This window comes from Hetaerina americana, unplaced genomic scaffold, assembly GCF_022747635.1.
Source record: "Hetaerina americana unplaced genomic scaffold, ioHetAmer1.1.p SCAF_9, whole genome shotgun sequence".
NCBI classification, from domain to species: Eukaryota; Metazoa; Arthropoda; class Insecta; order Odonata; family Calopterygidae; genus Hetaerina; species Hetaerina americana.
The window spans coordinates 76397484-76646888 of NW_027287538.1; the positions used below are offsets into that span (position 1 = coordinate 76397484).

Below are 249405 nucleotides of genomic sequence, written 5' to 3' on the forward strand. Positions count from 1 at the left end.
AAAAATGATCTGCAAAAGCCAGTCATGCTTAAATAGTTCCATTTACTCTGCATTCTGGTCTCCTGACTCCTAACTCACCCATCACACTCATATTGGCACAGGTTACGCATGGTTACCTTACATGTGCACTTTACATGTTACCTTACATGTGCACATTACAGGTTACCTTACATGTGCACTTTATCAGGATCAAGATCTTGTATGCAAGTTGAAAAGTTGCCAACTGCAAATTCAATGACCCCTGTATGTCAATGCCAAGTCTGTATCATTTCATAATAGAATTATACCCAATGCTATTTCACATTGCCTATTTACTTGGCAGAAAGAAGAAATAATTTTTGGGACAGCAATGTTTTTGGAAGACAATCGATAGCATAAATTTAATGCCTTCATAATTAAATTACATCTCTTTTCAAAAAGCAAGCACTTAGCAGCATGACCTCCCTTGGAAAATTTTCAAAATAAATAATATGGGAGCTAATCACATGATTAGATAATGGTTTCAAATTCAATGTAAACATATTTTCATTTATCTACACTAAAAATACATCTTGGCCTTGAATGAGATAATGTTTAAAAAATATGCAAAATTGCCAAATGAGGTCTGACTACATAGATCAGATGGAATGTCCGTAGTGATGCCAAACACAAACACTCAATTCAATGAGTGATTTTCTACGAATTGTGAACAGTCATCATATCAAAATTCCACAGCACCTTGAGCCCCGTGGGTTCTTTTGTAAACTTGGATTAAGACTTTGAGCAGCATAATAACCGTTTATGTCAAACAATCTAATGTATTACTAAAAAAAACCAACTTTCCCTTACTCAAACTTGGTTTACCTGGGTACCATATAAAGTTAGAAAAAAGAGACCGGACAAATAACTTTCTCAACCAAATATAATGCTCAAAATGTGAACAGCAACTGCATTATAAATGTGTTAAAAATCCATATAAAGTTCATTTCATTTACAAATATATTGCTTGAGGTCTAAGACACATAATACCAGATAATATCCTTTTGGTGGGTTTACATATTGTGCATAAACCTCTCATGCCATCATGTGAGAAACTGCACGGGTACATTCAGCAACAAAAATCACTGAAAGAATACAACCATATAAAAATAATTACTTTCATCAACAAAACTACAACATCAAATCACACATCTAAAGTTTAGATTTAGCAAGTGCTCTGAGCTCTCTCCTTAATATCTTCCCACTGGCTGTTTTTGGGATGGCATCTACAAACGTCACCCCGCCACGGAGATACTTCTGGGTGGATACCTTCCCTGCAACAAAATATAGACTAACTTTTAAAAAATATACTAGTAATGATTTAAAGTCAATAAAGTGATAACAAACAATTTTAAATTGCTATAGAAACCTGGTAGGAATCAAGAATGATTTTAAGTTGTTCGTATTGTAAACAGCTATAGGAAATTTTTCCCCAGGGATTGGGTTGGCTATCTTTTGTGAAATCAATCCAAAATAAGGGAGTCTACAGCATTTGTAATCTTTCAAATCCACATTAACTGGTTTAAACAAAAGATTGTTTGATCTAAGGGAACGTTTTCTGTGTAGTATTTTTCCAATTTAATTTTCTTTTTAGCCATTTTTCATTGATGAATATCTTCTATCATTTTAAGTTCTTGAACAAAATTACAAATTCACTCAGTCCCTTTCTCGACACTGTGATATCTAGGAAATTGAGTTTCTTATTTTGTTCTTTGCACTTAATCATTTTGCTCTTTCCTAAGCATTGAAACTAGAAGTACCAAAATAAAGAACAGTGGATAAATACTTTATTCTTCATTTAATGAAAATGAAATTCCACAAAGTTGAGCCAGAAACAATCGAAACCTTGGTTTTCTTCATTGATTCTGAATAATTACAATGTGAAATATTTTGTGTTGATTCCTCTGCCAAGCTAGCTAACATCTCCTGCACTGCTAACAATATAGCTCAGTTGCAGGGCTTGAGATGGGATGCTTTGACAGAAGGGCTTCTTCCCTTTGCCAAGTACAGAATCCCACTTGACTATGCAGGCAATAACAAGTCACAGAAAATAATGAATGGAAAAAATAGCAGTGATTGTTCTATTGTAAGGAGAGTGCCTTGATCTAGGGAAAGGCAAAACATTCAAATTTGCGTAGCAACCTACCACAAAAGCAACTGAGAAAATTCTAAAAGAACAGAAAGGGATTTTTCAAGTAAAAAATAAAATTAAAGCCACAAAGTATAAAATGTGGATTGAATTATTTTAAAGCAACTATAACAACACCAGTTATTATTAAAAACTAATTCTAGAAAATATTTGGAGTGTCGCATGAGTCAGATGTGGAAATGGGATGAAGTAAGGTCCTCGTGGAGAGACAGCAAATTTACCATTGACAAACTGGATGACATCCACCTCGGAGAGTTTGACTCCCTTCTGCTTCACCACAAAAGCCTTTGGCACCTCGCCAGCTGCCTCGTTGGGAATGCCAATGACAGCGGCATCCTGGATGGATGGGTGCTGGAGAAGCAGGGCCTCCAGCTCGGCAGGAGCAACCTGGACGTGAAACAGCAAGTGGGAAGTTAGATAGATGGATTTATTTGTCATAGAACAATATATAATTGTATGGGCTTCGTTAAGATTCAATTACATTTATAGATGCATTTGCATCAACATACAATATCATAGGAATAATAATGTACATGAAATATATGAGTATTAAAGATTTAAAAAACAGAATTCCCTCCATTGGCTCTTTCAATGTACTCTTGGGTGCTATTTTTTTAAGTTAATCTACCGGTTAAGGTAGGTTTTTGGATGGACACAACTACCAAAAAATATTTTATTACTCCTAACAAAACACAAAATCCATCATCCTACTCTACATCAGGTCCCTCTTCATCTCTGAGTACTTTCTTCCTCCCTTCATCCCGTCCAACATCCCTATCCTGTTCCTTCCCTTTCCTCTTTTGCCCAACATTCTACCCTCTATCACAGTCTTCAACATCCCACTGCCGGTCAACACCCCCTTCATCCACTTTTCCTGCCTCCATAGGATTGCTCCCAACAAACCCCTCTCTTCGCCCACCATACCAAGTACTTCCTCATTTGTTTTCTTCTCTGTCCATTTCACCTTCTCCATTCTTCTCCACACCCACATTTCAAAAGCCTCCAATCTACGTCTATCCTCCTGCTTCAAAGGCCACGTTTCCGTGCCGTACATACTACCTTGATCAAAAAGTTCCCGGAATAACCACCGTGTGGCGCTCCCATCGTTCCGATTTGAGTTCTGTTTTTTTTGTTAAATTGGTACATCTGTTGTTGATATTCCCTTTAAATTTTAGTGTCATAACTTGACATTTGCAAAAGTTACGTAGCCAAGAGTACATCTATCTCTGTGTGTGTTGGCGATTTTTTACAATTTCAGAAATGGATTTAAATTTGCAACAACGAACTTGTATTAAATTTTGCGTAAAAAACGGATTTAGTGGCGCACGGACGTTGGAAATGTTGGAAAAGTGTTTCGGCAACGATTCTCTAAAAAAAACGGTCGTTTACCAGTGGCACGAGCGGTTCAGAAGTGGTCGTGAGTCAATCGAAGATGATGAACGCAGTGGCAGACCATCGACATCGAAAGTCGGTGAAAAAATTGATAAAGTGAAAGAAATGTTGGTCAATAACCGCAAATTAACCATCAGAGAAATAGCGGAGGACTTGAACATTGCCTATGGATCCGCCCAAGACATTGTGGTTAATGATTTGGGTTTCCGTCGTGTAGCAGCAAAGTTGGTGCCAAAAGACCTCAATTTCATGCAAAAAAGAGACCGTGTTGACGTCGCAAAAGACATGATTTGCGAGGCTGAACCCGATCCCACATTCATCAAAAGGATCATTACTGGAGACGAGACGTGGGTTTATGAGTACGACACGCAATCCAGACATCAGGCAAGTGAATGGCGTTCACCAAATGAGCCGAGACCAAAAAAACCACGTCGTTTTCAGTCAAAAAAGAAGGCAATGCTGACGGTTTTCATGGATTACAACGGTGTAGTGCATCATGAATTTTTGCCAGAAGGCCAGACAGTAAACAAAGAGTATTATTTGGGCGTTATGAGACGTTTGCGTGAAGCAATTCGCCGAAAGAGACCAGAAATGTGGGCAGAAAACTTGTGGATTTTGCACCATGATAACGCACCGTCGCACAGTGCTATCATTATTCGTAATTTTTTGACGAAAAATGCAACAAATACCATCCAACAGCCACCGAATTCACCTGATTTGGCTCCCTGTGACTTCTTTCTGTTCAATCGAGTTAAAAAACCATTACGGGGAACGCATTTTAGCAGCCGAGAGGAAGTAATGGAAAAATCGCAGGAAGCACTGATGGACATACCGAAAACCGAATATAAAAAATGTTTCGAGGATTGGATCAAGCGCTGGCATAAGTGTGTTGCAGTCGATGGGGATTACTTTGAAGGGAACAATATAGATTTAGATGAATAAACTTGTATTTTTAATTTTCTGAATAAATTCCGGGAAATTTTTGATCAAGGTAGTAGCTACGCTCCATATCAAAGTTTTTACGAGTCTTTTCTTAACATCCTTACTCAAATTCCCTGTCATCAACTCCCTCCTCCTTGTGAAAGCCTCTTTGCCTAGCGCAATTCTTCTCCTTACGTCCCTACTACTTTGACCGTGTTGGTCCAAAACACTACCGAGATACGTAAACTGTTCTACCATCTCTAGTTTTTGCCCTCCTATTCTAATGTTAAGCTTGGCCTTTTTCTTTCTAGATAATCGCATAACCTTTGTTTTATTAATATTGATTCTCATCCCATACCTGTCGCACTGAATTTCCAATTCACTCAGAAATGCCAGCAGCCTCTTGGCTGACTGACAAACTAAAGCTTGGTCATCAGCAAACCTAACTGATTTTACGAATTCCCCGCCCACTTTCATTCCTACCTCGAGTTCTTCCCATGCCTCTTTGATCATTTCCTCTGCATACAGGTTGAACAGCAATGGTGATAATGGGCAACCCTGCCTTACACCTCTTCCTAACACTGCCCATCCTGACTCCCCGTTTCCCACCCGCACCCGAGCAGTCTGAGACATGTACAGGTTGCGGATTAGCCTCCTTTCCCTCCAATCTATTCCTATCTTCTGCAATATACTCATTAGTTTTTCCCAATTCACTCTATCAAACGCTTTTTCAAAATCTACGAAACAGGCAAATACCTCCTGGTTGTGCTCTATATTCCTCTCGATTAATAATCTCATTACTGCAATGGCATCACGCGTACCTCTCCCCTTCCTAAACCCAAACTGATCATCCCCTAAGTAATCATTTGCCCTACTCTCTATCCTTTTGTTTATGATCCTGAGAACAACTTTAGCTGCATGGGATATCAAACTAATTGTCCTATAGTCCTCACATGACGTGGCCTTTACCTTTTTCGGAATAGGAACTAAAACTGATCTCAAAAAGTCTTCCGGCCAGATTCCCTCCTCATAAATGCTACGGATCAGCCCATATAGCCTCTTCCTCCCACATTTTCCTAAGCATTTTAAAAGTTCCACGGGAATGTTATCTACCCCCACGGCCTTATTTAGTTTCATCTCCCTTAATGCCCTTTCTATCTCATTGTCTAGTATGCCTGGACCTAAGCTGTCTTCCTCTACGTCATTTTCTTTTTCAATGTCTAACTTTGTTGGTCTGAGTTCTTTACTATACAGTTCTTCTATATACTCCTTCCATCTCTCTTGGATCTTTCCTGTGTCAACTATTACCTTACCCGCCTTATCCCTAACTGTTAGCATAGCTCTTCCTTTCTTACTTCCTGATAACGATTTAACTTTGCTGTACAGCGCACCGATTTCACCCTTCCTCTGCAGACTTTCCATATCCTCGCACTGCGTCTTCCACCATGCTTCCTTTGCTTTATTTGTAGCCCGCCTCAATTTATTGTTCAATTCTTTGTACTTCATTTTGCCTAATTCTGTATTTATATTCTTCCATTTTCGCCGCTCATCCATCTTTGTTATCATCTCATCCGTTATCCATGGTTTCCTACTCCTTTTAGCGTTAACGGTTCCAATAGTGTCCTTTGCGGCTTTAGACAACCCTTTCTTGATCATTTCCCATTTTTCTTCGATAGTACTAAGCCCTTTACCATCCTCCATGATTTTCTCTACCGCCTGCTTGTATTCCTTCCTTTTCAACCGAATTAATTCTTCTACATTCCATTTTCTAACTCGCCGCCCCTGCCTTATCTTTTTGAAACGTACGCTACATTTCATAACAACTAAATTGTGGTCTGAGTCCGCATCCGCTCCCGAAGAGCTTTGGGAATTTATCACACTGTTCCTAAACCTGTGTCTAACCAGGATATAATCTAGCTGATATCTTCCTGAGTCACCTGGCATTTTCCATGTATACCTACGTCTTTTGTGGTGTCTAAACCAAGTGTTGGTGATGACTAACCCCTGTCTCCTGCAGAACTCAACTGCTTTCTCCCCGCGGTCATTCCTCGTGCCTAAACCGTAGTCCCCCACCTCATCACCATCTCTTCCTTCGCCTACCATCGCATTCCAATCCCCCATCACTATCAAATGTTTCCCTGCAGGAACACTAACTGTCCTCTAACTGATCGTATATCCTATCGACCTCTTCTTCCTTATGGTTGCCCGGTGGCATGTATACCTGAATAATAACTAAGTTCGTCGGTTCTGCTTTTATCTCCACTAGTAGTATTCTATCCGTTACCTGCTCTATGTTGACTATGCTTCTTCGTACCTCTTCATTTAATACTATGGCAACCCCTCGTTTACTCTCGTCCCCACCGCTGTATATTATTCTATACTTATCACTCCAGTAATCCCCGCTATCTTTCCATCTCACCTCGCATAGACCTAAAATATCTATATTTCCCCTTTCCATCTCTCGCTTAACATTCTCCAATTTCCCTGTCCTCATCATTGTCCTAACATTCCATGTTCCTATTCTAACTAATTTGGTCTGCTTCTCCTGCGTCTTCTGTCCTGCTGCTGCTGGTTTTCCCTTGCAAGGGTTTTGTGGGATGATGACCGCGGAAGCCTTGCCTCCCCCGCTGCCGGGCACGACACACGGCCGATTGGGCCGAGCCCCGTGGTTGCCAGGACTCAAAATATCTCTATTGTCCATCATATTTTTCTTGGGAATGATAATTGAGGTGGTTTCCCGTTGCCTTCCTCAATAGTGTTTTTAACATCTACATCTACATCTACATAATACCCCGCAAGCCGCCGCAAGGGCGTGTGGCGGGGGGTAGTGACACGTGACACCATCACTTACTGGCCGCCCCACTGGGGTCAGATGCCATTGCAGCCGCCTTACTGAGGAACAGACGCTGCGCGGACTACCTTTCATCTGGCTCCTAACCTTCGACCTATCTGGCATGGGTGACCCTACCAGGAGCAATTTTTATTACTCCCGCCAGCACAGCTCTAGGGGTCATCGGAACGCACAAGCCCTTCCACCACGTCAAGGTTGTAGTCCGGGGAGGGTTGTATGCTATAAAAAAACATTATTTAAAAAACAATTTTTCAGCATTTTTTTAAATTTATTTTCTTGGGGGAGTATTCATTTAACCTCTTCAGAGTGTCGATTAAACAGCAGTCTTCCGGAAACTTCTGTGTCTTTTTGTAGTGCTGCTACTCTGCAATGGCCATTATGAAGATCATCCTTACCCATGGTTTCGTACTTGTGAACATCCCTATTTCTGACCAGGGGAGAGGTTTTGGTGCAGGCATACAAAATCACATGACTTAAGTGCAAACCTTTCATTATCTTCCGTTCTAAAAAATATATACACACTCATACTCAGTATTTGTCAGCATTTAAAATGCACCAGCATATAAGACACCCACTTCCTTATACATGTTTTTAAGAAAACATTTCCGCATTTTTCATGAATTCCAATAAGAATTTATTTCACTGATTTCATAGTTTTCTATGTCCACGAAAATGTAACCGGGGAACATTGTAGCTAGGTGCTGACCTTACATAGCCAAACTCAAAATCCAGAAATGCATCACGGGAGATAAATGAAGAATCAATTGAAGCCTCTTCTTCAACTGAGTTTTTGTATGATAAATCGTTCACTATTTCATCAAGTGAATTAATAATTCCATATTTCTTTAATGATTTTTACCACTGTCTCACATTTCACAGCCTTCTGTAAAGTTTTGACCCCTTCACAAATCTGCAAAATGCTAATCCTCTTTCTCCTCCCGGGAGGTTCAACATCTGTAGAGGGCATCCAACTGCCCCAATCCACCACCATCAATCCTTCAAATGGTTCACTAACGCAAACATCTTGAGGTTGAAGCTGGCTCCTTAGGCCACCTGGAATCCCAGCTATTTGAGTCTACGGAACGGTTGATTTTATTTCTCGTAGCCTCCGTTCTGTGACTCCAAACCTGATCCCATACTAGCAAGACAGGTTTCAGGATGCTTAGATCACGCATTGTTTAAACCACAACTTCATCCACCTGCCATACATCCAGCCCCTAGGGTGAACCTGCACATGTGGTCTGCCCAAAAAATACGCTAACTGGTGCAATCTGGTGGTCATGACGCGGATCCCGCCCACTCCCGGCGCTAGTTGCCCTACACCCAATGAGCCATCTGCGCTTGGCAGATTGTCGACCTGTGCGTATGGTGCCAGTTATATGTTAGTTTCTGTTGTCCTTGTTTCTACAGCTGGTCGTGAATGAAATTGACAAAATCACGGACCAATGATCCAACATCAAGTTCTATGGGTGAAGTGCGGTGAAAGTTATCAAGAAATTACTGAAATGTTGACAACTGTTTAAGGTGATAATGCTCTGATGAGAACATTCATTTTCAAGTGGATTGTGCATTTTAAAAATGGCCGACAATGGATGATGCAAGGCCGGGACGACCTTCAAACCACCTGTGCTGACGACAACATTGATCGTGTGCGGTCCCTTGTCCTTATTACCGATCGTCGAAAAACTGTCCGAATGATAGAAGCTGATGAACTAAATTCAGGAAAATCAACAGTGCACACTACTATTTTAACCGAACGTGATGGATGGATCCTTCACCATGACAACGCACCTGCACATTCAGCATTGATTGTTCGTCAGTTTCTGGCAAAAAAAATTCAATCACCTTGATCCTTGATCATCCTCCTTATTCGCCAGATCTTGTTCCCTATGACTTTTTCTTATTCCCAAAATGAAAAAATGTGATGAGGGGACATCACTGAGAAGAAGGGGACACAATAAAGCAAGAAACGATGAGACAACTAAAAAGCCTAACTGCCGAGGACTTCCAAGGGTGCTTTAAACAGTGGAATAGAGAAGATAAAATAAGTGCATAGCAACAAATGGAGAGTACTTTGAACAGGGGACAAAATCGATGTAGACTAAATTTGGCAAAATAAAGTTTTTATGGCCTCAGTTCGACTATTTATTGGACAGGGTAGTAAATGCACCTGTAGGAAATTTTCCCTTGGTCAAAGCTTTCCTTTTGATTGCCAAAAGAGACAGCAATTTGTTCCATAAGCACAGCACATCAAAACAACTGTATAATGTGTTTTCCCATGCCTACAAGTTTTAACAGTTACACCTCTTCCCATCTTCAGAACCTACGTTTCGTTTGAGCAGGGGAAGGGGGGTGGGGGGTAGACATCAGACATCAGCGGGACCTCATCCTTATTTGCTATTTGTGAATGTTGAAACTTTTCTCCTTTTCTTGTGTTTACATAACTCTATAACCTTGTCTTCATATTCTGTTGGGCCACTACACATCCGTACTTAATTCCCTTCCTGTCTTGAATCAAGGAACATGTTAAGTGCTGGGAAATCAAAGCTCCTTCTTCCTTTTTGGCAACACACCTCATTGAGACCTTCTCACATACGTGTAAATCTAAAGCAAAGGTTCCTCACCTTGAAAGAAAAGGCCCCAGATTGGACATTCTCGAGCAATTGGATATGGTACAGCATGTCTCAATACTCAATTACCAAGTATTTGTGAACCAATCTCCCTCCTCATCTTGTCTTACCCTTCCCAAATCATCAATTGCCTCTCTTTCTCCCCCCCCCCCCAAACTTCCCTTCCATTGACTCCCTGCCATTGAATTTTCGCCTGCAGTGCCCTCCTCCCCCTGACCTCTTTTGCCACTTACTTACTACTTCCACCTCCCCTACTCTTTCAACACTCCCTTCCTCCACCCACACCCCTTCCCATTTTTTCTTCCCCCTCCTTTCACCCTGTTCAGAAATATACAATTTATGATGCAACTTGTTACTTTCAAAGAAGAGAAAAAAAATTATTGCAATTAATGCAATAGAATACTTAGAAATTTATATTATTATAAACTAGAAGTTTTAGAATTCCAACTCATAATTTTGATTTTTGAAGCATAAGATGCAGCCCATTCTGTATTAGTCATTTTTGAGGGAAAAAAACACACCCTAAATACTGGAAAATGTGGCATATTATCCCACACCTGAACTGAAATGCACACTATTGCTCTTGAAATCCATCCAAGATATTATGAGAGAAATCCGAAAAAATCTTCAGCCATTAGCAATCACTAATGATATTACCTGAAAACCCTTGTATTTGATGAGCTCTTTCATGCGGTCGACAATGAAGAAGTGCTTATCATCGTCATAGTAACCAATGTCACCAGAACAAAGCCATCCATCTTTGTCTATCATACTGGCTGTTGCTTCTGGATTGCCCACATAACCCTTCATTGTTAGGTCACTTCGAAAGCAAAGTTCCCCTTCTTTGTATGGTCCAAGAGCTTTCCCAGTCTCTATATCACACACCTCCATGCAAGAAAAATACACAATTAAAACTGCTGCTTTGATCAAAGTTTACAAAGAAGATCTACAAGAGAGAATTCAGAGTGGAAACAAATTAAAACAAAATGTAATCATGAGGTAAGATTACTGAGTATATTTCAAAGTTAGCATGAACTGTAAGAAAATAAGACCTTGAAAATTTGACTTTTACATGAAGTTGTCATAGCTACAAACGCCAGCCAATGCCCCCCCAGGTCCAAAAGCAACATTTGAACCCCCTGCGGTTCCCCCTTCACTTGTCTGATCACCCCAGCATGGATCTGGAAATCTTTGAAAAATACTGCCACCTCCAGGACTTGAGCCCAGGCCAATGGGGCGGGAAGCCAGTACACATTAGCCACTGGACCAATCCCATCCCTGAAAATCTCAGTGCAGAGCAAATGTGAAATGCAGGTGGGGGCATGAGCAAGTAAAGATATGTCAGCCATAATAGGCATTAGATATAACGGTAAACGACCACCAAACGCCTATACTTGAAACGTCTGATCATGGAATGAAAAACACAATGTATTTTCCACTGTTCTTTATTTTGGTACGTACTACTAGTTTCAACGCTTAGGCATCATCACCAGGTACCTGATGATGACGTCTAAGTGTTGAAACTAGTAGCATCAAAATAAAGAAAGAACAGTGGAAAAATACATTGTGTCCTTCATTCCATGAGCATGAATTCCCACAAAGTTGAGCCGGAAACCATAGAATACAAAAGGAGTGTTATTAGGAGAATTTTGAATCTAACAGAAAACAAAGAGTGATCACTAATTCACTCAAGAAGTGATTACAATTTTTAGGCCATTCATATTTCTCTTAAATTAAAGATTAAAAGGAAAATGACCTCGGCAGGGCTGTTTTCTGACAGCTGCCGATGGGTCTTCAAGAGAGGTCAACTTTTGTCATTTTCTCCAATTGTATCTGCATTCATCTGGAGTCCATAGTGCCAGGCTTTGATGCCTCCCCCCCCTCCCCATGGGACTTGCATTGGCTTCAGCATTTGGATGTACGGATGGTCCTCCCGGATTCTTTTCCCCCATATTGCCTTCCTTATGCCACGAGGATCTACTCATTGGTGGCTGGCAGTACTTTTTAGAGGAATTCATTTATTTTGGAGGTGCATTGCATGGAAGGAAGCCCGGAAAGAGCTTAATCAGCATATTATTCTTTTTTTCTGATTATCAGTAAACACTTGACCAGTCACTGATATGGAAATATTTTTTTAATCAATTTACTATAATAAAAAATTAAAACTCACTATACGAGGATAAGTTGAAAAGCTCTTGGCCTGATAATGAAAGACAGCGATTTTCAGTTAAAAAATGATTTTATTTTTCATCATAATCTGCCTTGACTTCAATGCACTTGGCCTAGCATTTCTCCAACAACGTCAATTCCAAAGAAACTGCAGGAGATGCTGCAACAGTAAATTTTAAAAGAGTCATCCGCTAATATGCATTTCAATGCAACAATTTCAGAGTGTAAAAATCATTCGCGTCCTCTTAAACTAATTTTGAGAGGATGCCTTGATAGCTTAACTGGCTAAAGCACTCAGACCAGACATTGAGGGATCCGGGTTCGAATCCCGGACAAGGCGAATGATTTTTACACTCTGAAATAGTTGCATAGAAGTCTAACATCAGTATTCCTTCCCAGCAGTGAGAGTCTGGAAGGCTGTGAAAATATCTATCTACAAGCCTCTCAACTTCTTCATTGGATGCGAAGCACTTCCCAGAATCAAATTTCTTCAAGTTTGGGAACAGATGGAAGTCTGAGGGTGCAAGATCAGGAGATTAGGGGGGATGGTGGAGCAAATCGTACCCCTAATCCCGTAGTTTTCCCATCACCAATGCACCTTTGTGAGCAGGTGTGTTGTCCTGGTGAAAGATGATTGTTTTCCTCTTCAAGACAGGCCTCTTCTCGCAAATTTTGGCATCCAGCTGGTCAAGAAGGTTGGAGCCTGCAATTGTTCTGCCTTTTTCAAGGTAATCAATTAACAGGATCCCTTTTGCATCCCTAAACTCTCTAGCCACTGACCTTTCCGGCGGATGCGATCGACTTTGCTTTCTTTGGTGCTGAACCACCTGCCTCCACCCACTGCTCCTTCGACTGCTGTTTCATTTCTGGCGGTTAGTGGTGGACCCTTATCTCATCCATGGCGGCAAACTGCTGCATAAAATCGGTGGGTTCCCTTTTGAATTGGTCCAAACATTGCTGCAAAAATAGTTTTCGCATTTGCTTTGGATGGTCATTTAGGAAATGCGGCACCCACCTTGCACAGAGCTTTTGCATCCCTAATTCTTTGAGCAAGATGTTTCGCACCCTTTCTTCAGATATCCCCACAGTCTTGGCTTTCTCACTCACCCTCACTCGTCCATCGTCCAACACGATATCGTGCACCTTTTCGATGGTTTCTGGTGTGGTTGCGGTTTTTGGCTGTCCTTCACACCGGTCATTTTCAGGGGATGCGAAACCACGTTTAAATTCAGCCGCCCACTTTTTAATGGTTGACATTTAAGAATCAGAGTCCCCGCACACCACTTTTGTCAACTTCGGTTGAATTTCATTAGGGGAGTTAATCCATCCAAAATGAAGAACTTTATGACCACACGATATTCAAGTTTTCCATTTTAATGTAAAGCATGAAAGACATCTCCTGCACCATACATGTAAACAAATTACTACAGAGAACAAGTTGAAACTTATCTTACCAACTAACGACACATTCACCCTGGCAGGGATCATAAATTTTCGCTGATTGGAACGCCATCTCTGTGTCAAGCCAAGAACTTTTCACATTACCCTCATATATAAATAATGGCTGCAAATTGCAATGATTACGTTTTTCATTTTATTACTACAGAAATGAAATATGTCATCCCACGAACACTGGAGATGATGCAGCGTTTCTATCAGAGCAAGTGAGTTTTCATTTGGCATAGCATGCACATGGGGCCAGGGAGCAGAAACACTCTCGGGTTGAGAGTGGCGCTGCCCAGGAGTTCACCTTGCACTGTATCCCTGGATTGAGGATTCCTGCTGACCCAGGCTTCTTGCCCATCGCTGGAGACATCATCACCGCCAGAGTCGACTCTGTGAGGCCATAGCCTTGGCGCACGGTGCATGGGGGAGCACCGACCCTTGAACGATGCTGATTGATGATGCTCTCCACCTTCTCCTCCGTATCCCTGCCCAATGGTGCTGCACCGCATATTATCTCGCTCACGCTGGACAAATCGTACTTATTGACCCTGGGGTCCTTGGAGAGGAACACCAGCAGGGGAGGCACCAGGGATAGAGTTGTCATCTGTAAACAATGAGCAGAGGAGGACGTTTCAATATTCGGTTGGGCGCACCGCCACCAGTCCAATTATCATAGAAACAAGGTTTCACGAAAATCAACTCTTCCGCGTTCATACCCCACTCTTATGGTCCAATTCCGTGCAATGCTCACCCTTGCCCATCAACGCCCAAAGAGGCGAATGTCGCGCTTTGGTCAATGATTCGCCAACCAATTAACCACCTATCCAAAAAAGCCTTTGCTGTTTGGGATCATCTAAACATGGGTTTTGACACAAGTAGTTCTAAGCGATGGAACACAAAAGCTATTGATCCCCAAGACAAGGATGTTGGCCAGTCAAAGTTTACTCCTCTCAGAGCTCAGAGGCGATTGGTAAACGTCTTCACTCGCTACCGACTCCTATTTCTCTCCCTCATTGGAAGTGGGATGCCAGCAGCACACATTGCAATGATGACCCGGCCATCAAGGCCTCGTTGCCCTCATCAAGGCCCTTTCCAGTGAGGACACCAGAGTTTGAAGCTTGTTTGAAATGGTGAAGGTGGCCATGGGGAATCACTGGACTTAGGTTTAGCCTTAGCGATGCATCGCTCCTACGGCAGGGCCTTGAAAACACCATGCTCCCGACACTCGAGAAAGTGAAACCAATCCCTGGGTGAGTGGTGTCATGGTAACAGGCATCTAATGCTGGCCCGGGAGCATGAGAGGCATGCAGAGAAAGGAACAAGAGAGAGAGTGAATTAAATGATCGATTACGAGATGAGTGAGCAACCCGGGCGGACTTGAAATCAAGCACACAAGCAGAAAACGAGGGCCGCGATTCAAGGATTTGAAATAAAGCAAGGAGGGTGAGACAAGGATGTGTGATGCCAACATGGATGCTTAATTTTTTAGTGTGGAATGGCATGAGATGTGGAAGCGAGGACAGGGTACGTTTGGACACTGAAGGTGTAAATGGGCCTCAGCCCCTATGAGGTGCTGAAGCAGTTTTTCAGGGTGAGAGAGCTCAACGGGCATTCCAAGAGCCATGGCTAGATCAAGTGACGCAGCCATGGGTGAAGGGTGAGGAAGCCATGCGGCCATCCCAGGCTTACTCATGTGGCCATCAGATGCACAAACAATTCTGCGACTTTCGCAATCTCAACACTACGACAAGTCCTCATGACAACACTTAGTAGGTATTCATGTGCTTGGCAGTAGAAAAACAGATGTTGTACTGAGGCAGCAACTAGGACAGTGTATAAAAATATTCTCCTCCTCAAATTATCAGATGGAAACGCAAGAATGACACGAATGTCAACTAAGTGACGTGATGAGGAGTGTTGGTGGCAGGAATAGGAGCTCTTGATGCATGAGGGCAGTTGGGGGGGGTCATGGAAGAGTGTAGATGGTGGAGTGTGCCCTGGAAGCAGACAAGTGTGAAAGAAGTGCTCACACTGTGATGTTTTGGCAACATTGGGAGAGAGAGTCCGTGGGCGTCCATTCACTCTCGAACAGATACAAACATGAGAGGATGGGCTGAGTTTGAGGGCTGGGGGAAGGGATGGACCGAGGAAGGCACAAATGGCAAATTTGGTCCGAGGGATCCTCGAGAGACAAGGGAGATTAGAGGTCTCAGGACCATGTAGGAATGTGACAAGGGTAAAAGAAGAAGGCATATTATCCAGTAAGCAGGATGGTAGAAATCAGTGAAGGAGAGTATACTTCCTGATCAGGCTGGCCATTCATTCTTCCAGAACCTATTCCTGAAATTTTCTCCATTCACCTGACGAAGATGCTATCATCATTTTCCTTGATTTCTCTCGCCAGTGTTTGGAATCTGCTATGCACCCTTTAGCTAACCACCCCACACCACAGTGGTGCATGTCAGAGGCATCACCACAGTCCTACCTCTTCAAAGGTCCAGTTTTGGGCTGAATGCACTGATACAGAACAAGAACTAGTCTCGCAGATAAAAAGAGCATCATCCTCATAGGGGATTCCCAACTCCCATGCCATATCCCTGATTTACACAAATAATTCCTGACAATTGAAAACAATCTTGACCCTTTCCCTCACTTTGTCTCTATTGATTAAGAATCTGAGCAATCCTGGACTCTTCAATTTTCACGACTGAGTGGTGGCCCCCCTGTTGAGGGTGACTTAAAATACGGCTCGTACAAGATATCAGTCTTCCTCGAAAGGGAATGGCACCAATGACATGCACACAAGACAGCGATCATCACCCAAATCCAGAACACAATGGCAAGAGCACAAACTGGAGAATCAAAACACTTGTCGAGGGCTTATTCATGCACAGACGTCAAGGTAACCACACCGCACAATCAAAGGCCATAGTTCAAGATAAGATCTCACCTTAAGTCACACCTAATTGACTCAGGATTGGTCAATGTATGTTCATTATGATTATGATTAGGGTTATATTAAAGGCCTACCATGTGGGCTCTCGTGACAAGTGCCATAGATGGAGAAATTGCAAGGTAGGCTAAAGGAAAGGACGTACACACCTTGTGAACCTCAATGGCTTTAAGAAAGGTATTCACATCGAAGCGTTGCATGACGACCACTTTTATACCCAGAGAAGTCATCCTGAGCAGATTGATTAGTCCAAAACCATGGAAGAAAGGCAAAAGACCCAGGCTGGTCTTCTTCTGACATGTGCCCAATATTCTGTCATCCCTGAAATGTACAAGAAAATTGGGCATTGCAAATCAGATATGTAGTATTTGTTAGGCACCAATATGCACCAGGTGATATCCACTGCCTGATCAGTTAATCCAATTCTACATTGAAAAAAAATGATTCTAAACTACAAGTTTGAAATTGTTCAATTTGTACTACTGGCTAACTTCTGGGCTGCAATCGCAGATCTTATTCCCTAGGAATTATTTGGATATTACTTTCCCAGGTAGTCTAATACATTAGCCAGAACTCTAATGTCCCAGCCCCCAATGAACGTTAAGGAATTATGCCCTGATGGGTTTTGTTTCAGAATGTTTGAAGAAGAGGAACAGAATAATCACTCTTCTTTTGTGCATTGACAATTGACAAGTGCACATGTCCTGGACAGGACTGTATTTCATCGTACCCCTTTAAGATGAGATGATTTTCCAGAGACGAGAATCACTCAATTTAGCCCGTAAAGACCAACAAATAGATGGAAAATTTCAAAATGTAAAACTTTCAAATATAATGTGGCATGTCTTTCGATTATCTGCCTATAATTATATTAAATATAATTTATTTTATAAAGATAGAATAAATTTATGGGGTGCCAGAAATACTTTCAGAATTCAAAAATTCAGTCCCAACTCAATGTTCACAGCAGCCTTTTGAAGGTAAGCACATCCACAGAGTGAAAGGGGCTCAGATTTCCATCACTTGGCCAACATTTTTATGAGCAAGGAGAAAGTGTCACAGAACTAAGAGAGGGGCTAGGATTGAAGCCCCTTTCATCCCACAGAAAGCAAGACAGATATGTGGAAAGGTCAAAAGAAGGCACCCAAATTAACATCAGTCACACAGGTCATGTTTGAACCCCCACACAAGCACCTCTTGTGGTAAAGCATCTTTGCTATTCCGACGACTATTGGGAAGAAGAAATGTTTCCAATGGGGGTGGAAGTTTGGGAGATGGTGGGTGGGCATTGATGTGAGACAGGAGCGTGGTAGAAGGGAGGGATGGTGCATGGAGGCTAGTCACTGGGGTCATTAGTTAGTCCCCTGGAGTTCTGTCGGGGAGAATTTGCGGAATGTCTAAGAGGGTGGAGTGGAAAAGGTGGTCATAGGTTATGGGTTCCTTCTTCCGTGGACAGGTCAATGGGGTCACTTGTTCTCGGGGGTCCATCCGTGCCTCTTTCGTCTCTTTGTGTATCATCGGTGGCATGAAATCCACCTGGTGACCTTTGCCGAGGAGTTTGGAATTGCAACATTCCTGTTCCTTTGTTGATATCTCGGCTATGTTCCTCTGCTTGCACCTGAAGACTTCTTCCCGTCCGCCCAACGTATGACGCCTCACAATCCGCACGTTGGAGTCCACCCGGCTGAATAGTCCCCAGGGGATCTTTCATCATTGGGAGTGGGACTACACGACTCAGCATGTCGTCAAAGGCTGTTTTCATGTCAAAGGAGTCTTTGAGGAGTTTGCCTTTGATGGTGGAGGCTTGTCCTGTACATTTTAAGTGATGCCAACGCTGTTGTTACGTGGGATGGGAGTCATACATTTCCCTGGTTGTTAATATCCTCTGTTTTCTTGTTGGTAAGCCCTCTATCATGTGCTTTGTGTATCCATTAGCTACCACCATATTTTAACCAATACTTTTTCCTTTAATGAGGGCTATGGGTGTCAACGGTATAGGTAAGGCCCAGTGTATCATGCTATGACATGGTGCTAATATTTGTCTTGTGGCATGTTTTGAAGAGGCATGGACGAGCTAGTCTGTATATGGAAGTTTACAGTAAATAGCAAAACTGTGCCATTTTTAATGGAAATACTTAGGCCCCAGGAAATGTAATACACAATTTTCTTGAATCACCATTGTGTATTCAACGTTCTAGTTTAAGGAGTCAATAAGACTTAAAGAAGTTCCCTGGTCATATTTTTGTTCCCAACCATAGACAAAATATATCATCCATATAGTGGAACCAATAGTGCACATTCTTCAAGAGGTTGGGTTAATTGTTTAAATAATTTTACTTTCTAAGCTGTTCAAAATATTTTGGACCAAATGGTTGATAGGGGGGACCCCATGGCCAAGCTGACTTCTTGTTGATAAAAGTTACCATTTAAAAGTACACATTCATGAGGGCAGTTAGTTAACCATTGATGTTTTTGGTGCCTTGGCATCACCTAACATGGCACCTGCCTGGTGCACTGCTTCCTCTTTGGAGACACTCATGAAAAGATTCACAATGCTGAACGACTCTAGAAAAGGACTTCTTAGGTGGAGACACTTTACCTACGGCATTGGCTAATTCTGTTCAATAGTTGATACTGCACGTGGCAGGAAAATTTTGACTGTTACATAAATGTAAACTTTACCATCCTGCCTGACCACAAATATGATGACCGGTTTATGCAGTTTAGACCATAATTTATACAACTTTTTTTGCTGAAATCTACCTCCTTTCGTGAGAGCCAGCCATTCTCAAATCCTCCCCCTCCCCCCCAGCATCCACAGGAAGGGGGATCCCCTACCCCTCTCCACTAATTTCTGCACCCCTGGTTTCACCAAACCGATAATCCAACATCATCAAACAGTTCTGACACTTCTGCATGAACAACCGTTCAGAAGAGCAACATTTAAAAGCTCTAAGTGAGAAGAGCTCAGATACCCAAAGTATTCTCATATATTTTTGGGAAAACATACAAGGTGTCATTATTTATTGTCATGCCATTTTTGAAAATCGAAGTAATTCCTTAATCAGAGAAGGAACTTATAACAGCTACTTTTGAAAAACAAAAGTTTGATGCCATGAAACTGTGCGTTGTACCTTGGGCATAACTGCATCAGATGTGCAATACCACGTGTTCCTAGCCGCCGTGCCCCAGGGGCAACATGACTCGTACAAATGGGGCTCCGGGCCCGAGCCTTTGCGATTTAATACAATGTCATGCATACTCACTCCAGTTGTGTAATGCAGGTAAGGATGTTGAGATGAGTGAGCATTACACCTTTTGGGAGGCCAGTGGTTCCACTTGAACACAAAATAAAGGCTATGTGCTCACGTATGTCAACTTTGGGCAGGTCCCTATCCATTGGGATGGATGGGACAAACATTTCCACGGGGTTCAGCAAATCGATGATGCTTAGCACGAGTCCACTGCTGAAGGGAGGGGCGCTGGTCCTTTGACTGCTGGCTGCACCATCCCCAATTTCATCCATTATGACGACCAACTTGACTAGCCCTGACAATCTCACTGCTTCCAGCACATTCTTCAATGTCAACTTGGAGGCAAATATCACTTTTGGCTTGGATATCTGCAGCGAATGCACCAACTCACCTGAAAGCAAAGGAAGATGATGATGGCATCCTGAACAGTCACAACAAAGTCCGCTCCGTGGAGCTCCATTATCCCAATCTCTTTCTCCATCATAAGGACCTCCATCCAGTGACACCGTCTAGCCATTCATTGGATTATCCCCCAAGTACATAGACACATGGCTGCGTAGGTTTTCGCGGCGGTGGTTTGAAGGATTCTGCATTCTCGGGTTTCACTGCGTTGTTGTTTAATGCTGACAACAGTTTCGCCAAAGTTGCATTTGGCGTCTTCAGGTCGAAGATGAGGGACTCGAATTTTGGCCACCCTTAAATGGGTGGTCCCGTCTAGCGGCTGCTCACTGATTGGTCCAATTCCGGAGAACTCTCTTCCACGCGTTGTGGAGATGGTAGCCTTCATCTCTGTTAATGTTCTCCGGGTTTTTGGCGATCTCAATTGCTTCTCTAATGAGTCGTGGGCAATATCTACTCTCCTTTGCTTCTTGGAATAAGATGTGGTGACCGGGTCCAGTCCATTTGTGTTCGGATGACGGACGGAGGGATGAAGGCTACCATCCCCACAACACGTGGAAGAGAGTTCTCCGGAAATGAACCAATCAGCAAGCAGCCACTAGACGAGACCACCAATATAAGGGTGGCCAAAATCCGAGTCCCTCAACTTCGACCTGAAGACCCCGAATGCAACTTAGGCGAAACTGTTGTCAGCATTAAACAACTACGCGGTGAAACCCGAGAATGCAGAATCCTACATTGACACATCTTTGCAGCATATGCATCATTGGTTGAAATAACTATGGAACACTAAACATTGGGATGTGGGTCAGCAGTGAGAGACAACCACTTGCTGTTTCAATAACTCTGACAGGTTATTTCAATTTAATACTAAACACGTTGATGTTTTCAGAAACCATCTTGACTCTTCATGGTCACAGACACTAAAACCTGGGAATTAATTAACATGCTGTGTTTTGTTTAAAAAACCATTTAGAAGAATTTTGATGAACAATAAAAAGTTAATTAACAAGAGCAAAGAGATATGAATTATGCCTGGGTAACTGGAATTAACTGATTGACTAAAAGATTCGTTTGACAGCTGACAGTCACTACTTTCAATTGTTATTTGATAGGTCCTTGATGAATTTTGTAGCAATGGAGATCAATAATTACCACTTGAGTAGATAAATGCATTTGTGATTTCTCCAAAATCCTATATTCAGACGTGGAAAGATGTAACGTTTACTGAAATGTATGCATTTTTTGCATTAGCATTGTTAATGCAATTGGTAAAAAAAGCATGAGATTATTGGTCAAATGATACTTCACACAAAAACCGATATGCTTGACAAATAAATGTCCAAACTGTTTAATATTGATTTTGCGGGTCTGCATGGAGTAGACAATACACAGCCAAAACCTAACAGCCCATTATGGAAAATAGTCCACATCGTTTCTAGTTGGAAGGAAAGATTCTGAAGTGTCTTTAGGCTGTTTCAGAAGTTAGTAGTTGATGAATCATCATTACTATTCAAAGGCTGCCTTGGCTTCAAACAATATACGCATTCCTTCCAAACGAAAAAGATTTGGTATCAAAATATTTGTACCAAGTGAACCGTAGATGGTGTTGTATTGCATATGAACATTTACACAGGACTGAAAACTAATACTGATCAAAGTAGTCATTTAGGTGGGTCTGCCCAAGTGGATATACACAGATAACCACTACACAAGACTAGCATATTGCAGGTTTATGCTCAACAATAAAACTGGTTCTAAACTCGATGGTTTCAGGCTTCACTTTGTGGAAATCCATTCTAATAAATCAAAAGAGAGATGGTACTTTTTTCCACACTTTATTTAACAAGTCGACCGGTTTCGTCGCATAGGCGACATCATCAGCACGTCGCCGCCTATGCGACGAAACCGGTCGACTTGTTAAATAAAGTGTGGAAAAAAGTACCATCTCTCTTTTGATTTATTAAACTGGTTCTAGCAGAACAGGAAGATGTAACAGAGGAATATACGCCCATATTTTCTGCATTAATGAAGGTAGGTTAATTTGAAAAAAACAGATGGTAAAGTAATTGCAATGAATAAGCTAGAAAAGCATGATGCTATACTATTCACGAGGGAAAGATGGTTGACAGTGGTTAAAAGAGTTTCCAGACTAAGTTATGAAACCAGATGCTGTCATTGACTACAATGCAAATATGAGATTAGTGATTAAGACCACATGATGACTGGATCTGTTGAATACGTAATAATATCTTTGAAGAGGTATAAAAAGTTGCTTTATCACTTGGTTGACAATTTTATGTTAAATTCTTGTTATTTGTATCAAATGAACACTGGTAAAAATACTCTGATGACGAAGTTTGTAAAAAAAAAGTGGTATGGCGACTTTTAGAAATATATGTTGTCATGAAATGAAAAATCCAGATCCTCGGTCCACACAAGTTTGGAGGGCGCAGACCTGAAAGATTAAGGGCACGATATTTCATTGAAAAAATTTCACCGAGCATGAAACAACATCCTTCTGTGATAATATGTCCATTTCTACTAATGATTTTAGTATCCTGCATCTAAACATTAAGTTTGTCATTGTATAGTATGTTGTTAAGGAGCAACTATACATTTCAGGAAGTTTTAATTTTTATGAACACCTCAGATTGGGGCTTAACCATTTTGTCATCCAAAAAAAGAAAAAAATGATTAAATTAGGACGTGCTCACATGAAATCACACGTTTGGTAGCTCAGGGAACTGGCAGGGTCTTGCCCTGCACAGTTACCAGATGACACGCGGAGATGAAGACCAAAATAGAGAGGAACAATAACCACAACTGTATCCTTCACAACAGAAGGAAGGAAATGGTAGACACTGGACTACGCAGCACAGTCAGTTCATGACAATCAAAATCAAAGAATGGGTACATTCACATCTTGTCCACATAATTACCAACAAAATGCAATCCAAAAAGAACACATAACCAATCGTTTTAGCTGGACAAACATTTTACACTTTTGGATGCAGTCGGTAATTTGGTCCTTCACTTGCCAAGTACCAGAGCCGGTTTCAATTGCTTCAATCATTGCCATCTAGGCTCCTTTAAGCATCGAATGGGCAATGCCCACTCGCGTGAAATAATTGGGAGTCCGTTGCTCCTTTAAGAGCCTGTTTGTGGCCTCAAGTATAACTTCAGCAATTTCCCTTTCATCTCTCACCACTTCCAATTACCCCCCAATGGGTTTTATTCGACCAAATTATTCTTATCATCACTTGTAATACACATTTCGATATATTCCTTCCTGCAAGCACAATTATGCCCATTCAACATTCACAATGAGATGCTATTGGAAGGGAAAACCTCCCCTTTCTCCCCTATTCGTGGGTCGACACCAGGGTTTCCAGAAGTTTAATGAGACCAGTTGACAAAAGATGACACTGAAGAAACCAAAAATCACCAACAATATATGGCATACAATTGCCATGATTGTAGTCAAGTCATTTTATAGATTAAGGGGGCAGAGGCTAGTGAGGGGCTTGGCATGCACAGATCCAAAGAAGCTTGGCTAAAGCCACCCAATGCGCGCTAGGGCACTAGTAATAACTTTGCGTTTCCATCTGAATTTGCACCACAAGGTGAAGGAAACACAAGGCTCAATGTGAGGAAAGCTTGTGCTTGAAAAGACTTCTCATCCAAGGTCCAACTTGTGGACATATTTGCAACAGATTCAGGTGAGATGCAGTGGAAATTCGTCATTACGAGAAAAACAAAATTTTCTGCGGAAAATCTGTCGAGTTTTTTGTTAAATCTGTGGAAATTTTGTTTTCTCATGATGTGGACATATTGATAATGACAGAGCATGCTTTTCAAATTCTTGGAACAATATGTTTGCATTCAATTTGGTGGAGGAAAAATGTGACTCAATGTGAGACCAACTGCACTTAAAAAAGAAAACTTGCTTCGGCAATCCATGAAAGCCCAAATCACTGATGTCCATCCATTTCCCATCTGTTGGGCAGAAAAGAGTCATTGGACTTTTAAATCTGTCTGGAGATAGCCCAATTGTAGCCCCCAAGATCTCCGATTAGAAAAGTCTTAGCCCACCTTTTACATTAAACGGATGCTTAGAGAGCAACATTGTTTAAATTTCAGTTAGGAGAACATATGCAAGTATATCAAGTTTGCTAAAGCCAGCAAATTTTATGCAGATGATAACAATAATGGTAAAAGTGATCAGCATAAGTTGTGAAAACAATCTTTTGCAGTCCTGTGGTCCTCAAAGAAGGTATAAAATTATCATTGCATATTCACGGTGAAGTAGGGTCTAGGCCTGAGTGAGCACTCCTTGGTGACAATGGAGAGAGGAGAGGATCAATTCCAAAAATTATTCCCATTCACACAAGTACTCACACTAAGTCAAGCGATTTCACACCATACCAATCAGGTGATCGAGGAAGATGCCTACATTTTCATTCAACATTTGAGTTCATTCATGATTTGTAATTAATCTTCGCAATAATTTCTCAGAAATAATACTCTATAAACCAAAATTAATTTCTATCAAATAAGGATATATAAAATAAATTTGATAACTAAAGAAATTCTAGAAACAAGGATGATAAGATTCAAAATGTTCTTCATAACTTCCACAGAACGGACATAAATTATGAGCATAAACTTATCAAAAAGTTAGTCATTAAAATATCAACATGCTAAAATAAAATTACAATCAGAAAATAGACAACAAAATCAAAGCATGATAATCCCAAGGATTAAGTGACCAATATGCACTTTGTTTGCTCAACAATATTTGGGGCCGAAAAAAAATCTTCATAGAAAAAATGTCAGGCTAGGTGCTCACATTTTTTGCAAATTAAAATTAATCATTAATGAGGGACAAATATTTAACACTGAAAGGTGTTTGGAAAATATTTGTAACTTTTTAGTTCCCAAATTAAAAAAATAAAATCTACAACAGAAAGTACACAGCAAAACAAAAATTAATAACAAATAAACTAAAATTGAAGTAGCATATAAGTTATTTTCATACAATTTTTATTGATATTAATAGTTGAGGTTAATTAAAGGAGTATCCAATGTGAATTAGAATTGTTTAAATTCAGAAGACAGAAAAGTGAGTTCAATGTGCCTGCAAGGCATCTCTCGGTTAGTTACGTACAGAGTACAAATTTAAATAAAATAATAATATTAATAATAATACATTTTATTTGTCCAGCGATCAAGTAGCCACAAATGTTACACTTGATATAAGACACGTCAGGCAAAAGTGACAAAATACATTTGTGGATACAAGACATATCAGGCATTATCAAGAAATTCAGCAATTGAATAAAACATTTTTAATTTTAAGAACCTAAATAGATTGACTTTAAATGCAGCCACACTTTTATGGGCCTTAATCTCAGCTGGGAGTTTATTATAAAGTTGAAGGCCCATACAATTTGGGCCAGCACCTGCATTTTTTGTACGCACATAACCATAACGTACGCATAAAACTGGATGAAGACTTAAAATCAAGACATCAGAATGAACCATGGTGCTACAATGGCAAGCTATGCCCTAACCAATACACAAAAAGGTTCCACTAACCATATTCATTTGATTTATTTGCAATAATGAAAATATGTAACTGATAGTAATTATTTATAAATAGGAGAGATAATCAATTCATAACTGATTATATATTTGAATTCCATTTCACAAATATTTTATAATGATTGCCTGCTGAATTATACATCAAATAACTCAAAATAACGATCACTGAAAACAAAGGAAAACTTACGTTCTCGATTTGGACAAGAAAATACTTTGCTCTTCCACATATATTTTACAATGCACGACCTACGTTTCGACTTTGTAAGTCGAAACCTAGGTTGGGCATAATAAATTGAATGTGGAAGAGCCAAGTATTTTCTTTTCCGACATGAATTGCTTCTACAAATGGATGCCTCAAACCATTCTATTCATTAAGTCCACAATATTGGTATTTCACATCAACCAATAAGTTACATGTTTTCCAATTTGCATCCATGACAAGTAGACTTGCGTGTTTTTACACCAACACTTTAGAACTAAAATGTAGACCATATATTATGCAATATATTCCTTAATGAGTATCAATAATCTTTAAAAGTATTTTCATGAGTTTATTGAAATAAATGCAATCTCCATTTTTCATAATCATGTACCACGAATTCTTGTTCAGTTTTCCAGCATGCAAACAGAAAGATTAACCCCCACAAACCATCAGCAAAATAACCACAGGGTTCCATATTTATGTTCAATTATAATGACAGTGTAAAGGTGCAGTACATACGATCAGTGTACGATGGGTTGATGGGTGCCACCGTAGCCCCCAAGAAAAGGGCAGCCAAAACAGGGATGCAGAAATCAATCGTGTTCTCTGAGCAAATACCAATGCAATCGCCCACACCCAAATGCCACATATTGGTCTCAGGTCTCCCATATCTCATACTCTCGGCAAGTTTTAGGCTTAGTCTGCGTAATTCATCATAAGTGCGGCTTGACCCAGTTTCTGCATCCACCTGAAATTTGTGTTCTATAATGTACAACAGTTATTTGAGGGATAAGGATTCTGCATTGCATGATTCTCTCCACATAATTCATAATGCTCATTAACATATAACACTGTAAAATAAATGAATGTGTGTAAATAAAGATTCAAAACTTAACGAAACATAAGGAAAGGACAATCATACCTTTCACCCCTTTCCACCTTCCCTCCCCAGCATATTCTCTCCGCTATTACCCTAAGAACGACATTCTGAAGATGGCGGCCCACCCATCGAAACACCACACATATTTGTAAGTGTCCCTTCTTTGTGTTTCAATGTTTAGTTAAGTTTTGATCCAAAGTTTATACATGTATACATATATATTTGTGTCATTGCTGAAAAGCATTCATTTTTCAAATGCATATATATATTTTTGGATGATATAATTCACACTTTTTCTTTGCCTCCATTGTTTCATAAGTTTCTGTTCATCTGCTTTTACAGTATCTCCTTAATTATTCCGTTCTCCTTCCTTAACCACTGTTTACTTTCCTTTCCTTGATTTTCATCTAGTTTCCTTATCCTTTTCAATGGATCACCCTAACCAATTCCAACATTGGCAATGTCAATGCCACGCACATGCGCATCAATATGCCAGCCATTCCAAGTTTCCCACCTCATTCCTATCTATCGGTATCACATCCAATGGTCTCGTGAAAGCACGTAATTTTTTAAATGAATTGCTTGGCTCATATTGTTAATTACTAATTATGAGAGGTACTCATTAAGTAAGGTTCCACTCTAATATGATTGGGCACAGGTGTAAGGAACATTGTGATTAATTCACAGTTTCCCGAAGGTGGATGAAGATTCAAAGTTTTGTCATAATAATATGTACATTCTGATTCAGCAAGATAAAATAGAAGATGGAATTTTCATTATTTGAAGGTGAAAGCTATAACTGGAACAACAAGAAAGGACTCTCAGGAGGCTGAAATTTACAGGTGAGGGCAGAGAGCTGGGCACTATAGATGAAAAATGACAAAATATCAAAAAAGGGATATCAATGCGGCAAAAACAAAACTATAGGAACAGTAAATAAGAAAAACCATGGATTACAGATAAAATGACGAAAAGTAAGACAAGAGAAGTAAATGGAGGAACATAAAACAGCTTTGGGCAGAAGGAAGTATAAAAAGTTCAACAAAAAAGTGTGGCAGGAAATGAAAAGAGTGGAAGCATGCTGGAAGATACAATGTGAGGATATGGTAATTATACCAAGGAAGGGTTGAATTAGTGCACTATGCAGGAAGTTGAAAGCACGGTCAACAGGTAAGAGGTGAAAATCCATGCAAACAATTAAATGTATGTCAGAAAAAACGTGGTTGAGTAGTAAACGTAGTTCTTGTGGTTGAGAATCATTTATTGGGCCTCAATTTCAACAGATAGAAGAGGATTTCTTCTTGAAATTGTGGATTCGTGTTGGAGGTGGAGGGTTTTTGGGAGGACAGGTTGGGCAATTGGTGAACTGCTGCAGCAAAGTGTTTTTATACTCATATGACAACAGATGATGCTTTCAGAGAAATAAATAAATGTTGACAGAAATCTAAGATAGTGCCGCCAGATTGTTTATTGAACTGTTGCTGAATGAAATGTGCGAGGTGTGCTCATCAAGTAAGGTGACTTTACAAATTTCGCGGGCAACATGAATTTGATTTTTTTGTTTTGTTGTGTTGGTACATATGTCTTAAACATTTTTGTACAGTTTCAACAATATAGCATATTTAGTTTTTTATTGACAGATACAAATGTTAGATATGTTTTGGTGTGCTTGGCAATTTTCTGCTACAACCAAAATGGATCACAGAATTTGCATCAAATTCTGTGTAAAAATGGAATTAAGAGCTCCAAAACACTTGAAATGTTGACAGTGGTATACGGCGAGTCTGCTCAGAGTAAAAACTAATGTTTATAAGAGTTACAACCTCTCCTAAGATGGCCAAGAAGATGTCAATGACGAACCTCGGCCTGGACGCCCCAGCAAATCAACAACAGATGAAAACGTTGAAGCAGTGAAGAAAATTGTTTTAAAATATCATTGAACTACTATTAGAGAAGTTGCTGAGGATAATGGCACATCGGTTGGCTTGTGTCCTACTCCTACGTAAAATAAATGGATGTATAAATTCAAAGAACTAAATGAGATGATGTGCCAGTTAGTCAACTGAGTTATCCACTGATGAGCATCAAAACACAGAAATTTCACCATGCAATAAAAATCATTTACCTTCACCAGGACTTGGATCACCTCGATTTATAGCCACATGGCCTTTAACCAATTAAGATACCATGGGATCATCCAATTAAACTCTTGAGAATTTCCTGAGATCAAGGCCATGAATGGAAATCAAGGGATCAGGGTTCGAGATCTGGCCAAGGTGAATGATTTTAACACGATAAAATTTCTGCTTTTCTGTAAACAAATATAGGTTAGTCTCCACCCACTTTTTATCAAAATAATTGACCGAAAATGTGGACTACATTCTCAAGTACATTGCTGGCAAAAGGGTCACTCACTGGAATCAATGACATTTGAAGAGTAAAATTTCATTTTCTACTGATAAATAAAAACATAAAAGATAAAACTGCAGCTACTTTGAGGAGAATCTAATTATTTTACAACATTCTGGGAAAATGGCATCAAATTTTTTCCAGAATAATAGGAAATACCCAGAGATGGGATCGTAAAATATTCGAATACCAGCACCTTCAACATCTGTTTTGACATAACCACATTCTGGGAAAATTTCAAAGACAAAAATAGCATTATGCAAAGAGAGTATGACTGATATTGGCAGCCTATGGGAAGTCCCTTGCCATAAGGACACTAGGCATACTGCACAAGTCTAATTCCCAAGGAAATTGGCATTGGAAAGACCAACTTCAAAGCCTGCGGTGGATGGCTACCACATATCTCAGTAAACTATTCAGTGATGTGGGTTTATGATACCAATGTGATTGGTTACAACACAAATGATTTAAGTACTCCACTCCAAATAAATTTAAGAATTAAGACTGTGATGAAATTTAATAATAATATATAGCAAGAATTCCTTGATGAAAACCTCAAGGCGTCTTGGTTTTATGCTTGGGAGTCACATGGTAAGTACCACCAGACTGTGGAGTCATCAGAGAACAAAAATTGAAAAGTAGTTGCAGACAATGTAGCCAAAGCTAACACCATGCACAAATACTGCAACGACACGTGGAGTAACAACTCAAGGCCAATGCAAAATCTCCCTGGCATCAATGAACTCATGAGTGATGTAACTATTAATTACATGGGAGGGATACAATAACCTTAGTCAGGCACTGCAGTCCATCAGACCTAACAAATTCCCTGAACCAGAAGGGATCTCGGCCAGAGAACTGAAAGTTGGTAACAGAACTTGCTAATTTCATAGAAAACATATTAAGTTCTCATTGGAAGATACAGTATAAGGACTGGTTAATCACCCATTTTAATTATGTAGAAATTAACAGAATCCGGACAATAATCAACTGCCATCATTCATCTCTCTTTCACGCATAATTCTTGACCATATTATTGTAATCAATATCTAGCACTGCCCAGACAATTTTTTTTACAGACACCCAAAATGGATTCTGAAAGAGTAAATCTAATGTGGCATAACTTTAGCTATTGATCAACAACATACTTAACTCTGGCAATCAAAGAAAACAAGCAGACACAATAACCTCAGACTTCAAAGAAGCATTGGATCAGTGGTCACATAATAAGCTGATAGAAAAACCGCAATTATGTGGAATTAATGACAGTGCAGTGATTTCGGTCAGGAATTTTCTTGCAAACTTAGAAGTAATAATTAGTACAATTAACCCAAAGGTTGTGAATGTAGCCTCTGCTGACTCTTCTTGCATCCTGTAGGGAAACATGAGCCTTTGCCTCTACGTGAAATTACTCATTATGTACACAGAAATGTCAAATTATTCACTAATAGCAGATTCACCTCACGAAATTTAAGTGATAAATTGGTGAGCAATCATTGGGTCTTCATATAACCTCAATTATCAGTGCTTGGTTTCACGAGTATGGTTTTCATTAAAGTTGAAAAATATACATAGGAATGAATTTCTAGAAAAATAAATCCATACAACCTTACACCAATGGATAATGAGAAGGCACAACTGTTAGATTGATTAAGCCTTTCAAGTTTAACACTGACAAATAGGCAGTACATTTAGCTCTCCATTCATTTCATTGGGGGGATCGAATTGGTGCCGTTTCTGGGGCACTGGCTTTCCAACCCGAGGGTCACCCCGGTTTAAATCCTAGAAGTGGCAGAGTTTTTCAGAGGCATTCCGATCCGTACACGAGGTGCTATTTGGAGAGGACCCGGGCAGGTGGAGTGTGCCGTCCATTGGATCAAACGTACATTACATGCAACCCCTTGGTCACTTTCATAATGAAAGTAGGCCACTGCTGACAGAAGGTTTCTCTCTCCACCCTTCCTCCTTCCCCATTCCTACCATGGACACCCTACCCCTACCAAATCACCCTCATCTATCCCTAAAGGCGCATAAGGCTCCAGCTGTCAGTTGTCTCTTCACTAATGACTACTAATACTTCATTGGCAGGAGAAACCATGACAAAAATGAAGTGGGATGGCTTAACAGAACAATAGTGGGCATTCCTTCTCCCTCTGACAAATCATAACAGCAGCATTGGGGCATATCAAGTAGAATAATTCAAACATGTTGAAAACGAATATATAGAGAATGCCATTAATCACCAATTACTATTGGGCGGTGGCCTAATCCCCCCCACCTCTCACCCTTGAGGTGGCTTGTAAGGAAAGTGAAGATGGGACAAAGAAGAAAGAGAGGGAGAAAAGGTTTCCTCCATCTTCAATGCCTCATGACATTCCACAGCACCTACGGGTACATTTCAATGAGGAATTTAGAGTAACACTGCTTCAGTCATCAGGAGAGACCATAGTGTATACCCCTCCTCAACACCCCTAAGTGTATTTGGGGGTGCTCAGCTCAACTGGAGTCGAGTAAAGCTGTGCAATTTGTTGCTGGTGAGGGCATCAGGCAAACAAAAATACCATTCAACATTGACGCTTGGATCACCACAGATGGAAGGAAGTCTCCCTCGTCCATCATCATTTCGAAAAGCCAATTGAGTAAAACTTTGTGGAACCCACTTCGCAAAGGAACTGAGGAGCATCATGAGGAACAATTGCACATTAAGTGTGTCAAATTTTAGAATAAAAAGCAAACACCACTGAGGATTACTCTCAAAGCCCAAGTGCGGAAATGAGGGGAATATTGAAACAAATTCACAATACCAGAGACTTACTTACATTCCTCAGAGTGCTTAAATTAGAGTCCAGAATGGCACTTTGTGCAGAACTTAAGCACGAGTGAATGCAGAACACGCTATATATATTTATTTCACTAAAAATCTACCTCCTTTATTTCAACTAAATCATAAGTTCCGTCCTTCTCAATCATGTTATCTGCACAGAACCTAAGGAGATGATTAAGTTAATTTCTCTGAGGACATCCTGGCACTTAGAATTAACACTTTGTCTCTCTTTCGTCCCCTCTGCCATTTTATGTGAATTATGGATCCCATAGCACTTTCATATTTTTTTCAACCTACTTCATTGCATATAGTTGCACCATTTGCCCAACCTCAGCTCCATCAAATCAGCTTCATCAACTCTATGTGAACATAACTCATTTCTTCGATGAAATAATAATAAACAGTGTCCCCATTTTTGCCAAATTTCCAGTGATGCCACTCTGTCTTCAGTCTATTTTCATGTTCTCCCAAATCACTTGCCTAGGGCTGATTTACAATTCAGTTAAGGCACACTTAACTCCATCTCTGATTATCCTAAACTGTCTTTGCTTCTCAAATCTTACACTCCCATCACAGCTTAATCATGTGCCCTCATTACTTTCCACACACCTATTCCTAGACTATCACCAATCAAACTTTCAGATTTCTTTCACCTCTCCCTCCATTGTATTCTCTCGCCGACAGAATCCATCTGCTCTTGCTTTCCTCTAACACATATTCAAACCCATCTCTGCAAATAATTAGTGCCCTCTTTATTCTGTAATCCTCTTTCTTTGTTGACCTTTCCATTTATGTCTCTTATTTTATGTTCTATGTCATGGTCTAATATAAACTGAAAAATTACAGTCGTGTTTAATAGTTTTCCAGATAAAAGAATACATCAATTTGGGTTGCCTAAATAATTACTCACTGGGCTACGACTTTTTTTTGTATATTTTAACAGTATATCTAGTTGTCCTTACGAAATTACATTATATGATATACCACGGTCCTATTTTAAATTAACATGTAATGGTGTGAAAAGAAATGAAACTTCGTGATCACATCATTGACCCGGAACTTGGTTTGCTGAACTGTAATATTTTCTGTTGAGATAACGACAGAATTGACAGTAGCTTCTATATCTGGATAACATGCAATGCCTTTGTTTATCGAACAATAGCAATTGGATAATAAGCATATACAACCACTAAAATTGCCTCATCCCAATCCATTTTCTCTCCAAGTGTTCTTTAGAGATATTAAAACGTATTTAATTTTAAATCTTCAAAATTTAACAAAGAAGTCCGCACTTTTCATGTTATAACGGACCAGTTCACATTTTATAGAAAGGGATTTTCACATATTCTTACGCTTTTGCCCGTTATAACTTTGGAATTATGGGGCTTGGCAAAAGATTGCCTCCAGAAATATGTATGGGATATTATAAACAGATGAAATAGGTATAAAAGTCGGTACCGGTGTCCTATCATCGGGCAACGAAAAACAAGACGACAGCGTCGACCTGTTGCAGCAGCGACGCAGTTCGACACTGGATAACTTACTTCGTCCATACCTCTAGTAATTAAATCGAACTATCCAAGGATTCAGGAATAGCACATAATTATACTAAAACATAAATCATTCATCCACTTTCTGATTTAACCACGTAACAATCCCGCTTTACCATTGTATAATCAATTGACCATAATATTTTTTGGTAATGTTCGCGTAATATGAATGCATACTGCGCTTCTTTCCATCGGGTTGAGCACTTAATTGTACGATATTGGATACAATGTCAAAGTTCGCAAAACAAGCAATAGGCAGAAATAACTTTAATAATAGGTGCCCTCTTTTAAGGGAATTTAAGAGCATTGTCTCTATAGTTTGTAATGAGCATAACAATTCCGTTTACAAACGCTACCTCATAAGAAAATCTACATTCTCTCTTAAAATCATGGGCAATGGATGAACGTCTGGAATATATGATACAAATTACACTTTTAACCGGGAGCTTGATGTGTATTTCCCTCTGAAGAGGCAATTCTTACTTGAGCTATAGCTTTCCCATGGGATGTTAGCCTTTCCAACATAAATTCTCCAAGCGATTTTCTGATGTCTTCAACAGGTACTGCTGGAGGACCATGTAAAATGTTTTCACTTTCCATCCTTAGAACTTGAGCCGTTTCGGAAAGTGCTCACGAAAGGGAACGACGGACTGACCTACGCCCAACTAAGCAATCTAATGTTATCAAGAAGGAACGCGCACGCCGGTCATGTTCGCGCTTGATTAATAAAAAATATTGCCGATAATTTGATCAAATGTGAATGATAGCCACACAATGGCGGAGAAATTAGCTCTATCTGAGTGAAAGCGAAAACGTTTTAAAATTCCACGTTTTAGCTGTCTTTCGCACATCGTTATTTTAGTGTTTCGTTTGTTACAATCGCACGTTAGAGACGAGTTCAAACCATGATTAACTTAATTGGTTCATTTATTCGTTACGGAGGAATTTTATGATAATTACTTGCGACCTCTGACATAAAGTGGTTCTTTACTGTGGCATTTATTTCACTCCATCGATTATCCTGAAGGGTTCGTTCGAATTTTCAGCATAACTACTCAATCGGGACTCAGAATTTTCCAAGCTCGCTTTTCGTTAAGTTGGCGGATGGAACGGTTGTTAAAATTATGTACCTTCATAAATATGGATAATAGTTATTAAAATCAAGGGTACCCCTCTTAACGATTACAATTTTCAGTACACTAACTGCAAGCCCAAACTTAAAGCTAATGTTTAAAATATAAGAGCAAAATCCAAGTTGAACTCGAGAATGTTGCTTTAACGATCATTACTTATCAATTTAATTACGGTCCACAGGTGATACATGTTGAAATGTGCCAAATAAGTTAAATTTCATGTTTTTATGGCAATGGACTTCGAGTAGGTTCAATAGATGTCTTCCTGTGATTTTGTGGCAGGATGGGCGGCCGGTATGTTAGAAAACTGGATTTATTCACTCATATTTAAGCAAAGTCATATTTAACTTCATATTTTTGTATTAGGCTGCAGTGGATTAATTGTTGGTCATCCCGTGGATACAGTTAAAGTTCGCCAGCAAGCTTTGGGGATCAGTAGTGCAATGAGAGTAATTAAGTCCACGTACAAATATGAAGGGGTGAGTAAATGTAAACCACTATTCCATTAATTACCCTGATATACTTGTATTTAAATAACTCATTCATCTGTGATTTAATTCTTTCAGTTTTTTTCTTTTTATAAAGGAATGCTTTTTCCATTGTTATCGGCTGGTATTCTCAATTCTGTATTCTTTGGAGTCTACGGCACTGCTCTAAGACAGTTGCCACGCTTTACTCAGGAAAAGTCAAGTAATTATGATTCGAATTCAAAGAGACCACCTTATAGTGTAATGGAAATCTTTCTTTGTGGGTGTATTGGTGGTTTTGCACAAGTTTTCATTACGTGTCCAGTGGATTTGATCAAGATCAAAATGCAAACAGAAACTGGTAAGGAATTCAATTTCCTCAGAATTATGTAGATTATCAGTGTTAAACATTGCCTCTTGGGGGACAAAATATTTGGTTATGTAGTTTACTTCATCAACTTCAACGTGTTTGTATATTCATGCTTCATCCCAAAACATCTTCATTTCCAATGGCTGTTCCCACTCAGGGTGGTCAGTTATGATGTGACCTCACTTGAGGGAAATGAGACGCTGATGATGGCAATGAGAAGGTTGGGCCCTTACTTCATGCCGAAGACCTCATCAACTCCTATCTCTTTAATCAGAATCCCTGATATGCAGATCTTTTATGCCATTACACTTCTCAATAAGGGAATGTTGCATATGTCATTGAGGCGGTGCATCCTTCTACACTGTAAATACACCAAACTCCCTTTCCTGCCTCACAGCCATGGAGCTCCTCTTACTCTACCTCCCTTTACTATTACATATCATTACCTGCATCCTACTGGAAGGCACTAACATTTAATATCACAATTTTTTAAATGAAAGATATTAGGCAAATGTAAAAAATAAATTACTTTTATTTAATAATATCATCAATTTTGATAATCTCTGTTAACAGACTTCAGAAAGGTTAAGCGAATGGTGTACATTATAGCCAATTTTATCAGAGATTTTGCTGGAAAATTCCAATTGATTTTTATGAACATGATTAATTATCTTGAGCAACAATAATACGACCCAGGATCCCCACACAACTCCCTTTAGTTCTTGTAATTGAATTGATTCCAATCTTTGGACCACTGTGGAGCTTCATTTTGGACTGTTTTAGTGGTCACTCGCTCGCGGTACATATTGGAGGGTGGATCACACTGAGGAATAATGATGCCAGGCCACGAGGAGGAGTGCTTGAGGCAAGAGGTTAAACCAGGCACAGCGGTGACCAAGCTTGAGGAATACCAACTCGTGGCAATTGGAAATACACCCATGGCAGTAAAATGCGACGTTAAAAGCCATGGTAGGGGAAAGAAAGGAGCACTGCCTCTTACTTAGTGGATTGAATGGAGCTTTGTTCACTTGGTAGGGTTCTGATGGATCAACACTGGAAAGATTCACCACACTCCCTCTGGCAATCTCATTGAGATTTCCGTTAATTAACTCCATTGACCCCTTTGAGGAACCCAGTTGCACTCTGGACTGAGCGTGGAAGGTGACTTGCGAAAAGCCAGGACGTGAATGAAGGGGATTTGGCTCTGCGCACCACTTGCAATGAATTCGGAGAGGAATACAGGACCAATTCTGCATGTCCACTCATTAAACAAAATTTCAGATGGGTGTTGTTGTGTCCATTATCTCATGAACATATCTCGACAAATCATTCAGTAAATCAGTTGCACATTAGGTACAATGTCTTGTTTTCATCGTTAACTGGTAGATGTTTCCAAGTAATCTTCAATTCATTCCACCTTAAAAGGGCCTTTTAATAAACTTCACTTGGATGTATAAGGTTTATTGGTAAGGTTATCTATATTATCTGTGTATGTACATTTTTTGCATTTCCGGCATGTTCCCCACTCCTCTGTCATGATTTCTTCTTTTTTGCAGTGGAGAAAATTTCAAGTTTTTAAATATTCATTTACGCTTTCCCTTAGCTTAGTTCCATTTGGGTATCTTCTAAGGTTGAGAGTGAGACCAATGCTTTGTCATGGTTTTTCCCCAAAAAATTGAAATGTGCAACTATATTTTCCCTTCATCCCCAGAATCAAAACTTAGTCCAATGGCTTTCGTGGACCAGACTGAATCCAAATAATTCTGTTGCATACTTTTCTTCATCTCCCCACACATATTTTGCCTCCAGACCCCATTTTTAATGAATGTGCTCTCGGCTTCCATTTCCATTCATTCATCCTAGTTAATTGAGTAGATTATTTTCAATGACATAGTTTCAAATTAGGCTTCATCATTTCCATTACTATATTAGATTCTTAATTAAGAGTGAGAATTAGTTTCACCAAATTGAATCCATTTCATATGCACTGATTCTCAAAGGGTCGAATAAGCCAAGGAAGTGCAGTGCAGGAACAAGTTGTCCTATGCTTACCAAATAGATTACAAATTGGTACTTATGTAAAGATGCTAAGGTCATATTTCATTCATGTGTCTAAATGGTACATAGGGAAGCAAAGGACAGGAATACGAGGCTGTGTGGCAAATTTAGACCAGCTCCTCGAACTCAAGTTCATGGGGGGAGGGTTTGTGGAATAAGTTTCAAACTTTGGGTTCAGCATTGCAACCCATATTTCCCGACATTTGCAACAATCCATGTTGCAATAATGTTGGGGCAATGAGATAAGCTGCCACCACTCCAACTATTCTCAGTAGAAATGTTTAATGAGAAGCAACATGGCAAGAAATTCAATTCCTCTCTCTCCATTGGGAGTGGACTTTGTGCACCGAAATCACAACAGGCTTTTTTATCCATTGTTAATTTTGTCCTTGATTTAACTATGATGTTTAAAATCGAGACACATCAAGAATATGCATGTTTTGAAAGAGTACATTTGAATCAGTACATAAATGTGTTATTTGCCGTCTCTGCCTCTTGTGTATCCAAATATGGGACAAGAATTTTCCATAATGGCTTCTTGAGATATTTTTAAATATCCAAGTTTTTTTCACAAGTATACCCACTCGCATCCCGCGGGAACCAGAGGGCTGTAATTTTTAATGAGATTTATGCTGATTCCAATAGTTCTCTTGGTCATGTTTTACTGTCCAAATCTGCCAGCTGAAACTACCAGCTCATTATCGCAATCTAAATTATATTTTTTTTCTAACTTCCATCCTTATAAATTTTCAGGTAAAAATGCAAAACTTGAAGGGAGGCATGGACAACATTTCAAAGGCTCATTTGAATGTTTACGGAAGATTTATAATGACAATGGCATTAAAGGATGTTACAGAGGACTTGGCATAACTCTAATTCGAGACATTCCCTCATCTGGGCTCTATTTTTTGGTCTATGAGAAAATACTTTCATGGTTTCATCCTGGTAACCATCATGAGACTTTTGAGTTCTTCAGCACTGTATGTTCCGGAGGCATTGCAGGTAGGCAAAGTAGAAGCAACACTGGCATGGCATGTTGATTTAGTGTTGTCCACGTTGTTTGTGTAGCCAGATCTCTGTTTAAGCCAGTGAAAGATATTCAACTTGGTCATTCAGCTCAAGTTGTTTAGCTTGATCATTGAACGGGTTGAAGCAGGTTTTATTGAAGCTGCTCTTAGTATTGAGAACATCCCGTGTGCTTTATAAAGGGATCGTCTGCAGTTTTAGCACACACGTCAATTAACACCTTGATCTTCTTTGGGGACCCCATGAGACGCATTAAAATGCCATGCTTCTTTGTCTTCTTGCATAAGTAACCCAAGTTTTAAATTTGTTGAAATTATAATCATGTTTTCTATGCACATGCATATCAAACACTATCTTGAAACTCTTGTCACTTACATCTTCTGAGGCTGTGGAATTCATTTTGATAAGTTTCTCTGCTTTATTAAATACCACAGGAATGATCAGTTGGGCTGCAATACTACCACTTGATGTGATCAAGTCTCGGATGCAGGCTGATGATATCAAAAAGCCAGTGTATTCTGGGATTTTTGATTGTTTCAAAAAGAGCCTGCATTCGAATGGCTGGGGAATTTTCGGAAGAGGTTTCTGGGTTATGTGCCTGCGTGCTTTCCCAGTCAATGCAGTCTCATTTTTAAGCTACGAGGGAATCATGTGCAATGTCTGTCGCCCTTATGCCTAATGGAAATTGTGTGTGCCACTCCATGGCCCAGGCGTAAGTGTCGAAGATTTCTATTTGCATTGTTGTTGAAATATGAGTTCATTGTTTAAATCATGCGAGTGAAGGATGAAATTTCACTTGGTCTGATTTTAAATTAACTTCTTGAATGTGATAATATAAAGAAATGTGTTCCACATATTTTATGTGCTTTTGTTAAGTTTGTCATATTGGAATAGGCCTTATCCGGGGCTTATTGGTTAACTCAAAGTGAATTAATACTCAAATATTTTCTTAATTTGCCATTGACTGATTCATGGCATTGCTCATTACTATTTAAGGAAATGGAATTACTGCTCATATATTTTTAATTTGTTATTAACGGAGGGAAAAATCAATTATTTTTGTTATCTTCAATTTGTAATTGTTTATAGTTACAAAATTAATGGTGTTATTTCTCTGCATAAGGAAAGACACAAATAAGATGTCATGAAAAAATGGTATCTATTGTTGGAAAAATGCATTTAATCTACTCTTAAATTAATTTTATTGGTAAAATAACTAAAAAAATGAGGCGGTAAGAAATGAATAAAAGGGTTGGAAAATAAGAGCATATAGTTTTACTATCTACCCTTAAGTACCTATAAATTGATTCATATTCAATTAATTTCTTAATTTGCCATTAATTACTTTATGGCATTGCTCATTACCATTTAGGGAATTGAAATTATTGCTCATATATTTTTAATTAACCTGGGGAAAATTTAATCATTTTTGTTAAACTCAATTTTTGGGTTTTAATTACAAAATTAATGGTGTTAACTCTCTACTTAAGAAACTATATAAATAATATATCACGAATAAAAGTTCTTTATTGTAAAAAAAGTACATTTAATGTATTCATAAATTAATGTTATTAGTAAATTAATTTAAAATTATAATGCAATATATTTTTAATTTGTAATTAACTCAGGGAAAATTCAATTATTTTTGTTATATTCAATTTTTAATTGTTTTAGTTTAATTGTAAAATTAATGGTGTTAACTTTCTACTTACAAAATTATATAAATAAGATGCCATGAAAAAAAGGTCTCTATTGTTGAAAAAATGCATTTTATGTATTCATAGATTAATGTTATTGGTAAAATACTTTCAAAAATTATAATGTGGTAAAAGCTAAATAAAGGGTTGGACAATAAAATCATATAGTTTTAATATCCACTCTAAACTACCAATAAATTGATTAAATACTATATTCGCTCAATATTTCTGCCCTTGTCGACCACTTCAAAAGGTATCCCACGTCTGATTTAGAAGCAGTGGACATAATCCTTCAACAAGTTCTCATCTGACTTGGATGGTTTTCCCACTCACAAAAGAGTTCCATTGAAAAAGTAAATTCTCCACTTATATTTTAAGCAAGTTCCCTGCTCATCTCTTGGGTGGCAAAGTCATCTTCATAAGTTGAAAGGCAATAAGTTGCATTTGAATGCATATCCTCTTACCCTGCTTAAACTGTAGACATTTTAAAACTTTGTTTCACACTCAACTAATATCATATTCCGAATCTTACAATTTACCATCCACATCTCAACATGTTTTTAGGAAATTGAAGTTAAACTCCACAACTATTTACTATGTCATCAAGCAAATACTGCTGGACCAGAACAAAAGAATAGAATGCTTAGCTTCGTTGTTTGATTTCTCTAAGGCCTTTGATCATGTAAACCATTGGCTATTGTTTCTGAATCTTGGATTTGGAAGGATTTAGTATAAGACACATCATATGAGTTCATCAAGTTTTAACTCTATAAGAGACAATAATAACTTTGTTCTCCCTTAAGATGGACCAAATTTGCTTCACCGGATAAAATGTCACCATGGGATATCCCAAGATTCCGTAATAGGCCCAGTGCTATTTATCTCTTTTATCAATTGCCTCCCAAGTACGTCAAAATCTATACATGGAGTGCTCGCAGTATTTTTTGATGAAGATACAAATTTTATAGCATCAGTATCTTCCTAGTTTCTAGATCAACTAGTGTGGCACTCCTACAAGAGGGGTGTCATCAAAATTCTCTCCTAAATATTTTGAGGTCTTAATTTAATTTATCAAAATATTACACTTTGAATTAATATATCAATTCATATTACTGGTAAATCAATCCCCATTAATGCAAAAACTAGTTTCCAGGGTGTTACAGTTGAGTCAAGGGATTATTATTGGCATTTACTAATTAAGGTAGGTAACAGAAGGACATGGTACATTTACCTTTCTCTCTTCAACCTCACATTCAACATTACAAAAAGCCCTTCCTTCTTTCTTCCTTCAATTTTTCCAACATGCCTATACTATGTATTTCTACCCCTTCCTCTTTTACCTTGTGTTCTACCCTCTACCACAGTCTTCAACATCCCTTCACCAATCAAAACACTTTTAATACTTTCCTGCCTCCTTCAGATTTCTACCAACAATTCCACCCCCACCATGCCTAACGTTTCATTTGTTTCCATTACCTTGTTCAGCATTCTACTCACTTCAAAAGCCTCCAACATACACCTATTATCTTGCTTCAATGACCAATTTCCACGTTCCATTTCAAATTTTGAAGAACCGTTTCTCAGCATCTTTCCTCTCTCTAATGTCCCAGTCATCAATTTCCTCCTCCTTATGAAAGTTTCTCTGCTCAATGGAACTCGTCTTCATAAGTTCCTATTCAAGTGAAATTTCCAAATCTAAGCCTATGAACTTGGTCTATTTCAACCGTTACCATGTCCACAGAAAGTTGGAAAACATCAGGCGAGAGGTGGAGAGAGGCAATGTACTTGCAGGTCTGTGTGAGGTGAGATGGAAAAATAGGAGGGACTGGACTGCTGGCGGGATAGTTACAGAGTGACATATTGTGGAGGAGTGGAGAGTCAACGTGGGATATTCATATTGGTGAATAGGAACCTGGGAAGAAGGGCATGGAATGTGTAATGATAGATTATTATCAGTAGTAATAAGAGCAGCTCTGGTCACACTAGTCATTATCCATGTTGACATGCAGTCATGGGGTGGAAGAAGTATATACTGCTTGCAATCATTTAGATGAAATGGATTGTTAGTGTACCTGGAAGAGAGCACTTGATATTGAAGGTGGATGAGAGGCCGTGGTAGGCAAAGGGAGAGATAGGAGTTAGATGGGAAAATATGACTTGCAAGAAAGGAATGGCTATGGGGAGAAAACTTTGGGGTTCTGCACGAGGAAGAGGTTAATCATAAATATTAGATGGTTTAAACACTACAGGAGTTGTATGAAACATGGAAAAAGCCAGGATATTATGGATAGGCATAATTTCAGGAATAACATAATCAAGTCACAAAGTTCCCCAGGATCAAATAAAGATCACAATTTAGTGCTCATGAAGTGTGATGTTAAATTCAAGAGAGTGAAGAAGAGAATAAATATAAGAAAGTGGAATACAAAGACAAGAGTTTGGATGAAAAGGAAGGAGTACCAAGAGGCAGACGATAAAATTCTGTGGGGACTGGTACAGCATAAGAAAGATGGGAGTATCTCGAGGAAGGGATAAGGAATGCAGCTAAATAAACCAAGGATTGGAAAGCCATTGATTACAGAATTAAGGAGAAGAAAGTACAGAGAGCAAAGCTGAGAAACTAATGAGGCAGATGAAACAGTGAAAAGAGCAGTGCGAGGACATGGGGAGTTCACAGAGACGGGGTAAAATGGGTGTACTGTGAAGGAACTATCAGGATGTAAGAAAGGAAATCCCATTTACACTATTTCGTACAGATGCAAATGGTGAGTAATAATCAAGGAAGAAGAGGTTCTGATGAGATGGACGAAACATACAGAGGAACTCTGCTGAAAATAAAAGGCAAGGGAATTAGGATATAGAAAGATGATATGATGTAAATAAGAACTGCTTGAGAGCAGGAATAGTTGATTGCAAGTTTGAAAAAGCTTGAAAGGAAGAGAGGTCAGTCAATGCATACCCATAGATGACTTAAGAATCTAGGCAAATGTGGAAGGAAGAGTTTATGGGTTCATTAGCATTCATGAGAGAGGAATTCAACCAGAAGACTTTATTGAATCAACATTGATCCCATACCAAATAAGTGAAAAGCAGCAAATTGTGTGCATTGTAGGGTTGATTTCACACGCAACAACAGTGGGTATTTCAGGTGACATGAAGGGAGGTTTAGATATTTTGGGCGGAGATAAAAAGAGTGCCTTCAACTTTGTCTTGACTTAAACCCAGAAAAGAGAACCAAGTATTCTCCAATCAAGTCCAACAATTATCAATGTCCAATTGACATATGATCAAACCTTTGGGGATAATTTAATATAATTTTTTTCCACAAATATTTCACTGATTTTCCAGCCCTATGACTACTTCAAGGGACAAGATAATCTTTAATTGTCAAACAGCACCTTGGCATGACAACAATGCAACAAATCTCCCCCATGACTTGGCAGAAGAGAACACGTTCAGCAGCGGTAAACACTCCCCCTCCTTGCAGTCCAGGCAGGCACAACAGTCGTCCTACCCTGGCCATGCCAGAGGGAGCTCCTTCCCCCCTGCAGGTCTCCCCCCTCGCTCCTGTGCATGGCCTCTCCTGTGCTGCCAGCCAACGAGATCCCACTCCCACCAAGAGGCACTCTGCTTGCATCTCCTTCATCGCAAGCACTCCACGGTTCAATACGCGCTCTCCACCGATAGGTTAGCGCAGTGGAGGTGCCCCAGGTATTCCCTCCCTGACTGGGAACTCCCACTCCCACCGCCACATGATATGGCAAAAATAGACATCTCTTTCCTTGGCAAGAGAAGTCTCACCATTTCACGGAGCCAGCACTTCGGACATACCTGTACTCTCTTATGGCACCTAGATTAATGAACTCAGTGCCAGTATAATTAAAAGAACATTGTTTATTTCTAAATAAAGAGCAAAGAAAGAATCAAAAATACTTTTTTGGCAAGATTAAACATTTTCCATGCCACCAGGGTTTAGGATTTGAGATATTTGACTGAGTCCGTGGGGTTGGACTTGGGTCAGAAACAACCTCAATGACCAGCCTGGCCAAAGCTGACTGCTATACATTGTGAGTTGAATAGACGGGTCAGCTAGGCTCCAATGCAAGGCCTGGCTATAATTCACTCTCAAAACACCCTGAGCAAGTCCTGTTTGTAGGGCTCTAATCCTCAATGCTGTGCCAGAGAAAGACCATCACACTCCTCTTGAAGTGGACTACTATTCAGGGTTGCTGTCATGGACATTCAGAACTGAGAACATGGACTTTTTTATTCACAGCAAGATAAATTAGGTGGACTTAAATGGTATTTTACTCTTTTGGTAAAAGTCCTCAAAAAGGTGAAATAAAAAATTCAAAGCTTGATAGGAAAACAACAAAAATTTTTGATTTCAATGACCAAATCAATAATCTGCAGAGATATATAACAAAGGTAACTACAAAATAAAATGAAAGCCCTAACCATAGATTTCCTCAGCAACCTACTTACTTCTGAAAAATACACTTCCCCTGAGATTCACATTTTAAAATTCGTAAACCTACCAGCATATGCATGCAAAAATTATTTTAAAATTCATTTCCAGATTGGAAAATTTTTATAAATTTTAAATTGAGATTTTTTTACCGATTAAACATGGTCTTTCCTAAGTTCGTGGGAAAAAAACCTCCTAAATCTGACAACCGTGCGTGCATATTTGCTTTTTTTTAATGTATCAAACCCTAAAACAATTTTTCACCACCAGTTTATATTAGTTAAGCTTGATAGCCTGTAACTTCTAAAGGATTTCCCGTAAGTTGGTAAAAGTTGAAATTGGTCACATAGAGACTGTAAAAGCAGCAACGTGTGAATTACATGAAAATCTGACAAGGTGGTTTGCATGATTTGACACCCAAAAAGTAACTTCACTCAGGAGTTATGGTGTCTGGGCACCCACAGCCCTTCATTCAAGTTGAGTGATTTTTCACATACCAGATCTTCCTGGGGAATCACAGGAGGCACAGGGAAAGGCACTGGCCAGGGAGGCCAATACAACCCAGGTATGTGAATTCCATATGCCATATAGGGCTTAGTACTAGGCGAGCTCCACCATCACCTATCGATCCAACCTTCAGGTTGAAAACTGTTTTTGATAGTAATAATAATAGTCTAAAATGTAAAAAAAATTGAGATTGCAAGCATGGAGATAAATAGATTCTCTTCCCCCATGTGTCTAACTCCCACAATCCACAACATTATGTATTATCTATCATTTTCCAATTCTTGGACACAAAGACTGTAACACAGTGTTTTAACCTTTACTTTGTTCAAATATTTTTTGGTGGCATGCTCTTTTGGTTCATCTGTATGCTGTTGGTGAACAATATATCACCTAGGACACCATATGTCACCGGTGCAGAGCTTCCTTTGGAGTCAAGCAACCACAAGACATGCCCACAGCAACCATTCTGAAAGGCAAGTTGTAACTTATGGCCGTTGGCTTCACAGAGATCCACCGCACCTAGCTGGCAGAACTAAGAGAGACTAAAAAATCACAACCACAAAAAATCTATTTTCTTTCACTCAACAAAAGTATGTAATATATGCATAACAGAAGAAATTCGAATACTCCACAATCGTCCCAAACTTGTACGGCATTGCAAAGTATGACAATTAGAAGGGAATTTTAGGCTTCTGCCATGTAGCTTAGATACAACCAATATACTTTACTGTACACAATATATAGTAGCATACTCTTAGCTACTATTTTATCAAATCAATCCAGAAAATATGCATTCCTGGCTGAAGTTCATTCAGTTCCAATAATAAAAAGACAGTTGCTTTAAAAATTAGGAACGAAAAAATTTTAACTCATCATTTAACAAGCCGGTAATTTAAATATAAATTTTGATTTGAAGAGCTATTCAAGTCACTGGACACTAGGGTTACTTATTGAAGGACTGGCTGTTGACATAGGCACTGGGGTAGTTTCTTGAAGGGTTAATCGTTTCTGCTCGTTCTTTTCAATAAGCTGATGCACCTTATTTAGCCGATCCTAAAAAGAAAAGATTATTGATTCTCGAGGATCTGTCGTCCTGTCAAACTTAAATACTACCTCCTAAAGAATTTCTGGCAAATTATATCATTGTTTAACTATTTTTGGCAACTTAAAGTCATAAACATCACAATACCTGAGTATTTTGCAGTATATTCGTGACCACTGTAACACGTCGCTTTGCACCTAAAAGCTTCTGCACATTTCCATCCAAGTCCACCGATAAATGATGATATTCGGCAATTTTTCTCAACTCATCAGCAAGACTGTCTATCTGCTGTTTTAATTCAGCTTGGCTTATTCTAATTAACCAAGGTGTCAATGCAATTAAAAAATTATCCGAATCAATTACGCAAGAATGTTTACGTGCTAAATTTCATCGGCCAGTGGTGCCCAAACTACACACCGCAGACCCTTGCCAGTTAAGAAAGCCCTTTAAAACATCCCGTCGAAGGTTTATAATATTTACTACACATTAATCCGAAAACTGCACTTCGGACTTTTAAACAATAATATAAGAATAGACAGTCACAAACACCCAAAGAAATGGAAATATACGCAGGATTAAGCGATCAAATTGTAAATTGTGCGATTACTTAAGGCCAGTCGGAATAATAGATTGGCAAAATTTTCGAGACAAATTTTCGGGTTACCTCTTCAATTTTCCGCAGTACAAAATGGTTGAACACCACTTTCATTGATCGTGCACATACATTTAACTTACCTCGTAGCCTTTACTCTTTCATCTAATTGATCTATAGTGGGTTTCAGTAAACATATAAATCCCTCTGCAAGCGTATCTCTTGTTGGATTTTCACCGTAGTCCTCCGTTTTGTCATCAAGAGACGTGTTGGTGCTTTCCGTGTCTAACTCCATGATTGAAGACTCACGTTACATATCACTTTTGTATGTTTGCGTACGACAGGTGAACTAGAAGTAGGCCCTAATTTTCAGAATTTCCGTATCATTAACTTTCATCCTAATTCCGCGTATAATTGAAAACAATTTGGTGCCTATGTATAACAAACAACAGTCGAAATACCTGCTAACTCCTTTCGTGTCCAACAGGAGGGCAGTTCCTCATGTCACCCGATGCTAATCTTCGAATGGCATTCTAGAATGATATTGGGATGTGTAATTTGTCAATACCGTCGGAATCAGCGAAAGACATCGGCAACGATCGATCACTTGAAAATTTGTGAAAAAGTAAAGTTAATGCCTCTTGCATGTCGAGTCAAGCTGATGCAACGTTAACAAAAGAAAATCATTTTCTTGTAATCATAAACATGGTTGAAATAATAGTTACACTCAAATGAAAAACAACAGCCGTGGGATATCTTCATATTCCCTGAATGACTCGTACTCCTTCAACTCGTATACTTCAGATTTTGCGATAAGCGTTTGTTAATCATGGATAACTTGTGGTTGGTAATGCATTCGATGGAGTCTTTAATCAAATTTTTGATGCTATTTAGTAATATGTTGTCATTGGCCGTCCGTATCCACTTACCTCTGCAATCATCAATCGAATTTAAATGCATTGAAGATGTTAAATTTTAAACGGCATTGTACCAAAAAGCAATTTGACGACCTTTTGAAATGGTAATTTTCCTTCAAATTGAAACTCCAAAACCTTCCTTCAATGAAGTGCCTTATTTATTGAATGAATTTTTGCAATTACATGTTTTCATTACATACTCGTAACATATATTATTTTCTAAGAATGTTCGCAGTGCTGAAATGTAGATTGATTTTTTACTTTTCTTTGAAGACTTGCCTACATGATACACAGGTTCAGTGAACAAGAATAATATTGTATATGTATATATTTTTATTACGGATATGAAAAGTTAACGCTAAGCTCCCTGGAAGGGCATCATGCCAAGTAACTCACTTCATCCAGAAGTTTAAGGGTGAGCTAAAGTAGCTTTAGCGCAAAATGCTCTCTTGTTAGATTTGTCGAGCAATAATTTAAACTCAAAAATACGAAATGATTACGTGATGGAGCTATATTTCGTCATATAGTTCAAACCAATTACGCAAAATTGAGGTTCGTCAAATAATGGTGATTTTTTTAAAATAGCTATTAGTTTCCATTCCAATTACATTTAGGAACTCGGAAACATGTTAGAGAATGAGCATCATTAAATTATTTTTACTCGATAAGTCTATAAATTTCATACACTAACATTACATGAATAGTAACAGCACTTCCAACAATACTGTTATAGTAATGAACAGAGAGAAGTTTTCCAATAAACCATTCCTTATTTTGAAAATACTGCCACATCTCTCCCTTCAGCCGCAATAACCTGCTTAGTGCTATCAAATGCTTTTAAGAACTTAGGTAATGCTTAAAATTATAACATGCACACTACCCAAATCATCTTCCAGTGACTGGTTGTTAGGATGTGCAACTGGACCACAACCAAAGGTCTATATATTGTCCTCTGGCCCAATTTCCAAGTAAACACCCACAGTCACACTTACTCCTTTCTTCTCTTTTTACTCTTTTCTCAGAAGAAAATATATAAACTCCACTTAGGCTTTCAACTATTGAAAATGAATATCACAGTAAGGTACTCGAGAGAAATTAAGTCTTTCATGAAAGAAACGAACTGGAGTTGTGTAAGGTTCAGAAGGAAGATTTTTGAGATACAGGATTGAGAATAATGGAAAAGTGAGCTGGAAAGATCGATACACCAGCAAACAATTGCCATGGAGGGTGAAGAAAAGTTATTTAGACATAGTCCAAAGATACAGAGGATGTGGTATGTTGATCAGCAGATCTAGACAAGAGGATGGGACAAATCCGGCAGCTGAGAGAAGGCTCCCGTGGAAGGTGGTGCTCAACAGAGGAAACTGATTTTAGTTCAGAATATTAAACAGCTTATTTAGGTTTAGAAAGTAGACCGGCATAGACTAACCTTTACTCCACAGAGTGATTTAGCACAAGCTCCTAAACCATGATAACAGTAGGTTTCTTCATCATAAACTGGCCAGCTGAGTGGTATGTCCCACTCATTCTGCAGGCCTCATTTTCATGAGATACAAATTATGTCACTGGCTGCTCTTTATTCACAAATACAGTCTAATCTTATTTTTTAACAAAAACATGCAGGTATATGAACAAAACCAAAATAGCATGATGCATGAACTGAGCTTGACATACACATTTGAGGCAAGAGCATCTAAATCGGGTGGTGAGGGACCATGAAGGCAAATTTTTTAACCTGCTTCCTCCAGATTTGAAAGCATATGCTTAAAATTCTTTCCAGCATAATCTTGAAGGAGGTTTGTTTATATAGTGCTTATAAAAACTTAATACCCTATGGATGAATTTTGTGCAATATGCAAAGAAAATTCTAAAATATTTTGTTAAATATCCCTATTTAATATGAATAACTTTTTTTCATGTGTTGTATACTGAAAAATTGATCCACTTTTATAGCGACAAAACCATGCAAAGCCTACCAATGGTGAATAAAGTATTATTGTTATGACCACAGCCACCATCTACATCTGCACTAAGATCTTGCATCTCCTCATCATTGTCCCTCTTATCAGTGCCATTCTCAATCTCCTTCTCTCTCCTAATGGATAGAGTTCATTCTCTCCCCCTGGCTTGGTTCAACACCTAATTCCTCACCCTGTCAACCCATTTTGCTCTTTCCAGCATCCTACTACCCCTCATCTTATAGAAGACCCCTCTTTTCCCCGGGGTTCACATTGCACAACCATAAACCAGAATGCTTCACGCACAGCCTCTCTCACTCTCAGCCCCCAGTTTATTGCTGCTGCTACATGACAAGGTTAAGACTCAAGGGCTTGCATGAATTAAAATTCATTGGGTGCACATTTGACAAGGGTGAAACCTTACTCTCTCGTCCTGCTATTCACGGATAAAATATTTTCCTTGGCCTATGTAGGTAAGACACCACAGGACCAGCAGATCGCTGTTCATCCCAATGCAAGGTCATTGTATGGAGGTGAGTGGTATGTGCTTAAGCAGTTTCTGATCCAAAATTACAATCCAGTTACACTTGGCAATTCGCCTTATTTCCCTAATCTATGCACCGATATCAGTCAAACACTGTTGAAACTCTAGCATCGAATGAAGGGATAGAGGTAGGCGGAAGGTTGACGAGGGTGAAGTTGTCATCAGTGGGAGATGGTCCCGTCCTGAGTGCAGGGAGCACACAGGGAGACAGTTCCGATCATAAGCGTATGCATAGCTGAAAAAGACAACAGTGAAAGGGCAGAAAGCTCTTTCAGAAGTCTTGAAGAATGATCTCATTTTGAAAGAATGTCTAAAGCACATCTTTACATTGCTGAGGAAGTATGTGCATTTAGTCCTAGCTTATGTGGATTGCAAAAGCATGGATCCACTGTTACACATCTGCATGAATTCATCCATACATTTTAAATTTGCCAAGGTTTCAGCATTTTACGAGTCTCGTATTTCCTCTTCCAAATGATCTGCAATATTTTGAAGAGGAAATCAATGTTCTTCGTAATGGATCAAGTCATCAACTTAGTAATGCATGAACTTCCTTCACCCAAGCACTTTCTGGCATCCCCTTTCCCTATTCCCAATTGGTGTTCGGAGGAAGACGCAAGAGGGATCAACTACCAGAAGAGGCGCTTTCCTTAGGATACAATTGCTTGAAACTTACTGTAAAATCAATCATGTTCTCGCAGATTACTCATCTAAGTGACTTAGCAGAAACATTTTTTTTCATTTTAACTTAATTACGTATGGTGTCATATGATAAAAAAACCTCACGTTCCAGGCTAAGATTATTAAAAACTTTAGGAAATCCTGGGGTATATTTAGGTAAACTGATGAATTCCTGCCGACTATTGAAAATTCAGGGGATGTGGTAGTCAATGGGTTCCTGCCCTGTTCAATTCTGGGTGATACCTCTCCTCTATTCAAGTGTGCGATGCTCAGATCTTCCTGGGAAATCACAGCTGGCACACAGGGAACTAGCTCACCTTACTACTTGAGGGTGTGAATTTCATACACTGTTGGGCTTAGCATTAGGCCCTCTGCCCTCATCTATCAACCAACCTCTGCGTTCAGAATTGCAGCTGAGAATGTGGGGGTTTGGGATGGTGCTGTGGCTAATGTACAGGCTTCCCACCAAGAGGGCCTGGGTTCAAATCCTGGAGACAACAAATATTTTTCAGCGGTATCTTGACCCCTACTTGAGGTGCTTTGCGGAGAGAACTCTGAGTGAGAACGACGCCCATCGGATGGGACGTTAAACTGTGTGGCCCCTTGGTGCTTTTCGACAAGAGTGGGCTAATGCAGATGTCAGGTTTCTCTCCACCCTTCATCCTTTCCTGTCCATCCCTAATGGCACAAATAACCTGAGCTGTCGGTCGCCTCCCAGAATTACTACTACTACTGAGAATGTGATCATCACAAATCGATTTTCCTCCAGCAACAGTGAAACTAGTGCATCAATTAAAACATTATATACAAAAAGCCCCTTTAAAAAATCATAAAAAGCTTCTTCAAGGGAAGGCAAATGAGCAGCATTTAAAAAAAAATACAAAAATCAGAAAGGTTGCATTCTACTTGCAACTTATTGGTAAAGAGATCATGCTCTTGTAGATAACTCATGTCCGACTTAGCAGAACCATTTCTGATTGTAACTCTACCAGGCATTCTGCAGTATGGTAAGAAACTTGTAACCTCTACTTTATACCACACGACCACTCTTCTTGGATCCTTAACTTTCCCACCGACTGCATTTGCAGTCCGAGATTATGTTAGGTCAAGCTGGGCAAGAAAATGACTTTCTTTTCCCTATTGTTTGACGTCATGATTAACATGTGACAAGGATGTAGATATGTGAATGCAAAGGCAGGTATAGAGCCATGAGAAAACCATATTACGATAGCTGAGATAATTGAATCCAGATATGGAATTATTAAGGATCTTCCCCACAACTCCAGGAGATATGTTGCTGGATGGTCACTGCCGTGCTGCTGCCTTCCAGTGATCCATGGCATCTATATTCAAATCCAGTCCCAGTTGCTAGGCTTGATTTTTTTCGGGTTAATACTAAATCAATGATTTCTTCTTCATCCTCCCAGTGGTGCCTAACCATTTCCACTATGAGTGGCTCATAATGTAGAACGGGGATTGCTGTCCCTATCTGTAACAATGAAAAATAGTTAAAAACGAACAGGCATTTTTTCATACTGATTGAACCTCTTAAGCATCACAAGAATTTCTTAAAATAGTGTATTACCATGAATAAATAATACAGCATTATATTCAACTATCACAATTAATTCGATTCAAGGATGGGTGGGGTCAGCAGAATCAAACAGAAGTACAGTATGAGTTTAGATTCCTCCTTTTTGGCGCTGATAGGTCAATATGCATTATCAAAATATAGTATCGTGTGGATGACTTTTTAACATTATCACTATATAACTCAAATTTGAGGAACACATCTGTTACCGTTGACTATGAATTTCAGTGTGGAGGTGATGAAAAGTATGAGTTACTCTTTCCTCTAGTCTCAAACCATTGATGGAGACGGGACTAGCAGGTATCCATGCAAAGAGATGCAGCCCCTCTGTAGTCCCACCATTTTGCCCATTGGCAAAGCTTGAATGCCCTCATGGCCACTGCCTCCCAGGAGGACAGAGCCAGTGTAATTGGCTGAAGGCATGCCTCTGTCAAAGTGTGCAGTCGTACGTATACTGCTCTCTACTGTCAGGAGGAGGCAACTGCTTTGCAGGTAAGTGGGTGGTGCAGCCATGCATCCAGAAACAAAACAATTCATCGGGTACATTGCAGTGCTTGAATTGCTAGGGGACAGCTTTTAAAAGCACGAGAAGAGACCTAGATGATTGGCTTTCCTGCCGCAAAGCTGATCATCGCCGTGAACCAATGACTATATATGTAAGTATGGGATCCATATGAGGTGGGACATATTAAAAAGATAGAAAAAGTTCAAAGAAAGGCAGCAAGATATGTACTCGGAAGGCACAAAAGAACAGATAGTGTCACAGAAATGTTCGATATACTGAAATGGGAGAATTTGAAAAATAGAAGAAAAAGGAGTAGGTTAGGCGCGATGCATAGAATTGTTAAAATGGACGACGCGTGGGAATATTTATGGCAAGGGATAGAAAAGCCTAACTTCAAGGGAAAAAACGACCATTGTTTCAAAATAAAAATAAGGACTCAAAAAACAAATAAGAAAAAATAATCTTTTTTAAATAGAACTATAATTGATTGGAACCAGCTGCCTGGAGGTTTGTTTGAGCCCTTTCCATCCAATTTTAGAAGTTTAAAGTATAAATGTAAAGCAGGCACTGGGTAATAAACTTCATTGTAGATATGAAAATATTGTTTGTATGTGATGTGGACGGCATTTTGTATGTGATGTGGAAGTGCCATTGTTTGTAAAAATATTTTGTCTCTTATCTGTTTTTATAGTGCGTGTCCGTATGTAATTTTCGTTGTAAGAGATAGCTGTGACCAAACTTGACCGTTGCCACCAGGAAAATCGCCGCTAATTGCAACGTAATTGTGTAAATAAATAAAATAAAACTACCGACCGAGGTTTATGAATGCCAATTAAAATTTGTTTTGAAAAACTTCATGATGGAAGAAGGAAACCCGTGACCGAGCTAAAATTTCAGTTATTATTCAAATCGTTTTTTTCTGTTCATTACTTTTTTCAAAAAAGTACTCAAGCGCAGCATTCCCCACATTGTGTGAACTATGCAGCAGAATCTATAAAACTAAGCAGAGAAACTATCAATCAGGAAGGCACTAAACATTTCTCTCCAAGATGCGCACACATTCCCCCACCAGCTGAAACAACAGCACTATTTGTGCCACGCTGCATGGCTTGCATGCATGGGAATCTGGCCTCAAACATTTCTCAAGCTAAGGTGCAAACATACACCTGATATCCCACATTTGCCAGCATATGCGATATACACTTTTTACCCTGGCTTAAGTATGGGCCGTGTATTATGCACCAAAAATCAAAATTATGAGTTGAAATTTGTGCCCAACACTTCTGGTTTAAATTATATACATTTTTATGTATTCCATTAAATTTTGCATTTATTCAAAAGAATAGTTTTAAATAATTACTTCCATATTTTTTTCTGTTCCATACAAAAAAAAATAAGTAGCAAGATATATTTTTTGCTGCAATCTGAAATAGGGAGCAGATGAGTAAAAATGGGTTTGTATCCATGGATAACTACAAAGTTACGATTTCTCCCGTGTGCACATGTGATGTGTTACACCATTGGGCGAAATCCGATTCAATGTCTCCCACTCAGACGTGAATGGAGCACCTCCCAACGTAATCTCAGCTCCCTTGGAGTGTACGCTGGCTGCAAACCTGCATTCTCCAGTACCGCATGAGTTTTAGTGAAGCACTATCTGCCACAACTGACTCTTAGGAGTGAATTAATCATTCCAAATTCAGGGAGAGGGGATGCAGCCAGAATGGCCATGAGTCTGTTGGACATTCACAATTGCGGATAATCGCAATCACACCATTTCACACATCAACAGAAACATAGAAACAGCAATTTGCGGTTTTGCTTTAAAATATTGGAATGTTATTTTAAATTAAAAAGTTTTCGAAGCTCATCCAAGTTGAGATTTCACAGCAGGGAATGGTCCAAAAACAATTTAGATCCTGCGATGATATTGCATTCAAGCTAAGGGTGATTACATGACTGAAAGGTACAAGCGATTATATCAGAGTGATTAAATACGCCAAAGAACACAGAAACAGCGCAGCAGAGAGGAATTTCAGATCAAGACCAACTGAAAAGATGATAAGACCTTGGCAAAGACAGGAAGAGGAACTATAAAAAAGCTATTCTTAGTTAACACAACCTAAAACATGATCAGAACTGGAAAAAGAATTAAAAACTTTGATTTTAGACCACAGGAGATCAGAATGTTTCGCTTCCATTAAAGTGACTATTCAATGACAAACATATGAGTACTAAAACTAAAATAGACCATAAATATACCAAGAGAATATGAAGACAAGATTACAGAGTTGTGAAGGGGTCAAAACTTCATGGAATGCTGTGCAATGTGAGACAGTTGTAAGATCATTTAAGAAATGTGGAATTATTAATGTATTTGATGACAGAGCAGATGATTTTTTACAAAAAGACTCCATTTCTGAATAAGAGACTTTTCTTTAAGTAATTCTTCGTTTAGCTCTGGAGATGAATTTCTGGATTTTGAAATTGGTAATGAAAAGATGACACCTAGCCACGTCACCTAATTACATATTATAGATGCACACAACCATTAGAGTAGTGCAATCATTATTGAAATTCATGAAAAGGGAAGATAATTTCTTCCACCAAAACTTTCATAAAAAAGGGGGTGCATCTTTAATGCCAGTGCCTACGTCAATATGCCAGCAAATACAGCAAGTTGCATGAAAGTTGAGAGACAATTTCATTATTTCCTAAGGCCTTTCCACAAATGGTTACTGCATGGAAACATTAAAAAACCAATTACCAATGTTTAGTTTAAGTACATTTTTCCATCCAATTTGACCAACATATGAGTAAGTTTTGTTTGTTACTTCTTGAGCTTGTTTGCTTGTTAAGCAACACATAATTAGTACTTAAATAACTATGTTTAAGAACTTACAAGTCCTTAATGTTTAAATTGTCATGGGATTTATTTTCGTCAACTTTTTCATTCACCTGTCAATAACAGTGATTATTTGGAGAACATCTTAAAACCTTGACTCATTAATTCATTTTTCCATTTTAACCAATCATATTAATATATTACATGTTTCTAGGAATGAATCCTTATTAAAGCAACTCACAATTATTGAAACAATTACCAGAAAAATACATTAAATCCAAATGAAAGGAAATTCCCACAAAAAATATGCAGGTGTGCCACATGCAAACATAATATAATAATGCAACGACGTAGCCTTCCAAATTTCTGTAACATAACATCTGCTGCATTAGTTTTAACATCCAAGTATCATTTGGAAGATAACAGTTATATCCAGCACAAATTGTAGCTCTTTATTATTTAAATTTGGTTTCAATGCAATACATACTATAATTTCATGGTACTTCAGGTTCTATAAAAGGCATACCTTTTGTCCTAGATATGCCAAAAATATATGAAATTGTTCAATGCACATATTTACATGCTAAACACTGCCAAGTGTTTTGGAAAAGGTAAGGACCAAGAGCTGGGGAGGAGAGAGGACTTTCCATGCAAGAAAAGAAAATCCAAAACCACTGATCATATCAGTGAGTGCTTGGATAATTAAGTCTTTCTTTAACTCAGTGTGTAAAGAAACTGCATTCTATTGTACAAATGAGGAATATTCACCCTAGCATGATGAAAAAAGAATTCCAGAAAGGTATTTTCTCAGGTGACTCTCATCCTTTTGCTGGCCAACAGGAAGGACAACCCATTCTCTCTCTTGCATGCAAACACATACACAGAGCTTGAACACACACACACACACACACACATATATATATATATATATATATACATATATATGTACATGTGTGTATATATATATATATATATATATATATATATATATATATATATATATATATATATATATATATATATATATATACATATATATATACATATATATATATATATATATATATATATATATATATATATATATATATATATATATGTACATATATATGTATATATATATATATATACACACACATATATATATATATATATATATATATATATATATATATATATATATATATATATACACATATATATATATATATATATATATATATATATATATATATATATATATATACATATATATATGTTGAACCACTCTCCATGCTAGATGCAAGTGCTCCTTAAAATGCTTTTTTTACCCCACCTTAGTATAAATATATTCCTTATGTCCTCTTTTTACAAGTTTGAGCAGCATTTGCCACATGTTACCACCATGATAGTTTAAGAACATGCCCTTTAAAAGGGTGTTTTTTACAGAAGATCCTAAAAAAAGAAGTATAGTCAAAACAAGTCAACAAGTGCCCGCTAAAATTTATTGGTGTGGTATCATCATTAATGGTTGGCAGTCAATGATAGTTACTTTGTCCACATATCACTGAAATCTACAGATCAGATGCAGAATGTAGAAATTCTAAATTTCAGGAAATTTTATTTTCACCAGAGAGAGAGAGAGCACCTATAATACATCAGGCTATCATCAACTTTGGATGGAAACACATGAAGGATGAAGGGGAGGATGGTTTACAATAAAAAGGTCAGAAAAAAATGACCATGAGCCACTCACAGACCACCAAAATGACATGCAACACATCAACTGTGCTGTGTTCTTATGTATCACGCATCATTCTGACAACAACATGGTTGGCTTCACTTGAACCTTCTCAGAATGTCAGGAATACATAAAAAATAAATAAGATGGAAAATTTGGTACATAAAGTGTTAACTACAAAACATTCTACCAAGGTTGACAGTGAATGGTTTACAAGCTTTTCAACACTTGTTGCTGAGTAAGCTTCCATTTAACTATTTGAGTGCAAGTCTTGCGTTCAGTCTCACATACAATACAATGTTTCACTTCTAACTAAAAACTGAAGCTGCTGCTGCTGCTATTAGTACCTTAAAAGAATTTAACCACCAGACCACATCTTTTTAAATGTTCAGTGATTTTGAGTTTTCTTAAAGCATCCCTTTTTTGGTTCAAAGTAACTGCAGTTAGGAGGGCTCACGCATTTACTTTGTTTATGCACTGGATAACTTTTAGACACCATTTAACCACCAGATTTGGCACAAAGCAAGATCACTTTTAAAATCTTTTTGAAACCATAATCAATCCTTCGTTTCAAAAATCTATGGCCAGATTATAAGACAATGAAAATGCTCCACTTGACGATATACTTCAATTGATTTGCAAGAGCATTAACTATTGAAGAGTTTTTGTTCTCCAATTCTAATCGTTAATAATAATAATAATAATTATTAATCAATTGCAAGGAAGCTGATTTCAATAATTCTCAGCAATATGCTAAGAAACACTGACTCACCATCCTTACAATCCATGGGACAAATTATTAGTGAAAATGCCAACAATTTGTGCAAAACAGTAGCACTTGGTGATTGCACATTGATCCCTATGTTTGACTCCTTCATTCATTTAGCGATTCTAGGTACAAATACATAGGGCCAGCCAGCCATCCCCCTTCTCCATCCTCCCTCACATCCAGAGCCCTCTCAGTGACCAACCACAGCTCTCCAACCTGATGCGTCCCGCCACATCCACGCTCCCCCGCTACCTGCTAGCACCAAGCAGCTACTGCAAATCTGTTCCTTGTATTCGGCCTTAACATCCTCACTCACAAATTAACTGACAAGATTTGTAGAACTCCAAGTCCCGACAACTTTCACTTTCATCACACAACAAATATAACAGCAAATAAAGTTTCTATGACTCTTTTAGAAATATCACTTGGAATATTGTTTCTTGCTCTCCATCTTTAATTTGTGGGATACCTCCAATTCCGAGAGCTTTTTCCACAACTCATCCCTCTCCTTCTCTCTTTTCTTCTCTCTGCAAGCAACAACACACACAACATGAATACGCTGAAGGTCAACAAAAGAAATGTTTCGGGCGAGACTGATATCGATGGAAGATATCCCAATGACAATCCATTTCTAAAGAAACATTCAAACACGAGCAATTCCACCACTGTCTTCGGTGTGTGCATTGACGGGCGTGAATCAAAGTGGCATATTTACTTTGAAAAGAGGCATTAGACAAGATGAAGTCACCTGACTGCCCACCAAGTTGACTTTTGAGTGGCACGTTGGGAATGATCCCCTTCCGAATTCATTCAACTTGGTGAAGATGGCCAAAACTAGCACAAACACCAACATTTGATTATTTCTTTAGACATGGAGTCCCCCTGTATATCCACCCTGCCAGGTATGAGACCGCATTGCACTCCCCAGATTTCTCTACCTTTGGCTTGTTTTCAATTGATACTTCAGCTTATACTTCCCCAAGCATGCTCAAAAGGCCAATTCTTACAATCCATTACAATCTTCAATCATTTCATGCAACTAAAATGTGCAAACATAACTTACACAATTTGCACATACAAGCAATTGATAATTAGCATCTGCATGTCAACATTTCACTAGGTATACTATTTATACCTAAATATTTTTTAAGAATATCATTTGTTAGAGGCTCATTTTCACCATCCAATGCATTTTGCTTAAGTTATCAACTATGATTAATTATATTAATAATTGTGATTAAATTAGGTAACTAAATTAGATAATTTCACCTTTGTCGCTCAGCTTTATACGAAGCAGTCAATTCGTCAAATAATTGACTGTTCATTTCCATAAATGTCTTAAGAACATTGTAAACTAGCGCCACAATGGTCTGGTTCCAGTGCTCCTTGCTGATTCTGTACAGTGCAGGGAACATTATGGGCATGATCACTTGATTGTTTTCTTCAATGAGGCTCATGATGTATTCATTGTTCCAAAAGTACAGTGCCCGCTCTGCAACCTGCATTACAATTAACCCAAAATTCAAACATAGAATTCAAAATTAATGCCTGCATTTTCTTATCCTTATATTTTGGTTTAAAAGGAAACATCCAATTTTTAGATCCTAACAATTTAGCCATGCTTCTTCAAATCAATACAATCTATTATCAATACATTAAGAAAAAGGGAATCTGAGATTTTATGCTTCTGTATCAGCAAATTGATGAGATTCCATGAACAGAAAAACACCAAAAAATTAAAATGAAATATTATAAGCTTGATGCCCAAAACTCACACAGCACAAGTGTACTATTTTTTAAAGAAAATTATTTGCCAGTAGCATGTTTAAAAATATGTTCATCAGGTATTATGCACAAAACTTTCAGAGTTAATAATAAGTATCAAATATGAAATAGTAAAATGGCAATCCAAACCCGATTAGGAAAACAAGAATATTCCACTTATTGAAAGAACAGACTATATGCCAAAACATCAAAGCATCACTGCAATACATTTCCACCGCTATACTAAAATAACTTTTGTAGACAATTATGAAGTAAAACTTATAATTCATATTTCATGTAACTTCAAAAACTTACTAAAGTGAAATGATTGAACACAACAAACCTTCCTTGACTTGGGGTGGCAAGAGACAGAAGTGTAAGGTTAAGTGATAATGACTTGGCATTCAATGTAATAATAAATACCCACATCAACATTTTTTTCCCAAGAACTCAAACTTTGAAAGTGAAACACCCATTAAGTTAAAACTCCTCATTTATCAGCTCCTCTCCATTGATTTCTTTATATTATCATCAATGTGTTGCCCATTTTTGTAGGTATTAATTTTTCTTGAATTAGCTGCCCTGCAGCAAAATGAACACGAACAAAAATGGATATTTGATGGATACACTTTAATAATAATGAAACAACTATGAACTATTGGGGTGAGGGCGATGGAGGGCACACACTTGCCCGTGCAACCATGACCGCGAGAGCAAACCGTCTCAGAGCCATGCTGTGTACTTGTGAGTGACACGGGCGGTTGGTGGGAGTTTGGGGGATCCAAGCAGAGAGAGGCCAATTGGCTGAGGAGGTATGCATTTTGGAGGAGATAAGATGGCTACTTGACAGCCATAACCCAGGATAATATTCCCATGTTTAGAGCTGGTATGGTGTTCATTTGAGAAAAGGAAAGTGAGCTCAATATTCGGAGCAACAGGGGTGAGAGGACAACAAGGAGAAAGCGCACCTCTTGCACCTCTGTTCCAGCAGAAAAATCAGGTGAAAATAGACAGTTTACAACTTAAGGATGCTACTCAATGCTGCTAATTGTTTTTTAAAACTATATTTCACTAACTCTCAAAATGCGCAAATTGAGAAGAGAGTTTGATGAAGACTGTTAATTCAAATTAGAGGAATGCATTACTTTTGTGGGAAAATCTGATAGTCCTCCACAAGCCATACTTTTGTAGAGTACACTAAATTTCACTCTATATAACTGATGAAACTGAGAGGTTGTATTCCTTCATTACAGTTTCTTTGAAAAATGAAACTTGTTCCTCATTAAGTTTGTGATAAGTCATAAAAATTATTGTTATCACAAACTTGATGTGGCCTGAAGATGTGATGATGATGCCCAAGCATTGAACCCCAGGTCATGAATTATTTCCACATTCTTTCGGTTTGCAATATTAAATTATGGTTTTCTTGACGCTTAAGCCCTCGCAAATTAGTCCTAATAATACACATAACTTGTATTCCTTACTGATACAGCTCTTTTCATTGGGTTGGGAGTTTCTATTTAATATCTACCATCCTAGTTCAATATATTTTTTCCCAAGTTTCGAATTTATCCAACCCACATGCCAAGTGCAAGTACATATTCACTTGCTGCTTGGATAATACAAAACAATGCTATGAGGGGATTCGATATAATACAGTGTCTCATCACATTTTAGTAACTTAATTTATGGAGTTTTCAACTTCTTTTCACAATAACAAAGGAAGTTAAAGAAGAATCATGGGATAGATTGGCGAGGCAGGATCAATACATGAAATGACCTGGAAAAATATCAATTATGACACCTCGTAAAAATTATTTAAGGGTGCATGGCCTGGCAATAAATTTCAGAAGAAGAAGAATGCGGTCAGCAGACTGACAAAACAACAGTACCTGGAAGTGAGGACTGGATACACATCTAGATATTTGCCGGAAAAGAGGTTCTTGAATCTTCCGAAACTGTGACGGTTCACTGACGTCCAAAATCTCCTCGATTTCCCCAAGAAACATCACCTGCAGAAATAATAAAACAAACATTGTAGTTATTTGTATTACATTCACTGATACAGTTGACATTGGAGGCAATAACCAAATGGCACACACATCATGTGATTGAATTCCCAACTGATGGTATGCCTCATTATTTGAATAGAGCATTGGGAAGACAATTTATACACAAAATACAGAAATTAATGTTTTCCATGCAAGAGTTCGAAAGGTAGAGACTGAATAAACAACCACTGACTTCTTAAGGTTGTCTGATTTCTCTGGTCAACAAAGGCACTTTGGCCAGGCCACACACCACCCTTCCTCTCAATACAAATCCAAAGTTGGACATTGGACTTGAGATCTTCAGATAACCGAGAAATGCAAAGTTGACTACTGTGAGCTCCCCTGGTTTAGCAACATTGTAAACACATTTTTTCAGTTAAAATTTAAGTTTCATCAGACTTTTCGGTAATGCTCATGTAAACAACTACCTTGATTACATTTCTAAAATTTTATATTCTAATTTTATTCTAAAATTACTAAAATCTATATTCTCTAAAATTTCCAGCAGGGTGGATTGGTTCCACTTTTTTTTTATATTCTGACTTGGTTCAGTTCTTAAGTTTCTGTTTTCAGTTTTGTTCCCAGCTCCAATAAATGGATACATATCCAACTACTGACAGTGGCACCAGTCAGCAAATTCTAAATCACCTTTGACAAAACATTAAAAGTAATATCAAACATGTCCACTGTGACATGGTGGAAGAGCAATGAATGACACACTTTGTACTGCACACACTGTATTCTTGTACATTAATACTATGAGGTTTTGTCACAGCACAAAGTGCCACATGCAATCAATGATTTTTTAGGTTTCAAAACTACAAATTGTACATATTTGCACCCCTAATTTTTAGGTTTTAGGGAATGAAAACAGCCTAATTTCCTCAGTGTGTATTAATACCAGTTATGGAACAAAATTTTATCATTCTGGTTCTAGTTCTAGCCTCGAGAACCAGAGGGACTGCCGACTGAAGGACCAAGGTGAGCCATTGCTTAACTTCTGCTCTCTTCAGCTTCCCAAAGCCTTTTGTAATTAGTGCTTCTTTTTACAAGAACAACACAAGACAGCCACCGTGCACTCGCAAGGCTATTTCATCCAAGTTTATACAAATGTGAAAGCTGATAGAGATCAATTTTAGCATCAAGCAAGCAAAATTGGAGGAAAATGACAAAAATTCATTCGCTGATAAACAACATTGATTATCATCCATTCTACATCAATAAGTGTCATGTGTTACCACCTATCATTGTTAGTCCTCAGATATTATAGGTATTAATTTCATTGCTATTTTTGCACAATTTGTGTGACTTGCTTATAAGTTTGATATTGTCAATGTGTGACGGGGGGGTTAGGTGGAAGGAAAGAGACTCCATAGTCTCAATCTCGCCCCAAAATAAAGATGACACTATCTATCTATTGTGGAATAACCTCATGGCATTCCAAGTTCAAAGATTAATTAAAGGGTTCAGTTGATTCCCCTGCATAGCCTAGTTTACATGGAGGACCTGGTGCCCAGAAAACCACTCTGATTGGGTGAAGTGCAGGGGAGGTGTGAAGAAACCAGAGACCAGATCGTAGACCCCACGGCCCTCTCCACACCAGCCAAACACTCTCTGCCCACTCGTCACCAAAACACGAAAAACCATCAGCAGATAAAAGACCCCTGCCACTCACCTCCTTCTGACTACAGGTCTTAGGCCAGAACTTGAGGAGACCTTTGACAACAGGTTCGGTTAGAGTTGCATCCTTCTCCAGGAACTGCACCACACAATAGGCCAGCTGTGCATGATACAGGGAGAGGCACTTCACCTTGTGCAGAGGCAGCAGGACCTTCACCAGGAACTGCTTGTGCTCCGACTTCAGAGGGAGTGCAAATCCATTTATTATGCTGCAAGGAAAAAGTTATTTTATAATGGCAACGATATCTCACTCAACTGCGTTCAGCGATTCCAGTAATATAATGAAGACAATACAATACAAGGTTATGGGCAATCTTTCTTCGTGGTCTTTGGTTCTTCCGACCATCAATTTACATTCTTCAAATTTGATTGCTGACATCAAGGTAAAATAATGGGACTATATGTTTACTTAATGAAAATTCAGGGAAAAATAGTTCATCAGAAAAGTGAATAGATAAAGATTCCACAAAAGATTCATGGAGTTGAATGAACACACCAAAAGTCCTGGTAAAATTCAAAGTAGAAACTTAAACAATAATTAACGAATAGAATAAAAATGATAAAACACAGCACATATCTAAGTATGCAAGGTCTCTGCAGCTACGGCTATTCAAAACTAATTAACACTTTCGTGAGTTTTTACAAAGTGAAATCATTTTTTTAATTATCCACCTTATTCATCTGATTCCAATCTTTCAAGCTGAATAGCATCCGGCACTCTATGCCATTATTATTTTAATCTCAACCAGAGAAGCATAGACCTCAAATTATGGACTTAAGTGATGTCTTTACATTTACAAATCTTTGCAAGAATTAGGAAAGTTACTATCCAGATAATTTATCACTGATTGAACATAAATAAAAGCACATACCTTCCTAAAATTTCCAACAGTTCACCAACACCATTGAAATGCTCTGTTTCATAAATAAACCTGCAAGAGATAGAAAAATAGGACAATTAAATTGGAGTCCATGCACAAGATTGTCATATCTCCAAGTAATGACTTGTGCTATAATTAATCATAACATTTTAAAGTGAAAGAGTATTCAGGGCTTAGATAATCAGGGTGCAAGCAAACACAATTGAATGACCTCAGCATTATCGAAGCAGTTACCGATAATACCCCAGGTCCAATCAGAAAAAACATTTGCCGGTAGAATTTGATGCCCAAGGCTAAATGAATCGGTTATTGCATAGAAAAACACTTCAATAAATTTTCCTCCTGCCGTGAGCACCAACTGTCTCGTTACCTGTGCTCACTGTTTTATAAAGATACCCTAACAGGTGCTTCTTTTTTCAAGGATAATCCTAGCGTAAGTTTCCTATAAACACTACAAACCACAGGCTCTCCAGCATCTCCAAAATTATGCAAATTATTGATCTTGTTTAGATTGATTAGTTCATATAAAATGAATGCAAGTGATTTCTCTATCATTTACACTACACTTAATAACAAAATAATTGGCAAGTCCTCTTAGGCAAAGTTAGAGAAAGGTGCTCAGCAGAAATTGCTGTAAATATTTGGTTTTATTTAAGTATGAGGTGCTGAGCATCTGTTTTAGCCCTACAATGCGACACATAAGAGGCATTGGTTCAAAATTTTATATTTTGTTGATCCAGTGCATTAAGTGAACAATACTCATTGCTTCTTGTAGATTATTGCATAAACAACATCTTGATAAAAACATGCATGACAGAAGAAGACTAACTAACTTAAATTCTATAAAGTAGTGCAATACCATTCTATTTAATGGAATATTTGGGCATTGTTTTTCCACTTAGCTTTCCCCTTAAATTAAGGTTACCCTGACTTTAAAAATCAATAAGACATTTGCAATCACTGCTAAACTATCTTGAAAGATGAGCAAGGTATGGGGGCTCTGGAGGACAAAACGACGAAAGAGGCGAGTGGCTGCTGGAGATTTCCTCGCAAGGGGCAAGAGATTGGGCGGCCACTTGTCATTGACTCCCCTTAATTAAACCATGAGGATTGCAAAGGGCAATCACCAAAACAAGAGTCTACACCCTGGCATGATCTATAAGCAGGGTTATCGTGGAATGGTGAGAAGAGATACAGCTCCTTGCACTAAGCACTGCTGAAGTAGGCGACATTCAAACATTATAACAAGGTAAAGAGACATGTTAGTTCAGTGGGTGGAGTGCTGGGCTAAAGGTGACGACCTTGGCTCCATCCCAAATTTATGGGAAACTTCCACTTCAGCCTAACTATTTGATTTTTGTAAATCCAGAATTCCCCCTTATTAGAGCTGGTGGCTACCCTACCCTCCTGATGTGTGCATTGAGCATGTCAGGCATGGATTAGCACAGAGACGGGATACAGATAGGTCTGTGACAGCGTCATTACTCGTCAAAGAATCTAAATAAATATTATGGAAAACACAGAATCCACCCTTTCCGCAATTTTGCTAGTTGACATTAGCAGTTAGAAAAAGTGTTTAAGGTCAGCTCTATCACCCGGATAGGTGGACTTGTAACTGAAGACAAAGTGAGTGCTTTTCAGATGGCAGATTAAATGCGCCAAAACATCAGATTCCAATCCGAAGAGGATACTCAACTATCCAATCCGAAGAGGATATTTAAATAAATTATGTTAAGGTTGCTCCTACTCAGGGGGTGAAACGGAACTCTTCCACAACCCCCTTCCTCACAAAACATTCACAGTTGAAAGCAACAACTTATTTCAAAGTTTGTGCCAATTCCTGTGCCATCCTTGGTCATCATCGGTCTGCAGATGACATGCGAGAAGTGCCTCAGTTTTCTACCAGACATCAGTAACAATGGCTGCGATCTGAGCAATTGAAACATTGGGGCAAAAACTAAGGCATCTTCTGAGCAAAGATTCATGAAGAAATTCAGTGCAGGCAACACTCAACTTACGCCCTGGACACATACATAACAAGGGCAATGGGTTGAATAAAAAATTGTGTACAGCAAAATAAGTGATCTAGTCATATTTATGACAAACAACAGATGCTCCTACTATAAGGAATGATGCAACTTATTCCAACCGAATTTCCCCTTGAATTTCAATATTTAAAAATATATTTCCAATCTTGAATTCCAAATTCAATTCAATCCTTCATTCCATTTTTCCTAAAATATTAACTTAAACTGCAAACATGATGGCAAGAATTAGAGAAGTTAGAACAATTCATACATTTGCATATTTTACAAGGGATAGAATGCAAATTGTTAGATATTTCTTTGTGTGCAAATATTTCAAGGGATGCGCAAATAAAAGCCCTACGGTGTGATTTCACCTCCACTCCATGCCATTTATTAAAACATCTGTGCAAGACTACAAGCAAAACAGTAAAAACCAATTCATACTCTGGGGAAATGTATTCAAATATAGCCTATAGTATGGTATTTTGGGGCTCAGCTGCCATTTCTCTAGCTATCTTTAAAATGCAAAAGAAGGCCATTGGAATAATCACTGCAAAAGCTTATAATTCTCCATTGAGGCCTACATCCCTGGAATGAAATTCACTACCACTCCTGGGCATACATATTATGTTTTTAACTCTGTATATAAAAAATAACATCAGCAACTACCTCGGATAGAGAGTAAGTCGTATAGCATGCAAAAATCTTGAGCCAAAGACAATCTAGCTCAGCAAATATTTGGCATAACGAGGAGAGGGGGATGCCTGGAGTGATTGTGCCGGCTGCTTACATTTGTGTTTCCGATAGTATTGTAGTGTCACCAGTGATTGCACATTTGTTCAAACTTGTGTTCGGGTGTTTTTGACTCTTCGTGCACAGTTTAATAATATTTTATGACGTTTCAAAAATGCCCCCAAAGAAAATGCCACTAGAAGACATTCAAAAGAGAATAAAAATTACCGTAGAAATGAAATATGAAATCATTCTACAGCAAGAAGGAGGTGTCATCATAGCTGATCTATCACGCGCACTTAACTGGTGGAAATCAACGCCTTGTACTATCCTCAAAAGCAAGGAAAAGCTGACTCTTGAAGAGCTTATGGAGTTGCATTGTGCTTCACCAAAAGAAGCCGTGGAAGGAGGTGCTTGTCTGAGGAGGAGGAGGCAACTCCCAAGCAACAATCACCAAGCACAACACGAGAAATGCCGAAAGCATGAGAAACCAATGCATCAGACAATGACAGGCATCACCCTAATGCGGCAGTTGTTACTCGCACTAGGAATTTTTTAAGATGATAACGCTGCGTTGCATTTTCACAACATTTTGAAGAGTTGGCAACCACTTCAAAATCCCGATTGTTTTCTAGCGAAAAAGAATTAGCTATGTATCCTAACTAATAATTTTAACTCATTGTTAAATACTTATCTATTTCATATTCCAGGCTGGTTAATTCCACGATAGAGGGAGAGGTGAAGACTACAATTCCCTGTTGCATCATATATTGAGAAGCATTCCGCCATAGAAGAAAAGCTGAATGTGAGCCATGATCCTAAATAATGTCTACATCAATTTCTTTGAATAGACCCTGTCAACTCATACTTTTTCACGCATTATGACATTTCACATTACTTTATATGGAAAAAAACGATTCACTAAACGAGTGTTTTTTTATGAGATAAGATGTGGAACGGATCATGCTCGTATTATGAGGTTCCACTGTATTCTCTTAACTCCGACAACCATCGTCATTACACCAGAGGAAGGCACAGCATCCATTATGGCAACATGAGAGCATAAGTATTGAACTTAGGGCCCAAGATGGGCACCAGATTATATAACTAACTACCCAAAAATATAAAGGATGCTGCATTCAAACATAAATTAAAAAGAAACCTACAATGTAACATGTTCTACTCCGTTGATGAATACCTCAACAATATTCCAAATTATGGAGTCCTAACTTTTAGTTCATAGCAAAAGCTTTTCGTCCAGTTTATATTAATGCCCTGTGATTTTTATGGATATTTGTGTGTATGTTACATCTAATGTATGTTTGCTCATGCTACATTTAATGTAATTAATAGCACCATATTTCATAACCTAATTGAGCTGTATACATTGCACTCCATTCTGACAAGTCCTATATCATGGATATATACCATCCACGTGGTATTTTTGTAATTCGACCTTCGGGCAAATAAAATTTATTATTATTATTATAAAGGATGAATATGGGGAGAGTAATGAGGACATTCAGAGAAAAATGACAAAGACCTGGTCTTTGAGGAAACAAGATTTAAGGAGGTTGCAGGATTATTAGAACTGACCATGGAGAGGAATGAGAAAATAAACCGGACCGAGAAGAGGACAAAGGTAGGAGTACTATTTATGGTTGGGGTAGAGGGGAAGCTGCTCATTAGAAATTAGATGATGGCAGAAGTAAATGTGGAATTTACTGAGAGTTAGTGAGTCTAGTACTCATGAAATCGAAAATCCTTCCAAATCCAGGGCAGACTGATATGGGATCCTGCATCACCAGGACGGAGTAAGACCGTGTATGGCTCATTAAGAGGTCAAGGGAATTAGCACTGATGTACTCTGCTAAAATATACATTTTGCTGCCAAGTTTCTACAATAATAGTAGAAAATAATAATAATTTTTCAATAAATATTACAGCTATACATTTGAAATAATAAATAGTTATTGCTACGTGAACATAATTCATATGTTCATCTAAACTCAGTAAAAATTGCAGATACTATGCAAGTATATGATTTGAATGGCTAATTCTTTCTTTGCAGTATATACTTCTCTGTTTTTTACAAATTTAGAGGCATTTCATAAAGAGTTTTGGTAGAATAAATCAGTTTTACAGAAAATAGGAGTAGACTCGAGGAAATGGTAAAAGAGGCACAAGAAGAACTGGAGGTAGAAATAAAAGTTGGAGGACAATTCGTAAAATCAGGTTCGCAGAAGTTTTGGTTTGCTAGTCAGTCAAGGGTTTGCCAGCATTTTGGAGCACATTGGAAAGCCAGGGCGATAGTTATGGGATGAGAATTAATATCAACAAAAACTAGGCTATCCGGTTTTCTAGAAAGAGGAAAGCTAGGTTTAATAAAATAGGAGTTGATAGATTTGAATAGGGAAACAGTTTACTTATCTTGGAAGTGTTCTCGACCAAAATGATGAAAGTCATAGGGAAATATGATGAAGAATCGCATTAGGCAAAGATTCTTCCACATGGAGGATGGAGTTGATGACAGGGATGTTGAGCAAGGACGTTAGGAAATAACTTGTTACAACTTTGATACAGATTGCAGTTTTGCAAGTGCAGAAAGATAGTCATTGAAGCAAGATGATGGGCATAGATTAGGGGATTTGGAAATGTGTGCATGGAAAGGGATAGGGCGCTGAAATAGACAAGACAGAGGGGGAAAAAAATGAGGCAGTGCTATGCATGTTGAAGGATGAGAGGGGATTGTTGGGAGAAAACAACAGGAGGCAGGAATTGTTGATACATAGCGTTTTGGTTGGCAATGGGATGCTACAGACTGTGATACAGGGGAGAGTGAGAACTTCAAGCAAACAAGGAGAGAATAGGCAAAGAATAGGCATGTTCGATGTCGTGAACGATTAATGACCATAATGCCCTGCGTAATGTAGGACACTTCTCAATGATGAATTCATGTCATTTTAAGAGTGAAGTTAGTTTTCTCTCAAGCCAGAGGACTCAGAAGGATCAGCTAAAACAATATCAAGGTTCAAAATAACGAGTTTCTGCATGCATTACATTTATATACTTAAGATTTAAACTAGAATCACCGGAGTTACAGTACAAATGATTTATTCCAACCCTCATTCAGATTAACTGCCATACAAACAAAAAATATCTGAGCTAGAAGAGTGACATACAAATGTGATCATTCATCATACTGAACACGGCAATTCAATGGTTGAAATTGTGTGCCAACAAACTGCTCCAACTTTAAATTAAGCCCATAAAACTTTTAATAGAGCAAATTACCTGAGGAAGATGTTGTTGATTTGTTTACGTATGAAGGCTCGGAGACCAAGGAACTTGCCATATATGCGATGCAACACAGTTTTCAGGAAGTCCCGCTCCCTGGGATCCTCACTATCAAACAGCTCCAGCAACTAAGGAGGGCAAAAATCAATCAGTATCTGTGATGCCTCACAACCAAGTTTAATGTCATCTCATACAAGTCACGTGCACACAAAACAATCTTTCAGAAATTAACAGTATATGAATTAATTAATTAATTAAAAATAGCAATAGCAATTATTTGTAAGCAAACAAAATGAGAAAAATTAAATTATCAATGACATTGATAACTAATGGACAATTTGGGCATTAGTATTTTCCTGATACCAATAATTAAAATTATTATCTTCTCTGTGATAGAAAAATGTTTTTCTTTCTATTCTCATTCTTGTTTAAAATACTGAAATTGTGCCGACCTTTTTTTTACTGATAATAATTTTATGATGATCATTTGGGCAATCACTAAGAAATTACAAACCACTGTGGTGCTTAGAACAATGCTGATAACAATTGATTTACTTCCAAGGTAAAATCTTGGCAAATTAGTCCATTAAAATAATATTTTACTTATATGAAAATATGATATGAAAAAGATATTTTGCAGAATGTCTAAAATTTTCAAAGATTATAGGGCCATAAATATATTAATTTTAAAATGGAAATTTCCCAAGGTTAGGGCCCCTTGTGAATCCAGAGGTTACTGCTAAAACTAATTGACAACCAATAACCAGACAACCAGAGTAGAATGCACATGTAGACATAACTTACTTCCTCAGGACTTCATTGCCATTCATATGCGATGAACTTTTCTAAGGAGACCTCTGCCCCTCAAAAGAACTTCTACACTGATCACACACAATTCGAACATTAAATAATTAACATTATGAATTCCACAAGGTGGTATCTTATTTATAGATCTGCCTCAGGGACATGCACAACAAGTGGTTTAATGCTACATTGGAAGCCTGATGTACCAGGTGCAAAATATGATGATAATCTCAGTATTAGGAAAGATACTCGGGGTGCAGTTTACAGCCCTCTATGATTCATTAGGAAAAGGAATCGGTAATATCATGGGCCACTCATGACATCCACAGTGGTCATCATGTCAATATCATTAAAGTGATTTTGCATCTGCAAAAACAGGGAAGTCATAAAATTTCATCTTTATTCCATGACCAATGCTCATATTTTTGAAATTTTCAGGCTGCCCATTCTTCCCATCCAGGTGAATCTGGCCCCTATGTTTTCCTTGGGGCAGAGTTTCAGCTGGCCTGTAACGCCAGACCCAGATCCACCCACATCTCCCCCTTAATAGAGCTGGTGGCTACCCTACCCTCCTGATGTGTGCATTGCGCATGTCAGGCATGGATTAGCACAGAGACGGGATACAGATAGGTCTGTAACAGCGTCATTACTCGTCAAAGAATCTAAATAAATATTATGGAAAACACAGAATCCACCCTTTCTGCAATTTTGCTAGTTGACATTAGCAGTTAGAAAAAGTGTTTAAGGTCAGCTCTATCACCCGGATAGGTGGACTTGTAACTGAAGACAAAGCGAGTGCTTTTCAGATGGCGGATTAAATGCGCCAAAACATCAGATTCCAATCCGAAGAGGATATTTAAATACATTATGTTAATATTGCTCCTACTGAGAGGGTGAAACGGAACTCTTCCACAACTCCCTTCCTCACAAAACATTCACTGAATTATGTGTTGTTGAAAGTCGGTAGATGCAGAAGACTATCTTGACTTTAGATAGATTTATATTTACATTCAAAGGAAATTGCCAGCAAGATGAGATCAACAATTTATTTCAATGTTTGTGCCAATTCCTGTGCCACACTTGGTCATCAACCAGATGCCATGCCAGAAGGGCCTAGGTTTACTACCAGACAGCAATAATAATGACTACATCATGGTATGGCTAGCCCCACAGCAATTAATATGTTATAGTCTTTTAATTAGCTAATATGGGCTCATGGCTCACTTCCATAGCTATTTATATAAACATCACACCAAAAAAAGTAATTGTATTTTGTATTGGCACTATGATCGTACATGCGTGACAATATCTGTGGCCCCATCATTATCTCAAGACATTTGTAAAAAGTATTAACAAGTTAAAAACCAATGCTAAAAAGGGCAAAAATTATTTGCATCACTAGATAACATTCTCAAGCCAATGAACAACAGATTGAAGCACTTTTGCACTTGATAATATATTTTATCAAGTGGTAAAGTGCTTTGATCTGTTATTCATTATGTTTGACTTCCCCACATCACGCCTGAAGCTACTCAATTCATTCTCATCCCAATCCAAGGTATCCAGATCACCTCCAATCAATCACGCACAAAGTCACATCACTGAGATTGGCCACCAACAATGAGCATGATATGAAAATCCTCCAGAGTTATCAAAAATGTATAAAAAAATTATCATTAATAGTTTCTCAGTATTCTTATACATATGATGTGAAATGCCCATCCATAATATCCTGAAAAGTACTAGGAACCAGCTAATCAGTGATTATTCAATCAACATCAGAAATAATGAGAGCTCTACACAGATATTACACAGTCCTGACAACTACTTTGTCTGGACTACAAGGTGTCTTCATATCCAAATACCATCTGTTTTACATATTAATAAGGTGAAATAACATTAGATTTTTCTACTTCCCAAAATCAACTGTAAAGGTTCCAAAAGTTTTGTTTAGTCTAAAAAATGGAAAATTCAATAAAATTTATTTAGGAACACATTAATGATAAATATACTTTTACAGTTATGAACCATTTGAAACAGCAGACATTTAACTTCAAGTTCCAAAATTGTATGCTATAAAATACAAATGAATTCTAAAACATAAAAAAGCTTAAACAATAAATGTAAACATTTAATTTAGGTCATAATTACCTGGAGGACAAATTTTTGGTCTATCACTCGTTTCCCAACAGTTGGTTGAAAATCTGAGCACTCCAAAAACCGAAGAAAAAATTCGTATACCAACTGAGAAGAGAATAAAAAGCCAGTTGAAATTACACTTACAGCATGTTAATATCTAATAACGAAGCAAAGGACCATGACAATACAAAACATTTGATGATCATTAGCAACAAATCTCCATATTTAACAATTGACAGAATAATTGAATTTTTTGAGTCCCCACAAATAGAGAAAAAATAGGCGACATAGAGCTAAAATTATTTTTATCCATAATCAATTTGCAATCATGCATTACTTTCTTCACTCACAGACCATGAAAAAGCTTTGTGGTCATTGAAAGAGTGGACAATGACATTTCAATGGAAATGAAAAATGTTTGTTCCTACTTCTGCAAGCACACGAGAGGCCAGGAATTCGCATTCCAGTCGGGCAAAAACCAATTGTGTTCCCAACCACTGAGTACAATTTCAATTTTACTCCAGTACTACCAGCCAGTGCTATTTTACTGGCCCCAAGGTTAAGGGTATCACTGATTACATGAACAACCCGAGAGGGATACTGATACACACTTCCACACCAAAATATGCTAATCAAGTAAGTGAATGAAAGATGATGACACAAGCTCAATCTTGCACTGAGAAATCATTTCAAATGCACAGCGTTACATTTATTGCAAAATTCCATTGCAATTACAGTGTCCATCTTGTCAGATTTAGCTCAATATTAGTACCACCACAATCAATTCAAAAAGGAGCTAATACCATTGATATTGGCCTTCCACCACTTCTGTCTCTGGATCCTTTCATGTGCATGACACTAAGACCCATCAACACACACAAAACCCTGACAATAATCCAATTAGCAAACAAATAAGATCATTAAGACAATTTTTTAACAGCAATTATAAATAGAAATGCCCAAATTTTTGATGAATGCAATGATATAATCTGATAATATGATTACACAATTCAACACATTTCTGAAGACATCACATTTCACTCCCGAGTTAGGAATCACATAATACTTGTGATGAGTAGCATTTGCACTGGTCCACCAGCAAGAACTACCACACCACCCAAATCCTATCCAGCGGCTAAACCCTCCACTTACACTCACAAAAGGCCTGCCATTCACAATTTGCCCTCTTTAAGACCAAAGCTTGGAACCGTGCAATACTGCCTACATCAACCCCTACACTATACATCAAAGCCTATACTAATCTTTTCTTGATACTTTCTGAGACTATCAGCCTCTTTCCTCTATTGCTTCTTTTCCTAATGCAATTCTTCTATGAGTATGTATCCTTAATGCAATGTCCCATTCTCTCCAAATTAATGTTTATATCTGTGAATTATTCCCATCATATTTATGCCCTCCTGCTCACATTTAACACTTACACTCCTTAGAAGTCTCAATATTTTAATTTTCTTATGACTTAAATGATAAAAGTACCATTTCCTTCATGTAAAAAGGTTATCAATTATAACAAATGCCCTATACACAAGACCTGAATCCACAAAACCCTTTGCAATAGAAAACTGAGATGCTGCTCATTTCAAAGCAATATTTTATTTTTCCACTGAGATTTTAAATTTCACTGCAAACTTTCCAAAGTTCTATTTTAAACATTTATCGGACAGATTACATCCAAACCATTCATCAGCAGATATTTTTCAATTTGAAATCAGTGAAATTACACAAAACTTGATGGCGAACAAAACAGTATCACCACTTCAACATATTTCTAATCAATTAAAAATAATTAAAGTAAAACTTTTTTAAAAAACAACATGTACCATGATGGTAATTAACATCCAAGAAGTGGAATGGAATTGAAATAAATTATTCCACAGATACTGCAACAATGGACAAACAACTGACAATGGCATTGCGACTGAGAGAAAAGATGTCTCTCACCTGTAGGTGGGGCCAAGATGCTTCTAAAGTGGGGTCATCCTCTTCTGGGTCAAAGTCAGGATTCTCACTCGGAGGAAGTGTTCGGAAAAGGTTTACTGAGATCTGAAACAGAAAAGAAAAAATCAAGGACTGCAGACTACAAAAGAGACCAATGAAACTCTAAACAATCTCACTGTGGACATCTCAAAAGCCTATCTAAAAGGAAATGAGCACCATTGAGGCCTGCCACAGCAACCACAATGGCGGCCATTTGGTGAGCCCTCATCAGCAAAGACACACCGCCCCCAAGGGAAGGGCAGGCAACACATCCAAATGTCACCCAACCCCCCTCCCCCTTCCCCCCCTCTCTATCTCTCACATGGCATGGCATGAGGCAACGTCTGGGCTGAAGAGGCAAAGTTAACTTTGATTCCTTCACCCAACAAACTCACATCTTCCCTCTTCTTGAACCTAATGAAATAAAACCAAGAGCGATCTCCAAATGCTACTTCTCATTGCCTAGAGAACTCAACATGTTTTGACCACAAAAATATGTTTACGCATGCAAAAGAGTAAATCAATCAGGGTTACACAGAATGGAGGACACAAGGTGAGAAACTGACATTTATCATGTATACAATTCATGCAACTTACAAACAATTCATGAATTACAAACAGAACACACATCGTAATTAATTTCACTCTCTCTGTAGTCTTACACCACAGTGGCATATTATTATTATTATTAGGTAATCTACCGCTTAAGTTAGGTTTTTAGATGCACACAACTACCGAATAAATATTTTGTGACTCCTACCAAAAACACAAAATCCAGCAACCTACTCTACATCCTCTTCATCTCCGAGTACTCTCTTCCTCCCTCCCTTCATCCCATTCAATATCCCTATCCTGTTCCTGCATTTTCCTTGTTTGCCTAACATTCTCCCCTCTATTACAGTCTTTGACATCCCGCTGCCGGTCAATACCCCCTTCATCCACTTTTCCTGCCTCCATACCATTTCTCCCAGCAAACCCCTCCCTTCGCCCACCATACCAAGTACTTCCTCATTTGTTTTCTTCTCTGCCCATTTCACCTTCCCCATTCTTCTCCATACCCAATTTCAAAAGCCTCCAGTCTACGTCTATCCTCCTGCTTCAATTAACACGTTTCCGCTTCATATGAAAGTAGCAGTGGCATAGCACAACTATATTTATTAAGCGCTGCAAACCATACACATAGCAGCTTCACAGAGAAAATGACACAGGTGATTCGCCAGAAATTCGTTGAATGGCGGCATCAAGCATTCATTTCGCATGTGGCTTCCTTATTTATGTAGAGAAGAAAGGATGGAAAGGAGAGGTGGGTAAATGCATTTAAACAATTTAACTAATATTTAACTAATAAGTAATACACCACTTAAGATTTCCTTATTATGTACTTGTATTTATGTTGCAACAAGAGCTGAGAGATTAACCCAACGCTAGGAAAAAAATGATTTGGTCCAGTAAAAATTTTCACGAGATGCATATAATGAGCAATTAACTATTTTCAAATAGATTAATTCTTCCCTCTAAAATAATATCAATCGACCAGATAACAATGTTGACCTAAACCTATATTTTTAATGACAGTATTGCAGTTAATACGCATTGCATTGCACCAAATGGCTCCACGACTCCATTCACAGTCATAAAAATGATGAAAAATTACATGATAGTTGATGATTTTATAATAACGTAATATAAAAAATTCAATGCACATATGAGGAGCTCTCAAAAAATGCAAAATAGGGGCTGCTCCTCTTGGGAGTAATTTTTTGACTACAATATCTTTTTTGAACCTAAGATATAAACTACACAATTATTTTCACTTAATTTTTGAAATCTACAAAAATGAAAATTATCCAGGCAGGGATTAACAAATTGATCAGGTACCTATGCCATTCAAACCATTTGTGAAACTATTTCCACAGAAGAGAATGAACCATGACCTCAGAAAGGGCTATTACATGCAGTTGCAATTTAAAGAAAAAACTACCATTTTCAGTATAGACATGTAAATAAATGACAACTTCTTGCATAGAGAATTTGAAACACTGATAATTTGCATTGGCATGGATCCCAGGGTGTGCGAATGTACGAGAGAGTCGTCGTATGCACTAAGTCCCACTCATTCCCTCAATGCCTGCGAAATCCTCTCCACTCACACAAGAGCCCACTTATTCTCCATCTTTGCAAATGCAATGGCTTGTGAAGATTTGGGAGGGACAGCGGTGGAAGCAGAAAGGGTGCCACAAGCAACGTGCAAAAGGAAGTCTCCTTTAGATGTGAAAGACAAAAAATAAATGAAATATTACATCACTAACTAATGACCTGATGTCCATGGATTCTGTGATGACCACAGCAACCAAGGTTAAAAATATTAACAATTTAATCTGGACATATTTACTATGCATTAAGTCTACCTGTCATTGGAACACAAAAGTTTGAACAAAACACACAAAGTTGTATTTCTCAGAGGTATACAGGTATTTATTTTTTACAGTTTATCAATGCCATCAATATTGTATATATACATGAAATGTAAACAATAAATGCCTAGGTACCTTCTGAGAAATAGGAGTGTTTATTAATTTTTATTATTAATTTCTTCTAAAAGGCAAGGAACTATGGAGGGCTAATCATCATTATTTTCAAATTACCTTGTGTTAAAGCTTCTTACTCCTTCCCAAGTACTAATCAAGCAAATAATATATATGCCATGATTTTCTTTCCCCATTGTAACATTACCCGTAAGATGTTTGCCATTGATTGGAATTTTCACACCCCCAGGCACCAACAAAATATAATATGAATGGAAGGCAAAAAATGGTCCTAAATGATATCCCCTCCTGAGAAATGCATTTATCGACCATGTAAACTAATTCAAAACTCTCCATTGATTCGATCTCGACGTAGATTATCAAACAGAGTTCAAAAATGAATATCAATGAGTGTTAACGGCTCTTCATTTCTTTGGCGTAGGTCATCCACATCAAGCATAATATATAGATGGGGGTGAACATAGTTCTACCGTCAAGCCATCAGTTAAGTTGAGACTTTGAAGAAGTGGCAACAGGCAATGCCATAGATTTTATACCAGTATGGATATGGATGGAGCCATTTCCAGAATCAGTGCAGAACTCTGACATCAGATACTAATGACTAGCTTTTGGATACACTCACAGAAAGAGAGGCACTTTTAGAAATTACTAACACGTAATTCATTTCTTATAAATTTTCAATGCCAAAAGCTTTTGAATTATTTGTCACTGAGCTTTCTCAATTCTAGATTTCATCAAAGTTGGGTTCTGGGTTGCTGGTACATTAGTACCATTGACTTCGCACATATTATCATCATTGCCATCCCTGTTAAAAGCCAGATTCACAGCATATCTCCACGTATGCATGGAGAGGCACTGTTTCAACCTCTACGAGCACCACTCTTGTCCATATGCAGTTAATCAGATAATTGTATCTTCTTCAAGAAAAGCATTGAGAACACTTTAAAAAAATGTTGTAGAACTAACACAACTTTGGCCAGTATAGGTAGTCCAGTACGCAAGGGCATGTTAGCAATGAAGAGGAAATTTCATGCCAAAGGCCTGGTCAATAGGTGGTATATTTAAAGGCACAAACTTGAGAGGCCAAAAAGAGTAAATAATCATGTACAAAGTAAGTATCATATGCAGTATGCTTCCAAAATAGTTCTGTGAATTGAAAAATAAAACAGATAGATATAAAACTTTGCTAGTTATGTTTATGCAGCATTTTTATGGAACATTTCTGGAGAGACTAAACGACCCGTAAATATGAAGATATTGAGGAATGATTGGCCAACATAGATTAATGACCAGAGAAAATTTAATCCTCTGTTCTACAAGAGACTGCACACCAATTGAAGTTCTATCTTCCAACACCTGTAACTGACAATGCACCTCCAGATTCACTTGAGGCCAGGCACAACAGGAATTGAAGCCATGCCAGAAGTTCAGTGAAACATTTGGCCTTCTTAAATCCCACCCGAGGTGCCTTCTAAAGCACAGGAGTCCTCCATGACACACTAAATAAGGCATATACTATTATAAATGCTTGCTGTATTATGCACTAAAGTGATTGAATCAAAGGTCGGTTGGATAGGTGAGGGTAGACCTCACCTAATACTAAGCCTTATACAGCACGTGAAATTCAGGGTAGTAAGTTCTGTTGACATTGCCGGGTATAGTTTCCCAGGGAGATCTGGTAAGCAAAAATCCACATGGCTGAGGTGAATGGCTGCGGGTGCCCAGAAAGGCAAGCCAGGATATCAAATCCCTGTCATGATATCAAGCCCCCCACTCTGGACTGCTATGCCCACCTATACATGTGTATATTTATTCATAACATTTGCGATACTAAGGAAAAATATAAGCAAACAAAAAAGAGCTCACACAAAGGAAAAAATTACTCTGTCAATTTTTGGTTTTCCCAGCCACATCCATCAGCACATGAGGAGTAACTCTAAATGCGTGTATGCAGCACATATATACATACATATTTTTTTATTTACTGCATGTGTACACAGTCAAACCTCAAACTTTTGGATAACAATCGTCCAGATGAATATGTGGTTTTCGATGTGACACAACGTGTGCAGATATTTCATTGGATGTATGCACATACGAATTATGTATATGCTAACAGTTTATGGCAATTAAAAAGTAGTATTCATACTGTCTAAATTCAAATATGATTGATTTAATGAAGTTCATAGAAGTAAATAAAAGGTTTTAACTTATTAAATAAAAAACTTTAAATCTACACAAAGAGTAAATTATATTCACATGCAATGTGTCCATTTAAATAAGTCATTGATTTAGGTTTGCCTATTTTACACATTAACTCCATCTAAAATTTAACTTCGTATAAATTATACATACTTAATGCAACATTATTGCCTTTTGTAATGCATAGAGTCTTTAATTTTCCAAATTGCTACAAAACGCTCAGCACATTTGACAATCAACTGTTCAGCTTTAGGTTCACATTCACCCTCAATTTTCTGCTTTCCCAATCATGAGCGGTCTTACCAACTCACTAGCCATCCTTGAACATTGTGTCAACAGTGATTTGATGGCTTCCCTCCTAAACAGCACTCTGATTTTTTACCCTTAATTTTATCGAGATACACTAAGAATATTCTCGTTTCATCCATATTTAAAATATTCCTGAGTTTCCAGAGATGTCTTTGAAATCCAGCTAGACTGTCAGCCCAGTCAGTAGTCAGTCACACTTCCTCAGAGCAAGAGGCAGATAGCTTGTTAAATAATCACACCTTTCCACTTCATAAATATTAATTATGGCTATAGTTTTAACATTACTTCATCCAGAGAGACATCTTCACTCCAGAGATTAGCAAATTATTTTCTCTCACTTTTGTAAACCACTCTAAAATTCCAAAGCCAATTCATCTTTTGAAGGAAGCTCATTCTTCATGCCACCATCCTGGTTTTAAGTCCACAATTTCACAATATCCTCCTTTTCTTCAGCGTTTCTTCAGTGATTTGTTTAGAATTAATATCGAAATGGAGCTAATTTTTGGACAACTTTTTTCTATACCTGCATACCCTAAAATTTGACATTTTTTCCAGGGTGAAACTTGCCTCTTTGCATCACAAAAAATATCTAGGCATAGCTCAATGGGACACAGAAGAAGCTAAACGTCTACAGCTCACAATGACTTGTAAAGTGCAATGCTTAAAGGGAGAACGTAGTTCACAGCCTGTCCATGAGTCATTGGATGGCCCTCGTCACCAAACAGCATGCCCATAGCTCAATGGGACACAGAAGAAGCTAAACGTCTACAGCTCACAATGACTTGTAAAGTGCAATGCTTAAAGGGAGAACGTAGTTCACAGCCTGTCCATGAGTCATTGGATGGCCCTCGTCACCAAACAGCATGCCCCTTAAACCACAGAAGGATGACGGCTGGGATTCGTCGAATGGCCTGCCTGCTCAGAAGCACCCCACACTAGCTTGGGCCCACTTTAAAAATGCTCAATGCTCAATTTCTGACAAAAGTGGTCCCGAGAATGAGCTCCTCATTCCTCTTCCATTCATACCTTGCTGAGGGGCAGTTATTTACTTCACTGGTTTATTCATTCAACCTCTAGCTACTCATAAATTCTTTCTTGAAAGAAAATGCATTGCGAGTCCACAGGTTGGAATGGAAAACCAAGGAGGGAGGTTCAATTGGAAAGAGAGACCATGACAAACTTCACTCGAGAAGTGATGCCATGGCAATTTTGAAATCACCACATCCATGCCGTCAAGTCCTCATATTCTCAAGCTGGATGCAATGCAATAAAATTTGCCTTTCGCTGAACAACGGGCCCACTTCAGGGCACATCCCCTGACCAGATGTGATTAAGCCACTATTAGTTTATTCGCCTCCTTTTTCTTTATGATGAGACCTCCGCACACAATTCGGCTGCAGCTGCAATTTTTCCTCCAAATCTTGACCACTGTTGATAACATTGAATCTAGAATCCCAAATTTATGAGCAAAAATGGATCACAGGAATTATTTTTTCAACTAATCCTTCCAAATGTTTCTCCCAATATTCGGACCTTCTTCTGGAGGCGAATGCTCATTTTCTTCCGTTTACTCTACAAGAGTCAGGAAGACTTTTACTACTGATTTACTTTATTAACTGACATTGAATTGTACTAATTTTTAAACTTTGAAATTGTTTTATTTTAATGCACATTAGCAGATGACTTCATTCAAGTTACTGCCATGGCATCTCCTACAGTTTCTTTGAATTTGTCAAAGGTGTTAAACCTTAGTGTTTAAAAGTTATCTTTAACCTCATGGACTGTGGCACAATGTATCCAACAACCTGTGACATTGTACGCATGGCATTTCATCACAACACCTTGTTCCTTTACAGCCCCCCAAATCATGCCCACTCAGTCTCAACAACTGTTGCAAAGTGACTCATGTGACGCAACTCCAAACTCATTTCTCCATCCCTAATTCCCCTGCGGTATCCACTACAATTGCTAATGGGCTGGCTCTCCACTCATTCACTCAAAGGATTGCTCTCACAAATGGCAGGGGATAGCTAGCCGAAAGTAAAAGGAAAGATGGAAACAGATATGCAAACAGGCTGGAATGCAGGAGTATGGTTAGGAGCACACCCTTTGGGACAACAACACCTCCCATTGCCCTTCCCCCAAATATTAAAGATTATGATTGTCACAGGGATTGAGAGTGAGGGTTATTAACTCCCAGTGGGCAAACCAAACCAAGGGACCAAGAAATTGTTCAAAATTTGAGCTAAACAGATCCATTTAAATAACACCCTCAGTGATCTTAATTCACCCTCAGCAAAACTAGAGAATATGGTCAAGCTTGAAAAAAATTGATAAAAAATCAATAAAAGGAATAATATGTATTAGACAATATATTTAATCTGTGAAGAAAATTTAAGACGTGACCTTAGTTTTGAAACAATTATGTAAATTAACTGTGAATTCATTTGTCAAAACTTATCCTTTCTAGATACATATTTTTTAATAAAAATGTCATCCTTTTTTGAGCTCGGATAAAAATTTCATTATCATATCTTGAAATAATGAAATGAGTGCCGGACCCCTGCAACTGAGTTAACCGTCTCCACAGAACAGTTTGGACCGGGAGATAGCAAGAAAATCAAGTGCTTCTTCCGCCAAGAGTTGAAATGTTTTGCTTTTTTCCTTCCAGTTGTTAACTGGCGAATCGTCAAAACCCAACTGATGGTCATTTAGAGCACATATGGACTTCATTTTATTATTACTTAAATGGCACTCCGATGCTATTGGCATTTCCTCATTGCCCCACATTCCCTGGTCCCCATAATTTTTCAGATAGAAAACAGAAATTAAAAAAAGATTTTTGTGGCAGAGATGAGCAAAACTAGTCCATCTGAGTACCCAAGCTAACTAACATATTAAGCTTCAATCATACCTCGCTGGTTGGCCGTAACAGTTCAGTAACTAATTAGTGATCTCTCAGCCCAAATAAGACACCTCCTTTTTGGAATATTCTATTGAATTAAGTATTCACTTGAACAACAATTGAAATTCACCAAGTGAAGATGATGCAGAGCTAGGAACAGTCTCAAGCTGTCCCCAATATGGCAAAAACAATTGAGGTTATGAGGCTGCACCTTGTTAATTGTTACAGGAGCTTATGACATGCTGAATCTCATATGGAACTCAAAATGATGAGAGTTGGAATGCGAAATAATGAAGAGGGACCCTGGGGCAAATTATTCAAGTAAATGCTAAATCCTATATAATTTAGACTACACATTTAAAATTCAATTTCACATAATTTTCACGTAAAATATATCAATAATTGTAATAAATGATTGAGTGGCATCTTGGTGTCCATTTTATCATGCAAAAAACTAAAGTGGAGTGCAGTTGAAGTAATCTTATGCAAATAAAATTTAGGCTAATACATTTTAAACAACTTTGGCGTATCCATTTGACTTTACATTTAGAGTTTAACTCTCAAGATGTGTCTATAGAAAGACAAAATAACGGAACTCATATCTTTTGAGCAACAAATCAAGAAGAAATTTCATTCTGATCTACTTAAATCCCAGAAAATGATATGTACTTCATAATTTTTACTCGGTTGTCATTGTGGTGGTTACACTCAACTTTCTGCATGCCACATTTCATCCGTTAACTTTGGAGCCTTCCTATTCTTCCCACCCGAGGACAGCACTGGAGAGAGAGACAAAGACGCGTTCACCAATTAGCCAGCAGTCTGCAGCAAGACCTATCGAGACAAGCAACACCTCGCTCCGTCCGTACTTGCCCACTCTTTGTAATTGGGCAGTGTGACAATAAACGTTCTGCAGTTTTCTTTCATTAGCTTTTTCCTTTGATTATGATGGTCGCTTCGGCTTCCCCCTTTGGACGTGACCCCCACGAGTCCCTCCTCAATTTCCTTTTTTGTTCTCGTGGGGCCACGTGGTCCGGTGATGCTGAGTGGTGTTTGTGTGCTCGCGGTACAACATGGCCAGTAAACCAGCTCACCATGGCATCGATTTGGCCAGATTGTCGGTACTCGCCGATAAAATCGGCGAGGCATGGCTCCGGTCACAGGTGGCAAACACGGCAGCAAGCGCACCCAACACAGTGAGAGCCGTATCGCTCATGGCGACCAGCGCATCCGACGACAGAATCGACACCCTGATGAAGCACCTCGACGATTTGACGTGCCTGGTGGCTGCCCTGTCTGTCAATTGTGACACTAGATGGAGTCGCTCACGGAGCTGCAAACGAAGCCTGTCCTGTGGGTCCTCGGAGGATTTGGATGGGAGAAGAGACGTTTGTTGGTACCACCATCGGTTTGGTGCCGATGCCCGGAAGTGCACGACTCCATGCTCCTATGCATCGGAAAACCCCTAGGGCAGTCGGTGATGGCAGCCTCCGACGGTTGCCCCGAACCATGCCGCTCGTACGTGACAGACCGAACCACAAAGGTGCGTTTTTTGATAGATACTGGGTCCGATGTGTGTTTTTTCTAGAGACAAAGTAAAAGGGCCCTGCTCCAAAACTGATTACCAGCTGTTTGCTGCGAACAGCAGTGTTATTTGTACATATGGCTGGATGACCTTTAGCCTTAACCTCTGCCTCCGTCGTGATTTTTCGTGGTGTTTTGTTGTCACGGACGTGTCACAACCTATCATTGGGGCGGACTTCCTAAAATTCTACGGGTTATTGGTGGACATGCGTAACCAGAGATTGGTCGATGGACTCACTACCATTTCAGTCCTCGGGAGTTTCGCCCAGCCTTCTCCCGATCAAGTGAAATCTGCAAGCGGTCATTCTTGTTACCACGAATTGCTTGCTAACTTCTCAGAAATCACACGACCTGCAGGCGTCCCTCATAGCGTTGAACATGGGCTACAATGCATTATATTCGCACCATGCCGGGTAAGCCCGTTTTGTGCAAATCACGTCGTTTGGCACCAGACAGGCTTGCCCTCATGAAACGCAAATTTGAGGCAATGCTCCAATTAGGTATAGTGCATCGGTCCAAAAGCAGTTGGTCGTCTGCTCTCCATCTGGTCCCAAAGAAAACCGGCGAGTGGCGACCCTGCGGGCACTACAGAGCCCTTGATGCTCACGTACCTTACCTGATAAATATCCGGTGCCCCACATACAAGATTTTGTGCACGCCTTATTTGGCAAATTGGTGTTTTCCAGGCTAGACCTTGTGCGTGCCTACCACCAAATTTCCAGAAGATATCCCCAAGACTGCCCTCATAACGCCTTTCGGGTTGTTCGAGTTTCTGTTCATGTCTTTTGGACTGCGCAACGCGGCACAGACTTTTCAAAGGTTCATGGACGAAGTACTCAGAGGGTTGGACTTTTGTTATTGTTACATCGACGAAAAATTGGTGGCTTTCTCATCAGTAGATGAGCACGTGCAACACCTGAGGGAGATATTTGGTAGGTTTCCTCGGTACGGCCTATTAATTAACTCTGTGAAATGCATGTTCGGTGCACCAAAAGTGGATTTCATATGATATTCTGTCACTGCGGATGGTATCCAGCCTCTCGAAGAGAAAGTGAGTACCGTAAACAATTTTAATGAAACAAAAACTGTCAAGGATCTGCGCCAGTTTTAGGAATGTTAAATTTTTACTGGCGATTCATTCCCAACACTGCCACTCTTCAGGCTCCACTCCACAGTGCCCTCACGGGGCAGATAAAGAGCAACCAACCTATCAACTGGTTGGCGGAGAGGCAACAGGCATTCAACAACTGCAAAGACAGCCTTGCGATAGCTGCCCTTCTCGCCCATCCTAACACCCCAACGCTCCACTTGCTCTCGTCGTAGACACGTCAGAAATTTCACTCGGTGCAGCAGCCTTACAGCAGAAATGCGGGCAAGAGTGGCAGCCGCTTGCCTTTTACACAACTAAACTGTCACCAACTGAACCAAATTACCTGCTATGAATCCTGCTTGGAATGCCAGAAGGGCAAGATTCATCGCCAGGTCCATTCATTCACCTGTCAGGAGTTTCCCTCTTCCAACAGGACGGTTTCATCATATCCATGCGGACATCATCGGTCCCCTGCCCCAGTCCAATGATTTCCGCAACAGCCTAACGACCGTTGATCGATTCACACGCTGGCCAGGGGTATTTATCATCACAGATATTTCAGCGGAGGTCGTGGTAAGGACGCTGGTTTCTGGATGGTTTGCCTGCTTCGGAGTTACACAGAGAATAACCACTGATCGTGGCCCAAAGTTCACCTCCTCTCCATTACAGGTCTTAGGTAAGACTTCCAGCGCAGAACACAAACGAACAACAGCGTACCATCCTGCCGCTAATGGTTTGGTAGAACGTTTTCACCGCCATTTAAAGGTGGCCATTATGTGCCATACCGATGAAAGCTGGGCAGATGCCCTCCCATGGGCGCTACTAGGCATTCGATCGGCATGGAGAGCAGACCTGAAGGCCACCCCTGCCATGATGGATGGGAACCATTACGCCCGCCTGGAGAATTCTTCCCACCCCAAACGGATCCTCCTATTGCTGCGACCCACTTCGCCGCACAGCTGAGAGGTCACAGGCAGCAGCTGCGCCCTCTTCCTATCAACCGTCACGGAGAGAAGGTCATTTTTCAGCCCCGTGATTTGGCTTCCTCATCCCAAGTGTTTGTGTGCCATGAGGCGACAAAGCCCGCACTCTAGTCACCATATGATGGACCATTCGAAGTGTTAAAAGAGGACGAAAGAATATTTCACCCTTCGTGTCACCCGTGTCAATTGATAGACTTAAGCCACCCTTCTTTTCGAAAGATGACATCCCACGAGATAAAATGCTGACGAAGTCCAGTCCCTCTGAATCCCACGGGGGTGAATAGCACCTGCAGTGGCCGCCCGGTCCAGTTCCCACAGCATCCGCGGGATTTTGCTTTGTAAATTGTTTTTTTTATTTTTTGCCCCTTCGGTCCACCTGCATTTGCTCAAGGCTGCAAGGGGGGTGATGTGGCGGTTACACTCAACTTTCTGCATGCCACATTTCATCCGTTAACTTTGGAGCCTTCCTATTCCTCCCACCCGAGGACAGCACTGGAGAGCAGAGACGAAGACGCATTCACCAATTAGCCAGCAGTCTGCAGCAAGACCTATCGAGACAAGCAACACCTCGCTCCGTCCGTACTTGCCCACTCTTTGTAATTGGGCAGTGTGACAATAAACGTTCCGCAGTTTTCTTTCATTAGCTTTTTCCTTTGATTATGATTGTCGCTTCAGCTTCCCCCTTCGGACACGACATCATTGATTTTATGATTTGGTTCTGATTTTGTATGTTAATATTATATGCTTGAAAAAGGAGACACTATGAGAAATTAGCAAAATAATTGCACAACAGTTTCAGGTTTAATTTTGTGGAATTCCTTCTTTATGAGGTTAAAAGGAAATTTAATATTTCCACCACAAAGATTGTAATACTTCACGACCATGGTTTCCATGCTCTGCATCATAAAATCGAAACCATAGTCATGAAATATTAAAATCTTTTTTGTGGAAATGTTAAGTTTCTTTTTACCCTCGTAATAAAATCGTAAAATAAGTACCCTCAAACTGCAACTATTTGAACTAGGGAAAATGTATTGAATTTTCCATATGAAGATGGACTTATAAAATAGGATATTGGCTAATGATCACATTCACTTCCCTTATTTTCACTAGCGATAAAGAAATATAAGAAAGTCACAATTACATATGTATTAAATGCATAAATGTGCACTGCACAATACTTATATATTCATTGGTCCATCTCAAATATTCAACTTTTTCACTTTGCATTGAATCATTCAACCAATTTGCTAATTACATCAAATCATGAAGTCTCATATAACCCTTATTCTATGCATATTGTATATTATAGAAATTTTGTTCATTGAATAATGTATACTATTTAAGTTGGAAGGTAAGTAAGGCCTTTTTTGCTCCATTTTTTCACTTCAACAGCTCATCAATTCCTTTTTACTACGTCTTACTTTTCACTGAAGGTATTACATGAAGGTGCATTCATGACTACAGGAACACCTTCGATTGAGACAAACCAGTACTTATCTTACAATTATATACTTAAAATGTGATGGACAATTTCTAGAAATTTTGGTGATTGTGATAGAAACAACATCATTGCTTGATGTCAGATGACAAAACATGAACAGAACATTAATTTTCTTTGCTAATGAAAGGAATGCAAGTGGATTTTGGTTGAACTGTAGGTTATTGTGTGCAGTGCACTTCATGCATGGAAAAGAGTCATTAAGGCTGACTATACATTCAGGAAAGAACAGCCACATACAATTTACATCAAATACCGTATGCATTAATGCTTACGGCATACTGCGATTTCATTTTAACTACCAAAGAAGATACGCTCTCGAAGTTAGACCATGATTTTCACCCCTCTTCCAAAGAAATACTCTCTCCTTTAGTCAAGTCAGAGATGTTCCCACATCTTACCCTTTCGTATTTGAATGATGTCAAGTCTCACAATTGATGTGCACTTGTTCAATGCAATGAAGCATTAAAGCACCATTTTCAACTATTAACTTCCTTTTTATTTTAAAACTGCTTTCATCTTATGCAAATGTCCCGTACCAATCCTCTCCATTCCCTCCTTCCACATTGCTTTCTTCTGAATCTAGCTTTTCTTTTTAGCCTCCAGTTCCCTTTTCTCCTCCCCCTCACATCGTCTATTTCCTCCCCTTCTCCCACTCATACTATTGCCGTGACTGCGGCCACTCCAAAGTGCACTCTTTTCTCGTGGGAGACTAATTGTCATTACATTTGATCAGATTTTACATGCATACAATTATTCATTATGATTATTTATCCCTTCCTCTCACAATTTCAGCAATCAGTTTTCTTCTTATGAGTGACTACGCTTGAGAATTCAGTGATTTGAAAGCATATGCTGCTGTTGTTCTTTGGGGGAAAATGTCCCTTTATTTAATTCATCCATCGTGCGAGAGTAGAGAAAGATGAGACTGACAACATTCCACAGCGTACTAGGTTACTTTATCGCTATTTAATTTGAGCAAAAGAAATGTTACCCTTGGCAAAGAGTGAGAAACACATGCATGTATTTATTTGCTATGTGTGAAACACAGTTCACAACTTTTTCAACAATTTCAGTTTTGTTTGGAAAAGTGGAATCTTTGGTTTTCAAAAGAGTATGTCATAAGATTATCTTTGTCAGAACAAACATGACTTAAGACCATTTGGCTCGTCTTCTGCAAACTCCTTTGTAAGCATTCTAGTAGATAACTCAATATTTTGTGATGTTTTCTATTTCCTGTAATAAATGATTTTTCCACATTACTTGGAATTTATATTTCATGAAGTTACCACTTTTATAATTCTCATTTTTTTAATCTGCATACACATTTAAATTTTCCCAGAAGTGTAACATTTTCCTGGAAAAACGGCCCAAACATTACGGATCAGCAAAAGCAATGTTTCACATCTAGACCACCATTCCTTCTTTCGGCATATGCTGCCAAATGAAACTGATGCATTCCTAAAATGTTTGCTCTAATATATTTATTGCTGTAATAATGGTCTACGAAAAAAATGAAAGACAGAACTGACATCCACACCACACGATGGAAAAAGTTTTAATTTGATAAAGGCAAAATGTTGAATGAAATACTAAAATGTGCCACTGACAAACATTTTAGAGGTTACAGGACGTTACCTTAAATCCAAACAAATCATCCTTTCTGTGGGCAGCTCACCTTTTAACCGAATTACTTTCCTACAGTAAAGACAATGTCCAAAGCAATTTTTACAGAATTCCCAGCTGGGTTACTAAATGACTTGGGATAAGTAGAATAGTTTGACCCTTTTCTATTTCATTCCATTCAAATACACTTACTTGGGATGATTAACTTGCGACTATTTATTTTGCCATGTTGGCATTATCTACAACCATCAACCAAATCAAAAGTAGGATGCTCAAGCTTTGTAGTGGAGGGAAATGGCCCCGCCCATGGCGGAATAACCTCCTGTCTCCCAAATGAGGGCGTGTGGGTGCCGTAATTAGGAAGAATGCTGCGATGATGGAGGATAAAGGGGGAAACTATGGAATCTGTGGAGTGGCGATTTTGGAAAGGAAATGGCGAAAACGTAGCATATTGTCATAAAAAGCAATTTGCAATCACTCGCATTGTTATATTGAGTAATTTTGTACACAATGTTTGTACCTGCATACTTTTATACAGCATTCTGTGAAAAAATAAACATAATTAACTGCTATCAAAGGTGAAAGAATAATTGACGCAGTGTTGGCTCATCCCTGTCCTTTCTCTACTACCTCACCCACAGGCCCCGTCACTCCCAACTCATCCCCTTCATCAACTGCATTGCTCCGTTTAGTTTCCTTTTGCTCAGTCTTGACACCCATCTCCTCCAACCAGTCCCTGGCATCCTTTACGGCCACCTCCACATCCCCAGCCAATGCTTTAAACAATACTGCCCCATCCAAAGCCTTCAAATTGCTCTACATATTCCCCAACAGTAATATACATCACTATCAGATGCATTTTCAAAAATGAATACACACACTTCTCCAGTGATTTATTCAATTGAAGTTAACATAATCATGTGGTCGAATGTTAGCTGAAAGGCTCACATTGGATGCCACAAAAATAGCATATTTAAGTGAAGCCCTCATCCATTTTACTCAAATAGTCACAGCTTTACGTTCCTATGATATAATTACAATACTATTCTACTTGGAAATAGTTCATAACTAATGTTTAATTCTTCTCTCACAATATAAATAATTTACTTGGGAAAGAAAACCTTTTCACTTTAACCACGTGCAAGGTGAATTGTTAACCATTGCTTTAACAAAACCTGATATATTAAATAGTAATCTGTACACTCCAACAGAATATATTTATGAAAGATCCATTTACATACACTTGACACAATCTATTATGTCCAAGAGTTCTCAAATTTGTGTCACCAATTCACACAAATGAAGAGCGCCTCTAGTTCATCATTTGTTCCAACTGCAGTATTATTCTGATAAATAACTGAGGTATGACACACCTTATTGTAATGCAAAAACATGCCATCAATGGATGATGCAAGCAATCAGTTAATGAAATTCTCTCATTGCACACCTTCTGTGCGCTAAAAAACCAATTATAGAAATAATAAATATTCAGTGTAATAAAAAAAATTGGTATTTATCAATTAACTGAGATAAAACAAAATACAGGGCCAAAATATAATGGATAAAGGTGAGCATAGAGGGAGAGAATGAAGAGGTCAGAAAAGATTAAGGATGTAAAAAGTTGATTTGAATTAACATGGCCAAGAGCCGGCCAAAATGGGGAGAAAACACTTCCAATTGCCTGCCTTGCTCTTAAACTCCTTACAAATGACTGGTTGTGGCATCTGCCTCATTGGATGTATAGTTACGGAACTCATAAGTGGCCCTCTTATTTACACATGTTTATGACCCATGAATATGCAGATACTTCACCGACCAAACTGGGCCCTACAGCCTGGAATAGTAGCATGGGCATCAATTGTAATTGGTATTATTGTTACAGTAATTACATGAAATGACATCTGTTTAATTGACATTGTACAAAACACTACATGAAAAATGACATCCACACCCTGGGTAAGGTTTCCAGTTTGCAGAGAAGTACACTATCCAACTCATTCAAATGATGATGGCTGCTTCTTTTGCCCTTTCTATTTCAATGGAAATTAATTCTATATCCGGAGATTTTTTTTAAATGTCGCAATGATCCAAAGAACATTTATACCATATTTTCTAGTAAAATAATACACATCTACTGGTACCTAGGGTGTACACATTTTGTTAAACTGATCTTTAAATAGATAATGCTCACGTTAAAAATTGTGCCAATGTAACAACTGCATAATGATGCACTTTAAAAAAAATTGTAAAGATTTTCATATGAAGTGCAGTGAAATTAATCTTGAAAACACTTCCTATCAAAGAATGAGAAAATACACCAAAACTGGCGTATATCATTTGTTTCAGACTTGAATACACTATTTTTGTATTACCAAACATTTCAGGAAACACTGCATGAAATTAATAAGTAAACTTCAATTCAAAAAATCACTGGAGTTGTGAGTGCATTCATTCTTGCAAACGCATCTTATAGCAATGCATATTCACTCTTGATGTTAGGAGTCTTTTTCATTTTAATGTAACAGCATTTACTTTCACTTTCAAAGAGAGCACACATGACTTCTAAAAATTACAGGGTTAAAATTAAGCGGTGGAACTGTCTATAGATAGAGATTTTAAAGTAAGTTTCCAAGCGTTTCTGGTCAGTTATTCAAGATAAAATTTGCCCAAGACCATGCAGTTTCTATTAATGCAAATGGCAAGAGAAGTTAAATCACCCCAAGAAGAGGTGATATCATTATGAAAACTACAGGTAATCACTTCCTGCCACTGATTTTCCCAGGTTTTGTGCAAAGGATTAGTATAGGCATTTATTAATAGGACTACAATTCCCTACTATTGTTTAATTAATGAGTAACTGTTCAATTAAAAAATGAAACCGATATAGAAGACAATGACCATCTCTACATATGTTAAAATACTCCTACCTTAGAAGCAAGTGATTGGTGTGCAATGATTTTCTTTGTTGATACATATCTAGGTCTAAGATATTTTTGTAGATACATTATTGGGCTGAACAGTACGCTGCAAATTTTATTTCACATTGCCGCTCTAACATGAAGGATGATTCAGAAGGCATTTTGCGAATTACTAGACTATAAATAAATCATTAGGGAAAATTGTATTTATCTGATTACCTACTTAATACGGAGTAATGTGTATGAACCAAAAAGTAGTATGCATATAATAACTTCAAGTGGAATGATTTAATGTTAAGGAAGTTATTTTTTCAGATTCAATTGTGACCAGCCCTATCTATTAGAGCATAGTTAACCTATTATTTGAGCTAGGATAATTAATTGGCTTTGGATGCATCCTAATTGAAAATACTTTTTTATCACAATTAAAAATTTGATAGTTTTTGTTTCATCGTCATGGAATTAAGTTCACCTTTCACATTTTCAAAGACATTAAGTTGATTAGCAAGTTAGGTTGAGTGTTATTTGGCCAAATTTGAGATTTACATTTCTGAAACAAATGCCAGGGCACTTAATGTAAGCTTTTTGTTCATAAAGGATTAATAACCAATATCTAACAAAGGAAAAATGGCAAATGAGGATTACAGTTTACCTCTGAGAACCGATGAAAGTTATATTGCCAACACAGCATATCTTTGGTACTATCCATGGAAACCAAGATTGCGAGATATATAAAGACTTTTGGTTTAGGAAGATTTTGAAAGTCTTGGACCTGATGATGAATGGTTCAGTGAGCCAAAACGCATGGCATAATAACTTGTTTAGTTAGAATTTTTTCTGATGGACAGTGAAGCAGAGAGAGCCATGAGAACCAATAGTGCTGGACTAGAGTGGGGCCTGACCTCTGCGAGCTTATTTCTCCCTCACCTCCATTGTGTTAGCATCATCTTTATCTAATGCAGTGCTGCTGAGCGCTTAAAACATTCAGAGTGTTCTCTGAGCACAAATGAACCATTCCGTTGGTGTTTCGTGCACTTGAGTTTATTTTGCTTCACTTGGCATTCGTACCTGGCTCTGGATGAGATGACTGATTCTACAGCCATAAATTTAATTGAGTGTGACGACAAAAGCAGCCAAAAAGGAGAAGAAGAAACCTTGGCTACTTCATTATCCAACTTAACCTAAATGTAAAGATGCAAGAAGAAATGTACATGAAACAGTATTTCGTTGTGTGTATACTTCTAAGCATTTTGTGCCAGAAAATAATCGTTTCCCTTTAAACAAATTTTTGTAAACCTTGTGCACATTTGTCCTGGGCAAACTTTCACTTTCCAGTCATATCACTTCCTGCAATGAAATCAGTCCACATCCATGAGACTTGGTCTAGGTTGTAGTTGAAAAAATAACTTTTATGCCCACTGAAGCTTTAGTTTTAATTCAGTGGTCGCTTGCCTGCCAGTGAATGCAGATAACAATGCACGTAAAAATCGTACTTCCTGCTAATTGCAAAGTGCACGCCCTGAGATTTGACTTTTGTGTGCACAAAGATCATCAGCTACCCAATTACTTCGGGAGTTGTGCATAGTTTATGGACCTACAGTAATGAGAGAAGGAAAGGTTAGTCAAAGGTGTAAAGGCTTTAAAATGGCTGCACAAGAGTGCAACATGGAGAGTGGAGTGGCGGGCCCAGCCTCCAGAATTATGACATTGTTCAACGAGTGGGCCAAGAACAGTGATCCCATCGACGATTGACTATTAGTGCCCTGGCTCATAAATATCCTCTCAATGGATGCATCACTACTTTCACGATTGCAATAGCATGGCTCGGATACCACACATTGGATGCAGGGTGGCTACCAAACAACACAATGCGCAAAGAAAGTTGATTGGGCGAGCATTTTTGATTACTATGGAGCCTTTAGAAGACCCACCCTGGAGTCCTGACCTTGTGCCCAGCGACTGTTTCCTCTTCTTGCACTTGAAACAGTGGCTTGCTGGGAAATTGTTTTAAGATGACGAGGAACTCAAGACAACCGTGGTCAACTGGTTCAATTCCCAGGGGGCGAATTTCAATTCTGACTGGTTAAAGAAGCTGGTGCTGCATTAAAAATAGTGCTTGGAAGTGAATGACCATTTTGTAGAAAAGTGAAGTAGGTTTGTACATGTAGGAAACTAAAAACCGTTTATTTATTTATTAAACCCAGCATTTAAGAATAAATTATCAACATAGATGCTTTGGATGAATGCAATATGATATAGCAAAGTTAAATGAACACCAAAGTTGAAAATATGAACTGATGCACTTTAACTCTTAATTCGACACCATCGAATTTTGCCCCAGCAGTTAACTGAAAACATAATTCTCTTGTAAAGATAACTTTCAAAGAAATAATCCGAGACTATCATCTTTTGCAGCAGCTGTATACAATGCACGAAGCGTTTTGTCAGCTGTCATCAAAAATCATATTGTACGCTTGTAAATGATATAATAGCTAGATAAAGAATGTGACAGTTTAATTGTTGCTCCTAATTGCAGCGAATGAATCGAAATCTTAATTCTGAAAGAGTGGAACATGTGCTGCCATCCATGTGTGAAAAAAACTTTTTTTTAATTAATTTTTTTCACCTCAAAACTTTCTAGAAGAGTTTATTCAAATCGGATCAAGCCTAGGTTACTTTCTAAATTTTAACAAATTTGTGCAAAAAAATCAGATTTCCTCACTCTAAACCATATTGGCATGATGTGTCCCCCAAACAAAATGAAAAATGATGTGTGAAACAAACAAAATTCTAATTTCCAGATCTCTGCTTCTGTCCCTTCATCCTAGTATCACAATTATGATGATGTACACTTCGTTAACAATTGTTCACAGGATTCTTGGTTGTTTTTCTTTACTAATGTTGACAAGATTTTGTAAGTGAAAACGTCCACTAGCATATGCCAGACCATCCCAGGTGGAGCATAAACCCACATTAATCAGGAATGCCCTTTCCTCAAGCCCTCCTCAAGTTGAAGGTCACAACTTAGGTATCATCAGAGGGGAAATTTAATATTCCACAAATCATCTGATGGAATAACTTTTCATGCCTATTAAATTAGAAAAGATAAACAGAAAAATATTTTCCATCAAAGAAATTTGTGAGATTATGAGGTTCTATCTGGAAAGATTCAGGTCTTACTCTCAGCAAAGGGCGACAAAAACTGTTTACTTGTTCAACAGACAAAAAAGTGTTTTCAAGGTTGATTTGTTATGAAAATAATTAAACTTTTTCTGGTTTCTATCCAACGTATTTGATATGATTTTTACATCATCAACACTCTGTAATGAGTTTTGCACATACAACCATGAGAGAGAAAGTGATTAAAATTCAAACTTTACCAACTATTAACATATTTACGATAACTTTTCTAACGCTCTGTGTCACACCCTAATCGCTTCTTACATAAAAGGTAAATGATCTGGAATATTAGTGAGTCCACAGAAGAGGCCAAAATACTTCAACTAAACTATGTATCAATAGTGTAGTTGAACAATATTACAACAATTGAAAGCTTCTTTATTTTCAGTTGGTTTCACCAAGTGATCAACCTTCAAACCAAACATTAGATCTCAGAGTACAGCGTTTAGTTTCTTACTAAGGGGTGACTGACTGATTGAACCTCATGAATTATTGAAAGTAAACCATACTTAATAATATAATTTAAACTCTTGAGATCCATGTGCTTTTGTTTGAAAGATTAACCCCTTCAGCTTCTCCGAACTTATCCATTTTACTTTTATCACTAATTTATATCACCCATGAATATATTACACTATTAATTAATTATGTCCGGAGTAAAAGGAAAATAATCAAATCTCCATCGGATGTACAAATTTACAAGAAATCACACCATCGGCGTGCGTGCCTGCCATTAACAAAACAACCTCTCAATTTATCGCAATCCTTCGGGATGAACATACTTCTTCTTTCCTCTTTTTAAGAAGGACTTGCTTTTACACCTTGTTTCCCATTGTCCATCTTCATCGATGCCTCGTATTGATGTGCTGGCCAGGACATTTGAAACAAGTATTTATTTCTGGCAGCCTGCAGCAGAGGGGGGAATTCTGGGATAGTGTTCTATTGCGAGAAAGTCTTTTCATTGGAATCAAGGGAGGTAGAAATAATGCAGGGCATAAGAGAAGGGACTACTGCGCCAGTTTGTTTTGTGAGGTTTAAGGATATGAAGATGGAAGCCTGATATGCCATTGCCTACCCTTTAAAAATGAAGGCCACAGAGGGGTCACACACACTTCAAGGCCTCAGCCAATGGATGGAGTGCTGATGCACTTCAAGAGCTCGCTTTCTCCGTGTGTCTCCACCAAGGAAGAGATGAGGACACCCCTGGGAAATTCTGACACTGTTGCCAGGACTTAAACCCAGAACCTATGGGTAGGAAGACATGAGCCTGAACAAGCCACTGCACGGCCGTCTGACCAACAGGAGGGTGGGGCCATCTGTGAGCGCTCCTAGGAAGCTGATAGAATACACCGCCTAATGTGCATCACTTTCAAATACTTACGGTGGAACCATCTTACATAAATACAGTTTGCTCTCGTGAATCTTTTCGGCAGCGTCATGTGGCTCCAATTGAAAACAAACCCATGCGGTTCATGCAAGATTAATTTCTGTGCATAGCGTTACATGTCATTGCTATGTAATAATGTAATCACACACAGAGCCCATGGTACTAAACACGTGCAAAAATATCTCATACACTTTGGGGTACCAGCATACCATGTGAACCTCTCAAACGAGCCGTCTATGGATACAAATGACAATAGAATCACCCATTTCAAGAGGCACTTCTCCAAATCCAAACAGCTTTTGCACTGCAGGCAGGATAATTTCATTTTGGTTACAACATAACTACCTCCAGTTAAACCATTGAAGTTGTAAATTACAACTAGCATTTTCATCTGAGGAGTAGAATTCCTGGATGTCAAAGTAATTGAAGATGAGATTTGAAAAAATTTGAAACAACTACTGACTTATTACTCAATACTGGCAGTACCAATGCTACAATAACATTATTAGCGCCCCATCAGACATGACTCCAAAACCTCATATTAAAAAAAAATTGACAGGTAAGCAATGAAGAATGCCAGTGATTTTCAAATATAATTATAAAAGAAATATGTACTGATTACATTAGTACACAACAATCAAACTACATTTTCCATTAAGGTCATAAATTCAACAGGAAATCCTTAAAAATTCTCCTCTTACAAATCACTAGAAGAAAATCATCAACTATTACAAGTTACCCTGGACCCAAACTCAGACACCACACACACGTATATTCAACTGCCTTGGCAGGTGGACTTGCTCAGAAGAAATATGGCTCATTTTAAAGTTGGCTGCTTCAATAAAATTCTATAGTTATTTAATTTGAAAAGAGATTTGTTATGCACTGATTACAATTGATACAGCCCCCCTTAATCCAAAAAACACATTAAATACAAGTACTTATGCCTTATCTTTTCACCACATACATGACACACTCCAAAGAAACTGCGGGAGATGCCGCAACAGTAACTTTTAACGGAGTCATCCGCTAATGTGCATTTCAATGCAACAATTCCAAAGAAACTTTCCAAGGAAGGTTTATTTGGAAATTTGTCAAGGTATAAACAGCCTAAGTGTTTAAAAGTTGGCTTTAACCTCGTGGACAGTGGCGCGTCGCGTACGACTACGAATGCCTGTGACATTGTGTGTACGGTATTTCGTCACAACATCTTGTTCCTTCAAAAGCCCCAAAATTTCAGAGTTTGAGAGGACGCCTCGGTAGCTTAAGTGGCTAAAGCACTCGACCGGATATTGAGGGATCTGGGTTCGAATCCCAGTCAAGGCGAATGATTTTTACACTCTGAAATTGTGGCATTGTACATGACACACTCTAACTAATGGAAGTATTCACTTCACAAAGCTATTTCCTGGGGCATTTTGCCAAACTAAATAATTTACAAAGTCATTTTTCCAACAATATTCTAGCACAACTAGGTTTCACACTCTAAAAATTAATAAATAAATCTTTTCACTGAAGTGAAATTAAAAGTCCAATCATATGGTACCTTTGGTGATCTATACGTTCAAGCACTGGCAATTTCAGGAAAATAATAGAGAGTCATAAGGCAAAACAGACTCGTTAGAATGGAGTCATAGAGGGTGTAAGAAATGATGTTGGCGGAGATGGTTACAGAAATAAAATGAGGAAATTTGGTCAGATCCTCCGTGAACATGCAGAAGGGACACTGGATAACATGGTCAGCAGCTCCCTCTTCATACAGGGTGTCCTTTGTCTTCGATTGCAAGGAGGATTACAGACCATGGAATATGTAGATGATCTCATATTAGCGGCTGCAACAGCACTGAAGCTGTACTGAAGAATGCCATTTATGAAATAAAGATAGTGAACAAGTGACTTCAAGCCTTTACCTAGAATTATCTCCAAAAAAGTGGAAGAGTTCAAGATGGTGGGGAAGAGAGCATTCTCAGACACTGCCTTCATTGTCGATAGTGCAGACGTGAGATCAGCTTTCGGGTAGAAATACCTGGATGTAACTAGGTCATGGGACTAGGGGATGTTGAAGAAGGAAGGAAAAGAATACTTATCCCTGACATGGCCAGATGCATAAATAGAAGCCACAGTGAAACCAATTTTTTTCCTTCAAATTCTATCGGGCCATGTAGTCTAGTGGTACTTACACTAGAAGACCCTAGAAGTGATGATGGATTGCAGATGCTGTGAAGAGGATGACAAGGCAAAACATACAGAACTAACATGCAGAAAGTGGGAGGAAGAGAGAAGAACATGCTTTTCAATAATGGGGAGATAGACAATGGACTATGTTGTGGAAAAAGATCATAGATGAAAGGAATGTCTTGAGATGTGAGTAGTCTGGAGAGAGCCAAGGATGTGGTAACACTATTAAGATTAGACCCAGCCTTGGTGTGAAAGCTAAGGGGAAATTTTTTAGTCAGTAAAAACCTGACACTACCAACAATAGAAGCTGATTCGTGTCTTAGAAAGAGTTTCAACCGCCTGATAAAAAAAGGACACAAAGAAAAACTTTCAATTAAAGTTAGAGCCTTCATTCTGATTCACCAACAATCTTTGACACTGAGAACATGCAAACGACAAACAAAAGAGGAAAGCTCTACCTTTGGTCATGCTTTTAGCACACTCTAATGGTAATTCAATACATAGTTCAACTAATTCACATAGGGAGGCTAATTGACATTTTTAATTGACTACTATTCATGATCTAATTGTAAAATAAATAAAAGGTCAGATTACGCTTATTAAGACTTTGTGAGAAAAATTCTTGATATTGGAGGTATTTCATTAAGATAGGTAGGCCCACATTTTCTAACTAGCTATGTTTTTGTGGCATTTGCTCTAATGATGTGTGGAAGGATATATCTCATGATTGCCAGAGCGGACTAAAATTATTTTCACATTTACAGGGTTGCACCCAAAAGTGGTAGGACTGATTTTCTCTTGCGCGAACGGAGCGGTGGAGGGGGGTCTGCCTGGCAGGGTAAGGTGGAGGGGGCTCTTAGTAACAGACCGACACCAACCTCAGTCGCCTGCGGGCTGTCGTTGAGTGAGGACACCGTTTTTAGTGAAGCAACTTTTTTGCCCGCGTCGAAAAACAAAATGAATCTGAATTTAGAGCAACCTTATTCCGTGAAGTTTTGTGCGAAACTCGGGAAGACGGCAACTGAGACCCTCGATATGATCAAGCAGGCTCATGGGGACACTGCCTTAAGCCGTTCCACAGTATTTGAGTGGCACAAGCTGTTTAAAGAGGGTAGGGAGCTCGTTGAAGACGACCATCGCTCCGGACGGCCGTCGACGGCAAGAACCGACACGAATGTGGACAGAGTGAGGACACTGCTGAACACAGACCGACGCTTAACCAGTGGAGAAATTGCAGACGAGTTGGGTCTGTCTGCATCCAACGTCCAACGCATTATTTCACAGGATTTGGCCATGCGCAAGGTGTGCGCCAAGATGGTGCCGAAAATTCTGAGTGTCGGCCAACAGGCAACGCGTGTGCGCATTTCCGAAGAAGTGCTAGCCAATTTGCACCGAGATGAAAATTGTTTGGACAATGTGATAACTGGTGATGAAACATGGGACCCCGAAACGAAAAGACAATCCGCGGAATGGCACACTTCCGCGTCCCCACGTCCAAAAAAGGCTCGCCTGAGCAAATCAAAAATCAAAACATTGTTGCTTGTGTTTTTCGACCGTCATGGAGTGGTTCACAAGGAGTTTGTCCGACCACGGGAGACTATGAATGCGAACTTTTACGTGCAGGTGCTCACCCGCCTCCGAGAACGCGTGAAAAGAGTCCGACCGGCCATCGCAAACTGCTGGGTGCTTCATCATGACAACGCGCCGTGCCATAGCGCGCTCGTCGTCAGACAGCTCCTGGCCAAATACGGCGTTGCCACGTTGCCGCACCCGCCCTATGCTCCCGATATGGCACCACCGGACTTCTTCTTCTTCCCCCTGATGAAAAGACAGCTCAAGGGACGACGTTTTGACTCGATAAAGGCCGTTCAAGAGGCTTCGACGAGGGTCATCAACGGCATCCCCATAGAAAATTTCCAGCGGGCGTACGGGAAATGGGAGCAACGTTATACTAAGTGTGTAGCAGCTCAAGGAGCATACTTTGAAGATTATTAAGTCGATGCAAGTATATCGTCAATAAAATTCTTGTAAAAAAATCAGTCCTACCACTTTTGGATCCGACCCTGTATAAAGCATGATTTGATTGATGAAATTACCCCTAACTGCAAAAGTGAAGAGTGAACATGAAAGAACTATTAATATCTCACCGAGAAATGGCCTCGAGCATAGTCACATACCACACCCACATTTTGGCCAGATAAGTACCAAAAAATTCCACACCTGCCAATGCCGGATGTCCACGACGAGAGGTTGAGGCAAGGAACTACAGAAAACAAACATACATTTACATTTCCCCCAAACCACCACTCCTGTCTCCTCCACTAATCCATTCTTCACGTCTTCATAATCCACAATGGAAGGGACCAGCCATCAACAACCATGACCGTGGCATATGAACCCAACCATTCCTTCCCAGCCCCACTCCCCTCCCTCCCTTCGCCCCTCTTCCCCCTCCTTCACACCCCAACACACTCTGGGATGCTCAAAAATTTAAACTAAGCAACAGCATCATCAACAAAAATCAACGCACCATTTTTATAACCTCTGGATAGACTGGCTCAGTGAGCACCCCACGGCCAGCTGTGATGTAATCAACCAGTTCATTTAGCGTTGCCCTCTTTATCTCTTTGCCCTTCAAGTCGGCCACTGGGTCCATGAAATCAAATCCCACACAGCACTGACGGAGTTTCCGCATAAAAAGGTCTTCTTGCTCTGAAGTGGGCACATCTGCAAGGAAAGAGATAAAAAGATCAGTGATTTAAGGGGAGAGCGGTGGATACTAAGACACACACCACCTGAATGTTCATACGATGTGCACGTTTGAATGTGCAAACTTACACATCATATGAGTATCGTTTCAAACAACTCCTTTCACGTGCACAGAAGAGAGCTTTCGAGAAACTTTTACAGGTAAGTTACGAAAAATATACACCTCTTGGAATTATAATGAGAATTCCAGTGGACTTATAATGATTACATATTTTTGAGGATAGTCTTCTGTTTAACATACGGTTTTTAAATGAACACTGAACAACTACTTCTAACTTCATCTAATAAAACGCAAGCCACGTCCTCCACTTCAGCAAACCCTTCTTCAATTCCACCACCTCCCTTCACTCCATTCAATATGCCCATTCTGTTGCCCCTTCCTTCCGCAACTTACTCGAGTAACGCCCTCCCCTCTACATACATGTATCAGCCTCCCACATTCCATTACCGATCAAAATGCCTTGCAACCACTTTTCTCACCACCCTATCCTTAATTAGATACACATCATTAATTATTTTTAAGACAATAATTTTTAGGAAGCAGCAAAATCAACTGGAGATGTGACCAACGGCATAGTGTGAGCCAATCCAAGATGGTTTTCAACGGGAGATTCAGAGAACTGAGAGAGAAACCACATGATGCCAAAAGCAAGTGATGAATGCCGACGGAGGCTTCACTTCATGTCCTCCATTTAAAGACAAAAATGGCACATTTCGCTACTGTTCATCACAACATTATGTCTTACTACCCAAATAAAAAAATATATACACGTACTCTTTGCTTTTAGGTTTCACTTCGTAGAATTATGTGATTTCCACATTCAAGGAGTTTGTGATATTCCACAGACTTCATTTTGTGAATGAATTTCATACCTGATGATGCAACAAGTCGGTGAAATGCAATGTATCTTAAAATTAAGTCTGTGGAATATTACAAAGTCCTTTCATAGAGACGTAAAAAATTATGCAACAATTTCAGAGTGTAAAAATCATTCGCCTTGACTGGGATTCGAACCCAGATCCCTCAATATCCGGTCGAGTGCTTTAGCCACTTAAGCTACCGAGGCGTCCTCTTAAACTCTGAAATTTTGGGGCTTTTAAAGGAACTAGATGTTATGACGAAATGCCGAAAAATTTATTCTTTGGAGAAAAAATAATATTTAATTTGGAAAGAGTAATAGAAAAAACACCGCCATAAAGAAGAGAGATATGCATGGAGTAAGACTACCAAGGGAATAGGATTGGCTCAAACAAACTCCAGTTTTTCCCTCTTTTCTACATGTATTCCCAGCAAAAAAAATCTTTTCTTTCAAATTCATCAAATGCCATTGGAAAAGGGAGTCACTAACAGGCCTTAACTTACACTCTTCATCAGCTAATTGCAAATATCAACGTTCAATAAGTTACAGAATATACCACATTATTTATTTAATCAATTTGAACCTAGCAGTACCTCAACTTTTTACACCCTTATTTCTGTAACAATTTAAACATTTTATAGTTGTAATTCAGAAGGTTTCTTCACAGCACCATCCATTACCAACAGTCACCGAGGGTCACACCAACCTCCCCCTCGCTATAACAGCAGAGCCATTCAGACGAGCCTGATTTGCAGTAATTGTGGATCTACGATTAGTAGCCTTAATTTTATGAGTGCAATGCAGAGCTCAAAAGTGGTAATGAAAATGCATAGGCAGACGAATTCAATTTGGCCCAATAACAATGACCTCACACGAGAAACCCCTACATTTCACTCCCCACAGTCACCACTTATGCAGCAGCATTCAATCATTGTAAAATTAGTATTCAAAGCAGCGAAAAACCCAAAATAATTCCGGTGTATATATTCACGTGCACACATTAAAATTGGGTTGAAGAAAAATTGAAATAAGGTTTAAGTTCAATAACTAAAATAAGTATCGGTGGCGTGAGCACGGGGAATGTTAGTCCGAGTATAGTGTGTCCAGGTAATTGATCGCGTATCACATTTTTCGGGGACGGGGGCCGTGATTTGTCGGAATCACAACCGACCACGAAACAGTCGAGCCATAGTCATGCGGGTTGCCTACGCCCAGCATGGAAATTAACAACGCGGGCCCCGGTTCCTTTCACTTTAATTTGCATCATTCTCGATGCGAATCGATCAAAATTCGAGGGGGCGAGTTCATACTGAAGTGGGCTCGTAATTCTAACGTGATTCTATATTCCTGAGCCAGAAAATGCTGCCTCAATGAAATCCGCACATACATACAGAAGACACTGCACGCGGTGCTACAAATGAGCGTCCTGAACAGCGGTAGCGGTGGCACTTGTCGAGAAAACTTAAGCATTTCATCATTTGCATAAACATCGCATATCCCCAGACCGCGTGAAATTAAGATTCCAACGTAGACAGTTAATAAAAATAAGATAATACATTTCGCACCAAAAGCAGACCTCTCCACAATGCGAGGATAAACGTTACGGATGTCTACGGCGAAGCGAGAAAAGGGCAATTTTGGATGATCAGACAGCAGGCTTGCCTTGGACACTCTCGCCGCACTGAAAGAAGAATTGGGAAACATCGCAGCTCATAGGGAGATTTTACTACCCACTTTTATGTACCTATTAAAATTTTTATCGATGATGATACATAAACGAAGGCTGCTCACCTTATGGCATTCATGTAATATGAAGCATAGAAAAAACAATGCCTTTTATTGGAAGTTAGTCGCTAAAATGGCAAAATCAATTCGAGGAACTCTTCGCGTAGGTGGCTGGTCGAGTGTTTTTTTTGCTCGGGAGATTGAAACCACGACGAGGTGTGGCATTACGGAACCAAGACTGCGACGCACACGCACTATTAACACGTCCCCAATGGCAGTGATACTCTTCAAGTACACCCTGCCGTTCCTCTTTCCCTAACTGAGAGCCTTGGCCTTTTCATTCCGATTTATTATTCTCCCGTTTGTAAATCAAACCAATAAACATTACAGCGTGTATAATGGAATAATCATTAACCGACCAAAGGAAAACTATCATAGTTTAGTAGAATAAGAATGGTGAGCACCAATGTGAATAATCCCCCGGAATGCAGCCTGGAAAAGTGATGGCAAGTACACTCTTATGCATTTATAAATGAATAGAACTGCAATTTAAAATAAAATCACCGATGTGTTTTATTTTTTAATTACTGAAAATGTTCATTCGCAGTGGTGATAAGAGATAGATTGGGATACAAACTATAACGAATATTAAGTTGAATTTAGATCTAACTCGAATTCTTAAGTAATGAAACAGGAACGGGGACTCAAAATTGAGGTTTAAATAATGAGGGGAGAAAAATATGATTCGACCAACATATTTGGGATTTGACCCCACACTGGTATTTTTTAATGAAAAACATATCAATGAATATTACGTAAATATATCCCAAGGCAAGCAAACATTTTCACCGCCGGGGAAAATTGTGGAAGCGAACGTGACACTGGTGGATTGTCAAAAACAAACGAAATGCTGTCAGTCGAGTCAGCACGAAAAATGAAACATTGGCGAATGCGAGGAATTACATCACTTGAAGTGATTCGAGCACTTGGCGAAGGGCACCGGGGGCATGGCAACAGGTGGGACAAAGGGTACGAAATACTGCGTGGAATCTCCTGCAACATCGCCATTGGTCAGACGAAGGACAGACTAGCCATTCCGTTCCTACCCCACTCTCGTCATGCTATTTCACTGCATGTCTCGCGTCCCCCCCCCTCTCCCCTTCCAAGAGAGTCCTCCGGAGGCGCCCCTCTGGCCTCCCCTTCGTCACCTGCAGAACTCTTCCCCATCCCCAACGCTTCCCTCAGCCGATCCCTCGTCGACGTCTCGCTGGAGTCCAACAACCTTTCTCCTCCTCGAAATCCACTTCCTACCAAACCAAGACCTTAGGATCCCTGTCCTACACGTTATAAATCTCCACATTAATTAATATCTTAGAGACTTAGGAACACGCTTTTGCCATCAGAAGGACTTTCGTGAATGCATGAATGGGACGCATGCATGCGTGAGTGTACATACAGACGACCAAAAGATGAATTAAGGATTCAGTTCACTCTCCACAGCAATATCGCCAATCATCCTCTGGGCTCGGTTGCCCTGGGAGTTCCTGCGATTGCGACCTACCCACCCCCCATACATTTCGACAACATTTAGAGAACTTTGGTTTCAACGATCGATTCAAGACGGAACGGCATCACGGCACAAGATGGGAAGCCTGTCGAAGCATTGGCTCAGATTTACGACAATCAATGGATTCAATCAGCTAACTTTGACGGTATAATGATAACAAACTGGGTCAGGATGGATTCCAAGACAAGTCGATGACACAAACCTGGAGGATTTCAGTTCATAAAGCATAAAAACCATAAATACAGTTAATCACCAGAAAGAAGGTTTAGTAAGTGATAGTTCACCCAGTACTAAGCCCGGCGGCGTGTATCACATCGGGGCGGGGGATGGGCAGTTCCTTTCCCTGTGACGGTTATGGTTTCCCAGGAAGTGAAGCAGAGGGTGCCCAGAGAGACTTGCCCACGAATCGTACCCGGGCCCTTCGGACAGTAGTCCAACGCTCTAACCCAGGACTACCACGTCCCTTAGAATTTCTAAGAAGAACCAACAATTTTGTGAATAGACCTGAGTACAGAGCTATTAATGCTTGCTTTGGGGCCACCATAAAATTATGGACATGTACTACGCCCACTTGTGGTAAAAAGGCCCTTTGGTGCTTTCCCAACGTACACTCGAAGCGAACTCTTTCCGACATCTCCTCCAGGAGTTAATCCGGAGTACTGCCGACGTTTCGGGGGGCCACCGAGGGTTTTCCTACAGGGCGAGCATCATCTCCGGGGCCCTCGACACGAGTCGCCCCTCGAAGCGTCAGCTTTTATACTGAACTTAACCCATGGGGGAGGAGACCCCCCAAAAGAGTTCGCTATATATCCCTGATATCCTAAACAAGCAGCATAAATGATTGATTTGTTGCCCTCATCAACACATCAATAAAACCTCCAAACTCTCCGATTTAATGATCCATAAAACATTTGTCCTCGGTAATATTAAGAAGCAATGTTGCACAACCTGTGCCAGTGGTTCTTACAAATCCGTCACAGGCTGGCCAAGCTACTGGCGGTGGGATCCGTCATCCGAAACAACTGCGAAGGGAAAACCAATGAAGAACTGCATTTGCATCCGAAACGAGACGGCCCAGGAAATTCAGGGAAGGGTGGATAGGTGGGGGTGTCTCCTCCCCCTTCCTCTCTCTCTGGGGTGCTCTCGCACCACCCACGGCATCGCCCATAAATTACAATGCATTTCCTCCTCTTTCCCACCCCCTGCTCCGAGGAAGGGCGAACGCGAGGCACGCCAGTGACGACACCTGATGGACGTGAATTGGGGGGGGGGTTGGAGCCAGCCGCACCCGCCGCGCCCTCTCTCCTCTGCGAACACGAGCATCCACGGCGACTCTTTAAGAGAGCATCCCTTTATGAGACAACATGCATACGGGGGTTGAGTAATAAAGTGAGCCGAACATTTTTATTCCCTTTATGTGTTCTAGAATTTAATTTTATTCCTTATAGAATAGCAGTATATTGAGTGCATGTTTAATTAATTGGACTCGGTACTGCGTCTGTAGCAGCCGTTTCAAGTTGGAATGTTCTAACAGCGACGAAGGAGATTGCATGCGACGCTGCATTGATCCGATGCTCCGTTTGGTCAGCCGAGGCCACAGCACAGTGATGTCAAAGGAGCTCGCGCGGAGACTGCTCTTCTCGATTACTTCTCTTCCGTGGCTTACGCCTTGAAGACTGATTTAATGGTTATTGGGGTAGTCAATCAATTATACCCTCACAGGAAGGCGGCACTCCAGTCACCCCACTTGCGGAAGCACATAAGGACACCGACGCCTTGGCGAGAGAGAATATCGTCGAATGACGAACGATGAGAGAAGGATCAGAAACACGCGGCTATTTAATTGGGTGGCACGCGCACGTTGGTCGCTGAAAAATTGCAGTTGAGGCGTGTTTGTGCGCGGTGGGTCCTGCGAAAAGCAACGCGAAATCAGTGCGATTGCCTCGCGAAAATCAGTGCGATTGCCTCGCGAAAATCAGCACGATTGGTGTTCCTCACCCTTCCTTAAGACCTTAAGCTACGGTCTGGATTGCGCCTACGTCGCCGAACTCCAATAGCTGTCTCCAATTCCTCAGGCGACACATTGATTACGTACATCAAAGCCTTCCCCTCCCACTCTAACAGAGTCCAACCTCGCTGACAATCAGACAACAAACGGTGAAATGAAAGCATCAACTCCGGCCCCCGCACGGCCCCTACGTACTACCTACCTACCTACCCTACCCCCCCCCCCCCCCGGCAACAAAGTGAGCCATGGGTGAATGACGTCATATCTTCGGAAGCTTGCAGCGCTGCTAGCGGGCGTTCGTGAGCCCGTCATCAGCGCCAAAAGCGCCATTCGGGCCGCGCAGCCTGGATTTCCCTGTCCCTCGGCGTGAAGAAACACTTTCGCGGAGGGATTTTCTTCTCATCAATAGAATCAGGCGAAGTGAACATGTTTTAACTTTCAACGGCGGCCGCTGACGCAATTTCAAAATACAATCAACGGAGTTGGTGCGACGGGCGCACACACACACCGACGAATTGCACATCAAGCTTATAATAAAACGTAAAATTGAATACATTCGATGATTTAAGGCTTAACTTTGTGGAAATCCATTGTCACTGAAGTAAAACAACCTGAGTATGACGCCGATGCGTCGAAACTAGTCGTACCTAATATAATTGGTGGAAATATACATTGTTTTTTTACTTCAGTGATAAAAATTGAATTTTTGGACGATAAACTATACGAACGAAATGCATGGTAAATCTTTGCTGAACAGCCCTCGTGTTTGCGAAACTGGGCATCGACTCCGAAGAGAGATCTAAGCCTGAGCAAAACTCGAAGGTGCATACATTTTTGGGAAGTCTCATCTCTCCATTACAACACGGTCAACAGCTCTCACCCCAACACCGTTCGACCTCTTGTGGTGGCGAGAGCAACAATTGCGAAGAGCCTCCGAATAGGTCAGCGGTAGAGCAGGGGGAGTGGTTCGAATTTAACTCAGCAGTGCACGCAGGGAGACGAATTCGCAAGGCCGGACTCCTCTCTGCGTGGAGAGAGGACGCTGACCCATACATTACGAATCTATCCTCGGCGATACACAAACTAAGTTCTCAGCGGTTCGGTCATAACATCGAAAAAAATTTAAGGAAGTGGAGCAAAAGGAATGTTTCCCGGGAAAGTTACTGCAAACTTCGAAGCGAAATGCGCTGATTAACGTTCGGAGTGTTTTAACCTCGTAAGAGATGCGCGCGCAGGTGTTTATCAAGATTACACGTTAATTTAATGGTCCTACTTGTGTGCTCATACAGAACCTCCCGAAGACAATATTAATGTTACAATACGTCGCTATTTTCAATACTTCGCAGAATATGATGCCCAAGAGTTTAACATCAACGCTGCAGCATCTGCTTCTTAGAGGACCGCTATACATGTTCTCACTGTAAGAATATTTATTCACAACTCTCTTATTCAAATTTAATTATGAAAATGAGAGACGTTTTTGTGACTCCTTTGAGCATTGTGCCTTCTTTTTCACATGTATCTAATTTGTCACTCATTTCAATTCATTTTCGTCGACAGTCATTTTTTACCACAACGAAAATTTCCATGCAATGAATGCATTCCGAACAGGTCAACTTTGAGGATTTCAGGTGTTATCCGGTGATTTTGGCGGCGTAATGGTGAGGGGAAGGTGGGACAAAAGAGTCTACGCCAGGTGCGGAAGTTATGAGTGGACAGCAGTTTAAATTTTTCCCATTGAAAAAAATAAAATAAATAAATAAATATATATATATATATATATATATATATATATATATATAACCATAAACACAGTAATCAACCCGAAGGTCGGTTTAGTAGGTGATGGTCGAGTTCACCCAGTACTAAGCCCGACGGCGTATGAAATTCACACATCAGGGTAAGGGGGGCCAGTTCCTTTCCCTGAGCCGGTTATGGTTTCCCAGGAACATCTGGTACCCGAAAAATCACATAGCTTGGGTGTAGCTACAGGTGCCCAGAGTGCCTTGCCCGGGAATCGAACCCGGGCCCCTCCGGTCAGCAGTCCAACGCTCTACCCCCAGGACTACAACGACCCATATATATTATACACACACACACACAACATATAATGTCCTGACGAAAATAATTCGTCTCACATGTATTCTCGTCTCAATCAAGTCCACGCTGCAATGGGATTCTTTTCAAATCCAAACCAAATTCAGCCAAAGGGTTTTCGATTGAAACATAGCATTATTTTTCCCTTTCGTAAATACTTCCAAGTCCAATTACGTGACAAACAAAATATAATTCAAAACTGATCAGTCCGACGAGAATCAAACGTCACACGCTTTATCAGCCTTATTGCGTGGGAAATTTCTCAATCTGGGTTATCGCGAACTTAAAAAAAAAAGGATTTCTTCTGCCGAACATGCGTTATTACATGAATCTGCATTATTGCTAGGCACATATGTAGGAAAAGCGTAATGAAATTTGCAGTTTCTGGGAGCGGATACGGATTAAAATCACAATAACAAATACGGAAGGCGGATGAGAAAATGGAGTGTAGAAGCATTACCAGGAAGGAAAGGGATGGAGTACCAAGAGGCACAAGAAAAATCTATGATTGACTACAAGGAGACGGGTACAAAAGAAAAAGATGGACACCTCATAGGTGAGATACTGAAAACCGCAAAGGATACGTAGATGACTGTAAATGGGAAAAGAAGGTTAAACCATGGATAAAACTATCCGGCTGCAGGATACAGAAGTAAGAATATAGAGATAGGGAAGGAAAACTATCAACTGAACCATGAAAGAGTCCGAAGTGATGGGAGGAATAGAGAGAGAATATAGAGGGAACGAAGCAGAGGATAGGCTGCCTCGGAGGCGGAGGTAAGAGGAGAGGAAAGTAGTGCAGGGCGGATCAAATGGGAGAGGCGTGCGCAAGGCGGAGGGAGAGCTGGGGTAGCCAGACACGAGACCAGTCACAGAGAGAGAGAGAGAGAGCTATGGCCAGCTCAAAATGAGGTTCAAGAGGAAGTGCCCTTGCTCTTGACTTGGAGAGGGCATTATGGGAATGCTACGAAGTCGGGCGGGGCGGAGGGAAGTATGGGAGAGGCTAGAGGAGGTTGCGTGGAAAACATCGAAAGGAAAGTGAAATACCTTACAGAAAGATGACAGAATACCCAAGATGCACGTAACGTGACCATGGATATTAGTACACGTCAATATTGTACAGACAGGGTAGCGCCGCTGCCTTAGATAAATCAGTGGAGACAACGAAGCATGGGCTTCAATTATCAATGGGACAAGGTTCGTGACGCCGACAGAAGTGCGAGGATATGGGGAGACGGGAAAAGCGTGCGCAAAAAAGTTCAACTCTCGGGATGTAAACGAGGAAATACAACTCCAAAAAGTCAAGACATGACGGCTATGGTATTATTAGGACGAATTGAGATTCAAATAGGGTGGACAAAAATACGCTTGGCATTTATCATGAAGGTGTAGGTCCATTTCGTTCAGTTGAGGACACTTTAAGGGGATAACATCCTGTGAGAATTACTCCAAGAGATTTGGGAGAAAAACAGAAGGAACTGAGTTTGTTTCAGGGATTCTTCAACTTTCAAAATAAATGAGCCGGTTTCGCAAGAGGCTACGCTAGAAAAAGTGGAGGGTTTCAATCGTTAATTTCTGCAAGAGAAATCCTTCTGCAAGAGAAAATCTTCACCAAATGCAGCACAATTTAGAACTCAAACAAATAGTTTAATGTATTTGCAACGCTCGTCGTTCCGCTGAAGCGGCGAATTTTCGAGATCGTTCCCCACAGGCACGACGCAACTTGACAAACGGCAAATATTTTGTCAAGGAAAGTACTATTTACGAATGGTTCGCTGAACTTTTTATTGTAAACTGAAAAATTACACATTGTAATTTATTTGCAGGTAACCCTTCAGTTACACGATATTTCCATCATCCTGTGTGTCTTCGGTCCTAATTACTTCTGACAGTCGGGAGAAACTTCTTTCTTCTGCTGCTCAAACATGAAATGGCTCTGGAAGGAATACGCGCTTAAGATGCCTGGTGAGTTTGTTGTTTTCGGGGACAATTGAAAACGTACGCCTACGAGCTACGCCTCCTAAATGTTAATGCGTAGAGCAGGGAGTGAGTGGTTGCTCTGAACAGAGAAACACGCCGAGAGATGGGCTGGAGGTGGGAGCATTGATGCAAATCAGGAAAAAGGGATCTCGGAGAAACGACCATCAGCCAATACGTAATCACGCGAAGACTGCTCCTCGTAAGTTGAAATACAATATACTATTAAAACACCGGGTTTTTGCAAATCACCTCGTGTCGTGAGTCATTTTAGCAATTTTAACCCTGTGAGCTGATAACATTGTAACAATGATGGAGGTTAGATTTTCCAGCACAATTAGAAATTGTGAATTGGTCGGCTAATTTTAACCCGACGCTAACCTCGGTGGTGACCACTCTTCTCCCCCACACCCCGCCGACGCATCGGAATCTGACCTTTCGAAAAGAACCCCGACTCTACTCCCTGACCCCTCCTCTCCTTCCCCACCTAGAACAACTGAGGCCACAATTGTTTTCACCACCGCCCCCTTCCCTCTCTTCACATTTGGCATTTACACATGCGAGACCATTTCCGATGATTGTAACCATGGTGATGATGATGACACTCGTCGATGCCATGGGCGATTGTTTTCGCTTGAACTGCGACACCATTGATCTGTTTTTTATTTTGCATCAACGTGGAAGTGGATGATAAGCACAACGGCGACGCTGGAGAGACTCTCCGACGGAGTGAGTGGTTCCTTCGGAGCGAATCCGCTCGAGCAGACGTGGATGAGTCATTCATGGAATGCGATAATGCTTACCTCTTAGAAAAAGAGTGATGGGGGGATTGGGGATATTCGTAAATCTGCGTAGCAAGGCATGGAAACGTGCGAGTTCCATTCACATCGATCACTGGATTCACTTGGAATTACGATATCCGGGTGGCGCTGGGGCAGAAGTAGATATCTTTATCACCAAAAGTAGACAGATATGCTTTCACTTTTCGAATGTTAAAATCAAATGCGAAACTTTCTCAAAGGCAAAGGAGATGGAACCACGGAGGAAATTTAAGAAACGTAACCACTCTTCGATCAATTTATCTAAGATCAATGATCGTGATCAATGATCAACAATCGTGATCAATTTATCTAAGACCAATTGTACAAAGACAAAAGAGATGTCAACTAGAAAACTAAAATCACTTCAAAGGTCGTAAAGAGGTAAGGTGAGAGGGCGGAGATAATGGCGCCCATAGGTCGGTGGGCCGTGTGTGTGGGCGCATTTATTGGTACGGTTCCTTCTGGTTGGCGGAGCGGAGGCTACGTGGAGCGGGTTGGCCACTGGCGCGTGCAATCATTTCGATCGGGACGCACTTCAAGAATTTTCCAAAAATGTGAGAAGGTAAATGCCGAACCGAAGGAAGGAATCACTCAAATATTGACCTACTTCGACAAAAGCAATTCGCGAGGCGAATTTACATTCTTCCTATGCTTGTGGGTCAGAAACAACTGAAGCTCAGTCAGTTACTCCCACTATCGAGAGCCGCCCAACATCGTTTGACTGTTCGATTCCCTTGGGTGGCCCGCAAATTTCAATTACTAAACTATTTTCGGTTTTCTTTGAAAAATAGATGCGATACAATTAAAAATTACTATTCCTCGATTGAGTACAAGAGAGTGATTAAATATTACATAGCTCCAAACTTTATATAAAACTGAATCGTCGCGGTTTAACAACAATTTCCGCATTCTTTTAGAGACTTCAGGGCTTCCCGCTTTGGAGCTGGAGTGAACCTTGACCATCTGTTGGCCGGATCGATGGATGCAGTGGGGTGATTGGGACGTTTCATCGAGTCCGGCGCCGAAAGCGTGCGAGCAAGAAGCCCGCGGGGAAGACCGCCCGCGCGGTCCAACGGAGGGCGACCACCGTCTTCTCTCCTGAATTCTCGTGGGGGGGCAAAAGGGGTCGGGGTATTCCCGCGTGCAATCGTGAATTTCGGCCCATCCTCCGACGGCCCGCCAGCGCGCATTCATCTCCGCAAGCCCTGCCGCCCTCCCCTCTCGCACCTCGGCTACGCTTCCGTTCCCACGCCTCCGTCCTCCGCAACCCCCCCCCCCCGTCCCAAGTCCTCTGCCGCCCCCACGACTTGAACCGACCGCGCCCCTCCCTCCCTCCACGCCCACGCCACGGTATCAATCCCATAGCGCCGCGCGCCTTTCAGCACTCGCGGAAATGTTCAAACCGGTTGGCCGCGGGCACGTCGTCGCAGGGCTCGTTCCTCCACTATGCATCCACTGGTCACCATCATCCGCGAAAAATCACGCCATTCCATAAATACGGCTTCCTGAAATTAAGAATGCCCCGGAGTCGCACAAGGCTACCAACGAAGCCGAAATTCAAAACTAACGAATAGCATTTTGGTTTCAATGATAAAGCAAAATGTCAAGGATGCACGGAATTTGAATATTCGAAGCAAGCATGCAACCTCGCAAATGTTACGAACATGCGTCGGATTTGATTTTATAGTAATTATACGGATTATACGTAGCATAAAATTCTACCGTTGCTTGAACCATACTCGAAATGGAGGACAACGGTGAATCGAGGACGAAATACGAAGTCAAGAGAGAGTAGGGTGTGATGGCATTGGGGGGGGGGGGTGCATGAAGAGAGGTGAGGAGGGCACGAAGAGCTTACTGAAGCGATAGACTGCCAGGGGCTGGTCACTCCATGCATATCTTTCGATTGTTTGAGTGCCCGCACCCGAGAAGCGGTACATTACGCCGCGAATTTGTTTCTGGCGGTAATCGATGAGTTAATGCGTGGGGGGTGTCCATCGCGGCAAAAGACAGCCTTTGCAGGGCCACGAGGGCATTCCGGTGATGACCACCAAGAGGTCAAGGTGATCCCTTCGTGAGTGCGCGTGCGTGCGTTTGTCCGTGTGTGCCAGCGACTTTGGAGACAACGGCCCGATCTCTCTAAGACTCCGCCCCGCCCCCTCCCTCGCCCACCCTTCCTCTCTCTCTCTCTTTGATTACTTCTTGCCACTAATGTTCACTTAATTCAGTCGCCCTTTTCTTTTCAACTACTCACTCTCTTTGCGTCCACCGTCGCAAGCCACTCCCAAACAATCGCCCTTTCCTCATTTCATTCAATCTGAATTCTGCTCAACGTCAATGCTGGGGTACAACACCCCCCTGTGCCCCCGAGTAGAACTCCGTCGGCTCCACAGATTTCTTGCTTCGCCCTTTGGAACCCCCTCGCCCCCGCGCGTTCCCCGATTTCCTCGACGGATCACAAATCCCCGCTATGATTTGCTCCGAGATAGTCCTCGTTCGTCTAAGGCCCGACTTCTCCTATTCGGCAAGAGACATTCCCGAGGAAGCGAACCACGCCTCGCCGCGACAAGCAAGACGGTTCCAGCGGCTTAAGTTGTCGAGGGCCGGCATCTCTCTCTCACCTGCGCCCGCTGTCATCAGACCGGGACCCCGAGGAGGGCCGCTATGGCCAGCCGAACGTGTAACCCGAGTCCAGGGGAACATTTCAAGTGCCTCAGATATTTGAAATAGATTTCAAAATATAATTCCCGAAGTATTCGAGGTGTCTCTCCTCCTAGAAGAGTGTCGGGCAGTCCTATCAATGCAGGTTTGAGGCCGTCCGAGAAACATTTTCTTTTTTGACTGGGGTCGTCCAAAATATGTGCATGCACAACAACCCGAGCTGTGCACCGAGAAGAACCGGGAAGCGATTCGACAGGAGGAATGAATGCTTTTGCGCCGTCCAAGAGCACTTTTGAATAATGATGCCACTTTCTAAGAGTTGGATTCCCTTCCTTAGGTTGCGTCGACGCCCGTCGCGGGCGCCACTAGCGGTCGACGCCGCCGCCGTCAGTCGACGCTCCGCGCCGTCGCCCCCCCCCCCCAACTGCCCCGCGGCGACTAATCGCTCGAAAGTGGGTCGTGTGTGCATTAATCGCTTCGCGCCACGGACGGAAGCACAGGCTCGTAGTGGGGCGCGACGGCGTCCGGGAACACGGATGGCCATCGCGAATTTCCGAGATACCCCAAGGACGCCTCGCGCTCATGGTTTTTTTTAATCCAAAGCTCGGGCGAATTAGGTTAAAACCATATGATGGCAGTATATGATCAAAGGAAGGGTCATAGCAGGTGAAGAGTTTCCAGCAATCCGCAAAAAAAATACCAAACTCGAGCATAGAATGCACAGCGTGGCGAGGGTAGACTCGCCAAGAGTCTCGACGAAATGATTCGCTTGGTTACCCTAACGATTAAATGATCGCTAAATCAGCGAGCTGCATGAATCTTTAGTCAGTGGACTGCGACGGGATCAATAGCCCGCTCCTTTGATCACGTCGGCCCCAATTAGGGTGGAGGTATTTCATGGAAGATTCGTCCCAACAAGTAGTTTCATTCCTCTCCGATGGGAACCGCACACACATGCACGCAAGAGGCGTTGGGTATTCATCACTCTTTCACGCACCGGATTCCCTTCTGTCGGCTCACAACGAACAGTCCACCTCGGGAAGGAAAGTAAGCAATAGGCTCGAAACTGAGCATACTGGGCAAACATGGAAACGACCAAGTCCTAGCGCATCGGTTGGAACATCATTATGGGCGCACCCAGCACACCATGGAGGGAAGGGCATTTAACCACGAATGCTTTCTTTCGAAAACGCAGCCTCTGAATTTCCACTCAAACCAAAGCGCCGGAGGCGTAAGGAAATAGGTTGGAGGATCAGAGTCCATTAATTGTTCATTCGCAGCAAAAATACAAAGGCTAGGCTTATCACTTAGGAAAATAGGAGGGCGAAAACTAGAGCAGGTAGGACAGTTTACTTACCTCGGAAGTGTTTTGGACCAACACGGTCAAAGTAGTAGGGACGTAAGGAGAAGAATTGCGCTAGGCAAAGGGGCTTTCACAAGGAGGAGGGAGTTGATGACGGGTAAGAAGAAAACAAATGAGGAAGTACTTGGTATGGTGGGCGAAGAGAGGGGTTTGTTGGGAGAAATCCTATGGAGGCAGGAAAAGTGGATGAAGGAGGTTTTGACCGGTAATGAGATGTTGAAGACTGTGATAGAGGGGAGAATGTTGGGCAAACGAGGAAAGGGAAGGAACAGAATAGGGACGTTGGACGGGATGAAGGGAGGATAAAAGTACTCGGAGATGAAGAGGGGCCTGATGTAGAGTAGGATATTGTGTTTGGCTAGGAGTCACAAAATATTTATCCGGTAGCGGTAATTCAATTTACTGCATGATTACTACAAGTACATGGTGCGCTATTTGTGCAGTAAATTTTGACTATACTTCTCTACGCATCGGAGAAGAGCTCTAGAAAAGCTTGAAGCGCAGGAAAATTACGAGAGAAAGAGAGATGAAAAATAACTAAGATATCGTACTGGCCGGTTCCGTTCTCGTAAGAAAAAAAAATAATTCACAAATGCACGCGCGATCGATGGAATCGCTTTGCGAAAAATCGGCGGGGTGCACTCACCGGGCAGATTGCACCCAAAAGTTGAGTCTCCCTTTTCATCCAATTTGATCAACTGCACCATTTAAATGTGAGCTCCCACGTGGCATTTCTCAAATGGGTGCATCTTCCGGAATGTCAGCGACATATTTGATTGCTCGCCTCGCCAACGGTTCGAGGCAGCAGGCGATCCCACCGGGGGGTGTGCGTTTCGGCCGCCTCCTGCACCATTTGCTCCGAGTGTGCTCCGCTGCAGTCCATCCACACTGGCGAGACGAGGCCATTCTGCCCACACCACCCGGGGCCATTGTAGCCGCGCCGGCGGGGAACTGCTTAGCGTGCCCTGCTTATTTTGCCGAGTTAGTGCCCCTCTTAAAACGGGCATCTTCCGAAGCCTACTCACGTGCTACGCAGGCTGCCTCGTGGATCGGCGCCAGCAGGAATGCTTGACGACAGGAGAGTCCCATGCCGCACGCACTCGCCCCACCTACGCACACTTAACGAGCCTCTTGCTCACTCGCTAGACTAAACTACGGCACATGCTGGACGAGTGCATGGCCACGAGAACGGAAAATACTAGCTGTTTCGCCGAAAAAGATTTTCTCGCCTGCGAACTTATCTTGATTAGACGATGCCCAAAACAGCCAAAAATAGCCATAAAAGTTTAACTATTCGCTTACATTAGTTTACACTACATAACACGCCGCGAGCCACCGCCAGGGTGTGTGGCAGAAGGTTAATACACATCAGACTAATTTTGACACGAATATGGCCTTAAAGGAGTCAGACGTTTATTCTTAACCCTCTACGTTGCTGGGAAAAATGACATCTCAAATCTGTTGTACATCTAATCTCTCTAATTTTATTGACATGATCTCTCCATAAGTAGTACAATGGCGCTAATATAACATTTTCAACATAATATCTGAAGAAATCTCCTTCTAATTCATGCAATAAACCAGACAATTTGCATGGACCCAGTATTTTACTCTGAAAAAATCGAAAATTCTAGTTGTGGCCGAGAGCACGTCGTCGCTCGCGGTGTGCTCATCGCCACACCGCGAGTGCGCGCACACCACTGAAGAAGAGGGATGCAATTGCCGAACACCTCGGGGCGCCTCACTCTCGGACAGGAGCCCTCGAAACAAATGCCACCGGCGCGTCGTCCTCGGAAATGAGCCCAGAATGCTCCGCGTCGCCAGTTACGTTTGGCGGGTGGATACACATCCAGAAGGACACACACAAAGAACGCGGTCGAATCGCGAGCAATAATTCACGCCCACCACTACCCTACGCGTCACTATTCGGCTACTCCAGCTACCTAATGCGGCCATCTGGAAATAATCGGAAAAACGAGGGTCTATCAAATAATATGAGTGACACAGAAGGTACTGGATTCCCACCGAGAGGGCCTGGGTTCGAATCCTGGATATAGGCAGACATTTTCAGTGGTATCCCGATTCCTACTTGAGGTGCTTTGCGGAGAGCAGTTTGAGTAAGCACGCCGTCCGAGGGATGGGACGTAAAATTGTATGACCCCCTGGCGCCTTTCTTTAAGAGTTGGCTAATGCCGACGCCGGGTTTCTCTCCACCCTTCCTTCATTGCTATAATATCCCATCCCCACCGAAAATCCACCCATTCCTTCTAACGCAAACGATCTAAGCTGCTGTTGGTCGCCTACCCTAGTAACAACAACCAGTGAGACACAAAATGCTCACGATTCTGTGTCCAGAGAAAACAATGCCAACTGTCCCAGTTCACACATATTATTATTCAAATCGACAGAGGTGAATCCATTTATTTTTGAGGATCGAGGTAATTCGCAACGACATCCATTCGCCAAAAACAACGACAGAGAAATACATCGCCGGCTTCCGCCTTCGCCAAGATGAATACTCGAGGCGCTGGAGAAATACAGGTCGCCAACAAAGAAATATCTCTAACTAGGAAATAGCGAAAGCGAGTGCGCGGCGTCGGAGGCAACGCAACGCGCTTCTCTCGTCCAACACCGGAAGGGAAGACCTCGGCGGCCGCCTTGCGTTGCCCCCCCCACGTGGTGGCGAAACCGCCGACCGCTACCAAGGAAGCGGAAGGAGGAGGAAGGGGCGGGAGAGATGTCGACCCGCCGAGCGCGACAATTGCTCGGACGGGGACGAAGGGGAAGCACTACGCCTCCCAACGACCCCGTCCATCAACCGGAGGGCCGGCGCCAGGTGCGGGGAACGCCTCTCCGACGAAGGTGAAATTGCTGCGCTCGACGCATCCACTGCCCGACATTATCGACGGGAGAATCCCGGGGCACGGCAGGGAGAAACAGAGAAGAGAGAGAGAAAGGGGCTCCCACCCCCTTCCCCTGAGACGAGAGGCCAGGAGGAAGGGGGAGGACCCCCCTCACGCGAATGAATGGGCGGGAGGAGAAAGCTCCCGCCCACCCACGCGGGCGGGAAGCGCGTGTCAGTCTCCAACCCCACCGCCACTCAGGGGAGGGCCCGCATAGGGAGGGATGATAGAAGAGGGTGGGGGGGGAGGTACCCGGTGCGGGGGGGTGCAGCACCAAGTCCGAGAGCCATTCAAAAAATAGTCCCGGTTCGGTGGGCGAGGGCGCGTGTGCGAAATTCAACGGAGGCGCCGTCATGGCGCACGTGGCTCCAGATCCGCGCACGTGTACATATACATTCTGCGGTTTGGGTCGACGACCCCCTCCCACCCATGGGGGGGCACTCGGCGAGTGGGCGGCGAGACTCTCTCCCCACCTACCTTACCCACCCCCGGTGACCGATTCCGAAGGTGGTCCACGCCTCCCGGGGATTCCACCTCGCACCGCGGGGCCCTCTCGCCCCCCCCCCTCCCCCTGGTAGCCGTTTCCGAGGAGTCGGGAGGCAGCGCAAATGCAAGCGACGGACGTCCCCGCGCAATCATTGGCACAGCACTGCGGGCGTGGGAAGAGGGCGCACGAGTCATCGGTCTCGGAGGAGGGCAAGCCTTCCTCTCGGAGGAGGAAGGCTTGCCCTCCTCGGAGTGGCCATGGAATGCCATTCAACGCGCAAGGGAAGTCGCCGCCCTTCCCCGATTCTCGGTGATTGCCTACGGACTTCCGGAGATGAAGAAACATGATCATCGGAGGAAACCTCGACGCGGGAGACTGATGGAAACGGCTGACGAGATACTGTGCATTTCTAATCGACGCCAAGAACGGAGTCGAAAGGAAATTCTTACAGGGAAGAGCGAGGAGAGAGGACGAAGACGAAAAATCTAACGTAAGTGGATAAGGTAGGAGAAGTGGCGCGAGATGGCGAGAAGTCGAGGGCCAAGGGCGATCGACCCGGGGTTCGATAGGCCAACCGGAGATTCAACTCGAATCATCGAAATACGCCGACGCGACCACGATGACTCGCCGAGAGCGGGGGTGCAGCCCACGGATACGTCGAAAGCAGAACCAGAGAATAGCATTCCGTCATTATCTCCTCGTCGATAGAGAATCGACGACGCGATCACTCGTCACTCATCGAACAAGTAAGCGATTTCGCAGAAGTGATTCGCGACGCGAGGACTGGAGTAATTTCCCCGGCCACGAATCACGTTCGCCGGCATTCAACAAATGGCGAGGAAAAGAGTGCCATTCAAGGCGTATGGTGCACTCTCTCCCCCCCCCCCGAGATGAGCCGTCCCGCCCCCCTGGACCGATCCCACCCCCGCGCTCGAGCCGCCCCCGGACCAACGTTCATCGTGTGCCACCGAGTCGTTCAGCAAGGGGGGGAGAGTGGGGCGAGAAGGGGTGGGGCAAAGAGGGGGTGGGGCGAGCAGCACATATCGACCGGCGGGGAGTGTCGCCGGCGACGCCAGGGGCGGACGGGCACCCCGACCTCCAAAATATCGAGCGGGAGTGCCCCTCCCCCACTTTCACCTCCCCCTCCCCTCCGTTCCTCACGGCCACGGCCGCCTCACCCCCCCCCCCATGCACCAGCACACACACACGGAGCGGGCGCGCGCGGCCCGCCGGTCGCTGCCAACGCCATCAAAGGACGGCTCCCCACTGCACGCGGTGGGGCGCCGGGCATCGATCCGAGAGCGGAGATGCACTCCACACACCACCGTGCGCGCACCGCCGGAGTAGACGGACGCCACGCACCGAGAGGAGAAAGGGGTGCGTGTGCGCAACGTGAGCACCACGGAGCGCCGTGAGAGGGGGGAGGGCACTTTCCCTACGATTTCGCCCGCCTCCTGCAAGTGGGGGGGGGGGCGAGACTAAAGCAGCAAAGAGAGAGAGGGAGAGCACTTTCTCGCCCCCCGACGGCGGAGACGTGTCTGGGAGGTACACCCGATGCGGAGGGAGCGCACCCCCGCACCCGATGGGGGGGGGTGAAGATAAGGAGTACGCCAGAGGAGGGCAGTGACTGCACCTCACGGCGGTTGCGTGGCGACACCACTCCCCGAGAGAGGACACCCACGACGGGGAATGAGGCGCGCGGCCGCGAAGGGAGACTCGCGGCCCGACACCCTTCGATCCCGATCCCTCGATAACTACGGACACGCCGCGCAACCAATCTGTCCATTTCCAGATTCTCATCATTAAATGTGGACTAACGGACGCCCGCATATGCACTGAGCTGCACGAAAACGCACCAACGCCAATGGATAACTACTAACTTGCTGCCCTCTACAGAGCTGTGAAACAACTTCCAAATACGTATAACATAGCATCCACCTAGGGCTGCGGAATACTTCAATGCGTCGAGTGGGGGCGTCGACGTCGATTGAGGTCGTAGGGTGGATTTTTAAGGTGTCGATGACATATCGTGGACAATGCTTATGTCGAGGGCGATACTTACGTCGAGGTCGAAATTCATGCAGCAAACGACGGGGAAATAGCTAGATCTTCTGTTACGAAGCGGTTCAGAAATGACAGAAATAGACAACTGTCTCCGTATGTCTGTGAGGCGACAGAATCTTAACATTTTTGCAATGCGCCTAATATCTTCCAACAATAGTGAATGTAAAGTTAATCGTTAAAAAAGTACGTTATCCAATACGTTTTAAAATACAGGGTTCGTCCGGAAAATAAGTGTACTGACTCCTGGGCTGGGCGCGCCGCTCCAGGCGCGCCCAGCACCGCTCTGACGGGCTGCGATTGGAGGGGGGTATGTTGGCAAGCGACGCTGAAAAAGGCAGTCGGCTCTGAGCTGTGGTGTAGTGAGGAGCTCTGTTAACGCGAACCTCCACGCTCGACCCACGTCACGGAACGCGATGCCGAAGTTTTTGGAGCAGCGTTATTCCATCAAATTTGCGGTAAAGCTTGGGAAATCGTCTACCGAAACTGTCGGTATGATTAACCAGGCTTACGGGGAGTCAGCCATGTCCAGAAACATGATCTTTCGGTGGCACAAGATGTTCGTGGAGGGCAGAGAAGAGGTCGACGACGTGTCTTCGAGAGGTTCCCGATGATGCCTTCGCGGGAGCGTTCCAGGAATGGGAAAGCCGCTGGAACAAGTGTATCGACTCACAAGGGTCCTATTTTGAGGAATATTAGCTTAAGATATGTAAAAGTGTAATAATTTTTTTTTCCTGAGCTCAGTACACTTATTTTCCGGACGAACCCTGTAGCACCTAATTCTCCCCGCCCGATCTCACTGCGTGGGAATCATTTACGGATGGGTTCCGACACGTTCACCTTTCGAAATTGCTTAACACTTCCAAAGATAGCTTTAACGGGTCGATTTAAGAGACATGGAAACTTGGATGCGAACGTTTTAGGGATAGTCATACCGTGTACATTCTCGTAGGTGCTAGATCCAATGCAGTAGAGTAGTCACTTTCCCCAGGGAAGCGTCATCGGTCCTCTTTCATTACTTCTTTACGGTAAACGACATCTCACTGGTCCATAGGAACATGCCCTTTTTTGCCAAAGAGGTAGTGGCCTTCATAGATATCCGTATTCCCGAGGGCAAAGTAGCTTTAGCAGATGACCTGAATGCTATAAAACGTTTGCTGGACACTTGGAAATCACAATTAAAACTTAAAAAAGAGTAGTGATGAATTTATGGAATACTATATGAGTTGTTCCCTTCCGAACGCCTAGAGCATTAGGAATACCTAAAAGGAAAAGTGTACATAGATTGATTAAACACTTAGCAAACGACAAAAAGCGTTACCCTCACTCACGACCTATCCTAGATTTAACACATTTGCTGAATTAGATCGCGTGAAGCGTAGAGGAGCTAGATTCGTAAAACGTTGTTATTACAAACCGAGTGGCGTATCATTATTATAAGAGGATCTAGGTAGGCAATAATTCACGGAGAGAAGGTTAGATTATGGATTAAAACTTTTGCATTAATTGGAAGGTCTCTTTAGCAATTATGATTAAAATGTATAATTAGCCTCATTGTATCACGGTAGGAGAGATCCTGTCAGTGAAATTATTATTATAAAGTGCAGAACATCTGTAAAAGACGGGCAAGTGCTTTCTTTCATGCTAACAAGCCAGGCATATTGTTATTATTTAATCTAACCTTATTTTATTATCATCGCGTCCATTGCGCATATCTTATGCTAAGAGGAGCATATTTCACTTAATATACCGTAGTTGCATGATCATGTAGTTATCATGATCTACATTATTTGAAGTATTTTTAATACAGGTATATATCGCGTAAAAATTAAGGCTATCTTTCTTAAAAATCCCTGGTGTATAATCACCCCCTGCCACACACCGCTTCTATGCCTCGCAGGTTACCATGCAGAAAGTAGAACACCGAGGTCGACACTACACCGATGTCGTGTCGCAACATTGAAAGAGGCATTGTCGCTCACGTCTATGCTGATGTGACCTGTTCAAGAGATCCAATACTGGATTTTGCACGACGTCTAACTGGATTTTGACAAGGGCGTTCGTCTTAGTACAATATCGCTTCGTGCGATACACATCGTAAGTGGAGATGACCGCAACCGTAGCAACCACAGTTACGTTACACTCTCGCTCTCAAATCGAGCAAAAAGGTCGTTTGACAAACAAGACAATGCGGTGGCTAATAAACATGGAGGGAGGGCCCGAGACTGCGGCCCGCCTGCCTCAGCACGCCACTCCGGACACCCGCCAGGGGCCACGCACCACTTCAGCCCCCGCCGGAGCCTCCAAAGCAGCGAGGCGTCATCATCGTGGCCACCCTTTCCACCTACTCTCCGCTTCGCATTCCGTACTCGATTTCCTTTTCGCGGATCTGCAATGCCTACTACGAGTCCGCTCACAGTTAAACCCGGGATAGGTTAAATAACGAGTGTCCGGCCTATTTTTTAAAACAGGAATATCAGCTTTTTTACCACTTCGAGTACTGTCTTATCAACTCAAAAGAGCGCGCAAATTTACAATGTTATCAGGGGGGCAGACAATATGAAAAGCCCAGTCACTGGACGCAAAAATGCGTTTCAAAGAAAGACTGGCAGTGAAAAATATTTGCGGCATTTCACTGTTTACGACTTAATCTATGGGTTAATTATTATTATTTATCTATTCTAAGATCACAGTGCGTCCATTTAAACTTGAGAGAAAGTTCTATTCGTCCTAAGGCCCTCACATAGTTGGCATGTTTACGAGAGGGACTTCCTGGATTTCCGCCTTCATCGGGTCCCCCCCCCCCTAGTGGTCAAAGCCACACGCCATAAGTTTGCTGCTGCTTAAGCGCGGTGCGAGTCACGCACCATCTACTCTATTCACTCTCCCAATTACGAGGCGGGATTAGAGCAGGACGGTGACTTGTTTAGCCACCAGGTACTGCAGAATTATGGTCAACCATCTTCCTTCTCGCCGAATCTAGCCGCAAAAACCCATTATCAATCACAAATGAATCAAAATCTCCCTTCCGCGCGACGGCGTCCCTCACCCACGCAACTGGTACCCCCGTCAACGTCGTCTCCCTGGGCCCTCAGCCCCACCCCTCCCATCCCCTTCCCCCTGGAGGCTCGGTGGGCGGGGGGGGGAGGGAGTTGCCGGGAGGGGTTCCGAAAAGGTAGTAGTAGCAGTTTTTAAGGGAGGCGACCAACAGCTGAGGTCATTTACGCCATAAGGGATGGACAGGAAAGGATGAAGGGTGGAGAGAAACCCGGCGTCGCCATTAGCCTACTCTTTACGAAAGGTGCCAAGGGGTCCGCAGCTTAACGTCCCATCCGACGGACGGCGTACTCACTCAAGTGCCCTTCACAAAGCACCTCAAGCAGGGATCGAGATACCACTGAAAAATATTCAACGCCGCCGTTCCGAAAAGGGTAGAGAGAAAGGGTGGAGGGAATAATAGAAGGTAGCGGGATCGTGGAGGCCCTGATGTAAGTGAGACCGTTGGTTTAGCAAGGGAAGAAAGATGTAGGAACGAAATAGGCCTTCCAGACTGAAAGAGGGCAGGGAAAAGGTAAGACTCGGAGAAAGAGGAGGAAATAATGTGGGACAAACCAGAGATAGTCCTCGCGATACGAAGAAGATAATAGTCCTCCATGACCACCCAAAGCATACCTTTAACACGTAAATACCCTAAATGAAAACATTAAGAAATGTACGAAATTGCGAACTTAATGCTGAAAGCTGCACAAATCTATGAAGGGAGTAGTTCGCGTTTGTACCATATATGAATGACCGTGACCTAGAGGAAAACGGTGGTTTCGGAGGGTGGAATAATTGCCACTCGCAAAAGGTGACCTTCACAAGTAACCGTACCGGTATGTCTTTATTTTTATGTTAGACTTCCATTTTCCATGAGCATCCCTCACCTCAGTGGAGATAGCAAGAAGGCTTTAGATATAATTATTAATGAACATACTACTCATAACCCCGATTGTGAGAAACACCTGACGGTGACTAACGGCTCGAGGCAGTCACGCCCAAGGCATGCGAAACGTTTTACAAAACCTTAATTCACTAAACAATTCCCATGAAGCACTTCAATCACTCACGGAAAACAAACAGAATGGGAAGAAGGAAGAGATGGCGAGTCGGCGGAAGTAACTCATCGGTTCGTCATCGATAACAGTCCACACCCCAAAGCAAGACACATCGGTCCTTGGTGCGCGGAGTGAAATGGACCACACAGTGCAGGAGGACAACATAATCAGAAAACGTATATCGCAGGTTAGTTGCAGATTCTGCAGCTGCGTAAACCGAATGACTTATTTCCCGAGCAATGATCAATTAATTCTACTCTTAGATCATTAATATTGGATAAGTAAAAGTCAGATTATCAGCAGTTATCCCAGGCTAATGGCCAATTTATTTCAAAAAGTTAAATAGATTTTACTGCCGATGCGCTTTGTTATTTTTTGATGCATTCGATGGCGACCACACGGCGGAATTCAGGAGGCTACTTAATTGAGGCGAGCGCCTTGTCACGAAAACTATTCAATCCTAAATTGATCCACACATGGCAGTTAGTGAAGTTCCGAAATTCATCGTTGACGCTTCGCATTTCAACTTGGATCACAATTCACTTGTCGCCGTGCCACTCGCAAAAGGTGAACTAATTAGCAAAAGGACCAAGCCCCCCTTCCACAGACAGCTTCAGACTGGGAGGGGGAGGGGGTGTCACGAAATAATAACTAGCGTCAAGCAGTTGGGACATATCGCAGACGCGAATTCGCTCACTCTCTTTCCATACTCGTACATCCGTGGTCCGCGCCTCCTCGCACCAGAGTGCTCCAGGGGCGACCTCACCCGGGCGGGCGGCTTGCTACGACTGCCCTATCCATCTACTGCTCTATCCACGCTTCTATCCTCCGATGCACACTCCCACGGATCACCTCACGTTTGCCATTTGAAACCATTCCATGATAAGCATTGCCTTAAGCTCTGCATAGGTCCTTAATATTAATCTTTAACTCAGTTGATTCGAACTCTATTTACTTCTCCTTTTATTCCTTGTTCTTTTACGTCCGAACAAAATTACTATCGCAAAAAGCTTAACTCCACCTTTGCGCAAGAATAAGCTGTTCTAATCTCATAACGCGTGCCGCTGGCGCATGGACCATTGGCGAGATATTTTGTCGTTCAAATTTAATTCCGATACAATTCGTTCTACCGTTAATACATTTTTCAATGCATTTAAATCGAATAAATAATTTGAAAGGAATGTTAACTTGAGCTTCTAAAAAGGACAAGCGCATCATATCAGTACCGGTCGACTTGTGTTGCAATGCCCTCCATTATATTCCATCCCACTGTGTTCATCATTGGCCGGCCTTCACGTGCTAGTGTAGGACACGACCCTCGGGGGTGGGCGCCACTGCCCCCAACACGCCTACGTACAACCGCGCCACCGCCGAGGAGCACCACGAACACCGCACCCATTCTCCCCGTCCCCCCGAGGGGTTGGGGGGGTGGCCGCCCCCGGCCCCTCACCTCGGAAGGACGACGGAGAGAGACCGCTTTGAAGGACGAGATATTCCACAAAAAGTGTAATCAAAACTAATCCACATATATCAATTAATACTTTTTCCTATTAAGGTTCTTGGAAAATGATAACACGTTACTTTTTTTAAGTTAACGCCCCTTTTACAGCTTCCACATTTCTTTACTAATATCATTGTCGTTGTAACTAAATTTGTACCAGCGATAATGGAAATAACTCTTAATATTCTCCGCTTTTTTTTCAAATATATTTTACGGAGGAGCCTCCTTAGAAAACAAGCCGCTTCCATTGGGTGGCAGGTTTCAAAATCTTATCAAATTAACGACTCTCAAAGAAAAAAAATAAATTTTTAAGTTCTTACTCCTCATATTAAAGTATGTTTTATATTTCGGTTCCCATTCCCACCACAACCCCATCGCCATCACACGCGAGTACGGAGACATCGCTCTGAAAACTGGTCGAAACTTGTTCGGACTTCAGGACATGCATTTCCGATCAAATACCAAACACGAATTTTTCATTGAACATACTTTCCCACAAAGCAAAGAAATAGTATACTTCCCCCTAAAGAAAAAAAATAACACGATGGAATTCGGTGCTTCAACTGCGGCCAAAATCATATCAGATTAATGACAATAAAATTATACATTTTAAATTCCGTGAGGCACATATTAAATTTTTTGGTTGTCGTGCCCACAAATGAGAATTGGACGGCCATCACCGGAAAGTGATCCAGAAGAGTGCAGGGGATCTGAAACCGGATTTCCGTCGAAATATCGCGACACCGAATTTTCCCACGAGACCAATGCTCCTCTTTCTACCCCCGGCCCCAGAACCGGGGGCGCGTCGAAGCGGCGACAAGCAAGGAGGATATCACCACCCCCCTCCCCGATGGCATTTTTTAGACGGGATGAGCCAGTGGGTGGGCTCGCATAGGGACAAGGATCGCTCCCGGGGGCGGTCTATCCCCCAGGGGCACCCCCTCCGCCCCTATTGTCGAGAAGGGAGAGGCGTGTGTGGGCTTGCGGAATATATTCCAGCCATCCACGGGATTGGTGCGCGACCCAACGCTTCACCGCTCCGAGCGCGTGTGCCGAGAGCACTAAGGGGTTAGGGGGTGCCCGGTACCCCCCCAAGGGGAGGTGATTGTAGAGTTCACAGATGGGGCGTGTGAAATTCACACACCAAGGTAGGGGGACATTTCCTTTCCCTGTGTCGCTTATGGTTACCCAGGAAGATCTGGTAGCCGAAAAATCACATAGCTAACACCAACCACACAAAGGTGGGGCTGCGGGTGCCCGGGAATCGAACCCGGGACCCCCCCCGGTCAGTAGTAAAACGCTCTACTCCCTTGACTACCGCGAACCATTATATATATATATATATATATATATATATATATATATATATATATATATAATGGTTCGCGGTAGTCCAGTGGGTAGCCCGTGGACAACCGACCGGAAGGTCCCGGGTTCGATTCCCTGGCCAGGCACTCTGGCCACCTGCAGCTATGTGATTTTTCGGGTACCAGGTCTTCCTGGGAAACCATAACCGTCACAGGGAAAGGAACCGGCCCCCCTACCCTGATGTGTCAATTTCACACGCCGTCGGGCTTAGTACTGGGTGCACTCTACCATCACCTACCAAACCAACCTTCGCGTTGCTTACTGTGTGTGTATGCAAATATGGAAAGTCTGCAGAGGAAGGGAGAAATCGGTGCGCTGTACAACAAAGTTAAATCTTTACCAAGAAGTAAGAAAGGGAGATCTATGCTAACAGTTAGAGATAAGGCGGGTAAGGTAATAGTTGACGCAGGGAAGATCCAGGAGAGATGGAAGGAATATATAGAAGAACTGTATAGTAAAGAGCATATAGACCAACAAAGCTAGACATTGAAAAAGAATATGACGTAGAGGGAGATAGCTTAGGTCCAGGCATACTAGACAATGAGATAGAAAGGACATTAAGGGAGATGAAACTAAATAAGGCCGTAGGATAACATTCTCGCGGAACTATTGAAATGTTTAGGAAAATGTGGGAGGAAGAGGCTATATGCGCTCATTCGTATGAGCCGGAAGATTTTGTGAGATCAGTTTTAGTTGCTATTCCGAAAAAGGTAAAGGCTACATCATGTGAGGCCTACAGGACAATAATTTTGATATCCCACGGAGCTAAAGTTGTTCTCAGGATTATAAACAGAAGGAAAGAGAGTAGGGCAAATGTTTACCTTGGGGATTATCAGTTTGGGTTTAGGTAGGGGAGAGGTACGCGTGATGCCATTGCAGTAATGAGATAATTAATCGAGAGGAATATAGAACACAACCTGGAGGTATTTGCCTGTTTCGTAGACTTCGAAAAAGCGTTTGATAGAGTGAACTGGGGAAAACTAATATGTATATTGCAGAAAATAGGAGTAGATTGGAGGGAAAGGAGGCTAATCCGCAACCTGTACATGTCTCAGACCTCTCAGGTGCGGGTAGGAAACGGGGAATCCGGTTGGGCAGCGTAAGGAAGAGGTGTAAGGCAGGGTTGCCCATTATCACCGTTGCTGTTCAACCTGTATGCAGAGGAAATGATCAAAGAGGCATGGGAAGAACTCGAGGTAGGAATGAAAGTGGGCGGGGAATTCGTAAAATCAGTTAGGTTTGCTGATGACCAAGCTTTAGTTTGTCAGTTAGCCAAGGGGCTGCTGGCATTTCTGAGTGAATTGGAAATTCAGTGCGACAGGTATGGGATGAGAATCAATATTAATAAAACAAAGGTTATGCGATTTTCTAGAAAGAAAAAGGCTAAGCTTAACATTAAAATAGAAGGCCAAAACTAGAGCGGGTAGAATAGTTTACGTATCTCGATAGTGATTTAGACCAATACGGTGTAAGTAGAAGGGACGTAAGGAGAAGAATTGCGCTAAGCAAAGAGAATTTCACAAGGAGGAGGGAGTTGATGACAGGGACGTTGAATAAGGATTTTAAGAAAAGACTCGTAAAAACTTTGATATGGAGCGTAGCGGCGCGGAAACGTGGTCATTGAAGCAGGAGGATAGACGTAGACTGGAGGCTTTTGAAATGTGGGTGTGGAGAAGAATGGAGAAGGTGAAATAGACAGAGAAGAAAACAAACGAGGAAGTACTTGGTATGGTGGGCGAAGAGCGGGGGTTGTTGGGAGCAATCCTATGGAGGCAGGAAAAGTGGATGAAGGGGGTATTGACCGGCAGCGGGATGTTGAAGACTGTAATTGAATGGAGAATATTAGGCAAACGAGGAAAGGGAAGGAACAGGATAGGGTTGTTGGACGGGATGAAGGGAGGAAGAAAGAGCTGAAGAGGGATCTGATGTAGAGTAGGATGTGTTTTGCTAGGGGTCACAAACTATTTAATTAGTAATTATGTCCATCCAAAAACCTACCTTAACTGGTAGATTACATAATAATAATAAATAAATAAATATATATATATATATATATATATATATATATATAAATATATATATATATATATATAAACCATAAACACAGCAATGAACCCGAAGGTCGGTTTGGTAGGTGATGGTAGAGTTCACACAGGAATAAGCCCGACGGCGTCTGAAATTCACACATCAGGGAAGGGGGGTCAGTTCCTTTCCCTGTTCCGGTTATGGTTCCCGAGGAAGACCTGGTACCCGAAAAATCACTTCAGCTTGAGTGAAGCTGCAGGTGCCCAGAGTGCCTTGCCCGGGAATCGAACCCGGGACCCTCCGGTCAGCAGTCCAACGCTCTACCCACTGGACTACCGCGACCCCATATATATAATACTACCTTGATCAAAAATTTCCCGGAATTTATTCAGAAAATTAAAAATACAAGTTTATTCATCTAAATCTACTATATGTATACATACACACATAGGCTGCGTATATATACTACCTTGATCAAAAAGTTCCCGGAATAACCACCGTGTGGCGCTCCCATCGTTCCGATTTGAGTTCTGTTTTTTTTTGTTAAATTGGTACATCTGTTGTTGATATTCCCTTTAAATCTTAGTGTCATAACTTGACATTTGCAAAAGTTACGTAGCCAAGAGTACATCTATCTCTGTGTGTGTTGGCGATTTTTTTACAATTTCAGAAATGGATTTAAATTTGCAACAACGAACTTGTATTAAATTTTGCGTAAAAAACGGATTTAGTGGCGCACGGACGTTGGAAATGTTGGAAAAGTGTTTCGGCAACGATTCTCTAAAAAAAACGGTCGTTTACCAGTGGCACGAGCGGTTCAGAAGTGGTCGTGAGTCAATCGAAGATGATGAACGCAGTGGCAGACCATCGACATCGAAAGTCGGTGAAAAAATTGATAAAGTAAAAGAAATGTTGGTCAATAACCGCAAATTAACCATCAGAGAAATAGCGGAGGACTTGAACATTGCCTATGGATCCGCCCAAGACATTGTGGTTAATGATTTGGGTTTCCGTCGTGTAGCAGCAAAGTTGGTGCCGAAAGACCTCAATTTCATGCAAAAAAGAGACCGTGTTGACGTCGCAAAAGACATGATTTGCGAGGCTGAATCCGATCCCACATTCATCAAAAGGATCATTACTGGAGACGAGACGTGGGTTTATGAGTACGACACGCAATCCAGACATCAGGCAAGTGAATGGCGTTCACCAAATGAGCCGAGACCAAAAAAACCACGTCGTTTTCAGTCAAAAAAGAAGGCAATGCTGACGGTTTTCATGGATTACAACGGTGTAGTGCATCATGAATTTTTGCCAGAAGGCCAGACAGTGAACAAAGAGTATTATTTGGGCGTTATGAGACGTTTGCGTGAAGCAATTCGCCGAAAGAGACCAGAAATGTGGGCAGAAAACTCGTGGATTTTGCACCATGATAACGCACCGTCGCACAGTGCTATCATTATTCGTAATTTTTTGACGAAAAATGCAACAAATACCATCCAACAGCCACCGAATTCACCTGATTTGGCTCCCTGTGACTTCTTTCTGTTCAATCGAGTTAAAAAACCATTACGGGGAACGCGTTTTAGCAGCCGAGAGGAAGTAATGGAAAAATCGCAGGAAGCACTGATGGACATACCGAAAACCGACCGTAACTTTTGCAAATGTCAAGTTATGACACTAAGATTTAAAGGGAATATCAACAACAGATGTACCAATTTAACAAAAAAAACAGAACTCAAATCGGAACGATGGGAGCGCCACACGGTGGTTATTCCGGGAACTTTTTGATCAAGGTAGTATATACGCAGTGTGTGCGTGTATATATATACACACTATATATATATATATATATATATACACACACACACACACACACACACTGCGTATATATGCGTGCAGTGTGTGTATATATATACATACATACATATGTATACATACACACTGGGTCAATGGCCACACCGGTGGTTGGCTGTCGACTAACGATCACTGTCTCCCGAGATGTATCCGGCAGCACTCAAAAATGGGATCATCGACTGAAAAGAACTTAATGAGTATGCACAATATTAAGTTCCATTATTCACCATTGTCCCTTGACAGAGAAACAGCGCTCACCACTTTTCCATGTGATCACATGATCTTGTCTAATCGTGCTACTGAGATTCATGTCTTCCAAATATTAAATGACTTTGATGGACTCATATCAGAGGGATTTAGATTAGTGAACGGCAGATATAAGGCGTGATTTACCCTTAAATGATTATCTTAAACAAGGAAGTGTCAATGTTCCGTTACTCGTTGAGCGATGAATCCGAATTATTCAATGATTTCAAAACCCAGAGTGATTGAGAGCCATCACAAACAAACGATTCCGCCAATGCGGTTAAGTGCCCCATGAGCCCCATATTGGCCAAAACGGCACGAGCCCTTGGAAGCACACATTGTCCAACACAAACAAAAAGCATTTGTATTAGCACCTTTGGGAAAAAGGAATCATGTAGTATAGCACAGCTTAAGTTTCAAATTTGTCGCCTACTTCGTAGAATGTAAATAAACAATATTCATAGGGGTTATCCGTTCAATAACTGGCTTCGACTCGATGCAATCACGCTTGAATCTGCGACAAAGAATGACAGAGGATGTCGTCTCGTGTCTTCTGTGATATGTTGCTGCTTTCATAAAGCCCTAGAGGAACATTATGGAATTTTTTCTAGCTAACGTCAATGCCGAAATCACAATACTAATGATGTGCATTTCTCATTTTGAAAATGCGTAAAATTAGAAAATGATCAGGCCAAATAGTAGGGCCAGTCTGTATTTACATTATACCAGAATACGGGGCACTTATGAGCCAAAGGGGCGGCGCGCACTAGCAAAAACGAAGGCATGGAATGGCTGGCTGTATTCCGCACGCAGCTTAAGTGGCGCTCAGGATCACCAATAAGAGGGTAAAGAGCAGGGCAAATTTACTCAGGGTTTGTCGTATTTGGGTTCAGGAAGTTGAGAGGCACGTGTGATACCATAACAGTAATGAGGTCACTGATAAAAAGATTTCGAAAAGGCCTTTCATAGAGTGAATCGGGTAGAATTAATCGCCGTAGATTAGCGGGATAGGAGACTTGTTTGCAACTTGACAGTGTCACAGACTGTTCGCAGGTGCGAGTGGCGGGCTTGCAAACTTTGCTGAGAGCACTGGAAAGTCAGTGCGATAGGTATGGGATGCGAATTCATTTTACAAAACGACGGTTCTGCGATTTTCGAAAAAGAGGGAGGCTAGGTTAAATATTTAACTAGGAGTTCAACATCTAGATCAGTTGCAACAGTTTGCATATCTCGGAAGTGTTCTGGACCAGAACGGTCAAAGTAATAAGGACATAAGGCGAGGAATTGCTATAGGCAAAGAAGCTCTCACAAGGAGGGAAATTAGGAGAGGGACGTTGAGTAAGGTTGATAAGAAAACGGCCATCAAAACTTTGATATGGAACATGATTTTATACGGCGCCGAAACAATTTTATTGAAGCAGGACGATAAGCGTAGACGAGGGCGCGGAAAAGAATGAAGAAGGTGCAGTGGACAGAAAGGAAAGCAAACGAGGAAGGGCTACGCATGGTGGGAGAGGAGAGAGAATTGCTGGGAGAAACAATAGGCGGCAGGAAATATGGATGCAGAGCATTTTAACTGGCGGTGCGATGTTGAAGACTGTGATACAGGGGAAAACGTAGGGCGAACGAGGAAGGGGCAGGAATGGATATAGGACGGATTGAAGGGAGGAAGGAAAGGCTTATTGCAGTGGTGGATGACAGGTTGTGTTTTGCTATGAGTGGCAAGGATTCTTTCGCTGTACCGCTTATGTTTTTCGATAGCCTACCTTTAAACGGTGGATTACTGATAATTTTAATTAAAAACCATTAAATTGTTCCTCCTGACGCTCACAGTGACGCACGCCACCCAATAACTGGGGTCCTCGAAGCGTATAAAGAGGTATCAAGGTCACAAAGTGATGCTGCCCCCCCCCACTCCACACTGAATGTGCAGTCGATGCGGCGAAAGCCCGTTCCGAGGCAGGGAGAATCGAACCATTTCCACTCCAACACCATCGCATCCTCCTCCCCACTCGAGAGGAAGAGAGGTCGGCCAACGCCCGAACCCCAGTCCTCCCACTGCTCCGGCCGTCCTCGGGGCTGGAGCTGGGTTAAGACTGGAAGATAAATCCCGACGCGATACTTGACCCCTCCCCTCCCGAATCCCCACTCGCTATGGGAACCAGGGCGCCCCTAGGAGGGGGGTGGAGGTGGTGATGAACACCCACCCCCCTGCTCCAATCCCGGTCTTACACTCACCCCTGTCGCCCAAGCCCCTATTGGGCAACTTGCGCTTCGAAATTCAGTATTACATTGCCAGATTCGATCAGCTAGATAAAAAAGGAGAGAGATCCACACCGACAATCACACCCACACAGAGTCTAGTACTTGTTCTTCCCAGACACAAATACAACCAAATCGAATCCAAGAGTCCGAACGAATTAAATTGAACTGAATATTAGAATTTGATGAATGGGTCAAGGGCACCATTTACTGCATGGTGTATATAGACATGTATATGCACCAGTGTTGTTATGCGTCCACTCAATGGACGCATGAACTAATAATTCTGCATGTCTGACGGCCTGTGTCCCAACACTCCATGCCATACGCCTAACGAAGTTTTGGGGGATATTGTACGGATGAAGACTATATCAAACGGAGTAATTGGTAATCAAGTTTTATTAATTGGGCAAGCCTGATTTAAGAAGTATTCCCCTTAAAATGTCGAAGATTCTTCGATGGCGCACTGGCAGGGGGGAGGGTGCTAATAATTTGACATTAAGATCTACGACTAACCAACAACAAGTTAGAAATATTAGCAACTAAATAGTCGCGCCAGGACTAAGTCCTGTTCCATGTGCCCCAATGTGATCTTCTCGAATATGCTCAATTAAGGGTGTGCACTTCCGCTGAGAGGAGCCGGCGAGGTCGGTAGGGGTCGCAACGCGGACTGTGCCTCTCCTCTGGGCAATAAAAACTCCACCTGGAGGAATGCGCGGCATTTTTTCGCGGCGTGCTTCCCGAGCGCCACGAAATCTCGAACCGTCCGAGTGTCCTCACGGGCGGTCTGCCGAAGGGAGGCGGCGGTCGCCGGGATGCCACTCGGCCCCGGGGAGCAAAGCCCGAAGGAATGCGGGCGGGCGGGCCGAAGTGGTTGCCATCATAAAACACTATCAGCCCGGCGGAGTCGAAATGGAGCCACTCAACTGAAACACTTCAGCTTCTGAACAACCACGCTATTATGCCAAAACTCAGCACAATTAATTTTATTTATCACTCAAATCGCAAAATAATTGGCGCAGCTATTTAATTCAATCACATTTCAAGCACGGTAAACTGTCTAGCTTCAATGTTTAATACCTCGTGTATCACACAAGATCTTGGTAAACAATATTTTCTGCGAATTACATCGGCTATTTTTCCAAGCGCTAATTTTTTTCGCGGACATTTCGAGTCCATCGAATGAACGGACTCGACCCACGGATCGCCCGTCGCCCCCTTTCCCCGGAGAGCCTTTCATAAGCGCCCCATCCCTCGTCGCCACACTCGACAGACCGAACCGCGCGCCTCCCACTGGCACACTCCGTTTCTTTGCACTCCGTCCTTTTTCATTCATTTGAAAACACTGAGCTCATCGAGTTTTCATCAAGTACTCTTATCTACGGTGCGGTCACCGGGAATAACATTGCAGAACTCGCACGATCTTACAATTTCGTCCGCAAAATGCGTTGAAAGGACTCTCTTCAGACTATTACTTTTATTTTTGTTGAAATTTCTTTTCCCATGTTTGACAGGCAAGTTCATTGGATTACGGTGGAAAAAGACTTGACTAGGCTTGCCGAAAACAGAATACATCATATATTTTTAATAGTACGTTTAGATTTTACAATACTACTGTCATGATAAAATACCACGAATAATTCCTCCAAAATCATTACCTCAAACATATTATAATCTATTTCGCCCCTTTTCAAATACTAGACTTAACTACTCACATCTCAATATTTAATCGTTTCAGTACGTACTTACTTCCATGAATACTTCCACTGAATATGACACTTGAAAATAGAAATGTCGTTCGATACTTTACACAGATTACAATCCACCACCATCATCAATCCTGCGCCATTTATAGGCTAGGGCCTCACAGCCATCCACGGAATGCGACACCTTACTCAATCGAATTTCGCCCCCTCGCGGAGTGGCCTTTGCCCCGGGCGAGACATTGTGCAACGGCCCCTCCGCCAATCCGTCGCCGCATTATTTGCGGATTCCGTTCAGAGGGAAGGGATTTGATTCAAGTTCATCAAAGTATAGCGAGTAAGAAAATACTCGTTTAAGAATATCGACCTTTGAGTACCCCTCCTGCCCAATCCAATCAAGAGTGATCAGTCCAGCAAACAGGATGATCTCCCACCACCAAGACCAAAAAAGGTACAAAAAAATCAGATATTCATCGGGGACAAAGCACAATTATTTTGGCGAGAGAAATTACGAGCATCCGATCTCAAAAGAGAACTGAACAATGACCTGAGGGAGGGAGAGGTGAGTCCAGTGTTTGGTCAGCGAAGTGATTAGGTGGGTGGAAGGGGGGGGAGGTGCGTCGCACCGAGGCAGTGGGTTCGGAAAGCACCACTCCGGTGCTTGAGCCATCGTCAGATCCCCTGAGTGCAAGTTCTGACGGTATCCTAGCGCCGCAGGGAAAGGGGTTAATACTCGTACGCGCGCATTTCTCACGCGCCCAAGTAATTCAAACGTCGCCCCTGATTTCACAGCCTTCGAAAATGTGCAATCGGCAGCATCAAGTGCTCCCAGTGAAATAAAAGTTCCACACGCATATCAACGCTAAGCATAATATTAGATTAGAAGAACAAATCCGGATGAGCCGGCGAGGGCTCGATGGAGACGCGAGCCGAGAAACCCTCCAAGCACCAACACGGCGTCCTTCGGCAGTCCCCCGGACTTGCTTGCCCTTCGTGCGTCATCCTTTCGACATTCAACACCGCGGCATTATACATATTTTTCCGAATAAGTAGCTATTTACTCAAGCGGGTGTATTTCAATACTACGATAATATGAATAGGTGCACAACTGCTCAAAACCTAGTCACAAAAATAAACTGCATCGCTCGTGCACCACCACCACTCTGCACGAGCCACGCTCTCGCGGACCCCGTTCTCAGGATAGGGGGGGGGGAAGCGGGGTCCCCCCCCCGCCCGTCGCAAGGGTGGCAGGAGTCGCGGGACGAACCCGATCCCACTTGGAAGAACGTCGATATCTTGGCACCCCGATAACGGACCGACTTCGAAGCGATCGCCTCCGTCTCTGCGCGCGGAATAAGAACCGAGGGCAAGTGTGGACCCGACGCTTTTCCAAGTCTTCTCCCTACATGCATCCTCCTTAGGATGCAAATACTGTTAAAAGTAACCGTAACGAAAAATACTGCTGGTATCGTGCATCTCACAAAACCAGCGAAAATTCCTACGTAGGTTCGTTTCGTCATTTCCGAATCGGGTAAAAACATCTGTTGAGAACATAAAGAAATGCAATAAGAACCAGCCTTAAACTAGGATTCCCGAGGAGCCTTTTGCCGAATGGCGGTTGCCGTGGACGAGCGACAGAGCTAGGGAAGCGGCGTTCGAGCGACGGTGAGGTCGAGGATGAAGGAGACGTGGCTGAGTCCATTGCCCGGAGGATCCCCACACCCTGTACAGGGCGTAGTGTTACGTGTAGATGACCTCTGCCCTCATTTATCAAACAGACCTTCGAGTTGATCACCGCGGTCTTCATTGAGGGTGGCCATTAGCATCCAAGGACAATATTCGACGATATTTCTAGATTTTACCCACCACAAACATTTGCTATTTTTACATGCTGTTTTCCCCGCAATCAATTTAATCGAACAAAGAATTACAACAATCGATTTAAATTAAAACATGTCCCCACAAAAAAAGAAAAATAAAGAAAGTTTCTGTAAATTTCAAAATTACATAAATGCATTAAATAAATCATATATTCGTACATACGAAAACACACGAGGCAAGTGAAGTGAGGTTTTGTGCTATGGACGCTGCCGGCGAGTTAATCGAGCACACGGAAGGTGCATTGGCAACTGATAGCACCGCGAATGCGATCGTGAACCGACGAAGCTCGATTGAAACTACGACCACTACGAAGACAGGCCGAATCCCGGGTCAACTCCTAACCCTAAGAACAACTGCACATCGAGGAACACGCATTTCTCTCTCTGACAAATCCAATGTGCCAAGTGGCGGCACATAGTTCAAAGGCTACCGGCATGAAGGCGGAAAGATGAGAGGAAGACTAAAGCTACGCGGAGATCAGGCGAAGTTCGGGCAGGGTGGTCAGAAAAGGCATGGTTACTGATTTCAGGCTTTGAAGAATATAACCTTTCAAGGATTTGGCTATCGTTTTTAAGAACGATAGATACTCCTAGTTACCGATAGCAACCCCCGCGCCCGGTAAAATAATTCGCGAGTAGGACAAAGCTGCAACTTCCGCAAGCGACCGTCGGCACGGTGGGGGATGAGGGAGCGACCGGTTCTTAGAGGGCAAACACCCGACCCCCAAGGGGAGCGCTCGGGGGGCACCACGCGACCGAAGGGCACCGGGTGCGCTGCCGAGCACCCATCCGCCCGCTGCGTGTCTCCTACCACCTGGTCAACATCTCTCTATTTCCTGAGGTGTCGAATTTCAGACACAATCGAAAGACTTCAATTTTACCTCTCCGAGGCACTCATTAATAACTCGACCCGTGCGGCGTGCCAAAAATGCAACCCGCTGGTTGTCAACCGGCCACTGAAGAAGACGGCTCGGATTCCCGCGAGGCCGAGGGCGGACTGAAGGGAAGGAGGGAGAGAGGGGTATGGGTGGGGGGGAAGGGAGAGAGGAATGGGGGAAGAGGGAGGGAGGCAGGGGAGGTGGAGGGGAAGAGGAAGGGGAGGGCAGTGCAGGCAGGCGCCGCGAGAGTCGTGGGAATCGTGCCACGGATGGGCTCGATGGGCTAGCTCCTCATCTCGAACTACCGGCATTTGCTGGACGCGCACCAAAATTATTCGCGTCTATTTATTTCGCAGGCCTAAAACAAGGCAATTTCTTACGAATTTGTGTATTTTATTCCACCCCAAGACTTTAATGCTAAGCGGTCCCAATATTCTCCGTGTTCCGCACGTGATCCCGCCAACTCTTTCGCTCCAGAGAGGAGAGAGGGATGGATTAGGGCAGTCCCCGCACGGCTCTGACCGGTAATCCTCTCTCCTCCTGGGGGGAGGGGGAAGGGGTGACAGCCGTGAACGGCCGGCCCTGGTGAGGTGGGGGCGGATGGCTACGTAGGATATGCGGGCGAGTGGGAGGGCGAACATTGGCACCGCGCGGCGGTGGCGACCTCACTCGGGGGGAGGCCGAGAGCGAGCGCCTCCACCCCCCCGCCGCCGGCGCAGGGTAAAAATAGCGACAGGGGCCACCGCCGCCGGATCGCACGCGGCGGGGCCGAGGGGCGGGGAGGGGGGAGGAGAGGGGGGGGGAGGGGGGGTCGCCGTTGACCCATCCCCGCTGCTGCCCATCTATTCATTAGCGTTGGCGATCAGAGGCCGGGGGAAGGCGGTCTCCCGCGTGCGCGAACTTTCGGGATTCCGCCCCGCCTTAAGGCATTCCCCCCGCGCCCCCCCCATCTCCAGGTTCTCCCTGAACGGGACGGGAACCCGGCACACCAGTCCCCCTGAATATTATCACTCCTTCAGGAATTAAAACACTACTCTGATAAAATTAAATAAACCCAACATCAAGTCCCCCTGATGTTGTACAAGTTTTTACGAGCCCTGGTAAATAATAATTAACGGCGATTTCGGCTAGCAAGTATACTTAAGCTAAATCCTCTAGAAGTAATTAAAAATTTAAAAGCAAAAACGCTTTGACGGAAAAATACAAATTCCTACCAGTATACAGGATATATCACTATTTCCCTCTGGGAGGCATTGGTCTTTTATATCAACTGTGCGCCCAGAACGGGTCTTATACGTGTCGCAGGAAATACTTAAGAAAAAATCATCGTCGAAGACGGTACACGTGGCGTATTAGTCATGAACGCTTACGGTAATCGTCGATTAAAAAAAACTTTCCCTCTACATGATTAAAATTTGGCAACAAAATAACCGACGAATTATTAATCAAGTTCCGCAAGCAAGGATGAGAGAGCAGCGCAAACCTTAAATTCCTAACAAGACATCCCGACGAAATAAAATTTCCTTTACCTTATTATTTTCCCCCGGCCCGAATATTAATTAAAAGTCGAGGACGCTCGGTCCAGCAGTTGAAATGACCGTCGGTCGCTCTTGAGGGAGGCGAGAGAGGGAATGCCCGCCCGCGAGCTCCATTCAAGCGACGGACTCGGCCGCACCGCAGTCGCCCTATCGACTCCTGGGCAAACCGTTTAAGAGGCACTCACGCTCGGTAGGGAATTTCGCAGTTCCCGAACACCTTCGCCCATCGCCACTCGGCATGATGGTCCATTCATGGTCTCCCTCCCTCTGGCCCCTCGACGTGACCCATCCGCTCTCTCAAGGCTAAACGGTTCCTCCTCCGTCCAACTCCCCCCCCCCTCCCCTCGGTGAGGAGTTCAAACAGGTTCCCGCAGCCTCCGTCACTCTCCCGGAGACCCCTCTAATTCGGCCCATCGATTCCATTCGCATCTCACTACATACGTAACCTCTCCCCTCCTCTTTCCATCGCTCCCCACGTATTCCATTCAAAGGTTTTCATGAGCGATTTCCAGCATTTCTAACCTTCCTTCCTAGTATTTCTCCATAGCGGCCTAAACGCGCCAACGCCGACGCTCATTCATATGTCTCACTGGAGCGGTGTGATTGAAAATCATATTTCCCCCTGGGGCGCCGCGAAATTGGGCAGCGAACTACTACTGCCCACAGGTGGCCGAAAACGCCCAAACTGCGACTGAAAAATGACATCACTTCGCTGCGCACACTTCACGCGACTGAGATACCACACCCCATTATTTTATGAATGAAATGCATGCATCTAGCATTCATGACGGAACCCTTTCCCGATAAATTAGGGAGAACAACTGCACAGATGGCTGAACATCAATTTTGGTCTTTCCTCACTTCAGTTCTTGGGTGCATGATATCTATATCCGTTTTTGGATGCACGATATTTAGTACACGATGCTTTTTTACAAGTTGAAGATTGAAGTGAGCCCCATCAACTACCTCATTGAAATGCATGTGCACTCCAAAGCAGCCCCACGGCTTCGATTCATCTTGGGCTATATCTACGTATGGACGGACGCACGTAAGCAAGCTCGCATCTAGGGCCTCGCCACCTCCCCCGGCAGCCCATTTCTTCAAGTCGTCAGTTATTTTTTAACGGCCTTGCAGAGAACTCGCACGACCTTCCAAGGACGATCAGTCACAACATATGCATTCATCGCATCTACCCTTAGCAAGAAATTACTTGGGATGGCTTTGCATTACATTTACGACAGTTTTACATGACATGGAACTATTACGTAAATGCATACGTACTCATAAAGCCGTCCCTTTCTGCGTTTCCAACAAGCCTAGGTTTTGAGTTAGCCCTGGGACTTAAGTACTCCTGTTTACTAAATCCCTCCGCATAGCCCGCTCCTTGCACACTAACTGCACCACCGTCCACATACTCGTCATACATGGTGTGTATAAAAAATAGCGGGAAAACTTTCGGCAAAATAGATTTAGTTCAGGTGTTGCTACAATTCCCCAAAATTCTTCCCTTGGGCGTCGACACACTTTTGCCAGAGCGGCTTCTCCGAGACTCGAAGGTTCCCTGGCAGGCAGGCGGATTCCGGAAGGTCCTTCAGGGTACGCGTGCAAGCTTCTTTGACGGCACTTAGTGTCCCACGGTGGCGTCATTTGTGGGAGAATGCCACATTTGGGAATAGGAAAGAGTCTGCTGGTGCCAAGTCGGGGCTGTAAGGGTGTTGGGGAATCGTCGAGATGTCGTTGAAGAAGGTCTTCGCAAGCAGACAATCGACTCTGCTCTTTTGGTCGTCCGTCCAAATACCTTCGGGACACGAATTGAGCGCAGATCTTTCGCATTGCCAAATTTTCATTGATATAATGGTGTTAGCACTGTCATCTTATGAATGACAATACGACATTCGATCATGCGCACACTTAACTGATAATCTGAATTCAGCACTTCGCGCACACGTCAGAAAAAAAATGCTATGATTATGATTATACACTGTGGGTATAGTGGTCAGTAAGTAGCCAATTCACTTCAGTATTAAGAAAATTGACCAAAATATTAGACCATGACCTTCCCATACCAGCTACTGATAATCCTCTAGATAAATAGAACCTATATTAACGAGAAGACTTCTGTTTCTGTTTTAAAATAAGCGTTTCCTAGATAAACAACGGAAAAATATCACGGAAGTAAAACTGCAGGTGCCAAAGAGAAAATTAATCTCTCAGGTGGAAGATGGACGGCGCTATATTCTATGCATAGCGTGACGCGAAATCATTTATTCCAAGTCTGGGGGGCAACTGTTCATTTCATTTCCAAAATATTTTTAACCATTTCATTAACAATGACTATCCAAAATGTCCAGTTTCATCCCACGTTTTACCTCTCTCACCATTACCCGCCCCTCACATGTCCACCTTTTAAAACGCGTCTCGTCTGAGGCGCACCACGCCCACCTCGTCTCTCGCGGTCTCGGAATCCATGCCTCTGCTGCCATTCCCATGTTTCCTTCCAACACGGTGGAAACTTGCCTCGGAAAGCCATTCTTGCTCTATGGAAACTTAACCTCCAGGGGAATAAGCCTCTGAATCAGGAATTGAAATCTGCCTTCCATCGATCATCATAGATTGCCCTTGGCGACCGCTCCGTCAAAGCAAAAATTTACGAAGGGGGATAATGAAGCAAGCAATAAAAGCCAAAATGAAATAAACTGGAGCCCTCTCAGGCCGCCAGCCCGCTACCCCAACGGCACTTTTCTATCAATCCTTTCCGCGGCGTAAACATTTCCTCGCCAGGTTGAATACGTATCAAATTGACAAAACAAAAGGATTATATTCTAAGGCAATGCGAAAACAGATGTTACTGGGGGGGGTGTTACAGAAGGCGATAAGGCATATTGATAGATATGATAGAAGGGAGAAAATAATCCCGATACCCCCCTCTAGAAGCAACCAACCAACTGTTGGGTCGAACATAGCGTTTCAATGATTGAATTTAGCTCTCAATCGGACAGCGGATTGTTGATGACAGGTGGCGTGACGGGGTTGGATGGGGAGAGGACAATTAAAATGATAAAAAGTATCTGGGTGACGTGATCTGTCGTCGGGAAAGGCCACGTGACAATGAAGTAAAACTTCACTAAAAAGTACCATTTCCCACGGCTAATTAACACCCGATAATCGCTCCCGTCTCTATTTCGACATGGAGAGTCAACTCCGGGTGCAATACCCGGAAGAGGCTGAAATCCGAAATCATACTACCTTGATCAAAAATTTCCCGGAATTTATTCAGAAAATTAAAAATACAAGTTTATTCATCTAAATCTATATTGTCCCCTTCAAAGTAATCCCCATCGACTGCAACACACTTATGCCAGCGCTTGATCCAATCCTCGAAACATTTTTTATATTCGGTTTTCGGTATGTCCATCAGTGCTTCCTGCGATTTTTCCATTACTTCCTCTCGGCTGCTAAAACGCGTTCCCCGTAATGGTTTTTTAACTCGATTGAACAGAAAGAAGTCACAGGGAGCCAAATCAGGTGAATTCGGTGGCTGTTGGATGGTATTTGTTGCATTTTTCGTCAAAAAATTACGAATAATGATAGCACTGTGCGACGGTGCGTTATCATGGTGCAAAATCCACGAGTTTTCTGCCCACATTTCTGGTCTCTTTCGGCGAATTGCTTCACGCAAACGTCTCATAACGCCCAAATAATACTCTTTGTTCACTGTCTGGCCTTCTGGCAAAAATTCATGATGCACTACACCGTTGTAATCCATGAAAACCGTCAGCATTGCCTTCTTTTTTGACTGAAAACGACGTGGTTTTTTTGGTCTCGGCTCATTTGGTGAACGCCATTCACTTGCCTGATGTCTGGATTGCGTGTCGTACTCATAAACCCACGTCTCGTCTCCAGTAATGATCCTTTTGATGAATGTGGGATCGGATTCAGCCTCGCAAATCATGTCTTTTGCGACGTCAACACGGTCTCTTTTTTGCATGAAATTGAGGTCTTTCGGCACCAACTTTGCTGCTACACGACGGAAACCCAAATCATTAACCACAATGTCTTGGGCGGATCCATAGGCAATGTTCAAGTCCTCCGCTATTTCTCTGATGGTTAATTTGCGGTTATTGACCAACATTTCTTTTACTTTATCAATTTTTTCACCGACTTTCGATGTCGATGGTCTGCCACTGCGTTCATCATCTTCGATTGACTCACGACCACTTCTGAACCGCTCGTGCCACTGGTAAACGACCGTTTTTTTTAGAGAATCGTTGCCGAAACACTTTTCCAACATTTCCAACGTCCGTGCGCCACTAAATCCGTTTTTTACGCAAAATTTAATACAAGTTCGTTGTTGCAAATTTAAATCCATTTCTGAAATTGTAAAAAAATCGCCAACACACACAGAGATAGATGTACTCTTGGCTACGTAACTTTTGCAAATGTCAAGTTATGACACTAAGATTTAAAGGGAATATCAACAACAGATGTACCAATTTAACAAAAAAAACAGAACTCAAATCGGAACGATGGGAGCGGCACACGGTGGTTATTCCGGGAACTTTTTGATCAAGGTAGTATTAGTGAATTTGTGAGGAATTTGGGGGGTCAAGAGAGCAGGGGAAACTGTCAACGATTGGCGGCCCCGTTCGAGCCGCCGGGGGTGGGGTGCGCATTCTTTAGTGGGCCAATCCCCGAGGCAGCGATGGGGCTTCTTCGCTGCCCGGTGGCCTCAGGGGGAGTCCGGCCAGGGGCTGGGAGGCAAAGCGAGGGGGGAAAATCGAGCCGAAGCAGCCGACGACGGGCGCAACAAGGAGGTCCGCCGTGCCCCAGCAGCTATCACAGTGACCTCATTACGAATACAACTAACCGACATGAGAACAATGCAATCAACGCCAATTTTACAGTTTTCCTGTCCAATTTTCAGACCCAATCAAGAGTCGCTATCCGACGGGCAGCATGATGATAATATTAACAACACTGAAACAAAACATCTTGGGTGCGAATTAGCATTTTTATCACAAACACGAAAACAAACTTGACCGTCTTACAGTCAATATGACAGACACGCAAAACGTTTGAGCCTACGACATCAACGTCATACAAAAATGTCCCGAACTGGAGTTCGTCAGAAATGTTAATGAAGTGCACAGCCAGTTTTATTCTGGATTCCCCGAGCGACAATGCAGAATAAATCAAATAACCAAATTAGTCAACCCGGAGGCTGGCCGTGGTATGTGCACCGCGATGCCAGAGCTAAAAGGCAAGCGAAATCGGAAATTTTTTTGGCAAATTCAAACTGTCCTTCCAAACATTGGGGAGACAAGTTCCTTTCCCTAACCACTGCTTCGTTTCCCACCAAATGCTGGTAATAGGAAGGGCGCATCGCTTGAGTTTCTAAGTGGGGTTTCCACAAGCTCACTTTCGGGAACCCGGGGCCCTTGGGCTCAGTGCGCCCTATCTCGACTGCCACAGCACCCCGCTGCTCGACCACAAGGGGGAGGGCGGGGGGGGACAGAGCGAGCGAAGGAGACGAGGCGAGATTCGCGTGTCGGGGCGACAGAGTTGCGGGGGGGGGTGTCGCTGGACCCCAAGTCAACGCCCGCACCTTCAAAACTCTTCACTTTATCTCGCGAGTCCTAGTCACTATCAATCGGTGAATGGGCACCCCACTCCCCCTCTTACTATGGCGCAATCATTCGAGGCGGACACCGATAAGTGGCACTCTCTGAAATATTTCACGATTCACTCGATGCTTCTCCGGAGAAATACTTTCTCAAAGAATGGCCACGTTAAAACACCGATCTCCTCCCACACATGCTATAATAACAGCACAATAATGAAGTGAAGCTGCACAGCTCATGCCCTCACGCTTTCTCTCCCTAATGCTTGTAATGTTAGCAATGGCCTTCAAGGCTGGGCATGAGTCGATGGGTTCACGACATGTTCACCAGTTTTCAATTAGGGTATCCTTGATCAAACTACTCCCAACGCTCGCAAATTTACGGGATGCCACGAGAAAAAAATATATAGATGCATAGATAGAAGGTCGCGGACACAGTTTCAGGACGCGGGATACCACCATACAAATTCCCTTCTTCGAATCCTTAGCAATGGTATCATCTTGCGTCGTGCTCGTCTCCTCCGGAGATAACGTCCGAAAAAATTGGCCCCGAAAACGACTCGAGCACCGCTGACTGAGAGACGCGGATCTTCCCCCCTATCGATTGGGAAATAGCACAGATTTAAAAAATTATTTCGAAAAAGAGCTGCCTCTTCTCTAAACAGACGCTCTTAAGCTACTTCGTTATCTTATATCTTGAGTACCAGGGCGTGCCGCTTGTCTCGTCGCTCTCCGAGACTTGGTCGATTGTACCACGATTTTACCGATTCGAAGGCCAAGGCATTACTTCTGCATCGGAAACTCCCGCAACGAATCGGCGAGAGGTATCGGGAGCAGTGACAGCGGCCGACCAAGCTAGTCGTGCCGACAGAATGCTACGTTATCAGCGAAAATTCTTAAATGCGTCGCGAGGGCTTACACCATGTCACATCAACGACGACTAATTTCGCAAATATTTCGTTAAGGTCTTGGCCTTCATTCGCATATAATGCCCCAGGTGGCCTCTCCATCATCAACTCATTATTATCAGCTAACTACGACCTACATTAAAGAAGTACAGGGACTCTATTGCTTCTGGTTACACCAGTAAATACAATAAATGAGACGATAATTACCACCGACTAATGACGATAAGGTTAAAAAGTGACCCACTTGGGGTACAGAAATCGACCGATGGGACGGTTAATTCAATTCGACTACTCCTTGACAATCCTTAAACACAGATGTTCAGCCGATAGCACGCAATCTCTCCCTCTCTCTCTCTCACCGTTACCGTCTACCTTTCACGGAGGCCACGGAGGTTATCTGATACGCATTTCACCTTTCGCGGTGGTTGACCATTATCCATCGGCAGTGACCGCCGGATTCGCATTTCATCACGGCTCCACGCGGATGCGAGCGGATTGGTTAAACCCGATGCTTGGACTGCCACTGGACACCCGTGAACCGTGCACAGATGTAGTGAATACAGAATGCAAAACTGGGATCAGGGACTGTAAATAGAGAAATTTTGCACTGCAGAAGTAAGTGAAATTCAGATGACAGTTCCTTGCCGCCGAAATTCTGAGCAAGGAAGATATCACGTCTAGTGTGAGGGAGAGAGAAGAGAAAGGGGAGAACGGCGTCTAGGCCGCAGACAACGACAATCATCGACGCACATTCGGTGTCGCGGATTGAGCGAGGAATTTAAGGCGGGAAAACAAAAAGATGTCGGGATTTCTGCGGAAATTACGTTCTGAGGACCCCCGCGTACCTCGCGCTGTCGCTTTCTCTTTCGAGCCTGGGACCCCGGCGGGTGCACCCCGCCCGCCCCAATCCAATGCACCCGGCCCTCGCTCACAACCCGTCACACACGCTTATGACCCGAAGGAAAAGGCCAAAACTTGGCTGCTTTTGGATCAGCGATGATGAATACATTAGAAAACTGTACGCCGTGGAATATCTGTGCTTGAATAGGGCCGAGGACATGATAGGACAGATGCTATTGAGGGAACGACTAAGTATTTTGCATCAGGGAGAGAAGGGCACGTTTGAATACGACTGTGGCGAATGCGTTCGCTAGGAAAGTGAAGAAAAGAGAGAGAGAAAGTTTTCTTCCGAGGCCTAATGGCAAGCTTTCTTGACACACGTAATGCATGCACTCGAAGAGAAAAAGGAACGAGGGAAGGTGTGACGCATCAACTCATTTCAACTGTTAAAACATAAATTCAAACCACGAATATCTACTGGAGTCAGTTGATTCTGACATAAGAAATTCTGATTCCTTGCGCGCAAGTCTGTAACATCTAAGCTTCTCACGATTACACTCAAACACGTGCTGTTTGTAAACACTAATAGCGATTCGCTGAAACGTGTTTAAGGCATTATATAAACATTTCCTTCTCTCGTTTATCTTCCTAATCATCCCGTCCGTAATCCACGCTTTCCTTGTCCTCTTCCTATTTACTATTCCAATAGTTTCTTCTGCGGCTTTCGATATCCTTTTTAATCTGTCCCATTTTTCCTGAACAGTACACTGCTCTTTTCCCTCCCTCATGATTTTCTCTAGAGCCCGTTGATACCCCCTCCTTGTCGATTCGGTTGGCGTGTTTCTACGTTCCATTTCCCAAACCGTCTTCCCTGTTTTATCTCTGTGAATCGCATGCTATGCTTCATAATTATTACATAGTGATCCGACTCGGCATCCGCTTCCGGGACACTGGAATTTGATAACGAAATCCTAAGGAGGCAAGAAAAATGGATTCAGAGTATTTTGATTAGCAGTGGGATGCTGAAGACTGTGATGGAGGGGCGAATGTTAGACAAGCGAGGAATGGGCAGGAATAGGATGGGGACAGGATGAAGGGGGGGGGGAGGAAGTTGCTGGATTGGATAGGGACTATGTAGTGCCCGACTTCAAGTTGTGTTTCTGGTTAAGAAAGAGAAGAAAGGCATTAATTGTTTATGCAGTGTCCATTCAAAACCTACCTTAACCGGTAAAATGCCTATAATACTCATTAAAAGCATACAAATATTCACAGAAACTGATTTAACTAAAAATCGAAATTCATTCTCGCATTAACTTCATGAGACCAGATTGAAGTATCCATTTATTAATGAGAAAATCTACATATTAAGGCATTAATCCTAAGGCTTCCGCGATGAATTCATAAAAGGACATTCACTGGTATTGATTGCTCAAGATATTCCAGAATCAAAACAATTATACGAGGGTCATCCGGAAAGTAGTACCCGTTCGTGCCGCATGAAGTGCTGACGACGCGAGTAGCCGCTGGACGAGGTCAGATAGCTTCAGTGGCTTGTCTGCCTTCTCTGAGCCAAGTTGCGTGACGCTAGCATTGCCTGTGTTGTTTCTGTGATTGTTTACAATGTTTAAAAAAATTGAGAACGCCGCCAGTTGTGAAGTGAGGGCAGTGATTAAATTCCTCAATGCAAGAAACGTTCGCCCATGTGATATTCATCGCCAATTAAAGGAGGTGTATGGAGACAATGTAATGGACGAGTCGTCTGTTCGGCGGTGGTGTCGCAACTTCAACATGGGGAGGGGGAACACACACGACGATGAGCGTTCGGGGAGACCGTCTGTCATTACAGACCAACTGGTGAGCTCAGTTGACGAATTCGTGAGGAACGATCGGCGCGTCACAATTGATGACATCTGTGAGCATTTTCCCAATGTTTCTCGAACAATTGTTCATGAAATTGTTAAACACCATCTGCATTATGCAAAAATTTGTGCAAGATGGGTCCCTCGCGTATCTCAATGAGCTGGCGGCGAAGGACTATGCAGCAGGAATACAGAAACTTGTCACACGTTATGACAAATGCCTTAATTTGCTTGGAGATTATGTTGAGAAGTAGTTTAAAGTATCCTCTTTCAAATAAAATTTTTTATGTTTGTTAATATTTACTTTTGTGTCTTTATTTCACGAACGGGTACTACTTTCCGGATGACCCTCGTACAAACCCTATCATTGGCGATTGAATTACCGGTTCCTTTTTCTGGATAAAATCACTGAACGTGCTAGTTATGAATTACTGCCACATTCATCTGATGGCTATGCCATGTTTCAGTTATGATGAAAATGGTTCCAAAATGGACGTCTTGCAGATGATGAATGCTAGGAATCGAGGCATCAATCGAACTTTTTAAAAAGTTCTCTAGGGGCAACTAAGCGGCGTGTTTCACATGGAATTTAAAGCGCATTCCTTTTTTCACTCCACTATACGCCAATAAAATTAAAATTAAAATGAGGGGGGGGTTTCTCTTGCCAACGGATTCTTCAATTCTCATTGGTATCCACTGTTAAAATTTTTGTCCTTGTCTCTGAGTGTATTTTGAGCCAATACCGAGGTTTGGGCTTCCAAAAATCGAGAACAACTTTCATGGAACTAACCAAGATTTGTATTGCTTGAAGGATTTTCGTCATTTTCTAGTAATAAACCAGCTGATATGATTCTCTCCAAACAGTTGAAATGAATTCTAGCTCTCATTTATGAAAATCTGGTCGTACGTTAAAAAAAGATGCATCGCGTGCCTCCTAGTTAGAAAATTGCCACTAGATAGATCGAGGGCGTTAGTATCAATAACTGAAAACTTTCTAGAAGATTCTTTTTATTCCGAGTTCCAGATCCTTCAGTCGGAAATGCGATCCTTGCTCAAAAGTAAACGACAAACACAATGCAGATGCGCCTGAACGGCCGCTGTATTGAAAAAGGCGGCGCAAATGTGAATGCTGGAGGTCACTTTACCAGTGGTTCACTACTGTTGTTGCATTTACCAGGCGGACGTTGACCAAATAAGACCGCGAGTGAAAGGAAACGTGTTTTGAAAGTGTACACAAGAAGAAATTCACCCTCGATTACCCCTGTATATTACCAGACGCCACTTCACAAGGAATATATCTTATCGATGGAAATTCGAAGACAATTAGGCTTAGGGGAGATATTACATTATTGAAAAGGTATGATTACCTTATTAATACAGGTACGAAACAACGCTGTTTATTCATTACCTTGGTTTCCATTGAGACAATGCGGTATGCAAGCTAATTCAATACGCATTACCAATTCCTAAGGACTTTTATTGAATTAGTACCAAGATTAAGAGGTAAATTAGGCAGCGGAGATATCCGACTTATTTTATGGATGATGATCACATGGTTTGCATTCACTTTTGAAGCGCGACATTGAATTTCGAGAGAGACGCCAAAATCCAACGAGAAAATCTCACGAAGCAAAACCATCGAGTGAGATGAACGACCCATTCGCCTGCTTCTCTCGAGGCCTGAAACACACTCCAACGTTAAGAAGGAAGAGAGGCGAGCGAGTGAATGTACGTATGATGAAAACATGCCGAGGCGAGACAAAGCTAAAAGACGCCCTCGTCACCTCGGCGATGAAAGCACGAGAATCGACGAGAGGGTGTCGTGCATAAGAGGGAAAACGAATGTGATACATATGTATTTCATCCCCATTCCATATTTCGCACAGAAAAGAGCCTTTATTAATTATCAGCAGGGCCAGTGAGATGTTCTTTGTTTGATAAGGCCTTTTCCTTCAATGGCAAGCGTCGATTCGTCGCCGAGAGCATTCTCCAATAAGGTGTGCCAAACGCGTTCCCCAGGCTGGCGGGACCCCCTCCCGGACAGGGCAAAGAACGACACCCGCAGGTACGACTCCAGCATCAAGGAGAGAGAGGTGCCGCGCCTTGATGTCGCGCAGGCGACGAACGGCCACCCCTGGAGGCATCCAGTGAGACCAATCAATCAATTATCGATTCCCACTCCCGACTTCCTCATTTTTCCGACGATCATGCCCCGATTCGTTGGCAATCTGGTTAAGCGTCTTTTTTTGGGTTAATCCCCACGACTGCCACGGGTGTCGCCGACGTCGGCCCTGATGCACGAGTTGTGGCTTTTCGTCAGGGCCCGCACGCGCGATGATGGTCAACGCCACACACGAAGCGATCGCACGAGAGCAACACCGCCCCCATCACAAACTCCCCGATTCCGAAATGCCACTTCCGCACATCACATTGCAGGCTTCCTCGCAATAAAACCGTCCCTTTTCTGATCTTTTCAAGATTAATTGTACGTAGATTCTTTCGCCGCCGAGTGGCCACCTTTGGTACAGAAACAACAGCAAGCATCAAATTCGATTCAAAGGCGACCTGGTCCGCACAAATATCAATGGAACTGTCAAGGTTAGAATGCCTAATATGCCCAGAACACTAGTATTAATAAAAAATTCTATTTAAAATCAGCCACTTCCCTCGTACAATCATAAAGAGTCAGGTAATGATGGAAAATTGTAAGTTTTTAATGTATGAATGCTCGCACAGGCGCAATTTTAATACTTTTCAGCATTAACTTAAAAAAATGCGGCAACTAGACTCATGCTGTAACTCTTGATGACATTGAATTTGGCATGTGCAAAACAAATATAACAACAAGTACTTGAGAGCGAAGGGGTCTTTGTACTCTCTCCGAAAATTATCGCTATTCGCATAGTCCAACTTTCATTTGGGAGTGATGAACTGCTAGATAATACCATGAGGAACTGCTAGATAATACCATATTTATTATTTGAAATATAAATTTCAAAATGCCTCACCGCACCCAACGACAGCACAATTAACAACAACAGCATGCCTGGGTCACATCCTAAACCATGATAATACACGGATGGCTGATTGGAGGGCAAAATACTCGCGAGAATTTCCCCACTGGTCCGACGCTTTTACCTAGTTCACATGATTCTATTCCCTCAACGGAACCGCCTATTTTACGCACTAGTACATTCAATGACAAACGACGTGCGAGGACATTTTTGCGCGAGATCTTCCAGTATTTCAAAAATTTCACTTCGCCTGAATATCACGGCTACGCTAACGAAATGCCAAGAACCTTGAGTGAGATGCCGACAGACAAAAGATAAAAAGTGAAGACACGGAACTCTCTAGTGCGAACGCGACTACATTCCTTCGCACATTACACGCACACACGCAAAAAGGAAGGGCAAAACCACGCACGGCGTTTGCAATGGCGAAGGAGAGGGCAGCTCGAGCCGCGCCGTTCTCATGCCTCCACCGCAGTGAGGTGGGAAGCCCCGCGGGTCCCTTTTTAAACTTTCGGCGACGCCAACCGACACACACCGCCGCTGCTGCTGCTTATTAGGTCAACTTCCGGCAAAGTTACGGATTCATTAAAATAAAAATGCGATGATCACCCATATCAGCTATGCGAAACAACATTAAATACTCAAATAATGCCTTCAAAGAGGGGAGACATTCATTTCCTCGATTCAAAATCCCGAACGACGATAATCCATTTTCTCGACTCTTCATGTGATTTGATTCCGATCCAAATCTTTCTGGCGAAGACTGCACACCATGACTTCAGCGGGAAGAAGATGATCCAAACATGTCTCTCCATCCTCGCCTAAATAAGGCCAAATTAGACAGGAGCCAGCCACTCCCACTCCACGAGATAATCAAACAGTCACTCACAAATTAGAGGCACAAGGAAAATTTGGCGAAAACATCGTGTGAGATTCTTTACATACCAAAGTCCCACGAGACAAAAAATGGAGAGGAGGGGCGCCCCAGAAGATTGAGAATGAGTCCACAGAATAGCAAAATGGAGTGCCGATGAAGGGAACGAGAGGTAGAGGACAAAGAAGAAAAGGAAAGGGGGGAGGGGGAAGAAGTGAAAGGAGATGAAGACAAGAGACCCATTATGGAAGCGGAGCAAGAGGAGCGGATGCCAATCAGGGATGCAACTAAGTAATCTCAAATAAATCGTTAATTATGTAAATTACATAAGCTTTTAAGTACAGATAAAGAACAGATGCTTCGCCTTATTCATAAAAATACGTATAACACATGCAATAAAACACGGTAAGCGTAAAATCACCCAACCCGGTATTTCACACCGTAGAGTGGATCCGATGCCTCTAGGCACGGGCCCTCGAGGAAATCATCGCTCCGAGATGATCTCTCTCGCAAATCAACCCTCATCGCCTCGGATGACACGGGTCGTATCAGCTGCTCCATTTATGATTTCTACGAGGGATGCGCGATGGCCTACGCCACACACGAACTGCCACCACGACTAGAAGGGGGGCCTCGGTCTCATCTCGGAATTCTCGATTCGTTTGTCAATTCCCAGGCTTGACAAAAAGATTTCGCAGTATTTCACGAACAATTGAAGGACAAAAGTCATTCCCGACATTTCCTCTCCTCGAAATAGCAAACACAAACGGAGCGATTCCGATTGAAACATAAAATAGAATTGTAACCCGCAGCGTTTATAAAGAACGGGAGGGATATCATTCAACGACCAAAGGGGAGTGCACCCCCTTAGTGTGGCGAGTGCATCCGTGACCCCCCTCCTCTCCGAGGGAGAGGAATGCAGGGGGCCAGGGTTTCCCGGTGGAATTTTTTCCGTCGCTGCACCCTGGACCCACCAATCGAAGAGTATTTGGGTCAGGATTCCATCGGGAAACTGAGCTCAGAAGTGCGCGTGCCGCTTCAAGCGCGGAGGCATGATATTTAGGACTTTGCTTCCGCGGAGCTAGCCGACAAGTTTCCGTTTATAATTATTATCCGGTAATGTAAGGTGTCGCTTTTGGATAAATACAGACAGATCGTCGCTAGTACATTTCTTTGCTTCGTCTAACATTCTACCTCCCACCATTCCGTCCAACATCCCTATCCTACTCCTGCCCCTTTCTCGCTTTCCTAACGCTCTCCCCTCTATCACATTCTAAAAAAATCCATTCCCCCACAAAACGCATCTGCATTCATCTTCCCAGCCTCCCATCAACAATACCCTCTCCTCCCCCACCGCGCTTACTCCCTCTTCGTTTGTTTTCCTTTACGTCCACTTTACCTTTCCCATCCTCCTCCACACCCACAATTCAAAAACCTCCTATCTACCCGTCATTTTCGCGCCCTACGTTCCACATGATGCGATGGCTTTGTTAACAATTTGAAGTATTCGACACTGACTTCGCCGAGAAATATTCTTCCTCAGACACTATGTTCAAGTAGGTGCATGGACCAAAATATTTGTAATGCGAGAGGAAAAAAACGTGAAAGAAAGAGAAGAGGAAACGGTTCGCAACTAACCGCTGCGAAGGTTTGCGACTCGTTGCACTTCCCTCCCCTCCGTGCGAATGGGGGCGACCGAAGACGCCAGGCGCCTCTTCGCCTGACGTCACATTTCCCATCCAAATGTGTGGTCTACTTCAAAATGAAAATGACTAGATCGCTGCCCTGCTCCTCGGGAAGTGCAACTGCAGTCGCTAAAAACTTAAATTGAGGCCGACACACTACGCACTTGGCAGGCCAAATAATGGCTTGAAAATCTCATCGCATTGTGCATATGAAGTCGCATCATTGGATGAATAGAGCATTGGAAATACGTCGATGAAAATTCCTTCCAAACAGAAAAGTAAGGTTGAAATGAAACATAGGCACTATTCGCCGATAACGATTAAAGAGAGAAGCATCAAGGGACAGGGGTCGTCGTCCTGGGCGACGGAGGGACGCACCTCGAGTCTGAGAGCGTCGCCACGAGACTTACGAGCAGGTTCGTGCACAGCTTTAAATATGCATCAGTTGGTTGCCCCTCAACACGGTCGATGGGCTTGACCACTGAGATCAACAATAGTGGTGCTAAGTGCTGAGCACCAGCCCGAAGCCCCCGCCACCCACCCACTCCGCCAAATCCACTTTTTTGCAACGTTTTCGCTTTCCAATTATCGAGAATTTCGCGGTGAATATTTTTCACTATCGGTTCTAATACCCGCATCCATTGATTACTCTATTTGACGGAAGGGCAGGTTTATTTTCACTTCTATGAAGATAATTTTATTTAAACGTTCTCCAAGTACTTTTTTATTCGTGTCTAACTCCATTTCCAAAAGAGCAATGCCCTCCCGAACGCCTACTGTATTAAGAGCACCGAAATGGAATATGTGGACTCAATTAAATACCTAGGCGTTACCCTCACCCACGATCTATTCTGGGTGAACACATACGGGGAATATGTGGACTAGCTAACAAAAAATTATGATTTATTAGAAGAGTACTTGTTAAATGTGATAAAAGGTCAAAGTGAAATGATATCTGTCGTTGGTTAGGCCTAATTTAGAGAATGCTGCAAGTATATGGGATCCTTCCGAAGTTGGATTAATTTCTCTTGCATAAATTGGAAGGTCTCTTTAGCAGTGATGTTGAAAATATATAATGGTCCCCATCGTATACGGTAGGAGAGATCATGTCAATAAAATTAGAGGGATCAAGTGTAAAACATATAGGTTTAAGATGTCATTTTTTCCACGAACGATAGGGGATCGTAATCACATAATTAAAATAAGATTATTGCGGTGTAACCACACACCCTAGCGGTGGCTAGGCAGGGCAGTAAAACATCAAAATAGTTTCTACAGACTTCCGGATTCTCACAAAGGAGCTAAGAGCCACAATAGAATCAAGCAAAACGGAATTATTTGCGCTTAGAGAACTTAGGAAATACCAACTCCTACATTGAATTTTAATTTTTTACTCTCGAAAAGTCGGTCTTCTGAACTCCCGTCGACAATTACTCACTCCAGGAAAAGATATGAACTCATCACCAAGAGTTCGCTCAGATTCGATCGCTCACGAAATACGTAAACCTCCCCTGCTGGTCGCCGGCCCTGGCCTCGATGAAGCCACGAACCAGGGCCGCATCGCCGACGGCAGGGTCGCTCCGTCGAGAGCAACACTGGGAAGGGGGGGGTGTCATGCCGCGAGCCCTTGGGTAAATATTAACTGCTGGAATATTTTTTAGATTAACTCCGCGGAGAGTACACAGCTTAAGACTATCGATTATTTAATGGGGTCAAAATCGATACAAGAGCATTAGGTTCATCCATAAGTGGATGCTCAAAGAAGGGTCCCCGGGAAAAAGAAAACGATGGAAATTGTTCCCGCAGATGGCTTAGAAATTAACGTTCACAATTGCATACTGTTCAATTTAGCGAAATTATGAATTAGCGTCGCTCCTCAAACCACACAATGCGTTTGCGCGAAGTGACGACCGCACGAAGGATCGGAATGGCATTGGGACCCATTCGGAATCCGCCTGAGCGCATTCGGCGGAGGGCGGTCCCCGGAAGGGGGGGGGGGTCCTGGCCGTGGGAACCGTCCCACTCCGCTCTGGATGCGACCCCTCCCCCCGGTGCTGGGATTCGGAGCGGCGACGTGCGCAAGCCGCCGCAAGGGTGTATGGCGGAGGGTGTTGGGTCACCACCCGTAGAATAGAACAAAAACACATGCAAAATCAACATATTTATGCCAAACTACACCCACAGTGGCGTAAACTTTCATCGAACATTCCGGTACACTGGACCATTCCGTGATCCCACACGGTTTCACGAACTGCCATCATCAACGCTTTTTTCTAAAAATCAAATGTACAATCATTTGTGGATAATGTCCCGTGCATTCCGATGGTTGAATGAAGCCATGCAGCTCATCGATCGCGGCGCTACGATAAACCGTGGCCATCGCTCATTCGCCAAACGAGTGGCCGGCGACTCCTCGACACGACTGGACGCGGAGGAAAACGTTTCCGGCTCGAGTCGATGGGATTCCTTCAAGTCGGCGAGCATCTGCACTCGCAGGGACGAATCAATCGCCCGACTGCAGTCATGTCGTCGAAGGATACCTGCCGTCACCACGCGGCCCTTTCTCACCACTACTCCGATTGAAGTCTTTCATCATTCGTGAAACCCGAGTCAATGCAGCCTTCGCGGTCCTCGATGTTATGTAAACACACCCAAATTCGCACAGGCGAGTGACGATGCTGCACCACTCCTTGGCCATCGACACGACTCCGCGTGCGAGGCTTAAATCACGACGATCAGTCCTCCGACCGCGACTTCGAGAAACGGCCACCGGATGACGTCGACCGCCGTGGTCGCACGTGGGCGGTCCCGTGTATGTCTTTCCCCCTGCCGAGGGGTTCCCCTCTCCTTCCTCGGCCGATTCACGGCTAGACGCCATTTGGGGGGGGGGGCACCCGCATGGTGCCCACTCATTTCTAGCATAACTTCACCAAGAGCAAGGTGGCGCGCGCGACACACCAGAACGGCCCGAATGTTTTCTTTATAGCCGTCGTCGAATCGGTAAAATTACCAAGCCGCGCACGAGGTAAAATGCCCTCCTCCATCGCTTAAAACGGACTGCAGGGACTTGCGATGTCGAAGTGAATCCAGACATGCCACCAGTAAAAGATATCTACTGTGGAGTCGACAAAGGCATGGACCACATTTTGTGATAGATATCTAAAACACACGCCTCACCATTGCCATTCTCAGGGTGCCGTCACACTTGGGGTTGGGTGGAGGTCGGGAGAAGTCGTCTTCCCGTGATGGGGGCGACCGTTCCCCCCGAGACGGGGTGGGGAGAGAGGACACACTCGAGATGGACACGACCCACACACCTCTCTCTCTCTCGCTAATAGGAAGCGAGGAGGTATGCGCGAGGGGGAGAGGGGGGTTTGCCCCCTCCGCGCGCGTGACGCAAGTCGGGGAGGACCCCCTCCCCCCGCCCGCCAACAGTAGACAGGCGCACAAGGGGGGCAGGGTGGGGGGGCTCAAGCTTCCGGTGTGTCGCCGGCGACCTGGAGGGGCAAGGGGGGACCAGACGCCCCGGAAGGACCGAAGGGGAAGGTGGCGCCCACCCTTCCCCTCCAACTCACGTCGGAATGACACAAGAGCCCACGTCAACCCATTGGACGACCTGCATCGAAGGCAAGTTATCTCTGCTCCGCTCAATTAAGGAGGGACCCGAGGATCATTACCAATGGCGAACCTGCAACAATATTTGCCGTCAAGGTCGGAAATAACTCACAATCACGACTATATGAACATACTTTGCATCCATATGCTGAGGGGATGCTTAGCGAATTAATTGTCTCCTTGAAGCTTTGGCTACTTTATTTTTTTTAAATACATACGTAGTTTACTGCACTTTGTACTTTCTACCTGAATTCCATTTGTTTTTGTGAACATAGTTTACGTTTAGGATATTTATAGGGTTTGATAGACTCATTCCTAGTTTATAATTAATTGATTATTAGATGAAAAAGTTACGTTGATTACAAGGAGATTAATGATAGAGGTTTGGCCACGGAAGGAAAGAGAACTTTGTCGGCACTGAATACGGAGCGGGTAGGAGCGATCAAGAATGTTATCGTTCCCAGTCAGTGAAGGGACTAATCGATGCATGGAGTTCAACATAAAGGAATATAATCGCGATTCGCTGGTGTCTTTGTCTTTATCCTCCGTTTTGAAACTATATGTGCTCCCGTCAATAAATGGGACATTGAAATTTCCATCGATTGTAAGGTCACTATCGGAGAAACTTTTGATCTGCTGAACTAGTTCTAGTATTCCATTATCTTTTCCGCAAACATTTTCCCTGGATCTTTTGGATTTAAGAGCTTTTAATTGAACCCATACGATTTCCAAACCGTTACTTAGACTCAACCTCAGCCCTGCTGACGCAAGAACATTTGACTGCACCAACAAAAACACCGTCCTCAATTTGCTCAGCCATTGCTTTAAACGGAAAAGAATTTTTGGAACATTTCACCGTCGGCGACATCAGTGGATAACCAGCTTTCTGTTCCAATAATTATATCCGCGCCTGCGCTTTGAATAAGGTGATGATATTCAGGGAATTCATTTTTCAATGTCGGCAACTGACTACCAATGCAGATGATATTTCCTTGACCTTATGGTGGTGTGAATATTTAACGGGAATCGTTTTCATACTATTATTAAATGCTTTATAAAATTTTCTGTCTAATTCCGATTAATATTAAGGGAATTTTTGCATGCACCTCCACCAATAACCCTGGGCTTCATTTTAAGTTAAATTACTTGGCTTACTTACTTACCTAAGCGTTTGTGAATGAATTATTATCATTACATGATAGAATTTGAGAATAACTGTATCATTTATAGAATAGGGCATACCGAAAAGGAATCGACGAAGGTGGTTTGTGACATCCATCTAATGCACAACCTAATAATGGAGATGGCACCAGGTTAATTTATTAAAGATGTGTTTCATATGATATTGAATTGTGGGCGACTTTAATGATGATTCATTGATATTAGTAATGAGAATAATAAATGAGACGGTAGTCAACTATAATTAAATTCATACTGACTCTAAACTTTCGTAAATATTTTTATTTCGCTTAAATATTCAGGTTTCGGTTTCACTAAAGAGACGTCCAGTGTTGACTACTACCATTTCTCTACAAATATGAAATGTTTCTTAAAACGATGGGGATAAGGTTGGAGTTACGGTTTTAGGTTCTCGCTTCTTTCCTAGAAGAATGAATAAACTGAAAGAAGAGAGATTTTTGTAGAATTATCCTCCTCCTACCTTTTAGAGCCAAGGTATGAATAATTCAACTATATTCGCAACCCCTACTTTGATAAAACCGAGTTCTGTTTTGTCATTTTAGTTTTAATAAATGACTGAAATCACATTTATATTTTCTAAATAAAATATTTCTCATCACACCAGGGCAAAGCAATGGAAAAGGGATTCCCCACTTTGCACACCTCGTTTCATCACCCGAGTACTTCACATTGCTGCTGTCGAAGCTTGATTGCTGACGGTAAACTCTCATACTATGACAATGATATCATCTTTTGAAACATTCACTACTCGTAATGAATACCTTTGCTTCGTCTACATACAAATAATTAATATGGAGTACAGACTTGCAAGTGACCTTTTTTAAGTATTGTTGAAACGAATCATCTCTGTCACCGTGATTCAATCGTAAATAAATTCAATTGAGATGGACTTACTAATTGCTTTGCAAGTACAGGATTGAACTTCACGGCGAATGTCATTCAAACCAATTAAGCATTCAAGTAGCAGTAGTTTTGAGGGGAGGCGACCGACAGCTGAGGTCATTAGCGCCATAGGGGATGGACAGGAAAGGATGAAGGGTGGAGAAAAACCCGGCGTCGGCATTAGCCTACTCTTTACGAAAGGCGCCAAGGGGTCCTCAGTTTAACGTCCCATCCGACGGACGGCGTACTCACTCAAAGTGCCCTCCACAAAGCACCATAAGTAGGGATCGAGATACCTCTGAAAAATATTCAACACCGCCGGGATTTGAACCCGAGCCCGCTCGGTGGGAAGCCAGTACGATAGCCACCGATTCCCATAAAGCATTTAAATTCAACTAATTGAGTATTAATAGTGTCCAATATTTTTTATTGCAGGGAAGGGCCGCCGAAGAGGAGGAGAAAAAGAGGATGGGCAATCACTTGGACGACTGGTGGCGAACAGGCAACGCATGACTTGCAAAGTGAATAAATCAATATTCAAAATGAACTTGAAGAAGAAGGGAAGATGGGTGGAGCCCCAGAGGGGTTGGAACTCGAGAATTATTTTTAGAATTAGAACTTCAGAAGTTTAAATCCATGTACTGCAGTGAGATGGTAAAATATTAATTAAAGGAATTTATTATTTCCACAAATATTCTTGAATCACGTTTGATCCCTCTACACATGTCCACAGTGTTTTTTTTATTTTAAAGCTGAAGCCTATCACAATATTGAAAATTACATCATTTGTTCACGGAATGGAAATTATGCGAGCTTCTAACGTAACGCACGAGCCAACGAGGTACGCATTTGAGTTCACGTCAAAATACACACAAATATCAAATCATCAATTGTACTTGGGCATTTAGTCTGAAAAAATCCTTTCTGTTTATAAACCCTTGGACCTCCTCATCACCTGGATGCAAATTTTTAAGTTGGAGCTCTCCATAAAACTTTAGGAAACCATTGAATTCGATAAAATATCAGCCGTGTCTTCTCTCAACTCTGGCAACGAATTTGATGAAAAAAAACAATAACTTCAAGTCTCAGATGAGCCAATGCAACTGCACATTTTCGTAAAAAGCGGTTCTTGAATGCCTGGCTGATACCATGGAGCTCCCACCAACAGTCTCCTGATGCGGACCTCTCTCCCGACAAAACCGGAGACGAAGCCGGCGATAGTGGGATCGGTGGCGCAGGTCTTTTCCCTGCTGCCCCAAGGAACGGACTGCTCCCACCCGGCCCGCAAAGCTCCTCGACTTCGCCTTTTGAGAACCTACACCTCCTCCTAAATTATCCATCAGAATATTTAGTGATTGCATGATTTCTCATAAAATACACCTTCCCTCAGGAAATAGCCCCGGCGACCATCATTCCCATTCCCTCGAGAGAATCGTCCCTACAGGACTCCGCCATTCGAACGATTTAAAAGAACTTAGCAAATAAAACAATATCTAAAAATTTGAAAAATTAATTAACTAAAATTTCTCACAATACTTGTAAGTTTATTTAATCTACAAGAAAATAATTTAATAAGAAGAGCGAATTAAGAATTACGGCACCACACAGAAAATCACTGCAAACAAAATGTAAGAGAAGAATGACAACAAAAACCAATAATCCAGCAATAATAAAAAACCATAATCACAGTAATCAACCCGAAGGTCGGTTTGGTAGGTGATGGCAGAGTTCACCCCAGTGCTAAGCCCTATGGCGGCGTGTGAAATTCACACATCAGGGTAGGTGGGCCAGTGCCTTTCCCTGTGCCGATTATGGTTTCCCAGGAAGACCTGGGACCCGAAAAATCACAGTTTGAGTGGTGCTGCAGGTGCCCAGAGTGCCTTGCCCGGGAATCGAACCCGGGACCCTCCGGTCAGCAGTCTAACGCTCTACCCGTGGACTACCGCGACCCACAATAATAATAATATAGCAAACTAAATATGCATACGAAACAAATTATATAAATTACACTATCTTGCAAAATATTTGATAAATTTATTTTATGAATTAATCATTAAATCCGAGAGGCATACCTTGATTACGCTGTCCAAATAATGTTACAGAACTTTCATAAATGAAATAAGTTATAAAAACGAAGATTAAAAATATATGCCCTGAAATATGCCAACAGGCTCATAAAATTTATAACTACTAACAAACCTAAATACTCCTAAAGATAAAAATTAAGCCATATCTCGAATAACACTACCCTTTCAATTAAAGAAACAACAAAACTACGAAATTGAAACGACTTGAGAACCAGTGAAAGAAAGCCGATGGCGGGATAGATTCGCTGCCAAACCAGCTCCACATATGTTTCATTAAGTCTTGGACTAAAGCGGCCCGGAGCAACGCCAGTCGGCAATAATGCGACGTTACTAACACCAGTTTAGAGGAAGTGGCGGACTAACTTCCTTAAATCTATCTCAAACCCTAACTACTAACGTAAGAATTAAAACAGCCTTCAGTGTTTATTTGACAATTAAAAGATCTTTAACTGCCTCAAGTCCTATAGTGTATCGCTTAAATAACGCATCCATCCGTCACACCTGAAATGACGGACGGATGGAGGCGCGCTCTACTCTACGAGCGATCCGACAACAAGAAATCGATCACTCCAGATGTTGGCGCATAACCGAAATTCAATACAACCGAAGCGAGAAGGAGAAACACCGCCGACACGAATATCTCGGGCAAACAGATTCCCCTCGCCGTCGAACTGGGGAGTCCGATGACATTCCACGGCAGCCATTTCCCATGCCCTCGACCAGCGCATTCTTCAATCGCCCCGCATGAGACTTCCAATCGCTGAACCCTGGGCGACAACAGACTGACTGGCGTCGCTCCTCACGAGAGGCACCCTCGATCCCCTTAGTGTCGGGTCGCTCGCCACCAGTGGAGCCGCATGGCTTGCACCCCCTTTACCGCCCCCCTCTGCCCTTCCTTGCCCGAGCAATTGCTTACCCCACTCTGGCGGAGCGATGATTCGGTTCCCAGGGATTTGCAGTAGTTATAATCATTCCTCATTTCTGCTTCTTCATAAAAGGGACACAAATCAGCAACTCTCGAAATAAATGAGGAAGTGGAGGAAAGAAAACGGTCTCGTGGGTGGCGGTGATTCCATGCGCTTGCTCGTCGAGTGCGAGCACCCCGACAGCGACGGGTCGTTCTACTGAGGAGCGCCCCTCCAGCCTGATCCTCCATCACCCACTAACACGCTGCACCACTCACCGAAGAGCGGGGCAGTAAACCGAGACATTTTTACCCAGACATAAACCGTGGTGGGGGCCTGATCTTCCTGGGAAACCATAACCGGCACAGGGAAAGGAACTGGCCCCCCTAATTACCCTGCAAATGAGTGAATTTCATACGCCCTATAGGGCTTAGTACTGGATGAACTCTACCATCACCTACCAAACCGAACTTCGGCTTGACTACTGTGTTCGTGGTTTTTTATAAACCCTAGATCCGGTATCCAGGGATGGTCCGTGATTCAAGAACAAGTTCCCGGGCCAGGTGCGATACGAGAAATTGTGTCAATTGCTCATCTCACTCAGAGATTCCATTGGCCGTGCACCATGTTCCCATTAAATTGCTGCTTCAAAATTACTCTTAACAGTTTACCAATAAAACTATATGCTTTCCTATTTTAATCGTCATCTTCAACGGCTTACTACTGCATGCATGGGAACTGAAAACCCGCACGAGTGAAAAGAAACCCTGCCAATTAATGTCTCCGCATCGCATACCGAACTCTTGGGAGCCAATAATGTCCGTCGGGAGCCTGAGCGAGGTGGTGCGGTGGCGAAGGAGGAAACAGGGGGGGGGGAGAGAAGGGGGTGAACGGGGGCGACGGCCCCTCCTTCGCACGTCACGCACGCCTCGCGCGAGCGGTGGTGTCGCGCCTGCGCGGGAAGCGTCGTCTTGGCTCAGGTCATTAGCGAGTTCGTCGCAAGAGGGGCGACGAAGGGGCGACACAAGGACGAAGAACCGCCCTCCGCGGGCATTTACACGCCACCAACGAAGGCGGCCCCTGAAGCGCGACCTGACGACGTGGCCGCGTGAATTTGCATCAGCGCTGTGCTGCGGCCTGAGCGTGGATGTGAGACACGGGGTGACACGTAATAAGCCATCGGCAACACCCACGGCTAGAACGGGAAGAACCCCATACGCCCACGCATGAAAGAGCCAACGCCAAAAGGGCGAATGACAAAAAACGAGCCGCGGCGGCTCGAAATTAGCGGAAAGGTTGTTTCTCACCGTGTTATGTGGAGTGCTTAACTTGCAGGTGTAGAAGATAGTTTTAATTGTAAGAACCGTGACACGCGAGACGGTCGGCAATATTTATCATCAGAGGGGTCAGAAATAGGACCAAATGCGGGCGAAAAGAGATGGAGATGGGTTTACGACGCAATCTACATAATGAAGGCCTTCAAAAGGTCAATAAGAAATGTTTAACTCTGGATACTCGAGAAGAAATGTATAACGCTGGGAGTAATGCAGAGCTCTGGATGGTGACTAAGTGCGTAGAGAAACCTTAAGAATAACAAATAAAAATTAAGTTTCTACCACGATTATTTCCAGCAATGACCGGACATGGAGAGGGGCTTGTTGCAGAGAAGGATGTTGTGTTGTGTTTTGTTAGGAAGGACAAGGTAATTATTCGGTAGTTGTGCCCATTCTAAACCTACCTTATATACCTGTAATAAAAAAGTTTACGATACTCCCTTCGTATTAGCAATTTTAACTGAATTTACAAATTAACCACAATGTTTGTCACGTTTCTCTTTTGTCTGCTAAGCGGATTTGCCACTCATAAAGCAATGATTTATCAGCACACGAAATGCTCTTTCAAACACTTCTTGGAAATCACTCGACTTGCTCCATTCGAACGAACGCTTAACAGTCTTAGAGGAACGGACTTATCTGGCTGTGAATCTTCCTTAGACAGATGTCACTCGCTGGAAAGAACTTCGACACACACCACACTCTCCGACTTTGCATGGATGGAGTCACCAAACTAAACTAAATCATAAGGATTGCCGGAGCAAATCCGTGAGGTGGGGTATCCGTGCCGAACAGTTTCCAAACCACTGGCGTTCAGAATTCAATTCACAGGTCGGCAGGGCACTCGATGATTGCCACATAGGCGGGGGAAAGCCAAAGTTGGACCGATCCCCGGGACGGCGGTTACCCCGCAATGTTTTTCTCTCACCCCACGCCACCGTTCGCAATCGCGGCGGTCCGCGCTGGCTGGTTGCGTTGGTTACCCGAGGAGCGCGCCAGGTGCGGGCCCGCGTGTACGATATTACGCATGCCGCTTCATGGCAAATGCGCATTGTCAAGTAATTCACTTGAGTTCAAGCTTTAATAATTAACGCGGAGAGATAACGAGCAGTTTATGGACCTACATTTATTCTATTGGTCCGCACGGGAGGACGCGCGACACGGACACAGTGACAGAGAACTTTCGGCGTGGGAAGCCCCCCTCCCTTCCAACCCTCTCCATGCACGGCACGTTCCCCGGTGACCACCACTCTATCCCGCTCGCGCACCGAGCCCCGACAATCAGCCACCAATCCTCGGGACCTCGACACGGATTTCCGGAATCCCATGGGATGGCGGAATGAAACCGCTTGAAAAACTAACAACGCGAGATGGAGATAATTCCAAGCGAATATCAGTAACAATTGCTAAGTGACGACACCCACATTTTCCGCAGATAAATCTTTTTTAAGTGCTGAAACAAGAAGTGTCGTGACTTATAAGCAAAGTATTAGCGTATTACCTATTCATATGGTATAACTATCAGAGACGCTACCCATCGTCATCCTCGCGGAATATTAAGCCTAGAATTGGTCCCAAGCAGCCGTCCTCCGATTTACAAATGGGTTCCAGGACACTAATTCTTCATTCCCTTCCTTAGTTCCTGGCGTTGACATCCACGTTTCCCGCCATACTCACTCATCCACGGCCTTCCTCTTTAATACTTCCCTGCATTTTCTCTTCGGTTCTTTACCATACCCCGGGGCGATTAGTTTCCCCACTTCTCAAGAGAGCCCTGAATACCCGTCCACGATATAATAGGACGCCGCAGGCCACGTTATTCACCCCAATTGCCACCAAACGCGAATAAATAATTTGTTTCGCCATAATGCATTAGCATAAAGACCTAACCATTCAGTGCCATCGCTCATATGATTTCGCCAGACATAATCACATTCCGACGTCTACTGCATTGATAAAAATGGCCAAACGAGTAAATACAAAACCGTCACACATCTATCTATTCGACTAATAACAGTTAACAGCAATTAACCCGTAGGGTAATGCTGTAACCATCGAAAGCCCCGAACGTCTTTTTTTACGCAAAATAAGAGCTTACAAGCGCCGCTCCACGCCATCACATTTCCCCTTGATAACGAAATTCTTATTTATTCGTCCAATTCATTTTTATTTTCGTGATCATTCATTGATTCAAGCGGACCGAAAAAATGAGGCCCAACAGGTGAATTTCTCGCGAGCCAAATTATCTAGCACATTTGCTGTGCTTTAAGTCTACGATGCCACAGAGATCGCAAAATGTTAACGAATCAAACACATGAAATTCTTTAGAGAGGCGAACTTTGAGAAAGCGGGGGAGGCAAATAATTCATTGTTACTTCAGATTAATATTACATTTGAAATATAAATGACAGGCCAAAATATGAGGCGCTAAAAATCTTCCAATTAAGTAGCACGGAAGTGCTTACTAATTATCTTAGCTCATCATAACTTGTAGAATTTCGGACCTTAGGGTGAAAGTGTATTGGAAAACTGCGGTGAGGCATATTAAAGATAGACTACCTTGTTCGACTCCGGACTCACACTGGTTTTTTAAGTTTCTGGACTTTTAAATGAAATAAAATCGCCGAAGAGTCTGTTTCCAAAGCCACGAGCATTCACCGCAAGCGCCTTGGTGACCAGCTAGCCGACAAGGGAAAGCGCCTGGCGTCGTCAAATAATCGGGTGTCCCCTGCTCTCTTCGATTGGTCGGCTCGTCGGATAAGGCCCAACTCTCTTCGTCGCCTCGGACTGACAAAGCCTCCCTCCCCGGTCCAGTTTAGCCCCGGCAGACGCCACGACCCAACCCCCTTCGAGAGTCAGTCAGTCGCCCATTGACAACTAACAAGTCGAGGTAGGTATGTATGGAAGGCACCAGTGCTCGCGAGGTGCGGCTATTTTATACGCAAAGGATGGGAACAAACCCGTGAAACGAGGGAACAGGTGCTTGGTGCGTGAGCCCCTTCCTGGAAAGTGATTCCATTCTCAGCGGCCAACGTGCGAGTGTCGGGGATGGAGAACGGGAGAGTAGGACAGCGGCGAATGAGCACCACGTGACCCAGCGAGGGCGCGTTCCCCCTCTTCAGCCCCGCCCCCTCCCCCTGCTTCACTCACGCCCCTCAGGGCCACCGCGTCTTTGGTTTCGTCTCTACTTCTTTTGTAAGCGCATCTAGTTCATTTCATCTCTCTTCGATAAGGCCACCACATGTCCATCGCCGCCTATCATCTTGTATCTGGTCCAGGAGTCACACCCATAAAACTCCACACTAAGTTTTAATGAACACTTTTATATACCACACACAATTATTGTTTCTTCTGATTGAACGGAGTTTTCGCCGACCCTATTTTGCTCATTATTCCCCTATTTATCTCTTCCATCCGTAGCAATTTTACTGCAAAAATATTACCATTTACCTCTTGGTCCAGGGTCCCAATGCTCACTCTTATTCGAAGATTATCATCTCGACTCTAACTGCAGAGCATAAACGGTATTTTTTCTTCTTGCTCATCTCGAGGTTGCACTTATTCTTCCCACTGTCCGCGAAGACTGCCATCCTTGCCATATCTTCCACCTTCTCTGCCTCGCCTGCAAATCACAGCAAGTTTATCTTTCCTCCTTTTTGTCCTCGAACGCCATCTGTCCTCACCTATGACTGGATTTCGTTTATTGCCTTCTCAATGAGCACACTAAATGTTAAGAACTACAATGAACAACATTTGAACTTCCACCTCATCTAATCACTGCCGTCTGCTCTCCAGAGCGTGTAACAATATCCTGTCGTTGCAGTTGGTTCAAATTTTTTTTTATGTATCATTAGATTTCAGTCGTCGTCGTCAAAAGCTACCTCGAGATCTACGAATACGACTCGACAGATATCACTCCGTCACCTCCTCCTTCCCTTCTATGAGTCCGAGGGTTAGAGTTTAAAAAATGTATATACCCTGTAGAGTCCATCAATAAGATCCCCCCTATCCAAAAACCTACCTTAACCGGTAGATTACCTTATAATAATAATAATACTATACCTTGCAAGCCTACGGTAGGGTGTGTGGCAGAGGGTGAATACACACCAGAATAACCATACCCGAGCATGACCCTACCGGGGTTGAACAATGCTATTCTGGTCCATTATTGTTCGTGGGAAAAATGACATCTTAAATCTATCAGTTCTACACTTAATCTCTCTCCTTGCATCGACATGATCTCCCCTACCGTAGTGCGATTGGGATAATAATACATTTTCAACAACCTTGCAAAAGAGAAATTCTTCCAATTTATGCAAGAGATTCAATCTGTAATTTGATCTTCTCCCCGTTAGTGATTTCCAGTTTAGCTGCTCTAATATTATGGATACGCTACTAAGTTAATCATAACGTTTTATAAATCTAGCTCCTCTACGCTGCACGCGATCCAATTCGGCAATTATCCGAACTTCGTGAGGATCCCACATACTCATCTTGTACTTCCATTTCTTCTAAATCCACACATTAGACTCGATTAAATCCTCCCGCTTACCTCTTCAATCTTCGGGAGACGATTACATCCTTGTTGGATTCCTTCCGTATCTCTCTCTTCCTCTTCTCATACACGCACAACACGTAAGGTTCATGCGACGAGTCAGCCTCACCACATGGGTTTGTTCGTTCTGAATGTGACCTCTAAGCGCACGTTAGAATATTTTGCGACGGAACTGGCTTGCATTTGAATATGTTTGACCGCAGAAATCACGAGCGGTCCTGTTTCGCTTTACTGCCAAGGGTGTCATGGATAACTTCTTCCCGGATGCATCATTTAGCGTGGGCGAGGGCAAATCGGTCCATTGTCGCCCCGATTGGACGACGGCGCAGGCGGCCGGTAGGTGGCGCTAGCATTCCCGCGGCGGCTAGAGGTACGGAAGGCCCGGAGAGCGCTTCCGGCGCCGCTGCCAATACTCGAAATAGAAAAACGCCGTTAGAAAAGGTGTCGAGTTCCATGACTTTCAAGTTTGCACGATCGGCCCCGGATGAATAGACTCGAATACCCGGGAGGGCTCAGCATTCAATGCTGCAGCTCACACATGAGTCGAGCGATCGCATGCAAGTGTGGACGGAGTGCTTTGCTATTATGGGGCAGGAATTTACCTCTGGGGGCTGAGCCAAAAACATGACCTCTGAGAGTGGGATTGGCCAAAGAGGCACTGACGGGCAGTAACCAGGAAAAGCTGCGGCATAAGGGTGACGCTTGCACAATAACGCGTTCCTCATTCCAAATGATTAGATACGGATGCTTAGACATGGGGGATGGATAGACTAGCACAGATTGGCATTAAGTGACTGTGGCCACTCACGCTCGATAAAAATGTGAATTAATATCATGCAGCTCTAAAAATAACAGTGAGAGGTAGGCAGGAATGGGGACCAGGAGGAATCCACGGCCAATTTTGCAAACACGTGGCCGATACGACATCACACAACACCGCCGGGATCAACAGCGTGCTCGCTCCAAGGGATGAGGTTCGCTCGCTTCGACTTGGTGGTTCATCGGGTTGCTCGCGCATCGGGGAAGGGCTCGAGCCCAACTTCGGAGGAGGATTTCGAACGGGGAGCGGAGCGACAACAACACACAGGGGAGACCCGAGGGAGCGAAGTATTACTCGTGTCATACGCGGAATACCGTTCATTGTTCGTGCCGTAACTCTCACCTGGCAGCGAAATGGCAATACCCATTTGGATAATATATACATGCATATATACAGGTATGCATAAGAATATACATATATCCTGTGTTGAAGATATCCTGGCGACTTCACGCTTCCCTGATCTCCCAACTTCCGAGTCGCGGGAAATTGTCACGTCCCAGCCCCTATTACGAAACCCCCCCCCGCACATTGGCCGTTTTTTTTACATCGCATTACATAGTATCCTACAAGCTACCGCTGAGATGTGGCAGGGGGTGATTACACACCAGACTAATTTTGACCCAAAATACTTTACCCCCTTAGTGCGGTAAGACAACGTCAATCTAATCCCTTTTCGTTCTCAAGACTTGAAAATGACATCTTTAATCTACATCTGTTCTACACTTAATCTCTAATTTTATTGACATGATCTCTCCTGCCGCAGGACGACGGGGCTATTAATATGTTTTCAACATCATCGCTAAAGAGACTTATTTCCAATTTATTCAAGAGCTTCAATCATTAATTAATCCTTCGCACCGTGGGTGATTCACAGCCTAGCTCTTACAATAATTTCGATAAACTAATCAGGTTATCATAAAAACTTTTTAAAAATATAGCCCCCTACGTCGCACGCACCCAGAGCTTTAGTTAACGCACACAGCTGTTTAATCTATATCCCTTCAGGTAGCAAATAGACACAATTATAAAAATTCACTATAAAATATGATAGGCTTATAATTATAATGTCAGAATATTGAAAAAATGCCTTTTCAGCAGTGTTCCGCTGCAATAAGCAAACTTTGCCGGTCAATGTTAATTTATTTACTTTCTAAATGAATATCACCGCAATAACTTCTTCAATCAAAGAACTAATTTATACTATATTAAAAGAATATTTCCAGGAGGAGGACTTGGTAAGAGAAATAAGAGGAGTAATGCCGCCATTGGTAGACGAGAGGCAAACCGGGGAGAAGTATCAAGTTTGCAAATGCTTTTTTATCAATTTAATTCACAAATGACACTTGCCTCCACACTACTCGTCCCTGCACATTGGCGTGGACGCAAACCGGGGCCAAATAACGTTTCGGCAACAACGACCGTCCTTCGGAAGGGGATTCTATCTTAGGGTACGTTTCGCAATACATTGTCAGTGTCATTGCGTCACATTTCTCGCAAAACATGCGGCGAGTAGGCAGCGGTGGATTCCACGGTAAGCAACGTCACCACCATGACGTCACATTTATCAGGGGCGGTGCCGCCCCTAACCAAGCGACACACGCAGATGACGCGTGCCATCGGTCAGGGAGACACTCGAAGTGAGGCAGGCAATCAAGACAAACCGGAATAGCACGTGGCATGGTGGGAAAATACACGCAGTGAAGGTGTTTGAAAATTATGGATCGCCGATCGTCAAGTGAATCTTTTCCAAATAACAAAATGCATGTTAGGAACACTGACAAAACACAATGGCAACTTCTTATTTATTTGTATGAATTTGTGTACTTTTCCTAGATGGACTCAATTTCTCTTGTAAGACGTTTCACATTTCTTCGTAATATCGTTCTCAGTCTTCCGTCAACAGAAGATATAAATTGTTCTACTCCCCTTAAGCCTCACTCGCAATGTTGGTCACGCGTCCGTCAACATTTCATCTGTTATTTTTCCTGAAAAATGCCTATCGACATGAGCTGAAGGAGTCAGTAAAAAGCGATGTGGGAGAAGGGCAGAAAGGTTCGCCAAGAAAGAAAAGCATAATTCTACTTATTAGAATTTGCGTATTTCATATTAAGCGGAAAGCAATGGTTTGTAAATAGAAAATATGCAGCAGGTGGTTTTGTAAAAGTACCGCTTGAGGGAAGATCTCTTGAGGTTTTCCGTAGCAACCGAATCGTTCGCAGGGAAATGGATCCCAGGAAGACAATTAGAGGATTTATATCGATGGTCGCCAAGCAGGGATCGCCATCTGTCCCGCAGCGCCCCCACTCCGCCCGCCTCACTCTTCCTATTCATCACGGGTGCCCTCTGTCGTACACCGTCCCCCGTCCGACGGTCTATTCCGTCCACACCGAGATATTATTTTTCGACCCAAATTATGGTGATGTGCAAGCCGTTTCCATGACAAATATCAATTTTTTAATTATTTATCGCGCAGTATTTTGCCATCAATGACAGTGATGGCACTATATTTCTTTCGCCGTGCCTTTGCCGTTTCCATGACAAACATCAATTTTTTAATTATTTATCGCGCAGTATTTTGCCATCACTGATAGTGATGGCACTATATTTCTTTCGCCGTGCTTTTAAATAAAATGTATTACTCCGATGTTTCAGTCATGCGCCTTAACAACATAACACAAAAAGTACGGAATTACGCTCCTTAAGGCTCACGATGGTTTGCCACTTGAAATTAATTATACATGTCGGTCGCCTCCCCTAAAAAAACTACACATGTCTCTCACACACACATTATGTTATTTATTTTCATTTACACTAACAGTCAATTGTAGGATAGTAACATGTCCTGAACACATCTGCGGCATTTTAAATGCAAAAACAAGCACTAAACATTCTATTTAGTTTTTCTCCTGGAAAAAGACCCATTAATCACTAAATGGCAAATTAATTTCACAGTCGTAACCATAAGTGCACTTCCAATTCGGAAAGAAAATGCATTACTGCCAAGCTATACTCGGATTAAGGATACTCGTGAGAAGGCAAGCAAAGCAAGGGATGACAGTTCATTTAACAGATAGTCATTGTCTGCTATTAAAGAGCATCTGATAAACTTTTTCGTCACGCGAAAGCTGGCAATCGACCCGTCATTGCTATGAAAACACATTTACATCAATAACATACATGCATACAAGTACTTCCGGGGGAAAAACAACTGAAAAACTACAATTTTCCACGGCAACTGTAGAACATCAATTTTTAGAGAGTGATCACGACAACTGAAAATATGCATCTTAAAATGATAAAACATAAGCATTCCGATAAAAGCTACTTCAATCCAGGTTCTTATAAAATCAATAAACAGCAAGCGATCGCAATGGTATATACCATAGTAGAGCGGTTCGTCCGACGCCTTGTGGCTTCGGTCAAAAGTGCAAGACCGCGCAGAAAAGCTTTTACAATTGTTGGCCAAAGTTGAACCTATCATAGGATATGCCGTAACTATTGGGATATCTTATAGATAGGAAAGTTCTTAAATGCGATATTCAGGCAGCGAATGGTTCCCACAAAAGGTATTCCGCTAGTCAATGCCAAAAATCAGACAAGCAAAATGGTCAATTAGCTATCAAATCTCCACTCGAGATACGTTTGAGGGACTCAGGCGACCACTTTCATTCACTTCACCCTAAGAAGAAAACATAAATTGAGAGATATGGCGGCGGTTAGAACAAGAGCTTGCGGATAAGGGTATCGGCGCACCACGCAAGGAAGATTTGAAGAGCCGACGACGTGTGCGCGCGCGCCTGTATCGGAGTGAGGTTCGACTCTCAGAGAGGCGAATCCATCTTCCGATGGCGGCGGGGGTCGAACCAGAGCGGCCACACCCCACCACATCAGCTGTATTTATGACCCTAGGCTGCAAAAAAATCGAATAAAGACCACAAACAACAAGGCATACAACAAACTTCTAGAGATCAATAAGACCGATTTATTAAAAAAAAAGTTTTTCAGGCCTTTAGCATTTATTACCCAATGGTGAAGTCGCCTTATAAGTATATTAATTCCATTCAAAAATAAATCATATTAATACTCCGAAATATGGGAAGAAAACGTCACAAGGTCGCAAAATACAAATAAATGCCCTCCAAGATGAAGAACGACACCAAGAGAGAGAGACGTCACCGAAGCAGGCATAGCGAGGGCGAAGAAAGAAATACGCACGCTCCTCTGCACGAAAGGATTACAATCTTAGGATAGGATAACAAATTGACGGCGGAGCTGTGAGCCGACAGGGCCACATTCTACAGATACAATGCCCTCCGACCTCAACTACGCACGGCATTCATCGTTGCGAATCACGCATCACGATGGTATATAAAATGGCCATTTCAAGGGGATCGATTTTAAAGTCGACCTTAACCAAATCAATAGTATTAATTGCATGGTACCCTCCCTGCAAGCCACCGCTAGGGTGCGTGGCAGTATCAATATGTATAAAAGCAATTCCTAGTTGCCGATTAACCGTAAATCCTGTCTTCTCAATTGAAAACGACATTTTTCTAAGAGGTGCTCTTTTCCGTTTCGTCTGAAAATAACATTTTAACCATCAATACTCCCTGCAGCACAGTAATATATTGGAAAATTAGCGTAACCGTGACTTAAAAAGTAATATCTTGGACTCTAGCGACCGCCTTGCCACTCTAGGACGAACGCAAAACGGAACCATTTTCTCTCCCCGAAACGGTCATGAACACCACAGCGATCCTGATAAAAAAATCTCCATTATAGGACCCTAGGGAGCATATGAAAGCAAAAACAAGTGAGGTTTACTGAGAGTACTCGTAATTCTAAAATATTATCCAAGCATCCATGTTGAGGGAACGGTGATGCATTGTTACTAGGGAATCTAAAATTATAAGTTCCACTATCTACGATAACGACCAGACCGACAAAGACACTTCGATAAAAATGTATGACTACGGAATACCTTTACCAGAGCTCTGTGAAAATCCTGGATCAGATACTTGACCCGCAACAGAATGGAAGGTGTCGAAGTATAACAAATAAACTTCTTCATGCGATAATAAATCCAAATCAACACCATCTAAAATAAGAGAAAAGTTAGTGCTTCGAAATTGGACGAAGTAATATTTCAATCAAAATGGAGCAAAGAACTCGCCGCCAGCATCATTGCTTTGCAGTCTCTAGCATTACATAACCTGAAAGGATAGGATTGACTCCATGGGGTGGCTGGGGAAGGCAATGCAATGCTCAGGTTCATTGCCGCAGACAATGTAATCCCAATGTGCCTAGCAAATAAGCAAAGCAAAAGAGCGCACCTATACCGCTCTTGCCGAGTATCAAGCTGGAATAATAAACACCCCACTTAAAACTAAAATTTCCAACGACTTCCCACTTAAAGCACATGGCAATAAATGCCAACACACGCGATAGTTTCTAGCATTTGCACCAAAATCAATCAAGCATCGAGGCCTTGTCGGTCCCATCGAAACGGTTTCCAAAACTGAAACTGCTCAACTCACGGATTAAAGTAACGAGGCATAGTCGGGCTCCGCGGCCCGCCCGCCCTTCGACCAGCACATGCCACTGGCGAAAACGAAGAGACACTTTGACGCACCTCCTGCCTGCCTTTCAAATTTTAATGATAACGGCCAACACATAAAATTTCGTCGTCATCTGCATCAGCGCCATTATTTACTTTTGGCCAAAGCGATAAAAAGAATGAAATGCTAATGGAGAAGCAGCGCCATGGAACGTATCTTTATTGCCTAGAAATTTACATTTTTTAACAACAGCACCACATCGCTGAAACAATAAATGTTAACGGCAGGAGGCGCAGCAGGAATGGAGGAGCGGGATCACGTCCGACGGGGAGGCCGACGTCATCGGCGCACTTATATATATCTCCTAAATGTACACCATAATGATGCATGCACACATGGGACTGGTCGGTGAAAAGGAGGGAGTCACGACGAAGAGGCAACACAGAAGCCCCCCCCAGGATAGAATGGAGAGGGGGCAGGATGCGGAGAGGCTGCGAATTGGGGGGCAGAGGGGAGGTGGTGGAGCGACAGGTGCGAAGGGGGCGGCGGCGGTCGATGGGAAGGCAGGCCCGGACACCTGCATCGCCTCCGCGCCCGGTCTCGATAAGTGAGGGCGCACGGCCCGCGAATTGCGTGCCCCACGGACACTCAAGTGCCCGATCTACGCCGCGAAATTTCGAGACAATAGTACGCGAGCGAGACGGCTCACCGCTCCCCTAAGTGTGGTCTCGGGAACTACACTCCACCGGGCGCCCCAAACGAAACCGTTTCACTGCATCTCACAGATGCAATCGGCGGCTATGGCGAGAGCTTGACTGGTGTTCTTGGCAAAGACCAACACCATTCGCAGATTTCTAGCATGTGCCTGGTCGGTTGCTTACTCAGCACCTAAGGTGTTCAAGCGTAGTGTGAATGTGCCTCATCGAATGTCTGTCGGAGTTAGCATAAAAAAATTGATCACCGAATCTTTCACCACAAGCATCATATTAAAGAATAGGATGTGCACGAAGCAACTTCCCGACACGGAGGAAATTTAAAACCAAAAATGACAGCGACGGCTCAGAGATGTGAATAGAAACATGAATATCCGATACTCAAAAAACAAGGAATAAATTCCAAAGCAATTTATTTTTTTCCGAATGACAATTCCAAACTAAACGTTGTCATACAAATCCCTGAACCCTTGAGTCCCTAGCGCGGTGGGAATAAGTTATTTTGATATTCCTTGTCATCGGTGGTAAAAATGACATCTTGCATTCATCTATTCTACACTTGATCTCTTTAATTTTACTAACATGATCTCTGCAACCGTAGTACGATGGGTGTAATAATACTTTTTTAACATCACTGCTAAAGAGCATTCTTTCCGATGTATGCAAGAGCTTCAATCAGTAATTTAACCTTCGCTCCGTGAATAATTACCAGCCCAGCTGCTCTAATATTTTGGATACGCCACTAAGTTAATCATACCAACGTTTTACAAATCTAGCTCCTATAGGCTGCACGCGATCCAATTCGGCAATCAATCCTACTGCGTGAGGATCCAATAATATATGCTCGCAGCATATTCTAAACGAGGCATAACGAACGACAGATAACATTTCTCTTTGATCACAGACAAATGATATCTGTCGCATCACATTTACTAAGTACTCTTCTAGTAAATCCAATTTTTTGTTAGCTTGTTCATACACTCCCTGTACGTGTTTCACCCTGGAAATATTGTGAGTGAGGGTAACGCCTAGGTATTTAATTGAGTATACACATTCCATTTCGGTGTTCCCAATGCAGTAGGCGTTCAGGTGGAAATTGCTCTATTACCAAAAATATATGACAATGCACTTTTTTAAGTTTAATTCTTATTGCCAAGTGTCGCACCAGCGTTGTGTAGTAGCATTAAAGTCGTCTGGCAAAGCTGTTGTGTCCTCAGAATCACGGATATTACAATAAACCAGCCGTCCGTAAATAAACTTATCTTACTAGTGACTACAGAGTCAATGACGTTGACGTAACTTAGGAATAAAAGAGTTCCGATTGCACTTCCCTGGGGAACACCTGAAGTAACTTCTAAGGAACTGAAGTAACTACTAAGGTTGAGATGCTTAGAAAAATAGATAAGAGGAGGAAATAGAAGAATGTAAACACAGTCAAGCAAAAGGAAGTTCAAATAGTTAAATAATAAATTCAGACGGCTAACAAATAAAGTATGGTGGAAGACGCAGTGCGGGGATATGGAAAGTTTGCAGAGGAAGGGTGAAATTGGTGCACTATACAAGATTGTTAAAACATTATCGGGAGGTAAGAAGGGAATATCTACGCTAACAGTTTGAGATAAGGCGGGTAAGATAATAATTGACACATAAGGAAGTCACAGAATTGGCCAGCAAGGTTAGACATAGAAAGAGAATATGACGTAGATGAAACTTAGGTCCACTGATACCCGACGATGACATAGAAAGGGCATTAAGGGAGATGAAATCAAATAAGGGGTAGACAACACTCCTGCGGAACTACCGAAAAGTTTATGAAAATGTGGCAGGAAGTCTCTATGTGGGCTGGTTCGTAGTATCTATGAGGAAGGATACTGGCCAGAAGACTTAGTGAGATCAGTAACAGTTTCTATTTCAAAAAGGTAAAGGCTACATCATATGAGGAGTACATAACAATTAGTTTGAATTCCCACGCAGCTAAAGTGGATCTCAGGATGATCAACAAAACGATGGAGAGTAGGGCAAATGATTACTTAGGGGATGATCAGTTTGGTTTTGGAAGGAGAGAGGAAGGCGCGATGCCATTGCAATAATGAGATTATTAATCGAGAGGAATATAGAACACAACCATGAGGTATTTCCCTGTTCCGTAGATTTCGAAAAAGCGTTCCATAGAGTGAATTGGGGAAAACTAATGAGTATATTGCAGAAAATAGGAAAATATTGGAGGGACAGGAGGGTAATCCGCAACCTGTACATGCCTCAGACTGCTCAGGTGCGAGTGGGGAACGGGGAGTCGGGATGGGCAGTGTTAGGAAGAGGTGTAAGGCAGGTTTGTCCATTGACACCTGTGCCGTTCAACAGATATATGGAGGAAATAATTAAAGAGGCATTGGAGGAGCTAGAGATAGGTATGAAAGCCGGCGGGAAATTCGTAAAATCAGTTAAGTTCGCTGATGACGAAGCTCTAGTTTGTCAGTAAGCCACGAATTGCTCAGTGAATTGGAATTTCAGTGCGATAGATATGGGATGAGAATCAATATAAATAAAACAAAGGTTTATTAAATGAAGAACACAATGTATTTTTAATTGTTCTTGTTCAACCGTTAAGTTGTTAATTACCGTGGAAAAATACATTGTGTTCTTCATTTAATGAACATGAACTTCCACCAAGTTGAGTCAGAAACCATCGAATGCAAAACGAAGTTCATGCGATTTTCTAGACCAAGGTTAACATTAAAATAGGAGGGCAAAAACTAGAGCAGGTAGAACAGTTTACGTATCTAGGAAGTGTTTTGGACCAACACGGCCAAAGTAGTAGGGACGTAAGGAGAAGAATCGCACTAGGCAAAGAGGCTTCCACAAGGGGGAGGGAGTTGATGACAGGGACGTTGAGTAAGGATGTTAAGAAAAGGCTCGTCAAACTTAGATAAGGACCGTAGCTATGTGCGGCGCGGAAACGTGGTCATTCAAGCAGGAGGATAGACGTAGACTGGCGGCTTTTGAAATGTGGGGGTGGAGAAGGTGAAATGGACCGAAAGAAAAACCAAAGTGAGGAGGAAGTACACGAAGATGAAGAGGGGCATTTTGTAGAGTATGATGCAGGGTTGTGTTTTGTTAGGAGAGACAAAATATTTACATGGTAGTTGTGCCAATCCAAAAACCTACTTTAACTGATAGGCTCTCTAATAATTTACCCATAACACTGAATGCGGTATGATCTTATCGAATATAATCGAAGGTCTCAGAATTCTGGCATCTCTATAGACTACATTTGATTGCACTTAAGATGTGTGCATGAAATTACACAAATTAAGGCCGAAGAATCAATGCCGAAGGAGAAGTAATTACTAATAATTGTGTGGAATCCACGTAAGGAAAAACCCCCAAAAGTACTTATAATTTTAGAATACGTAAAAACCATCCATGAACCCACAAATGCCCACCCACAAAATCCTCAGCCATTCCCACTCTAATCCACTCGATACGCCCCGATTGACGGACGACCTTGCCGAAGCCCCAAGCAGCCAGCCGCAGACCCCACCCACACAATCTGCCATCTGTTGTCTGACGCGTCCAACTCAGCAGGTGAAGTCCACTCTACTACCTCCCGGTGAACCGACAAAAGTAATGTCCAAAACACACAAGACTATGACGCGTCCCACTGGGCATGAATCACACATCGTAATGAGGGACATTTATTAATTTATAAATCCATAATCGAATCTGGCGAATATAGATTTGCTGCTGTTTGCAAGGAACCGCACGCCAGACGAGTAACTGCCGCAGCAGCCAGAAGACACGCTTGGGAGAGATGCGACGCAGAACCCCACGAGAATCGTTTGACATAAAAACCTTCAAAACTTTTTCACAAAACCTCCCCTCAAGCGCTCAACATGGCAGCTTACTAATTTCCTGTCGTGGCAAGGGCACGGGGAGTTCCTTGGTCGATCTTTCGACGGGAGACGATTGTTTCCGCGGAGAAAACGAGTGACCGGAAGTGACGTCGATTACGTATTCAGCAAGTGGCGTTTCGGTCTTGGACTAAAATCAAACACTCCTTCCATAATTGATGTTAATAGTAAAAGCGGAGTTTCTAAGGCATGTGCTTCAACAAAAGGTTATGTTTTCTAGCAGTTTATTTGGCGTAAACATGATATTCTGGAACAATTTCAGAGCGTAAAAATCATTCGCCTTGACTGGGACTCGAACCCAGATCCCTCAATATCCGGTCGAGTGCTTTAGCCACTTAAGCTACCGAGGCGTCCTCTTAAACTCTGAAATTTTGGGGCTTTTAAAGCACTCCTTGACCGGGATATGTGGAATTAACCTTAAATTTATGCCAAATATGCCAAAGTGGGATTAGAGAGCGCCGCGAGGTTGGCTAAAGCACTCGACCGGATATTGAGGGATCTGGGTTCGAGTCCCAGTCAAGGCGAATGATTTTTACGCTCTGAAATTGTTGCATTGAAATGCACATTAGCGGATGACTCCGTTAAAAGTTACTGTTGCGGCATCTCCCGCAGTTTCTTTGGAATGATATTCTGGTATTATCCTTATCTCCGGTAAAGTAAAAATTTAAGGTCATTCCCACCAGTTCTCTTTCGCCATTGACCTATCACGTAGAGGTGACCATCGTTGATACGAGCGAGAACTCACCACAATGTTTATAGCCACCCACGGTCATTACATATTTAATCGAAAAGATAATTTAAGATAAACATAACTTAACGTAAAATTAACAGGTCGCATTTGTGATTTTATTTATTAACTTATTAAGAACCCTTCATGTCAACGAGATATCGTTTTTCTTAAAAAGTGCAACTAACGACGACAGTAGAAAGAAGACGAGTCGCTCCACCAATTTATCCGTTACAGCCTCAGCAATAAAACGTAGAAAATTGATTCCGATCCGACCAGCGCAGTAATCGGGAGTAAAAAACCATACACACAGTAATAAACCCTAATTTTCGGTTTGGTAGATAGTATTAAAGCCCGATGGCGTGTAAAATTCAAACGTCAACCGGGTATTACTGGGGGGCCAATTCCTTTTCCTGTGCTGGTAATTGTTTCCCAGGAATATCTGGTGCCCGAAAAATCACACAGCTTCGGTGGAGCTGCAGGTGCCCAGAGACTTGCCCCGGAATCGAACCCGGGCCTTCCCGTCAGTAGTCCAACGCTCTACCCCCTGGATTACCGCTACCAACTTATATGGAATAACGCAGTGAAAGTAAATGCCACTAATTCGTGGCACGAGTAATCAACGCGAAATCAATATTAATATTATTAAATAGCACCATGCAAGTCACCGCTGGTATGTGTGGCAGAGGGTGATTACACACCAGACTACTTTAGAGTCAAAATAATTCTTCCCTCCAACGTGATCGATAACTTCATACTTAACCCTTACCGTTCGTGGGTAAAATGACATCTTAAATCTATCTTTTCTAAACTCTCCGAGTTTTACTGACGTTATCATCTCATTCAATCTAATAATCATTCTCCAAGTGATGAGTTTACGCGTAAATACGGCGCACACGAGCGGGGGGTAATGCGAGCCGCCTTAAAATGTTATTGAGCCGAGGTCTTTGTAGGGGTAGAGGGTGTGCTGGAGGGGTAGAGCGTGTGACGCAAGAGGGGAGGGGAGGTTTGAGGAGGGGGAGGGCAAAGTGCGGTGGGGCAGAGAAGGGAGCTCGCTCGTGCTGTATACGCGAGAGTGAGTGTTCGCCCATCCCGTCACACACCACCAAGCACACGCGAGCAGGCGGACCGCCGGGGGGATGGGGGGGAGGGGAGGCGACGGCGGTGGTGGCGGAAAAAAGCGACCCGGCGCGGTGGCTCGTGCTCAAGAAGCCGTAACGCCGCCGCGACGCGCTCCGTCAGTCAACTGTCCGAAGGCACTCGCGGACCGTGTTATGCACGCGTCTAAAACTGTGGCCGTCGCGAGGGGAGGGGGGGAAAGGCATTCATTCCTCTCGACTGCAGTCATCACGTTTCTCCCTCCGTCACAGGGCCCTCACTCCGATGGCCACCGGCCCTGAGCGCGGATGGGCGCGCGCTCACATAGATGAGCCCCACCCACACGCGTGTTCCTTATCCGAGTGGCGAACACCGAAGCACGACACGGAGCACGCCTCGAAACTGAACTGAATTCCACCAGTACGGACGACGGAGTGGAAGATAGCCCTAGCTGGAATGATTGACCTTGGCCCATCTCCACAGGATAGCTGAGAAATTACTCTTTCCGAAGTCCCTCATTTCATTACCCGAGGAGGGATGAATGCGGGGGGGGGGGGGGTGTTACGTGGAGACGCCATCGACATCGGGATAGGCGACCGCACCGAAGTGGATGTGCAGCCTAATCGCGAACGATGGGGGACGCAACGAGCACTGGCTGACGTTTTGCATCGTCAAACGACACAAGGGAGCATTTGTCGTTTGACGATCAAATGACTCCTCCTAGCTTTTACTTCCACACAACCGAGGGAGAATCGGCCGAACGAGCCGAACGCGGGCGATTGCGATACACGTGAATGGTGAGAATCCCACGGAACGGGATGAATGGGCCGGGCGGGCCGGAGTGGAGCGTCCACGCGAGGGAGGAGAGGACCTCGGCGGCCGAAAACAAAAATCCACACAGAAAACCTGGCTCCACAAGGGGAAGAAAGGAGAGCTGGCCAGGATCAAGGAGAGGGCCCGCCAACCCAAGAGACCATCGCGAGAGAGGAGGCGGTTCTCAGCACCCGACACCTTGGCGCAACGGCTATCGCCATTGAGACGGAACGATGCGCCGGTTTTTTCGGCGAAATGGGCTACAGATTATTAATCATTAAAAAGATTGCGGCTATAATGCTTAGACTCGGTGGCAAGTGCCTTTCAAAATCCTTTAAGATGTATTTTTTTACGGCAAGTAGGCAAGAATAACCTGCAATCTGAATACTCGGATTACCGCCATTGAGAAATGCGAATAAGGGCGTATGAGCTGCTACGTTCTTCGATGCATGCGCGCTCGCGTGGGCTCTGTCGAATTCATGCACATCACCAGTGAGGAGTAAATGGCCGTTTACATCATGTTATCTTGGTTAAACGGTTCGTAGAAGCAAATCCGGCGGGCGGGCGCAGATGATGAACCCACAACAAGGATACTACGCACTCCATGATACTACAACGTGAACCAGTTTTTGGAGTAGGGCAAACACCTTGGAATTAATTACGAACCTTAAAACTTTGACCAAGTCTGATGAATCATCTTTCGAATCTATCTCATATACACAAGTCATTCATAATGACCTCCCAGAAGAAATAACCTTCCTGTAATAATGCTCTATATATATATATATATATATATATATATATATATATATATATATATATATATATATATATATATACATACACACACACACACATATATACATATATATTTATATATATATACACACATACACACCTGCATATATATATATATATATATATATGCATATATATATATATATATATATATATATATATATATATATATACTATATATATATATATTTTCGGTAATCTACGGGTTAAGGTAGGTTTTTGGATGGACACAGCTACTAAATAAACCCTTTCGTGACTCCTAACAAACACAAAATCCAGCAACCTACCTTACATCAGGTCCCTCTTCATCGTTCTGCGCCGTACATAGCTACGCTCCATATCGAAGTTCTTACGAGTCTTCTCTTAACATCCTTACTCAACGTTCCCGTCATCAACTCCCTTCTCCTTGGGTAAGCCTTTTTGCCTAGCACAATTCTCCTCCTCTCACTTTCCTGTCCCTACCACTACCACGGTCAAGTGTTGGTGCAAAACACTTCCGAGATACGTTTACTGTTCTACCTGCTCTAGTTTTTCCCCTTCTATTTTAATGTTTAGCTTAGCCTTTTTCTTTCTAGAAAATCGCATAACCTTTGTTTTATTAATATTGATTCTCATCCCATACATGTCCCAGCACACCGTCAAGTCCTGGGCACTTGGCCACCGGTATTCTGGAAGCCGCTGCTCTCAGTTCGGCTACACTAACCTCGGGTACCTCTTCTGTATCCTGGAACCTTGTCAAGCCTGTTCTAGCCGCCCTCTCATGCTGCTTTGGAAATACGTATTTAACGACCTGATTGAGGAAGTCTAGACAAGATGGACTTGTTGCACACCTGGGCTTGATCTTTTTCATGACCATTTTGTATGGTCTACCCCATGGATCGCGCTCAACTCCCTCACACAACTCCTACCAACACTTTCTTTTGGCAGATTTTATGGCTCTTTATAGTTCTCTGCCAAGTACCTCATAGATCGCATGAGACGCCGGGAATTATATGTATATTTGTGTATATGTATATTTGTGTATATGTATATATATATATATATATATATATATATATATATATATATATATATATATATATATGGCAGTGGGATGTTGAAGACTGTGATAGAGGGTAGAATGTTGGGCAAACGAGGAAAGGGAAGGAACAGGATAGGGATGTTGGACGGGATGAAGGGAGGAAGAAAGTACTCGCAGATGAAGAGGGACCTGATATAGAGTAGGATGATGGATTTTGTGTTTTGTTAGGAGTAATAAAATATTTGTTTGGTAGTTGTGTCCATCGAAAAACCTACCTCAACCGGTAGATTACCTTTAAAATATATATATATATATATATATATATATATATATATATATATATATATATATATATATATATCCCCTACCCGGACTACAACCTTGACGTGGAGGAAGGGCTTGTGCGTTGCGATGACCCCTAGATCTGTGATGGCGGGAATGATAATAATTGCTCCTGGTAGGGTCACCCATGCCAGATAAGTCGAAGGTTAGGAGCCAGACGAAAGGTAGTCCACGCAGCGTCTGTTCCTCAGTGAGGCGGCTGCAATGGCGTCTGACCCCAGTGGGGCGGCCAATAAGCGATGGTGTCACGTCAAAAACACTATTGAGGAATGCAACGGGAAACCACCTCAATTATCATTCACAAGAAAAATATGATGGACAATAGAGATATTTTGAGTCCTAGCAACTACAGGGATCGGCCCAATCGGCCGTGTGTCGTGCCCGGCAGCGGGGGAGGCAAGGCTTCCGCGGTCGTCATCCCACGAAACCCTTGCGAGGGAAAACCAGCTGCAGCAGGACAGAAGACGCAGGAGAAGAAGACCAAATTAGTTAGAATAGGAACGTGGAATGTTAGGACAATGATGAGGACAGGGAAATTGGAGAATGTTAAGCGAGAGATGGAAAGGGGAATTATAGAGATTTTAGGTCTATGCGAGGTGAGATGGAAAGATAGCGGGGATTATTGGAGTGATAAGTATAGAATGATATACAGCGGCGGAGACGAGAGCCAACGAGGGGTTGCCATAGTATTAAATGAAGAGGTAGGGAGAAGCGTAGTCAACATAGAGCAGGTAACGGATAGAATACTACTAGTAGAATAAAAAGAGACGTTTCAGGCGTGATATGGTGGAATATCATGATTAATTAAAAAATGGAAAATTGCTATTTTTAATTAACTACTAGTAGAGATAAAAGCAGAACCGACGAACTTGGTTATTATTCAGGTATACATGCCACCGAGCAACCATAAGGAAGAAGAGGTCGATAGGATATACGATCAGTTAGAGGACATAATGCGTGTGTTCCTGCAGGGAAACATTTGATAGTGATGGGGGATTGGAATGTGATGGTAGGCGAAGGAACAGATGGTGACGAGGTCGAGGACTACGGCTTAGGCACGAGGAATGACCGCGGGGAGAAAGCAGTTGAGTTCTGCAGGAGACAGGGGCTAGTAATCACCAACACTTGGTTTAGACACCACAAAAGACGCAGGTATACAAGGAAAATGACAGGTGACTCAGAAAGGTATCAGCTAGAGCATATTCTTGTTACACACAGGTTTAGGAACAGTGTGATAAATTCGCACAGCTTCCCGGGAGCGGATGCGGACTAAGACCACAATTTAGTGGTTATGAAATGTAGCGTCCGTTTCAAAAAGATAAGGCAGGGGCGGCGAGTCAGAAAATGGAATGTAGAAGCATTGAATGGTTTGAAAAGGAAGTAATACAAACAGGCGGTAGAGAAAATCATGGAGGACGGTAAAGAGCTAAGTACTATCGAAGAAAAATGGGAAAGTATCAAGAAAGGGTTGTCTAAAGCCGCAAAAGACATTATTGGAACCGTTAACACTAAAAGGACTAGGAAACCATGGATCACGGATGAGATGATTACAAAGATGGATGAGCGGCGAAAATGGAAGAATGTAAATACAGAATTAGGCAAAACGAAGTACAAAGAATTAAAAAATAAATTGAGGTGGGCAACAAATAAAGCAAAAGAAGCATGGTGGAAGACGCAGTGCGAGGATATGGAAAGTCGGCAGAGGAAGGGTGAAATCGGTGCGCTGTACACCAAAGTTAAATCTTTATCGGGAAGTAAGAAAGGGAGATCAACGATAGCAGTTAGAGATAAGGCGGGTAAGGTAATAGTTGACGCAGGAAAGATCCAAGAGAGATGGAAGGAATATATAGAAGAACTGTATAGTAAAGAGCTTAGACCAACAAACTTAGACATAGAAAAGGAACATGACATAGAGGGAGATAGCTTAGGTCCAGGCATACTAGACAATGAGATGGAAAGGGCATTAAGGGAGATGAAACTAAATAAGGCCGTGGGGGTGGATAACATTCCCGCGGAACTTTTAAAAGGCTTGGGAAAATGTGGGAAGAAGAGACTACTAGGTATACTGGCTACTAGGACAACTAGTATATGGGTTGATCCGTAGTATTTATGAGGAAGGAACCTGGCCGGAGGACTTTGTGAGATCAGTTTTAGTTCCTATTCCGAAAAAGGTAAAGGCTACATCATGTGAGGACTACAGGACAATAAGTTTGATATCCCACGCAGCTAAAGTTGTTCTCAGGATCATGAACAAAAGGATAGAGGGTAGGGCAAATGATTACTTAGGGGATGATCAGTTTGGGTTTAGGAAGGGGAGAGGTACGCGTGATGCCATTGCAGTAATGAGATTATTAATCGAGAGGAATATAGAACACAACCAGGAGGTATTTGCCTGTTTCGTAGATTTCGAAAAAGCGTTTGATAGAGTGAATTGGGAAAAACTAATGTGTATATTGCAGAAAATAGGAATAGATTGGAGGGAAACGAGGCTAATCCGCAACCTGTACATGTCTCAGACAGCTCAGATAAGGGTGGGAAACGGGGAGTCCGGTTGGGCAGCGTAAGGAAGAGGTGTAAGGCAGGGTGTCCCATTATCACCGTTGCTGTTCAACCTGTATGCAGAGGAAATGATTAAAGACGCAAGGGAGGAACTGGAGGTAGGAATGAAAGTGGGCGGGGAATTTTTAAAATCAGTTAGGCTCGTTGATGACCAAGCTTTAGTTTGTCAGTCAGCCAAATGTTTGCAAGCATTGCTTAGTTAATTGGAAATTCAGTGCGACAGGTATGGGATGAGAATCAATATTAATAAAGCAAAGGTTATGCGATTTTCTAGAAAGAAAAAGACTAAGCTAAACATTAAAATAGGAGGGCAAAAGCTAGAGCAGGTAGAACAGTTTACGTATCTCGGTAGTGTTTTGGACCAACACGGTCTAAGTAGTAGGGACGTAAGGAGAAGAATTGCGTTAGGCAAAGAGGCTTTCACAAGGAGGAGGGAGTTGATGACAGGGACTTTGAGTAAGGATGTTAAGAAAAGACTCGTAAAAACTTTGATATGGAGCGTAGCTGTGTACGGTGCGGAAACGCGGTCATTGAAGCAGGAGGATAGACGTAGACTGGAGGCTTTTGAAATGTGGGTGTGGAGAAGAATGGAGAAGGTGAAATGGACAGAGAAGAAAACAAATGAGGAAGTACTTGGTATGGTGGGCGAGGAGAGGGGGTTGTTGGGAGCAATCCTATGGAGGCAGGAAAAGTGGATGAAGGGGGTATTGACCGGCAGCGGGATGTTGAAGACTGTAATTGAAGGGATAATATTAGGCAAACGAGGAAAGGGAAGGAACAGGATAGGGTTGTTGGACGGGATGAAGGGAGGAAGAAAGAGCTGAAGAGGGATCTGATGTAGAGTAGCATGTGTTTTGCTATGGGTCACAAACTATTTAATTAGTAATTATGTCCATCCAAAAACCTACCTTAACCGGTAGATTACCTAATAATGATAATAAGTGTGTATACGACCTTGTTTTGGTACGCCAACACATGCACCAAAGGGCGCGGTAAGAATAAAACGATATCATGGAAGCAGCAAAATCGCAAGTGCCTCGCCGAAAGACGTTCAATAGACGTCCTGTCAACCCTAAATATGCAGTTTTAAATTTAACTGAACCAAATGATAGTTTAACTAGTGAACTACTACTCCATAACACTATCTTGACTGAATCAAAGATTATATTTTCAACGAAATCACCGCAGTGGGCTTTAATGGACATTAACAAACTTCGGCAACACTTGAGGGCAAATGCCTATTTTCTGTAATACCCTTGGCAGGGGGCAATTACACACCTGACTACCCTTGACCCAAAACACATTTCCCTCCTGGCGCGGTCGGACAAACGTATTTTTGTTCTGATCCCTCATCATTCGAGGGAAAAATGAAATCCCAACTCAACCTGTTCTGCACTTGATCTCTCGATTTTTACTAACATGATCTATCCTACCGTATAACGCTAATAATGCATTTTCAACGTCACTGCCGAAGAGACTTCATTCCAATTTACGCAAGAGATTTAATCTGTAATTTAACCTTCGCTCCCATGAGTGATTCAAAACCTAGACCCTCTAACAATTTTGATTCACTACTCAGTTTATCATAACAACGGTTTACAAACCCATCCCCTCTACGCAGCACGCGATCCAAGTCGGCCATCAATCCAACTTCATGAGCACCCCTTACACCATCATCACATTATAAAACAGGCCTATGCCGAAAACGATAACATTTCTCTTAAACCTTATCATCAAATTTCCCCATATTCTTCAAATAAATCCTAATCTTTTAGCTTGCCAACATCGTACGTGTTTCACCCGGGAGAGGTCGTGAATGGGGGTAACGCCTGACCAATTAATCGAGTCTACACTTTCTATTTCGGTGTTCCCGATGCAGTAGACGATCGGGAGGGAACAAATCTTATTCCAAAAACTAATCAATACGCACTTGTTAAAGTGTAATTCTGACGAGCAAGTGCCCTATCAGCGTCGTATAGCATTTGGGTCAAAGTTGTTTTAGCCTCACGATTACGGATATGCCTCACGGATATATTTCACCGCATGGCCGGAGATCCACACGACTACCCACTTTGGGTCAATAGGTCAGTCCAGGTAAAGTTATAGCATAATATGAAAGCGGCGTGAAAATGAGTCAAGAATATAACAACATAAATAAAAAGACGATAAGAAGCATATGGCTCACTATTTTCCGGAAGTGAGTTAAGGAATTTTCATTGCGAGGATAATCCTTGTTCACGGTAAAGAGAACGCCACATGGGATTGAATGAGCGATCACGTGGGGGGGCGGGAGGCATTCGCGGAGGGCGACCGTAGTATGCACACACGATCTCGCAGTCGACGCACCCACCCATCCCCTCCGGTGCGGGACCAGCCACGCTGCCTCGGCATCCTCCGGCCAGAGATCCGGGGGAGTGATGGGGGAAGAGGCACGCAAGTGGGGGGGGCGAGGTGGTCGATTGCACCAGAGCACCCTCAATCCTCCCTCCCCCCCAAACACACACACACGCCCGCACGAAGGCGGAAAGGGGGAGGGTTATTTTGCTCGGGAGGGGGAGACATTACACACGGGGCCGTGGGGTGGGGGAGGCGTTTGTTTCGTGAGCCGCCCCTCCCTCCCATGAATGGAGCGAGCGCACGCTTCGCCGGCAGGGCCCCGCGAGGCCTCCCCCCCACCCCTCATACTCAAGCGGGTCGGGCCTGGCCCCCACCCCACTATATGCAGACGCATGGGGGCATCCAACAAATTTAGATAACACTCGACACCTACACACCAAACCGTGAACACTGAAGAGCCCAAGTAATTCCAAAGAAACTGCGGGAGATGCCGCAACAGTAACTTTTAACGGAGTCATCCGCTAATGTGCATTTCAATGCAATAATTTCAGAGTGTAAAAATCATTCGCCTTGACTGGGATTCGAACCCAGATCCCTCAATATCCGGTCGAGTGCTTTAGCCACTGTCACAACATCTTGTTCCTTTAAAAGCCCCAAAATTTCAGAGTTTAAGAGGACGCCTCGGTAGCTTAAGTGGCTAAAGCACTCGACCGGATATTGAGGGATCTGGGTTCGAATCCCAGTCCAGGCGAATGATTTTTACACTCTGAAATTGTGGCATTGAAAAGCCCAAGTAATATTGCCCTAACTTCGGAATAATACAAGGTTTGTGTTAAAAGAATCGGGAACCATTTTTCCTAACGTGTGCGTGAAGTACTAAATTTAGACAGTTGGGTGAGTGTGAGCATGATCGCAGCTCGTATTGACATTGATGTAAGATGAATGTTGACAAACCAACATGACTGAATATTTAGCGATGCAATTGATCTGGGCTAAACTCGTCCACCCGAAGGTCTTGACGGACGACCAGGAGCTCGCGAGTCTATGGTCTGCTTGCGAAGACCTCCTGGAAGACCTTCTGCAACATCAACGCGACGATTCCCCAACCCACTCACAGTCCAAACTTGGCACCCGCAGACTATTTCCTATTCCCACTAGCGAAATCCTCCCTCTAAGGGCACCACCATGGGACCCTAAGTGCCGTCAAAGAAGCTTCCACGCGTACCCTAAGGGACCTTCCGGAATCCTCCGCCTCCCAGGGAGCCTTCGAGTCGTGGAAAGGCCGCTCTGGCAAAAGTGTGTCCACGCTCTCAAGGGATGTACTTGGAAGAATTTTGAGGCATTGTAGCAATACCTGAAACAAATCTATTTTTACGAAACTTCTCACGATACTTTTGATACAAACCATGCAATGCATGCCCAATGCAATACTTGCATCGAGGGATTAAAATGGTTTTACTTCGGGACGGGCGGTTGGGTATTTCTCTTGATTCGACCAGTACGCTGTTTCACGTACCTTACAAATATTTTTCATAGAGAGTGTTCTAATCGAAGGAAGCATTTAATTCACGCCACATGTAGCCAAAACCACACATGTATCATTACCCCACTCACCATTCGTCAACAACAATAATTGTCCTCCAGGACAAAATGGTTAATACATACTTTAAAAAACCAAATTATTCCGACGACGGATAGTGATATAACTGACACCCATTGCCACACACACACACTTACTTCCGCCGGCTAGGAGATTAAAATTTGCACATTGCTCTTCCAACTAGGATTCTCCACGACATGATTCATGTACAAAATGAAACGGACTGTAAAATAGTACACATCACACACTCCAGACATTACGCTCCACCCTAGGCATTTGCACTTGCAAACGTATGGACCACGGGCGTCGAACTTCCCAGAAAAAGTCAGCAGATTGTCCCCTCTCTCGACAGCATCCAGCTAAGCCACTGTCTACCGGGAAAACGTTCATTTGGAATGTAACGCTATTACAGGAAATCTGACTGCTACTGTATTACCTATCGATCGGATAAGATATGAATATTAAACTTGCAATAGTATATCAATCGCGTAATTCAATAAACATATGATAGGATTAACATCACTACGACTGGTATGAAAATCGATGCTGTATTTGTAATGAAAGAAGACACTCTCCTTTCCCACATCGAATATTTTTACTAAGACCTTGGTTTCGTTACAGCGTAAAATCTTCAGGCCATATTTCAAGGCTGTAACGAAACCTAGGTCGTAATAAAAATATTGCGGAAAAGCAGAGTGCCTTCTCTTATCATGGAGGATTACCAGCATGTTTCGCCAGAAACCGTGTTATTTATGTGGTAGTCGCATTTTTTGTACTCTGCAGGCCACCGCTAGGGTGTGTGGCTGGAGGTGAAAACGCATCAGACTAATACTGACCAGAATATTCCCCCCCCTCTAACCGCGGGCGAACAATGTTATTCTGATCCCCTATCGTGCGTGGGATCCCGTATCGCATCTCTTCTGCACTTAATCTCTCTAATTTCATTGATCTCTCCTACTGTAGCGAGATGGTGGTAATAAAACATATTCAACATCGTTGCTAAAGAGACCTTCCAATTTATGCAAGAGATTCAATATATAATTTAACCTGCGCTCCGTGAGTGAGTGCCAACCTAACTCCTTCAATAATTTCGACACGCTACTCAATTGGTCATGACAACGTTTTACAAATCTGGCTCCTCTACGCTGCACGCGATCTAATTCTGCAATCAATCCAACTTCGTGGGGAACCTGCTATGAAAATAGGTGACAGCGGAGGAAGAAGAGGAAAGGCGAATGAGGAGGGGAGCGGGTGACAAGTGATACAGGGAATGCTGCGGGCGGAGATGGTATTGCTAGTACAATGTTCAGGTGCCGGAAAACCCACTCTCCGGATCTGCGCATCGTTTAACCCATGGTTGTAAACTAAGCTCTCAACAAACATGTGCTAATCATACGTCTATTTCAAGGCACGGGAATTCAGGTGAAATTTAAGAATCACAGTGCTTAAGACATACAACAATATCGTTCTGTATACTGCAGAATGAAATAGGTACAAAAGGCGTCAATGGACAAAATCTGCAATATCTTTAGGGGATAAAGGGACCATCTGTTCGGTAAGTAAATGAGAAAGGGTACGCGGAAGAAATTGCATAATTGCTTTGGAAAGGAAAGGCGATGTTGCGGGATACAAGGACCATGGATATAAGCGGTTAATCACTTGTTAAAATTGTTTTAAAAAAGCGACGCATAAAAACGGTAAAGGCGAGTGTAAAGAGTTAGTGGGTAGGGGGGGATTGATGTACCTCTTCAAACAGATAGCGGTTTGAAACGAGAAAGATCCTCTTGGTAAGGGCGGCGAAGGGCAAGGAAAGCCCTGCGAAGGGTTATACCGCCGTCGTCGGAATTGGCCAGGGGAGGGCGGGGAGAAATGCGTGCGAAAGTGTGAGAGGAGAGGGTGTCGGATGAAAGGAAGAGGTGGAGGGCTGCGCCAAACCCGTCTCGGGATATTGATTGGCCGTGGGGATGAAGCCGGCTACTCAGACTGATGGGCTTATTTCGCAGACATAATAACACACCACAGACATCAACCAGAGGGTTGGTTTGACGTGGATGAGAGGGAGGAGCCCGCCTCTAACCAGGGCGTAGACGACGCACGAAATTTACAATTTACAGCGCATTAAATGGGGGGGGGCAGCAGTTCCGTATTTCCTCATACGTCGCCTGGGGTTTCCCAGGGTCATCTGACATTCTCCGTGGATATGCTTGTAAATCTGCGCAAAGGACTAACGTCGTTATGACATTTTGGTAATGTGATTAGAGAGACAATTCCACAAGTTTAAGACTTGGTCATATTGCAGGCAACGCAACGAATTTTTTTCACTCTTCGCATGGAGAAAGTATGGTCTATGTATTTTACATTATTCATCCCGAGTAATCAACCGGGTATTGCGGAGATGGAGGTGTCATTTTCACACCACGTGGATTACGTCGACTGATTGACTCATTAACTGCAAAATTCTCCATATTAAGTTGAGATACTCCAGAAGTTCGCGAAGATTCCCATACGATGCAAACTTCCTATCAATTGCTGTCGCACGACGCCCGTTCCATGGAATAACACTCTCTCGCAATTTGAAAGAATGCATGCAGCTCAAATTTCTTCAAACAAGAGGAAATCCCTTGGATTCACGACGGTCGCACGTGTTACTTTTCTCATTCATCTCCCACATACGAGGGCCATGACGAACATTAATCAGCGAAGAATTGTTGTGCATCGACACTAGAGGCCCCTGTACACCTCTGTGGCGAACAAACCATTCGACACTCGGCAACGCCCGACGACACCAATTGGGCACCGGACACCACCGCTGCCACACCACATTGCGTTGTCTTGCATATTACCATTAATTGTCGACTTGATAGTTAAAATGTTTCCCGTGATAACTAGCTTTAGAAGTATATCTATACATCCTGACAACTTTAGGTGTCACAACGATTGCCACACACCCTAGCGGTGGCTTGTAGGGCGCTAAAATATCTATCTAAAGAGAAAAATATCTTGCAAAAAAAATATATCTATCTAAAGAGAAAAATATCTTGCAAAAAAAAACTTGCTGCAGTAGAGATCCGACATTTTCCTAAAATATATTAGCAGTTGAGAAAACCACCTACTACCAACATACGGGACACGCTGAGTTAATTACGGTACTTCTGCGTTTACATTATCATGCATTTTTACGAAAGTCATAAAATGACTATTTGCAATATAATTACCTTTAAAAACAATGCACATAGCATAATATAAGCAAGCACGGGAGTCCGGAAGTGAATTCCAGAAGAAATGAATTGGAAGCCGTGAGAAGTGACCGAGAATGTCAGCACAGCAGGAGCAGTTTTTGCCACCCAATAGGAGACCACCCGCCGACGCTGCCAAGACGAAGCGTGGGCACCACGCTAAAAGCCAACGTCGCGACGTTTCGGTCCACTTTTCCACGCTGACCTTGACTTATCCCCCGGGCAGGGGCAGCGCGAGGGCAACAATCATTATGCCTTCGCACCGGTCCATTCGGGCGCCTCGAACATGACAACAAAACCCGAGTCAGATAACACTATCGTACAAGGGTGTATGGTACAACCCACGGAAAATTTAATTCCAGGGAATACATGGTCGGCCGATTGCGAGCGGCACTCTCAATGCATCTCCCGGTGAAAGGACAGACGATTACCGACTTATTCGGGAGGTAATCATATTATTGCACATAAACGGCGCGAATAGCACAATACATGGAATAATGCAACGCGTTTCACCCTACTACGGCACAGCACATGTCAAAGCAGGTACTTGGCGTGTGTGCGAAAGCAGCGACACGCGGGGCGCACTTGCGCACCATTCAAGCCGTGGGAAATTAAGCTGGCAGTATTTCAATCGTCCTTCCCGAGCACTTATACCTGAGAAGATTCCGATTCCATTTCACAAACTTAAATCCTGGTGAAATTTTAATTCTAGAACTTCGAAGACCGCCCCAGGCAAATTAGAGGAATCGGAGCGACGCCAATGGATAGCGACGAGTTGATAAACTGACTGCACCAGGCATATTGTCTCCTTGTCGTCGTCGATACAATTCGGCGGGTCTTTGGGAGCAGATCGGCCCCGAGGTCATTGTGAACAATCTCATGTTCTTCCTCTGATTAACGAAGAACACGAGCATTCTATTTACTTCCTTCGCATTAATCCGAAAACAGCAATTTGGCCTTTACATCAGACTTTCACCAAGGATATAACAAGAGAAACAATTGCATACAAACACCCAAGCCCTAGATGGATAAAAACCCACCTAGACGGGAATCAAACCCGCGACCTCTTGAGTTAGAAGACGAGGACGTAACCCCGCCGCCACCGGGGCAGGCCGTTGTGACACCGCTGAGAAGTAATTACATTTGGCCTTAGTAATAACCAATCCGTGTGTTTTCCGGGCGCCAGATTTTCCCGGGAAACCACAAGCGGCACAGGATACAAGGAACTGCGCCCCCCCCCCCAATACTACTCTGCTAATGCGTGAATTTCACTCGCCATGTAGGGCTTACTACTCAGTGAGCTCCACCCCCAATCAAACCGACCTGCATATTGAAAACTGTGATTGTCGGTGGTGGTTTAGTAATAAATTACATGGATATGACGTTTCATAAACCACGACTTTTCCATCACTGACAGACTGCATTTCTAAGGAAAAGCTAATCCATCACTCGACGTCAATGACGCTCCAGTTAATACGCATTAAGAAGGGGGATGAACTCACGCCTACTTCCACCACATCCAGCGGTTTGAAGATATCATACGAGGCATATTGTACGGCATTTACATTATCCGTGTGAAAGCAGTACCTTGAAAGTCAGAGAAAGATTGCACTGGAATACAATGCTGCAAAGAGCGCATATGGCTGTAAAGTTTAAACAATTACTTGGAAAGATTATCTTCCTCGGAACCCCTCAAAGATCACGAATGTGTTACATATTGCAGCGTGAAGTATGCTGAAATTTGAAACGAAGAGCAAATATGTCCATAAAAATTAATAGGGTAATATTTATGCGCAGTGCACACGAAGCAACCGTCTTTGTCTTCTGACAAAGATGCGAGAATTTTGATACAATCCGGCGACATTTCTTTTCGCCATGACACAAAAATTACCACACATGCACCACCGGACATTCCGATAATCACGGGTCCGCAAGCACCCGCCCCCTTGCGACAAAACACTCGGGGGTGGGGGAGCGCTAGCCGGAGAGGGTGGCGGAGGAAGTTGGGAGAGGCCTACGGCGAAGTGCAAGGTCCCGAGAGGGCCCGTAAGGGAAGGGTCCTTTATCGTTAAAGGTAATCCATCCAACCCTCGAGGCAGGATTCGGAAAACATACGGACACCATACTTCACCTGGGAGCCTCGCCTAACGCGGCGGAACTCCGCTCCTTCGATACGCCACTACGTTTATCATACCGACTTTCTGCTCATCTAGCTCCTCTCCGCTGCACGCGATACAAATTCGGCCATCAATCCAACCTCATGAGGATCCCATATAGTATTAGCAGCATACATATTCTACATGAGGCCTAACCACTTTTCACCACATTTCCCCAATACTCTTCTGATGAATTACATTTTTTTGGTAGATTAACTACTCAAGGGTCTACGGAAATATGAACACAGAAGAGTTTTTCAGTTAATTCGTACCATTCAGCCAGAATAATTTTCCATCGCTTTGGTTTCAGAAAAAGGAGGACGCGTGATGCCATGAAACTAACACAGAGAACCACAGAATGCAAACAGGATGAATTTGTTTCCGTAATAGATTTCGTTTTTTCCCCGTAACTTCTCTCACTCCCCCAGCACCCCAAAATACTGCTTCCGTGAATAACGAATGTATTGCTACTCCCATCTTCATCGGGGGAACAGGAGAACTTCATCAAGGTAACAGCACCAAATAGCTCACTTCCCTCGACAAACGGTATTACCGTGGAGGATTTTGTGAAAAAATAAGGAGGATGAGGAAAATTAAGTCATTGGGACCGGATAATATATCAATTGACATTCTATCACTGGGTGATACCGCAATAGCTTTGTACCTCAGTCATCTATTGAAAGTAACTTGAAATAATAATGCCTTGCCTAATGATTGGAAAAAAGCAAATATTACACCAATTTTCAAGAAAGGGGATAAAACAATAGCCGACAATCATAGACCGGTAAGCATAACCTCAGATGTTTGCAAAATAATGGAAAAAAATCGCTGACTACATTCGGGAATGGTGGACCAGAGATAGATGGCTATTCAAACACCAACATGGGTGTAGAACGGGATACTTGTGTGTGACACGCAGCTTATGGCATTTAGCCAACATATCGGCGACGCAATAGATGGAGGAAAGGATGGAAGGTTGATGGAGTAATCGATTTTTCGGCAGCTTTCGACCGAGTGCCTCACGATAAATTATTGTCAAAGTTGGAGCCGTTACCATTGGACTTGAGGTTAAAACAATGGATAAAAAATTTTCTTACAGGCAGAATTCAAAAAGTAAAATTAGGGGAGGCATTTTCAAATGAGGCGAGCGTTTTAGCAAGAGTTCCACAAGGTAGTGTTCTAGGGCCATTACTCTTCCTAATTTACGTAAACGATCTATCAAACAATTTACATTCCCAAATAAGACTCTTTGCTGATGACTGCATTGTATACAGACGGATAGAGCATGTAAATGACCGCGTAATACTACAAAATAACATCGATCGCCTTGGTGACTGGGTGGTAGTAGTAGTAGTATTTTTAGGGGAGGCGACCGACTGCTGAGGTCATTTGCGCCATAGGGGATGGACAGGAAAGGATGAAGGGTGGAGAGAAACCCGGCGTCGCCATTAGCCTACTTTTAAAGAAAGGCGCCAAGGGGTCCGCAGCTTAACGTCCCACCCGACGGACGGCGTACTCACTCAAAGTGCCCTCCACAAAGCACCTCAAGTAGGGATCGAGATACCTCTGAAAAATATTCAACACCGCCGGGATTTGGTGACATGGATACAAATAATAATATGGGTATTAATTTTATTAAGAGTACGCATATACATTTTTCAAATAAAAAGAATGCAGAAAAGGACATTAACACCCTCTTTGGAGAAAGAATCCCATGTAGCAGTCATTGCAAATATTTAGGCATTTACTTAAATAAGGATCTTGGGCGGGGAGTCCAAATAGATTATTTGACACGGAAAGCATTTGAAGTATTGCATTGGGAAATGGGAAATCTTAAAAGGAAGAAGCGTAGCCACAAAAGGAAAAGCATATTAGTACTGGTTAGCCCTACCCTAGAATACTCGTCCATAGTATGGGATCCATATGAGGTGGGGCATATTAATATGATAGAAAACGTTCAAAGAAAGGCAGCAATATATGTACATGACATGCAAGAAGGTACAAAAGAACAGATAGTGTCACAGAAATGTTGGATATACCGAAGTTTGAAAAATTGAAGAAAAAGACGTTAGGGTTAGGCGCGATTTATAGAATTGTTAAAAATGACGAAGCGTGGGAAGATTTATGGAAAGAGATAGAAAAACCAAACTTTAAGGGAAAAACGACCACAGTTTTAAAATAAAAATAAGAACGCAAACACAAATTAGAAAAAATCCTCTTCTTTAAATTGAACTATTAATGATTGCAACCAGCTGCCTGGAGGTATGTTTGAGCCCTTTCCATCCAATTTTATGAGTTTTAAGAATAAATGTAAAGCAGCCAATGGGTGATAAACTTCATTGATACTATTGTACTTATTAAATTGTTTGTATGTCGACGGCATTTTTTATGCGACGTCGAAGTTTGTTTGCATGTGATGTGGAAGTGTCATTCTACGTAAGAATATATTATCCCTATCTGTTTTTCTTGTGCGTGAATGTAAGAATGTTCAATGTAAGAGTGATCATTGATCAGTCTTGACCAATTCCACCAGGACAAATACCTAATTGCAACGATAAATTCTTAAATTAAAAAAAATATGATCTTATTACGGTAGGAGAGACCATGCCAATAAAATTAGAGAGATCAAGGGCAGAACAGATTAAAGATGTCATTTTTCCCACGAACGATAGGGAATCAGGATAAAATTATCCGAGCGCGGTATGGTCATGTTCGGGACAAAATTAGTCTGGCATACTACCTTGATCAAAAAGTTCCCGGAATAACCACCGTGTGCCGCTCCCATCGTTCCGATTTGAGTTCCGTTTTTTTTGTTAAATTGGTACATCTGTTGTTGATATTCCCTTTAAATCTTAGTGTCATAACTTGACATTTGCAAAAGTTACGTAGCCAAGAGTACATCTATCTCTGTGTGTGTTGGCGATTTTTTACAATTTCAGAAATGGATTTAAATTTGCAACAACGAACTTGTATTAAATTTTGCGTAAAAAACGGATTTAGTGGCGCACGGACGTTGGAAATGTTGGAAAAGTGTTTCGGCAACGATTCTCTAAAAAAAACGGTCGTTTACCAGTGGCACGAGCGGTTCAGAAGTGGTCGTGAGTCAATCGAAGATGATGAACGCAGTGGCAGACCATCGACATCGAAAGTCGGTGAAAAAATTGATAAAGTAAAAGAAATGTTGGTCAATAACCGCAAATTAACCATCAGAGAAATAGCGGAGGACTTGAACATTGCCTATGGATCCGCCCAAGACATTGTGGTTAATGATTTGGGTTTCCGTCGTGTAGCAGCAAGGTTGGTGCCAAAAGACCTCAATTTCATGCAAAAAAGAGACCGTGTTGACGTCGCAAAAGACATGATTTGCGAGGCTGAATCCGATCCCACATTCATCAAAAGGATCATTACTGGAGACGAGACGTGGGTTTATGAGTACGACACGCAATCCAGACATCAGGCAAGTGAATGGCGTTCACCAAATGAGCCGAGACCAAAAAAACCACGTCGTTTTCAGTCAAAAAAGAAGGCAATGCTGACGGTTTTCATGGATTACAACGGTGTAGTGCATCATGAATTTTTGCCAGAAGGCCAGACAGTAAACAAAGAGTATTATTTGGGCGTTATGAGACGTTTGCGTGAAGCAATTCGCCGAAAGAGACCAGAAATGTGGGCAGAAAACTCGTGGATTTTGCACCATGATAACGCACCGTCGCACAGTGCTATCATTATTCGTAATTTTTTGACAAAAAATGCAACAAATACCATCCAACAGCCACCGAATTCACCTGATTTGGCTCCCTGTGACTTCTTTCTGTTCAATCGAGTTAAAAAACCATTACGGGGAACGCGTTTTAGCAGCCGAGAGGAAGTAATGGAAAAATCGCAGGAAGCACTGATGGACATACCGAAAACCGAATATAAAAAATGTTTCGAGGATTGGATCAAGCGCTGGCATAAGTGTGTTGCAGTCGATGGGGATTACTTTGAAGGGGACAATATAGATTTAGATGAATAAACTTGTATTTTTAATTTTCTGAATAAATTCCGGGAAATTTTTGATCAAGGTAGTATGACCACCCCCTGCCACACACCCTAGTGGTGGCTTGCAGGGCGCTGGAAAATAGAATATACAAACACCCCAACACCCGCTACGTTCTCCCTTTCGTCCATTTAACTTTACCCATCCTACATCCCCGCAGAACGAACTGGGCGGGCGGGCGTGGAGAAGTAAACCAAGCCCACATGAATTTCGAGAACAAAGGGCGGTAAGGGAAACCCGGCGGAGCCAGCACCGTTAACCCCGGTCACGGCCGAGGGTGGGGGGCTTGGACCCCGCAGTTGCAAAAGGGATGCGCGCCTGCCTACTTTCCCTTCCCCACTCGAGCGAAGGCGACCCCGCACCACTCCAGGCGAGGAAGCCGGTGGGTACACGAAACGGGCGACCATGAAGAGAGGTGGGGGGGGGGCTAGCCGAAATGAGTTCGCGCCTGCGGGCGGGAGCGCACGTGGTCGGCACCACCTATTCCCCACCGGCCAGAGGGCGCTCCCTTCCGGCCACGCCGCGCCAACGGCGGACACACTGCGAAATTGAAGGTGGGAGGCCACCACGACGTCGCCACTAAATGACTCGAAACCGCGTTCTAGATCGACCGACCGGTATCATGAAGAGAATTTCAAACGAGAATCATTGATGAGCAGATTTCATTTTTGTTGCCGAGCGAGAATATTGAGATCAAGTTCAAGTTTGCGAGCTCAGAACTGTCTACAGTCGGGCGGCGGAGGTGTTCGTAGGACGATAAATACGAACCATTCACAGAAAATACAATGGCAAATAATCATTTAGACGAACGAACGGGCCGAAAAATAACAACCACGGCCTGTTGCAAAACGAACTCTCCTACTCTTGGGCCGACCGTAGGGAAATGAATACATAGAAAACACAGAAATTCAGGCAGTCAATCAAGTCTCCACAGCCGAATGATTGCTTTGGAAACATGTGAAGCACCGCCGATGACGATGGAGCTACAGCGCCCATCGTAATGGCGAAGGGACGCGGGATCATGGCCGAGGAAAGCATGAACGACAACATTAACCCTCCAACCGAAACGCCGGGCGTGGACAGGTGAGCAACGCGGAAGCAATTGCTGCGAAAGCGTGCGGAATCCATCGCAGATCACTCGTCGGAGAGGGTCATCATGACCCCAGGGCGAACACGACGCCAAAACCAAGGTGAAAAGGGCACCCCGAGGGAGGGATCGCCGGGCAACCCGAAACTGTGACGCGTGCGTGTGGAAGAGGGATGAATGCCGCCGATGACACGAGAACGGCTTGGATTGAAGGAGGCGAGGGCGTCATCGGGAGGAGGGAGGGACGGAGGGGGCAAAGGGGGGGGATGTGGGTAGGGGTGGATCAATAACCACACGGCGCGGGTCGCCGCGAGGCCCCTACTCCGGAGCCCAACCCAAGATGAGAGAAAGAGAGGGGGCGGTGGGCGCGCGCGCGCCAGTCTCCCCTCTCTCCGGGTGGAGGCTTCGATGTGGCGCGCACGCACACACTCGGCGGCCCACGCTGTGCACCACATCACTCGGCGTGGACCCACGCGGAAGGCGCAGCCGCGTCCTCCTATCGCCCGTAGCGCGCGCGCGCACGGCGAAGGAGGGCGGGGGAAAGAGAGAGGCCACGAGACCACCACCATCCCCTCCCCCCACTTCCCGGCACGCTACGCCCACAGCTCGAACGGGAGAGCCAGCACCCCTCCGCCCTCTCCGACTGGCGCGCACCCGAATACGCGACCACGAACGCCGTTCACCTCCGACACCAATTAAACGGGGTTCCATTCCTTCGGAGGACGGAGCGAGAGGCGAAATGCCGAGCGCTAAAGCCATCATCCCACGCGAAAGAAAGACGGTGAGAGGGGATCATGAGACACGAGGGACGTCGGATTAGGAGCGCAGACCGCAGAAGCAAGGAGGGAGGGGCGAGACTCCCCCAATCACACTCTTGAAAGACTTCCGCAGAGGGAGGAGATAAAAATTCCTATAACGGGCCGTAATCTGCTCTGGGAAAAGAATAAAGCACGGGTGGGGAGGAGGATCAAAGTGGGAGGGGGATCAAGGTGGGAGGGGAAGAAGAAAGATGCGGGGGCGAGAGATCGATGCTGCTCCACTACCAGTCGGGGCGAGCCGCTCTCCCGTGTCCCGCACACATATGAGGCGGCGACGTGTCCCTCCACGACCCAACGACCCGCTCGTCCGAAAGAGGGCGCGCGATTCACATTTGGACGTGATAGAATAATAGAAGGCGATGATGATATGGCCATGACGTCAAATAGGTCCAAATTTAAAATAGAAAATTAGGAGCCCATCCGACGGACGACATCCTCGGCAATCGATTGTGCGAAGGCAAAGGAAGGGGGTGCCCGCACGCGGTTTAAAGGTCAATTACCTACGAGAGTAAATAAATATGAGTAAACGCGGGGAAACGGGCAAAAACTTTCCTCTGGCGAATGAGGTAACGAGATTCGCATCCGTGCTTCCGGCCACATTCGGCGAACATGAAAAACACACGCGGTAATTCCGACGATGAGCTAAGATTATTAATAATTTCCCCGCGTGCTGCATTAAATAATACGCCTTCTGCAGGATGAAATATTTTTAGATGGCCCCAAAAAATATCCTGAACCGGTTCCATTTCGACATGACGACAGCATCGGGACAAAAATATGCCGAAGATCTTCCAATCGGTAAACTGAGAAGCAGCAAACGGTTTACGATGGGCAACGAATGGAGGGGGCACCGTTCAATGCGGCGGCTACCGACTGACGTCAAGATAGATTGCACTACCGGACAAGGTGGCCAGCGATTGAAGACGATTTCCGATTCCTGGCTTCGGGGGATAAAAATGTTTTTCATGGTTTGGCGCACACTTCGCACACCATTCACTACATCGTACCATAGATTTAATACGACGGTCACTTCTAAATTCACATGCCGAAATATTTCAACAAACGCCCCCGTCACATAGGAATTCTGGGGAAGATAAGAAGTAGTAAAAATACTTTTACAAAGTTGATGACCCACCTAAATTAAAATACCACTTATGACGCAGAGAGACTACCTAGCTTGCAATTCTGGAGACCTACGAGCGTTGTTTGAAAAGTCAGTGGAAAGTCGGAAAGATGGCACCAGTGTTGAATATCGAAGTTAGTTTCAGTAAGTAGTAGCATCTTTCGAGGGAACGCACTCCGTTTCAGCCAGATGAGACCAAAACCACTCTTTTGTTTAGCGTTCTTTTGAATCGAGCACATCGCGTGATTTAAAAAAAATGGACCGATGAGTTTCTCGTGAAAGGATCAAACAATGTCTTGTGAACGGCTAATCCCCCTCGGGAATCTAACGAGGTACTTATTAAAAGCTACGGTGAATCTGAGCCTTCTAAAGGAAACGTTACAAAATTTTCACAGTGGCAATTGGAGCACAGGTGACGCTGACGGTCCTGTGGCGGACATTTGCCCAGAAATCATTGGTAAAACCCTTTGCATGGTGATGGATGAAAGATGAGAGCAGGTGCGTGAGATTTAAAATACGAACAGCGTTGGACATGAGAGAGCCACCCGCAAGATGGGTGCCACGATTGCTCACAGTGGACCAGAAACGAAATGGTGTGACATGTTCCAAGGTCGGTTTGCAGGCGCTTAGATGAAATACGCAGGGCATTAGGCATCGTTTCGTCAATGCGGACGGACACACTGTTACATGCCTGAAACCATGATTGGCATCCAGAGGAAAGGTGGCATCAAACAATGCGATGGCCGTTCCTTGAGCTAGGTTATGGCGACTCAGTACTTCGACTCGCAACGAATGATCGCCATTGACTATTTGAAAAAGGGCTTAACTGCCACCGGTGCATATTATTATGCATTGTTAGTGGACTCTCTGAAAACATACCCACAGGGCAATCTCCCTTTTCCATCACGTCGACGCACCAGCTGCGGTCGTGGACGCGGAGTAAAAGGGAGTCCCCTCTTCAGATTGGGCTCCCTCCCTCCCTCCCTTAGATCCATCCCAACCACTGCAGCACGTTCCTCATTGTGAAGAAATGACACGAGGGAAAGTGATTACTCTCATTCGAATGGGAAAGTGACCGCTGACACAAATGACTATTTTGCTGAGTTGGACCAATGGCATTATTACGAAGGGATCGATTAAACGGAAAACCATTGGCGAAATGTATAAGCCTAAAATGAGATAATGTCGAAATATATAAAAATTGGTTGTCCAAAGTAATAAGTATTTTTCTTTTTTTACACGTACTTTTCAAAGTAGCATTGCAGCCTTTGACCATTTTAACCTATGATATGAAAGTTATCAGTACCATGGCACCTTTGCGCGTTTCTCATTGCTAATATTCAGGAAATACACTTTCTTGGTAGTGATCATACAGGAGAATATTAGCAGTTGCCTTATGTTATTGAAAAAATTATTTCTACTACGGGGAATATAACCACCGTAGATTTCTCACTCAAACAAGTAGCTAATGATTGCATTCAGGGGTACGCAGCCATTCATTTCAACAGGCCCACACGATTAACAACAAGAAATTACTCCTTGCAAGAAGTACACACCAACACAGACATGACGCATAATTATTGAACATCTTGCAAAACACATATTGAAAGCTGCGAGTTAAAAAAATAACAACATTGGTCATTCATATTAAATTAGTTTAATAAGCAGTTCTTCCTACTACAGTCCACAATAATTTCACGAAATACCAAGATTTTTTCCCATTACCATGTGTCAGGGATGATGGCTGGCCACCGACTGGTACTGGAGCATAGCCATTTGTTGTGACGAGAGTACGAAGCAGAGGCGAAACGTTCTACAAGTAACAGACAGACATCACCCAGCGGCTCCCGCGGGGAAATTCCCAGGAAAGCAATGAACCGTAGTCTTCCAACGGGTCCTCTCGTCGCCTTTTGCCTTCCCCGCACACGACCGAGAACCAGTCCATCGTGGCCGCTTTTCATATTACCTTTTTCACGCTGAAAACATGCGGCAAATACGAGGACAGCAATGGGATCTGCACCATTGCATACCTTTGGTACTAACGCTAAAACACTTTCCAAAAATATTCCCTGATTACTAACACGTTTTTCTCTCTCTCTAGGACTCACCTGCACCTATCCCACATTGGGGTTCTTCTCAATTCGCTCTTATGCGAATTTGCATGGCTTACTTTAATGTAGTTGCCAATATCAAACAATGTGTTAGGTTAGCATCAAACTACGATCATCGCTGCTATGACGAACGAAGGAATACCATCACTAGTGAGCAAAGAGAACTGCTCTTCGTGCTAGATGCCTAAGAAATATATCCCTTTCTCAATTACCTATTTTGCGTTTTCAATGAGGAGATAAGTGGATATGAGTAGATAATACGGATAGTTGGTGACATATATTGACTAAAATTTATACTTGATATGAAACGTATTGACTTATTTCGACGATCGAAATAAGTAAATTTTAGCAAATTAAAAACTGAAAATAAAACTCATCGGGACTTAATTGGAAGATCCTATTTTCACGTATGTCACACAAATCGACGGCCTAAAAGAAAAATAATCCGTAATAATGGAATGGCTCAAACGGTACCCAACTCCTTTAACAGATTATTACTACGAAGCTTTCGATCGGGTTGAGTTCAAAAGATATCAATTCCTCTTCCAAACCGTAGGGGTTAACACAAATGATAATACTAAAAATTGATATTTGTGCTGCGATGACATTAATACGGTAGAAAGTGAATACTGATCCTATGACTGTTATCCATAGCACATGCGTTACACAAGTAAGATCACACACCTCTCCACATTGAATTGTATAAATAACTTGTAAATGTGATCCATGATAGATTTCTATCCATATAAATAACAAAATATTAGATCGACCATGAAAAAACAACGCAGACTTTGAAGAATTCTCCAGAACGCCAATGCTCACTTGATTATAATTCTGGCACATGGGATGGACTGCAGACAATTAATTCAATGTGGAAATACATATTTTTGGAATGAAACTACAGCATAGCAATTGCCGCAAGTTTAAAACTATGAAGCAAAGCTGACAACTGGTGTCAATGCAAGCACGCTAAAAATAGAAACATTTCAGCGGTTATGGAATGCCATTATTGCTGGCAAGTACCTACATGAGGCACTAATAAAAGCTTCCAGTGAAAGCGGTAAGAATGAAGGAATTCCAAGCCACTAATTGTTTTATTTTTCGAAACACTTAAACACCAAAAGCTTAAGTTCATGAATCGTGAATAAATGAACTACTATAATTGAATAAAATATCTCATACTGTGAAGACCAGCGCCATCTTGAATTACGTGACCGGGTCAAAGCCGGCAGTTCTTACGAAAATTGGATGATCGATTGTTCAATCCATTTAAAATGGGCGTAGGACATTAAAACGCAACAGTTTCAAACTCTCAATGAAGAACAAATTATTTCCCACCTCGTATGTTTAACAAGTAGAGGTGGAAGGTTCTACTGATATTTAACAGACATTTTCCAGGCAATTGCAGACAATACTATTAACTCATTCAACAGTTAAAATTAAGTCACAAAACTTTGAATATCCCCTAACGTAAAAAAGGACCGATAGAATACATAAAACGTATTTAGATGTAAAGTCTAGACGCTATATTGCAGTGATCGTTCGATAAACCAGTTTGCAAAACTGCACTGTTTCAATTCAAAAATATTACTCGAGTATATCCTAATGAATACACAACTACATAGAAATAATTTGCATACCTTTGAGCATAGGAAGAACTTGCAACTCAACATCAGCCGAATTCCGATATCTTGATGACCCCTGCGACTTCTTCGGCTTTTTCTTCAAAGATCGCTTAGCAAAGGGATCTATCCTATCCACAAACGTGCCTGAAGACATGTTGGTTGTTTATCTTCCCTGTTACGAAATTAAGTTAACACCTTTCATTAACCTTCGTTTATGAACTTCGCTTCAGCCCGTAGTAGTTCATGCATAACTGCATACAAAAGAACTCACACGCATACTAATTTCATTCACAAATGTACAACACACAAAAACGTGTAAACAAAACCAAGGAAAAGTATTTTCAGTATGCAGGTGACTAGGGTTCACACATTCACTTGACATAGGCGTGTCATGAACTCGTAATTATGTTTCCAATAACGGTTTTTAACGCAAGTAACATTTAGTAACACACACACACGAGTGTTCCACACTTGTTTAAATGAATAGGTGAAAATGTACTAGAAAAATCGCGTTCAAAACGACGGCATAGAGGGTCTTCAGCCGGTACTACAAATTTACGCCAAATACGAGTTACCCTGGAAGCTAAGTTTTTCCTTTAGAATTCGTCACCACATAAAACGACTAACTCCAACACACAATACAACCATCGTCAACTGCAAGTTTTCTGAATATTCTTGCATTCACGCCACTTCACATATAAAGGATCGAAAGATGCACACTAATCTTCACCGCCATCAGCTGCTGGATTTCCGCTATTCTCCACATCTTGTTAAGTTACTTTGAACACTTTCAATCATGGAATGAAAGAAGCACATAGTCCGACGTGGTTTGGTTACAACAGCAAATAAATTAACGATTCATAACCAGAAACTACAACAAAAGAAGTAGCCATAAGACGATACCTTTCCAAAAATCTAACCGTCAGTAGAACATTGTGCCATAAATAGTAGTCTCGAAATCTCGTAATGCACGAGAGGCAACAAACCTTAGGTTTTAGTTATATTCGATTCCATGAGATGGCAGTAAAGAGCAGACAAGTTTTTAAAATGTCGTTCGCTTTAGGTTGGGAGTGAAGTCATCAGTTCTCTGAGAACATTCCTCCAATCAGAGAGCGCGTGCATCGAGCTTCGTTGCCAAAGCATGGGAGGCTTTAGTGTTAACAAGTGACACAACGTTAAGCGCATTTTGCCGCTTATTCAAATTAGGAAGTTAATTTATCCAACAAAAAATGATATATTATACAACGCCTGATTCCATGAATGTGCAATGCATATTTCATATGTTCCTCCTGATTATTAATTTTATTTTGCCACATTTAAGTTTAATGCCGTTGCACGTGATAACCGATTGGTAATTGACGTGCATAGTTGTAATTAAGTAAATTCACGGTACTTGTTAGAATTATAACTGTTTTGTCTCTTTCTTCATTGAATAAGGTGGCATTATAAGGAATTTGGCTGTGATATATGATGCTTCTTTACCGCTTTTTACTTGTATGTTGGTCCTAACTTGAAAGACAAGAGTATGAGACGTATTTTTGAATTAAGATTTCTCGCCGTATAGTACAATTCATCTCATTTTACCACAATTTGAATTAATACACTAACCTGCTCCAATTTTAAATTCTCTTTTCGTCCATATTCTCATACAGGTGAGAGGGTAATGCTGTAAGTTGCTGACAATCATTATCTTTAACATATTTTCGTGAAAACATTCTATGCCGTACAGCCAAATGTAATATTGACGGACACACAATAACGTCGTGTCCATAAAATGGGACGGGCACATTACTTTTGGAAAAATTTTCCCATTAGGTGTTTCGAAAATAGTGAAATAAAGTAATTAAAAATAGCTACCAAGTAAATTAAACCAAACTTATTCAAACGGAAATTCTTATAAACTTATAGTTTAATAATTCTAAATATGTTAACCCAAATAACTACTAAATTCCATATGCGGCACGTCATGAGCCAGTGCCTATCCGAATCGTAAGGGAAGCAATTCAGGATTCTGCATTTATATTCATAACGGCCTTCTTCCCAATACCAACCCCAAATAACAGCATGTATGAAAGGGGTGTTTTTATGCCGTTTAAGGTATGGAGTTCGCAAACAGAAAGATTGTACTTTTGCTAAGATATTTATCCTAAGCTTATAAAGAAGACATTAAAGTTTCCGAGCAAGTCCACTAATAAGACAAATTAAATCATGGTAATTTCCACACAGAACATTTCCTGGAAGACAGAACATTTATTGATACTATTCTTTCCAAAGAGGCTCGGACGTGAGATAGTATTTCCATTCCAAAAAAACTGGAAATCGCCAGAAAATTAAAAACTCATTTATTCTAAGATGGCCACAAAGGAATCAACGCAAGTTGCAATGAATGCGTGATCTTCACTCGTCATCCACAAACAGATTCGGAATAGTAAATGACTTCAATAACACACCGGAATGTCTAGGGCATCTACAATTATTTCGCTGAAGTATACTGTAGTAGATGAATTGCTGGAATTATGATGAATTCACAGAAAAGTGAAATTCATAAAACTACATGAACTGGTGTCACCACAGTTATTTCCCGGTTGCCTGCGCAAAACACAAGAACACACATTTACGTCGTATCAACTATCCCTGACACAGATTTTCAAAACCACAATTACTAATTACATCACTCCTATTCCATTCGTAAATTGACGACCGGAATTTACCCGATTAATTTAACGTTTTGAAGATACTAGTACCGCCATGCCCTAATTTTTTAAATGTCGAACTAATGCAAAAATTCCCATGGAAATTGCCTTCTTTAGAACCAGTATCCTGTAACATGGAGCAATGTAAAAGCTTAATTTTAGAGAATATTATATTTAAAGCTCTTCAAAATATCGTGCACACAGTGTATCTGGTTCGCCACAGATAGCCACTTGTTTTCCAAATATGGAAAGAAACAGAAACTCAGACAACCTGGCAATTCAGCAAATTGATGACGTCAATCCAAACCAAAATACACTTTAGTGATTGTAGCTTTGATTATTATGCATTTATTCCATAAAATGCCATTTATTGTAATTTAATATTTAATTTCCATTTTAATTCAGGCAAAATGTTTTTTCCTCTGCAATTATAAAAGACAACCATTATTTTGATTTAAGGCATCACCTTGCCAATGGTACCAATATTAAAATAGTAGTCGCGCTCTTTCCAATGGGTTGAAGCAATGCTAGCATTTACTGGCCTTAAAAAGGGATAAACACAACTCTTAAAATGATTGATCTGTTTCTTGTGACGATATTGCTGCCATCGCTGGTGGGATCCTATGAGTACGACAAAGGTAACACTCGAACCTTCACGGGAGAATTCAAAGAAACCTTAAAGCTACATTGAAATGTGTGGTAAAGAGTGAATGTTAAATCACTTATACTATTTTAATTTCGTGGATATGGCTGTTAGGTCCTGTCTCACATCCTGCCAGGTGCCCCGGGCTATACTGTGGCCGTCAACTTCTTCAGAATGGCAATTGGAGTAGTTGTGGCGCATGCCCTCGAGGGTACCGAAGAGGGAAAGATTTTGATTCGGAATGTGTGTTATGCCAACATAGACCACAGTTTTATGATTGGATGTATTTGAGTTTCATGGCTCTGGTTGCCCTAGTAATGCATTGGTTTTGTATTGATACTGCTGCAAAACGGCGGAGGTCAGTTCTCATTTTTTGTGAGTGGTAAATGACCAACTTCCATTGAAAGTGCTCATTTTTTATTTATAGTTTCTGTAAGGAGGTGCTGATCTTGCACTTATCAGCGTTTGTTGAAATAACTACGGCATCTGTGATTACATTACTGTTGGTGGAGCCACGGGGAGAGTTTTCTATAAGATCCTGCAAGGCAGAACACCTATCGGATTGGTATACGTTGTTTCACAACCCAAATCCCAATTATGAAGAAACATTACACTGCACCCAAGAAGCCGTTTTTCCATTGTAAGAAACTGACCGGAGTTCCAAAACTTCATCCATTCTTAATCATCACTTTTAATGTCGCCTTTATTTTAGGTACACGATGGTGTTCATCTTTTTTGCTCTGTGTGTCGTAGTCATGCTTGCAATTCGGCCTTGGTTGGCTGGCCGTTTCCTACCCAAACAAGGAAAGATGTCAATTTATGCAGCATTGTACTTTTTCCCAATACTTGCTTTAATTCAAGCAGTACTGGGTGGCCTCATTTGTAAGTATGAAAGTGCCCTCATGAAGTTAAAGATGATACCACTGGTTGCTGTTGTGAACAATAAAAATCAATTATGCAATCATTGCCACTATGTCCGACAGTGAAAATTAATATCTTTCTCTTTCAGATTACTCTTTCCCATATATTGTGATCATATTGTCAGTCCTATCCAATGCAGCCCATTTTGCATTCAAGTTGAACCAGGTATGTGCTCTTCATGATTTGCATTTATTCGAGAATGGCATTGGTCCTATTTTAATTTTGCAATATTCTAGTTCACACTGATGCATTTCACTACATTTGACCATCCAACTAAAATGGCACATGCTACAAAATCCCCCCTCTTCCCTTACACTTCACCTTCCGATTTCAATTGTTTGAGTTCATTTGTCATGGAATGGCAGTATGGAAATTCATTCCACTTCCTTTCATGACCCTCCCTTACCCTAATGCTAGTTACAGTGTCCTCATGGGTTGTTCCTGAAAACTGATATAGGCTCCAGTTTGTTTGGAGGAAGTTGAATCAGATGCATATTGGGAGGGGGATGTCCCGTAGGGGCTAAGAGGTTTTCCAAATCTTTATAAATGTAGGGAGACTGGAAATCATGAAATTCCCAAGTAACACTCATGTCCTGGCTCTTGTCACTGCATTTGAATTGCAGTCTTAAAGGCCAATTACTCTGTGTTTACCAATTCAACCACCAAACTCATTCGTAGTTTGTGTAGTATTAACTCCTCCTGCTCCCAATGGTCTCACGTCAAAAATGTGGAAAGATTTTTTTTTTTTTTTTTAAGGTAATCTACCGGTTAAGGTAGGTTTTTCGATGGACACAAATACCAAACAAATATTTTGTGACTACTAACAAAACACAACCCTAAATTCTACTCTACACCAGGTCCCTCTTCATCTCTGAGTACTTTCTTCCGCCCTTCATCCGTCCAACATCCCTATCCTGTTCCTTCCCTTTCCTCTTTTGCCCAACATTCTACCCTCTATCACAGTCTTCAACATCCCACTGCCGGTCAACACCCCCTTCATCCACTTTTCCTGCCTCCATAGGATTGCTCCCAACAAACCCCTCTCTTCGCCCACCATACCAAGTACTTCCTCATTTGTTTTCTTCTCTGTCCATTTCACCTTCTCCATTCTTCTCCACACCCACATTTCAAAAGCCTCCAGTCTACGTCTATCCTCCTGCTTCAATGACCACGTTTCCGCGCCGTACATAGCTACGCTCCATATCAAAGTTTTTACGAGTCTTTTCTTAACATCCTCACTCAAAGTCCCCGTCATCAACTCCCTCCTCCTCGTGAAAGCCTCTTTGCCTAGCGCAATTCTTCTCCTTACGTCCCTACTACTTTGACCGTGTTGGTCCAAAACACTACCGAGATACGTAAACTGTTCTACCTGCTCTAGTTTTTGCCCTCCTATTTTAATGTTAAGCTTGGCCTTTTTCTTTCTAGAAAATCGCATAACCTTTGTTTTATTAATGTTGATTCTCATCCCATACCTGTCGCACTGAATTTCCAATTCACTCAGCAATGCTTGCAGCCCCTTGGCTGACTGACAAACTAAAGCTTGGTCATCAGCAAACCTAACTGATTTTACGAATTCCCCGCCCACTTTCATTCCTACCTCTAGTTCTTCCCATGCCTCTTTGATCATTTCCTCTGCATACAGGTTGAACAGCAACGGTGATAATGGGCAACCCTGCCTTACACCCCTTCCTAACACTGCCCATCCTGACTCCCCGTTTCCCACCCGCACCTGAGCAGTCTGAGACATGTACAGGTTGCGGATTAGCCTCCTTTCCCTCCAATCTATTCCTATTTTCTGCAGAATACTCATTAGTTTTTCCCAATTCACTCTATCAAACGCTTTTTCGAAATCTACGAAACAGGCAAATACCTCCTGGTTGTGTTCTATATTCCTCTCGATTAATAATCTCATTACTGCAATGGCATCACGCGTACCTCTCCCCTTCCTAAACCCAAACTGATCATCCCCTAAGTAATCATTTGCCCTACTCTCTATCCTTTTGTTTATGATCCTGAGAACAACTTTAGCTGCGTGGGATATCAAACTAATTGTCCTATAGTCCTCACATGACGTGGCCTTTACCTTTTTCGGAATCGGAACTAAAACTGCTCTCACAAAGTCTTCCGGCCAGATTCCCTCCTCATAAATGCTACGGATCAGCCCATATAGCCTCTTCCTCACACATTTTCCTAAGCATTTTAAAAGTTCCACGGGAATGTTATCTACCCCCATGGCCTTATTTAGTTTCATCTCCCTTAATGCCCTTTCTATCTCATTGTCTAGTATGCCTGGACCTAAGCTGTCTTCCTCTACGTCATTTTCTTTTTCAATGTCTAACTGTGTTGGTCTGAGTTCTTTACTATACAGTTCTTCTATATACTCCTTCCATCTCTCTTGGATCTTTCCTGCATCAACTATTACCTTACCCGCCTTATCTCTAACTATTAGCATAGCTCTTCCTTTCTTACTTCCCGATAACAATTTAACTTTGCTGTACAGCGCACCGATTTCACCCTTCCTCTGGAGACTTTCCATATCCTCGCACTGCTTCTTCCACCATGCGTCTTTTGCCTTATTTGTTGCCCGCCTCGATTTATTGTTCAATTCTTTGTACTTCATTTTGCCTAATTCTGTATTTATATTCTTCCATTTTCACCGCTCATCCATCTTGTGGAAAGAATATGAGTTCTATTTTGTTTACTTTTCACAATGAAGTTTTTTGAGTTTTATTTCTTTTGCTCTTCATAAATGTTGACAAGAAACATGGTCCTGCATCAGACGTATCATGACGTTAGGGATAATTGGAAAATTTTAATCTCCAATTGGTGTGCATGTGTTTCAATTTCCTGGTCTTGATGTGGTTATTCCTCCTGGAACCACCTATGATTCTTCAGAATGGGTAGTTTTCTAAAACGTTTTTAACAACTCAGATGAATAAATGCATTTGTTCTGCAATGTTTCTCAAAAATTTTTAGTGTATACCAGAAATAGTTCTCACGCCCCACTGGTCCCAATACAAATGGATAACAGCGATCTTAACAGATAATGGTGATTAATGTCTAACTAAAGGCCTTAATAGCCAATTAGCAGAAGTACTCATTTCCACTGCTGTGCAGGTCATTGGAATACTACTGCAGGTCTATAAGGCAAGACGAAATGAAATGATTAAAGTAGCAACTACTGTTTATATACTTGCAGTACTATTACACATATTTCTGCAATAAATTGTACCACCATCATCGCATCTACTCTCAGAAGGTTGCCTGAGGTTCCTTGTACAAATTCTGGAACTATAAGCATATAAGTCACTTATTGGAATGCTTGATCAAAAACTGTAGCCAGTCAACAACTGGAAAGTAAAGGCTTAGCACTGTAAAGTTGGTCTCTGGCATATCATCAATTTGGATGCCCACGTAAAAAATGGTGTTTTTTTAATCTAAAAATTAGATTTCCTTGTAATGGAAGCTTTCTCATCCATTTTTTGTGTCATGTGCAGGCCATTATGTTGTACAACACATCCCTAAAATCCATTCATTGTCATCCTGTTTAGGAAACTACACAATGTTCTAACCTGGGCAGGGCCAAATTTTCAGTGAGAGCGAAGCAAAAATTAGTCTCAATGTTTTACCAAGAAGGCTCGGTAAAATTTCTGTGATTAAGATGATAAGTATTCAGTAATGGACAAATTATATAAATGGCAAATCCAATTTAGTATCATTTGATTAGAGAATATTTAGCTAAGATTGTTCTTAGCCATAGACTCAATTAATGGCTCCCCCAGTCTTGTCACTGCTGTGTCAGGACGGTCATTTATACACATCAGGTTCTTCAGCAATACAACCAAAGAGGCCAATTGTAGTGCTTCCTGTAGTCTGAACATTTTTTATGGACCAGTACTCGCTACCCACTGGACTGCTACATCACCCAGGCATAATACCATGCATCAATTTTGGATAATGGTACAATAACTGTGGACATAGGTTGTCATATGAAGAAGGGGATCTTGATTGGGGAAGAAGTAATGCAATCTCAAGTTAAAACATTGTGAAGTATATTACCAGATATTGATGGGATGTAGTTGAACCATTGATGTAATGAGATAAGTTCACAGAAAAGCACAACAGTTAAAAAGATATAATTTTATTGGATTTTACTGTCGAGCATTTTATCACTCCCGAGACTTGAATGCCAAGACCCTGAAACAACATGGTTCGCAATGGCTGCGCAAGAAAATGTTTTATTTCGATTATGCCACTTGTCTTAGATATTCACAAGTACGATGCCATCTTGTCATGCACACACATCTTATTTGAAAATAAATCCGTCCTCTTTGTCCAACTTTAATAACACTAAATAATAACTTACTCGATATAGAGCTTCACGAGCCTGATTGATTTCTTGGCGCCTTGCCTTTGGGCGATTTAGAGGAACTGGCCTTGGTGGAGCATCGTTAAAAATAATTTGGGGGACAATAACAAAGTCAGATATGTTTTGCCAAAACAATAGGCAGTAGCCAAATGAAAACCCAAGGGAACATCTAAAATGATTACCGAGGTTAAATAAGTGTAGCGGATGATTTTCTAAAGACCATTCTCAAGAGCAAAAGAGTACCCCAGCCAAATGTAAACCTAGATGTCTTGAATATCCTTTTTGGTAAACGATCATGAAAATAGAAACTAATACTGGACTTTCTACGATGGCATCGCAAGTGTTTCACTGTTTCTAATGTGTGTGCATCACTAACATTTTCCACTCTTTTTGCAGTCCATGAAGTCACTGATTGTGACCACTTTCACGGACGTGAGGAACGTGGTGATTCTTGTTGGGCACTGGGCCCTGCACGCATATGGTATTGTCGCCATCACCCAGCTGCAGCAGCCGGCATTCCACGGGTCTCTCATTGCCCTCGTCCCACTTCCCGCTGCCTTTTACATCCTCACGGCTCGCTTTACAGATCCAAGGAAGTTGCATACTGACTGAAATAAATGCTCTTTCACCTCCGACCCAGGCTGAATTAAAGATCAGGCTTGTTCAGGGTTTGTAATTTTTTGTTGAATAAATTATTATGATATCACAAGTGGAGACTTCCCTTGAGTGGGCGGATGAAATAGCTGGTGTTTGTTCAAAGGAAGATGGTGTTGTAGCTCACAGTAAATTCAACTTGGTGGTGATGAGGACGCGGAATGCTTGGTCCAGCCCGGTGCAAACCGCCAGTCCGAGCTTATCAGGGCTCCAATCAAAGCTTGCGATTGGCTGAGTGGACAGGGTGACATTCTGCAGCAGCTCGGCAGTGCCAATGACCCCTTTCTTGAGGCCATCGCCATCTGTTTCAATTCTGTTTTGGGGATAGTTACTGGAACAAATGGAATTTAATGGATAAACATGGTAGTCACACATTTGAAAAAATCACAAATTGCTTTCAACATTAAATATAATTCAGTGGTATTCTGAAACACGTAGTTTTGCCCGTTTGGTGCACATAATGAAGTTTCAAGTTGTAGCCACATGTTCGCCATGTTCTTACTGATTGAGGTAATTCAATTACCATTTAAAATGCTGGGTCAGAAAGCTACACACAAAATCACTGTTTTTATGTGCAAACAGTTGTCTGATGTATAATGATATTCCACATTTTTTGCCATTGGCATTTTCTCAGAAAGTAATGTGTATTACACGTGGTGACAAACATGAAATGTATCAGGTATACATTTTTTCTAGGCTATAAATTACACTTAGAGAAGAATTTTAGGTAAATAAATTATAATGATGAATGGAAGTTGATTAGAAATAATCACAATACAGTTAATTATACGATTTAAACTGTCCTAATCCGCCAAACCTTTCAAATGAAAGTTGGTTACCACTTAACTCAATAATTTCATTGGTGGTAAGTATTGTCATTTTCACATACTGGTGGTGAATATTGCATCTGCCAGAACATCACCTACAATTAGCTGCACACTGTAAGGATCCTACCTTTGGTGAACACAACATGCCGTAAAATACGGCCTGGAGGAATCTTCCATTGGCTGTGAGTATGATTGCCTCATCAATAAAGAAGGGAGTAGTGATGAGCCAGAGGAGAGGGTGGGAATGCTGCGGGAGCAAATGCCTCTGGGGCTGCGTTGTGAAGGTTCTACCTTGTTTGCACAAAGTAGTCGTGAACATAATGTACATGCCAGGGAGCAAGGCAGGATGGTGGGACCTTGTTCCACCAAACGCCAACGTGCATGCCATGTCGGGAGGGGAGGTGAGTAAGCGCAGGAAAAGAGGCCGTCAGCCGTGCCGTCATGACCTATGGTTCAGAACAGCAGGATGCCATAATTTGATATTCTTTTTATGTGCCATGTACATAAAATGAGTTTCACATTGTGTTAAAGAAGTTGTCAATGGCTGTACACATATATTAGAAGTGGAATGTATTACAAAAGTATTTTTTCAATTAAAATGCTGTTTAGCATCCGCAAATTCGATATTTTATTAAAAACTCCATCCAAGGATTTTTATTCCCATTGTCAGTTTCTTTGCATGGCAATTGATGATGAGATTTAAAGACACTCAATGTGAGGTCAATTCTTCTTCCATGTACGTAAATTGCCCATCAGGACATAAGTTCACATCCTGAGCATGTGGAATGGCACAATGAAAGAAACCACTATGCTTTTCCACATAAAGAGTATTGTTATTACGACCTAGGGTTCATTACACTGTAATATCTTCAGGTCTGAAGGTGTTACACTGTAACGAAACCTAGGTTGTAATAAAAATATACTTTAAAGTGGAAAAGCATATGCCTTCTTTCACCATGAAGGATTCACACCATATTATGCCCGAAACTGTTTCTTACGTGAGATGGTAAATAATTATTGGGGAGCTGTAATTAAAAGGGCATATAAATAGGACAAAAGGATGATAGGGTTTTGGATGGTTAGGAAATGGCTGACCGGCCACAGTGAGTTTTACATCAGGAAATAGAGATTGGTCAGTATTTGTGATGGGAGACACTGTGGTGATCAAAGCGTAATACACCACCCGCATCAGGAGATTTAGTTCACTTGATGCACATATTAAACAACAAGATTTAATTGGAGATTTCATTGAAAAGAGTGGTTAGGCAAGGTTTCAAAGTCATCTGTTTTCTTTGAGCTGAAAACTCACAAGTTTCAAGGTTTTTTTGGAGCTCCTGAGTCATTAGAGATTACAATTTTTCCTTGGGATGTGTGCGCATATATTCACGTTTATTTGATAGCATATCATTTAATGTGAACACCAGAATTAATACTAGTTGGAAGTTAAAAACACATGTTTACGTAATTACATGTTGATTGGGCATTCAAGAGGGAAATTACGGAACCTACATCAATTCTTGAATAGATAGAATAAAATGCTTTTAGCGAGAGTCATAAGTGGAGTTAAATTTTAAATATTTGTATCACAATTAACACACTGAAGAATCAGATAACTGGAACAATTCTCATATTTTGGTTATGAGTGTCCATCCTCAGTAAGTGATTATTCAAATTGGGTTTCACAACACAAGTATTCATAAAATAATATTATTGGCTGTGCACAGTCATAATTCCATTGGCGACAAAAAAATGAGATCTGCAGTGTTCTGCATGCTTCATTACATATTATATTGACTGCAAAAAGTAGCAGAATCTTACAGCAGAGAAACCAATTTCATTCACCAAGAGTTGCCTTACAGTTCGAGACCACACAATATTACGAGGGTCATCCGGAAAGTAGTACCCGTTCGTGAAATAAAGACACAAAAGTAAATATTAACAAACATAAAAAATTTTATTTGAAAGAGGATACTTTAAACTACTTCTCAACATAATCTCCAAGCAAATTAAGGCATTTGTCATAACGTGTGACAAGTTTCTGTATTCCTGCTGCATAGTCCTTCGCCGCCAGCTCATTGAGATACGCGAGGGACCCATCTTGCACAAATTTTTGCATAATGCAGATGGTGTTTAACAATTTCATGAACAATTGTTCGAGAAACATTGGGAAAATGCTCACAGATGTCATCAATTGTGACGCGCCGATCGTTCCTCACGAATTCGTCAACTGAGCTCACCAGTTGGTCTGTAATGACAGACGGTCTCCCCGAACGCTCATCGTCGTGTGTGTTCCCCCTCCCCATGTTGAAGTTGCGACACCACCGCCGAACAGACGACTCGTCCATTACATTGTCTCCATACACCTCCTTTAATTGGCGATGAATATCACATGGGCGAACGTTTCTTGCATTGAGGAATTTAATCACTGCCCTCACTTCACAACTGGCGGCGTTCTCAATTTTTTTAAACATTGTAAACAATCACAGAAACAACACAGGCAATGCTAGCGTCACGCAACTTGGCTCAGAGAAGGCAGACAAGCCACTGAAGCTATCTGACCTCGTCCAGCGGCTACTCGCGTCGTCAGCACTTCATGCGGCACGAACGGGTACTACTTTCCGGATGACCCTCGTATTAATCATTGGTAATCTACCAGTTATGGTAGGTTTTTAATGGACAAGAGCTACCAAATGGTACTGACAATTCCTTTGTCTCTCTTCATAAAACCTCCCTTCATTCCATCCAACATTCCTATCCTATTCGTGCCCCTTCCTTGCTTGTCTAACGTTCTCCCCTCTGTCACAATCTTCAACATCCCACCACCAATCAATAGATGTATGCTTTGCCTCCATATTTCCTAACTCCTTATGATTTCTCCCAACAAGCTCATCTCCTTCCCCACCATGCCTAGCACTTCCTCATTCATGACCACTTCACCTTCTCCACACCCACATACTGAAAGCCTCCAATCTGTGCCAATCATCCTACTTCAATAATCATGTTTCCACACTGTACATATCCATATCAAAGTTTTAACGAGCTTTCTTTAACATCCTTACTCAACAACCCTGCCATCTATTTCCTCCACCTCATGAAAGCTTCTTTCCCTAATGAAATTCTTTGTCTTATGCCCCTACTACTTCAAACATTTCTTACAAAGCACTTCCAAGATAGCTAACATGTTCCACCTACACCATCAAACTCCTTTTAACATCTAGATATTCTCTTTCTCGAAAACCACAATCTTCATTTTGTTTACATTTATTCTCATCCTTTACCTATTGCACTGACTTTACAAAGCGCTTGGCAATGTTTGCAACCCCTTGGCTGATTGACAAACTAAAAGCTTGATCATCTGCAAACCTACCTGATTTCATGAATTCCTCTCTCACTTTCATTCCTATTTCCAGTTCTTCCTTTTCCTCTTTAACCGATCCCTTCACACACACACGTGATAATGAATGCCCCTGCCTTTACGTTACTCCCAACACTGCCCATCCGACCTTTCCAGCTCATTGCACCTGAGCAGTCTGAGACATTTGCAGGTTGCAGATTACCCTCCTGCCCCTCCAATCTATTCCTATTTTCTGCAATATACTCATAAGTTTTTCCCAATTTACTCCATCAAACAACTTTTTGAAATTTACGAAACAGACAAATAAGTCCTGATTTTATTCCAAGTTCCTCTGTATTAGAGACTTCATTACTGCTATGGCATTGCGTGTGCCTCTCCCTTCCTGAACCCAAACTGATCATCCACCAAACAATCATCTGCCCTGCTCCTTATCCTCTAATTGATGCTCCTGTGAACTACTTTAGCTGCATGTGAAATCAAACTTAACAATTGGCTGAAACGAGTCATCAGTAATTTCCTACCCCCCTTCAGCATTTGATATTATTGGGAGTGTTTTCCAATATTTTTCTTCTCTTATTTCATTTTAATTTACTGGTTTTATTATCACCATCAGATACAGTTGCCTTTTTTTTACAACTCGTGCCACCGTCATATAAATCCTCAAAATACTCCAATTATCTCTTACCTCGGGCATGACTTATGGCATCTGCCAAAGTGTCATACATATATATTGACTTTAGTCCAGCCACTGTTGCTACCTGTCCATGAAAACACAGAGGTAAACTGAAGAGTTCTCGGAATGCAATAGTAATAAATGACTTACCTCAGTGAAACTTATTTTATTTTTCAATGTATTCTCCCGCGATTTTCGAAAGTCTTGATCCCATCTTGAAAATCAAATTCCTTCAGGCCAGCAAAGTGCCTGTCTACTTCGGCTGTTTGCTCTTTGTTTGAGGAGAATCTCTGTCCACCAAGGAAAATTTTGAACTTGGGGTAGAGATGAAAATCTGATGGAGCCAAATCAGGCAAATACGGTGGATAAAGCAACAAGTCATGTCGTAGTTTGTATTTTTGCCATCGCAGAGACACTTTTGTGTGGGCTTACCTAATCTTGATGAAAGATGACTTTCCTCCTTGCCAATCCTAGCCTTTTTGCAGTAATCTCTGGCTGTAGTTGGTCCAGGAGCTTAGCGTGGTATTGTCCAGTAATTGCTTGAGCAGTGGGAAAGTAATCCGCCTTTGCTTTCTTTGGTTGCGGTGGTGAATCAACATGTTTCCACTGCTTTCACAGCTGTTTTGTCTCTGGGGTATAGTAGTGGATCCAAGTTTCATCTGTGGTTACAAACCGGCACATAAAGTTTTGTCAGTTGCTCTTAAAATGAGTCAAACGTTGTACAGAAATTTCCATTCCGATGCCTTCGTGATCCTGCATCAAGAGTTGCAGCACCCATCTTGGAGATGATTTTCTCATATCCAATTCCACTTTTAAAATGCGATATGCCCATTCGGATGACACCCCAACAGCTCCAGCGATTTCTCGAACTTTCACTCGGCGATCCTCCATGATCATTTTATGCAATTTTGCAATAATGTCTGAGATAGTGGCAGATTTTGGTCGACCACCATCCGAATTATCATCTAAGCTGCCTCGACCAAAATTAAACTAATTTGTTCACTTGGCAACTCTTGAATATGAAGGAGCGGAGTCTCCCAGTGTGTTCTGAAAGTCGCAATGCATTTCCTCTGCTTTCATACCTTTCTTTACAAAGTGCTTAATCACTGCTCGAATCTCAATTGTTTCCATCTTCACAAATCACTAAACCGGAACAACAACAGAGGGGCATCCGCACCCCAGATCCCTTCCCAGAGCACTGATGCAGAATGTGACCACTCATCAAGGATTACCTATTACTACGCGGGAAACTCGTTGCTCTAGCACCGACATTTGGTGGTGATTCTAACAACCTTAGTAAGTCCTTATTTAAAATAGATTTATTATTATTAATAATTATTGTAATGTACTGTTTACATTCTCTCTCTCTCTCTGTAAACTGAAAAGGCAACAGGCCCCCACACTGGCTCATCTCACCTTCACTCGACCTCTTGCATTTCTACTCCACTAAATCTTTGGCTTACCATTGCATCCATCATACTTACTATTTCCACAAACACAATGACCCACTCCCTCCGCAAGTCATGAACACTTCTCTATTCTGAGGCAAGTGCTTGCATGTCCAAATTGTTGACTTGTGAGCCTGCAAATGTAAAACAATTAATCTTCCAGAAAGCATGTTTAAAGATAGGCATGTTTAAGGATAGCACATCCCGCTGACTTTCAAAGAAAGCAGTTTTTACGCCATGAATCTAAACTAAATCACTATTTTATTAAGGTTGTCTAATTATGTAAGATGACTAATTAATCTTAAATTACCATACTGTCAGTATTTCAATTTGCAAGAACATGCTGTTTTACAAGTAAGATAGGTGTGCATTATTCAATTAAATGTTCTGATTGAAGAAATAATAATCTACCTTGTTCATCAAATGGGGATAGCCTTGTTTTGGATGCTGGACATGCAAGTCGAAGACATAGAATTTGGACTCTAATGTCGTTGCAACCAGTTTATTCATCTGTATGTCTTTTCTATCAAATTCAACACTGCAAACCTGGAAACCAGTAACATATTAAGGAGATATTTGAGGTACACTTAAGAGCAAGTCTCTTCTACTTCTTACATTTCTTACCCCATTTTTTAAATTGGCTTCCCAGATTACACTAAGTTGTCTAAGGTCAAATAATTTAATATCGCCATTGTCATAGCCTGCACAGACTGCTCTTTCTGACACGTTGTAAGAGTTCCCTGTAAAAACAAGAGTACATTAACAATGAATCCAAAGAAAAGCTCTTAAACGACTATAAGACATGCAATATTTCATCATATTTAACATAGTTAACCTAATCTGAACAACAAAAATGGTTTAACAATCAAATAGTAGTAGTATTTAGGGGAGGCGACCAACAGCTGAGGTCATTTGCGCCATAGGGGATGGGGAGAAAAGGATGAAGGGTGGAGAGAAACCCGGCGTTGGCATTAGCCTACTCATAAAAAAAGGCATATGCAGCTTAACGCCCCATCTGACGGACAGCGTACTCACTCAAAGTGCCCTCCACAAAGCTCCTCAAGTAGGGATCGAGATACCTCTGAAAAATATTCAACACCGCTGGGATTTGAACCTGGGCCTTCTGGGTGGGAAGCCAGTAAGGTAACCCCCGCACCATTTCGATCCCCTTCAAAAATGAATTACCCAGATTTCCTCCAAATGATCCCATCATCATCTGGACAGAGCAAGCAACTCCCCTGCAGACTTGACACAGTCAGTGTACCATCCTGTGGCAGTGAATGTTAATTTCAGTGACTGCAAGTTAGAATCTAAGTCCACAGATGTTACCCAGAATACCTATGAAAGCACCAGCTTGCTCTGTCTCCATCCATTTCAATTCTCCGCAAAACCCACTGTTTGCCCACCAAACCCAGGACGTTTGTTATGCTCACATTCATATCACTCCAGTGTCATGAGTGCATCGACCACTATGGTCATCTTGCCCCTTCATCATGCCCCAATCGGTAAATAAATCATTCACATTTCTAAAGGCTTGTATTATTTGGGAAACTGAAGTAACAAGGGAATAATGTTTCCAGAGACTAAGTTGGTGCGTACCCCCCATTGTGTACAAATCATAAAAGATACCAAAAACCTGATTCACGTGAAAGGAAATAATGAGATAGAGCACATCCACGTTTTCAACTATGAGTTACCTACAACACCTCATATTATGACAAAGTTAAGGCCAAAATACTTTTTGGGAGAATTAACACAATGCTAGCCAATGAAAGACCATGTCACCGACTTGATACCTTCATTACTCATCCTTAACATGACTACCATCCAAATACTGCAAGTTCTAGAGGTAATTCCTACTCTCCCATTGAGCATGTCAGATATCATTTTATGTCACTGCAATTAATCTTTGGGGCACCCTTCCGAGCAACATATGACAACCACCAACTCTAAATCAATTTAATGTTGTATGTTTTAAACCTTCCCATTCATATTGCCAAGTGACGCCAGAAACTATTTCATTTTTCGTTTCCTTCCCATTCATGTTTAAACCAGGTAAGTACGTATTCTGTTTTTCATCCAACGTGAGAATTTGTAATAGATGTATTTTGCTAATTTCTTATGCCAAATCTACCTATATTATTTGCCAATAATTTTATTTATTAATGAAATCAACATATATTTGCTCAGAAAAATCACCAATTAATTTATGTATGTAAAATGCACTTTTGCATATTAAAATGCACATTTTTCAAGACATGATTTTCTGCAACGCAGAATGTTTTTGTGATGTACTTTATGCTTTTACTCTTAGATGGCTCTGCCACAGTACAGTAATAAATATTACTAGAAATTTCCAGTCTATTGAGCAGAGCCATGCACATATTTCAGAGATTGCATCAGCAGGTAGCCGCTGGGTCAGGGGCCAGGGGGAACCACTTGGCAGGGCGGAGTTCATTCCTCCACAATGAGAATCCAATGGGGCAGCATTGCTTGCCTTCCTCAGATGATGAGTACAGGTGGGGTCAACTTCATCCCCCTCTGCACGGAGTCTTAGGTCATGCCCTTCATCATGATATCATGATTCACGGCCTTTCTCAACACAGAATTCAAATCACCCACAGCACAATGCTTGCATTTCCATTTTTTTTAAACAGCCCATTTCCAATGTTTTTCCACAAACTTGGACACTGAGGCATTCAGTAGGATAAATAAAACTGTTGCTGGCATCACTTGGTGGAAATTCTTCATATCGAAATTAATTTAAAACACTTTGCTTTTCCACATAAAAAACTTTTATTTACGACCTAGGTTTCGTTATGGTATAACATCATCAGGTAAAAATACAAGTCAAACACAGTATATATAGCTCTGGACGGAGGAGAAGAGGAGGGAGGGAGGAAAGCAAGGATTGGTTGAGGTGGGAAGAGGAGGGGGAGGAGGAGGCATTGATAAATTAGCAGGCTGGGAGAAGGAATTAATGCATTGTTGAAAATATAAAATAAAAAAATACATTGTTGAGAGAACAAAAAAAAATATATATATATATTGTTGAAAAAAAAAGTTTTGCTTGGCGTGGATTAATTGGCAGAGGAGTGGGGGAATGGGTATTGCGAACGGCACTGGGTAATTAGGTGATTAAGTAGCAGGCTGGGAGGAGTTAATTCATTGTTGAAAAGGCTTTGCTTGGAGTCAGTTTAGTTGGCAGATGGGCGAGGAAAATACAATAACGGGGAACGCAAAGGGTAAAGGAACTCGTTGGTCAAAACATCTCCTTCATAATCCATGTGCTGAAGTATTTCTAATTGCTCCAGCACATCGAGGCGGTGGCCTTTCTTCTAAAAGTGCAGGATTTCGGGGATGAAATCGCTGCTGTGACCATAATCTCTCAGGTGTTTGGCAAAGAGTGACGTGGAGATGTTTTTTCTAAAGCATGCTCGGTGCTCCTTTATTCTCGTCTCAAATCTCCTTCCCATCTGGCCTATGTATATCCGGTTGCAGTCTTTGCAGAGGAGTCTGTACACCCCACTCTTGTGCATAGGTTAAACTTGGTCCTTCGTGGGGCATAACAGGTTGATTAATTTGATTTATTGTAGAAGGCCGGTCTCACCTTTTCTTTTGGGAGGATTCTTCGTACTTTTAATGACAAGAGGCCAAGAAAAGGAAATCTCCATCACTGTGGCTGGTTTTCTGCAGATGTAGGAGAACTATACAAGGCTAACTTAGCTAAAGGGGATAGTTTCTTGTTGTAAAGTTTATGAATTAACACTTCTCTATACCCATTGTTCACTGCAATCTGTTTAATGATGCTGAGTTCTTTAAGAGTGTTCTCTTCAGACATGGGGATAGAAGATGCTCTGTGTACCATGGCGTGGAAGGCTGATAATTTTTGAGAGAAGCAGTGCCTAGAATTATGGTGAATGACTTTGTCTGTATAACACTTCTTCCTGAAAATGGAAAAATCAAACCTATTGTTTTTAATTTCAACAGTTAAATCTTAAAAGCTGTGGGATCCATCTGCTTCTAATTCCTTTGTAAATTTTATATGTTTATCACTAGAATTAAGGAAATTTAAAAAACTGTCTAATTGTCTGTCAGAACCCGTCCAGATGCAGAAAACATCATCTACATATCTATGTCAGCAAAGGATATTCTTTAAGAGGGGATTCTCTGAGGACAACATTAGTTGCTCAAAATTATCCAGGTAATGTCTGCTAGTAGCGGGGAAAGCGGAGAGCCTATAGCCAATCCGTCTTGTTGTTGGTAAATATTGCCGTTAAACAAAAAACTGTTTTGTTCTACACACACTTTTAAGGAAGAACACAATTCAAAAATCACCAGGGTTGGAACCTTTGCTTTAACAAGGGTAACTTCCACAAAGTTTAGAGCTTCTGATCTTGGAACACTGGGGAATAAATTTGTAACATCAAACGATACCATTATGCACTTGGGGGTTACACTATTTCTTTAGACAACACATCCACCAGTTCTTGTGAATTTTTTAATTCCAAATTTTGGGGAAAATTTGGAAAAGTTTTGAATGAGAAGTTTAACTTATTAGCCCATAAGTGATTTGGGGCTAAAACATTGGAAATCACAGGCCGAATAGGAACACTGCTACACAGATTGTTTACACTGATTTTGTGGATTTTTGGCAGGTCAAAAAATCTGGGCACTGATGGATTCATTTTTATTCAGTTGCTTTTCTCCCAGGGCCTAATTATCACTTCACAGGAGTTGATGGAAGCTTTGCACACTTCCTGATATTCGGGTGTGGGGTCCTTAGTTAAAACTATTGCTTTGTTGTTCTAGATGAACTCTTCGCACTTCTTTACGTAGTCACTTCTACCCAGAACAACTACTGCGTTACCTTTGTCTGCCTTGGAAACAATAAGGTCTTCTTTCGAAATTGTATCTTTGATTGACAGCAAGGCTTTGTAGTCTTTTGTATTTTTTAGGATTTTATTCGTTGACTGCATGTTGGTAACAAAGGATTGAATCGGTGAGGTCTTTGCCAAACACCTGAGAGATTGTGGTCACAGCAGCGATTTCATCCCCGAAATCCTGCACTTTGAGAAGAAAGGCCACCGCCTCGATGTGCTGGAGCAATTAGAAATACTTCAGCACATGGATTACAGAGGAGATGTTTTGACCAACGAGTTCCTTTACCCTTTGCGTTCCCCGTTATTGTATTTTCCTCGCCCATCTGCCAACTAAATTGACACCAAGCAAAGCCTTTTCAACAATGCATTAATTCCTTCTCCCAGCCTGCTAATTTATCAATGCCTCCTCCTCCGCCCCCTCTTCCTACCTCAACCAATCCTTGCTTTCCTCCCTCCCTCCTCTTCTCCTCCGTCCAGAGCTATATATACTGTGTTTGACTTGTATTTTTACCTGATGATGTTATACCATAATGAAACCTAGGTCGTAAATAAAAGTTTTTTATGTGGAAAAGCAAAGTGTTTTAAATTTAATTTCAATATTCAGTAGGATTCTTATCGCCATAAGCACCAGGGAACTAGTTTTCTTACCCTGGGCACCACCTGCAATGAGAGACATATGTCAACCAGTGACCCCACCCTCCAGTAATCTGACTTGATTCTGTGGCCTCTGCCATCTGCGGAGAAATCATTACTCCTCTGCTCATGCAGCCACCACCAAATCCCAAATTCTGAGCCACATACTCACTACATCATACCCCTAATCTGTAATACGCATATGTTTTAAGTTGAATTAAACCAAATAATTACTGAGCCACAACAACTAGTTACATGATGTACACATTAATTTTCCACGTCATGTCCTTCATTTGACCAGACAACATCCACCAGCCTGAAGGCTGAACTTTCCTTTATATGTACATTGGAAACTTCTGTGGAGTGTCTACCTTTCTTCTCCACTAAAGGAAAAATTTCCCCCTACGGGGACATAAGCCGTATGCACTGCCTCACCGGTCTGAGACATTTCGGCTCTGTATTCCAATCAAATAACATAAATAATATTGGACTCTTTAAGTGTAACTGGGAATAACAAACTTCATCCTTGAAGAGAAACCAGGCATTACAATGCAATCCACATTGTACTATGTATCAATTTCAAGGTGATTGCATTACATACAAAAGGGTCTTTTGGGAAAGATAGCTGTCATAATGAATTCAATTAGCTACCAACGACATCAAACAACTCTCGCACACTGATTCTCACATTGCACTGAAACTATGCTTTTTATATTAGGCATGTGCTGCTGCAAATCTCTCTCTGAGGAGGCAACTAGTGCAATTTATAAATCACAGAATCTGCGAACACTATGACCCCACAAATGAAAGTGCACTGGCTGAAGGAATGAAAACTGCTCATATTTGGAAAGGGCATAACTCCCACGGAGCAAGTTCTTCTTTCAAGCTCCGTGGGATTCGTTGGCTCCCCCGATGCTACTACCAAAGCAGAGGAGGGGGTGATCAAACTAGTGGCATGCAGTTTGATCAGAGGGAAATCAGCCAAGCCAACAGGGCCACAAAGGAACACAAAAGAGCATAACAATATTACACATATGGAGGGATAGGAATTTTTTGTTAAAATACAAATATAAATAATATCCACATCATGGCTTTTATTCCACAAAAGCAATAACACACACCAGTTATGTCCTGAAAACTTGAGAATCCCTGAAGACTTTTTTCAAGAATTTTACCATGCACCTCGTCATTGCTTTTTGGTTCAACCTTTTAAATGCCCTCTTCCAATTGCGCCATGCCAACTACATATGCGGTGGCTGACTGGATGAGTGGGGTATTCGCAGGTTGGATAATTATGTGACAGAGAGCAACCTAGCACGAGTAGTCACGAAAATTGCATCATTTCCAAATGACACGAGAGCCACTGTTGACATGACGTTTAAATATGCAACTCCACCTATTCAGGCAAAGGGAGCGACAACTAGAGTGTGCACCATATGCTGGCCGGATTGCAAGGCGCCCTGATTCTTTGGAGGCTGAGATGCTCTCAGGGATATATAACACACGACTGCTGGTCCACGTGCATATATTAGTGGGTGCACATGAGATACAATAAGTGAGCGACAGAAAATGCCACATAATGCTTCATGAATTGGATGTAAAAATTAATAAGCTATGTAAACAATTTGTAAATTAACTTTAAAGATAATCCATTGTGAGTGTACATACCAAAAGAAACACTCCAACAATCCCGAGTCGCTTCGCCTTCCGCAGGTTCCATGGTAGCCACGGGAACCTCTTTCAAGCGAGGATCCCACACTTTGACCATTCCTGAGATAGAATAATTTCGTGCAATAATTATTTTTAAGAGGCCACCAGGGATAATTAGACTGAAAAAACATTCAAATGAAATATTTGCTGACATCGAAAGTTGAACACACCATCTCGACTCCCAGTTACGATTTCTGGAGCACCTCTGCAAATGCCTTGTCCTCCAATTCCATCGATGCAGTTGATTATTTCTTTATGTGCCTTTACAGAATACACCGGGTAAGCGAAATCTTCCAGATTCCTTAAAGAAATTTAAAAGCTTCATTTATCACACTCCTCAGAGTTAAAGCACGGGGAGCGAATTTGACATGTTCTGTAACAGATAGTAATCAGCCAAAATAGTTTTTATAATTCTAACGACAGTGGTTGAAACATATGCCAGAGCTTCAATGATCATTTCACGCGTAGATAGAAAAATATCTATGCATACCAAATTTGTAGTTTTCCTTCGAAATCTCCTGTAGCCAAATGACGATCTTTTAAACTGGATGCTCCAAACGTTCCACATTTTAAAGCCTTTCCTTTTTCCACCTATAAAACAATAGATAGAACTGTGAAATATTTCTCTTAACAATGAACGTCCAACTCCTGTTCGATACCGCTGAATTGATTTAAGAACACCTCAAAGACAGCGAGTAACCTCGTTTGACCGAAGTTATACTCATGTCCATCCACTGATACACATAGTTTCCCAGTTCCCGCAGTTCTTTCAATCGTGGTCATAATTCGGGAATGTCAGTTTTTAAATATAGAACTAAGAGAACTGGATTGCTACATATATGTCGACTAATAATCGTTCTTAGGCGACCCATAGAAGGTATCAAGTAATTAAAATACTTAATTTAATAAGAATTAAAAAAAACAAACAAGCTTAAATACCTCTCGGATGAGAGTTACTTCAGTGCCATTGATTTCATATATTTGCAAAGCTCCTGATCCATTAGGATGGGATCCTAAAACGACGAATTTGGCAGAACACGGAATCCAACGAGCATCAAAAACAGAAAAATTCACACTTTTTTCCAAATGACATATGATTTGGGGTTTGTCCATTCTCATGCATAAAATGTATTTAAATGAATCATCAATGAACAAGCAATAAGGATTCCCAGGCCGTTTGAAATGTCTTACAAATGACAAACGATAAACAAACTTCGTCGTGAACTGCGGCCTACTAGAGATCCAAAATGACCAAGTTTGTTTAAAATTATCTTTGTAGCTGTAGTTAGTTTTCCACAATTAAATATTCTGCAAATAATTGATTCCTTCGACATCACCATCAATCGCATGTGGAAGATAAGATATGAATTAAGCCACACCGGCATGATATCTTAAGAAGCGCTAACTTTAAATTTTAAACCACCGACTACGGAAACATTCCGCAAAATATAGTTTATCGATGATGTACACGAGGAAAACTTAGGTCCAAGCATTTTGGATGACGAGATAGAACGGGTATCGAAATCAAATTAGGCCCTGAGGGTGAACAGGATTCTTGTGGAACTACCTCAAATTTAGGAGAATGTGGAAGGAAGAGTTTTTATGGACTAATTCCGTAAAGTCATTTATGAAGGAGGAAATTTGGCTGGAAGATTTCATCAGATTAGTGTTAGTTCCTATTCCAACAAGCTAATGCGTGGAGTACCGAGAAATGAGTTTGATTTCCTGTGCAATAAAGTGGTTCTCAGGATCATCATTAAGGGGATGGAGGGTTGGGCAAATGATTAATTAGAGAACGATCAGTTTGAGTTTAGGAAGGGGAGAGACACACGTGATGTTATAGCCGTAAAAAAGTCACCAATAGAGAGAAACAAGGAATGTAATCAGGATGATCAAGCTTCAGTCTGTCAATCAGCCAAGAGGTTGCAAGCATTGCTGAAAGCCTTGGAGATTCTGTGATAAATTTGGGATGAGAATAAAATTAAATAAAGGTTATATGGTTTTAAAGAAAGAGAAATGCTTAGTTTAATATAAAATAAGGAGCTCATAAATTGGAGAAGGTAGAATAGTATACCTACCTTGGAAATGTTCTGGATCAAAATAGTTGGGACATAAGAAGAAGAATTGCACTAAGCAAACAAGGTTCTCAAGTAGAAAGTAATTGATGCCAGGGACATCGGGTATATATGTTAAAAAACGGCTCATGACAACTTTGATATGGAGCATGGATTTGGATGGTGGAGAAACATGGTGATAGATGCCAGGTATAGATTGGAGGCGTTTGAAATATGGGAGTGGAGAAGGAGTGAAAAGGTAAAATGGACAAAGGGAAATAAACGAGGAAATGCTAGGCATGGTGGAGAGGCGAGGGAACGGCTAGGATAAATGCAAAGGAGAGAGGGGAGATGAGCATTCTTATTGTAGAGTCAGATTTCACACACTGTGTTTAGTTGGGAGAGAAGCGAGATCCAAAACCTAACGTGACTCAATGATTTCCAGTAATAATAATGCACTATTACTCTGACCATCTTGGTCCGAGACTTACCTCTAAGATACATTAACTACTCTACTAGGTCTAATATTTTGCCATTTTATTTTAGCATTTCACCTAACCTTCCCCTTCTCAAAATCCACACAGGCATAGTTTTGCTCACAATGATTCTCATCCCATTCCTAATGTAATGACCTCACTGATGACTTTAACCCCTTGGGTAACTGGCTAAAGCTTTATCATCCACCAACCTAACTGACTGTATGAATTCCCCACTGTCCCTCACTCCTGCTGCCCGTTCATCCTATGTCATTTTTACCATCTCCTCTAAATATAATTTGACGAGCATGAGTCATTATAGACGTTACTGATTCGCTCCCCTTCACAGCACTGTCCATTCCAACTCTCCATCTACCACATGCACCCGAGCCGGTTGAAACATGTACGGGTTATGAACAAGTCACATATCCCTCCTAACTAGTCCTGCCTTCTTTAATGCATCTATAAATTCTACTCAATTATGAGGTGCCCTCTTGAAATATAGAAAACAAACCTAATATACCTATTCATACTCATGACTATTTCTATTTGCTGCTAAAGCATCATGCATGCCTCTCTCCTCTCTGCACCCAAATTGATCATCCACTAAGTAATCATTTGCCCTACCTTCCATCCTCTTATTGATGATCCTAAGTACCACTTTTGCTGCTTGTGAAATCAAAGTCATTGTTCTACATTCCACTCATGTGGCTGCCTTTCCTTTTTTGGGATGGAACTAACACCAATCTGACAAAAACATCCAGCCAAATTTTTCTTTCACAATTTGGCCCATGATAACTCTTCCTTCCACATTTTCCTAAACCATTAAGTAATTATGTGACATCGCACATTCCACAGCCTTATTTCACTTAAATTCCCTTAGTGCTATTTCAGTCCAATGAAGTGTGCCTGGTCCTAACATATCATTTATGTCATATTCTATTTCTATGTCTAAACTTGCCATCCTAATACATATCCTCACCCTATTAATCCTCTATGTATTCTTTCCACCTATCTTGAATCTTTCCTGGTTCAAGTATTAATTTTCCTGTCCTATCTTCAATGATGGACAAAGATTTTCCCTTCTTCATTCTGGATGATGCTTTCACCTTCCTGTACTCTCAACCCATTTCAACCTTTCCAAGTAAACACCCCATATCCTTACCCAGGGTCTTTCACCGCACTTCTTTTGTCCCATTTGTTTCCTGCCTCAGCATTTATATTTATTAATATGCTTAATATTTATTTCCCTGTGCCTTCTTCCACCAAATCCTGAGTGCAGATACTCCCATTTCCTTCTCTCATCTATTTTTTCAAATATTTAATCTGGTATCTATTGTTTCCTTATCTGTTTTCTCTTGATTGTTCCGATGGCTTTGTTTGTGGCTTTCAATATTGTTTTTTTAAGATTTTCCGAGCATTTTACCTCACATAGCTCCTTGTCCTCAGCCATAATTTTTTAATTTAGCCTCCTGTCACTCCTTTATTTTCACTCTGTTTAGTGCTTCTACATTTCATTTCTTCACTCTTGAATCTGGTATTACACTTCATTAGCCCTAAATGATGACCTGGATCCACATCTACACCCAGGGCATGTGCGAATTGATGATGGTGTTCCTAAATCTGTGTCTAACCATAATACAGTCCTACTGTAATCTCTCTGAATCTTCAGGCATTTTTATATTATATCTGCATTCATTGTGATGCTTAAACTGAGTGTTGGTTTTTATTAAACCCTGTCTCACCCAGAAATCTATCGCATACTTCTCATGTTCGTTCATTGTTCCTAAACCATGGTACCCTACCTCATTCCCAACTCTCCCTTCAACCACCACCACATTTCAATCCCCCATAATTGTCAAACATTTCCCTCCAGGGAAATCTACAATAATGTCCTCCAACTGATCATATACCATATTGACTTCTTCCTCCTTGTGATTGCTTGGTGGCATGTATACCTGAACATAGACCAAGTTCATTGGTTCCGCTTTTACTTCTATTAGAAGTATACTATCAGTCGCTTGCTCTATGTTTACAAAGCTCTTACCCATTTTTTTATTCAATATTATTGCCACCCCTCAGTGGGTCTCTTCCCCTCTACTTATAGAGTAATATACGTATATTACTCTATAACTATCACTGCACTAATGCCCGCTATCCTTCCATCTGATCTTGCCAATGCCTAAAATATCTATATGTCATCTCTCCATCTCTCGCTTTATATTCTCTAACTTCCCTGTCCTCAAAATCATCCTTCCTTTCCAAGTCCCTATTTTAACTGTTTTGGTTCATTTCTCTATCTTCTTTTCTGCCGCTGCTTTTGCTTTGCAAGGATTTTGTGAGATAACAACCACAGAGAGGCCTTACCTCTCCTGCCGTCGGGGATGGACACGGCCCAATGGCTGTAATCTGGGCTCTGTAATTTCCAGGGCTCATTTCTTTACTCTTGCCCAATATTACTTCTTGAGAAGATTGGTGAGGATATTGCTCACCTAGTACTAAGCCCTATGCAAAGTGTGAAATACCCACATTAAGGCATGGCCACCAGTTCCTTTCTCTGGGCCATCTGTAGTTTCCTGTCCCACCTGGTACTTAGTCGCTAATTTAGATGCTTCCCATTTTCCGGGAAGTCATCTCGGATCGCAGTGCATGACATGGGTCGAAAAATGGCGGAATATTTTGATTCATATGCATTTCCAGACTTCATACCCAAAAGAGTTTCCTTTATCGAGGCCTTCAATGTTTTCAAAAATCCGACTCGATTGCTACATTTTGAATGTGATCTCTGTGAGGTATTCTGCCGACTCATTGCTCTCCTCAGATCCACTCATCGTCCCGGCTTCTCTCTATTTTCCCGTTCTCGAGTCAATGATTGTCTAGTACTTCGTCAGCTACTTGGGCGTGGCAGGAAACGGCGCCGATACCTTCCTCAGTCACATGCATGCTGCTTATTGGCACAAAGTTCCGTGTAACCCCCTGTAAGTATGAAATTAGGGTTCAGACATACTGCAGTGACCGTTGAAGGTGGCCAGAGCAGTCGGAAGCATCGTTGCAGCGCTTCCCAGTGAGTCGAGTGAGGGGTCCTCTTGGCTCACCTCGCCGGCCATCGCATCGCCCCTGTCATCCACCCCTCCGTCGCCGGCCGACCTTAGCCTGCTGCTGATGTTGGGCGATAGGAGGACATGTATTCCAGTTGCTTGGAATAGGTCACAATCTGAAACTTTCGCGGAAATTTCACTGGATGGAAAGAAAATGGCTCCAAATTACAGGGAATACTGCAATGCTGTGAAAAATCTAGCGCAATACTATTTCCATCCGTTGTGGTGTGTAACCCGCCAGCGTGAAATGCCCGATCGGATTCACAGGAATATTCGGTAAACCTCTTACGTCATATATAACGGCTAGTACGCCCTGGGATTCCCTGTTCGGCCTCCTTGTCGCAGACGCTCAGATTCATGTCGCAGACTGTTTGCCCCGCACCACTGTCCCTCTGAAAATTGTAGTTTGAATCTGAGCCATGTCGAACGAGGTCGCACTTTCAGGGATGGCAGTAGCTCTGTACATCACTCTACTGAGTAAAATGAAGGCTAACAAAAAGCCACCGAGTTGATGGATGCGTGGTTTATTCAAGGATCGGAATAAGCAAGGGTACAAACTTCTTGACACTCTTAGATTGGAGGATGAAATGGGATTAAGAAATTTTGTTCGTATGAGTCCAGTCGATTTTGAATTTCTTCTGGAAATGGTTGGACCACGTATTTCGAAAGAGGAGACGAATATAAGGGCGGCAGTTTCTGCTACCAACAGGCTTGCAGTCACTCTCCGTTTCCTCGCAAGTGGATACTCATATACAAGCCTCATGTATACTTTCAAAATTTCTAAACAGATAATATCCGAGTTTGTTCCTGATCACTGCCATCATCATTGCGGTGAGAACGTGTATAAAAGTAACTTTTATTTCTTCTATGGAGGAGGTGCATGTTTAATTATTGCTCAACTTGCAAAAAAAGGAAATATTATTTTTTCTTCGTAATCATTTAATTCTCAATTTACATAAAAAAAGAAATATTATTTTTAGAAATGTAAAAATAGGAGATATGAAACTAAGTTAACATTGGCATGTAATTATTCATGTAGGAGGACAATGAATGCGTTCCGTAGTCGAGTGCGCTATCACTTCCACTCGCTGATGGAACAGCACTAATCATAGGACCATCAGAGTGGGACGTGGTGGAGTGAGATGGGGTAGTTAAAACGCATCACACAAGATTCATTGTTGCGGAGCGTCCCGGATGCTGGAAAGGAATCCAGCCGACGCAGCTCGCGCGGCAGAGTCCGAGCAAAGAATCTCAGTGCGCACTAGCCTAACTCGGCGATTTCGCTAAACGAGGGTAAATATGGATGGGAGCAATGGACCTTGCTCTTTAATAACTTTGTCGAACGCACTCGAAATTTTTATGACATTGCGCCCTCAGCCAGACGGATTGATAGCCGGGAAACCAGTCACTCCCTGGTGTGATTACACAGTTCCTGGACGAGGAAATAATAGACATTTTGGTGGACATGTTCGACTACCTACCTTTTTCGATTTCAAGGACTACATATTAACCTTGGAGCAATATATAGGAAAATTCATCATTCATCCGCGATGCAAAATATCATTTTCACAGGTTTCCCCTTGCCTACAACTTCGTCACCGGCTATTGACATATTACTCATGTGGGCATTCAAATTTGGAAGGATGTCTCTATAGCAGTGATGTTAAAAATGCATTATTACCCTCATCGTGCTACGGTAGGAGAGATCATGTCTACGAAACTAGAGAGATTAAGTATAGAACAGATAGATTTACGATTTCATTTTTTCCACAAACGATAAGGGATTAGAATAACATTATCCGACCGCGGTAGGGTCATATTCTGGTCAAAATTAATCTGGTGTTTATTCACCCCCTGCCACACTACCTAGTGGTGGCTTGCAGGGTACTAAAAATTAATATTAAACATTACCCGGAATTACCTCAGCCCTGCTGGTGCAAGAATTAGTAACTGCAATAAAGACATCACCCCCGATTCTATTTGTTCTGTCATTTCTGTAAATAAATAAATTTGTCCAATTGAAGGGTTTATTTTGATCAATGTTGAACCCCATTCCGTGTTAGAAAGTTAGGCAGTAGTATGTAGGGAACGTTGGGCTACAATTCTGAAGACACATTTTCGTATATGTGTCTTCAGAATGACTTAAAATTCGGAATATGGCATTTTCCCCTCGTATACATCAATTGCATAGTAATACTTAACGAGCCAAGCTTTTTCTTTGTATACTACAAGCCAATCAGGACAACGGAAAAACAATATTTAATACGTCGCTGTTAGATCACGAGGTTGCCAGAGATTGGAAAACGGCTAACGTAACACCAATATTTAAAAATGGAGACGAGGAGGAACCGAATAATTACAGACCTATTATCGTCCATTTCGTGCAAGGTTATGGAACATATAGTTGTTGGTTTCATCGTGATAATCAGGAGTAATTGATGAAAAATCAGCACGGTTTCCGAAAATGTAGATCCTGCGAGACACAACTTGCGTTTTTTGTTCTCGATATTCTTACTTCGGGAGAGAGCAATGTTCCAGTGGACGCGATTTTTCTAGAATTTAAGAAAGCCTTCGACGACGAAGTACCTCATAGTGAACTACTTATAAAGTTAGAAGCATATGGCATCCATAGAGAAAAATATCCGGTGTTGGATTGAAGACTTTTTGAATGGTCGGGTAAAAAGAGTAGTGATATATGGAGTTACCTCAAATGCAGTAGAAGTAAGTTCAGGTGTTCCTCAGGGAAGTGTCATCGAACCTCTTTTATTCCTACTTTACGTTAACGACATTGCCGTCATAGTTAATAGTGATACACGTTTATTTGCCGACGATGCAGTGGTTAACCGTGATATCCGTGATCCTGAGGACACAGCGGTTTTATCACCTTAATGCTACACAACGCTGGTGCGACACTGGGCAATGGGAATTAAACTTAAAAAAATGCTTAATGATGATTTTTTGTGTAAAAGAGCGATTCCCTTCCGAACACCAACTGCATCGGGGACACCGAAATGGAATGTGTTAGCTCGATTAAATATTTAGGCGTTACTCTCACTCAAGATCTCTCCTGGGTAAAACACATACGAAGAATATATGGACAAGCTAAAAAAAATTAGGATTTATTAGAAGAATACTTGGTAAATGTGAAAGAGGAATGTTATGTGTTGTTAGTTAGGCCTCGTTTAGAATATGCTGCAAGTATATGGGATCCTCAAGAAGTTGGATTAATTTCCGAATTGGATCGCGAGCAGCGTAGAGGAACTAGATTTGTAAAACGTTGTTATGATAAACTTAATAGCGTATCCAAAATATTAGAGCATCTCGGCTGGGAATCATTCCCGGAGCGAAGGTTAAATTACAGATTGAAGCTCTTGCATAAATTGGAAGGACGTCTCTTTAGCAGTGATATTCAAAATGTATAATTACCCCATCGTACTACGTTAAGAGGGATCATGTCAATAAAATTATGGAGATTAAGTCAAGAACAGAAAGATTTAAGATGCCATTTTTTCCACGGACGATAAGGGAATAATGGTATTGGCAGTATCCTGGCATCCGCGTTCTTGTTGCATTCCCTTGGTGCATTGCTTCGCTGGCCTTGAACATTTGCCGCATTGCTCTTCCATTTCGCGTGGCTGGTTTCATTTTTCTCTTGCTGTACGCGGAGACTTCTCTTAGATTCTTCCACCTCACTCTCACCTTCTCCTTTTCTCTCCTATTTTCCTAATATTTCGTTTATGCTCCAAGGCTTCTTAATTCTCCATTCCTATTGTCCTGTTCGCCGCTCTTTCCTAAGGTTTCCTCACACTCTCTACGCAGTCCCAATCCCCTTATATATATATATATTTATTTATTTATTTATATATATATTAATATAAGGTAATCTACCGGTTAAGGTAGGTTTTTGGATGGACATTATTTCTAATTAAGTAATTTCTGACCCCTAGCAAAACACAACATCCTACTCTACATCAGGTCCCTCTTCAACTCTGAGTCCTTTCTTCCTCCCTTCATCCCGTCCAACATCCCTATCCTGTTCCTTCCCTTTCCTCGTTTCCATAACATTCTCCCCTCTGTCACAGTCTTCAACAGCCCTTTGCCGGTCAATACCCCCTTCATCCACTTTTCCTGCCTCCATAGGATTTCTCCCATTAAGCCCCTCTCTTCGCCCACCATACCAAGTACTTCCTCATTTGTTTTCTTCTCGGTCCATTTCACCTTCTCCATTCTTCTCCACACCCACATTTCAAAAGCCTCATACCTACGTCTATCCTCCTGCTTCAAGGACCACGTTTCCGCGCCGTACACAGCTACGCTTCATATCAAAGTTTTTACGAGTCTTTTCTTAACATCCTTACTCAACGATCCTATCATCAACTCCCTCCTTCTGAAAGCCTCTTTGCCTAGCACAATTCTTCTCCTTACATCCCTACTTCTTTGACCCTGTTGGTCCAAAACACTACCGAGATACGTAAACTGTTCTACCTGCTCTAGTTTTTGCCCTCCTATTTTAATGTTAAGCTTGGCCTTTTTCTTTCTAGAAAATCGCATGACCTTTGTTTTATTAATATTGATTCTCATCCCATACCTGTCGCACTGAATTTCCAATTCACTCAGCAATGCTTGCAGCCCCTTGGCTGACTGACAAACTAAAGCCTGGTCATCAGCAAACCTAACTGATTTTACGAATTCCCCGCCCACTTTCATTCCTACCTCGAGTTCTTCCCATGCCTCTTTAATCATTTCCTCTGCACACAGGTTGAACAGCAACGGTGATAATGGGCAACCCTGCCTTACACCCCTTCCTAACACTGCCCATCCTGACTCCCCGTTTCCCACCCGCACCTGAGCAGTCTGAGACATATACAGGTTGCGGATTAGCCTCCTTTCCCTCCAATCTATTCCTATTTTCTGCAATATACTCAATAGTTTTCCCGAATTCACTCTACCAAACGCTTTTACGAAATCTACGAAACAGGCAAATACCTCCTGGTTGTGTTCTATATTCCTCTCGATTAATAATCTCATTACTGCAATGGCATCACGCGTACCTCTCCCCTTCCTAAACCCAAACTGATCATCCCCTAAGTAATCATTTGCCCTACTCTCTATCCTTTTGTTTATGATCCTGAGAACAACTTTAGCTGCGTGGGATATCAAACTAATTGTCCTATAGTCCTCACATGACGTGGCCTTTACCTTTTTCGGAATAGGAACTAAAACTGATGTCACAAAGTCTTCCGGCCACATTCCCTCCTCATAAATACTACGGATCAGCCCATATAGCCTCTTTTTCCCACATTTTCCTAAACAAGTCAGTAGTTCCGCAGGAATATTATCCACCCCCCGCCCTTACTTAGTTTCATCTCCCTTAATGCCCTTTCTAGCTCACCGTCGAGTAAGCCTTGGACCTAACCTATCGTCCTCTACGTCATGTTCCTTTTCTATGTCTAAGTTTGTTGGTCTAAGCTCTTTACAGTTCTTCTATATATTCCTTCCATCTCTCTTGGATCTTTGCTGCGTCAATTATTACCTTACCCGCCTTATCTCTAACTGCTATCGTTGATCTCCCTTTCTTACTTCCCGATAAAGATTTAACTTTGCTGTACAACGCACCGATTTCCCCCTTCCTCTGCATACTTGCCATATCCTCGCACTGCGTCTTCCACCACGCTTCTTTTGCTTTATTTGTTACCCGCCTCAATTTGTTGTTTAATTCTTTATACTTCATTTTTCCTAACTTTGTATTTACATTCTTCCATTTTCTCCGCTCGTCCATCTTTGTAATCATGTTATCCGTGATCCATGGTTTCCTAGCCCTTTTAGCGTTAACGGTTCCAATAGTGTCTTTTGCGGCTTTAGACAACCCCTTCTTGATACTTTCCCATTTTTCTTCGATAGTACTTAGCTCCTTGCAATCCTCCATGATTTCCTCTACCGCCTGTTTGTATTCCTTCCTTTTCAAACCGTTTAATGCTTCTACATTCCATTTTCTAACTCGCCGCCCTTGCGTAATCTTTTTGAAACGGATGCTACATTTCATAACAACTAAATTGTGGTCAGAGTCCGCATCCGCTCCCGGGAAGCTGTGCGAATTTATCACACTGTTCCTAAACCTGTGTCTAACAAGAATATGATCTAGCTGATACCTTTCCGATTCACCTGGCATTTTCCATGTATACCTGCGTCTTTTGTGGTGTCTAAACCAAGTGTTGGTGATGACTAACCCCTGTCTCCTGCAGAACTTAACTGCTTTCTCCCCGCGGTCATTCCTCGTGTCTAAACCGTAATCCCCCACCTCATCACCATCTCTTCCTTCGCCTACCGTCGCATTCCTAACCCCTATCACTATCAAATGTTTCCCTGCAGGAGCACACGCGATTATGTCCTCTAATTGATCGTATATCCTATCGACCTCTTCTTCATTATTGTTGCTCGGTGGCATGTTTACCTGAATAATAACCAAGTTCCTCGTTTCTGCTTTTATCTCTACTAGTAATAATCTATCCGTTACCTGCTCTATGTCGACTACTCTTCTTCCTACCTCTTCATTTAATACTATGGCAACCCCTCGTTGGCTCTCGTCCCCGCCGCTGTATATTATTCTACACTTATCACTCCAGTTATCCCCGCTATCCTTCCATCTCACCTCGCATTGACCTAAAACATCCTTTCTTCCCTTTTCCATCTCTCGCTTAACATTCTCCAATTTTCCTGTCTTCATTACCAACGTTTTTTAATGTGGTTCCTAAAAATCTGTGGTGATTTCTTGGCCAGCATGGTTTTTATACCGATTCCTGAGTCTGCGATGTGATTCTCCACAAACAGCGTGCTGTTATCGATTATTTAACTGCTGAAAAAGCGACTCCTTCGCAGATTCATCGTCGTTTGAAGGCTGTTTATGGTGACGATGCTGTAGATAGGTGTACTGTAAATCGATGGGTAGTAAAATTTCGTGGTTGATAGCCTGGAAAAGCCATAATTGTTGATGAAAGACGCAGTGGACGTCGGATCAACGCCACAAACGATAAACATCGCAAACTCATCGGAGATTTGATTCAAAATGACCCACTCAAAAGCGTGCCGCTAACCATATTGGTCGAGAGTGTCGTGCTAAAGGCAGTCTGGCGCCAATAATCTTGCAACATGACGACGTTCGTCCACACACCTCGCGCGCAACTGGAGATGCTTTGCGAAACCTGAAATTTGAACCGATTCCACACCCTCCTTATTCCCCCCATCTTGCGCCTTGCGATTTTAATTTTTTTCCTCAACTCAAGAGACAGCTCAACCCATTACACCTCGGACGATGAGGTGAAGGCAGCTGTCAAGTCCTGGGTTCGAGAAAAGTCGGAAGCGTTTTTCAGGTACGGAATGAAAAAACTGGTTACAGGTTGGGCAAAATGTGTTAGCCTTAACGGTGACTATGCTGAAAAATAAATACATGTGATTTTAAAAATTAAGAATTGTACTTAAATGGAATTTTTGCCCGATCTTGCTATTTGTTTTTTATGGTCTACAAGCGTGTGTACATTACTTTTCAGCCTGCCCTCGTCAATTCTTATATTTCGTATCGATATTAATGTTGGACATATTTATCGCTCCGTCGCGAAACGCAAAGGAATCTTTAGTTGTATTGGGTTCTTCAAGCGGGATGCTTTCATGTTGTCTCAGTCGGTCAAGGTTTTACCAGACGACTAACCTTTTTTCGTAAACAATCTCACTGCTTCGTTGTCGCAGGCAGTGGTCAAGAAGGGACCACTCAACCCAATGAAGTTCGTGGTTCCCTCTCTGGGACGAATCTGTAGTGTTCCATGCTGTTCCTCCTTGCACACCACATTTGAGGTAGACGGAAAAGGGGTTCACTTATGAGCGTACAGTACGATGCCCAAAGAGGGAAGGTGAGGGAAGGGCGCGTGGGATTACTCATAAGGTGTGGGAGTTCACGGGCAGTGAAGCGATCTATGGAATGGCCGAATATGCCGGGAGTGTGTGTGTGGTACATCGACGCGCCCCTTGAAATGAATTCCACAGAAAGAAGAAGCAATCGCCAATGACCATTCGGAGGAATTCGGGAGTCTAAGGAGGAAGAAACCCCAGAAGACGGACGGTTTTCATGCGCAAGCCATTTTTTGCATAACTTTCATGTCGTGGGATAAAGGCACCACAAACACTCCGCACCTTCCCGACCATTGTCAGGGTGAAAACCAGTACCAGAAGAGAGTTGAATCCCTTGGAGTTCTACAAGGTTGGTATAAAAAGTATCGGTAGCAATTTTTTCCTAACAAGTGTTATTGATTGTTTGACCAACATTCTGTAGAATACATCTCATCAAAATACGATAAAAAATATGAGCATACTTAACATGCATTGATACACGCAGAAAATATTTATCCCATGCATACAAGGTTTGTATAAAAAGTATCCGTAGCAATTTTTTCCTGATAAGTGCGTGAAATGTTAGATTCAGACCGCCGGTTAAGTGTGGGCATGATAGAAGATCGTATTGGCAATGATAAGATGACAGTGCTTACATAATTATCACTGAAAATTTGGCAATGCGAAAGGTCTACGCCAAGATCGTCATGGCTGATGTGGACGGAACATAATCCAAGCGTGCCTCCCTCAGCTGAACCCTCGAGACAACATTTGGGGAATCATACGAAATAGGGTTGCATCGGATGATGTCGTTCGGCTTTAAATTGGACGTATTTTGAAGGTATATTGGGGAGGAGATGTTCCGATGAGAAGAGTGGATGAAAGAGTGATAGGAGTGGAGTGACGCACGGAACGCCATGGATGACATGCAGAATGAAGAGCGGGCTGTTTGTGGCACAAGTGGAAAACAGTGACGACGAGATCAGTGAAAGTGACCAACATCAATTATATTATTATGCTCATTTAAAATCCTATATTAATAAAACTATGGTTGCATTCAATGTTGCGTTTCAATTGATAATTCATTTTTCATTTACATAGTTATTGTTATTTGTGGCTCATTTCCTTTTTGGAGAGGTCCCTCACCATCGGAGGAATATTATTTTATTTCTTAGTACGTGAGCAGTTAATTTAGGAGGTACTTTCATACTGACATGCCCCCAGTTAGTTCCTCCAATTGATCTACACGCTGTCTACTTCTTCCTCCCTTGTCAGCACAAACAAACTAACCATGGGGTACTCTAGATTGGTCGGAATCGAACCACACACTTGCTCAACCGCTACCCTTCTCCCCAGTTTGCCTCCCCGTACCACTATAAATTACTCTGTAATTATCGCCTCAATACTTCCCGCTCCTGTCTCTCCGCCTCAACTGACACACCTCTAGTATGCGACGGTGAATCCTATGAAAACCTCAAAAGCGATGATGACCATTTCAAACAAACGCTCCGTCACAATACTCTTAGTTCGTAGCATGACGTCCGTTGTTTATAGAGTGGCTGATTGTTGGCGGCACGTGGCCAGATCCAAACAGCACGGCTCAGCAATAGTCGGCTTAAACATGGCGGGTCCCCTTGCACTACGCAGCGGAGAGGAGAAGCGTTCTGTAATTCGCAAAAAGACAAAAGGCTGCAACCTGTAAACATTCATCGACGAATGAAAGTTCTGTGTGATGATGGATGTATGCCGAGACCATGAAGTTTACTTTCGTCCGAGGATGTTCCTCGACAGCATTACTCCCGCCACAGACCTTCCTCGATAGGTTAGGCACAACAGAACAGTTTCACCAGAGGAAATTTAGCAATTGAAACCATGTTTTTCCTGAATTTATCCATGCATTGCCACAATGGCGGAATACTTATATCTATTTACACGTCATGGGTACTGCAAGGAAAAACATAAAATAAGTATATTCATCTTGCATTCAATAAATTAGGTAATATTTAAGGTTTTCATTAGACTTTCCTACTTAATTACACTTCTCTTCTCCATTTCTCTATTTTTGTTTTTTGACCTCCCTGTTCGTAGCGGAGCTCATACATTGGAGTTTCATTTTTCTACAGTTGCGGTTCTCATCTGACAATGATTCTTCCTTTTCCACTGCTGGCAGCTCGGTATGGCGTTGGGGTTCGCTTGGGGACCACCGCTGAGGCCCCGACTCCGCTGCCGGGGCATACCACCTCATT

The 249405-nt window shown here is 42.2% G+C and overlaps 6 protein-coding genes across 9 annotated transcripts; 2 read left to right on the forward strand and 4 right to left on the reverse strand.

Annotated features, from left to right (window-relative positions):
• Nucleotides 1-708: 708 nt before the first annotated feature.
• LOC139698905 (luciferin 4-monooxygenase-like) lies at nucleotides 709-34431 on the reverse strand. Its single transcript, XM_071597857.1, has 8 exons — nucleotides 34138-34431; nucleotides 26511-26739; nucleotides 19796-20174; nucleotides 16679-16850; nucleotides 13881-14180; nucleotides 10619-10846; nucleotides 2389-2554; nucleotides 709-1292 (listed from the first exon to the last, which is right to left on the reverse strand). Exons 1-8 carry the CDS (start codon nucleotides 34252-34254, stop codon nucleotides 1171-1173), a joined length of 1713 nt encoding a protein of 570 aa, XP_071453958.1. The 5' UTR covers nucleotides 34255-34431; the 3' UTR covers nucleotides 709-1170.
• A 116-nt stretch (nucleotides 34432-34547) lies between these two features.
• LOC139698906 (solute carrier family 25 member 45) lies at nucleotides 34548-40116 on the forward strand. 3 transcript variants are annotated; one of them, XM_071597859.1, is made up of 6 exons: nucleotides 34548-34682; nucleotides 34969-35081; nucleotides 35154-35266; nucleotides 35354-35615; nucleotides 38436-38684; nucleotides 39143-40116. In XM_071597859.1, the coding sequence occupies exons 2-6, from the start codon at nucleotides 35045-35047 to the stop codon at nucleotides 39385-39387; spliced, it is 906 nt and encodes a 301-aa protein (XP_071453960.1). In that variant the 5' UTR covers nucleotides 34548-34682; nucleotides 34969-35044; the 3' UTR covers nucleotides 39388-40116. The 3 variants fall into 3 exon arrangements, with proteins under 3 accessions (XP_071453960.1, XP_071453959.1, XP_071453961.1); XM_071597858.1 differs by having other exon boundaries at nucleotides 34548-35081; XM_071597860.1 differs by lacking the exons at nucleotides 34548-34682; nucleotides 34969-35081 and having other exon boundaries at nucleotides 35167-35266; nucleotides 35373-35615.
• A 5492-nt stretch (nucleotides 40117-45608) lies between these two features.
• LOC139698907 (SNAPIN protein homolog) lies at nucleotides 45609-47669 on the reverse strand. Of its 2 annotated transcripts, XM_071597862.1 has the most exons (4): nucleotides 47476-47669; nucleotides 47158-47376; nucleotides 46570-46735; nucleotides 45609-46433 (listed from the first exon to the last, which is right to left on the reverse strand). In XM_071597862.1, the coding sequence occupies exons 2-4, from the start codon at nucleotides 47307-47309 to the stop codon at nucleotides 46308-46310; spliced, it is 444 nt and encodes a 147-aa protein (XP_071453963.1). In that variant the 5' UTR covers nucleotides 47310-47376; nucleotides 47476-47669; the 3' UTR covers nucleotides 45609-46307. The 2 variants fall into 2 exon arrangements, with proteins under 2 accessions (XP_071453963.1, XP_071453962.1); XM_071597861.1 differs by lacking the exon at nucleotides 47476-47669 and having other exon boundaries at nucleotides 47158-47469.
• Nucleotides 47670-57642: 9973 nt separating this feature from the next.
• wdb (serine/threonine-protein phosphatase regulatory subunit widerborst) lies at nucleotides 57643-211784 on the reverse strand. The gene is made up of 10 exons (XM_071597538.1): nucleotides 210860-211784; nucleotides 102854-103050; nucleotides 75879-75980; nucleotides 73932-74024; nucleotides 70974-71104; nucleotides 64912-64971; nucleotides 64035-64248; nucleotides 62201-62320; nucleotides 59814-60043; nucleotides 57643-59071 (listed from the first exon to the last, which is right to left on the reverse strand). Exons 1-10 carry the CDS (start codon nucleotides 210996-210998, stop codon nucleotides 58966-58968), a joined length of 1392 nt encoding a protein of 463 aa, XP_071453639.1. The 5' UTR covers nucleotides 210999-211784; the 3' UTR covers nucleotides 57643-58965.
• Nucleotides 211785-213818: 2034 nt separating this feature from the next.
• LOC139698676 (JNK1/MAPK8-associated membrane protein) lies at nucleotides 213819-221570 on the forward strand. Its single transcript, XM_071597548.1, has 7 exons — nucleotides 213819-213909; nucleotides 213997-214175; nucleotides 214295-214538; nucleotides 214608-214820; nucleotides 214893-215062; nucleotides 215190-215266; nucleotides 219867-221570. Exons 2-7 carry the CDS (start codon nucleotides 214109-214111, stop codon nucleotides 220080-220082), a joined length of 987 nt encoding a protein of 328 aa, XP_071453649.1. The 5' UTR covers nucleotides 213819-213909; nucleotides 213997-214108; the 3' UTR covers nucleotides 220083-221570.
• Wdr92 (WD repeat domain 92) lies at nucleotides 220248-234836 on the reverse strand. Its single transcript, XM_071597547.1, has 8 exons — nucleotides 234593-234836; nucleotides 234144-234244; nucleotides 233824-233954; nucleotides 233612-233713; nucleotides 227052-227167; nucleotides 226839-226973; nucleotides 226464-226561; nucleotides 220248-220455 (listed from the first exon to the last, which is right to left on the reverse strand). The coding sequence occupies exons 1-8, from the start codon at nucleotides 234770-234772 to the stop codon at nucleotides 220248-220250; spliced, it is 1071 nt and encodes a 356-aa protein (XP_071453648.1). The 5' UTR covers nucleotides 234773-234836.
• Between the last annotated feature and the right edge of the window lie 14569 nt (nucleotides 234837-249405).

Bases quoted from the DNA above. Each gene is read 5' to 3' on its own strand.
- LOC139698906 (XM_071597858.1), top strand. From the start codon at position 35,045: ATGTCTTCCTGTGATTTTGTGGCAGGATGGGCGGCCG. The intron at 35,082-35,153 runs GTATGTTAGAAA...TTTTTGTATTAG, and splicing joins TGTGGCAGGATGGGCGGCCG to GCTGCAGTGGATTAATTGTT. The intron at 35,267-35,353 runs GTGAGTAAATGT...TAATTCTTTCAG, and splicing joins CCACGTACAAATATGAAGGG to TTTTTTTCTTTTTATAAAGG.
- Wdr92 (XM_071597547.1), bottom strand. From the start codon at position 234,772: ATGAGAATGGACAAACCCCAAATCATATGTCATTTGGAAAAAAGTGTG. The intron at 234,245-234,592 runs GTATTTAAGCTT...ATTGTTTTATAG, and splicing joins AAGTAACTCTCATCCGAGAG to GTGGAAAAAGGAAAGGCTTT. The intron at 226,562-226,838 runs GTAGATTATTAT...TTACATTTGCAG, and splicing joins ATCCCCATTTGATGAACAAG to GCTCACAAGTCAACAATTTG.
- LOC139698905 (XM_071597857.1), bottom strand. From the start codon at position 34,254: ATGGAAAGTGAAAACATTTTACATGGTCCTCCAGCAGTACCTGTTGAA. The intron at 10,847-13,880 runs GTGAACTCCTGG...TCTTGCATGGAG, and splicing joins ATCCAGGGATACAGTGCAAG to GTGTGTGATATAGAGACTGG. The intron at 1,293-2,388 runs GTAAATTTGCTG...ATTTTGTTGCAG, and splicing joins TGTCATCCAGTTTGTCAATG to GGAAGGTATCCACCCAGAAG.
- wdb (XM_071597538.1), bottom strand. From the start codon at position 210,998: ATGTCTTCAGGCACGTTTGTGGATAGGATAGATCCCTTTGCTAAGCGA. The intron at 64,972-70,973 runs GTAATTTGCTCT...TATCTCTTGCAG, and splicing joins ATCAACAACATCTTCCTCAG to GTTTATTTATGAAACAGAGC. The intron at 59,072-59,813 runs GTGAAATTATCT...TGTTGCTTGCAG, and splicing joins TATAAAGCTGAGCGACAAAG to AGAGAAGAAAAGAGAGAAGG.
- LOC139698676 (XM_071597548.1), top strand. From the start codon at position 214,109: ATGATTGATCTGTTTCTTGTGACGATATTGCTGCCATCGCTGGTGGGA. The intron at 214,539-214,607 runs GTCAGTTCTCAT...TTTTATTTATAG, and splicing joins ACTGCTGCAAAACGGCGGAG to TTTCTGTAAGGAGGTGCTGA. The intron at 215,063-215,189 runs GTAAGTATGAAA...TTTCTCTTTCAG, and splicing joins AGTACTGGGTGGCCTCATTT to ATTACTCTTTCCCATATATT.
- LOC139698907 (XM_071597862.1), bottom strand. From the start codon at position 47,309: ATGGAGTTAGACACGGAAAGCACCAACACGTCTCTTGATGACAAAACG. The intron at 46,736-47,157 runs GTAAGTTAAATG...TTGGTTAATTAG, and splicing joins GAAAGAGTAAAGGCTACGAG to AATAAGCCAAGCTGAATTAA. The intron at 46,434-46,569 runs GTATTGTGATGT...TTTTCTTTTTAG, and splicing joins ATATACTGCAAAATACTCAG to GATCGGCTAAATAAGGTGCA.